Source organism: Salmo salar, chromosome ssa15, assembly GCF_905237065.1.
Source record: "Salmo salar chromosome ssa15, Ssal_v3.1, whole genome shotgun sequence".
NCBI lineage: Eukaryota > Metazoa > Chordata > Actinopteri > Salmoniformes > Salmonidae > Salmo > Salmo salar.
Window position 1 is genome coordinate 40,788,710 of NC_059456.1, and position 288,358 is coordinate 41,077,067.

At 42.6% G+C, this 288,358-nt stretch overlaps 8 protein-coding genes and 1 long non-coding RNA gene across 37 annotated transcripts in view; 4 read left to right on the forward strand and 5 right to left on the reverse strand.

The window, feature by feature from the left end:
• Positions 1 to 593: 593 nt before the first annotated feature.
• LOC106571431 (protein stum homolog) lies at positions 594 to 38,196 on the forward strand. Its single transcript, XM_014144521.2, has 4 exons — positions 594 to 894; positions 34,309 to 34,488; positions 35,741 to 35,749; positions 36,253 to 38,196. The coding sequence occupies exons 1-4, from the start codon at positions 726 to 728 to the stop codon at positions 36,285 to 36,287; spliced, it is 393 nt and encodes a 130-aa protein (XP_013999996.1). The 5' UTR covers positions 594 to 725; the 3' UTR covers positions 36,288 to 38,196.
• A 3,651-nt stretch (positions 38,197 to 41,847) lies between these two features.
• Positions 41,848 to 100,646, reverse strand: LOC106571433 (inositol-trisphosphate 3-kinase B). 2 transcript variants are annotated; one of them, XM_014144523.2, is made up of 8 exons: positions 100,322 to 100,644; positions 97,091 to 98,302; positions 57,174 to 57,273; positions 56,570 to 56,783; positions 55,167 to 55,371; positions 52,848 to 52,949; positions 48,505 to 48,576; positions 41,848 to 45,635 (listed from the first exon to the last, which is right to left on the reverse strand). In XM_014144523.2, exons 2-8 carry the CDS (start codon positions 98,153 to 98,155, stop codon positions 45,414 to 45,416), a joined length of 1,980 nt encoding a protein of 659 aa, XP_013999998.1. In that variant the 5' UTR covers positions 98,156 to 98,302; positions 100,322 to 100,644; the 3' UTR covers positions 41,848 to 45,413. The 2 variants fall into 2 exon arrangements, with proteins under 2 accessions (XP_013999998.1, XP_045551678.1); XM_045695722.1 differs by lacking the exon at positions 52,848 to 52,949 and having other exon boundaries at positions 100,322 to 100,646.
• A 2,859-nt stretch (positions 100,647 to 103,505) lies between these two features.
• On the forward strand, positions 103,506 to 136,428 carry LOC106571434 (atypical kinase COQ8A, mitochondrial). 6 transcript variants are annotated; one of them, XM_045695724.1, is made up of 16 exons: positions 103,545 to 103,674; positions 115,495 to 115,605; positions 116,688 to 116,845; positions 117,327 to 117,722; positions 117,817 to 117,883; positions 123,447 to 123,521; positions 128,295 to 128,420; positions 130,478 to 130,563; positions 130,844 to 130,984; positions 131,689 to 131,770; positions 132,780 to 132,873; positions 133,942 to 134,083; positions 134,309 to 134,416; positions 134,616 to 134,681; positions 134,773 to 134,859; positions 135,038 to 136,428. In XM_045695724.1, the coding sequence occupies exons 3-16, from the start codon at positions 116,705 to 116,707 to the stop codon at positions 135,329 to 135,331; spliced, it is 1,905 nt and encodes a 634-aa protein (XP_045551680.1). In that variant the 5' UTR covers positions 103,545 to 103,674; positions 115,495 to 115,605; positions 116,688 to 116,704; the 3' UTR covers positions 135,332 to 136,428. The 6 variants fall into 6 exon arrangements, with proteins under 6 accessions (XP_014000002.2, XP_014000005.2, XP_045551681.1 ...); XM_014144527.2 differs by lacking the exon at positions 115,495 to 115,605 and having other exon boundaries at positions 103,506 to 103,674; XM_014144530.2 differs by lacking the exon at positions 115,495 to 115,605 and having other exon boundaries at positions 103,506 to 103,674; positions 123,447 to 123,509.
• A 1,557-nt stretch (positions 136,429 to 137,985) lies between these two features.
• Positions 137,986 to 142,993, reverse strand: si:ch211-245h14.1 (uncharacterized). Of its 5 annotated transcripts, none has more exons than XM_014144532.2 (11): positions 142,516 to 142,990; positions 142,157 to 142,221; positions 141,790 to 141,859; positions 141,625 to 141,691; positions 141,395 to 141,522; positions 141,178 to 141,247; positions 140,868 to 141,077; positions 139,394 to 139,474; positions 139,193 to 139,285; positions 138,900 to 139,091; positions 137,986 to 138,763 (listed from the first exon to the last, which is right to left on the reverse strand). In XM_014144532.2, exons 3-11 carry the CDS (start codon positions 141,796 to 141,798, stop codon positions 138,519 to 138,521), a joined length of 1,095 nt encoding a protein of 364 aa, XP_014000007.1. In that variant the 5' UTR covers positions 141,799 to 141,859; positions 142,157 to 142,221; positions 142,516 to 142,990; the 3' UTR covers positions 137,986 to 138,518. The 5 variants fall into 5 exon arrangements, with proteins under 5 accessions (XP_014000007.1, XP_014000006.1, XP_045551682.1 ...); XM_014144531.2 differs by having other exon boundaries at positions 142,157 to 142,342; XM_045695726.1 differs by having other exon boundaries at positions 139,427 to 139,474; positions 142,157 to 142,342; positions 142,516 to 142,986.
• A 23,498-nt stretch (positions 142,994 to 166,491) lies between these two features.
• On the reverse strand, positions 166,492 to 183,461 carry LOC106571437 (uncharacterized). Of its 14 annotated transcripts, none has more exons than XM_045695732.1 (14): positions 183,219 to 183,440; positions 182,678 to 183,095; positions 177,679 to 177,712; positions 177,377 to 177,583; positions 177,164 to 177,211; positions 176,934 to 176,949; positions 170,391 to 170,585; positions 170,051 to 170,247; positions 169,884 to 169,946; positions 168,731 to 168,746; positions 168,279 to 168,473; positions 167,896 to 168,098; positions 167,714 to 167,795; positions 166,492 to 166,980 (listed from the first exon to the last, which is right to left on the reverse strand). In XM_045695732.1, the coding sequence occupies exons 3-14, from the start codon at positions 177,688 to 177,690 to the stop codon at positions 166,886 to 166,888; spliced, it is 1,329 nt and encodes a 442-aa protein (XP_045551688.1). In that variant the 5' UTR covers positions 177,691 to 177,712; positions 182,678 to 183,095; positions 183,219 to 183,440; the 3' UTR covers positions 166,492 to 166,885. The 14 variants fall into 14 exon arrangements, with proteins under 14 accessions (XP_045551688.1, XP_045551689.1, XP_045551685.1 ...); XM_045695733.1 differs by having other exon boundaries at positions 177,679 to 177,738; XM_045695729.1 differs by having other exon boundaries at positions 177,679 to 177,744.
• A 35,306-nt stretch (positions 183,462 to 218,767) lies between these two features.
• Positions 218,768 to 222,886, reverse strand: LOC123727274 (uncharacterized). Of its 2 annotated transcripts, none has more exons than XM_045695743.1 (9): positions 222,572 to 222,886; positions 221,542 to 221,907; positions 221,188 to 221,393; positions 220,893 to 220,937; positions 220,706 to 220,721; positions 220,105 to 220,305; positions 219,799 to 220,001; positions 219,408 to 219,453; positions 218,768 to 219,167 (listed from the first exon to the last, which is right to left on the reverse strand). In XM_045695743.1, exons 2-9 carry the CDS (start codon positions 221,720 to 221,722, stop codon positions 219,067 to 219,069), a joined length of 999 nt encoding a protein of 332 aa, XP_045551699.1. In that variant the 5' UTR covers positions 221,723 to 221,907; positions 222,572 to 222,886; the 3' UTR covers positions 218,768 to 219,066. The 2 variants fall into 2 exon arrangements, with proteins under 2 accessions (XP_045551699.1, XP_045551698.1); XM_045695742.1 differs by having other exon boundaries at positions 221,542 to 221,738; positions 222,572 to 222,884.
• A 13,242-nt stretch (positions 222,887 to 236,128) lies between these two features.
• On the forward strand, positions 236,129 to 246,471 carry LOC106571438 (zinc finger protein 512). 5 transcript variants are annotated; one of them, XM_014144540.2, is made up of 15 exons: positions 236,129 to 236,224; positions 236,957 to 237,095; positions 237,356 to 237,411; positions 237,675 to 237,748; positions 237,970 to 238,295; positions 238,395 to 239,051; positions 239,280 to 239,404; positions 239,503 to 239,589; positions 239,668 to 239,766; positions 241,495 to 241,662; positions 242,293 to 242,487; positions 242,601 to 242,702; positions 244,364 to 244,426; positions 244,612 to 244,710; positions 244,873 to 246,471. In XM_014144540.2, the coding sequence occupies exons 2-15, from the start codon at positions 236,984 to 236,986 to the stop codon at positions 245,305 to 245,307; spliced, it is 2,598 nt and encodes an 865-aa protein (XP_014000015.2). In that variant the 5' UTR covers positions 236,129 to 236,224; positions 236,957 to 236,983; the 3' UTR covers positions 245,308 to 246,471. The 5 variants fall into 5 exon arrangements, with proteins under 5 accessions (XP_014000015.2, XP_014000017.2, XP_014000013.2 ...); XM_014144542.2 differs by having other exon boundaries at positions 236,205 to 236,254; XM_014144538.2 differs by lacking the exon at positions 236,129 to 236,224 and adding an exon at positions 236,231 to 236,783.
• A 16,315-nt stretch (positions 246,472 to 262,786) lies between these two features.
• LOC106571526 (uncharacterized) lies at positions 262,787 to 263,801 on the forward strand. Its single transcript, XR_006759180.1, has 3 exons — positions 262,787 to 262,880; positions 263,061 to 263,164; positions 263,331 to 263,801. It is a non-coding gene; the product is annotated as an uncharacterized lncRNA (long non-coding RNA).
• Positions 263,802 to 282,158: 18,357 nt separating this feature from the next.
• The window catches only part of LOC106571440 (zinc transporter 2), a 15,170-nt gene continuing 8,970 nt past the window's right edge, over positions 282,159 to 288,358 (reverse strand). The window contains exons 3-8 of the mRNA XM_014144545.2: positions 287,799 to 287,945; positions 287,457 to 287,610; positions 286,991 to 287,234; positions 286,232 to 286,337; positions 285,888 to 286,022; positions 282,159 to 285,692 (exon numbers count right to left, since the gene is read on the reverse strand). Of these exons, the coding sequence (XP_014000020.2) occupies positions 285,547 to 285,692; positions 285,888 to 286,022; positions 286,232 to 286,337; positions 286,991 to 287,234; positions 287,457 to 287,610; positions 287,799 to 287,945 (932 nt within the window). The 3' untranslated portion in view covers positions 282,159 to 285,546. The remainder of the gene's footprint in view (positions 285,693 to 285,887; positions 286,023 to 286,231; positions 286,338 to 286,990; positions 287,235 to 287,456; positions 287,611 to 287,798; positions 287,946 to 288,358) is intronic.

Consider the following 288,358-nt stretch of genomic DNA (forward strand, 5'->3'; position numbering starts at 1 on the left):
CCAGCCCCCATCCACGCAGGAGGCATTTTGCCTTTTGGTAGGCCGTCATTGTAAATGAGAATTTGTTCTTAACTGACTTGCCTAGTTAAATAAAGGTTAAATAAAAAGAAAGAAATAATAAATAGTTAAACTGCAAGGGAGCAGATTCTCAGTGCTTGTTAGTGATGGGCATTCCCAGTCTTTTTAGTGAGCCGGATCTTTTGGCTCCGTTTACCTTATAAACGCCTCTTTGTTCAGTAGGCCAGTGCTTTAAAAAATTATGAAAAATATAAACATTCTAATGTAAAGGCTAAAAGGTTGCATACCATTATGCCAGATTGTGAAATGTGAGTTAAAATAAAAAATGTACATGACGAAATGAAATCGCGTGCATAAACACTACCTTTTGCTCCGCAGTGAGGATTTACCATCTTCAGATAATGTTTTTAAATAATATATACATGTAATGTCTCGCGCTCAAAAGGCAGCAGTAGCAGTATGCAAATTAGTGAGTCAAATGAACGGCTCTTTCACAGATGCGATTCGTTTCCCAACAAAAAGAGCCGTTTAAAAAGAGCCTTTCGTTTGCGAACTACCCATCACAAGTGCTTGCGCGCCGCTTACGTGCAGACAGTCCACTTCATGCAGTTGGTCATTTTTGGAGAGGTGTGTTGCGGAGGGGAGTCTTTGACAGATAGAGAATAAACTGTAATAAATATTTTACACTTTGCCTGTTTACGCTCAACATGGACCAAAAAGACACCGAAATGAATGAAAAGGGAGTTACTTCTTCGACCAGTGGAGTTGTGGTCCAAGTAAGAGAGAAGAAAGGACCTTTGCGTGCAGCTATTCCATACATGCCATTCCCAGTAGCTGTATTATGCCTATTTCTCAACACTTTTGTACCTGGTTTAGGTGAGTTTACTCTTTGATGTTGCTACTTTTTAATCACATCATGTGTTGTAGTAAAACTGTCGAAAACGTACAGTGGGCACATATGGCACTGTTTAGAATGTGATACTTGCAATATTTTTGCAAACGTTTTGTTGTCATCAGAACTTCGTTTTTATTATCACTGTATTTTACCGTTACGCACGCCTGGGGTGTATTCATCACGGAAACCGTTTACCGTTTAAGAACCAAATAGATGCAAACAGAGCAAACGGAACGAAACGGGACTTACCAGAATTTGTCCAATAGAAACGCTCGTTTGCGTTTTCCGTTTGGAGTTAACGATTTCTGTTACAAAACGTTTTGTAAGCAACAGAATCGGCGTAATGATTACCGTACACCCCTGATGCATGTGGCGTCGTTGTAATGTTTGCGCAAGGAGAAGAAAACGAGACAGTAAAACTGATAGAAGTGTCTCTTTTGGTAAAGTGTACCACCTCGGGAGTTTGGACAGCATGCTGCGAACCAGTCCCCTGGTGAGATGTCCCCTTCTTTGCCAGTGATGCAAGAGAGGTTATAGCTTTAAACAAAGCAAAATACACATTAGTAATACAAACCCCCAAAAAGCAGGCTTATGGCAACAGTTGTGGCAAACCTTTGGCCAATTTGTCACAAATTTGCTGCATGCTCATATTTTCACATTTAAATGAGTTTTGTGGCAAACTGTTGTAACTTGTGAACTACTGGCAAACAATTCTGGGAAACTTGTGGAGAACATTTTGCAAATTTGCTGCAAACTCTGTATGAATATGCAAATTAGATTCGGTTTTGGTTACTGTGTGTTAACAACATTGAAATTATTTATCTACATTAAGCAAATCACATAACTTACTTCTCAGAGAAAAAAACGAAAACATTAAATGTGGTAAATATACAAAACATTTATCCAATACAACTTTTAATCATCAGCATGGTAATGAAAAAAAGAGCAGACTGGATATTTCTCAAATAAATTGTTTATTTAATGTTTTTATGTAGCTACAACATTTACACGAGAGAAATGTTAAAACTATGGGGATGTTCACCTTAGGATGTTTAAAGGGGCAACTACATAATTATTTACATGAGCCAAGTGATAACTGAGCAATAGATTTCAACCAATGGAAGTTTAAAAGATAATTAACACAATGTTATGAATTAAAGATAAAACGAAATCAAACCCAGTTCAGAACTATTGCCTTTTTAGTGAACTTTGGAGATGGCAGTCCTGTGGAAGTCCTTTGTCCAAAGCTTGTTGAATGCATGCACTGAAACAATCAGAAAACATAAAACAAACAAAATCAGTATACTGAAAGCAATTACTTCATTTTGCTTACACATTTTTGATTTTCCTACCATCCTACCCCTCCCTTTCCTACACACAATCAAGGTACAGTGTTGAATTTTAAATGTATTTGTTTTGCCTGCATTTCAGAAAATACATCACATCAGAGAATTGTCCACAATGTACAATAATATATAAAAAATGTAAATAGCACATTGAAACAAAGCCATATTGTCTAAGTATGTGTTATTTCATAAGATAACAATCAATCCTATCATATGAAATCTTAAAATTGATTTATATTATTTAATGAACCAAACAGTCCAAACATCAGACTAAAGCCTCAGCTGAACTTGATGTGCACACTCAGATTACAATCTGATAAAAACAAAGCATGTGTGCGTGTTACACTGTCCTAAGTGGTATCCACACAGATCTGTCTATCAGACTGTGCCAGAGCAAATCCATAGATATTCACCTTCACTGACTATCTTCAGCTACAGTATCTTAGGTGACAGCACACACATACATATAATGTTCAATATTTGGGTAGAGTCAAAACATTTTTACACAGATAACAAGTGTAAAATATTACTTTTGAAGGTCACTCTACTAAGGACTTGGACTAATGACTGTCATTACTTATAAAGCACTTTTCACAATTTCCAAAATGTAACATTTCTATTTAAAATAAATATTTGTGATAGAATGAAAGCGTAGAGGAATGTGCTTCAGCCCAGCTTGAACAAAAAATGTCATTATATATGTTTATCATACAAATGTTTAAATATATTAAAACAAAGGGGATACCTAGTCAGTTGCACAACTGAATGCATTCTGCATTTAACCCAACCCCTCAATCAGGGAGACACTCATGGCTCATCCATTCATCGATCTATTAAATCACAGGAACACAAACACATCAGCCGGAAGGCTGCGCTTCCTCCTGTCACTTCTCACACTACGTACAAGAGCAGATACTTATCCACTATTGTTCAGTGGAAAAAAAAGACATGCTCACAATCAGTGGTTTAATTTCTTACCGGTACGGGACAAACTCTTTTTTTTATACTACAAAAATGACAGGGTAGTCTACTCTGCTGACACTGAAAGATCAATGAAAACGAAGTTGTTTGATCCATATAATCGGCCTACGAAAAGTGGAGACACAAATAGAAAATGACGACCAACTAACCTGGAGGAGGAAATTATTGTACAAAAACAAACAAAAGTGGCACTGACCCAATGATAAAGACAGTGAATATGCACATTCACCAGGGATATGGCCGATTTTCTCCGCTGGTGCCAATAAGATAGGCTACTCTTCACTCAATTAAGTTAAGAATTTTGATAGCGCAAAGACAGATTGAAGTCTTTTCATTGTCATCTCTTCACAGCAATACCCATTTGCTTTCCAATCAGATTTTCTGTGATTGTATTTTTAAATACTGCGATATGCCTGGCTGGGTCTCTATGCTTTTCACTGACAGTCACAATTCAACAATCATCTTGTTGGTATTTGCAGTGCGCGCTGCCCAAATTGTGGGCCCATCTCAGTGGGTGGATTTAGGTATGGGCGACATGGGCAGCCGCCCAGGGCGGCATCTTGCCGGGGGCGGCATGGGGCGCCCACACAATTTTTTTTGGAATGGTGACATTTGCGTGATCGGTTTTCTATCGCTCATTTGAACGTCACGTCAATGATATCATGTCACCGTGTGGTACTGTGGGTCAATTAACCTTGGGGGGCGGGGGAAGGTTGACCTCAGGTCTCCCCACTGGAAGCCCAAGGTAGGGGATGCAGGGGAACCTATCAAATAGCGCACATCTAGCTTTGTACAGTACTAATACAATTAGTAAAATCAGTCATACTACGAAATGCTACCAAATAAACCACATTTCATTCATAATACTGTGAATATATAGTTTCACAGACATATTGTTGTATTTTTTTCTGGTTTGTGAGAAATGGTAAAGAATAATATAAAACCAGTCTGCACACCACCAAGGTGAATTGGTTTAGTTTTGACTCTTGGTTGACAGTGTTGGGGGGGATGGGTAATGTATTGATGCTCGAGTGCCAAATCAACAAATGGATAAGAAAAGGTCTACACCATCAGGTGCCCAGTTTAGGAAAAAGAGGAAAGAGGAGAAACGCTCAAAAGATAAAGGTATGCAGCTATGTCATCTCTTTATGAGTATAATATTATGCATGTAATGAAATAGACTAACAAACATAAGTGTTATACTAGCCTATGTTGCTTGCTATGCTATTACACATAGGGCGACAATATTCCATTTTCTGTCCAACTAGCTTACATAACATTGGATGTAATTTCACACAGTTTCATCATGATAATGTGTGTAACCTGCAGCAAAACAATTACAACCTAACTAGCACACCATTGATTTGGTTAACTTTCATTGAGGTGACATCATAAAGGTTTTCTTTGATTGTACTGACTAGGTCCTGAGCTCAGTAAGGGGAATTTCCAATGCTGTAGGCTAACTTAAAAGACATCTATATTATGCTAATATTTTGTGATATATTGCATCTTTTGGGGTGTCTTATGCCTAGAATTAGCCAAGGAGGTTGTATGGTTCATTTGGTTCCTATTCTGAAAGTTTGATAAATTGTGCATAATGACATGTATATTTAATTGTGCAACAAATATATTTAGGGTGTCAGACTCATATACTGTATTTCAATGGAAATTCAGGGGCACTTCTGAAATATTTTGGAGCACCCTCTGGCACTGGCCAGGATGAGAAGCCATCTACCTCCTCAGCCACACAGGCCTCTTCAGAAATGATCTCAGAGCCTCAGGATGAGGAACCATCCACCTCCTCAGCCACACAGGCGTCTTCAGAAATGATCTCAGAGCCTCAGGATGAGGAACCATCTACCTCCTCAGCTACACAGGCCTCTTCAGAAATGATCTCAGAGCCTCAGGATGAGGAACCATCCACCTCCTCAGCCACACAGGCGTCTTCAGAAATGATCTCAGAGCCTCAGGATGAGGAACCATCTACCTCCTCAGCTACACAGGCCTCTTCAGAAATGATCTCAGAGCCTCAGGATGAGGAACCATCCACCTCCTCAGCCACACAGGCGTCTTCAGAAATGATCTCAGAGCCTCAGGATGAGGAACCATCCACCTCCTCAGCCACACAGGCCTCTTCAGAAATGATCTCAGAGCCTCAGGATGAGGAACCATCTACCTCCTCAGCCACACAGGCGTCTTCAGAAATGTTGTCTGCTCCTGAGGATGAAGACCCATTCACTTCCACTTCTCCCCAGCAGGATTCTTCAGGTGTGTTTGTGCGCACGTGTGTGTGTGTGTGGGGGGGGGGGGGGTACACGCACGTGTGCATCCCTGCATAACAAACAAAAGAAATAATTTCCCTTTTGCTAAGTTTTACATTTCCATATTGTAGGTAACAATGATGATTTTATTATAACTGGGTGTGTATGTGGGATGTTGCACCACGATGAATGCTGTGTTTACGTGTGTAGTTTACGTGTGTAAACTAATACCCATGTGCTCTCCATTAGAAATGCCTGTAGCAGCATCCCCACCAAATCCTGCTGTTGAGGATGAACCACTGTCTACAGACCCTGCTGACTGGTCTTCAGTTTTGACTGACAGAATTCAGACACAACTAGTTTGCAGAGGACCAAGTGAGGTACCACCTAACTGTGTTCTCCCAAGGAATGAGAGTGATGGAAGAAGTTGCCATCACCAGTATTTCAGGAAGACGTTGGTGAGTGGTGAAAAAAATCCCTAGAAGTTGGTTGGTGTATTCTGAAAGAAACAACAGCCTCTTCTGCTGCAAACTCTTTAAGAATAACATTTATTTAGCAAACTCAGGACTGACAGACTGGAAACATTCAAGTTCTTTGCTGACTTCACATGACAGCAGTCCAGAAAACCAAAACTGCATGAAAACATGTAAAGAACTGGCAATGAGGATCAAAAAAGGGGAAACAATTAATAAGCATGAGATGGCACTTATGGAGGCTGAGAGGATAATATGGACAGAGGTGTTGACATGTCTGATTGCTATTGTGCAGTGTCTGGCAATTAGAAATCTGGCGCTAAGGAGACATTCAGAAACACTGTACTCTCTGTCAAATGGAAATTTCCTCAAAGAGGTTGAACTGATGGCACAATTTGATCCAGTCATGAAAGAGCACCTTAACCGTGTCCAAAAACGGACCTCGAGTCACAGCACCAGCGACCTTGGCCACCAAATACAGAATGAACTCATTGATTTGTTGAGCAGCAAGGTAATTTCAATAATTGTGAGTGACATCAAGCTGGCAAAATTATTCTCTATCATTCTAGATTGCACCTCAGATGTCAGCCACACTGAACAGTGTGATTAGAATTGTCACCGAAGGAGGAGCCCCACATAAAGGAACATTTTATGGGGGTTTTGGAGGCAGAGGAGTCCACGGGCCAACATTTGGCATCACTGATTCTCAAAAGATGGAGCTAAAAATTTGTTTTGGGGACTGCAGATGACAGTCTTATGATAATGAGTCCAACATGAGGCAAAAACAAAAAAGGTATCCAAGCCAGACTCCTGGAAATGAATCCAAGAGCTCTATTTGTGCCATGTTGGGCTCACACATTGAACCTGGTTGTGGCTGATGCTGCCAAAAGTTGTCAATGCCACAGGTTACACAAACTGTACACCTTGTTCTCAGCCTCCACACAGCAATGGGCCATCCTGATAAAACATGTGGACATCACTTTGAAGATGTGGACTGAGACAAGGTGGCAGAGTAAAGTCAAGAGTGTCGAGCCACCGAGGTATCAGACAGCAGCGGTGAGAGAGGCACTGATTGAGGTGAGGGATCAAACCAAAGACCCTGTGATAAAGATTGAGGCCCAGTCCTTGTCAGAGGAGGTTTATATCATACCGCTTCAGCATCTGTACAGTGGTGTGGTATTACATCTTGAGCCAGATCCAACATGTGAGCAAGCTGATGCAGTCTCCCAGTATGCATGTAGATGTTGCAGTCAGTCTTCTCAGAAAGACAAGAGAGAGGTCTCAGCAACTACAGGGCAACAGGTTTTATGACTGCACAAACATCAGCCAAGGATATTTGCGAGGGTATGAATGTAGAGGCCGTTCTACAACAAAAAAGGCTGAGGTCCACAAAGCGGCACTTTTCATACGGATCATTTGATGAGCCTTCGAGTGATGCCCTGAAGAAGCTGGAGGTGACATTTTTCAATGTCGTTGTTGATGCTGCAACCCCAGCCCTTCAGGAAAGATTTTCCACATTGGAAAGTGTGGGAGAGAAGTTTGGAGTGCTGTCAACTTTCCAACGTCTCTTAAATGAGGAGCTGACAGAACAATGTGAGGCCCTTAGTATGACACTGCACTATAAAGAACACTTGAATCGTAGAGAGCTTGCACAGGAACTGAAGAACTTGCCTGACTTGCCATTAGTGGTGTAACGGACAGTAGTTGATCCGTGATCCGTACGGATCACCCTCCACGGTTCGACACACATGTGAACCGCGGATCATTTGCAAAGTTTAATTATCATGTTGTGCAATACAGTTTTACTGCCGCTGTTACTTTTTAAAGTAATAATTCCCTAAATCTCGCTGCAGAGTAGCAGTGAAAAGATAAAGACAAGACAGATGCGTGCTGTGTTTTACTCTGAAGCCAGAAGGTTGACTTGATTATTTTTTTAAATCAGTTGTGTGTACTGTTCACGTGAACGGGGCATGTTGAATCCGAACGAATCAATCCTGCTCGGGTTGCAAAGAAGAAAAAAGAGCAGTGACAGACATGGCTAGTGGAGGATCTGAAGAACTGGAAAAGCCTCCCGCTTCATTTAAGTCTCATCTATGGGAGCATTTTGGCTTCCCTGTCAAATATGATGACAGAAGGGTGGTGGACAACACCATTACGGTGTGTAGGCATTGTGCCACAAGAAAGCCATATGATCATGGAAATACATGGAGCATGGCCACACATTTAAAGCGTCATCACCCTGGTGTGTCAATGACGGGAGCCAACTCAGCCAAGAGACAACTTCTCACCGTGGCATTTAAGCCCTTTGCTGCAGAATCAGACTGGGCTAAAGCCATCACCAAATCTATTGGGATGTTTATCGCTGTAGACATGAGGCCATACTTTGTTGTGGAAAACAAAGGGTTTAAAAATATGGTGTAAGTGCTTAAGCCACGCTACGAAATCCCCTCACTCACCCACTTCAGTATGAAGATCGTGCCAGATCTTTATGAAGGAAAAGGTCAAAATTATCGACCAATTATCCAAGACATCCTATGTTGCCCTCACCACAGACGGGTGGACCTCCAGGGCAACGGAAAGCTACATGACTGTGACTGCTCACTACACCACAGAGGAGTGGGAGATGTGAAGTCCGGTGCTATAGACACTCCCCCTCTATGAGAGTCACACAGGCACAAATCTGGTGCAGGTACTGCTAGGAGCAGTAGCAGAGTGGAAGCTAGAGAGGCCCAATAGCAATATCCCAATCGCCACAGATAATGCCAAGAACCAAGTAAATGCAGTGGACTGGGGATACAGATAGCTTGCTTTGCACATGTGATCCATTTAGCATCCCAAAGGGGAATCTCAGTGAACCAGATGGACCGCCTCCTTGGGAGAATCAGGAAGGTGGTTTCCTTTTTCCACCGAAGCACAACAGCCGCTCATGTGCTTAAGATCAAGCAAGAAATGCTACAGCTACCGACCCACAAGCTCATACACCATGTCACAACAAGATGGAACTCCACTTATGACATATAGGAGCGCTATCTTGAGCAGTAGGCAGCTGTATACTCTGCACTGACAGACAAGACCCTGAAAAAATATAAAGACATCGTCACCTTGTCTGATGACGTGAAAGTGGCAGAGGAGGTCCTCCAGGTGCTCAAACCCATCAACAGTTACAACCCTATTGAGCACTGAAACTGCACTGTCTGTGTCCATGATCCTACCTCTGAAAACAAGGATTCAACAATCCAAGGCCCCAAGTGAGGAAGACTGCACCATCACTAGAGATGTCAAGGCTGCCATTAGGGAGGACATGAACCCCAGATACCCCCCTAATGTACAGGACTACCTTCACAGATCTACTGCACTGGATACAAGGTTCAAGTCCCTGTCTGTTCAAGTCCCTGTCTCACCTAGACCCTGCCCTACGCCGGAGGACATACAGATCTCACCACTGAGACTGTGGCCACTGAAGAGGTAAAAAAAAAAAAGACTGAATTACTTAAATAATACATATACTGAAGTCTAATCTTAGTCTATGAAATTGCTATTAGAATCATCCATTTATGAAAATAAATAATTAGTTAGATTAATAGATCAAGCCACAGAGCTGACAGGAGCAGACTCGGAGGCATCTCCTCCACAAAATAATTTGGCCATGAAGGAGCTTTTAGGGGAGACCTTTGCAAGCAAGGACACAGATAAGATGTTTGCCAACACCATCAAACAGGAGGTGACATCCTACAAGGCAGCAAGCGGCATTCCAGTGGATGGTGATCCACCGGCATGGTGGAAAAGCAATGAGTGTAAAGACCCTCACATTGCCATGATGGCAAGACGCTACCTGGCTGTGCCTGGCACTTCAGTTCCTAGCGAGAGGGTGTTCTCCACGACAGGGAACATAGTGATTGCAGAGGTCTACCCTCTCCCCAGATATCCTCATCTTTTTGAAAAATAATTTGAAGTTAAGCTAAGGTCTGCCATGCTTTCTTTTGATGATGTGGACACAGGCAATTTCTTCATTCACTATTGTTCAAAAGAAATATCAAGGCACAAGACGAGACCCAAATGCAGATGGTTGGAGTTTAAGATGTTTAATAAATCCAAAAGGAATAGGCAAGAGAATGGTCGTGGACAGGCAAAAGGTCATAACCAGATCAGAGTCCAGGAGGTACAGAGGGGCAGGCAGGCTCGAGGTCAGGGCAGGCGGGTACAGAGTCCAGAAACAGGCAAGGGTAAAAACCAGGAGGACTAGAAAAAGGAGAAAAGGAAAAGCAGGGAAAAACTGCTGGTAGACTTGGACATACAAGACAAACTGGCACAGAGAGACAGGAAACACAGGGATAAATACACTGGGGAAAACAAGCGACACCTGGAGGGGGTGGAGACAATAACGAGGACAGGTGAAATAAATCAGGGTGTGACAGGAAGAAGGTATCATTCCTCATATTGCACTTCAATTTCACAATTGAGTATTGAATATTTTATTTGAAGGTTTTGTTTAAACATTGAAAAGTTCCTTGTTTTAAGTGTTATTTAAGTAATAAATGGAAAGCAAAGTTATATTTGTCTCCCTTTTTTTCTGATCCGGAAAAATTATCCGATCCGTAACTCAAAATTGTGATCCGATCCGAACCATGAGTGTTCTGATCCGTTGCACCACTACTTGCCATCGAAGACCATGACCCTGTTCGAGCTGCTGATATTTATACACGAAAGGGAGCTCTTAGAAATGTATCCAAATTTGTGGACTGCTCTCAGAATTTGTCTTACTCTTCCAGTGACCGTAGCTGTAACGCCCTGGCCATAGAGAGGGGTTTTTGTTCTCTATTTTGGTTAGGCCAGGGTGTTACATGGGTGGGCGTTCTGTGTTTATTTTTCTATGTTGGTTTGTTTCTTTGGTTGGCCGTGTGTGGCTCCCAATCAGGAACAGCTGTAGTTTGTTGTTGCTGATTGGGAGTCATAAATAGGCAGCCTGTTTTTCCTTTGGGGTTTGTGTGTGATTGTTTTCTGTTTAGAGTTTTTCCTGACAGGACTGTTTTGCTGTCGTCTTTGGTTTATTTTTGTAAAGTGTTCTCTTGTTTCATTCAATTTCTAAGATAAACACACATCCTCTGCTGCACCTTGGTCTCATTACGACGACGGTCATTACAGAATCACCCACCAAAAAACGGACCAAGCAGCGGAGGAAGGAGAAGCACCAGGAGAGGAGCTATCGGGAGTCGTGGAAATGGGAGGAGTTGCTGGACGGTAAAGGACCATGGGCTCAAGCTGGGGAGTATCGCCGCCCGCAGTGGGAGATCGAGGCAGCGATAGCTGAGAGGCGCTGGTATGAGGCAAGGGAGCGCAACAGGCACGGGGAGTGTGGCAGAGTCAGGTTGGAGACCTGAGCCAACTCCCCATGCTTACAGGAGGCAGCGCAGTACTGGTCAGGCACCGTGTTATGCGGTAAAGCGCACGGTGTCCCCAGTACGCGTTGATAGCCCGGAGCGCTACATGCCAGCCCGCCGCAAGTGCTATGCGAGAGTGGGCATCGAGCCAGGTCGGAGTGTTCCAGCTCAGCGCATCTGGTCTCCGGTGCGCTGTCTCGGTCCAGGCTATCCTGCACCGGCGCTGCGCACTGTGTCTCCGGGGTGCTGGGAGGGCTCAGTTCAGCCTATGCCTGCGCTCCGCCCGGGCATTCAGCCTGGAATTTGGGTGGCAAGCCTATGCACCAGAACTCCTCCTCGGACCAGGCCTCCAGTGGGTCTCTCCAGCCTGGTCTATCCTGTGCCTCCTCCCAGGACCAGGCCTCCAGTGGGTCGCTCCAGCCTGGTTTATCCTGTGCCTCCTCCAAGGACCAGTCCTCCAGTGAGTCTCTCCAGCCTGGTCTATCCTGTGCCTCCTCCCAGGACCAGGTCTCCTGCGGGTCTCCCCAGCCTGGTGAGTCCTGTGCCTGCGCCCAGAGCCAGGCCTCCTGCATGTCTCCCCAGCCTGGTGAATCCTGGGCCAGAGTCGCCCGCCAGTCCGGAGCCGCAGCCAGAGTCGCCCGCCAGTCCGGAGCCGCAGCCAGAGTCGCGCGCCAGTCCGGAGCCGCAGCCAGAGTCGCCCGCCAGTCCGGAGCCGCAGCCAGAGTCGCCCGCCAGTCCGGAGCCGCAGCCAGAGTCGCCCGCCAGCCGGGCACAGCCAGAAACGCCCGCCAGCCGGGCGCAGCCAGAAACGCCCGCCAGCCGGGCGCAGCCAGGGTTGCCCACCAGTCCTCCGGCGCAGCTAGGGGTGCCACCTAAGTGGGCTAAGCCAAGGGTGGAGCGGGGTCCATGTCCCGCACCAGAGCCGCCGCTGTAGGAGGGCCCACCCAGACCCTCCCCTTCAGAGTCAGGTTTTGCGGCCGGAGTCCGCAACTTTGGGGGGGGGGGGTACTGTAACGCCCTGGCCATAGAGAGTGGTTTTTGTTCTCTATTTTGGTTAGGCCAGGGTGTTACATGGGTGGGCGTTCTATGTTGGTTTGTTTCTTTGGTTGGCCGTGTGTGGCTCCCAATCAGGAACAGCTGTAGTTTGTTGTTGCTGATTGGGAGTCATACATAGGCAGCCTGTTTTTCCTTTGGGGTTTGTGGGTGATTGTTTTCTGTTTAGAGTTTTTCCTGACAGGACTGTTTTGCTGTCGTCTTTGGTTTATTTTTGTAAAGTGTTCTCTTGTTTCATTAAATTTCTAAGATGAACACACATCCTCCGCTGCACCTTGGTCTCATTACGACGACGGTCGTTACAGTAGCTGAAGCAGAGAGGAGCTTTTCAAAGCTCATCAAATTCTACCTGAGGTCCACCATGTCACAGGAATGCCTTAGTGGCCTTGCTGTCATTAGTATTAACCATGCAATTGCTGGGCAGATTTCTAATGATGATGTAATTGATGACTTTGCATCAAGGAAGGCAAGAAAGGTCAGGGTTTAGATGGCAGTTGTGCAATTTAGTTTGTGTGTTTCTTGTTTGAAGTGCAATAGTGTAATACACAGGTTCTCTTCTTTATAAGTGTGTTATTCTATTTGTGTGATATAGGATTCGTGCAATTTTGTTTTATTTGTGTTTTTTGTTAGCAATTGGGAAATAGTGTATTAATTTTTATTCTGGCGGGGGGGCGGTTGTAGCTTGTATGGCACAGGGAGCCATACTTTCACCCCTGCTCTCAACAGTCTAACTGCGGGGGATCCTAGTAGCCTTTAGTTTTTTGGGCATGTTGTATTCATTGTGATAGGCTCACGTTTTACCGGTACAGTATACCCCCACTATTTATTTTACTGGACACCGTACCGTGCCGGACCATACTTTCACCCCTGCTCTCAACAGTCTAACTGCGGGTGATTCTGTTCCTGATATACTGTGGTCTGTATAAAAGTTGATATCAAACACATAATAGGACTAGAAACACACATCCAGTGCCCCAAGCAATGTACCTTGCTCCAATGCCTGTCCACTAATGACTGTAAACACCTGTGAGCAGAGACAATTGTCCCCAAGAGCTAACACAAATGGGTAGGGTCTGGTCACCTCCGCCTGGTGCAGTTAATCAACCATGTTGGTCCCATCCTGTTAGATAGAAATCATTAGATTTTAGAATATGAGGACTTGTGCAAAGCTTGGAGACACACTGACAATGCCATCTCACACTATTTACACTTCAACATCAATATAAACACCCAATCCCTGTTTGATGCCTACATCTTCCATTCATTTGGGGCTTAGGCTCATAGGTTCAATTACAGAACAATGTCTTGGAGTGTGCATTTAACCAATTTTGGAATGCTGTTCCTTTCATTCAAGGTTTACAAATGCTATCATCTAATTTCACCATCTATCTCCCAATGCCTACTATTTAAACTTACAGGCCGCAAGTCAATGAAGGACGTTCTGATCTCTTCGAAGCTGGGTCGGAATGTCTTTCTGCCAGACTTACAGACTGGTGATGGAAGGAGCACTTGCAGAAGTCTTAAAGCGATGTCACCTTGTGTATCTGGAGAGAAGAATGTTTAGTGAATAACTTGATTGTTTCAGGCTAAAAATGAATGAGTATCTGAGACTCCACCAGCAGGGTCATTTCTAACTATACCTGCACTTCAAAGAGAAGGTCTTGGGCCTGGTTCTCTCAGCTGGCAAAGCAATGTTTTTTGTCCTTGAAGACAGCGATCCAGTTCTCAGTGAGTTTCCCCGAGGCATTGAAGCAATTAGTTTTTCATTGCAGTTCATCATTAGTCTGGCTAACACCTAACTTTCAAAGTCCTCCTGAATTCAGTCTGGAATGGCTCTTTGATGTTTTCGGCTCAATGCGACAATAATGAAGGGGGCTGTGCTTTTACTGGTTGGCTCTCCTCTGTGTCTTTCTCAATCAAACCCGAACGCCGCCCCCTTGTATTACAATGGTAGGATATTCAAATCCAAACAATGGGAGAACTCAACCCAAGGAAAAAAAAACATTTGAGAAAACCAATCAGACCCTGTCGCACAATTTATGAGTGCCTTAACAAACAGCCTCCTCTCCCTGCGCTGAGACCCGTGGGTCACCTCAGCCAGGCTAGTAAATCACAGCAAACAGAATCAAATTCAAGTCTGTTTTTGTAAACAATTAAACCCACCATGCCTGGAGTATCCAACAGACGCGAATACTCTCAAACTATTTCGACTGTCTTGGCCCCATTCTGTCTGGTCCTCTGAGCCCACTGGATCGCAGTCTACTTCATGTAATCTGCAATTTTGTTTGTAAGCTAAAGGTTGTTCTTCAACCACACAGTCATCTGGGTTGTCCTCTCACATTTGACTCTGTTGTGAGTACAAAGTATTCAATCAATTAAAAATTCCTTTAACAGTCAGTTTTCAAAATAAACAACAATGCTTTTAACATGTACCTGGCAAGACCCGGCTAAAGCTTTGTGTCGCTTGGTGTGTCCACAGTCCTATCTATTCACGTGTGTCCCGAGGACCTTCCCTCTTGCATAAAAAAAGGTGGCATTTACAGAATATTCACTGCGTGTAAGTCTTTCATATTCTTCCACTCTAGCCATTACCATGAACCCGTCCTCCCCAATTAAGGTCCAACCAACCTCCTGTGGTTTCCTGGTCTATCTCCACCGCTGCAAAAGAGAAAGGGGGTACCTAGTCAGTTGCACAACTGAATGCATTTAACCGAAATGTGTCTTCCGCATTTAACCCCTCTGAATAAGAGATGGGGGTTGGGGGGCTGCCTTAATCGACATCCATGTCTTCGGCACCCGGGGAGCAGTTGTTGTTGTTGGGGGTTAACTGCCTTGCTCAAGGGGCAGAACAGCAGATTCTTCCACCTTACTGGCGCAGGGTTTTGAACCAGCAACCTTTCGGTTACTGGCCCAACGCTCTTAAATGCTAGGCTATAGGACATAGTTTCACCCACATTTCTAAATGACATACTTTGAGGAGTGAAGGGTTGATAAGACAGGTCAAATGTTTGAACAAAGGCAAGGGAGTGAATTACTTAGCAAAATGAACAGGGGCGGCAGTAACTTTGAGGTTAGAAAGACAGGCTGATTACCGGCAGGTTATCGGTTCGAACCCCTAGCTGCATACGGGAAAATCTGCAGGGAGTGAATCGGCTGCCAAAGAATTACCAGCTACAGTATCTCTGTATACTACCTACTGCTGTTGTGCCCTTGAGCAAGGCACTTTAAGTGCCCATGTGCTGCTCCCAGCCTGTGATGTGTGTTGTGTCAGGTTGGTCACTGTAACAGAATATTTGTGCAAATTACCAATAAAGCAAGTATGATAAAATGAAGGCCAGACTATCCCCCTATTTCAGTTTTACTTACCCTCAAACCTTGGAATCAAAGAAGCTATGTTACACACATTCATCATATTCTTTACAAAGCTGTCCATTGGCCTTGACCTCTGCATTTAAGTACAGAAATAAAGCTGCCACTGTCAGTAGCTACATTAACGCTAGCTAACTCTAACAATCAATCCCCATGCAAGCATGAGATAAGCCTGCCAAATAGCTTGGCTAAATTAACGCAGATGGGGAATAACTTAAATCTAGCTATGGTAACTTAGCTAGCCAGCTAACTTAGCCAACGTTAGCTAACGAGTGAAACAGTGAACGGCAGTCCAGAAGAAGTGTCAGATTTAGCTCGCTATGGTAGTAGCTAAGGTAGTTAGTTAGCTATGCTACCATTACAGACACAGGCATAATTAGCTAGCTATCCACATGTAGACAAGAATCGTACATTTAGCTATGTATTTTCCGTGACAACATTCCAATAAGCTAGTGTCATGAGCATTGTGCCATGGCTAATGAGCTAGCTACTAGACGTTACCACAGCCAGCGATATTAGCACAGAAAATGGCTAACTAGCTCAAGCTAACATTAGCTAGCTACCTAATTATGACAGGACAACCTATTTAACCTGAATGACTATAAACGTTTGTTACTTACCGTTCACAGTTTTCAGTCTGCCAGACACATTTCTCTGTCCTCAGTTTGATTGAAGGCCTCAATCTGTATTTTTGCCTTGTAACTGATTGCTTCTAGAATGAGAGAAGGAACAACATGATCAAGATGAGCTAGCTGCTATTAGTTTAAAGAAATTAAAGATCTAATTGTGACAAAGAATTAATGTATGGGCTACATTTGAGAATACATGCATTTGCTTACCTTCTCAATCTTGAAGACAATACACAAATTTATCACAAACAAGTGTTATGAGTGATTACACCACAAACATATTTCCAGGGTGTTGATGCATCCTCCTCACAGCCTCTTCCAACACCACAGGTAGGGAAAGGGTACTGCAGAAGGGCTGCCTTAGCTGCTCTGCTAGCTAACATGCTACTGAACCGTGACAGTAGTATATTGACATGTGTATTGGTATAAAGACAGCAATGTATTCACCTAAGAGAATAAGAATAAAGGGAAATCATTAATTAGCCAGCTACCCATCACATTAATTGTGCAAAAATATGATAGCTAGCTAGTAAGTGTACTCACAGCATGGACATGCACTCAGAGCATGGGCGGACCAGCTGGCAAGTGTCTTCACTGACATGTTCAACCTCTCCCTGACAGAGTCTGTAATACCTACATGTTTCAAGCAGACCACCATAGTCCCTGTGTCCAAGAACACCAAGGTAACCTGCCTAAATGACTACTGCCCCGTAGCACTCATGTCTGTAGCCATGACCCCGGAAATCCTAGACCCACTCTAATACCGCCCCAACAGATCCACAGATGACGCAATCTCAATTGCACTCCACACTGCCATTTCCCAGAATTCTGTTCATTGACTACAGCTCAGCTTTCAACAACATAGTGCCCCCAAAGCTCATCACTAAGCTAAGGACCCAGGGACTGTACACCACCCTCTGCAACTGGATCCAGGACCCCCAGGTGGTAAGAGTAGGCAACAACACATCTGCTACGCTGATCCTCAACACAGGGGCCCCAGAGAGGTGTGTGCTTAGTCCCCTCCTCTACTCCCTGTTCACCCACAACTGTGTGGCCAAGCACGACTCCAACACCATCATTAAGTTTGCCGACGACACAACGGTGCTGATCACCGACAACGATGAGACAGTCTATAGGGTGGAGGTCAAAGACCTGGCAGTGTGGTGCCAGGACAGCAACCTCTCCCTCAGCATAAGCAAGACAAAGGAGCTGATCGTGGACAAAAGAGCTTCAAGTTCCTTGGTGTCCACATCACCAACAAACTATCATGGTCCAAACACACCAGAACAGTCGTGAAGAGGGCACAACACCTATTCCCCCTCAGGAGACCGAAAAGATTTGGCATGGGTCCCCAGATCCTCAAAAAGTTATACAGCTGCACCATCAAGAGCATAATGACTGGTTGCATCACCGCCTGGTATGGCAACTACTCGGCATCTGACTGTAAGGCGCTACAGAGGGTGGTGCGTACGGCCCAGTACATCACCGGGGCCAAGCTTCCTCCCATCCTGGACCTCTATACCAGGTGGTGTCAGAGGAAGGACCTAGAAATGTTCAAAGACTCCAGCCACCATAGTCATAGACGGTTCTCTCTGCTACCGCACGGCAAGCGGTACCGGAGCACCAAGTCTAGGTCCAAAAGGCTTCCTTAACAGGTTCTACCCACAAGCCATAAGACTGCTGAATAATTAATCAAATAGCTGCCCGGATTGCATTGACCCCCTTTATTTATTTTTTACGCTGCTGCTACTCGCTGTTTATTATCTATGCATAGTCACTTTACCCCTACCTACATGTACATACTACCTCAATTACCTCGACTAACCTGTACCCCCGCACATTGACTCGGTATCAGTACCCCCTGTATATAGCCCTGTTATTGTTATTTTATTGTGTTACTTTTCTTACTTACATTTATTTAGTAAATATTTCCTTAACTTTTATTTTCTTAAAACTGCACTGTTGGTTAAGGGCTTGTAAGTAAGCGTTTCACGTTAAGGTTTTCACCTGTTGTATTCGGCGCATGTGACAAATAACATTTGATATGATCTTTTGTGGCACGTCAGATTGAAACCGGAATTAACAAAATGTTTTTCACCCTATCCCAAAAAACATGATATTGCTAACTAGGCATCATTTAGCTAATAAAATGTTAAAGTTGATTTAGAAGCTTAATTAATAAGTTACACACCCACTGGACAGCTTTGTTAGGTAGCAAGCTAGATAGCTTGGTTTCCGTTTTCCAACAGATTTCTAATCCCCTTGATTGGTCATCAGTAGTGATGGGTCGTTCGCGTACGAGTCGGCTCTAAGAGTCGGCTCTTGTAGATGAACGTTGGGAGCTGGCTTGCATATCAGAAGAGCCGAATCTATTTATAAATATATATAAAAAATAAGATATGAATGATCAAAAGATTTAAATGAATAGAATTAACTAATTCAAAGAACGAAAAAATAATAATGGCCTAAATGCTCAAGCGCACACACATTCGTTCTGACTGTCTGCTCAGACTAACAGCCTCACCTGTTGTTCCTGCTAGTGATAGTGTTGGAGCCAGCATTTCCACATGTGGAGATGTATCCACGCAGTCAAGTAGGCCTACTCCGTGACCCACAGCAACGCAGTCTTCTATGGACCAGTTTATGCCAAAGTCTATGTCTGTAGCAAAAGAAGGCCAAATTGATATTCCATTGGCTAAAATGATTGCCACCGATTTCCAGCTATTTCCAATCGTGGAGGACATAGGTTTTAGAAGGTTATAAATAGTCTAAATCCAATGTACACAATTCCAAGCAGGAAAACCCTTTCAAAATCACTTATTCAACAACTGTACAAGAGCACACAGGCTTCAGAGTGGGAAAGAGTCCAAAAAGCTACTGCAGTTTGCCTTACCACTGACTGCTGGACATCAAGGGTAACCACTTCTTACATGTCAGTTACATGTTACTTCATTGAAGATTTTTTGATGTCTAGCTGTCTTCTGGACTGCTTTGAATTCAGTGACAGAGAACTTGGCAGAGGAACTGTTGAGAGTGGCCAGAGAATGGCAAGTAGATGGAAAAGTGGTCTGTTGTGTTAGCGACAGTGCAGCTAACATAACCAAAGCCATGAAAATGTTTAAATGGACCCATCATCCATGTCTTGCCCTCACAATCAACCTGATTGTAAGAGATGCTTTGAAGGTGATGAAGCCCACTGTGGACAAAGTGAAAGCAGCTGTGGAATATATCCACAGGAGCACACTAGGTGCTGAAAAACTAAAGTCTACACAACGCCAGATGGGGATGACTGAGCTGAGGCCTAAACAAGACTGCACTACAAGATGGAATTCAACATTTTTCTTGAGTCAAAGGATGCCATCATCTCTACCCTGACCATTGTCAATGCACCTGTTGATGCCCAAGAGGAATTGGAGGTGGTGGAGGAGGTGTGCAGAGTCTTGGAATCCTTTGAGCAGGTCACTGTGGAGATCAGTGGAGAGAGCAGTAAGCAGTTATTACTACATCATTATTTAATCCAGTATTATATATGTATATGAGCAGTAGATGAGAATGTAGTATCAGTAGACAAAACATGAACCTGAACTAATAAGTTACTGTTCTCTCTTTTCAGCTATGTAACAGCCTCAAAAATGATACTCCTGTATAAGGGTCTGCAGCGAATCACAGCCAGCTGCCAGAGAGAAGCAAATGTGCCAGAGTTGATGGACACCCTATGTTCATCAATGGACAGAAAGTTCCACAGAATGGAATATAATCATGTACTATCAGAAACCGCTGCACTTGACACCAGGTTTAAGAAGTTAGCCTTCAGTGATGCCAGAGCAATTGATGAGGCTCTTCAAAGAATAACCTCAGCAGCATGGAGGGACAGCTCCAGCAGTCAGCTGGCTCAGGCACCAGGGCAACAGGAAGAAGAGGGATCAGATGGAGCAGAAGCACCAGCAGTAGTGCCACAAACGTCTGCTGTTTGACGAGAGAGCAACTGGGGAAGCAGCACGAAGGAATCCCTCAGCAGATGCCATAATGCAGGTCCGATCCTATTTGGTGGAGCCCATCCTCCAAAGATCTGCAGATCCTCTGAGCTTGTGGAAGAACAAGGCCTCTGTCTACCCACGTCTTACTAAAGTAATGACAGGGAAACTCTGCATAGTGTCCACATCTGTTCTCTCTGAGAGGGTCTTCTCGAAAACGGGACAAATAATTACTGAGAGAAGAGTGAGGCAGCTTTGAGTGAGGCACCTCACGCGAAAGTGAGGCAGCTCGCATTTCTGAATGAAAATCTCTCATAAAAGCAAAATATGGTCAGCATTGCTGTGTGCTGCTGGTTATAACATGGCAATAAGAGAGAGAAAAGAGGGACCAGTTTAATGTTTTAAGTGGGATGCTGCAGTTTTGCACATTGTTATTTATTTTTCTTTGATATGGTGCAATATTCTATTATGCTGTTCAGATTGTATTAGTTTTGAATGGTTAGATTTATATGCACTTTGTTTATATACATTAAAAAGTTATACTTTAAATGCAAATGTTTAATAGCATTCTTTTTCATAATAAACCAATGCATTTTTAAATACATTGTGGTTAAGGTAGAGTATGATTTAATTTAATAATTTAATTAGAATTGTTTAAACACCAATCATAGTCAAACTATCGCAAGCTGTTTGACTTGAAAAATAAAAAATAAAATTTAAGAGCCATTTGGGAGCCAAAAGATGCCCATCACTAGTCATCAGTGGTTACTGGTGTTTGAACTTGTTGCCACAGGTTTGCCACAAGTTCAAATGGAATCGAGAGAATTGTCTTTCAGAAAATAAAACTCTAGCGAACTTTTTGCCACTAGTGGCAATAAATATTATTGTTGACAAAGGTTTGGCAAAAATTCACCACGACTGGCAAACATTTGCAAACTTCTCGCAACATTCTGTGGCACACTATTTAGCTTGCATAAAATTTGCCACAACAAATTCCTTTTTGTAAGGGTAATCATTAGAACAATATTTTTAAGACATTATTATAAAAAAATGTGTGAGATGTATGTTGATGAAAATGATACAGAATGTACTTTAGAAAGACATTTCATCAGCAAACTATTAGGCCTACTCCCCTCTCTTCACCTCAATTAGGATGGATTCATTAAGAGTCTCAGTCAGATGCTTCCTCCCTAGAGTCTCAGTAATTGCACCACTGCTGTTTACTATATTCAGTGCCTTGCAAAAGTATTCAACCCTCTTGGCGTTTTTCCTATTTTGTTGCATTGCAACCTGTAATTTAAATAGATTTTTGTTTGGATTTCATGTAATAGACCTACACAAAATAGTCCAAATTGGTGAAGTGAAATGAAAAAAAGACTTGTTCCAAAAAAGAAATAAAAAATAAAAAAACGGAAAAGTGGTGCGTGCATATGTATTCACCCCCTTTGCTATGCAACCAATTACCTTCAAACGTCACATAATTAGTTAAATAAAGTCCACCTGTGTGCAATGTAAGTGTCACATGATCTCAGTATATATACACCTGTACTGAAAGGCCCCAGAGTCTGCAACACCACTAAGCAAGGGAAACCACCAAGCAAGCAGCATCATGAAGACCAAGGAGCTCACTAAACAGGTCAGGGATAAAGTTGTGGAGAAGTACAGATCAGGGTTAGGTTATAAAACATCCCACGGAGCACCATTAAATCTGTTATAAAAAAAATGGAAAGAGAATGGCACCACAACAAACCTGCCAAGAGGGGGCCGCCCACCAAAACTCACAGACCAGGCAAGGAGGGCATTAATCAGAGAGGCAACAAAGAGACCAAAGATAACCCTGAAGGAGTTGCAAAGCTCCACAGCGGAGATTGGAGTATCTGTCCATAGGACAACTTTAAGCCATACACTCCACAGAGCTTGTAACGGGTGTCGTAATGATCAGACCAAAACGCAGCGGGAACGTGTATACTCATCTTCTTTTTAATGAAAAGAAGGAAAAACAAACAAATCACGTATACAAACCACTAACAGTCCTATCAGGTGCTCAGACACTAAACAGGAGACAACTACCCACCAATACCATAGAAAAAACACCCCTCTTAAATAAGACCTTCAATTAGAAGCAACGAGGAGCAGCTGCTTCCAATTGAAGGTCAACCCCATAAACTAAACATAGACATAGAACGACTAGAACTAACATAGAAAATAAACTAACAAGAACATAGCCCAAAAACCCCGGAACACTCTAAACAAATACCCCTCTTACATAATAACATAACCCAACAAACCCTGAACCACATAAAACAAACACCCCCTGCCACGTCCTGACCAAACTACAATAACAAATAACCCCTTTACTGGTCAGAACGTGACAGAGCTGGGCTTTACGGAAGAGCTTAAATAAAAAAATAAGCAAACACGTTTGGTGTTCGCCAAAAGGCATGTGGGAGACTCCCCAAAAATTTGGAAGGAAAATTCTTGAGGGAAACCTGTTTCAGTCTCCCAGAGATTTGAGACTGGGACAGAGGTTCACCTTCCAGCAGGACAATGACCCTAAGCATACTGCTAAAGAAACACTCGAGTGGTTTAAGGGGAAACATTTAAATGTCTTGTAATGGGCTAGTCAAAGCCCAGAACTCAATCCAATTGAGAATCTGTGGTATGACTTAAATATTGCTGTACACCAGCAGAATCCATCCAACTTGAAGGAGCTGGAGCAGTTTTGCCTTGAAGAATGGGCAAAAATCCCAGTGGCTAGATGTGCCAAGCTTATAGAGACATACCTCAAGAGACTTGCAGCTGTAATTGCTGCAAAAGGTGGCTCTACAAAGTAATGACTTGGGGGGTGAATAGTTATGCACGCTCAAGTATTCAGTCTTTTTGTCTTATTTCTTGTTTGTTTCACAATATGTTTTATGGTGGTACTCATGTTGTGTAAATCAAATGATACAACCCCCCCAAAAATGATTTTTTATTCCAGGTTGTAAGGCAACAAAATATGAAAAATGCTAAGGGGGTGAATACTTTCGCAAGGCACTGTATTTAGCAATTTGGGTTATAATCCTTCCCTTATTCCCAATCCTCCTTAATCTTCAACTCTTCTTCATCTCCTAATTGTCAAGAGGGGGTGCTGGGCTGGCAATAGGTCCATCTGTATTTGTACCAATGCCACTGTACCGTATCTGGAGCGTGGAGTTAGAGGAGCTGGAGTAAGAGTAATGGGATCTGTATAGTAATGATTTCCAGTTTCTCAGTAGAATGGCACACTGCATGCACCACGTAGCATCAACATAACATTGATCTCCACACTATCCTCCACTGAACCTAATGAGGGCTGTGGAGCCCAGGCCCACTGATCCCTTTCATATCAGGCACATCTGAAAGGAGAGGACACAGGAGCGGCTCGGGACCCTGTTAAAAGAACTACTGCGCTGTTCTCTGCCGGGGCCATTCACTGACTGAGTCACTGTTATTATTTGATCATTTTTCTATTCAGTATCTGTTTCCCCAGAGCCAGACGGAGACTGCACCCAGTCTGTCTTAGTCTAATTACAGATACATGTATCCATGGTTATTGATCACAGTTATTGACCATCAAGAAAGTGACACTCCATGAGCTCTCTGGCCCGGGTACTAGTTATGACATGTCCGTCCTTAGACTGTCTGTGTGGTGATTCAATGGCACTGAGTGTGTAACATTAGAAATGTGTCTCCCATGTGACATATCTGTGGCATCCCAGTAATGTCGTTGTGTGCCTGGCTGGCCCAGATGTCACGGGGTGGTCGGTTCTACCAGTGAAAAAGAGCTGTCCTCCCCTCAGTCAGGACTGGCTGTAATGAGCATTGAGACTGAGACTGCCACCTGCCAACACGCATTCCGAGTTCCCACGTCACCCAGCAGCAGCTGAGGACTCTGTGACTAGCGTGTCACTTCAGGTTTGGTCCAATCATCAGTCTGAGTCTTGTTGTTGTGGTTGGACCCATGCCCTGGCTGGCATTGCTGTCTCATTGTCACGACTTCCGCCGAAGTCGGTCCCTCTCCTTGTTCCGGCAGCGTTCGGCGGTCAACGTCACCGACTTTCTAGCCACTGCCGATCCACTTTTCATTTTCCATTTGTTCTGTCTTACACACCTGACTTCACTCAACCAATTACTTGTTTATTATTTAACCCTCTGTTCCCCATGTTGTGTTTGTGAGTGATTGTTCATTGTACATCGGTCCATTTTTTTGTGGGCTCGCTATGTTGCCTTGTATTTTTGAGTAAAGTACGTTGATTACTCATATCTGCTGTCCTGCGCCTGACTCTCTACACCAGCGACACACAGGACCCTTACAGACCTGGTGTTGTTCTACTCATATCTGCTGTCCTGCGCCTGACTCTCTACACCAGCGACACACAGGACCATTTACACTTATCAGCCAGTTTATACTAGACAGGCTACAGCATCTTCACACCACCTTAACACCGCAAGGCCATCACGTCAACTGGGATGTCTCCAAGTCCCACGACTGAAAGAAAATAAATACATGTAGCCACGTTCACAGGAGCTGGGCATAACTTAGTGGATATTTGTATTATTATGAGGGGGTGATCTTTGCGAGGCCCAGATTTAGACTGGTCTCTGTTGGCCTGCTGAGATGTCACACATCTCTTTCCCTCTTGAGTCAGTGAGCCATATCTAACACACCCTGTCCTTATGTTTTCTGTAATTGCTAGTGGCATGTGCTGTGTGCCAAATTAAGTTAAACAAAATCGTGTTAATTGGCACTGGATTTGATACGGCTGTAATTGAAATAAATATATTTGCTGAACTGACTAAATAAATTAAAATCTGCTGGCATGTTTGTTAGTACGTCACCAGCAGCTTTCTATAGAGAGATAACCAAGCAGAATATTAATATTTATTTTTAATTAGGCTGCCTTGTGAGGAAGATCAGATAGTGTGAGGACAGAGGGATGGGGATTCATTGACTGAGGGAAATGGCATTAGTTTTCATCCCCTGTGATCCTTATCTGTTTGGCGAGGCTGGTCCAATTGGAATTCAGTTTCTCTATCAGCTTTCGCCTTTCATACTTCAATCGAGATCAAAGACTGTTCGTAGAAATACCCTTCAAAGATATGCCAATGGAAAATGTTAAAATTAGACTTTGGTATCTGCTATTTTAACTGTTCTGCACAGACCTATCCTCATTGTAGGCTGCATAAAGGTATCTAAAAGTAAATACAGTATATTCGATTAAACAATTAGATCAACTGTTTATTTGATTGGTCTTGATGGAGAATTAAAGAAAGACTCCTCTTTTAGTTCATTTTCCTCTACCTTTGTGTCTTCCCATCATTTACATCATGTCAAGCTGTTGTGGAGAGAGAGACAGAAAGAGACAGTTTAATACATCATATAATGACATTCTGACCATAGCAAACCATTACATTGGGATTCGCATAATTAAAAAGGCAGCAACAAAAACAACTTAGGAACCCAATTGGAAAGCCCAGAGAGACTCTTAAAAGTAAAACCACAGAAGCCCCTAACCTGTTACATAGCAGTTTTTAGTGCTTATGTTTATCACAAGGCCTTCTGAATGGTTACATGGCCCCTATTGTATCACTCCCATTGCTCTCCCTCCCCATGGCATAGCTGCAGTTTCCATGACAGCAGCTAGAGCCTACCAGAACAAAAGGCTTTTTCTACTGGTCTGCTCCATGGACGGTTGTGCCTGTCTTTCTGGAGTAGGATGCATAACGGGGAGATTACGGGCTGTTTTAGGGAAAGCTAATTGCATACACATGAAATGACCACTCACATTTTTAAACCCTAGATGAAGTGATTGAAAATGAATAATGACATAGTACTGGGCTTTAGTGAACTTGTAGTACAAGCCATAACTGACATGCTTAGATTGAGCCCCTACATGCACAAGCATCAAATGCATGTTTAACCTTCTCCTCCGCCTGTGATGAATAAGATGCTGCACTAAGACTTAACGTAACCTTGACACCTCTAGAACATGAGTCATGACATGAGTGAACACAGTAGGCATATGCAGTATCTTAAAGTACAATAGTGGTTCATACAACACATGGAAAAGTGAACTAGAGAGAGAGAGAGAGAGCGAGAGAGAGAGAGAGAGCAGCAAGAGAGAGAGCAGCGAGAGCAGAGAGAGCAGAGAGCGAGAGCGAGAGAGAGAGTGAGAGAGAGAGAGAGTGAGTGAGAGTGCGAGCGAGCATGAGAGAGAGAGAGAGAGAGAGAGAGAGAGAGAGAGAGAGAGAAAGAAATGAGAGAAAGAGATGCCATAGAGATGGAGATGCTTGGTCCTTGGTCTGGCACCACACCTGGCTTACATATCCTCATCCCAACAGAATCACAGAGGGTAGATTTATGTTTCAACCTTTAGATGAGTAAGATAATGTCAGGCACTCTCCTTCCCTCTCTCCATCCATCCTGTTTTAATACTGTACAGCAACCAGGTGGCCATTAGAAATGTAAATACACTGGGCCATAAAACATTTGCCGTCCGTGGTGAGTGGTTAAAGTGAGGTGTCAGAGTATGTACGGTACCAGCTGCATGCTGAATGATTAATGACAAGCCCTCTCTAAGAAATACACATGAGCCTTCCTTCCTAGAAGCAACTTAATCAGCTCTATCCGGACACATTCACATTTCCATTACTGAAAACAGAGGAAAATGAGGTCTGGGTACACATCACAAAATTATTCATAAGAGTACAGATCCCTCATATGATGCACGAGCTTCGGCTGCATGCGGACATGTTGATGTGCTCCCCCAGTCTCTAATTGTGTTGACTGAACTCCCATAATGGCTTTGTGTCTTGGGTTAGAAAATAGATAAAATTGTGGGTTTATTCAGATGCAGACAAGCAGACACTAGGTTACACTATTTGTGATCTTGGTTGAGAGTTGACAAATTGATCTTTGACAATGGGAGTGCATTAAATTCAAAGCTCCATGAGGAGCTCTGTTAGTCCATTTAATCAGACTACAGGCTTTGGACCAATGCTCATGTTGTCCTTCTCTGCTCCACCTCTCTAGAAATAAGACTGTTGGTTGTCCTGTGGGAGACTTAGCATTGGTATCATTGGCTGTCCCCCCATCAGGAGAATCTTGTTCCAGTCTCTCCCTTAGAATTGACTTGTAAGCTAACATTGTCATGCCCTTGATGAAGTGGGGTCTAATACCAGTGGGAGAATGGTGTCTGTTGCAAAGTTTTTCAGACTTTCCTTTAGGGGTCGAAATGTACTACAACCCACCGCAATTACAACAGATCAATAGAGTGGATATGAGATACTGTCTTTTATAACACAGTCAATCAATGTAGTATATTTCAGTTCATACTGGATGTCTATCTGTTCTAGATTCTGCCTATTCAAAGTAATACAATTAGACAGGTCACAAATTGTAGCACCTGCAGCCTGTTAGTGTCTGGTGGCGATGTCTCAGGCCCAGAGTGCCTTCTACACTTGTCCTGGCGCTTGTGGCCCTGCTTATTGTCATAAATTGAGGTCACTTATGCTTATAGAATTGTCCATTTCGGGTCTGTGCGCCAGGAAGACTTTGAAAATTGCACCATCAGAGCAGACTACACATCTGCCATGTAACCTCAAGGCTAATCCCATGTCTTCCAGGCACACACACACACACACACACACACACACACACACACACACACACACACACACACACACACACACACTCACACTCACACACGCACTGTTATCAAGCTGTCACAGACAGTTTCTTAGCATCTGGGGACCAAAAACACACAGCAAGGCACAGAGTACTAAGGCTTTGATGCAAGCCCAAATGTCCAGTATTTTTATACTCTGTCGGAGTTAGGAGGAGCCATAAAGATATAACCATAACAAAATGATGTTTATGTCCCTCCCCAGCTAGCTAGAGCATGGATGTTGTGGTATGCTGCCTCAATGAGAGAGAGAGAGAGAGAGAGCAGACCTGGGAGGAGGTTGAGCCCAGGCAGGCAGGGAGGCCCAGTAAGAGTGGGTGCAGGTTCCTGGGTGGATGATTGATGGGGTGTGTCTGCTAGTAATGTTGACAAATACCCTCACCTGCCTGGCTTATGTAGGTCTAAAGTGAGTGGAGGTGGAGAAGGGATGGGAAGGGTGTGGTTGTTGTGAGGCAGGGGAGTATGCTTAGCAGAGGTCATTTTCTATTTCCATCCTGGCATATCCAATGGTCTCTCTCTCTCTATGGGTTAGCACAAGCCTGTGAATGCTTAAGGGTCCAGTTTACTCATGCATTTGTTGCCCAAGCCTTCGAATGTTTACTTTACAAAGACAGTGTATCTAAATTTTGCGGGAAACTGACCTTTTTTAATCATTCTGAAACTACATCATGTACAATGTTCAATCATAAATGTGAAAAACTAAGCTTTGAGTAGCACAGGCAAAAGTACCATTCAAATCATGAAGAACAAGCTTTTTAGGTTATCGAACACATTAGCACCTAGACTGAAGTGTGGAACAACATACGAGGCCCATTGGTGCTCAGTACTGTTGACATTGAGTTTGAGTTGTTAAATAGGGCAACTGCAAATAGTAAAACCCCTCTTACTGTAGATCAAAGCAACTCAACTTTCCTTCAAAAAAAAATTGTTCTCTCTCTTTCTCTCTCTCTCTCTCTCTTTCTCTCTGGAAAGTAGAAGCATTCCCAATACTGGAGGGGAGACAAAACACACACACAAACAAACACAAACAGGCAGGGAGAGAGGCAAGAAAGCCTTTGTATAAAAGTTCTGCTTCCTCACTCTGAGCTTACATGAGTTCCCCTTTAATTCTGTCCCCAGTGGTCCCTTCCAAGGCCACTCGCAGTGAAAGTTCTCTCTCTCAACAAACAAAACAAGAACTAAAGGGGATAATTAACCTTCCACATTTTCAGTTGGCACTAAGTGCGAACGCTTCAGAAAATTACAGTCATCAGTGGGGTAATGCATGACGACGATAACACTCACCATACTCCTTGCTCTCACTCCACACACAGACTCTGGTTATGGGTGGGCGGGAGGAGGGAGGGAGGGAGGGATGGAGGGGTTGATGGGGGTTGAAATGTTGCTAATGAGGATTGGCCTGGGTGTGAAGGCGTTAGTAAGTCAGGGAGACAGTTGACTGTGGACAATGCTCTCAGTCTGTTAACAGCTTAGTGTCACAGATATAGAGGGGAAGAGAGAGAGGATAAGAGAAGAGAGAGACAGAAACAGAGAGAGAGAGAGACATCATTAGTGATGAAAATTCCACGAAGAGATTTAACTTTCGTTTGCATTTCTTGTCATTTTAGGATTCTTGAAAGATGGGACGATCTCATATTTTTTTCCCAAAATATTTGGATTAATAACATTTTAAATATATATTTTGATAGACGAAAGTACTGTATCAGCTATCACACCAATGTGAAGGAACAACCTAATTATTGCATTTGTATATAAAATGTAACTAACTGGATTTAGGCGTTAGCCATCAGTGACAGAGTTGACAAGCCACTGACGGAGTTGACAACAGATAATCAAAATAGACATATTTTTGCCTCTAAAAACAAAAGTTTAATGCAAGCATTTGTAAAATATAGAAAATGGTTCATTTGAAAATCCCCCCAAAAAACAACCGTTCTATCAGGTCTTTCAGCACTCTGATGGAGTTGACGATAGGCAAAAATCTAACGGAATTGTATTTTTCATCTTCATTCAAGTGGTATACAAAGTAGCAATTTCGTTTTTCCTCAGTTGCTTTATGACTTTAAAACCTAATTAAAATAAACATATTTGAACCAAAATTCACATGCTATCTTAATCTATCAAGGAGCTGGAGTTGACAGTTTATGCTTGTGACCTTGGTGATTTCAACTTTGTTTGTTTAAATATATCAAAAGTAGAGAACTTTACAGACCATGAGTGGTCTTGTTATACTACATGTAATGAGGACATGAATAAGGGGTCCTTATGGTATACAGTGCATTCGGAAAGTATTCAGACAATTGACTTTTTCCACATTTTGTTACATTACAGCCTTATTCTAAAATTGATTAAATAAAAATAAAATCCTCATCAGTCTACACACAACATAACATAATGACAAAGGGAAAACAGTTTTTTAGACATTTTTGCAAATGTATTAAATATAAAAGACTGAAATACCTTATTTACATAAGTATTCAGACCCTTTACTATGAGACTCGAAATTGAGCTCAGGTGCATCCTGTTTCCATTGATCATCCTTGATGTTTCTACAACTTGATTGGAGTCCACCTGTGCTAAATTCAATTGATTGGACACACCTGTCTATATAAGGTCCCACAGTTGACAGTGCATGTCAGAGCAAAAACCAAGCCATGAGGTCGAAGGAATTGTCTGAAGAGCTCCGAGACAGGATTGTGTCGAGGCACAGATATGGGGAAGTTTAGCAAAACATTTCTGCAGCATTGGAGGTCCCCAAGAGCACAGTAGCCTCCATCATTCTTAATTGCAAAAAGTTTGGAATCACCAAGACTCTTCATAGAGTTGGACACTTGGCCAAATGGAGCAATCGGGGCAGAAGGGCCTTTGGCAGGGAGGTGACCAAGAAGCCGATGGTCACTCTGACAGAGCTCCAGAGTTCCTCTGTGTCGATGGGAGAACATTCCAGAAGGACAACTATCTCTGCAGCACTCCTCCAATCAGGCCTTTATGATAGATTGGCCAAACAGAAGTCACTCCTCAGTAAAAGGCACATAACAGCCCGCTTGGGGTTTGCCAAAAGGCATCTGAAAGACTCTCAGACCATGAGAAACAAGATTCTCTGGTCTGATTAAACCAAGTTTGAACTGTTTTGGCCTGAATGCCAAGCGTCATGTCTGCAGGAAACCTGGCACCATCTCTACGGTGAAGCATGGTGGTGGCAGCATCATGCTGTGGGGATGTTTCTCAGCGGCAGGGACTGGGAGACCAGTGAGGATGAAGGGAAATAGGAACGATGCAAAGTACAGAGAGATCCTTTATGAAAACCTGCTCCAGTGCACTCAGGACCTCAGACTGAGGCGAAGGTTCACCTTCCAACAGGACAACGACCCTAAGCACATAGCCAAGACAATACAGGAGTGGCTTCAGGACAAGTCTCTGAATGTCCTTGAGTGGCCCAGCCAGAGCCCGGACTTGAACTCGACACAACATCTCTGGAGAGACCTGAAAATAGCTGTGTATGGACGCTCCCCATCCAATCTGACAGAGCTTGAGAGGATCTGCAGAGAAGAATCGGAGAAACTCCCCAAATACAGGTGTGCCAAGGTTGTAGCATCATACCCAAGAAGACTCGAGGCTGTAAATGCTGCCAAAGGTGCTTCAACGAAGAACTGAGTAAAGGGTCTGAATACTTATGTTAATGTGATATTTAAATTTTCTAATTTTGATGCATTTGCCAAAATGTCTAAAAACCTGTTTTTGTTTGCTTTGTCATTATGGGGTATTGTGTGTAGATTGATGAGGAAAACAACCCATTTCATCCAGTTTAGAGTAAGGCTGTAATGTAACAAAATGTGGAAAAAGTAAAGGGGTCTGTATACTTCACGAAGGCACTGTAGCTGACCCTGCTCATTCCTGATTCATTTAGGATTTTAGACAAATCTGACGGAGTTGACCAAATCTCTGAACATCTTCTTTAGGAATCACAGTTTTGAGAGAAATATTATTTAAATTCAGAGAGCACTATTGTAAGAAACTACATAAGGCCCCTTTTCAGTTAATATTAATTATTGCCTGTTTAGGAGAGTTCGACGTTGGGATCCTTTGCTCTGGACAAGGGCTTTTCAGAGCATAGAGCCGACATGGAAATGAATAATATTGAAAATATTTCAAAAATTCCAAAATCAAATTTCCCCTTATAAAATTCCCGTAAATGTAAGCCCAAATAATGCAACAAAATCAATTATTTTTCAATATATATATTTTGTTCCTGCCGGACAAGAATTGTCCCAGTTTGCAAGAATCCCTGCATTAATAATATATTGTGCTAATGACAGCTCTAATAATGTATGTTGTTATAAATTACATAGCAGAAAGCTCTTATATCTGTGACCAGATGCTGTACTAATGGTTTTAGGCTTGTTGCAGTGTGTACCAATAGACATAACATTTGTGGGTGGTACTTGATAGCTGCAGTTGGAGGGTTTGAACAAAAAATCCCCCCCCCCCCAAATCAAATTTCCCTAACATTCCTGCGTGTGCTCTGGTTGTATTTAGAATTACTGGGAGGAGACTGTTTTTTGTCATCTCTCCTGAATTGATATTTTTTACTCTCCAGAACCATGGCATAATTTTGATTTTAATCACACTCGTCTGACTATCTCTAGATCAGTTTGTAATTGATTAATTTACAGCAGGATATAGCCTTGATGTGAAAAGGACATAGCAATTAAGCAGCATGTTAAGTCGGTCCGAAATCAACTGACCTCCCATGTTCAATCTCACATACATAACCCTCTAAATGATTTGGATGGGATCCTTATATCAATCAATTAAAGAGCATATTACAAAGATTAAGATTATGGTCTTCCTAACATTTTGTGTAGAATTGATTCTCTATGACCCCACCCATGTAAACCTACCATTCTGATCAAATGATTAAATGGGCTCACCATCTGAACAAGCCAAACTTAGCACAGGACCAGTGAACACAAGGACTGCTAGTTCCCTGCTGCTGCCAATAGATTTGTGGGCTCTTTCCCTGTAAATGATGTTTATCTGTGTTTGGAAGAAAGGCTATTCTTAGCCTGATTGGCCCGTTGTAAAGGAAAGGGAGGCAGATCTCTGGCAGTAAGTATTCTATGTGTCTCGTTGGATTCTCGAGTATGATTAATGGTATGTCTCATTGATAAAACAGATTAAAATGAAACATAGTGGAAAAGGGGAAGGCTATTTATCCGTCCACTTCCTTTAGTTCCTATTTAGGGGAAGTAACCCTGATTTATTAGACAATTGAGAATAGTTCATATTGTGGATGCATAGATATTTTCCTCTTAATTGTGGTTCTCCTCCTGGCAAATGACCCAGCAATGACAGAGAATAGATGTCCCTTGCATCCATCCATTTTGTTTTGGGATTATCTGTTTGAATTCACAAAAAAAGGTAATGACTGTGACTACTGCAGAATCAAGCTAGTTAAGCGGGCATTATCTTTGGAATTCCTTTTCCTCTCCTTCCTAAAGGCTAATTTAGGGACGGTGTTGTAAATTAGCATTAGCTATACACACACACACACACACACACACACACACACACACACACACACACACACACACACACACACACACACACACACACACACACACTGTGATCCATATTCAAATCAACCATAAAATATGTTGATGCTCATAAAACGTTATCCTAGTCACATGAGACAGCTCCAACCCTCTGACCTAGAAATGTAAATAATATGTCATTTAGCTTCAGTTCCAGGGCTGTGTGTGTGTGTGTGTGTGTGTGTGTGTGTGTGTGTGTGTGTGTGTGTGTGTGTGTGTGTGTGTGTGTGTGTGTGTGTGTGTGTGTGTGTGTGTGTGTGTGTGTCTCTGTGTGTCTCTGTGTGTCGGGGGGGGGGGGGGGTCATGACCTGTAGGAGTGGGTGATAGAAAGGGTTTGGTTCAGATCCCCAAAGGCACATGGAGTTGCAGCAGTCTCAGTCATATATACTTCAAGCTTAGTATTCAACCTTAGCCTAATTGACTGAACAATGTTTTGGGCCATAAGTCAGTTTACATAGTCTTACTCTGCTGCGTATGAATTCACACTGAATTTTAAACTGCCTTTGAACTGCCCTCTCTCTTTTATCTCCCAAAATCCTGTCTTTGTGAATATTCTTTGTCCCAAGTCCTAATATGTGTATGTTGTATGTTTGCGTGCGTGCATTCGTGCCTCTGCGTGCTTTCTCCGCAGGTACGTTCGTGTCTGCCTTCACGGTGCTGTGCGGAGCGCGGACGGACCTGCCTGACCGCCACATGTGCTGTGTGTTCTGGCTGAACATTGCAGCAGCCTTCATCCAAATCCTCACAGCCATCGTCATGGTGGGCTGGATCATGAGTATATTCTGGGGCATGGACATGGTCATCCTGGCAAGTATGTGTCACTCTGTATTATGCATTTTGACGTGATTGAGGTAACTTCAGAAAGTCTATGTGTATTAAGCTTATTATTGTGTATCAAAGGTCTACATGGGACATTTTCAAGGAGACCATCATAAGACAGGTCAGAAAAGGTCCAGAAAGGTCATATGGGGGCCCCACACATGAACTGAACACACATGTACAGAACACAGTTCCAGCTGATGTCAGCAGGGAGGCGTTATAAGGTGCCTAGATGCAGGCGGAACAGATACAAACATTCCTTTGTCTAATTTACAAACTTGCCTGACATGAACTAATGCATTTCTGTGTGGGTGGGGAGGGTGTGTATGATGATGATGTTGTTTGTATGTTGCGTCAATTGATTTGATGTATTTATGTGGAAGCAGCAGCACTCTTGTTGTCCAAGTCAACGTAGATAATATCATATCAAAGCTCCTGGTCCTGTTCATAGAGGGTTGTGTATGATATCCTCCCTATACACTTTGCAGCCACAACCCCAACGGATAGACAGGTTTTTACGCTGTTTGATGGGTTCTGTAATTATCTCTCTCTCTCTCTCTTCAACGCTCACTGCAGATTGAATTGCGTTGCTAAAGGCACTTTTCTGAATGTGAATTTCAAAATATCTCCATCTCTTTAAGAGGAAATGACCAGAATAGATATATTGGCTCACATTGTGCATAAGATACTTGGCATATAGATCGCGTTCTTTCCGCTTGTACTATCTTGTGTCTGCTTTATGTTATCACTTGAGGCAGTTTCATTAAAATTAACCATGCTCCATAGCTACAGAGTTCTCCCCATTGGTTCCACTGATGCTTCTCAGATTGGCTTGGATTTCATTATTAGAGTTCTCTCTCTCCATGCCACATAAGGGGATGGATTCCTTTGAATCGTGACAATTGCTATTGTTTGCAGAGAGCAGGCCTTTGTCAGGATAGCAATGTGGTATTAATTGCTGTGAGCGTGAGAGGAAAAAGCTGCTCCCAGAACACTGTTGAGCATCTTCATGTTGTTATTATTAATCCTGTTATTGAATTTAACCACTGAGCTCTGGATCCTGTCTTCTAACTCTTTTCATATCGAAGAGGGTTGTTTTCAACAGTGTTTGTTACTACAGTAATCTTTCTCTGGACATTTTCTAGAACATGCTGTTCCACTGTGTAACATGCAGCTTCTCATGGTCTAAATATTAATTGTTCTCATGTTTCTTTTCTCTGTTACTCCTCCAAAATGGATGAAAGTTTCTGATGGTAGGTACTGTAGTACTACACAGCTGGCTCATCTCACTCGCTGCCACCATTGCTTTTTCCTATTCCATCAACTCTCCATCTCCGTCTATGTGCCTGTGCCTCCACCACCTCCTCTCTGGCTGTATCTCACACTGTTTGGGTTTGATGTCCTCCGTCGTGCTCGTTATAACGGTCCCCTGAATGTCCTCAGCCCTGTCCCAGTCCGAGCATGCTTTGCAGCTTGCATCGTCACAGATCAGCGAAGACACTATGCTTCTGAGCTGTTCGGGATCTGCAACTGAGATCAGGACTCTGTCTCAGCAGTGCATGTCTGGGAAGAGTTTTCTAAAGGATTTTCCAATAGTATATATTAAAATGTAATTCTCTTAGATCTTAAAGTTTCACTTGGAAACATTATGCCATACTCAGTTTACTCAGGTTATTCAGGGGTCACTTATTCCCCAGGCCGTTGCACTCAGTTTATTCAGGTGATGTGTAACCTCACTGCGCCCTCTCTCCTCCAGGCTATAGGGATCAGAGGGATCCCCAGCAGGTTTAAGGCTGGCCCAGCCCAGCTCAACGTGAAGCCTTGATGTACAGTTGTCTCCTAACACAACATCCCCGTTGGGGGAGAGCCAAGGCAGGATGATATTCACAGGCTTAACCCCACCCTACCTACTGTACCGTATCGCTTACTACTACTACTGCAGCTGCTGCTGCTGCAGCTCCACTTCACAGCTCAGTGGTAGAATGAGGAGCAAGTCAACATTGATGGAGAGGTGTTTTCTACATGTGCCCAAAGTGTCCTGTGAAGAAAATAACAGAATGAATTATGAATATGTGCCAACTGTATGTACAGTACTATACCGTGTGCTAAGGACTAGCCATCCTGTCTGGGGCACTAATTCAGTGTTCAGAGGTTTTTATGAAAAAAATGACGTGCAGTTTTTTCCTCTGTGTATTTTATCAGCTGTTCAACCACACTGTTATTATGACTAGTAGACTTCAATAGACTGAAGATGGTATCAGTGCCTGTCAAGCCCGCCAGGATTGTATAGTATGTGATGTTATTAAAGGTCCAATGCAGCCGTTTTTATCTCAATATCAATAATTTCTTGGTAACAATTAAACACCTTACTGTAATAGTTTTCCATTAAAATGGTCAAGAAGAAACAAAAATGGCTTCTTAGCAAAGGGCAATTCCTCAAGCAAGAATTTTACTAGGACTGTCTGTGAGTGGTTTGAGTAGGGAGGGAAAAACTGAAAATTAGCTGTTATTAACTATTTTAACGCATGGTGATGTCACCATGGAAGGCCAAAACTCCATTCCACCAATACAGGCTGAAATTTCAGGCAGCCATTTCAAGCTCTTACACTAAAAGGGCATTATCATAATTCTTACAAATTCACTGTATTATTCCAACCTCATAGTGTGGAAATATATATAAAACACAGACAAATGTAATTTTTGACTGCACTGGGCCTTTAAAACTTATGGCATATGGAGATGCACTTGTTTTCTATACAGTAATATTCTGCATGGATACCTTTGTATCGTTCTTCAGATATGTCTATCATATATAAAGACTACTCACATCACACACACACACATTTATAGCCTTCTGTGACTTTTGTACTACTATTTATTGGTTGTTGTTTTTGTTGTTCAGTGTCAGTGAATCATTCTGGGCCAGTTGCCATAGATACTGTCCATTAATTAAGTGTCTATGTGTACACATGGGACTAAAATTAATGTAATTGGTTATTTCTGCCTCATGGAAATGGCAGGAGAAGAGTGAGACACAACTATGGCGACCAGTTGTGCTGTATGATCCATTTAAGCAGTGGTATTTTTAAGCTAGAAATAACAGAAAAGTGTAAAAACATAGATTGTAGCATACGCTTTGATTGTGTTTTGAAGACATCTATTTTTTAAACAAGTTTATTACAGTCAATTCCCTTAAATAGCCTACAGACCCAGGCGAGAACTGACAGGAGCTTGAAAAAAGAGGAATGTAGCGAACTCAGTCTGCCAGATGTTATATTTTGTTCAGATAGATACTTTAAGTTATGCAGTTTAATCTTGTACTTTGTCAAGATTCAAGAATGGAAGCATTTGTCAGTGGCTTGTGTTTGAAGAAGAGTGTGTGATGAGTTTATTTAAGTATTACGGATAACAAAAGTATAAAGAAAAAGATTTAGCTCCATGCATTGATATGTCACATTTTGTGATCCCTGCACTTGAATGCAGTGGATTATGAAGAATATAAAATCCTCATTGGAGACTGCAATTACTTTCACAAAAGGAGATATTCAATGTATTTGTGAAATGTATAGACCACTTCTAACTGTTCAATTATTTTACAGAATAAATAACATGATTGCAACAAAAAGCTGTAAAATCACATTGGTGTACAGAACATCAAATATAAGTGACACCCTCAATAAACAAAGTACGTAATGGAAAACTCTGTTTTTGTACTGAATATGTGGAAGTTTTAACAGGCTCTCTCTTGTCTTGATCGGCCAGAGCTGTTACTAGACCATTCCCATTGAACCAGACTGTTAACAGCAGATAGTTAACCAGATTTTTCCCCCCTCATAAGCAGACCTATTGTTGAGAGGTTTCTGATACTTCTCCACTTGCTACGACAACAGCACTTGAACATAGGTGCCATTGGGGGACACAGAGGCTTTGAGGGACGGGAGGATAGCGAGGGAGGGGTCAGCCATTGTGCAGAGCTGAGTGGGAGAGGTGATAGAGAGACAAAGCTGCCTGCACGCTCTAGTGGTCAGTACAGGGCCCAAAAGTATTAGAAAACCTCGGTATGGCTTGTTGTGGGTAGGCAGACATGGCTTCACAATTGTCCTAAGATCAATTGTCTAAGGTTTATGATGGAATGTTGTATAAGACTGTATTTACATAGAGCAATTTGTCTTTTGCTTCTCACATTTTATTGTTGAAAATGCAACCAGACCGTAAAACAATGTGTCATTGATGTAGCGTGCAGGATAATGGTTATCCTTGGATATCCTCTTTTTCTCTGCCTCAAAGCAGCAGACAGACAAACATCATCTCTATTGAATCAACAGTAAAAAGGATATTGTTACAGTATTTGTATTTAATATGTCTTGGAAGGATTCCTTCTCTCTGATAGTGGGCTATTGGATCCCTTTTCTCCATATAAGGAATTCTCTCTCCTGGGTGAACAGACATTTCATGTTGGATCTTTTCAGACAGCGACAGACAGTACACAGCATTCTATTAGTGATTAGGACAGTAAGGTGACGGTTAGATGGTAGAGATTTGATCCAGAGCCTTCGGTGGGAGAAGAGCATTAGCCTATTGTTTCAACCATGACATTACAGGCCAGTAGGGGGCGCTCTGAACTTTATAAAACGACTAAGAGACTGCTCATCTCAGCAATGGTGCCACTGAAAACCTGACTATGCTGATCTCTAGTAGACTCTTCATGGTTAGAACTCAAGGTGTCTCACGTTACTGGTTGACACAGATGTCTAACGTCATTCATTTTCACACATCACCTATCTGATGGAGTCCTACCTCTCAGCGGGCTGTTCATTTTCTGTCTCAGAGAATGTGAGTGAAGGTAAGGTAATGGGAGACAGTGCTTCCTCGATCCTTTGGAGATGATGAGGACACAGCTCTGCTTCTAGTCTGAGGGTTATCAGAGGTATGACATACATTTCCTCTGTTTCCTCTGTGTTTCTGTAAAGTGGGACTCCAGCATTCCACTCTCTCTGTTTCCTATGATGCTGTTGGCTGAGGAATGTACAAGAAGCGTTCTCACCATCACCAGCTGCCTGTTTCTCAGTGACATCACTGAATAAACAACACATGCGTATGTAAAGTAAAGGTAATCCTTTGTGATGTATGCTGTACATAATTGTTTGGTCTATCGTCAGAAGCCGGGAAGCGCAAAATGTTCTGACTGTGGCATGCATCTTGGGCAATTTCTACCATGGATGTGATGTCCCTCACACTAATGCAGTCAGCTAGGACTGTTGAATGGCATTAATGACATTTGTTAAAATGTAACCTAAACCTCTACAAATTGACCTCATGGATTGCTCTGTTGTTTGATAGGGCGATTAATTGATTTCACTTTACAGTAGGGGACCAGTGATTCATACAGACCAGCGATAGACCTATCCCAGGGGCTAATTGGGCATGTCGCCATGGTGATCCATAAACATCTTGGGCAATTCCCATAACCTGATTGACAGAACTGTACTTCCCAGCAAAATGTATGTGCAGACTAACTTCAAGACTTTAAAAAGGTACAGAGTTTGAAATTCTCTGAACATATTACACCCAGTTCAGTTGATGATAGCTGACCACAGGAGGTTGGTGGTACCTTAATTGGGGAGAACAAGCTCGTGTCAATGAGTGGAGCGGAATGAGTGGAATGGTATCAGAAACATTAAACACATTGTTTCCATGTGTTTGATGCTATTCCATTTGCTCCGTTCTGGCAATTATTATGAGCCATTCTCCCCTCAGCAGCCTCCTGTGCAGCTGACATGTCATCTTTACCCCATGACTGAGATTCGCTTTATCACTTTCTGTCATCTGTCGTCATCTCTGGTGATCAGCCCTGAGCCTTTTTATATCGACACTTCACGAGATGACAGGCAGAAAGGCTTACCCTGTTACAAATGCCAGCCGTTGGCTAAAGTATATTGTGACGAATATAGATGGGAAGATGGGATGGGGAAGAGGGAGGAGAGAAGAAGAGAGGATGTATGAGTGGGTTTCCTGCATGGCCCCTCTCCATGCCTCCCTCTCCCCAGGCCAGCAGCATTGTTCAGGCTCCCTGCCAGCAGCCTGACTCAGGCCAAGCATTACTAAATAAGGCAGTCCTCTCCTCCTACTTTGGGGAAAAAACACCCGAGCAACTCAATAAGATCATCATCATTCTCCCACGGCCACACCACCTCCTCTCACACTTCTGCATTAGTTCTGTTTTTAGTGTTCATGTAGTGCTTATTTTGACCTGTAACTCTGACGCAGGCAGAGAATTATACTGTTTGTGGAAATGTAATGCTTCTCATGCCCCCTGACCTTCCATCTAACAAAGAACATCTGCTTGTCATGATGTAGTTTGGCCACTAGAGAACGGCAATTCCATCACACAAACAAAAGAGCCTGATCTGAAATTATGAGCGAATCACACAATCTAAACACTGACAGATTTGGTGCTATTTCGGTGCTGTAACCATTTCAGCGGAAATCAACCGTTTGTTATACAGTAATTGACCACATCATAGAATTAGATTAATCTCTATTTATACATTCAGTGCTTGGGATTGTTGACGTTATATTATATTTTTCTTTTAGCTAGTGGCCAAGCGGTACATACACACTAACAACACTTAATCTGCTACAATGCCATGTTGAAAATGACCCTTGTAATGAGCTGATGACTAAGAGGAGACATAAATAGACAAACATGATTAATAAACAAACCCCATACAGCACCAGCAAATTATGTATTTGTCTTTACATGTCAAGTGGCACATTCATATATGGCTAATTATGACCTTCCTCATCTAGGGTTGGGGTTCTTCTAAATGTGTTGATGCTTGATTGTTGTCGTGTTTCCAGGTGCTGGTGGCTCCTTGCCTATCAGTTGTCACGTGAACAGTTGGTGTGAGTGTTTACTCTCTGATCATAATCATGTTCTGGTAAAAACAACACTTCCTAGAACAGGTATATTCTTAGACAATACCCCATGTAGCGAAGAGGCCTAGGGTTGGGATGATGTACTTCTCCTCTCTACGGGGAGCTCTGAAAGCATTCTGCCATGTACCTCCTTAGACTTACCTGATCTGATTCCAAGTCGTATGTAGGCTACATCTCCCTGTGCTTGTGAGATCTGGTTGGTCTAATGTCTATACATGCTCTGAAAATAGGTCAAGCAGAACAGGGAGATGAGGGAGACAGGGAGAGATTAGTCTCATATGACATGATGTAAAAATTATGAGCAGAATGTGTGAAATGTGCTTGACAAGAAGTCCATGTGGAATAGACCTGTGTCGTTACCGTAGCAGAGAGCACGTTGTACATTAAAATAAAAGGCACACACACGGTAGCGTTTAAGCCATTGTTCAAATTTACTACAGTAAAAATTGTACAGTCAAGCATATTTTTGCTTGCAGTATTGACATGATGGCATGATTTACATAAGCAGATTCATGGGGTGACAGCACAATGACCTGACGACCGAGGGGTGGGGTTTGTTCCACAACTCCCTGTAAATTCCATTTCATTCAATAAACATTCCAGGTCAGTCTTTGAATTCGGAGATAATTCAATATTATCACCAACAATTCCCACATTCCAATTCGAATTCAATTTCCTCAGGCTTTCAGATCATGTCACTGTTCAGACAGCCTAGCTATACTGGAAATATAGAAATATAAGTTGAAATTATTTCAAACAAATCCTGCAGTCAATGTTTGATACTATGTGCATTAATTCAATTTACTAGGAAATGTACCAATATTGAATTCCAATGCCAATTCAATTTAAATTCAAACAGTCCAAACAATATCATTTCAATTCAATTACAATTCCATAACTTGAAGATAGTTGAATTAAATGTAACTCTCCACTTCATGAGCGAATTAAAGAATTCCGAATTAAATTTGAATGAACCCCAACGCTGCAGAGGATCTCAGGCGCAATGTCCCCACAGTGTCACAGCACAAGACTTGGAGAGGAAGGACTCAATCATGTCAACCTGGACCAGGGATGACAGATGAGGTTGCTATGGCAATCTCCATGTCAACCACTCTGTGGCCAGCGTAGCCCAAAACCAGGTCTACAGATCATAGGTGTCACAAGGCACAAAAGTACGCCTGGAAGAGTGCACAGAACACAGACTTCTTGTTCATCTCTCAAACATACAGTATTATTTACACATTGTAAGAAGCAGTGAGTCAGGCCTATGTTACAGTGACCTACTAAATGATTATATCATGACTGACTTTCAACAAAAATGAAAACACATGCATTAGTGTTCTTGTGCAAATGTCACAAAGAAATAAATATGGTCATGGGTATATCATTCTAAGAGACTTCACAAAAAACGACAAGCACGACGACAGAGGAGGGATTTGAAAGAATCTACTGAAGAAATATTGAAGTAAGAGAATAAAGGCAACATATTAAAATCAATGTCACAATGTGTTTCTGTAAAATGCACCCATGTCATTTGTTTTATGCTGCTCAATGTAATACAATTCATTAACAGCAGAGGACACTCTACTCTTTATTTCTGTCCTTTCTGGTCCAGTGCAACGGGCCTATAGTCTCACTCTCCTGCATATGTACCACAATCCTGTACATCACATTAGATTTAGATTCAGAGAGTGTATTAGTCACATGCACAGGGTTGCAGATGTAAATGCAGGGTACAGTGAACATCCTTAAGCTCCAAGCTCCAACAGTGCAGGCCATTAATATCAAGTCATACTTTAACATACCAAACTGTATTTATTTCGAAAGGTTTCAGGTTGATAACCCTGATGCAAAGGTAAAGTAGTTCAACGGCACTCAAAGACAGGACAAGTAAAGCACAACGTTTTACACCTTGGCTATTGGTCAAAACTATTGGTCCAGTTTGTCCTGCTAGAATCAACTGCCTCAAGCTCCACCCATTAAAGGCCTTGGAGAAGTGAGCGGTTTCTTTAGGATATGATGTTTGCAGTCCTAACACACCACACCCCTCTCAGTTCCTTAGATAAAGGTGAGAGAGCAGTCATTTCAAAACAAGGCCAACCTCACCTCACTCTCATAACTAGGACTATTGTATGTAATATGGCTATTAGAGGTGAATGACTATTAAACCCTGAAGTAAACATTTAAAAAAGGGTATTAACGCCCATAAAAAAACCTCCCATACCATGCAAGTTACTCTTTCTATGGTCAATGTCATGCGCGTGTGATCCGACTGTGATCAAAAACATGACTCAATGCTAATTGAATCCAAACAGACAATGATGACAATGTTGACCTGTTAAATGCCTATCTCTCTGTCTGTAGACTTAATAAATAGACAGTAGACAGACAACACCCCATTCGTTTTGTTTGCCACCTCAGGATATTTGGGTATCAGGCAGGAATGGTATATATATGACTGTCAAATTGCCATGCAAACAGCAATCACCATCTGTCTTGTGCACAATAACAGGATCCTAGGAAAACAGGATAGGGTGGGTTCCTTCTAAGAACAGTGGTTATTATGGGTGGACAGTGGTAGACGATATACATTAATGACGGAGTCACAGGTGACGTCATCTCTGACTAATGGAATCATTAAAATAAGAGAATAAAACCTGGGCTCTGTTTCCCAAAAGCATGTTAAGACTAAGTTCATCTTAGAACCATAGGGTCCTAGCATGCTAGCAGATACCCATAGACTTTTGAGTCATTGCGCTAACGCTAGCTAGCATTGACTCGCAAAACTACCTCTAACTTCCTTCATACTGGACACAAAAATAGTATCCCCTAGTTGATCTGACTCTGGGGAAGTAGATAAAGGGCCTCACTGCCAAGATCCTGAAGTATCCCTTTAAGATGCTTTTGGGAAACCGGGCCCTGGACTTTTTATGTCTGCTGAAAGGCTGAGGCACTTGGCATATTTAGAATGCAAACTCATTCTCACTTGGTTAAGGGTCATTTCCTGTTAGTCGCCCACTCCCACTGCTTCATGTACATTGACCTTTGAACTGACAGTCACTCCTCAATGGTTTGGATTACAGGAATGTCAACATTAGCCTTAATAAAATAGGTTATAATTACATATCGGAGTGCATTAACTTATGCCACCTTCTCTACTTTCCCTCCAAAGGCACTGGAATGAATATAGGCACATCACATACTCTCAAGTACACTATTACATAATGAGGTACAAATGAATAATAAACATTGGAGAATTCAGCAAGGGAATATTACAAATAGTATTACAAATATTACAACTGAATGCATTCTACTGAAATGTGTCTTCTGCATTTAACCCAACCCCTCTGAATCAGAGATGTGCAGAGGGCTGCCTTAATCGACATCCACGGTGCCCGGGGAACAGTGGGTTAACTGCCTTGCTGAGAACAACACATTTTTACATGCTCAGCGCGGGGATTCGATCCAGCAACCGCCCAACGCTCCTACCCGCCAGGCTACCTGACCCTGGACATTTTTCTGTAAATCTTAAATTGTATATAAATGTATAAACACAGGAAGTGCCACAATTCTGAATCCAACTATTTCAAATGTTTGGCTTTTACCACAAGGCCATGCACCATAGAAGTTGTAACTGCAGTGATACACACTGTTAGCTAACACTAAAATATATTTTTTAACTGTTATAAAACAAAACAAACTCAAATCTCAAGAAGGGTTGTCATGGGCTAGTTGCAGAGAAAGAACCTAACCTAACCCATGGGCTCATCAGAACAGAAACACACTATACAGCAGTATGTACAGAACCTACAAGTTTACACAAAACACTTGTGTGGTTACAGTTTGATATCTGGGGCCAGGGGAGAAGGGGAATAAGGGAGGGAGGGGTAGCTTTTTGGGGACATCAGAGGCGTCATTGTAGTGCGAGGTGGTGGTCCTGTTGGGGTTAAGATTGAGTTGAGGGGGGACAGTCCCTTTTTAGAGTGAGTCTGGCTTTGGGGTCACCACCATGTGGGTGAGAATGTCTATGAGGTGGTCCAGGCCATAGAGGTAGCCATCCTCACGGTTGCCCTCCTCCCAGGTGGCCCTGTGACTCAGGACCTGTCCTTTAGGCAGAGGGGTGGTCTTCCCAAAGTCTATCATCCACACCTTGGCCTGCTCACGCTTGTCATGGATGAACAGCAGTGAGCTGCCAATCACCTGGGGAAGGAGAGAGGGATCCATCTTAGTCCTCAAAACACAGACCAAAACAAAAAAATCTGTTTACAATAGGCTAGGACAGAAAGTTTCAAATAGAGTTGGAATGTGTATATATGGTAGCCATTTTAATAATAATAGTAACTTATTACGTTTATACAGTGCCTTGCAAAAGTATTTACCCTCCTTGGCGTTTTTCCTATTTTGTTGCATTACAACCTGTAATTTAAATTGATTTTTATTTGGATTTCATGTCATGGACATACACAAAATAGTCCAAATTGGTGAAGTGAAATGAAAAAAATAACTTGTTAAAAAAATAAAAAAAAAAAAAACGGAAAAGTGGTGTGTGCATATGTATTCACCCCCTTTGCTATGAAGCCCCTAAATAAGATCTGGTACAACCAATTACCTTCAGAAGTCACATAATTAAATTAAATAAAGTCCACCTGTGTGCAATCTAAGTGTCACATGATCTGTTACATGATCTCAGTATATATACACTTGTTCTGAAAGGCCCCAGAGTCTGCAACACCACTAAGCAAGGGGTACCACCAAGCAAGTGGGACCATGAAGACCAAGGAGTTCTCCAAACAGGTCAGGGATAAAGTTGTGGAGAAGTACAGATCAGGGTGGGTTATAAAAAAATATCAGAAACTTTGAACATCCCACGGATCACCTTTAAATCCATTATTAAAAAATTGAAAGAATATGGCACCACAACAAACCTGCCAAGAGAGGGCCGCCCACCAAAACTCACGGACCAGGCAAGAAGGGCATTAATCAGAGAGGCAACAAAGAGACCAAAGATAACCCTGAAGGAGCTGCAAAACTCCACAGCGGAGATTGGAGTATCTGTCCATAGGACCACTTTAAGCCATACACCACAGAACTGGGCATTACAGAAGAGTGGCCAGAAAAAAAGCCATTGCTTAAAGAAAAAAATAAGCAAACACGTTTGGTGTTCATCAAAAGGCATGTGGGAGACTCCCAAAACATATGGAAGAAGGTACTCTGGTCAGATGAGACTAAAATGTAGCTTTTTAGCCATCAAGGAAAAAGCTATGTCTGGCACAAACCCAATACCTCTCATCCCCCCGAGAACAACATCCCCACAGGGAAGCATGGTGGTGGCGGCATCATGCTGTGGGGATGTTTTTCATCGGCAGGTACTGGGAAACTGGTTAGAATTGAAGGAATGATAGATGGCGCTAAATACAGGGAAATTCTTGAGGGAAACCTGTTTCAGTCTTCCAGAGATTTGAGACTGGCACCGAGGTTCACCTTCCAGCAGGACAATGACCCTAAGCATACTGCTAAAGCAACACTCGAGTAGTTTAAGGGGAAACATTTAAATGTCTTGGAATGGCCTAGTCAAAGCCCAGTCCTTAATCCAATTGAGAATCTGTGGTATGACTTAAAGATTGCTGTACACCAGCAGAACCCATCCAACTTGAAGGAGCTGGAGCAGTTTTGCCTTGAAGAATGGGCAAAAATCCCAGTGACTAGATGTGCCAAGCTTATAGGGACATATCCCAAGAGACTTGCAGCTGTAATTGCTGCAAAAGGTGGCTCTACAAAGTATTGACTTTGGGGGGGGTGAATAGTTATGCACACTCAAGTTTTCAATTTTTTTGTCTTATTTCTTGTTTGTTTCACAATAAAAAATATTTAGCATCTTGAAAGTGGTAGGCATGTTGCATAAATGAAACAAGACAAACCCCTCAAAAATCTATTTTAATTCCAAGTTGTAAGGCAACAAAAATTGAAAAATGCCAAGGGGGTGAATACTTTCGCAAGGCACTGTAATAGCGCTTTTCATTGAATCTCAAAGCGCTTAATTCTTTTTTTTAACCTTTATTTAAATAGGCAAACAAGTTAAGAACAAATTCTTATTTACAATGACAGCCTACCCCGGCCAAACCTGGACCAATTGTGCGCCACCCTATGGGACTTCCAATCACAGCCAGATGTGATACAGCCTGGATTTGAACCAGTGACTGTAGTGATGCCTCTTGTACTGAGATGCAGTGCCTTAGACTGCTGCGCCACTCGGGAGCCCAAAAATAAATGTAAGAATAAAGTCGGAGAAGCCTAATGAAGCATATCCTGTTAAATATGGTCTATAATCGCCATATATAATCACGTTAAGTATGTTATCTGCACCGAGTAAGTAACTGCCCATTAAATCAACATTCTTCAAGCACCCCTCTTATTACTGTAAAGGTCAATCATGATTCAGCTGTATTTCACTACTGTATGTACATAGTTAATTTACTGTTACACTTTATCTTCTGACTTAGAAGATCAGATACATGTTTGATCAAATAGTTCTATGCTTTCTGTAGTTAGGTGACGGGGAAAATACTATTGTATGTTACAGGTGTGTCTCACTACAGTATGTCTGGAGAGATGGTTGATGTAAATGGGATTCCAAATAATCGTATTAATCAGCTATTCCTGAGTTTACGTAAAATGTCACTATAAAGACCCACTGACGTCAAATACAGTAGGCATATATGAGGGATGAACAGACACACCCTGTACCTAATGTACACACCCTGTATTTGACTCCACCTAAGCAGCAGGACATAGGTTATTCCAGAGAGTTTTGTTCTAGGGCCTGTGTCTCAACCTTTCCTCTGAAACGCCACAGCACCTTCAGGAGCCTGACTACGCTTCCTGTTTAGAATAACAATGTCCTGTAATTGGTTGGTGTTTGTGTGGATGCCATTGTTCATGGGTTTCCACTGCACAGATTGTAGCCTCCTGTATCAGTTGAGTGGTATATGGGCGGATCTCAAATGCTTCCATTTCGGTAAATGTTACAACTCAAAAATACCAGCGGAGGACAAAAAATAGATTTGTTTACCTCGTGGGTCTTGAAGAAGGTTGATATTTCCAGAGTGTCCCTAATGTCCTTCAGTCGGTGCAGATAACAGTTCTGAAAACAGACAGATGAGAGCACAAAATGTATTATTAAAACTACCCAGGGTGACGTGGGAAAATCTGAGTTGAAAAGCTTTCAGTATTTCTCAAATTTTAAGGACACAGAAAAAAACGAACTAAACTATTATTATACTGGACACCGGATATATACTGATAAACTCAACATGTAAAGTGTTGGTCCCATGTTTCATGAGCTGAAATAAAACGATCCCAGAAATGTTCCATACGCACAAAAAGCTTATTTCTCTCAAATGTTGTGCACAAATTAGTTTACATCCCTGTTAGTGAGCATTTCTCCTTTGCCAAGATAATCCATCCACCTGACAGGTGTGGCATATCATGAAGCTGATTAAACAGCATGATCATTACACAGGTGCACATTGTGCTGGGGACATTAAAATGTGCAATTTTGTCACACAACAATACCACATATGTTTTGAGGGGAGCATGCAATTGGAATGCTGACTGCAGCAATATCCACCAGAACTGTTGCCAGAGAATTTAATGTGCATTTCTCTACCAACGTAATTTTAGAGAATTTGGCAGTATGTCCAACCGGCCTCACAACCGCTGACCACGCGTAACCACGCCACCCCAGGACCTCCACATCTGGCTTCTGAGACCATCTGGATCATCTACGACCAGCCACCCAGATGGCTGATGAAATTGTGGGTTTGCACAACCAAGGAATTTCTGCATAAACAGTCAAAAACCGTCTCAGGGAAGCTCATCTGCGTGCTCGTCGTCCTCACCAGGGTCTTGACATGACTGCAGTTCGGCGTTGTAACCAACTTCAGTGGGCAAATGCTCACCTTCAATGACCACTGGCATGCTGGAGAAGAGTGCCCTTCACAGATGAATCCCAGTTCAATAGTACCAGGCAGATGGCAGACAGCATGTATGGCAGAGTGCCCCATGGTGAACACAGATGAATCCCAGTTCAACTATACCGGGCAGATGGCAGACAGCATGTATGGCAGAGTGCCCCATGGTGAACAGAGTGCCCCATGGTGAACACAGATGAATCCTAGTTCAACTGTACCGGGCAGATGGCAGACAGCATGTATGGCAGAGTGCCCCATGGTGAACAGAGTGCCCCATGGTGGCAGTGGGGTTACGGTATGGGCAGGCAAAAGCTACAGACAATGAACATAATTGCATTTTATTGATGGCAATTTGAATGCACAGCGAGACCATGACGAGATCCTTAGGCCCATTGTCGTGCTATTCATCCTTCACCATCACCTCATGTTTCAGCATGATAATGCGCGGCCCCATGTCACAAGGATCTGTACACAATTCCTCAAAGCTGAAAATGTCCCAGTTCTTCCATGACCTGCATACTCAGCAGACATGTCACCCAGTGAGCATGTTTCGGATGCTCTCGATCGATGTGTACGACAGCGTGTCCCAGTTCCCGCCAATATCCAGCAACTTCACACAGCCATTGAAGAGGAGTGGGACAACATTCCACAGGCCATAATCAACAGCCTAATCAATCCCTATGCGAAGGAGATGTGCTGCACTGCATAAGGCAAATGGTGGTCACACCAGATACTGACTGGTTTTCTGATCCATGCCCTTAACTTTTTTTGAAGGTTTCTGTGACCAACAGATGCATATCTGTATTCCCAGTCATGTGAAATCCATAGATTAGGGCCTCATGAATTTATTTCAATTGGCTGATTTCCTTTTATGAACTGTAACTCAGTAAAATCTTTGAAATTGTTGCATGTTGCGTTTATATTTTTGTTCAGTGTACTTACTTTTTTCCCGATAGAAAAAACAGCATTCTCCATGCACTGTAATTTATAAATGGATAAGAGCTAGGTAAATGAGTAATCCATTTGGATAAGGGGATTGTAAATACAAATAACAATTGTTCCCTATGTTTCGATTTATGTACATTTTAGCAGACGCTCTTATCCAGAGCGACTTACAAGAGAAATTAGGGTTAAGTACTGTACCTCCCTCAAGGGCACATCAGCATATTTTTCAGACAGACTGCACGGGATTCAAACCAGCAACTTTCCGGTTACAGGTCCAACACACTTAACCGCTAGGCTACCTGCTGACCTTATCATTTCTGGAGACGAATGTGAAACCAGCCATATGGAATCAAACTGAAAATCATATCATCATGACATGTATTGCGGCCCCTTTTCCACAGTGAAATTGTAACAGTCATCGTATGAAGTGGACCAAGGCGCAGCGGGTTGAGTGCTCATTTTAACATTTATTTGAACACAGAAAAAACAAAGCAAGAAAACGAACGCACAGTAATGCACCTACACACAGCTATGCAAAAACAACTTCCCACAAACCACAGGTGAAAAAAGGGCTACCTAAGTATGACTCCCAATCAGCAACAACGATGTACAGCTGTTCCTGATTGAGAGCCATACCAGGCCAACAAAGAAATACACAACCTAGAAAATCATAGAAATACAAAACCAGAACAATACCCAAAAACCCCGGAACACATAAAACAAACACCCCTCTTACATAAGAACATATCCCAACAAACCCCGAACCACATAAAACAAACACCCCCTGCCACGTCCTGACCAAACTACAATAACAAATAACCCCTTTACTGGTCAGGACGTGACAGAAATAGGCTATAAATAGCTGTGCCATTGTTCCGAATTTGTATTGTGTGCCTTCATAATTTGCGTGGATGAAATTTGGACACCCAAGCCATAGGCTTCTTTAGGGCTGAACCTGCCGAGCTGATGTATGCGCTTTAGAATGTTTTAATTATAGCCTATGCCCAGGCTTTCCTCTCTTCTTTTTTACAATTTCCATCATGTTAAATATTAGCCACTATCGGAGGCCACTATCAGTAATACCAACATACATTTACAACTGTCACTTCAGTGTAAGTTTCCTTCAATTTGTACAGTAGTTTACATTTTGCTTCAATCCATTCCACAAATCTATTCCATTCCATGTGTTACACCTTCCATTATTTCATGGGTTGAACTTGAATCTGAGAACAGGATGAATCAAACCACTGTATTTTTTATTCATCAATATATGTTGTGCTTAAAGGCTCTCCAAACCATTTTCCTAACCCTAAAATGTGCCTAAATAATCTACAAGAGCACAGTCTTTTTTTATTTACCAGTTGGTGCTGAAACGGAGACGAAGATGCATAGATGGCATTCTTTCTTTGATCCCAATTTTCTGAACTTGTTCTCTCAATGTATTCTAGTCTGTGGACAAAAGTCCAATTAAAGGTAAACAGTATTTAAAGGGATGGCTTAAGATAAATGTACTGAAATCCCTGTTGAATGAAACTCCACGAGAAAATCTATTGGCCAGCAAGTGGGAGGGTTTTCAGCAGTTGAATGACATTTATTCAGCGCGTGCAAGTGAACCACACCTGCAAAGCACATTACGAACCTGCATAAGGTAAGTCTGAATACCAACTACTGAGAACTGCGTAGGAAAGCCGTGCGTAAGAAAGGCGTAATTACCTATGTTGGAATCGGCCCCCATAGCCTAGTTGATTTGATTATGTTTAAAAGTTGAAATGGTGCTGGATGCAGTGCTCACGTGTTGTAGCTCTCTGTGGTTCTAAATCAGTAGCTGTTTAGTAAACTGTTGGAAACATTAACTTGATTGACCATGTTGTAGGTCAATAGTAATATGTAATAGTAGTTTTTTCCTGGCTTGGCTTCCACAGTGATTTTACCCACGCACCGCTACTGGATTCCTAGGACCTTTTCTGAGACGCTTTGTGGATACAGGCCCTGTATTCATTACAGAACATTACCCATAAACAGACCATTCTATGAATTATGATAGTGCAAAACCCTATGGGACAACAGCTCAGCTCAGCTCAGTAGCGAGAGATGAAGACCACACATGAGTGACAGTTAAGTACACAACAGTAGGGCCAAGGCCCACCACACAGTGACAGATACAGTGTGTTTGGCTTGGCTTGCCCGCCTTGGCTTGGGCCTAGTGGTGCTAGATAAACACATGACAAACCAATGTGGAATGGAATGGAGGACATCTTGTTTGAGTGTTTAATTTCCCTGCTCTGTTTCCAGGACCCCGGGAGACCTAAATCACACACAGCCGTCCCGGCTATGACCTCACTTCCTGGGCCATTAGAGAGGTGGAAGTCCTTGGGAGTTCCCTCCAGGGGCCATTTGACCATGGGGCAGGGAGAGGTCTGCCGCAGCAATAGTGGGCTCCGGCTCACACACAAACACACCCCGAAAGAATCACAGAGACACATGCACAAACACTCACCAGGATGTTCTGGTTTCCTTTGACAAAGTCGTTGAATGCCTCTGTCACTTGCTCCATGCTCCTGGTCTTTTTAAAGTCTCTGTTTACCGTCCCGTCTTCCTTCTGCACAGACGAAGGAAAGAAAGGCAGGATGGGGCCTCCAACAATTACATGACGTCTGAGGTCCCCCGTATACATGTGACACACACTGCTAGCTTGATACAAATGGCCTCTGTCATTCAAGGGGAGGTTAAAGAACTTCAGGAGTCAGACCCATACCGTGGCATCAGCAAGCTTCAGTTAGGCTGGCGGCTAGCGAAAGTCAGCTAGGCAAACCGAACGAGTGTGCTCGCATACTCCCTTAAAAGAATAAGAGGCAATAGTTTGTTCATTTTGAGAAGCCGTAGCCAGTATACGCTTCCTCAAAATAGTCAGAATTCATCTAAGATAACTAAAGAAATCGCTCATTCATTTTGACGTTTTTGCCGAGGAGATCTTATTTTATATCTACTGTAACTGAGATGTTTGGTGCAGTATTTCTAACTGAAAAAATGTGCATGAAAACGAGTCCTCTCTCGTTAAATGACAACAAAGACTTTATTGAAGAATCCCTACTGTTGACCAATCACCAACGAAGGGGCGTCGACTTCGGCTTGACTCCAGAAAATTAATTGTGAAAAAAACCTCACCGAAGTCTAAAACGTCACAAAATGTCATCATAATATACTGTATGCACAAAGTCATCCAAACAGTTTCGGCTGGGTAGCATGCCTTTATGCCTACTACTCAGTACTATACTATACTATTATGCATAGCCATTTCTTTAAGCAGCAAAACCCTGCTGAAAGAGGTGACTAAAACAGGAAAATGGCCCAACGTTTTGCATCATCTAAGACAGGAGGACGTGTCTCCACACACTTAATGTGCTCATATTCTAACTCTACCACAGCACTGTGCTCTACTGTCTCCGTAGAAATGCAGGCAGACAATAATATGGGCATTGAGCTGGGGCCCAACAGACACAACAGCAGCTGTGTGCTCTCTAAAAACTCACAGAACCTTTTGATTCTACACAGTCTCCGAGGGCAACCCCTGGTGTCATGACAACAGAGAGAGCCATCAAAGCTCTGCGGGCCGTGGCCATCTATGGACATGGCTGGAGTCAGGAAAGAGAGACAGAGGAGTGAAAACTCCGGACAGCCCTGTTGCTGCCACTGCTCCCTATGCTGCCAGTCCATTCTGAACTTTTCATCCTGCACATCTGTCTTAAGCCCTCGAGAGTCAAATCTCAGGGCCTCATTAGAGGAGACAGATTCTGGAAGATGGTGTTACGGCCCAAACATAGCCAGGACGTCTCCCTCTTGGCTTTAGGAGGAATTAGACCCATGTAATCTAATTGCCTAGGAAGAATATGTTGCAGATATGCTCTTTTTGTTGTTGCACCCAGCTTTCTCCGAATAGGATTATTAGTGTGCTTAGCTTTACTAAGGCAGAATCACATGATCAGGCTGTCTGTCAGTCAGTCTGTCTGTCTGTGTGCTGCTGCAGTGAATCTATTAGTTTCAGCTTGAAGGAGACTGATGGTGTGTAGGAGCAAATGGGATGTGTCAGCAACTGAAGTTACTGTCAATAGAGGTGTCACAAGCAGGCCCTATGTGTGACAAAAACACGCAACACACTCTATACACACTGACACAAAATAGAGGGTATTCTTTCCTGTTGGCCCTGGCAACCCTCAGTATGAAGAATGCTATTAAGGGGCGACTGCAGGGTATGTCTGTACACAAACCAAGCAGGACCATGGAATTACACTCTCGGTTTCACATTATTACTGTTTTAATTTTTATAATATCAACTAGTAACTATTGAGTGTACAGACTGACAGATGGAGTATTTGGTCACCTTTCCTATAGTGTTTACTTCTTCCAATAATGGACTGTTAAATTAGTTTTACAGAGTATGACTTTATGTCACAATGCATCACTCCACTGCAGGGATAGGCAACTAGATTCAGCCAAGGGACCATTTTTGTTAGAGTGGATGGTCGGGGGGCCGGAACATAATTATAATAATTTGTACTCTGCTAAATTTACCACAACTAAGCCCAAATGTTTGTTTTTGTATTTGAAACTTTGATTACATTGAGACATGCTCATATACGTCTCGTTTTTATTCATGGCAATACCTGGGAACAGATTTCCTTCATTAAACCGATTTTTTTGCTGAATTCCTGGTGATTTTATAGTCATTTTTTACCCCCCCCCCAAAAAAAAAACACACTCCTGTTGCCGACCCCTGCTCTACCGTATATCCCAGTGCATGATCTGTCCCGTGGCTTACCTTGATGCCCTCGATGCGGAAGCCCAGGGTAGCGGTGGAGCTGATGGTCTCTCTCCACTGCATGTAGCGAGGCTTGGTGACCGCCTGCTGCTCCTGCTCCTCGGGGGTGGGCGCCAGGGGTTCCACCTCCACCATCTTCTGGTACATGTCCTTCCTCAGACTGGAATTCTTACGGGCCTTGGTCAGCTCCTCCTCCAGGTACGTCCTTTGGTGGATAGAGAAGCTACATCTGTTTGGTACTGACTTTGTTGAATGAGATTTTATGTTGTAACCAGTCCAGCAACCAAATTCATTTCCTTTTATGAGCCAATATAAAGGATAATTTGACTCTACTTCTTAGAATACAATCATTGTACAATATATTGTGCAAACATTGTGCAATACAATAATGATCATTCAGATCTTGTTTGACTAAGTCGTTGAGTGATCATGCCCCAGGGGACAACATGTGAATGAAGAAGAGAAACTGTTTTCTTTCACATAATAATTATACTGTAGAATTATTATTGCAGTGAAGACGGGAGGAGGGGTTCCCTTCTCTTCAGTTCATCCCTGAATAAGGGATTGTCTTAACCTTTCCTAGATTCAAATGCATTCTTCCTGCAGTAGCCAGCTACCTCAAGAACAGGCCAGGCTTCAGTCTGTTAGCACTGCACAAAATTGTTGTGTTTGGAGGGGCTGGTTTATCATTTCCTAACATCCCGGCCATTCCAGAGAAGGCTCACACAACCAAAGTTGTGCTAGTGAGGAAAGGAGATGAGAGGAGAGGGATATAGCAGGGAGAGTGATGAAGGCCACAGGGCAACAAAGCTATTCATCACAGCAGTAGAGTATAGGATACTGTAGCAAAACAGGCCTGACCTGTTACCACCCAGTTCAAAGTGCCTCAGAAGAGTCTCCAATATTTCACTGGTCAGTAATAACTTTGCAAAGTGGCTCGGTATACCCATATCTGGTATACATCTGATGTAAACTTAACAAGGGAGATTTTGACAACTGTACACGTACAGTATGTGGAGTTTGGCAGCCCAATAATGAACCCAAAGGAATGGAAGTTGTTTCCCAATACTTTCCCCACAGGCTGATTTAAGTCATGGTGTGTCTGAGAAGGGCCAGCTGGCTACAGTACATTTCTTCTCTCTAGGGGAGTGTGATGGTCACTCTTAGACCTTACGCCTAATGGATGTCTGCCTGATTGAATATTGGACCTTATCCTAACCTGTCAAAATGGAACATAGAGATCTGAGAGCTACAATGATGTCCAACACTGATCTAAGGTCTATTTTCATTCACCCCAAAAGGTTTAGATTAGGATATCCAGAGGGTAAACTGAGATATGTGCCTATGTGTAACTTCAACACAGAGATGCACCTGCCTATAAAGGTTCGTCAACCCACACTCACCTGACACCCATCTTGCAGTCCATGACGCAGGGCAGGTCGAACTCAGAGAGCAGATCATCCATCTGGTTGTACTTCTCCCCATCCTTCTCCACGTCTCCGTGGTAGGCCGGTACGTAGGGACGCAGCACGTCTTTCATCAGCCAATCCAAGCAGCGCTGCTCACAGTCACAGTGCTTCTTCAGGATACGCCCGTTAGCCCCTGCCTTGAAACTGCCTGAGTGGAACCAAAACATGCAATAAAAACATTAGAGGATGTTCAGTGTTCACAGTAGGCCTGCTTTACTTTGTTTTGTCCTGTTGCTAAAGAAAAGGTCGTATCTGATTCTGAATGGACCATTCCATTTCAGATAGCCTAGCTACAGTATATACAAATAGGATGAAGCTCTTAGTTATGCCCTAGTACTTAGCCTTTGAATATATGATTTGCAAGTACATCCCAACACTTAGCCCGAGACAAGATTTGAATTCCAAACACACTGGCCATTGGCCACTGTATCGTATCCAATCCAGCCAGGAGAAGGAGAGCGGAACACAGAACACACATTCCTTCCATTGCCTTATCCCAGAATCCCCACATTCCAGAGGCAGCGTTGTCAAGGCCTACCTGCATGACCCGCCAGCTGGATCCAAGGGTACTTCTTCTTGAAAGACATGACGAATGGAGACCAGTGGACAATGTTCTTGATCTTCTTCCATGACTTGTGCTGTATGGATGACAAACAGAGGACGCTTCAAGTAAACCTACTGTGCGTTGTGTTCCTCGCACAATCCTCGTCTGTTTTCATTACAAGCACTGTAGTATTACAAGAGAGGAAAAACACAGAACAACGCTCTATTGTGTGTGGACGGCATTGTTACTTTATTACATTTAGAATACAGCCCACCACACATTAACATTTGACTCCTTTTGTTGTCATTCATTGATGTAGTTGAGTGTATTATTTAGCAGTTTATGGTCCAAATAGGGATTTCTCTCACAGAAGGCAGTCACAGAGTCAGTCACACATCTTAACCAATATTAGCATACACCACAGAATTATTACAGACCACAGCAAACAACAACACAAAGTAGAAACAGCAACAAAAAGTAGAAACAGCAACAACAAAAACATAATTTGCATACATAAGACATCCAGTGTCTGCAATTGTTTACACTAGAGTACAAATGCTTTCCCATTTGAAATAAATTAAACTATTTGTGGCTGTAGGAAAAAGTGATAATACCAGTTATTTCAGTATAACTCAGAAAATGGTATAATATACTTCCTCCAACCCAGCTCATAATAACAGTCTGAAGTCTGAAGTGAGTATTCAGCTCATTGATTGGGGATAAGAGCTTATTTAGTTGCTCTTGCTGCTCTAACACAAAACAACCCAATTTGGATTCTTTGGTAACCCAGTGCTGGGTAAATATTGGACAGGACACACGCTGGGTTATTTTGACCCAGCCAGTTGGGTGGCGTGAATAACCCAACATGTTGGGTTGTTGGGATTACCCAAACATGGGTTAATTTAATCATCAATTGGGTAATTTTATTTTCATGCTGCTGGGTTGATCTAGCAGCTGGGTCTTTTTTAATGTAATCCTCAGGTTATTTTCAGGAGGAGTGGCTTATTGGAGGTGTGGATTTCAGATAGATCTTATTGGCCACCTGTGAGAGTCATGTTAACTTTACAGTTGAAATGTTTGTTTTTTGGTGCATTTTACACATTCTTCTAGAATATACAAATTATTTATTACATATAATAATAAGGTGGTATCTATCCCAACAATGGGATTTCCATTGGCTTTTAGGGAACTGTAAGCTACAAAAATGTAAATGTTTAACCTTAACATGTGTGCAGATAAACAGCAATGACATTGACTCTCACGGGTGGCTAAAAATAACTATATGAAAGCCACGACCCTACTAAACTACGGCTCCAGTCTCCTGATCTGACTCGTTGGGTCATATCTCAATAACCCAGCACCAATAACCCAGCATCAACCACCCAAACCTACTCTTGTTAAAGAAAACAACCCAACTAAGTGACCAATGCCTGCAACCCAGCAGTCGGGTCATCCAGACAACCCAGTATTGTTTAGAGTGTTCACATAATGAGCACCTATTCATGCAGAAACATCTCCAGATGGTCAGATTCACACACCAGTCCAGTGCTGCCGATGGTTAGCTAACTGTTCTTGGTAATCTAGTACCCATCGATTTGGGCCTTAGCCTAGCACCTTTCAACAGAGAGCCTATCACCTCAGAGAAAAGGTGTTAGGTGTCTGCTGCCTTCAAATCATTAGGATGGTATCAATCTAACTAAGGGCATACGGTCAGAGCCATGGGCTAATGAGCCCCAGTTAAAACAGTTAACTTCCTTTAGAAGTCTGAAAATATTTGGCATGGGCATTCAAATCCTCAAAAAGTTCTACAGCTGCAGCATTGAGAGCATCTTGACTGGCTGCATCACCACTTGGTATGGCAACTGCTTGGCATCCGACCGCAAGGTGCTACAGAGGGTAGTGCGTACGGCCCAGTACATCACTGGGGCTGAGCTCCTTGCCATCCAGGACCTCCGTACCAGGCTGTGTTAGAGGAAGGCCCTAAGTCATAGACTGTTCTCTCAGCTACCGCACGGCAAGCGGAAAGTCTGGAACCAACAGGAATCTGAACAGCTTCTACCCCCAAGCAATAAGACTGCTAAACAGTTTAAATAGTTAACCAAATAGCTACCCGGACTATCTGCATTGACCCTTTTCACACTAACTTTTTTGACTCATCACATAAGCTGCTGCAACTGTTTACTATCAGTCACTTTATTCTACCTCAATTACCTCTTACCCCTGCACATCAACTCGGTACTGGTACCCCATGTATATAGCCAAGTTATTGTTACTAATTATCTATTTATTATTATGTGTTTTACTTTTTATTATTTCTCTATTTTCTTTCTCTCTGTAATGTTGGGAAGGACCCGTAAGTAAGCATTTCACTGTTAGTCTACACCTGTTGTTTACGAAGCACGTGACAAATAACATTTGATTTGATTTTGATTTATGTCAAGTAATGCAAGGGGAAGAAATGGCACAGCAGCCATTTTGGGAGGGGGTGTGGATGACCACACACCATAGCAGTCATCTGTCATGAATGAAAATGACATATATGGATGTTGCCAAAAAAAATATTGGTAAAAGTTGAATTAATATGGAAATGACTAAAAGTAACTCCACTACATGTAACTGTTATTCTTAAACAGATACAAATCATTAAAATCCAGACAGAAAATATTTACACAAGAAGCAACCTATTATCACACAGTCAAACTCTCATTTCATTTAGTAAGTTCACCATTCTGCCGTTCTCACTGTTAAACATCGCAGTGTTCAATACAACAGCTCTTCATAGAAAACTACAGGTGAAGAACAAATGACATAATGTGTGTTTTTTGGTTCCAGCCTAGTCGCTGTGCTCTGCTGATGGTTACACTGTGTTATTCCCTCTCACTGGACGTCCGGGAGAGAGCTCTCTTTAATTTTCTGTCTTGGCATGGCCAGTGCATTCTTCACTCCACTAGCTGCTCTCCACCATGGATGGATGTGGGGTTTCCCTTGGCCACCAACTAACCACAGCACTCTGGTCTCTCTCCCCACAAGCACCAGAGCCAGCAGGGTAATATCGTTGTTCCAAGCCTGGGAGTTCAGGGCCTCCCTCACACACACAAACACACAATAGCAAGGACAAACGCACAAACAAGAGCCGTTCTGGTAAACAGAAGTCAGTCACAAGAAACCCCTTCTCTCTCAGTGAGATGTTTAAGAGCAGTTCTTAAGAGTCAGTACCATTAAAATGTACTTAATCAGAAGTCAGATGCAGTATATGCTTGGCAATATATTTTCTCTCAGCTGAATTTGAAAAAACAATGACAAAGCAACTTCCCATACATGGAAGGATTTATATCTAGATGTGATTATAAGGTATAGGGCTATCTATGGTCAGTGGACTTCTGTTTTCAGTAACACGGTAGATTAAGTTACATTCAGACGCTCATAAAAGGCACTGGAGTTCCTCTCAGTGCTGGCTTGGTTTTTCATCACGAGACTGTGCTGCTGCTCCAGCGGTGGGGGGAGTCACTCAACTTGTTCTTCACACTACAGTGGGTGTGAGAGTGTATCAGACACACATGTAAGTGCGTGAAAACACACAGTGCTCTTTCTCTATCTCCATCTCTCTCTCTCACACACACACACACACACACCTTTCAGGTGGTGGAAACTGACTGATCTTGGGGTCAGCGGCAGAGAGGAGGCGCTCAGGGGACAAGCAGGGCCCAGCCATCAGATACAGGCCTGAGTGTGAGCTTTCCCCTTAGACCTGTTTATGTGTTTTTTAGATAGACCACGATCATAACAGCAACACAGCCACACCCTCACAGGACAAACACTAGAAATACAGCACACACAAACGCAGGCCTACAACAATACATACATCAATGACACAATTAGATGACCACATGCTTTAATGCTTTCCTGATGTTGCTTGGTCTAAAAAAGTACCGTAATTTCCGGACTATTGAGCGCACCTGAATATAAGCCACACCCACTGAATTACATTTTTTATTTTTATTTTGAACATAAATAAGTCGCACATGTCTATAAGCCGCAGGTGCCTACCGGTACATTGAAACAAATGAACTTTACACAGGCTTTAACGAAACACGGTTTGTAACAAAAATAAATAGGCTTTAACGAAACACGGCTTGTAAAAAATAATAATAATTAGCAGTAAGCTTTAGTTGTCTTTTTGCACTGAGTCAATTCCTAACGCTGCTGTTTCCAACGTCTTATCATCGACTCATTAAGACCAAGCTCCCGTGCAGCAGCTCTATTTCCTTTTCCAACAGCCAGATCAATCGCCTTCAACTTGAAAGCTGCATCATATGCATTTCTCCGTGTCTTTGCCATGATGAGGGTGACAAAATGACTACCGTAATCAGAATGATGGGAAGTTTGAGAGCACTCGATTTAATCTAAACAGTAAACAAAAAAGTTGTTTGACCTTAACCCGTTTGGCAATTTCACTGGTCTGATGAAAGCTTCATGCCGCCAAAAAAACTGAGCACGTCAGAGAATGTTTTTTTTTTTAGAAAAAAAATTGAAAGCGGGAAAAATCCATATATTAGCCACGTCATTGTTTAAGCCGCGAGGTTCAAAGCGTGGGGAAAAAGTTGCGGCTTATAGTCCGGAAATTACGGTAAGCAGTTCAAGTATAATGATGCAGTAATAACATCACACGCATTCCCACAGAGGACACACACCAGATATACTCATAAATGCAGTAGTGTCGTTACACGAAATGAGTGCCTTTTGCGTCCCTTTGATATTTTAAGTATAAATTGGGCACTAATATTGCATTTTAAAAGGCTGTTATATTCAATGAAGTGTCCTTTAATATAGACCATATGGAAAATTCAATAAATCAGAATTTGTACATGAATAAAGACTTGCTAAAGTGCCGAAATGCAGCATTTTGCAGTGGTGAAAAGTACTTAAGTAAAAATACTTTCAAGTACTACTTATGCTACTAGCTAGTAGTCAGCTAGCCACTGCTAGCGGTCATCAGCTAACCTTTAGCCAGGACAACTCCTGCCAGTCTGTACAGCGTGTTTCAACCCAGAACTTATCAGACTCCTTTTTCTCCATATCATCAGATTCCTACCGCAAGCTCTGAACCTCTTCACCTGCATCATCGCAGCTAGCTAGCTGCTATCCGATTGGCTTCTCCTGGCTAACGTCCCTGTCTCGAAGCAAGAACCAATTAGCCTGGAGCTAGCCTATGCTAGGCCCATCTCCCAGCTAGCTGAAGAGGCCCATCAGCCACTCCTTGGGCTACAATACCTATTTTGCCAATTGGCCTGGACCCTTTTACTACACGGACCCCTGCTGATCCATCACAACTGGTCTGCCAACGTAACCGCACGAGGGGGCTACAACAACAGACTTCTTCCGTCACGACGTCCCTCTAAGGCCCTTCTGCTAGCCTGCTATCCCCGGCCCGCTAGCTGTCTGAATTGCGGTGTCTCCAGCTACTCATTGGACCCTATGATCACTCGGCTACGCATGCCTCTCCCTAATGTCAATATGCCTTGTCCATTGCTGTTTTGGTTAGTGATTATTGTCTTATTTCACTGTAGAGCCTCCAGCCCTGCTCAATATGCCTTACCTAACCCTTTAGTTCCACCTCCCACACATGCGGTGACATCACCTGGTTTAATTGATGTCTCTGGAGACAATGCCTCTCTCATCATCACTCAATGCCTAGGTTTACCTCAACTGAATTCACATCCTACCATACCTTTGTCTGTACATTATGCATTGAATCTATTCTACCGCGCCCAGAAACCGGCTCCTTTTACTCTCTGTCCCGAACAAACTAGACGACCAGTTCTTATAGCCTTAGCCGTACCCTTATCCTACTCCTCTGCTCCTCTGGTGATGTAGAGGTTAATCCAGGCCCTGCAGTGCCTAGCTCCACTCCCATTCCCCAGGCCCTCTCATTTATTGACTTCTGTAACTGTAAAAGCCTTGGTTTCATGCATGTTAACATTAGAAGCCTCCTCCATAAGTTTGTTTTATTCACTGCTTTAACACACTCTGCCAACCCGGATGTCCTAGCTGTGTCTGAATCCTGGCTTAGGAAGGCCACCAAAACCCCTGACAAGATAGAACTGCCAAAGGGGGCGGAGTTGCAATCTACTGCAGAGATAGCCCGCAGAGTTCTGTCTTACTATCCAGGTCTGTGCCCAAACAATTTGAGCTTCTACTTTTAAAAATCCACCTTTCCAGAAACAAGTCTCTCACCGTTGCCACTTGCTACAGACCACCTTCTGTCCCCAGCTGTGCCCTGGACACCATATGTGAATTGATTGCCCCCATCTATCTTCAGAGCTTGTGCTGTTAGGTGACCTAAACTGGGACATGCTTAACACCCCGGCCATCCTACAATCTAAGTTTGATGCCCTCAATCTCACACAAATTATCAATGAACCTACCAGGTACAACCCCAAATCCGTAAACACATGCACCCTCATAGATATCATCCTAGGTTAAGCGAGCAGGCCTTTATAATTGACCTGGCCCAGGTATCCTGGAAGGAAATTGACCTCATTCCGGCAGTAGAAGATGCCTGGTTATTCTTTAACCTCTTGACAGTTGCCTAGGATAGGGGGCGCTACAGCGATTTTTGAAAAACATTAGTGCCCATTTTAAACGGCCTCTTACTCAAACTCAGAAGCTAGGATATGCATATAATTAATACTTGTGGATAGAAAACACCCTAAAGTTTCTAAAACTGTTTGAATGGTGTCTGTGAGTATAACAGAACTCATATGGCAGTCAAAACCCCGAGACTGATCGTAACAGGATGTGGAATTCTGAATTGCGGACTCATCTTCATCACTTTGCCTATAAATCACACCGTGAGCAATGGTTCATTGAGCACTTCCTATTGCTTCCACTAGATGTCCCCAGTCTTTACAAAGTGGTTTGAGTCTCCTACTGTGAAAACTGACAGAATAAGAGGCTGTGGAAAGTGGTCACATGAGGAGGGCCATCACCATTATGACGCCGGCGCCCCTGGCTACCCTCCCCTTTCGAAACGTTTAGAAAGACAATGCAATCGTCCCCCTTGAATCTTATTGGAGCTCTGGTTGAAAAAGGCCCTAAAGATTTATGTTATACAACGTTTGACATGTTTGAACGAACCTAAATAAATAAAAAAATGCATTTTATTGAAAGAGGAGTCCCGCGGCCGACGGAGCTTTTGGAGCAGCCTTCAGAACGCGCTAACAAGAACAAGCTATTGGGACGTAAAGGATGAACTTTTTCGAACGAAAATACATTTGTTGTGGACCTGTGATTCCTGGAAGTGCTTTCTGATGAAGATAATCAAAGGTAAGGGATTATTGACAATAGTATACAAGAGTAGATTTGATATGCGATTGTTCCAAGATGGCGCTGACCTGTAACTGTAGCCTATTTTTCTGAGTATCGCATCCCCTTTTATCGCAAAGTGTGATTACCCAGTAAAGTTATTTTTAAATCTGGCATTACAGGTGCTTTCAAGAGATATTCATCTATAAATCTTAGAATGACAATATTGCATTTAAAAAAAATCGAATAGTAATTTAGTAAATTGAGAGACGGTGCGATCACGGCCACCTGCGCGCCTCCATGGCCCAGTCTTTCCGGTTCCTGCCTCTCGTGCTTTCTCGGAAGTGAGTACCTCCGGGCTGGCACGTCCAGTACCAGCCCCACGCACAAGGCTTCTAGTGCGTCAGTTCAGCCCCACCAGTCGCCAGAGCTGCCCGTCAGTCAAGAGTCGCCAGAGCTGCCCGTCGGTCAAGAGTCGCCAGAGCTGCCCGTCGGTCAAGAGTCGCCAGAGCTGCCCGTCGGTCAAGAGTCGCCAGAGCTGCCCGTCGGTCAAGAGTCGCCAGAGCTGCCCGTCGGTCAAGAGTCGCCAGAGCTGCCCGTCGGTCAGGAGTCGCCAGAGCCGCCCGTCGGTCAGGAGTCGCCAGAGCCGCCCGTCGGTCAGGAGTCGCCAGAGCCGCCCGCCGGTCAGGAGTCGCCAGAGCCGCCCGCCGGTCAGGAGCCGCCAGAGCCGCCCGCCGGTCAGGAGCCGCCCGCCGGTCAGGAGCCGCCAGAGCCGCCCGCCGGTCAGGAGCCGCCAGAGCCACCCGCCGGTCAGGAGCCGCCAGGGCGCCAGACTGCCCGGAGATGCCAGAGTGGCCCGACTGCCCTCCGGGTCTGCCAGAGTGGCCTGACTGCCCTCCGGGTCTGCCAGAGTGGCCCGACTGCCCTCCGGCTCTGCCAGAGTGGCCCGACTGCCCTCCGGCTCTGCCAGAGTGGCCCGACTGCCCTCCGGCTCTGCCAGAGTGGCCCGACTGCCCTCCGGGTCTGCCAGAGTGGCCCGACTGCCCTCCGGGTCTGCCAGAGTGGCCCGACTGCCCTCCGGGTCTGCCAGAGTGGCCCGACTGTCCTCCGGCCCAGCCCGAGTGGCCCGTCTGCCCAGAGCTGCCGGGGTGGTCCGTCTGCCCGGAACTGCCAGAACCAGAGCCACCTCCAGATATAGGTGGGTTGGGGAGGGGGGGTGTAGCACAGTGCCGTCGTTGACGGAAGCCACCCTCCCTTCCCTCCCTTTAGTTTAGGGGGATTTTTTGTTGTTGTTTGGGGTTTTTGTTTTTCTTGAGGTGCTTCCGGGGTTAGCACCTTTAGGGGGGGTACTGTCACGTCCTGGCCAGTATAAGGGTTAATTGTCATTGTAGTTTGGTCAGGACGTGGCAGAGGGTATTTGGTTTATGTGGTTCGGGGTGGTGTGTTTGTTGTAGGGGATTTGATTTATGTATTCCGGGGTTTTTGTGCACTGTTCCTTGTTTATGTATTTCTATGTTGATCTAGCTGGTTGTATGTCTATGTTTGGTTAATTGGGGTTGGGACTCTCAATTGAAGGCAGGTGTTGTCTATTTACCTTTGATTGAGAGTCCCATATAGTAGGGTGTGTTTGTGTTTGTCTTTTGTGGGAGATTGTTTGTGAGCACTGCTTGTTGAGCCTGCCACACTGTTGTTAGTTGTGAGTATCATTTATTGTTTTGTTTTTTCTGTGGATGCTTTACTCTTTTTGTGAATTAAAAGAATGAGTATCCATATACCCGCTGCATTTTGGTCTTCCCTGCAACACCACGACATAATACGTGACAAATATGAACTTTATCGAACAAAAGAATGCATGTATTGTGTAACATGATGTCCTAGGAGTGTCATCTGATGAAGATTGTCAAAGGTTAGTGCTGCATTTAGCTGTTTTTTGGTTATTTGTGATGCATGTGGTTGGTCGGAAAATGGCTATGTGGCTACTTTTACGATATACTCCTCTAACATAATCTAATGTTTTGCTTTTGCTGTAAAGCCTTTTTGAAATCGGACAATGTGGTTCGATTCAGGAGAGGTGTATCTATAAAACGATATAACATAGTCCTATATTTGAAAAAATACAAATATTACATTTTGTTATGCTAATGGCAATAGGATTTTTCGCTGGATGTCCGAGCCCGACCAGGGGTTAAAAGTGCTTTCCTCACAATCTTAAATAAGCATGCCCCTTTCAAAAATTGTAGAACCAGGAACAGATACAGCCCGTGGTTCACTCCAGACCTGACTGCCCTTGACCTGCACAAAAACATCCTGTGGCGTACGGCATTAGCATCAAATAGCCCACGCGATATGCAACTTTTCAGGGAAGTTAGGAACCAATATACACAGGCAGTTAGGAAAGCTTTTTCAAACAGAAATTTGCATCCTGCAGCACAAACTCCAAAATGTTCTGGGACACTGTAAAGTCCATGGAGAATAAGAGCACCTCCTCCCAGCTGCCCACTGCACTGAGGCTAGGAAACACTGTCACCACCGATAAATCCACAATAATTGAGAATTTCAATAAGCATTTTTCTATGGCTGGCCATGCTTTCCACCTGTCCACCCCTACCCTGGTCAACAGCCCTGCACTCCCCACAGCAACTTGCAGAAGCCTCACCCATTTCTCCTTCACCGAAATCCAGATAGCTGATGTTCTGAAAGAGCTGCAAAATCTGGACCCCTACAAATCAGCAGGGCTAGACAATCTGGACCCTCTCTTTCTAAAATTATCTGCCAAAATTGTTGCAACCCCTATTACTAGGCTGTTTAAACTTTCTTTCGTATCGTCTGAGATCCCCAAAGATTGGAAACCTGCCGCGGTCATCCCCCTCTTCAAAGGGGCAGACACTAGACCCAAACTGCTACAGACCTATATCTATCCTACCCTGCCTTTCTAAGGTCTTCGAAAGCCAAGTTAACAAACAGATCACCGACCATTTCGAATTCCACCGTACCTTTTCCGCTATGCAATCTGGTTTCCGAGCTGGTCATGGGTGCACCTCAGCCACGCTCAAGGTCCTAAACAATATCATAACCGCCATCGATAAGAGACAATACTGTGCAGCTGTATTCATCGACCTGGCCAAGGCTTTCGACATTCTTATCGGCAGATTCAATAGCCTTGGTTTCTCAAATGACTGCCTCACCTGGTTCAACAACTACTTCTCAGACAGAGTTCAGTGTATCAAATTGGAGGGCCTGTTGTCCGGACCTCTGGCAATCTCTATGGGGGTGTCACAGGGTTCAATTCTCGGGCCGACTCTTTTCTCTGTATATATCAATGATGTCGCTCTTGCTGCTGGTGATTCTCTGATACACCTCTACGCAGACGACACCATTCTGTATACTTCTGGCCCTTCTTTGGACACTGTGTTAACTAACCTCCAGACGAGCTTCAATGCCATACAACTCTCCTTCCGTGGCCTCCAACTGCTCTTAAATGCAAGTAAAACTAAATTCATGCTCTTCAACCGATCGCTGCACACACCTGCCCGCCCGACTAGCATCACTACTCTGGATGGTTCTGACTTAGAATATGTGGACAACTACAAATACCTAGGTGTCTGGTTAGACTGTAAACTCTCCTTCCAGACTCACATTAAGCATCTCCAATCGAAAATTAAATCTAGAATCGGCTTCCTATTTCACAACAAAGCATCCTTCACTCATGCTGCCAAACATGCCCTCGTAAAACTGACTATCCTACCGATCCTTGACTTCGGCGATGTCGTTTACAAAATAGCCACAAACACTCTACTCAGCAAATTGGATGCAGTCTATCACAGTGCCATCCGTTTTGTCACCAAAGGCCCATATACTACCCACCACTGCGACCTGTATGCTTTCTTTGGCTGGCCCTCGCATCATATTTGTCGCCAAACCCACTGGCTCCAGGTCATCTAAGTCTTTGCTAGGTAAAGCCCCGCCTTATCTCAGCTCACTAGTCACCATAGCAGCACCCACTCGTAGCATGCGCTCCAGCAGGTATATTTCACTGGTCATCCCCAAAGCCAATTCCTCATTTGGCCGCCTTTCCTTCCAGTTCTCTGCTGCCAATGACTGGAACGAATTGCAAAAATTAAGCTGAAGCTGGAGACCCATATCTCCCTCACTAACTTTAAGCACCAGCTGTCAGAGCAGCTCACAGATCACTGCACCTGTACATAGCCCATCCAACTACCTCATCCCCATACTGTTATTTCTTTTTTGCTCCTTTGCACCCCAGTATCTCTACTTGCACATTCATCTTCTGCACATCTATCACTCCAGTGTTTAATTGCTAAATTGTAATTATTTCGCCACTATGGCCTATTTATTGCCTTACCTCCCTTATCTTACCTCATTTGCACACACTGTATATAGACATTTTCACTATTGTGTTATTGACTGTATGTTTGTTTATTCCATGTGTAACTCTGTGTTGTTGTTTGTGTCGCACTGCTTTGCTTTATCTTTGCCAGGTCGCAGTTGTAAATGAGAACTTGTTCTCAACTAGCCTACCTGGTTAAATAAAGGTGAAATAAAAAAATAATTTACTTTACTATTTTTATTTTTGACAACTTGTACTTTTACTTCACTACATTCTTAAAGAAAATAATGTACTTTTTACTCTATACATTTTCCCTGACACCCAAAAGTACTTGTTACATGCTTAGCAGGACTGGAAAATGGTCCAATACATGCACTTATCAAGAGAACATCCCTGGTCATCTCTACTGCCTCTGATCTGGTGGACTCACTAACACAAATGCTTTGTTTGTAAATGATGTCTGAGTGTTGGAGTGTGCCCCTGTCTATTCGTAAATTTAAAAAACAAGAAAATGGTGCTGTCAGGTTTGCTTAATATAAAGAATTTGAAATGGTATATACTTTTACTTTAGATACTTTACTTTTAATACTGAAGTATATTTAAAACCAAATACTTTTAGACTTTTACTCAAGTAGTATTTTACTGGGTGACTTTCACTTTTACTTGAGTCATTTTTTATTAACGTATCTTTACTTTTACTCAAGTATGACAATTGGGTACATTTTCTACCACTGTCATTTTGACATGTCCCTCAGTGTACCCTCTGTGACTTCTAGGAAGATTTTAACCCACTTAACCCCAAAATGTTTTCCCCATCATTGTAAAGCCCTAGTCGTTATTTTGTTGCTTTGACAAAGTCATTTCTGAAGATTATTATTTATTTCATGTGATTAGTGATTCATCTACGTCTTCCCCTCATTTTAAGGACACCCTATGACGTGAAACTATTCCTTTTTTTTATTCAAAAGAGACATTCAACATGTAATAGTGAAATCATAGTGTAAAAGCAGGTGAGCTGGTTCTACTTGTTTTGGCTATTTTCTGGTGTTTTGTGGTGGAAGATTGAGCAGATCGAGTATAATACGTCAACCCTGTTACCCACTGTCGTGACGTTGTATTAGTTAATGTGACGACTGTTGCTCATCGAATGATTAACGGTTTATAATTGCGTGATTAAATGAATTAAGCAATGAATCAAGCAATTATTAACTCATCAACCTGGGGCACCATGGGAACAGTATTTTGATTGAGTTTCTATTTCCCAAATTAACTCAAAGGATATCAGAATATCGATTTTACAACAGTCGCTAAATTAATCAATTTCCTCTACAGTCTCATTCTGAACGTCGCATAATCCGGGGAATCTGCACGGACCCGGGCTTCACCAATGAGTTTACCACACCAATCTTAGTTGATTATTTATTTACTAGCAAGCTAAAATGATGATAAAAATACACATACACAAAACACAGTCTAGCTATTGATTAGGACTTAGTATAACGGGCCAACACACTATGGCGCGTGTTACCCAAAATGGGGATTTAAAAGAGAGAGAAACCAAGAAAGTACACGAGAGAAATATACATTTGGGTTCATTTGTCAGCCATGCTTATTTAAACCTAGCCTTGCCCCGAACTGCCGCTCTTATGGGTCAGAATATAATGATGTAATTACGTGTTGGAGGTCTCAGGTGGGAAGCTCCGCGTGTGTCGTTTAGGCTTCTCAATGACGCACTTCTCCGGCGCAACTCTCTGGTTGTCCTCACGATGTCAGTGTCCTTCTTGGTTAAGTGGTCTGATCCCTCGCCCTTGATGTGAAAGGGGTCTTCTGAGGACAGACAGCTCTGTAGCTCAGAGCTCACAGCTTCGGACTCGAACGGTGTATATACCACGATTCAATGGAGAGTGGAGGCTGGGTGGTTCGGCTTGAATTCACCCGCTTAGACACAGCTACTCGTCCGTAGCTCGTGTAGAAAAAGATTTCTTGGTCTTCAACCTTGTGTTTCGTTTTGGGGTTCGTTGACTTTGTTAGACCTTCGCTGCAGCTTGGGGTCAATTAGTCTCCTATGTTAATTCTTCACTCTCCTGTCTTATACCCTAGGGTCAGAAGTGGGCGTAACCGCCTTTAGGGCAATTCTCTGGGCGGACCAAGTTAAGGGGCAAGGCCTAGATTTGACTAAAATCCTATTTTAGACACTACCTTCACATCTCATCTTTACCAAAACATTCTCTTTGATTTGGATATTTTCCACACAACGTACAATGTATAAACATCAGGCATATACTGGGAAAACTCTTAAAGGTACAATGTTTTCATAATAACGTCATCTCTTAACCTTTAATAACAATTCAAAAGTTACATACATTTTCATATTCCACCTCTCGTCATGACCACCATTGTGGCTGACGGAAACCATTGTTCCAAAGTCCCTTTATTGCATGTTTAATGTTCTGAGGCCAGTTCTCCATACTGAGAGGACAAAGGAATTTCTCAGTGGCCTAAGGTTTATTATGGGCGTGAGGTGTCATAAAACCCCCCACATCTTCAGACCCCTAGATCTCTCCTCCTCTGTTGGGGGTTTGGGAGATAATCTGTAGGGTGGTGGTCTCCTGTACCCTGACCTGATCAGGACAGTCATGACACCACAGATAGACAGGCTAGAATGTTTTAACAATTTAAATAGCTTTTGTGAAGCTTGCATTCAATTGCCACTCCCTGTTGCACACAACAAGCTTCCATTCCCCCTGTCACAAGGAGATTTATGGCTGATTTAAGATGAAATCGTCAACCCTGTTACTGTCAACCCTGTTACTTTATTTGGCACTTACTATCCACTTACTATAGGCATTTTGTTTTATTTAACCTTGAGATGGGAAAAAATGTTTTTTTATGAAGTTGAACAACCTAACTTTTTATGACATCATAAAAAAAATGGTGAAATCAACAACAAAAAAATTACCAACTTACACATCTCAAAAGACACCGAATTGGTGGAACGACCCAGTACATGTACATCTGAGCAGAGGAGGCTGATGGGAGGCACTATAGGAGATTTGGCGCATTGTAATGGCTGGAATGGAATAAATGGAACGCTATCAAACACATCAAATATATGGAAACCACATGTTTGACTTCGTTCCACTAATTCCATTCCAGCCATTACAATGAGCCCGTCCTCCTATAGCTCCTCCCACCAGCCTCCTCTGCATCTGACGTATAATAGCACTTTTTGGTGCTACTCCATCCATAGTGAGAAAGTAGCTAAGTAGTGAGCACAATATAATGGCTCCACCTAGTTCTGTTCAAAATAAATATCTTAGAAATCCTCAAACCTCATCCATCACTAGTGTTGGAACATTGTAAATACATTCTCCCTTTGAGTTAACGGTTTAAAAGAGAAGGTATCTCTGTGTTCTGTGATATTTCTGTGCGTTCAAATGAAAGCAGAGTGAGTGGCTCATCTGAGTCTCTCACAGCTCAGCTCAGGCACTGGGGTTCTGGTCTGTATCAAAGTTTCTGATGAGAAACAAAACCGGCCAGCCGTGGTGGTTTGGGTTGTGGTTGGGGGTGCTTAAAAACACATTAGTAACACAGACTGACAGGTACTGGGCCACTGCACCGAGCCGACATGGAGGGGTGCAGGAGAAGACGACCGACAGTACCCCTCACAGACAGGAGAGACAGATCAAAACAGCTCAGGGTTAGAAGGAAGCAAAGAGGAGCCATGGAGACGCGCTGGAGACTGGGGAAACAGACGATGCAGGAAGAGTCTGTGAGACAGGAACTGACTGGAGACTGGGGAAACAGACGATGCAGGAAGAGTCTGTGAGACAGGAACTGACTGGAGACTGGGGAAACAGACGATGCAGGAAGAGTCTGTGAGACAGGAACTGACTGGAGACTGGGGAAACAGACGATGCAGGAAGAGTCTGTGAGACAGGAACTGACTGGAGACTGGGGAAACAGACGATGCAGGAAGAGTCTGTGAGACAGGAACTGACTGGAGACTGGGGAAACAGACGATGCAGGAAGAGTCTGTGAGACAGGAACTGACTGGAGACTGGGGAAACAGACGATGCAGGAAGAGTCTGTGAGACAGGAACTGACTGGAGACTGGGGAAACAGACAATGCAGGAAGAGTCTGTGAGACAGGAACTGACTGGAGACTGGGGAAACAGACGATGCAGGAAGAGTCTGTGAGACAGGAACTGACTGGAGCGACTCTGGTATGGAGGGATGGAAAAGGGAGGAGGGTGGAGGGAGGATGTCAGGTCAAGATGACTGCATGTGTGGTCAAAAGTATTCATGGAAGTTTGTGACAGAGAAATGTTCTGCATTTATTAACTCAATATTATCCATGCTGAATAAGATACATACAGTATATAAGCACTGCAGTCATAACCTATTTCCTCATATCTAAAAGCACTTTACATATGTCACTGAATTCCTTTCATGACCTCAGACCACCCATCAGAACATACAAAACATGATACATTTTTATCAGGATAGAGATAAGACCCATACAGAACACAGAATTAGTTTTGGTTTAATAAACGAGAGTAGCACCTCTATACTGCTATAAAATAAAGCAACAGGCAAGTTTTTCCGTATATTCATTGTGGGACATCGCTGCTAAATTGTTGCCACCGCTACAAAAAAATATGTTGTAATTTTTCTTCAATATATATTTCTGCCCCCTGTTATCCTTGCCACCACTGCTGAAAAAAATCATAGGGAAACATTGAATAGGCACTTCAGTATAAACTAATCTCTAAAGCCAGCGAGTTGCTGTTACAGTACCTGCAGCTCTCTGAGGAAGAAGAGGATAGACGCTGAGACAACATCCAGCACAGGGACAACCAGGCTCCACATGTGAAAGACAAAAGACGACATGGTGATAGATGAATGGATGGATGCTGCACTCTGTCTCTCCACTTTCCTCTCTTAAGGATCAGACAAGCTGCTGGCTATAATCTGAGGCTTCACAGGGATAGGACAATAGGGCTTATGGCTCATTTGTTTCACAAAGCCACCTTGGAAAAACAAAGGGCCATGCAAATGAGTTGGTATGACTTTGAGAGCCAGGATTTGAGAGGCAGGCGACCCAGCGTACATAGACATGGCCTTGCCTGCCTGTAGTCAGGTCTGAATCTATGCGCCTTCCGCGCCCATGCAAATCACCTGTTCCTTAAACACACAAATCACAAACTGTGGGCAATGCATAGACAGCAGACTGCTCAGGTAGTGACATGTAAGACACACATCAGGACTAGGGTTGAATGGCGGGAACACGGTTACCAAGATTTACCAGGATTTAACGCCCAAAACCACTCCCTTTTCCCGGGATAAATAACTGCAAGAAACCAGTAAATTCGAATAAATTATTTATTTGAACAGCATGGCGTGAAATGGAACCGTTAAATGAACTATTAAATCATCAACGCTCAGGTTGTGAACAGACAGCCCATCTCAGTACGAAGCGTATGTAGATTTCATCATGGTAACGTTTATTCTTGTGACAGGTAGGATTGCATTTTTTAAAGCCTATCACTCGAATATCATTGCTTTAAATCAGTGCATGTGCAAGCAGTCTCTAGCAGTCTTTCTCTCTCTCCATCAACTCCATTCAAGTTGCATTCAAAATAGGTCATCCTGTTCTAGATTGATATATAGCCCTATATATAGATGTCCTAGCCTACCTCTTTCAGGTAACACATTCAATGCAGCATTAGCCTAATATTTTTCTTATTAATGATGGGTTATGCATAATACGTTTCTAATTTATATCCTCTGTCTCTTGCACAATACGCACACACTATGCTTCACTGGCCTCTCTCCTTAAAAAACGCTCCTTAGCTCTTGAAGCCTCATGCAGGAAAAGCTAGAGTAGAATAGCTTACTGCACATAATTTTTTTTGCATTTCTTATACCAATAGACTATTCGAAGAGGGACACAAGCTTTTTTTGATGAATGTTAAATACAGCAGCCAAAGGAACTCAGGGGTAGTTTGATAGAAGAGTGAATGCGCAATGGCGGTAGTCTATAGCAGTTATTTATTAACCCCCATAACCATTCAATCTTTGTGAAGAGAAGTGAAAGCCTTCTGCATCTAATTCTAGTCCTATATTATTCAAGGATGTCATTAGAATGATGAAGTTAAGGACAACAAAATGTATTTAAGTGTTGAAAGCGAGGAAGGAATGAAGCAACAACAGAGAAAGAGGTAGGCTAATAACATCAGGGGAAATGTTATGAAAAGTGTACATGCATCGGCCTACTAACTATACAAATAGGCCCTATTATATATCAAAAAATCAAATTAGCTAGCCTATACATGCAACTTTGTAGGCCGCATGTGCTGCACCATAATCGCATGTTCTCTTCTGCTTTATCATGGTTTGAACAATGTTTGTAATTCCACACCATATAATACAGTATAATACAATACAGTAATACAGTTTACACTCAAAAAGATTAACCTCTGGAGCTAGTATAGTTTATTTAGCCAAGAGAGTATATAGCTAGCTACATCTATGGGCTTTTCTGTTTTTCTGTCGTGCGTAATGTGCAGTAGCCTATATCATATAGGTATTGGATAACGGCACAATCATTTGGACGTTTTTGGGCTACGGCTCTTAAAATGTATTTAGTGTAGGGCTCATAAAATGTTTTTAATGTATGGTTCATCAGGCTCAGGAAGCATCAGGCTTGAATTTTCAATCAAAGCTCTAATCAAATCCAGCCTTAGGCCTATTTAAATGCTTTATAATGTTTTTGAATGAGACTTCCGGTTTTGGCAGGAAACACTGGGTTACCCAGGAGAAAAGTGATTTATTCTCGGGATGGAACATTTGTAAAATACCGGGAAAATATTAAACCCTAATCAGGACACAGTGGGACGAACAGACGGACTGACACTCAACAGCACACAGTTAACATACTAAATCCCAGCTCTGTCTGAGAAGGAATGACTGAGGGCGGGGGTGGACTAATATGGAGTTTCAGTGTATTTAGGCTATACTTGGTAAACACTTGGTAGCACAAGTGTAGTGTTATCACTGTTTATTTTCATATCCAGATTATAACGGCCATCACGGTTGACAATTCCATTGTGTCCTCCTCCCAGAGTGCTAAGAGCCTTGGCGTGACCCTGGATAACACCCTGTCGTTCTCCGCTAACATCAAGGCGGTGACCCGATCCTGTAGGTTCATGCTCTACAACATTCGCAGAGTACGACCCTGCCTCACACAGGAAGCGGCGCAGGTCCTAATCCAGGCACTTGTCATCTCCCGTCTGGATTACTGCAACTCGCTGTTGGCGGGGCTCCCTGCCTGTGCCATCAAACCCCTACAACTCATCCAGAACGCCGCAGCCCGTCTGGTGTTCAACCTTCCCAAGTTCTCTCACGTCACCCCGCTCCTCCGCACACTCCACTGGCTTCCAGTTGAAGCTTGCATCTGCTACAAGACCATGGTGCTTGCCTACGGAGCTGTGAGGGGAACGGCACCTCCGTACCTTCAGGCTCTGATCAGTCCCTACACCCAAACAAGGGCACTGCGTTCATCCACCTCTGGCCTGCTCGCCTCCCTACCTCTGCGGAAGCACAGTTCCCGCTCAGCCCAGTCAAAACTGTTCGCTGCTCTAGCACCCCAATGGTGGAACAAGCTCCCTCACGACGCCAGGACAGCGGAGTCAATCACCACCTTCCACCTTCCGGAGACACCTGAAACCCCACCTCTTTAAGGAATGGGATAGGATTAAGTAATCCTTCTAACCCCACCCTGTGTAAAGTAGAGTTACAGCCTTATTCTAAAATGGATTAAATAGTATTTTTCCCTCATCAATCTACACACAAAGCCCCATATTGACAAAGCAAAAACAGGTTTTTAGAAATGTTTGTAAATTAAAAAAAATCAAAAACTTCAATATCACATTTACATAAGTATTCATTCACACCCTTTACTCAGTACTTTGTTGAAGCACCTTTGGCAGCGAATAAAGCCTCAAGTCTTCTTGGGTATGACGCTACAAGCTTGGCACACCTGTATTTGGGAAGTTTCTCCCATTCTTCTCTGCAGATCCTCTCAAGCTCTGTCAGGTTGGATGGGGAGCATCGTGCACAGCTATTTTCAGGTCTCTCCAGAGATGTTTGATCGGGTTCAAGTCCGGGCTCTGGCTGGGCCACTCAAGGACATTCATCCCTATCATCCCCTGGTAGGGATGGTGCCAGGTTTCCTCCAGACGTGACGCTTGGCATTCAGGTCAAAGAGTTCAATCTTGGTTTCATCAGACAAGAGAATCTTGTTTCTCATGGTCTGAGAGTCCTTTACGTGTCTTTTGGCTCCAAGTGGGCTGTCATGTGCATTTTACTGAGGCATAGCTTCCGTCTGGCCACTCTACCATAAAGGCCTGATTGGTGGAGTGCTGCAGAGATGGTTGTCCTTCTGGAAGGTTCTCCCATCTCCACAGAGGAACTCTGGAGCTCTGTCAGAGTGACCATCGGGTTCTTGTTCACCTCCCAGACCAAGGCCCTTCTCCCACAATTGCTCAATTTGGAAGAGTCTTGGTGGTTCTAAACTTCTTCCATTTAAGAATGATGGAGGCCACTGTGTTCTTAGGGAACTTCAATGTTGCAGACATATTTTGGTACACTTCCCCAGATCTGTGCCTCGACACAATCCTGTCTCAGAGCTCTATGGACAATTCCTTCAACCTCAAGACTTGGTTTTTGCTCTGACATGCACTGTCAACTGTGGGACCTTATATAGACTGGTGTGTGCCTTTCCAAATCATGTCCGATCAATTGAATTTCCCACAGGTGGACTCCAATCAAGTTGTAGAAACTTCTCAAGGATGATCAATGGAAACATGTACCTGAGCTCAATTTCGAGTCTCATAGCAAAGGGTCTGTATACTTATGTAAATAAGATATTTCTGTTATTTGTAATACATTTTCAAAAATGTCTAAAAACCTGTTTTCACTTTGTCATTATGAGGTATTGTGTGGAGATTGATGAGGATTTTTTTTTATTTAATCCATTTTAGAATAAGGCTGTAACGTAACAAATGTGAAAAAAGTCAAGGGGTCTGAATACTTTCCGAATGCACTGTAGGTTATTTACATAAGATAATTTCCTGAGGATTCTCTGGGGTTGTGTTCAGAGAGGATCTGAGGTCACTCCAGTGGTGTGACGTATTTGGGGTGATTTGTCCCAGTGAGACTTCCTTTTCCTTTATTCCTGGGATGATGGATTCCCCCAGCACTGCTGCTCCTCTCTGGACTCAATAATTCTCTCCACTTCCATCAAAGTTAGGAAGCACATAATATACCTGTCATTATTCCTACTCAGCAGCCATTCCAAGCACAGGAGATATGTGTTTTGAAGGAAAAACTGACAGTACTATCCATTCAAGTGAAATCTAGTCATTGTTGACTTTCTAGTAACATAATCCTTGCTGTTACCTATGCAGTTGTGTAGTATTTGCAGTGCATAATGAACCATTGTGTCCACACATAGACATTAAAGGCCACTCTGTCATTGGCAGAGCTGAAAATGGTCAGGTATTTGCATCCAGACTCAGAGACAGATTTGCATGACTATACTATTGAGGAGTTGTTTCTGCTGTATCAATCAGTTTCAATTAGGTTATTGATGCCATTTTACATATGCAAGTTAGTCTACTAAATTCTACAGAGGTTGAATAGATTTGTTAAGTTAAAGACATAAGGTCATACCATGCCAAACACCAGGTATTGAGATGAGTTGAGACTACGTCATTGGGTATCTATGACAATTGTGGCCATTGGTCATAATCAAACTAAGTTAGTTCAATATTGAGGTTATGGGCAAATGAGCCTTAAACTCATTTGTAACTCTCTTAAGCATTTATTCTCCAGATTTTCTCAACCTGCTTTGTGCTCCTAAAAATCTGAAATGTTACACACATCATTGACATCCAGATCTTGGCTCCAGGTGATGTGTTTTGAATGATTTGATGAGCCCAAGTTTGTCTGTACCTGTTTGTGGCAATTATGATGACAGCAGCATATACAGCACATACAGTGCCTTCAGAAAGTATTCACACTCGTTGACTTTTTCCACATGTTGTTGTGTTAAAATGGAGGAGCCCTTTCCTGCAGTCAAATGGGTGGAATGTTATAAACTTAATTTTTTTAAATTGTATATATAGTACCATTCAAAAGTTTGGACACACCTACTCATTCAAGGGTTTTTCTTTTTTGCCTAGAGTGTGCAAAGCTGTCATCAAGGCAAAGGGTGGCTATTTTGAAGAAACTCAAATATAAAATATATTTTTATTTGTTTAACACTTTTTTGGTTAGTACATGATTCCATATGTCTTATTTCGTTGTGTTGATGTCTTCACCATTATTCTACAACGTATAACTTTTTTCTTTAATAAAGAAAAACCCTGGAATGAGTAGGTGTGTCCAAACTTTTGACTGGTACTGTATGTGTAAAGCCTCTGAGAATATGATCTAAATTCATCCAAGCTTTAGTCTTCCCTCAGCAGCATCACAACAGTAACCATTCAGAGGGCAATCAGGACAGACAGACAGACAGACAGACAGACAGACAGACAGACAGACAGACAGACAGACAGACAGACAGACAGACAGACAGACAGACAGACAGACAGACAGACAGGCAGACAGGCAGAGACCTAGTCCTGGAGGACAAGGGGTCCTCAATTACATTCAGCAGTGGGCCAATTCTTCTTTGAGCGGATGGTCGGAGGGCCGGCACATAGTTAAAAATATTTTGTACACTGCAAATTGACCGCAACAATCTCAATCAGATATAGTATTTCACAAAAACAAAATAATTTCAAACCTTGATTACATTAGTAGACGATCATATATGCCACTATATTTATGCGTAGCAATACTTGATCAGGTGTGTCCAAACTTTTGACTGGTACTGTATATATAATTTCACAATTAATTATCTTTTTTCTTTTTTTAACAGCAGAATATCTGTTGTTTCTATGTCAAACGATTTTGTTATATTTCAGTCTTCTATGATGTATATAAAGTGTAATATTGGGAAGCAAACTCAAAATTGAATACATTTCAACTCTATATCTGACATGGTCAGGTGTCTTCTTTTCTTTATCCCATAACCATGTCTGTGAAGTTTATACTTTGGTTTCAAAGTACATTTGTTTAAGACAACCAAGAAACACTCTGAGTGACCATTATTTAGCCCAACTGCAGTAAAAAGTTACATTTAGATTTTTTTTTGTCACTGGCCTACTCACAATACCCCATAATGTCAAAGTTAAATAATGTTTTTTCAAATTAAAAAATTGAATACATTACAGAGTATTTTGTGTAGATCGTTTACAAAAAATTACAATTTAATCAATTTTAACTGCACTTTGTGAGACAATAAAATAAGAAAAAATTAAAGGCAATATATCTATACATTTAAACGCAAGCCACACTTCATTTCACAGACAGGACAAAGAGTAGAGCCGACTTCACATTCAGATAATACAGTTGAAGTCGGAAGTTTACATACACTTAGGTTGGAGTCATTAAAACTTGTTTTTCAACCACTCCAAAAATGTCTTGTTAACAAACTATAGTTTTGGCATGTCGGTTAGGACATCTACTTTGTGCATGACACAAGTAATCTTTCCAACAATTGTTTACAGACAGATTATTTCACTTATAACTCACTGTATCACAATTACAGTGGGTCAGAAGGTTACATACACTAAGTTGACTGTGCCTGAAGACAGCTTGGAAAATTCCAGAAAACAATGTCATGGCTTTAGAAGCTTCTGATAGGCTAATTGACATCATATGAGTCAATTGGAGGTGTACATGTGGATGTATTCAAGGCCTACCTTCAAACTCTTTGCCTTTATACTTGACATCATGGGAAAATCTAAAGAAATCAGCCAAAACCTCAGAAAAAACATTGTAGATTTCCACAAGTCTGGTTCATCCTTGGGAGCAATTTCCAAACGCCTGAAGATACCACGTTCATCTGTACAAACAATAGTACGCAAGTATAAACACCATGGGACCACGCAGCCGTCATACCGCTGAGGAAGGAGACTCGTTCTGTCTTCTAGAGATTAACATACTTTGGTGCGAAAAGTGCAAATCAATCCCAGAACAACAGCAAAGGACCTTGTGAAGATGCTGGAGGAAACAGGTATAAAAGTATCTATATCCACAGTAAAACAAGTCCTATATCGACATAACCTGAAAGGCCGCTCAGCAAGGAAGAAGCCACTGCTCCAAAACCGCCATAAAAAAGGCCAGACTACGGTTTGCAACTGCACATGGGGACAAAGATCGTACTTTTCTGAGAAATGTCCTCTGGTCTGATGAAACAAAAATATAACTGTTTGGCCATAATGACCATCGTTATGTTTGGAAGAAAAAGGGGGAGGCTTGCAAGCCGAAGAACACCATCCTAACCGTGAAGTACGGGGGTGGCAGCATCATGTTGTGGGGGTGCTTTGCTGCAGGATGGACTGGTGCACTTCACAAAATAGATGCCATCATGAGGGAGGAAAATTATCTGGATATAGTGAAGCAACATCTCAAGACATCAGTCAGGAAGTTAAAGCCTGGTCGCAAATGGGTCTTCCAAATGAACAATTACCCCAAGCATACTTCCAAAGCTATGGCAAAAGGACAACAAAGTCAAGGTATTAGAGTGGCCATCATAAAGCCCTGACCTCAACCCTATCGAAAATGTGTGGGCAGAATTGAAAAAGCGTGTGTGAGCAAGTAGGCCTACAAACCTGACTCAGTTACACCAGCTCTGTCAGGAGGAATGGGCCAAAATTCACCCAACTTATTGTGGGAAGCTTGTGGAAGGCTACCCAAAATGTTTGACCCACGTTAAACAATTTAAAGGCAATGCTACCAAATACTAATTGAGTGTATGTAAACGTCTGACCCACAGGGAATGTGATGAAAGAAATAAAAGCTGAAATAAATCATTCTCTCTACTATTATTCTGACGTGTCACATTCTTAGAATAAAGTGGTGATCCTAACTGACCTAAAACAGGGAAGTTTTACTAGGGTTAAATGTCAGGAATTGTGAAAAACTGAGTTTAAATGTATTTGGCTAAGGTGTATGTAAACTTCTGACTTCAACTGTAGGTATGAAGACATATCAGCTTCTGTTGAGTGTTCAGTACAGCACAGCTAGCACCACGTGAAACCACAATACTTTCCTACTACCGTCTCCCCCGTGCTGCAGCAATCACTCACCTAGTGTCAGGCATGAATAGAGGTAAGCAAGCTGCCATTGTATCCTAGCAAAGCAGGCAGGGAGGCAGGCAGGCAGCATTCATTTTGTTCGAGCGATAATAGATGGGATTTTTCTGTTCATTTCGTTCAGTGACTGTTGACAAAGACGTTGAGGTTCAAAACACCTCCATGTGCAGTGTGTTTTCCTAACTCAAATCCTCAGAGCAGAGCGAGAACTGGTGATTTGTAGTCAAGCTCATGGCATTTGGATATTACCACCTTAATTGGGATATGAAGTGCTCCTCAGTGCATCAGTCACAGTCATCTAATGGTCTGGCACAGTGATGAAAATCACATGGCCAGTGCTGGAGGTAAATAGTTTAGATAGACCATACCAAAACAAGCAACACAGCAGGGCAGAGGCTGGGGGCACACGCTCAGTGTAACCTCTGAACAAGTTTTCCACAGTCTTCTTCCATCCTAAAAGGCCCACAGATCCTCCCTTTTCCCCCTAATCCTGTGTGACTGTTCTATCCTACTGTAAATAAGTCTCAGCCATGGTGGCTTGAGATTTGTTACACCCTTCTTCCTCAACATAGTCTACTCCAGTGAATACATGTCCCCTCACATGTTTAAGTAATACACTCTATTATACTCCCTGATATTCATTTGTAGTTGAATGAACCAACATTTTGGCATCCAGTGTATACAGGGGCCCTGACAGAATGGGTGTGAATGTTCAGCCACTCTTTTCAGGACAGCCATGGACCAGAAGACCTCTCTTTCTCTTTCCCCTCACCATCTATCCATCCATCCCTCTTTCTCCATTCCAGCCATTCTACATGCACACTATTAATAGCACCGCCACGTTTGTTAGTTGGGGACTGGAAGAGGCAGCTCCGTATCGTGGGGAGAGCGCGCAACCTCATTGCGTCGTGCTATTGTTCTGCTAAAGAGACCCAGGCAGCGTTCTATATTGAGCTGGAGGAAAGGGATGCCGCTGTTCTACAGTGACTCCTCCACCTCATTGGTGTTGTTAAAGTTTCCACTGAGCACGGCGCCGAGCACAGAGAGGAAGTGGTTTTTAACCCCTCTAAAGGAACCTCTAAGAGAGATAGGAAAGTGGTAGGGGCTCGTTAGTGGCGACAGTATTTTCCACATCTGCGACAGAAAATGTATCAATTAACAAAAAAAGAGAGATCTTAGGAAGATAAGAATACACATTCCACTGGCCAACAAAATCTGTCTTTCTGACTGTCTGACCTTTATCTGAGCAAAGATGAGGTCCATTTAGGTATTTACATTTTACTTTTATTCTTTTTTTTTTATATAGCAGACGATCTTATCCAGAGTTACTTACAGTAACCACATATCACAGGCATAGAAAGTTCATTAGTGTCAGAGCAAATGTTTTCAGGTTTTTCGAGGTGAGGAGGATTATTAAATATACTTTTTGAAGAGGTAGGGTTTCAGATGTTTTTGGAAGATGGGCAGAGTGAAAGGATCCGGAAGTTTAGTTTTCCTAAAATTTCGCTCAGTTGCCCGCAGCCCTGTTCTGCAATGAGTCTCTCAGCCACGGAGCAGGAGGGGAGGACCAAGAGGAAAGGGGACAGTGCGAGTCATCGGATGCGGAAAGGGAGGAGAGTAGGGTCGAAGAGGCAGAATCTGTGCTGTGCACCTTCCCATTATCAGCAGAAATGTGTATATAATGATGTGATTCTCATGTCTCCGCTGCAACAATGGGAGTCGTTGTTCCAAAGGCAGGAAGGCAGGCGACAAGCTTGGGTTCAAAATAAGCGCATTGAAACGCATTGGGATTATTTTGGACAGAAGTTGGCGAGAGTGAAAACTCTCACTTCGCCCCTTTCTCCTAAGCCCCTCCCCCTACCACTCACAACAACAAAGATGAGAGATCACCTTTTCCTCTCTGACAAATGGTTTAAACTCACTATTTGCATTTGAGGTTTGGTTCAACAGAATCGATCATATGGACACCGAAACACATGGAGACATTATTTTACTGTAATAGAGGAGAAGTTAACCTTTTGAACCATACCCTGTTTATGTTTCAACTCCTCTGTTGAGCAGAGCAGACACTACTAAAACAGATGTACCAATGAACATTAATTCTGGAAAATGAATGCTCAGTTTTTAGCGCGCATTACGGTACCACGTATCACTAGCAGCATTTTAGTAAAATAAAGATTGTTATAGTAGCTGTTTAGTCTGTGTTTTATAAATGTGCAATAAGCATAAAACAATTATATAAAGAATTGGAAACTCGTTCTCCTTACTGAGAAATAAGGTAGGCAACTTGATTTCAACATGTGAACAAAGTGGACAGGCTGGCATGCTGTTCAAACAGTTGGAGATGGACAGAAGGTTGTGTTCCTAACAATTCAACTGTTTTGCCTTGTTAACTGAATACAGAGCTTGTGAAATTATACCTAGATCCAAGTTGGCTAAACTTGAAATATAAATATTATCTTGCTACTCACTAGAACGTGGGCTTGTGCTTGAGAGATTGTTCATGAGACCAGTGTTAATTTTCTATAATGCCTGCTACATTATTAGTGAATGTGCCTTATGCATTGTTCTGGTTACATTTGTGACAATTTTTTTTTTTTTTTATAGACAAACCTGAAAGCCAGATCAGTGATTATTGCAACAACAAAAAAACAGGTACAACAATTTTGATAAAATAATTGTCACAGGGGTCGTTGAGTGGAGACCAAGACGCAACGAGTATAGGGCTCATTCTGTTTCTTTAATGAATACACTTTAATGACAAAATAACAACACAACCAACAACAGTGCCGTCAGGTACTCTAGACTAAACGGAAACAACCACCCACAAAACCCCATGAAAAACAGGCTGCCTAAGTATGGCTTCCAATCAGAGACAACGATAGACAGCTGCCTCTGATTGGAAACCATACCTGGCCACAACATAGAAAATGACAACAGAGAATGAAACTCTAGACAACCCACATAGAAAACAGAAAACCCAAAACACAGACAAAACACCCCCCTGTCACGCCCTGACCAATCTACTAGGGAAAAATGACCTCATACCAGGGTCAGGACGTGACAATAATGTAATTATTAGTGGGTCATATATTTAGCCTAGGTATAATTTCACAAGCCCTGAATTCGTTATATTATTGCTGACTGTTTAAATGCAGTGTTCTTGACTTTTAATTGTACAACAAAGCTTAATTAGAAAAAAACCTTTTAAAAAAATCGAGATATATATCGTGAATCGCCCATAACTTTGAAAACATTGAGATATGAGTTTTAGGCCATATTGCCCAGCCCTAACCTGTAGTATACTGTGGTAGTAAGACGAGAGGTTGTTTAGAGATATAAAAGCCAAGGAGGGGCTGTGAATCAAATTCTATGAATCCACTTCAAGGAAGAGAGCATCAAAGCAACATCTCTCTGCTTATTTACTGGAGTTCAACTCGGCATGTCACTGTAGGTCATTGTGTGGCAGGCAGCAGCAGCTAGTCACTCTTCAAACACTCCAAATGTATTATATTACTGTACAGTCATATTACTGTATGGTATATCTCTCACCACTCTTCTACTAGATGAGGAATGCATTTACTTAAAGCTGATAACTACTTTCATCTCTAATCCTCAGGTTAAAGGTTCTGTAGAATGTAATAACTATGTGTAAAGCCTCTAAGAATATGATCTAAACTCATCCGGGCTTTAGTCTTCCCTCAGCAGCATCACAACAGTAACCATTCAGAGGAAAATCAGACAGACAGACAGACAGACAGACAGACAGACAGACAGACAGACAGACAGACAGACAGACAGACAGACAGACAGACAGACAGACAGACAGACAGACAGACAGACAGACAGACACAGACAGACCTAGTCCTGGAGGACAAGGGGTCCTCAATTACATTCAGCAGTGGGCCGATTCTTCTTTGAGCAGATGGTCAGAGGGCCGGAACATAGTTAAAAATAATTTGCACACTGCAAATTGACCGCAACAATCCCAATCAGATATAGTATTTTACAAAAACGGAATTATTTCAAACCTTGATTACATTAGTAGACGATCACATACGCCACTATATTTATGTGTGGCAATACTTTGGAACAGATATCCTCAATTAAAAAACATTGAGCTCATTTCCTGGTGTTTTTACAGTCTTTTATATCCAAGAAAACTTGGGGGGACAAATAAAATCACCCGAGGGCCAGGCCGCCTTTTGGGGAACTCTGAAATATAGCATGCGAGTTACTGGCAATAGGCCATAAACAACAAGGAAATGCTTTAACAGGCCTCTGCTAAAATCATGCCATGTCATTACAGTCTTTATTATGCTGATACCCTGAGAGAGGCAGACATGTGGAAACTTGTAAATAACAACCCTAGACTGAAAGCATGCACACAATAAACTAGACTCGAGGACTCCATGTCCCACTTCTGTTCCACTCTACACAGGGTAAATTACTTGCTTTCTATGTAATGAGAATTGTTCGATGCACACCATTTGTGTTTCTTCAATAATAGTGTGAGTTAGACTCACAGTAAGCAAGGGCCAGGGGTAGGATTCATCTAGGTAGACTATACCTGTAGTATACTGTGGTAGTAAGAGGAGAGGTTGTTTACCGATATAAAAGTCAAGTAGGGGCTGTGAATCAACGGCTATGAATCCACTTCAAGGATGAGCGCATCAAAGGAGCATCTCTCTACTTATTTGCTGGAGTTCAACTCGGCATGTCACTGTAGATCATTGTGGCAGGCAGCAACAACTATACAGAGGTTACCTTACCCTTAGGGTATCTAACAGGTTTATCAATTCTAAACACAAGGTTTTTGAGTGAGTGGCAATTGCTTACAAGCCCTAGGCCCTTGTTCTCACAATCCGTTCATAACACAACTTGCAAATAAATCAACCTGGACTCAGAGGTAGACCTAACATAGATTTATGTTTATTGTCTCCCCCCATTTACTATGATATTTATTTTTTATTTATTTCACCTTTATTTAACCTTTATTTAACCAGGTAGGCAAGTTGAGAACAAGTTCTCATTGACATTTGCGACCTGGCCAAGATAAAGCAAAGCAGTTCGACACATACAACACAGAGTTACACATGGAGTAAAACAAACATACAGTCAATAATACAGTAGAAAAATAAGTCTATATAAAATGTGAGCAACTGAGGTGAGATAAGGGAGGAAAAGGCAAAAAAAGGCCATGGTGGCAAAGTAAATACAATATAGCAAGTAAAACACTGGAATGGTAGATTTGTAGTGGAAGAAAGTGCAAAGTAGAAATAGAAATAATGGGGTGCAAAGGATCAAAATAAATAAATAAATACAGTAGGGGAAGAGGTAGTTGTTTGGCCTAAATTATAGATGGGCTATGTTCAGGTGCAGTGATATGTGAGCTGCTCTGACAGCTGGTGCTTAAAGCTAGTGAGGGAGATAAGTGTTTCCAGTTTCAGAGATTTTTGTAGTTCGTTCCAGTCATTGGCAGCAGAGAACTGGAAGGAGAGACGGCCAAAGGAGGAATTGGCTTTGGGGGTGACCAGAGAGATATACCTGCTGGAGCGCGTGCTACAGGTGGGTGCTGCTATGGTGACCAGTGAGCTGAGATAAGGGGGGACTTTACCTAGCAGGGTCTTGTAGATGACCTGGAGCCAGTGGGTTTGGTGACGAGTATGAAGCAAGGGCCAGCCAACGAGAGCGTACAGGTCGCAGTGGTGGGTAGTATATGGGCTTTGGTGACAAAACAGATGGCACACTGTGATAGACTGCATCCAGTTTATTGAGTAGGGTATTGGAGGCTATTTTGTAAATGACATCGCCGAAGTCGAGGATCGGTAGGATGGTCAGTTTTACGAGGGTATGTTTGGCAGCATGAGTGAAGGATGCTTTGTTGTGAAATAGGAAGCCAATTCTAGATTTAACTTTGGATTGGAGATGTTTGATGTGAGTCTGGAAGGAGAGTTTACAGTCTAACCAGACACCTGGGTATTTGTAGTTGTCCACATATTCTAAGTCAGAACTGTCCAGAGTGTGATTCTGGACAGGCGGGCAGGTGCAGGCAGCGATCGGTTGAAGAGCATGCATTTAGTTTTACTTGTATTTAAGAGCAGTTGGAGGCCATGGAAGGAGAGTTGTATGGCATTGAAGCTCGTCTGGAGGGTTGTTAACTTCATCGGGGTAGGGGTCAGTATTTTGACGTCCGGATGAAAAGCGTGCCCGTAGTAAACTGCCTGCTTCTCAGGCCCAGAAGGTAGGATATGCATATTATTAGTATATTTGGATAGAAAACACTCTGAAGTTTCTAAAACTGTTTGAATGATGTCTGTGAGTATAACGGAACTCATATGGCAGGCAAAAACCTGAGAAAAAATCCAACCAGGAAGTGTGGAAATCTGAGGTTTGTAGTTTTTCAAGTGATTCCCTATCCAGTATACAGTGTCAATGGGGTCATTTTGCACTTCCTAAGGCTTCCACTAGATGTCAACAGTCTTTAGAACGTTGTTTCATGCTTCTACTGTGACTGGGGAGAGAATAAGAGCCATTGGAATCAGATGACTGAGAAAATGACATGAGTTCAATCGCGCGCTCACATGAGAGTTAGCTGTGTTCCTTTTCTTTTTTGATGACAAAGGAATCGTTCGGTTGGAATATTATGGAAGATTTATGATAAAAACATCCTAAAGATTGATTCTATACATCGTTTGACATGTCTCTACAAACTGTAGTATAACTTTTGACTTTTCGTCTGGACTTAGTAAGCGCGTGCCTTGCATTTGGAATAGTGAACCTAACGCGTGAACAAAATGGAGGTATTTGGACAAAGATGAACTTTATCGAACAAAACAAACATTTATTCTGGAACTGGGATTCCTGGGAGTGCATTCCGTGAAGATCAAAGGTAAGTGAATATTTATAATGTAATTTGTCATTTCTGTTGACTCCAAAATGGCTTGTTTTGATATCTGAGCGCTGTACTCAGATTATTGCAAAATTTGCTTTTGCCGTAAATGTTTTTGAAATCTGACACAGCGGTTGCATTAAGGAGAAGTGTCTCTATAATTCCTTGAATAACAGATGAATATTGTATCAATGTTTATGATGAGTATTTCTGTAAATTGATGTGCTCATTCACCGGAAGTTTTGGGAGGCAAAACATTTCTGAACATTACACGCCAATGTAAAATGGGGTTTTTGGATATAAATATGAACTTTATCGAGCAAAACACACATGTATTGTGTAACATGAAGTCCTATGAGTGCCATCTGATGAAGATCATCAAAGGTTGCCTGCACCCATTACGGATGCAGGCAATGAGGCAGTGATCGCTGAGATCTTGGTTGAAAACACCAGAGGTGTATTTAGAGGGAAAGTTGGTTAGGATGATATCTATGAGGGTGCCCGTGTTTACGGCTTTGGGGTGGTACCTGGTAGGTTCATTGATAATTTGTGTGAGGTTGAGGGCATCAAGCTTAGACTGTAGGATGGCTGGGGTGTTTCATATGGTATGTATTAATTTGTGGATGTCCATCATTTCCTATGATATATTACGAATTGCAATTCGTATAGTATGTTATGAATTTTGAATACATATGATACACTATATATACAAAAGTATGTGGATACCTCTTCAAACTAGCGGATTCGGCTATTTCAGCCGCAATCTCCATAGACAAACATTGGCCTTACTGAAGAGCTCAGTGACTTTCAACGTGGCACTGTCATAGGGTGCCACATTCCCAACAAGTCAGTTCGTCAAATTTCTGCCCTGCTAGAGCTGCCCCGGTCAACTGTAAGTGCTGTTATTGTGAAGTGGAAACATCTAGGAGCAACAACGGCTCAGCCACAAACTGGTAGGCTACACTTGCTCACAGAATGGGACCGCCGAGTGCTGTAGCGCGTAGCACGTAAAAACAGACTGTCCTCGGTTGCAACACTCACTACCGAGTTCCAAACTGCCTCTAGAAGCAACGTCAGCACAAGAACTGTTCGTTGGGAGCTTCATGAAATGGGTTTCCATAGCCGAGCAGTCGCACACTAGCCTAAATTCACTGATGTGCAATGCAAAGCTTCGGCTGGATTGGTGTAAAGCTCGCTGCCATTGGACTCTGGAGCAGTGGAAACGCGTTCTCTGGAGCGATGAATCACGCTTCACCATCTGGCAGTCCGATGGATGAATCTGGGTTTGGCTGATACCAGGAAAACGCTACCTGCCCCAATGCATAGTGCCAACTCTAAAGTTTGGTGGAGGAGGAATAATGGTCATGGGCTGTTTTTCATGGTTCGGGCTAGGCCCCTTAGTTCCAGTGAAGGGAAATCTTAACGCTACAGCATACAATGACATTCTAGACGATTCTGTGCTTCCAATGTTGTGGCAACAGTTTGGGGAAGGCCCTTTCCATGACAACGCCCCTGTGCATAAAGCGAGGTCCATACAGAAATGGTTTGTCAAGATCGGTGTGGAAGAACCTGACTGGCCTGCACAGAGCCCTGACCTCAACTCCATCGAATACCTTTGGGATGAATTGGAACGCCGACTGAGCCAGGCCTCATCGCCCAACACCAGTGCCCAACCTCACTAATGTTCTTGTGGCTGAATGGAAGTCCCCGCAACAATGTTTCAACATCTAGAGTGGAGGCTGTTATAGCAGCAAAGAAGGGACCAACTCCATATTAATGCCCATGATCTTGGAATGAGATGTTCGATGAGCAGGTGTCCACATACTTTTGGTCATGTAGTGTATGTTACAAATTCCAATTTGTTGTGGCTAACGTTAGCTAGGTGACTGATGCTTAGCTAGGCTAGGGGTTAAGGTTATGAGTTAAGTTAAAGGGTTAAGGTTAGAGTTAGGGGAAGGGTTAGCTAACATGCTAGGTAGTTGCAAAGTAGCTAATTACGCCGACTGTGAGCCAGGCCTCATCGCCCAACACCAGTGCCTGACCTCACTAATGTTAAAATGCAAAAATGCTAAAGTTGTCCGTGATGAGATTTAAACATGCAACCTTTTTGTTTTTGCCTTAAGTAAGCTTATGTCTCAAGTAACCATACCAAATGTAACATATCAAAGTCATTTGAGTGTCCTGGATTTATGTTTACCATGTTACGTCTAGTCTATGAGACCAGGCTGAATAAATAGAGAACTGGTAAGGCATCTCCACTTCTAAAAGTTGAGTACAACTGCCAACAAGCCTCTTGAGAAATGCAAATGCCTTTCCTACGTCGACAGAATAAGTTAGTAAACACAAACAGATTAGGTGTTTACTGGTACTTTCCCTACCGTGGCTACACAACCAGCAAGGCTAAGCTCTATGCTGTACATTAGGGTCTGCCTCATACACACTAAAAGACACTTCCTGCCTCATGCATAAGAAAGCAGGTCCCTCCCTCCCTCCAGCAGTGCTGCTCTCTCTCAATTCAATTCAATTCAATTCAAGGGGCTTTATTAGCATGGGAAACATATGTTAGCATTGCCAAAGCAAGTGAAATGGGTAAACAAAAGTGGAATAAACAATAAAAAGTAAATATTACATTCACTCTCTCTTACTCTCTCTTGCTTGCTCTCTCTCTCTCTCTGTTTGAAGCAGGCTTGACGTCACATGGTCTCCCAGGCAACAGGCTACCACAGGAGTGTTACTTTTTCCATTGCTTCTGAGCCCTCAAGATCCTTCCCCTAAATTAACTTGAGTTTAGAAAGTTTACTTTTGGATTGAAACCATGACCAAATAGTGTGTGTGTGAAAAGTGCGTGTGTTTGAGAAGTGTGTGCATGTGTATTTTGTTAACATCACTGCTGAGTGTGAATAGTGAAAACTGCGATAGAAAAAGGGAGTGATGGGTAACATTTCATGTGTACCTCTCACTGAGCTTAAAGTAATGCCTATCTGTCAAAAATATATATTTAGTCTATAATAAGAGACTGACTATTCCTCCTGCATTGACCCAACTACGATAAAAGGAATAATGGCGATACAAAATCATTCAAATTAATTTAGACAAATAGTCCTGAGTAAACAACAATAACACAAAACATGTCAATCTCTCTCATTAGAACACATGAGATAAGTTAATTATAAAGTGTTTGTTCAAAGGATATGAGGTCATCTAAACCCTGAGTGTCACTATCCTGCTAATAACCCAGGCACCACAACACATCACCTCCTGCTAGCCTTAGCACCACAACACCATGTCCAGCCTTTTGGTTGTGATAAGCGCCCTTCATCCTTCCTGTTGGAGACAGGAGGCTGTCATCAGTCACTGCAGCCTCATTGACTACGCAGCCCTTTACACTGGTGTGACCAGGAAAAACCCAAGCATCAACAACAACAGCAACAAACTGTTAACACAACAGATAAAGCTACGTGGGGTTTCCAATGTGAGTCTTCCTTGTGAGTCTGGCCATTTGGATTCTGCCTGGACTTGAACTGAACTTCAATTCATGAAAATCTGTCAGGTACAAAAAGAACTGGCCACAGTCCAGGAGAAAAATATAATTTAAATATGTATGTATCCTGGCATGTGAGTAATAGTATTTTTGGCGTCATAATAGAATATTAGCACAACAGTCAGTCCAACTAATGACTAACGTTATTGCACCACTGTAGAACTATTTTACAACGCTAGAGAAACGCCTGCCTGAAACACAGTGCTGACAACAGCTCCTCTGGGCACTTGTTATTGGGTCTGTTACAACAGGCAACCACAAGCCTTCTGCATCTTCACTGCAGAGAACCTTGCTAGACTTCTACTCTGAGTCGCTCGCTGTAGCAGGCAGGGCTCTTTCCTCCTCTGGCCGGCACAGGAAAAGGAGACACCCCCGTGACATGATTTCACGGTGACATGGTTTCAGTACCCCGACCGAGCGGGTGTCACTATGCCCAGGCCTCGGCCAAGAGAACCTACCTAATAAGACTGCATACAGGCCTAGTGAGCCTGGTAGCAAATCAGTTTTTTCTCCAGCAAAACTCCTCTGTTGTATTCGTTGTCATGCCAAAAACTACTACAGCTCAATAGCACGTGACAAAGGACTTGGCTAAAGCATTAGTTCTGCATCCAGGTTATAAAAAGCAACCTGAATACTTGATGCTATAAACAATAGAGCTATAAAGACCGTTTAGTAATAATATATGCCATTTAGCAGACTCTTTTATCCAAAGCGACTTACATTCACATGTGCATACATTTTACATATGGGTGGTCCCGGGTATTGAACCCACTATCCTTGTGTTACAAGCACCATGCTCTACCAACTGAGCTACAGAGGACCACAATGTAAGTAAGTTATAATAAGCCAATATATAATGAACCTTTCAATCATACGCTTCCTTCACTTTTGTTGTTGGGATTGGGAAACCTCATTGGTACAGAGGCAAGTAGACAGCTCCTGTCTGAATAGGCATGTTATAATGTCGTAGGTTTGGTGTAGTACGTACTTCAGCAGTTGCCATCATTTTAGTCTAATGTATACTTCTCCGGACCCACGCTGACTACATAACGGCACTCGAGCCATAGGCCTGAGCTGTAGGGAAACTCCCACAGGAGTGACACAACCTGTCCAAATGCACCTCTGTGATTGGGACAGGAAGGGGATAGATGCTAGAACATGTTGAAGTGTTTTGAAGAGCTGAGGTTTTCGGTGTGTGAGTGTAAACAAGGATACCTGCCCAGGGACATTCCATTCTGAGATAATCAACCCTATCAAAAGTAAACCAAACCTTAAGGAATGATCTAGTCTTCTGAGGAACATGCTGTCCTTCCCTAATTGGTCTCTCTCTCTCTCTCTCTCCACACACACACACACACACACACACACACACACACACACACACACACACACACACACACACACACACACACACACACACACACACACACACGAGAGAATACCAGTGCATGACAGATGACATCTCACTAGTCTTCTGTTTCTTTTTCTAATAGCAAAGCATATTAGATCCTGCCAAGAAAGCCCTAAAAGGTGTGTGTTATCAGGATGTTGTAACATGGTAGCATCTTTTAATATGATTACAAACATATTCCTGCTGGATTCCTCTTCCAGGGAACTGTCGGTGAACTTTGATCAAATCAAATCAAAATGTATTTGCCACATGCGCCGAATACAAGTGTAGACTTTACCGTGAAATGCTTACTTACAAGACCTTAACCAACAGTGCAGTTCAAGAAGAAGAAAATATTTACCAAGTAGGCTAAAATAAAAAGTAACAATAAAAAGTAACACAATAAGAATAACGAGGCTATATACAGGGGGCACCGGTACCAAGTCAGTGTGCAGGGGTACAGGCTAGTTGAGGTAATCTGTAAATGTAGGTGGGGGCGAAGTGACTATGCATAGGTAACAAACAAACAGCGAGTAGCAGCAGTGTACAAGAGGGGGAGTGTCAATGTAAATTGTCCGGTGGTGATTTTTATGAATTGTTCAGCAGTCTAATGGCTTGGGGGTAGAAGCTGTTGAGTTGGGAAGAGAAGTGGCGAAGACATTCCAGGGAATTAACAAGGTTCAACTACAACAGTACTGTCCCAAACTAACAATTACGTAAAACGTTTGAATTTGTCCGAATAAAGAAGATACTATATATACAGTGATGAACTTGATGAGCAAGAAGAGAGAATACAGGTAACGTCTTCTATTTCAGATCAACAAAATAATGTATCTGGAAAAACTATAGTAGCCCTAGTCCTAGAGGAGGTTCTTGATCTTTTTACACAGTTATCCTGTTATTTACACAGTTACACCCAGTTAACTTGATCTAATTGTAAAGTAGCATGAATACATTGTAAGGTAGCATGAACACATTGGAAAGTAGAATGAATACATTGTAAAGTAGAATGAATACATTGTAAAGTAGAATTAAATCTAATAAACCCCTTTATAAAACCAAATATACCCTTTCAAGCTGAGTTAATTTCTCCTGTCTACACTCCAGACACCTTATCCACCTATTTGAGCTCACTGCAAGAGATCAGTTACAGATCAGTTACAGATCAGTGTATCATAAAGTGCAAGAAAATATCTCTCATTAATAAGCAGAGGTCTCCTAGGTGATGGTTCTGCCATCACGTAGCTTGCTACATGCATCTTCCCTTTTTCTGAGACTTACACTTTCCTCAGACATAGGCCAGAAATGATAGAGAGAGGGCTGACTCGCTGTCATGGATACATCAAAGCAAGACATTCCTCTCCAAAGCAAATCCGTTACAGTGTAAACAGCCTTCACAAAACCAGCGCAGTTCCATCCACTTAACTTCAAGGCTATCTTGGCCATCTTGGCCTTGCCGCTCTGCTATCGCCAGGCCAGATGGGCACAATGAAGTGTTTTGATTCAGGTGTTTATACCAGATAAGACATCACATGGATCTCCCCGCTCCTCCGCTCTCTCCACTGGCTTCCAGTTGAAGCTCGCATCCGCTACAAGACCATGGTGCTTGCCTACGGAGCTGTGAGGGGAACGGCACCTCCGTACCTTCAGGCTCTGATCAGTCCCTACACCCAAACAAGGGCACTGCGTTCATCCACCTCTGGCCTGCTCGCCTCCCTACCTCTGAGGAGGCACAGTTCCCGCTCAGCCCAGTCAAAACTGTTCGCTGCTCTGGCACCCCAATGGTGGAACAAGCTCCCTCACGACGCCAGGACAGCGGAGTCAATCACCACCTTCCGGAGACACCTGAAACCCCACCTCTTTAAGGAATACCTAGGATAGGATAAAGTAATCCTTCTAACCCCCCCCCTTAAAAGATATAGATGTACTATTGTAAAGTGGTGTTTCCACTGGATATCATAAGGTGAATGCACCAATTTGTAAGTAGCTCTGGATAAGAGCGTCTGCTAAATGACTTAAATGTAAAAATGTAAATGTCCTGGCCACAGGGGGTTGGTGGCACCTTAATGGGGGAGGACAGGCTTGTGGTAATGACTTGGGCGCAATGAGTGGAATGGCATCAAATACATCAATCTAGAGGCGAAAGAAACGCACACCTACTTAGGCAAGGTGCTGGCTAGCGGAGTAGAACACTTGAAAAATTAAAGGAGAGCCACACACTCTAGGAGCTCAGATGCAATAATTTAATAACCTAATATCCAACGTTTAGACAGACACGCTGTCTTCATCAGGGTATGGTTTCCATGTGGTTGATGCCATTTCATTCACTCCGTTCCAGACATTATTATGAGCCGTCCTCCCCTCAGCAGCCTCCTGTGCACCTGGCGCATATCCCATATGTCATGTAGGACCCATTATCCTGCTACTTTAGTCTGCCACTGAAAGCCTGTGTCTGTGTGCTCCAGCTGCATGACGGTAACCAGTGATGCATCTCAGCAGTAGAGTCAGAGTCAGACGTAACAGGCCAAGGAGGTTTCTATAAGATGGCAAATGATCACAGACGATTTCTGAGGTATATTACAATTAATGTCTCAGTTCCTCCATAACACTTATGGGAAGCAAATCGCGGTGCATTGTTTTGAATCATTGCCGATCGAGCAGGTGGAAATCATGGCCAAGCAAACTCTTCCAGTAATGTATACACAGCCCCCTCATTTATAAACAGTGCTTTAAGCCTTCTCTTTGAAGGCCGTCCAACAGCGCTCAGAGTCAAAGTGTCTGAGGCTGACGACGGGACACAGAAGTACCTTTGTTTGTGAGAATGTCAACCGTTCCTCAGGGAGGATGCCGACCGGTTTGTTGCAAGAGCGCCGTATGACAAAGAGCTTGGTGAAGAGAGGCCCTCTAACGAACTTAAAAGTTCATTTAGAGATGGGAGAGTCGGTCCTAAATGCACGCTCTTAAATGTGGCAAAACAGAATTGTCCAATTATTCCAAAGCTTTCTTAAACATTTTCAGTCCCTATTCCATTGAACAATAAACCAAACGTAAGCCAAAACCCATTCAATGTGAAAGAGAGGATGAATTGATGACAAAGTAAACAAAGTAAAGTGACAAAGTAAATAATAAATAACTTTGTTCCTTAATAAAAGTGTGTTACTCACAGCTCTCTGCTGGGTGTTGAGGAAGGCAAGTGACAGTCCCTCGGCTCTATCCGGGTCGCTGGAGATGTCATCCTCTGATTCCTCCCAGGAGGAGGAGAAGCCTGTGGAAGAAGCTGAGGAGGAGGACAGCTTTCTCAAGCCTCGGGATGACCTGGGACTCTGCTGGGGCTCACTGCCCGGATCACAGCCTTCTCCCTGGGCCTCCATCTCGTGGTCGGTGACTATGACGGCTGGGATGGTGGTCCCCACTTCTGGGCAGCTCCCCTCCCTGCCGGCCCAGGCCGAGGGTGCTTGTGGCTGGGTTTCCGTTGGCTCTGCTCCTGCCTTTGTCAGGCAGGTCTGGGCCCACTCCGCAGGGTGCTCGCTGTTGCTGCCTGCCAAGAAGCTGCCAACCCCCAGTGAACTCGGGGAGTAAATGCCTGCTGAACTGTCAGCTTGGGCCCGAGTTCCTGCTGATTTGTTCACAAGCAGACTGCCCTGTTCCGTATTTGGGTCAGCTGTGTTATTTTCCACTCTGCCGTTCCCTGTTACTCCCTCCTCCAAGCAGAAACACCCTTTCCCATTCTGGAGCTCCTTGGAAATGCTTGGAGGGCAGTCTCTCTGTGGGGGGTTAGGGGGAGGCACCTCGGCGGGCTGGCTGGGCTTGGAGGCTGGGACTGTTCTGCACGGGGCCCTCAAGATGTGGGCCTCAAACAGACCCACCTTTTTGTTGACCTCCACATTCAGGAGCTCCTGGTGGATCTGCAGGAGCTGCACCGTGCGCTTCACCTCCCAGTTGGGGGCCTCATCATCTCCGTTGTTGCTGAGCCGGCGGACACATTTGCCCACGATCTCCCCCAAGGTTTCAGGGTGGCGGCAGGGGGAGCGTGCCCTGGGGCTGCTGGGGCCTGGAGACGGGGGGGAGACGAAGGAGCCCCCAGGGGAGCCAGGAATCAGGCTACCAGGGCTGTAGTAGGTGGAGCGGTTTGGCACATGCAGCACAGGCCTCCCAGTCCGAGGGCTGCTCGCACTCGTCAGATTGTTGCCATTCATCATAATCAGACTGCTAAGGGCATAAGCAGCCATAGTATCAGGCTGGCACTGTCAGTATGGGCTCCCATCTAGCCCTAGTCCTGGTTGCTGCTCTGGTGTCTACACCCCACCATAGCATTTGGTGGGGTATGTGAGAGAAGAGGTGGAATTCCCTGCTGAATCTTCTATGGTGGACAGTTGCTGGAGAAGAAAAACAAAACACAGAGAGTAAAAGCTTCAATAAAGGCTGTGATTTTATGACTTGCATTTGAATAAGAATAAAATTTATTTCCCCCACTGTGGCGTGTGGACTTTACCTTTGTTCTATAAATATTATCCAGCAAATCCCTCACAAACGTAGCATTCCTTCCCAAAGCAAGGCGGATAACTTGCCTATTTACAAGATACAAATCAATGTTCCAAGAAATAATCATGTGTTTGCTTTTTCTCTAGCTTTCTCTCTTTGCTACTTAAAATCTACTGTAGATAATGAGACACAAGAATAGATTTACTTGTTGCCATTAGTATTAAAGAGAGAAAGCAACAAACCATATCAGTATTCACTGTAGTTCTTACTAGTGTTAACTACATTTGTTATGTGTTTGGACCCAAGGAAGAGTAATGGGGATCCCTAATGAATAGAAATACCCTGGATCAGAAGCCAGAATAGCATCAACCCTGGTGAATGTACGTCACACAAACAAAACATTGACTTAACATTTCAAAATGAGTCCCTATTAACTTTACCACACAGAGTTGGGTTTGGGATTTTCCCATGAATGATGTAGGTTCTAAATTAGTTTTAGTTGCTTTGAAAATGACACACATCTCCATACAGTAGATTTTTACACTGACATACCTTGTAGAAAATACTACTGTTCACCTCAAACTGAAATGTCGGTTAACGTGGCATAATGCTTCAATAACAGCAGCAGCGTGGCTCCCCACACAATCCTCCCCAGAGTCCCCACCATCAGCCCACAGCATGGTGAGGGTCTGGAGGCAGAGAAGGGGGGGCTGAGCCAGGCAGGAGATGTCAGCCAACATTAAAGTGGACCAAGTAAGAAGAGAAACAGGCATTCACTGGGACACCATTGTGCCTCTGGCCAGGTGCCTGGGCGGGTCAGTTTCTGTCTACCTAGCACCTCTTTTCCCCAGTCAGACCCACACTGCTCAGAGGCTGGAAATACTGGAAGTGACACTTCCACTATTTATGGAGGGAGTAGCACCTGTGATGGTTCCCATGAACCCTCCATCCTAGTCAGCACTGACTAACTGAACTCCCTGGCTCTCTTTCTATGACCTGGCATTTCCATGGAAATTAGGAAAACAGAGTAAAGAAGGAAAAAAACATGAGGATTTGCCAATGATAAGATAAATCGGGTCCATACAATAAATTGACTGTGGTGACTGTATTTCATTGGGATATTATCAAACTAATATTCAGTGATTTACAAGTTAGGTTTGTTGTGATTATATATTTTTCAACTTTGACAATAATTGGTTCACATGGCATAAAGCAAACGCTCTCCAGTACAATAACACGTGGTAATCTAACGTTACTCTAGCTGCCATGTGGGTTTTACTGCAAGCTCAATTTGACAATGTTGTTATATTGCTTACTGGGATTCACTCATTACCATTATGACATACTTTAGCGAATCGACATAAATATTTTAGCTACTCTTAATCTAATAGCAAAAAGAAACCAATAGCAAAAGTGCAGTAGTTTATAAGCCTTATGCCAATTAGTAACTATCATTAGTAATATTTTCTCTGACCTTGTTTGAAATAATAACACTAATAAACAGATGTATTATTATTGTTATTCGGATTATTATTGTTATTATCATCATCATCATCATCATCATCATTATCCCCAGCATCGTCATAATCACCATCATCATCATTATCTGGGCTATATCTTTACAGTTGAAACATTGTTATAAGCAAGTAACAACTTGCTGCTGTTACTCGGTTGTGCGCAATCAATATTGTTGGCTTATTTCCTTGTTGCCAATAGCTACGTATTTCTTATTCGCAATACTATTTTTGTGAACGGTGTAGGTGTAAATAAAGGCTAAAAAGCTTTAATATAAAGAGCGTTTAATCTAAATAGATTTTACCCACGCAGCTAAATTTTATTTATGCTGACACCTTGCTTGGAAAATTTGAATGACACTAAACAGACTCATTGGAGATGGTAAGAGCAAGTCTTACCTTGTACTAAGACACCTCGTCCTAATAGGAGTCCTATCGAACCCGTGGCTGTCCAACTCTCAAAGCCGTTCAGAATGTCTACAGCACTGAGTGCAATTCAGCGCGATTCAGAACATTAAACATCTCTTAAATTAAGCGGATTTCACAGAGCACACAATCTTCTTATTCCCTCACAAGCAAAAGGAAGGCCAGTTCAAGTATAAATAAACTTTTTCTCCCACAGTGTGTCCAAAATACTTGCTCTTATGACCCCTTGACTTCTTCAACCCTTCGCTTTGGCGTAGTACTTGGCCGTTGTTTGCTTAGTGTACTTCAAAAAGCAGGAAGGAAGTAGACGCTTACATTAATTTCTACGCAACAAGCAGCTTTTCTCTCAATTCTCCAATTGCCTAGAGAAGAAAAAAGCTCGATACGCACACAGCCTTGAGTTTTGACTTCAACGACGACTCTGTTGTCTGGGCTAGTGTATCTGTTTGGGTCATCACATAATAAAACTTAATTGGAGTGACATTTATTCGATAAACCCAGGACAATGATGATTAACTCTTCTTGTTGGTGATATTATAGGCTAATATCACAAAAATATTTAATATCATGTAGGACCAAACAATTCTGCATGTTTTCTATTTTCTTCTGCATTGTTTATATAGCCACAAACCATGCAACAGGTGACATTTTACCTGTCAATATAACGAAATGTTCAAACATTATGGATCATTTATCACTGTTTAATCAAACAGTGTTTTAATTGCTTTATTTGGCTTACCGATTTTACAGCAACTGTTACATTTAATAAATATTATATAGGCTTACCTACAGTAAATATACCTACAGTTGGCTAAATATTAGCATTTTACAACATGATAATATAATGTCCTGCCTGTGCTCTTACATTTACATTTACATTTACATTTACATTTAAGTCATTTAGCAGACGCTCTTATTCAGAGCGACTTACACCATATATTTAGCATATTGCTTGTATTTGCTTATGCTTCTGCTTTATGCTTGTGGCTCTAGGGGTAAGTGGTCAAGGTGGTCATTCCCCCAATGGCTCTTCAACCAGCTTATCAAATCAGACCATACATTCATTATTCTAGTTTGTCTTGTAGGCAAGTTGTTTAAAAAAATGTCTCAATTGTACTTAGAAAAATGTATCATTCATAATAATGTATTTTACTCATATGATACCAATGACCATTTGAACCTTTTTGAAAGCAACTGTAGTAGCCTACCACACAATGTACATTGTGCACAATGTGTGTGAACAGATCTTTGTAAAATGCACAGAGTACTAACTTATCTATTTCATAAATTCAATCAGCCATTTGCTGTTAAGCTGTCATTACTCACCCACGGAAATTCTACCCCATGACTTCGTAGATTAGCAGCCAAACAAATGACAATTAAGTAGAATGAAAGAAGTGTGTCAGCTGGCAGAATAAACTGGAGGGAAGATACAGTACAACACTAGTGGCCTTTCTGATTTGAATGGGCCGGCTGCCTGATAGGCGGTATGAACATCTATATTTCATCCCTTAAGATTTCAGACCAGGTTAAGTCATTGTGGCTGTGAAATGAACACGATTGCCTCCTGTTTGACAATATTAGTGTCTGTTTATGCACAATGTCCAGCTTGCAGCCCCACACAACTCTGACACTTTTATGAAGTTACTAAGGAGAGAACATTTACACACGCTTTAGACACATAGTCACAGATCTACTGTGGTGTATACTTCATCAGAACAACATAAAAATAGACATTTCTGATGCCAAGAAAGTAAGATTGTATTAAACCACAGCACATAAACACTGGGAAAAAGGTGTGGAACGATGAATTTTGATGTAAATGTTTGCATATGCACGTGTGTGATGTGAATGTTTACAGACGCACGTGTGTGTGTGTGTGTGTGTGTACACCTTACAAGTGGTCATAAACATGAAATTAACTTTCTAATGTGTGCACCTGTCATACACAGACATCACATCATGTGACCTTTCTATGCCCCATAAGGAGGGTATCATGAGGTGAACTTTGAGACAATAGCCCTGTGTGTCAATAAAGACCACATGGAAAGCTATGGCTGCAGGGCACTACCCAGATCTGTTGTTGACTGAGGTAGAGAAAAACAATCTATATCTGTCCCTGACCTACGCAGATGTTGGTGGTAATCATTTGTCAAATGTCAGATAAAGTGCACTGTGCATGGTCTCTCTTTTAAGTATTAACAATACATGTCATGGAGGGTGACTTTATCCTGTGATTGATCGAATAAAGAAAAGAAGTGCCAGAGTGGAGAGGGCTTGTAATTCAATTTTTCAACTGCCTGAATGATAGCCATATTGACGATAAGACATTCTATAGATCAACAACAGAATATGGTTCATGAAGCTGTTATGGCTACTGCATAAATACAGATTCAGATTATGAACTATATAAATAGACTAGATACAAATATGAACTGAATGAAAACGTGTAGTCCAATTCCCGAAATTCGTCAACACTTATTGTTCTCGCAACAATATTTTACAAAGGTGATGTAATTTGCCCGTCACGTACGCCATCTCTTGACTGATATTGGTACAGCAAATGTGTAAACGTTATTAGAAGATGAAAACTTTCGAAAAACCACCAGCAGGAGGCGGTAAATATTCACAATAAAAACCTGTCTTTTAAAAATTCCAAATCAAATGCATTTATAAAGCCATTTTTACATCAGCAGATGTCAAAAAGTGTTTATACAGAAACCCAGCCTAAACCCCCAAAAAGCAAGCAATGCAGATGTAGAAGCACGGTGGCTGGCTAGGATAAACTCCCTAGAGAGGCAGGAGCTTAGGAAGAAACCTACAGAGGAACCAGGCTATGAGGGTATAATTTAATTTGATGGTCTTCTAGACAACTACATTCCTGTAAGAAATCAATTGATCCTCTGTGACTTGTATCTCTCTAATAGACACGTTTAGTTTGTGAACTATGACTTTTTTGATCCACGACAGAGGTCTATCTATTCTCATGTGTAACTGTACATTGTTAAAAGTAGCTTCTTTATTTTTCTCTGACCAGAGCAAAGACGTTCTGACTTTTCATTGGCTTTAAACTCGGAGAGTACACCCTTTTCTTGGAAGATTGGCTAATGAGGGGTCAGGATTCAGCCACCACCTCTCCAAAACCTGCTTCCCTTAGCGCACGACCAATAGGAAGTGTTTAGGGGCGGGGTAAAAACCCTCTCACCATCACGGTTTAGCGTAGGTAAACAGCGTTTACCTCATGGTGGAAGACAAGACGCACTGTTTAGGCCTTTAGGGGACGAGGTAGCATTGAAAAGACAACCAGACATTCGCAATTACTGGGGGTAAGTGTATTATTTTCCATATTACAAGTAGCATAATGGAATAAATACGTATTACTTTGACAATTTGGACATTGCAGCATTGGCGAAAAAAACATCTAATCTGCCTTGAAACTTGACCTAATTCTCAACTCCACGATATGTAGCTATTGTAACTAGCTACGTCACATCTGAGTTGAGAATAGCTGGCTAATGTTATCAGAATAGCTTTATAGTTTATCCTAATGTCGGTGAACACAAACAACCTAATGTTAGCTAGTTTACTTACGTCGTGTCGAAATATTTTTAAGTCTTTGACGAAATCCAAACATTTTTACTGGCCACTTCACCTGCTTAATCGATGTTGTTGTTTTCTTGTTTGTCTGGACTCAGTCATGATGCACAGTGGAAGTAATACAACATGTAACTAACTGGCATCAAACGTTTATGTGCGCCAGAAAGCAAGCGTACAGTAAGGTCGAATCTTCTGGCTAATGCATTCTCTGCTAGCTGGTGTGACATTTGGCCAACAGTAGGTCATTTGTGCACATTTTCCTGCATGCATTTCAATCAGTTTGTAGACGTGAATGACATCTGTGTTTTGAAACAGTCAATTTCCAGAATAGGCAGAGTAATCACACCTTGACTACTGTTCAGTCGTGTGGTCAGGTGCCACAAAAAAAGGACTTGGGAAAATTACAATTGGCTCAGAACAGGGCAGCACGACTGGAGAGATTGACTTCATCACTACTTTCGGCTCAGACACCCATATATGCCCCACATGACATGCCACAAGAGGTCTCTTCACAGTCCCCAAGTCCAGAATAGACTATGGGAGGCACACAGTACTACATAGAGCCATGACTACACAGAACTCTATTCCACATCAAGTAACTGATGCAAGCAGTAAAATTAGATTTAAAAAACAGATAAGACCTTATGGAACAGCAGGGAATGTGAAGCAACACAAACATTGGCACAGGCACACACACGATAACATGCACACTATGCGTACACATGGCTTTAGTACTGTAGATATGTGGTAGTGGTGGAGTAGGGGCCTGAGGGCACACAGCGTGTTGTGAAATCTGTGAATGTAATTTATTTTAAATTGTATACACTGTCCTAATTTTGATGGACCCCAGGAAGAGTAGCTGCTCCTTTGGCTAATGGGGATCCATAATATATACAAATCATGAGCATTAAGAAGGATCATCTAAGCTATATTGGTAGTTTTGCCTGAAGGACAAAGCTCTGTCAATGGTCACAAAGGCCAGGGCTAGAAGAGGAGCTCAGCTGGCCCATAAACAACATTCTGTACCAGTGTCAGTCGTGCCACATGCAGACTACAGGCCTGGTTATTTTCAAAGTGGAGGACTACCTACCAGTATGTGTCTGCAAATAGGCTACATTAAATGTGTATGCATTATTAAAATACTGTAGCAAGGCAGATACTGTTTGTCCTTTACTGTCAGTGAAATGAAATGGATACTATGCATTGCACACTGTATAGTGTGAGGACATTGAATTGTACAGTACAAGCTTTGAATGTCATACTATAAAGCAGATAGTTTGCTTGATTGGGTTGTTAACCAACTGCATTGCCTTCTTTTCATGGTTTGTAACTTAAAATTCTGGATGTAGCGCTTAACTTGTCTCGTATTCTTATCAATGGTTGCTTTTATCAATGTGATCAATAGAGAAAGCAGTGATACTTAATGCAATCATACTGTAGTTGCAGATGAAATGTCATGTTGATTTTGGTGCAGAGGCCACCTCAAGGAGAGGGAGAAGAGCGAGCTATCTTGTTATGTTGAACGTCAAGTGGCAGCTATGGTATGTGCTATAGGTCAAGGTCCAATCCAAGGTGTCATTAGATAAGATTGATGGCATGTAGGCCTCCCGAGTGACGCAGCGGTCTACGGCACTGCATCTCAGTGCTGGAGGCGTCACTACACACCCTGGTTTGATTCCAGGCTGTATCACAGCCAGCCGGGATTGGGAGTCCCATAGGGCGGCGCACAATTGGCCCAGCATCGTTAGGGTTTGGCCGGGGTAGGCCGTCATTGTAGATAAGAATTTATTCTTAACTGACTCTCAGACTCAGGCCATGAGAGAACTGGGACATTTTCAGCTTCCAAGAATTGTGTACAGATCCTTGCGACATGGGGCTGTACATTATTATGCTGAAACATGAGGTGATGGCGGCAGATGAATGGCATGACAATGGGCCTCGGGATCTCATCACGGTATATCTGTGCATTCAAATTGGGCAACCAATGTTGTGAACAGAGTGCCCCATGGTGGAAGTGGAGTTATGGGATGGGCAACCATAAGCAACGGACAACAAACACATTTTATCGATGGCAATTTGAATGCATAGAGCTCACTGTATTTGGCTGCTCTTCATAATCATAACCACTTTTTCACCCTGGCTTCCGCTATCTGATATGTCCTGTTGTTTACACTCAAGTAGCCTATGTCATGAGGAAAGGCCATTGTTGCCGTGCAGAGCTAGGCACGTGGGCTCTTAGACTGGCAGGAACAATAGGAAAATTGTGGTGATATATTGGATAGTAGTGTAGGTGAATGTAAACAGCACAAATGTGGAAGATAACAATTTCCACTGCTAAAAATATTATCTTCAGTTATACAAGCTGTTCCTCTTTATCAAATGGGAACTTGCACAATTCAGCCTTCTATTTCATAATCAACTGTAGCTTGGCAATATCCTTATGTTTTGCAACAGATTGACACAAACACATTCCTTCTCTGAATACCAACGTGCATGTGGATCAGGCTCTGACCTACAGACTGCTTTCAATTAATTGTCTTACAAAAACATTAATTGACCTCAAAGGAATAAGCCACTCAACAATCCTTTGGTATTTAAAAAAATTTGTCCGCTGGTTAATACAGTCCCAAAATGTTTTGCATGTCAGCAGTCAAGTTTCAAGCTATATGCTGCGTTTAAAAAAAAAAAAAAAAAAAAACTGGGAACTCGGAAATCTCCGACTTCAGTGCATTCAAGACAACTGGGAACTCGGGGAATAAAAAGGTGCTCCGACTGGGAAAAAATTGTTTTGAACGGACAACCAACTTTTCCTCCTTTGACTTGAGCAACAATACATCCTATTGGTCCATATGCAGTTGTGTTGAGGCTTGGCATCACCCATACAGCTGTAAGAAATAGGCCTACTGAATAACTATGCTAAATCATAAAGCAGTGGAATGCTATGGCACTCCCACATGCCTAGCCTAAACCGGTTCATTGTGAGTTGAACTGCCAAGGTACAGATAGGTGTTTCCTCCTACTCCCTTCGAATCACCCTCAGCGGGTTGGGAACAACCGGATGCATCTGGTTTTCAAGGGAAATCGACGCGACTAAAGCTTCTGGACGTTAACAAGGCGACACTCCACAGCATTTCACTTGCATTTGTGAATAATAATAGTAAAGTAGTATCACATTTATAGTAAAATAAATGCTGCAGTAGCAGTTTAAGTATTTCCGCCATTTTGTTTCATAGCTGGTAAGTTAATTGCACAAAGTCAAAACTATGAATCCTATATAGCCTATTCCACTTCGTGCTGTAACACTGCCTGGCTGGGGCTGTGCGCAAGTGAAGAGCTGCGCACAGACATAAAAGTTGATTTTCATTTACTTGAACTGTTTCTTGGCTATTTACATTGTTTTGTTCAAGTTAGGTTGTTTGTCTATGTTTGAGTTTCAACTGCTAGGGAAGAGAAGACAACGCTTCTACTAGTCAGACTCAATCTCACAGGCACAAACATGTCGTGTCGCGCTACCACGGTAACCTCCAGCCCTTAAATATCTGTGAAATTTTGGTTAATAGACATTACTTGTTACTAGTAATACATGTATTGTTTTAGAAACATTACAAAGCACGCTCATCTGTTTTTTTGTGTTATGTTGGTGCAATTTTAGCAGGGGAAAATATATATATTTTTAATCTACCTGCCACAGTGGCTGGTGGACCAAAAAGTTAATGTTATGCCCTGCTCCCTTTGTACTCTACCACAGCAGCTCACACTAGTTTTACACCTCACTATCCCTGAGTCAGATTATTTACTGCAAACCTACTTGTAGTTACACTGCATACAACCTCTGCTTTTTATTTCTAGCTGGTGTCACATAATACGTCTTGAGATTTGGATGAAAGTGCTGGAGCTGCTCTCTGCCAAACTCCAAGAGTAGGTCTTAAATCAGACTTGAAAGAGCCTGTCACTTCACTGGCATGGGTGCATCTCATTGGAACTCATAAGGAACTCATGGCTCAGTCATGGTTCCTATTACTGTATCTGATCTCAAAAGGTAGCCTCACTGTGGAGAACCAGAGATACAGAACACAGTTAATGTAACCCAGACGAGACTTGTACTTATTGAGTTAGGAGAAGGGTGTGCCAATCACATGCATACTAAACAAGCCTCACATGCACTGCAGTCGTCTCAAATCAGCCCCACATCCCCTAAGCACGTGTGGTCGCGCACACACACACACACACACACATTACATGCCTGTGTATTGCAATTCCCCACCTTCCTCCATTTTGTTGTTTTATTTGTCATGTACAGACGTGAGAGTCGGGGTCAGGTCTGAGCAGCAAAAGGTAGGATTATTTTAGTGCCAGCCAGAAAGTCATTTTGGGAGATTTTATCTGAAGCAGAGTAGCCTGTGTATATGTGCTAGAGGTCGACCGAATTAATCGGCATGGCCGGTTAATTAGGGCCGATTTTCAAGTTTTCATAACAATCGGTAATTGTCATTTATGGACGCCCATTACATTGCATTCCACGAGGAAACTGCATGGCAGGCTGACTACCTGTTACGCGAGTGTAGCAAGGAGCCAAGGTAAGTTGCTAGCTAGCATTAAACTTCTAAAAAACAATCTTCACATAATCACTAGTTAACTACACATAGTTGATTATATTACTAGGTTAGCTAGCTTGTCCAGATTTGACCATATTAATGACCAAATGCTCATATTTCTGTGCTTATTATAATTAAGTCTATGATTTGATAGAGCAGTCTGGCTGAGCAGTGGTAGGCAGCAGCAGGCTCGTAAGCATTCGTTCAAACAGCACTTTACTCCATTTACCAGCAGCTCTCAGCAATGCTTGAAGTACAGCGCTGTTTATGACTTCAGGCCTATCAACTCCTGAGATTAGGCTGGCAATACTGAAGTGCCTATTAGAACATCCAATAGTCAAAGGTATATGAAATACAAATGGTATAGAGAGAAATAGTCGATAATTCCTATAATAACTACAACCTAAAACTTCTTAACTGGGAATATTGAACCACCAGCTTTCATATGTTCTGAGCAAGGAACTTAAACGTTAGCTTTTTTACATGGCACATATTGCACTTTTACTTCTCCAACACTGTTTTTGCATTATTTAAACTAAATTGAGCATGTTTCATTATTTATTTGAGACTAAATAGATGTTATTTATGTATATTAAGTTGAAATAAGTTCATTCAGTATTGTTGTAATTGTCATTATTACAAATATATACACACAAAGTTAAAGTCGGAGGTTTACGTACACCTTAGCCAAGTACATTTTAAACTACGTTTTTTACAATTCCTGACATTTAATCCTAGTAAAAGTTCCCTGTCTTAGGTCAGTTAGGCTTACCACTTTATTTTAAGAATGTGAAATGTCAGAATAATAGTGTAGAGAATGATTTTTCAGCTTTTATTTCTTTCATCACATTCCCAGTGTGTCAGACGTTTACATACACTCAATTAGTATTTGGTAGCATTGCCTTTAAATTGTTTAACTTGGGTCAAATGTTTTGGGTAGCCTTCCACAAGCTTCCCACAATAAATTGGGTGAATTTTGGCCCATTCCTTCTGACAGAGCTGGTGTAACTGAGTCAGGTTTGAAGGCCTCCTTGCTTGCACACTTTCAGTTCTGCCCACATTTTCGATAGGATTGAGGTCAGGGCTTTGTGATGGCCACTCCAATACCCCGACTTTGTTGTCCTTAAGCCATTTTGCCACAACTTTGGAAGTATGCTTGGGGTCATTGTCCATTTGGAAGACCCATTTGCGACCAGGCTTTAACTTCCTGACTGATGTCTTGAGATGTTGCTTCAATATATCCACATCATTTGCCTTTCTCATGATGCCATCTATTTTGTGAAGTGCACCAGTCCCTCCTGCAACGAAGCACCCCCACAACATGATGCCGCCACCCCCGTGCTTCACGGTTGGGATAGTGTTCTTCGGTTTGCAAGCCTCCCTCTTTTTCGTCCAAACATAATGATGATCGTTATGGCCAAACAGTTCTATTTTTGTTTAATCAGACCAGAGGACATTTCTCAAAAAAATACAATCTTTGTCCCCATGTGCAGTTGCAAACTGTAGTCTGGCTTTTTTTTTATGGCGGTTTTGGAGCAGTGGTTTCTTCCTTGCTGAGCGGCCTTTCAGGTTATGTCGATATAGGACTTGTTTTACTGTGGATATAGATACTTTTGTACCTGTTTCCTTCAGCATCTTCACAATTTCCTATACTGTTCTTTGATTGATTTGCACTTTTCGCACCAAAGTATGTTCATCTCTAGGAGACAGAACGCGTCTCCTTCCTGAGTGGTATGACGGCAGCTTGGTCCCATGGTGTTTATACTTGTGTACTATTGTTTGTACAGATGAACGCGGTACTTTCAGGTGTTTGGAAATTGCTCCCATGGATGAACCAGACTTGTGGAGGTCTACAGTTTTTTTCCCTGAGGTCTTGGCTGGTTTCTTTTGATTTTACCATGATGTCAAGCAACAAGGCACTGAGTTTGAAGATAGGCCTTGAAATACATCCACAGGTACACCTCCAATTGACTCATGCTAATTTACATCATTTATCAGAAGCTTCTAAAACCATGACATAATTTTGGGGAATTTTCCAAGCTGTTTAAAGGCACAGTCAACTTGGTGTATGTAAACTTCTGACCCACTGGAATTGTGATTAATTGAAATAATCTGTCTTTAAACAGTTGTTGAAAAAATTACTTGTGTCATGCACAAAGTAGATGTCCTAACTGACTTGCCAAAACTATAGTTTGTTAACAAGACATTTGAGGAGTGGTTGAAAAACGAGTTTTAATGACTCCAACCTAAGTGTATGTAAACTTTCGACTTCAACTGTATATATAAAAAATGCCCGATTTAAAAAAAAAAAAAAAAAAAAAAAAAAAAATTATAATAATAATACAAAAAATTGTTTTATTAGAAAAATATAATAATAAAATACAGATTTGTATCGGCTTTTTTTGGTGTTCCAATAATCGGTATCGGCGTTGAAAAAAATCATAATCGGTCGGCCTCCGATGTGTGGTGTGGGTGGTTTGTGAGTGCAGGGGAGGTCTGGCTGGCTAGTGTGCAGTAGATACTCTGTTGCCAAATTAATGAGGCCAAGTTATGGTGGTGACCTTGTTTCAGATTTCAAATCTTGGAGTGATGGTGTCCTTGAAATGAAATTGTATACTGTGCCTTCAGAGTGTATTCACACCACTTTACCGTTTCTTCATTTTTTTGTTGTCTTACCACCCGAATTTAACATTTTCTTAAATTGAGATTTTTTTGGTCACTGGCCTACACACAATACCCCATAATGTCATAGTTAAATAATGTTTTTTTATATACATTTTTTTTATATACAAATGAAAGAAAAATAAAGCTGTATTTATACTCCTTTTATGGCAAGCATAAATAAGTTCAGGAGTAAACATTTGTTTAACAAGTCACATAAGTTGTATGGACTCACTCTGTGTGCAATAAGTGTTTAACATGATTTTTGAGTGACTACCTCATCTCTGTACCCCACACATACAATTATCGGTAAGGTCCCTCAGCCGAGCAGTGAATTTCAAACACAGATTAAACCACAAAGACCAGGGAGGTTATTAATTACACTTTGGATGGTGTATCAATACACCCAGTCACTACAAAGATACAGTTGTCCTTCCTAACTCCGTTGCTGGAGAAGAAGGAAAACGCTCATGACAGAGTGAAAAGAACGAAGCCTGTACAAAAAAATATTCCGAAACATGCATTCTTTTTGCAACAAGGCACTAAAGTAATACTGCAAAAATGTAGCAAGGCAATTCACTTTTTGTCCTGAATACAAAGTGTTATGTTTGGGGCAAATCCATTACAACACAATACTGAGTACCACTCTCTATATTTTCAAGCATTGTGGTGGTTGCACCATGTTATGGGTATGCTTGTCATCATTAAGGACTGAGGAGTTTCACGTAAAAAAAAATAAAAAATAAAAAGTTGAATTTTGCACAGGCAAAATACTAGAGGAAAACCTGGTTGTCTGCTTTCCACCAGACACTGGGAGATGAAGTCAATAACCTACAACACAAGGCCAAATCTACACTGAAGTTGCTTACCAGGAAGATGGTGAATGTTCCTGAGTGGCTGAGATACTGTTTTGACTTAAATCTATAGCAAGACCTGAAAATGGTTGTCTAGATTTTTAGTGATAGGGGGCAGTATTCGTAAATTCGGATGAATGACGTGCCCAAAGTAAACTGCCTGTTACTCAGGCCCAGAATCTAGGATATGCATATACTTGGTAGCATTGGATAGAAAACACTCTGAAGTTTCTAAAACTGTTAAAATAATGTCTGAGTATAACAGAACTGATATGGCAGGCGAAAACCCGAGGAAAATCCATCCAGGATTTTTTTGATGTGCGTGGTTTTCCATTGAATGCCTATTGACTATAATGGGTTAGGGCCCAGATTGCAGTTCCTATGGCTTCCACTAGATGTCAAGTCTTTAGACATGGTTTCAGGCTTGTTTTCTAAAAAACGACAAAGAAAAAGACCTTTTGGTCAGGGGACTAGGGAATCATGCCGTACTGGTTTGCGTACGTGACTGTGTGTGCGCCTTTCGTTCTTTTTCCTTTCTATTGAATACGCTATTGTCCGGTTGAAATATTATCGATTATTTAGATAATTGACACCCTGAGGATTACTTACAAACATCGTTTGACATGTTTCGACGAACTTTACCGGTACTATTAGGCTGTATTTGTCTGCATGTTTTGACCGCCTTTGAGCCAGTAGATTACTGAACAAAACGCGCCAACAAAACAGAGTATTTGGGATATAAAGAAGGACTTTATTGAACAAAAGGACCATTTGTTATGTAGCTGGGACCTTTGTGATTGCAACCAGATGAAGATCTTCAAAGGTAAGTGATTTATTTTATTGTTATTTCTGACTTTCGTGACTCCTGCTTGGTTGGAAAATGTTTATGCTTTTGTGTGCGGGGTGCTGTCCTCAGATAATCACATGTGATGCTTTCGCCATAAAGCCTTTTTGAAATCTGACAAAGCGGCTGGATTAACAAGAAGTTCATCTTTTAACCAATGTATAATACTTGTATTTTCATGAATGTTTATTATTACTATTTCTGTAATTTGAATTTGGCGCTCTGCAATTTCACCGGATGTTGTCGAGGTGGGTCGCTAGCGGCACGCCTTGGCAAAAGAGGCTAGCTATGATCAACGACCAATTTGACAGTGGCTGAAGTTTTTGAAAAGAATAATGGGCAAATGTTGCACAATCCAGGTGTGGCAAGCTCTTAGACACCTAGAAAGACTCAACTGTACTCGCTGCCAAAGGTGCTTCTATAAAGTATTGACGTGTGTACTTATGTAAATGAGATTTCTGTATTTCATTTTCAATAAATTTGCTAAAACAACAACCAGACAGTCCTAGCAAAATTATTTATTGAGAAATTGCTCTTTGCTAATGTAACAGATGTTATCGTACCTCTCTTGCATTGTATTTTTAAAGAACGGACTGTCCAGCCAGTGAGCCCAGTTGATTGGTAGTTTACTCTGACGATAGACACAAGGAACCACATTAAATGTGCAGGACAACAGTATGTTGATGGCTGTAGACTCGTGAGTCGTCGCTTGCATGTCAATATCAGACGGGGTATTTTGAAGTCAAACATAACAATGACAAAAATAGTACTAAATACAATAAGTGTAATAAGTACCTGACGATAGACACAAGGAAGCATATTAGATGTGCAGGACTCCCGAGTGGCACAGTGGTCTAAGGCACTGCATTGCCGTGCTTAAGGGTCACTATAGCCCCGGGTTGGATCCCAGGCTGTGTCACAGCCGGCCGTGACTGGGAGACCCATGAGGCGCCACCCAATTGGCCCAGAGTCGTCCTGGTTATGGGAGGGTTTGGCTAGCCTTGTCCCATCGTGCTCTAGCGACTCCTTGTGCAAGCTGACTTTGTCGTCAGTTGGATGGTGTTCCCTCCGACACATTGGTGCAGCTGGCTTCCGGGTTAAGCAAGTAGTGTGTCAAGAAGCAGTGAGGCTTGTCAGGGTCGTGTTTTGGAGGAAACATGCTATCGACCTTTGCCTCTCCCGAGTTCATAGGGGAGTTGCAGCGTTGACACGACTGTAACTACCATTTGGATATCATGAAATTGGAGAGAAAAAAGTACAAAGAAAAAAAGATGTGCAGGATGATAGTATGTTGATGGCTGTAGAGCTAGGATTTGTCTGTTAGCATGGAAATTACACGCATTAGCTCCCTGCTAATTCAGTTAAGTGTTGGTCCCATGTTTCATGAGCTGAAATAAAAAAAATCCTGTGTAGATAGTGAACTCGTACACATTTTAAATATGAAAGTAGTGAACAGTGTTTCAGAGCGTGACCTACCGCTTGCATGTCAATATCAGACTGGGGAGAGTTTACATTTGCGATCTCCGCCAATCAGAAAGCGTGACCAATTGCATAATATCATAATGATACAGTGCATTCAGAAAGTATCCAGACCCCTTCACTTTTTCCACATTTTGTTACAGCCTTATTCTAAAATTGATTTAATTGTTTTGTTTTCCTCAGCAGTCTACACACTACCTCCATAATGACAAAGCAAAAACAGTTTTTTAGAAATGTTTGCAAATGTATAACAAATTAACTGATATCACATTTTACATAATTATTCAAACCCTTTACACAGCTTGGCACACCTGTATTAGGGGAGTTTCCCCATTCTTCCCTGCAGATCCCCTCAAGCTCTGTCAGGTTGGATGGGGAGCGTTGCTGCACAGGTCTCTCCAGAAATGTTCGATCAGGTTCAAGTCCGGGCTCTGGCTAGGCCACTCAAGGACATTCAGAGACTTGTCCCGAAGCCACTCCTACGTTGTCTTGTCTGTGTGTTTAGGGTCGTTGTCCTATTGGAAGGTGATGAGCAGTGACTGGTTTCCTCCAGACATGCTTGGCATTCAGGCCAAAGAGTTCAAGCTTGTTTTAATCAGACCAGAGAATCTTGTTTCTCATGGTATGAGAGTCCTTTAGGTGCCTTTTTGGTCGTGCTTTTTACTGAGGAGTGGCTTCCGTCTGGCCACTCTACCATAAAGGCCTGATTGGTGGAGTGCTGCAGAGGTGGTTGTCCTTCTGGAAGGTTCTCCCATCTCCACAGAGGAACTCTGGAGCTCTTGTCAGTGTGACCATTGGGTTCTTGCTCACGTCCCTGACCAAGGCCCTTCTCTCGATGGCTCAGTTTGGTCGGTCTGCCAGCTCTAGAAAGAGTCTTGGTGGTTCCAAACTTCTTCCATTTAAGAATGATGGAGGCCACTGTGTTGTTGTACCTTCAATACTGCAAAGAAATGTTGGTACCCTTCCCCAGATCTGTGCCTCAACACAATCCTGTCTCTGAGCGCTACGGACAATTCTTTAGACCTCATGGCTTGGTTTGCACTGTCAACTGTGGGACCTTATATAGACAGGTGTGTGTCTTTCCAAATCATGTCTAATCAATTGAATTTACCACAGGTGGACTCCAATCAAGTTGTAGAAACATCTCAAGGATGATCAATGGAAACAGGATGCACCTGAGCTCTTTCGAGCTTCATTGCAAAGGGTCTGAATAGTTATGTAAACAAGGTATTTGCAAAAATGTTTATCACCCTGTTTTTGCTTTGTCATTATGGGGTATTGTAGATTGGGGATAGTTAATTATTTTTTAATCCATTTTAAAATAAGGCTGTAATGTAACAAAATGTGGAAAAAGTGAAAGGGGCTGAATACTTTCCGAATGCACTGTATGTAACTTCAACCAACCAATAGGGATACATAAACATTGAATACTTATTTCTGCAACCAACCATGTTACACTAAGAAGCACTTTTTTTTTCTCATTTTAATTGATTTTCAATCACAGAAAGTTAAGGTACTTCATTGTTACCCAGAAATGATATTGAGATGGATTGCTGCATCTGACCTTTAAGGCCAACCCAGTTATGTAATTTACAGCAATGAAAAGGGCAGATATTACACTTTTCAGTGGCCTTTCTCTATTTCACTCACTGCTGGAAGAAACTTGTGGGTATGACTCTACAATATAGCTCAAAAGAATTAATAATAAGGTCCGGCACTGAGAGCCAGGCAAGGGCACTTTCCATGCGAAGCCTTCCTGTTTCCTTCCAGATAATCTTACTGTAAAGCTGAAACATGCTCATGTTTGTTATGTAACACCTGTTATTCCCGGTGTAGCGTTGGAAGTCGTTACCTAAAGGTTTGTCCCCTTGAGTGAAAACATGTTTACCTTTGCGAGGTTGTCTTGGCTGTGATGAGCGTTGATAACAGCTGTGTTTTGCTGCCTGCCCGACCATGCACTCTCTAGTTGTTGACTGACAGCAGTGCTGACCTGATAGCTGGCTATTAGCATGTGAGACTTAAACCTCAGCCAATGGCCTGTAGTGGTGTGACTTTCACGTCCTCCGATAGGCCATTGGTGACCGTACACGATTTTTATTCCACCAGTATGATTAATCTCCTTTCCCTTTGTCACACGGTTATATTCACTGTTGAATTGACATTTACTGTTATGAAGGTTTGTCTTAGATTATACACAGACTTTCAGCACGACTACTTTCAGTACATCTAGCCTCACTGTTGAATGTATGTACATACTGTCGACTTTATGTAACCCCCTTTTATGTAATCTTTCCACGTCTCTGTTCTAGGTGTGAGGGAGACCATCATGGCAGGCGACATGATGTTGGTGATGCGTGGCTTGACCAAGCTGAGCCAGGCCATCATGGAGACTCAGGCCAACACTCTGCGTAATGGAGGAGCCCAGGCCATGGCCCAGAGCATGGGAGTAGCCATGCAGAAGATGCAGGTGGGCACAGCAGGAGATGAATGGGGGTAGTGGACAACCGTGATTGTTACAAAGATTCTGTATTTTTCATTGTCAGGCAACACCACCTCCAGTAGCCAGATCTAAAATGGATGATAGAGCTTCAGTGTCAAATAGCTTCCTATCCTTCCTTTGTGCCTAATCTAATTCAGAGTAAGCGCAACAAAAGGTTGATTCATAGAGTTTTGGAATATTATCATGGCTGAGTTATTTGATCGGAATAGTACAATGGAGAACTAAGCCCCCACAAAGCAAAGCATGCTGGGATGTAAATACAGTTTGACTTGAGATCAGATTTATACATTTATTGATTAAAATTTTTAACAGATGACCTGAAAATATCTCGGCCTGAGTTTTTCCTGGTCAGGAAACATGGTCAAGAAAAACTCTGGCCCTATCCATACCAGTGAAACCACACCACAGCTCCTCATTGACCTCTTTCACTTCTGTGTATCTGTTTAAGGAGTTTGGTGGGCAGCAGCAGCAGAGTGCGTCTGATGACTTCCCAGCAGATATGGACAGCAAGTATGACTTCTCTGGAGCAGAAGGAAGCAACATGGACAGTGGGGAACACGTGGGGTCAGGGTTCCGGGATGAGGGGGGCTTCTCATCGGAGGGGACAGAGAGCGCAGACGGAGCGACCAGCGGGACATACAATGGCCAGGTCTCAGTAAAATCCAAGCTCTTTGAGGGCTACAAGGACCCCAGCAGCCAGTTCTCAGGACAGATCCGTTCCTACCGATCCTATAGCTCCTACCGCTCCTATCACCAGGACAGCTCGGGGGTTGGGGGCCTCACGGCCGAGGACATGGAGAAGGCTAGGGAGGCCAAGAGGAACGAGAAACCACACAAACAAATGGTACATCTACACCTCATCTCACTATTACCTGTGACTCCGAGATGTGCTGAGTGTGTATCTTGTCAACCACTGTGTTGTTCTGTCTCTGTTTTAGCTCAGTGAAAGGGCACGAGAGAGAAAGGTACCCGTGACACGGTTAGGGAGACTGGCCAATTTTGGAGGTAAGGCTAAGCATTATTTTGGTTTCTACTGTGCTCTTACAAATGTCAAGTGTATTATGTTGTTATTTTTAGGAGGGGAAGGTACTGAACATTTTATTGGATCAGTAACATGTTGCTGTTGACTACATTGCTGTGAGTGTTAAGAACTTGATCCTCGTAACTTGGGAATATTGATTTGGTGACATCAGCATAATGACAGAAATAGTGCTTTATTTCATCTTTTGTTTCTTGCTTGAGCTCACCTTTTATCCCCTTTTCATTTCATCCAATCACATTAAAGGAAAAGTATTATACAACTGATCAACACATGCCAAACCTTCTCTCCTACCCAAAAACGTTTAATGACCATCATTGCTGTAACCAGTGTCAATATTTATAATTAGAGCATGTATTTTTGAACCCTCTTACGTCATTAAGGGGGGATGGTCGATGATAAGGCAGAGGGACGGGGAGATTTGAATGCGGCGACCCAAGTGGGTGGGTAGTTTGTATTGTTTCTTTCCAGAATTCTAGGGTGGCTGGACAGAGCTAGGTGATGTGAAGGTTAGTTGTCTAGAGTGTTGTGACTACGGTGTGAACAGATGTTGGTGTCAATCAATCCCATTCTGTGCATTTTGTCGAGTTCTAGATGCTCTGTGCATGATCCTGTAATGTTAGTTGTGTTAGTTGTGGTTTAGGGTTGTTAGTGAGTTCTCCTCTGAGACCTGTCCTCTTCCCTTGACAGCCAAAGGGACAGATTGAGGCCTGGAGGTTAATCTGAACTTTGACCAGTAATAGGCCTGCAAAGCAGACTGCAGATTAGCTACTAGGGAGTTCTTAACTAGTCTGCTAGTGCCAGTCAGCTTCTGCCTCTTCAGAGAGATACCTTTACTGCTATCTACATGACCTGTACTGCACTAGCTTAAAGCACCTGTTTTTTCTCCGTGTGAATGAGATTTATTTTCATGGTTTTAGCAGTGTTTTATGTCATCAAAGGCAGTTTTATTTGGCTACCTGTAGATACAGAAGATGGATGGATGTATTGATATGGTGTTGAGAAGATCAAATTGTATTGGTCACATACACATTTAGCAGATGGTATTGCGGATATAGTGCAGTTATTGTGTTCCTAGCTCCAACAGTGCAGTAATATCTAACAGTACACAATAATACACACAAATTCAAAAGTAAAAGAATGGGATTAAGAGATATAGAAATATTAAGACAAGCAATGTCGGAGTCCGGAGTATAAATATATACTCTGTGTGTGTACAGTATTCCATCTACTACAGCTGTAGATGGGACGCAACGAGCTGTCTGTCATGTAAGCACTATGATATCTGAGCGTCCCACCACATCACCTTGGCTTGACTGAACAGGAGGAGGACAGAACACTACAGCTGTAGGCAGCAGAGGCTGAATGAGTCGGAGCTCATGTTATGATAAAGGGAGGTAGTGAGCAGCATTTCTAGCTGATATCCTGGCCTAGGTACAGCTGATCTCTGGGATCTGTACTGACAGCCGGCCCTGGCCTGCCCCGGCCTGGGTCATCCATCTCTCTGCCAGCATGCTGCACATTTTGTGGCTGTTTGGGAGGTTATCAGATCCACGCAGCGAGCCGATACTCAAGTGAGAGGAAAGCCACTTAGGTGCACCTGTTTACTCTGGGTCCATACATGGCCCTGACACCTTCTTTATACATTACAGGGCCAGCTCCGGCATTCTCTCTCTGTCAGGGCACCACACTACCACAAGCATCATGGGAGATTGGGCGGCGGGGCGGGTCTCGGAGAGGGATCTGCTGACGGATCACTCCATCATTCAGCTGGAAATCAGGGTTGCCGGGTTTGGGGGCATTTGAGTGATGTGGGTCTCAATAGATGGACACCTGTCAGTCCAGCACTCTGGAGCCTTATTGGTCTGCTCTCCCTCCCCATCATGGCTCAGGGGGATACCTGGTAGGCTGGCAACCCAGCCCAGGGCCCGCTCCTCCAGGGGAAAAGTGCTATACTGTCCCCCGAGGACTGACCATCAACTGGTCACACGTTGAGATAGAGTTGCTGACAGGCGATCCAGTTCCTGATGTCTGTTAGTCGGTGGGTTGGATTATGGATACATAAATGAACACCATGCAGGTTTCCTGTTCTCTCCTGGTTGTTATTGTGGGTTGGATTATGGATACATAAATTAACACCATGCTCTCTGAGTTTCAGTTCCCTTTGACAGGTAGTCATGATGCTTCAGGAAACACCACACATGGATGCTTCCATGGAGAGATTGTAGTCTTACCACGGAAGTTAGCAGGATGTTCAGAAGTTGTCTGACCAGTTGTCTTTTTATGAACCCCCAGCCCCCGCTGTTATTGTCAAGTCCTAAGCAAGCCATCTATTTTTCACCATAAACAAAACTCTCTATTTCTGTAAGGTGATCGGGGTGAGCCTGCAGCTTTGTGGTATGACAGTGTTAGGAGCTGACGGCGTAACTCAGTGTCACCCCTTTGAACTTCTGCAGGATTCTTTGACTTGACTGACAGAAGGACTTAGTCAGCTACTGCTCAGGAAGTTGAGCTATGATTGGATGCAGTTTACCAAGAACGGAGCAATCCTGAGGGAGTCTATGGGTGTAAACAAGATATCCTAATATCATGGTGAAGCTTTCTAAATGTGTTGCTTCGATTTATTCAGAGGACAATGTAACGTTAGTGAAGAAATCAGTTGCTGAACATATTTCAGAGTATATATATGCACATGCACACTATCAATGTGTCCTGCCAACAACCCTTAGGGATCTCTCCAGTGTAGGAAGTGCTACTCAATCATTGACAAGATTACACACACTGGTGTTTGGGAGCACAGGTACGGTGTCTTTTTAATCATTGGCATGATATGACCTAGAATTCAGCCTTGATGAAGGGGACAAGACTGGACTTGTTTTGGATATCTATCAAAGGTCATTGGTTCAAATGGTGCACGCTCGTCGACCACATTTAACTTAACAGCGTTTCAGGGGAGTCCCCAGCTGGTTTGTGCACAGTGATTTCTTATGGATAGTATTACGTCATGGTGGAGTTATATAACATACTAGTGTACTGTAGGAAGGCTGTACTGCCTGGCCTGTGCCCAAGCCTGTTTTTGTTTCTGTGCCATGTGGGTTGTGGTATAAAATGTTCTGAACTCAGCACTATTGATTAACATTTATATGCCATGGAATGAGCCAGTGAGCTGTGATCTTCATTCTGTGCTGTAGATATGGATGCCCCCCATATTCTCAGTACAGTGACACATAATTTTTCTGTGCCCACATTCCTACTTGCTTATTGACTAGAAAGTAGAGGACTATGCCAGAATGAATCGCAAAGGGATTTCATGTTTGTACATGGACTCGGTACTGGTACCCAATGTTTATAGCCAAGTTATCGTTTCTCATTGTGTATTTATTATTACGTGTTTTACTTTTCTATTATTTCTCTATTTTCTTTCTCTCTGCATTGTTAAGGGGCCCGTAAGTAAGCATCTCACTGTTAGTTAGCTGTTGTGATTTGATTTTTAGATGTGCTATCCAAAAAGGAAAAGGGGGGATTATTTAATAGACGACTGTTATAAACAAAAAGGTAAAATAATCACTGACACCAAAAATACCTTCTACATGTTTATTTATACTAAACTTCTGTTCATTTCTTAAGATAACATCTGTATGTAACAAAGTCTGAACTGAACTCCATCACTGTCTTAAATAGATGAGTGGCATAAGTGAATGTCCCATGAGCTACCAGGAACTGATTTGACCTGACTGATGTATCATGGGGAAGCAAAAGGCTGTGGGAAGCAATTTATAGGTGTACCTGGGATGTTCTGTACAATATGGAAAATAAGAAAATGTACATATCAAAGGCTGGTTTGCCTTAAGGAGGGCACAATCATCTGAATGTTGCAGACAGAAATAACATATAGTAGGGTGTCTACCCACTCTGCCCAGAGTGGCCGAAAATGCGCTTTGGTGATGAAATGTTACTTCCTTATGTTATAAAATAAATTTTACCAAGACATGATTGTAAATGTTCTGAATCGTTCAGTGGGGTCTTTCTCTAACATATCATTAACATGATATCCTAAAAGTAAGATTTTGTAACCTAATTAACCGAATACATCCCATAATAAGCACCGAGCTCTGTTGACATAGCAGAGCCGGTTTCTCATAACAATTTGAGGATTTTACATTTTGTGGTCGTCGCCTTCAAAGTTGTTTCCGCGGGTCGCAAGATTGGCACGAAACGAGCTGAATTACATGTAAAAGAAAGCTTGGTATACGCTCAGTGTTCCGTTGACATTTCACAGATACTCTTGGTTTTTGTGAGAAATCTTCGAAAAAGAATCGGAATTAATGTCATGTCTCAAAATCGATATCCGTCTTTCCTCTATTGTTTTATGTCCTTTGGATTCGAGAAGATGACTAGTTCAAAAAAAATTCCCCCTCATCAATCTACACACTAGACCCCATAATGACAAAGCAAAAACAGATTTTTAGAAATTTTTGCAAATGTATTAAAAATGGAATATCACATTTACATAAGTATTTATTTAGACACTTTTACTCAGTACTTTGTTGAAGCACCTTTGGCAGAGATTACAGCCTTGCGTCTTCTTGAGTATGACTCTACAAACTTGGCACACCTGTATTTGGGGAGTTTCGCCCATTTCCTTTTCTGCATATCCTCTCAAGCTCTGTCAGGTTGGATGGGGAGCGTCGCTGCACAGCTATTTTCAGGTCTCTCCAAAGATGTTAGATCGGGTTCAAGTCCGGTCTCTGGCTGGGCCACTAAAGGACATTCAGAGACTTGTCCCGAAGCCACTCCTGCGTTGTCTTGGCTGTGTGCTTAGGGTCGTTGTCCTATTGGAAGGTGAACCAGTCTGAGTTCCTGAGCACTCTGGAGCAGGTTTTCATCAAGGATCTCTCTGTACTTTTCTCTACGGACAATTCTTTCGACCTCATGGCTTGGTTTTTGCTCTGACATGCACTGTCAACTGTGGGACCTTATATAGACAGGTATGTGCCTTTCCAAATCATGTCCAATCAATAGAATTTACCACAGGTGGACTCCCAAGTTGTAGAAACATCTCAAGGATGATAAATGGAAACAGGATGCACTTCAGCTCAATTTCGAGTCTCATAGCAAAGGGTTTGAATACTTATGTAAATAAGGTATTTCTGTTTTTTATTTTTAAATGTGCAAAAATGTCTGTAAACCTTTTTTTGCTTCTTCGTTATGGGGTAATGTGTGTAGATTGCCAAATTTCTTTATTCCATTTTAGAATTAAAAGGGAAGGGGTCTGAATACTTTCCGAATGCACAATTAACATTATTTTACCCATCTGTCAAAAGAAGCATTTTTGATTGGACACCCTACATATATAAAGCTGATATGATTCCTTACGCTACATGACAGAGAACCATGTCTGTTCTACACAAACTATTTCTATCTGAACGTCCCGTACGTTGTACCCTACTGAATGACCCAGATCTTAACACCATGTTATGTCAGGATGGGTTGTTGTGTGATTGTTAACACTGTGGGTTGTGTCTACAGGTCTTGCTGTAGGGCTGGGCTTTGGAGCGCTGGCTGAGGTAGCAAAGAAGAGTATGAGGCCAAGTGAGGAAAACGGTAACTGTTTAACATAAACTGATTTCGATGGTAACTGGAAACAGGCTTATGTTTCACATTACGTGTACAAGCATGCACACTCACGTACTAGACACTTACCCAGCAGTAACATGCAGGCAATGTCCCCTTTGACATGTCTGACATGATTTAATTCTTCTAAGAATTACATTGTAACCTATTTCATTTGCATGCATTGGACGAGGGCATGATATGATGATGTCACCTATGCAGAGAGGCATAATTCCTATCATAATTCATTGTAGTTTAACACACTAGGCTATAGTTCTTAGACTCTACTGTAGCTGGGCTCAGTTGATGAGTGTGGTCTTAGCTCTTACAAAAAATAAGTGGAGGTGGTTTAGCAGTCTAATGTAGTGCAGGGGAGATGGACATTATAGAGCCATTCACAGAGCTAATTAGTTACATGCACACAATAATGCGATTTTATTGTGGATAATCAGATTAATATAATGCTTTGCAAGAAGAATGATTTCCCTAATAATCCTGTTTTACATGGACACATCTGAAATCCGGCTACCTGATGGTACTAAGATAAAGGCAGAAAATCACCAATCAAAATAAACTTTTCTACCACAGCGACCATTTTATTTTTTGGAAGCATGTTTGGTTCTGAGTTCAATGTGTATGTGAAAACGACTTCTAAAACGCATACATTCTGTTGTTCTGAACTCCACCCACGCTAGAGGGAGGCTCGCTGGTGCTGGCACATTCGCAGATCAAATCCACCGCTGAAACGCCGACTAGGGTGTTTACACGTCCTAATCATTTGAAAGATTGCTCAGAAAGCCAGGTGTTTTAATCGGCGTATGCTTACTTCGACTTTGACCTTCCGCCGATGTAAAGATAAGCAGAGTAAGGTGTTTATATGACTATTGCATAGTCTGCCTACCGCTATACTCTGTTTAATATTGAATTATTACTGTGCATGTAAACATACTCATTGAGTGCATTTACATGCATACTAATAATTTGATATTAAACTTATTATGGCAGTAGGCAGACTATGCAATAAGCAGAGTAAGGTGTTTATATGACTCTTAAAATCGGCGGAAGGTCAAAATCGAAGTAAGCGTACGCCGATTACAACCCCTTGTTTTCTTTTGAATTATTAGGACATGTAAACCACTTAATTGGCGTTCCAGTGGTGTATTGATCTGCGCCAGCACCGGTAGCGTCTACCTCCCTCTTTTGCCCGAGTGAAGTGAGTTTGGAAAAACTAAAAGTACGCATCAATAGTTTTCCTCCATGCAAACTTTATATGTCCAAACTCCAAATCAAATAGGCCGTGCCAAAGAAAATCACATGATTGGACATTTTCTGCATTTATCAAGTCTTGTCAGGTAGCCTGATTTCAGATGTGTCCATGTAAAGAGGATTATTAGGGAAATCCTTCTTCTTGCAAAGCATGTAAACGTTTTAAACATACTATTATATTAGTCTGATTATCAACAATAGTCATATTATTGTGTGCATGTAACTGTGCTCATTGTCTCCTTTAATACCCAGGAAGAGAGACAGTACATGGAATCTAGGGCTTTGAATTGAGATCAACCTTTAATCCAAGGAGTTATCAGAAATGATCAAACTTGATAAGTCATAGATGGTATTCAAGCACACATTCATTCTAAAATGAGCACCATTTCTGCACAATACAGAGTGAGTATGTAGTGGTAGAGTATAGTTTGTCATCAGAGCGCATAAGAAAAAAACTACTTTGGGGACTATCAAATCAAATTTATTTATATAGCCCTTCTTACAGCAGCTGATATCTCAAAGTGCTGTACAGAAACCCAGCCTAAAACCCCAAACAGCAAGCAATGCAGGTGTAGAAGCATGGTGGCTAGGAAAAACTCCCTAGAAAGGCCAAAACCTAGGAAGAAACCTAGAGCGGAACCAGGCTATGAGGGGTGGCCAGTCCTTTTCTGGCTGTGCCGGGTAGAGATTATAACAGCACATGGCCAAGATGTTCAAATGTTCATAAATGACCAGCATGGTCAAATAATAATAATCATAGTAGTTGTCGAGGGTGCAACAAGTCAGTAACACAAGAGTAAGTGTCAGTTGGCTTTTTCATAGCCGATCTTTGAGAGTAACTCTACCGCTCCTGCTGTCTCTAGAGAGTTGAAAACAGCAGGTCTGGGACAGGTAGCACGTCCGGTGAACAGGTCAGGGTTCCATAGCTGCAGGCAGAACAGTTGGAACTGGAGCAGCAGCACGGCCAGGTGAACTGGGGACAGCAAGGAGTCATCAAGCCAGGTAGTCCTGAGGCATGGTCCTAGGGCTCAGGCCCTCCGAGAGAGAGAGAAAGAAAGAGAGAATTAGAGAGAGCATATTTAAATTCACACAGGACACCGGAAAAGACAAGAGAAATACCCCAGATGTGACAGACTGACCCTAGCCCCCTGACACACAAACTACTGCAGCATAAATACTGGAGGCTGAGACAGGATAGGTCAGGAGACACTGTGGCCCCATCCGATGAAACCCTCGGACAGGGCCAAACAGGTAGGATATAACCCCACCCACTTTGCCAAAGCACAGCCCCCACACCACTGGAGGGATATCTCCAACCACCAACATACCATCCCGGGACAAGGCCGAGTATAGCCCACAAAGCTCTCCGCCACGGCAAAACCCAAGGGGGGGCGCCAACCCAGACAGGAAGACCACGTCAGTGACTCAACCCACTCAAGTGACGCACCCCTCCCAGGGACGGCATGGAAGAACACCAGTAAGCCAGTGACTCAGCCCCTGTAATAGGGGTAGAGGCAGAGAATCCCAGTGGAAAGAGGGGAAACCGGCCAGGCAGAGACAGCAAGGGCAGTTTGTTGCTCCAGCCTTTCCGTTCACCTTCACACCCCTGGGCCAGACTACACTTAATCATAGGACCTACTGAAGAGATGTGTCTTCAGTAAAGACTTAAAGTAAAGGTTGAGACTGAGTCTGCGTCTCTCACATGGGTAGGCAGACTATTCCATAAAAATGGAGCTCTATAGGAGAAAGCCCTGCCTCCAGCTGTTTGCTTAGAAATTCTAGGAACAATTAGGAGGCCCGCGTCTTGTGACCGTAGCGTACGTGTAGGTATGTACGGCAGGACCAAATCGGAAAGATAGGTAGGAGCAAGCCCATGTAATGCTTTGTAGGTTAGCAGTAAAACCTTGAAATCAGCCCTTGCCTTAACAGGAAGCCAGTGTAGGGAGGCTAGCACTGGAGTAATATGATAAAATGTCTTGGTTCTAGTCAGGATTCTAGCAGCCGTATTTAGCACTAACTGAAGTTTATTTAGTGCTTTATCCGGGTAGCCGGAAAGTAGAGCATTGCAGTAGTCCAACCTAGAAGTAACAAAAGCATGGATTAATTTTTCTGCGTCATTTTTGGACAAAGTTTCTGATTTTTGCAATGTTACGTAGATGGAAAAAAGCTGTCCTTGAAACAGTCTTGATATGTTCTTCAAAAGAGAGATCAGGGTCCAAAGTAACTGTAGTCTACTCTTTATCCAGTGCACTGCTCTCTAAAGTTCTGGTAATGAAGAGCGCTCTGGGGTAAACAGAGCAGCAGCAGACAGAGTAGCAGCAGCAGACAGAGTAGCAGCAGCAGACAGAGTAGCAGCAGCAGCAGCAGCAGCAGCAGCAGCAGCAGACAGAGTAGCAGCAGCAGCAGCAGACAGAGTAGCAGCAGCAGCAGCAGACAGAGTAGCAGCAGCAGCAGCAGACAGAGTAGCAGTAGCAGCAGCAGACAGAGTAGTAGTAGCAGCAGCAGCAGCAGACAGAGTAGCAGCAGCAGCAGCAGCAGCAGACAGAGTAGCAGCAGCAGCAGACAGAGTAGCAGCAGCAGCAGCAGCAGCAGACAGAGTAGCAGCAGCAGCAGACAGAGTAGCAGCAGCAGCAGACAGAGTAGCAGCAGCAGCAGACAGAGTAGCAGCAGCAGCAGCAGACAGAGTAGCAGCAGCAGCAGCAGCAGACAGAGTAGCAGCAGCAGCAGCAGACAGAGTAGCAGCAGCAGCAGTGTGCCTGAGGTTACAGTCCTTTTTTTAAATCTCCTTCTGCTCATAAAGCCTTAATACGCACTGCTCCTGCTGTTGATGTCACAGTGTGGCCCACTGACACACATTCTCCCCCTCACTCCACCTGGGCTGCCTGGCAGGCGCCCTCAAGCAGGGAGAGAGAGGCACATCTGGGGGCTTCAAACCAGACAGACTGGTTCCGCTACACAAAACACTACCTAGGACGGGAGATTTTTTTTATCCTGCTTTTAATTAAGTCAGTTGGTTTATGAAAATGCCCAGTTTTCTATAATTAATATGTTACATCGTACAAGCTGATACAATAACAGAATATGGACTAAACAAACTGTACAGTACTGGCAGGAAAGACATCCACAATTCACGTCTCTGCAGTCTTCTAGTAAACACGTTTAAGTTGTCTCTCTGATAGATGGGAATGGGGTGTGAGGAAGAGCGCTGGTGTTCTCTACCATGTCTTGAGAGAGTATCAATAGCATGGACGTGACACTTCTCTCACCGCATTAGGCCTTCTCCTCAGTCAGGAATCACCACTGGTTTGAGTAAATAGTGTTGCCGTTAGATGCTATTTATGAAAGCATTATCTCCCTTAAGCCAGACCTGCACTATCTATCCACAAAACCCATGAGATTCAACATTAGTTTGCCTCTCACCAGGATAATCACTACAACTACATTTTCCACGCCAACCTCGGAGTTTAGCATAGAGCTGACTGTTATTTCTCCCCTCAGCTGACAAGAAGGCCGTTCTGGACTCCAGTCCGTTCCTATCAGAGGCTAACGCAGAGCGGATCGTCAGGACGCTGTGCAAGGTCCGCGGAGCTGCACTCAAACTGGGCCAGATGCTCAGCATTCAAGGTGACTACTGGCAAACCTTGATCCTGTGTGTTTTATTTGTGTCTGGGCCATTCCCTCTGTTTACTGCCTTCTTCAACTGTGTCTACTGTGCTGCAGCGTGGCAGGCTTCATGACCCTTAACCCTAGTGTCACGGCACTCATGAGTCATCTTCATAACCTCTACTGGGCCTCCCTCCAGCCTCTGTAGATCAGAGTTATTTCTGGCCTCTCCCACCTCACTGGCATCTATCTATTCATACATCTCCCAGTTCACCACACCTCCGGTCAGATCACAACAACACACAACACTTATTTTAGCCTGGCTGGACCCTGCTGTGTTGCCCTTGACATTGACTTTTTACTGGCCTCCTAGCTTGCCAACTTGTCTGCTTGTCTATCTGGGCTGGGTTGTTTGTTTTTGGGAATCTGAGTGGGGTTCTGATTTTAAAAATAGATTGCCCCCTGCACACAGCCTTGCCCGCCCTTCTGAGTGTTGGCACGCAAAGCGTGCTCTCATAGTGCTGCTTGGCGCTGAGTCAGATTAGTGCTCGAAGTTTGTCAAGCAGGTACAGCTTTAGAGGGAAGCTTACCCCTCGAGCCCCTAATTTGAGTAGTCGCTATCCAGCCAAGCCTGCCTATAGGTCTGCATGGTCACCATGGAGATGGCGTCACAAATCCTGAGCATTGTAATGTGTAGGATATAGGGGAGAAAGGGTTTCTAACTGCTCCAGCTAGCTGGTAAACAGTGTCACAGACCCAGCATAAGATTAATGCAACTCAATGCACAGGGCAATGGGGGCGGCAGGTAGCCTAGTGGTTAGAGTGTTGGGTCAGTAACCGAAAGGTTGCTGGATCAAATCCCCAAGCTGAGGAGGTAAAAATCTGTCGTTCTGCCCCTGAACAAGGCAGTTAACCCACTGTTCCTAGGGCGTCATTGTAAATAAGAATTTGTTCTTAACTGACTTGTCTCGTTAAATAAAGGTTAAATCATGTATTTATTTTAAATGGCATTCTCCCGCCATTCCCATGTCAGTTGTGTGACACGTACCAAATTTACTATTGATGGACAGCAACAGCCAAGGCATTGCCAGGGCTAAAAATAAGCCACCAACTATGTCAGAACTGTGACCTTTGAGTTTGAAGTGACCGGCCTCTGATATTTCCGCTGATATTTCCCTATGTAAACTGATAGTGTCTAGGCTAATGTCCTTTGTTCTAAAACGTGTTGAATGATTTTAGATAAAAACTGGTTTTCAAACTGGCTTGGTATTCTAGGAAGGTTGTTGCATAGCAATGGCTGTCTAATCATAACAGAAAAACGTGTCTGTTCAGCAGTCCTCATCCAAGTTAGGATAAACGTACATGACGATAATCAGTAATTTACAGTAAGACAAAGGTAAAATCACCATTACTTCAGTTGATCCCTCCATTTATTAAGTGCAGCCGACGCTTAAACGAGAGAAGTAATTCTCAGGTCAGAAAACAGGCCGACAGATGTGATTCAGAGAATAGGTGAGTGTTCTGCTGACCACTGTGTTTTGGGTTTTATTTAATCTGTGTTTGATGCCATTCTCCTCTGCTGCCTTTTTCCACTTGTTGTCGGAATGGTGACCCGGTTATAGATCTTTCCCACAATGCTCTGCAGCCCAGCTCCCACCACGTTGTTGCTATAATACATCTGAGGGACCGTTTTAAGGCACTGCCAGCTAAAGCTATGTGAAGATTGTTGCTGTGCCAAATGTGTTTGCCTCCCAGAGACGTTTAGTGAACACTGGCGAGGACTTGTGATAATCTCCGTGATTGAACTGTTTACTGTGATAAGGCCCAGAGGCGCCAAGGGTTTAAAGATGATTTATAGACCTGTGATTGTTCATTTATTACTCAACTTGTTGGAGTTGAACTGAACAGGATACTGCGATTAAGACCTGTGATTTCCTTTCCTGTGTTGGTGCAAAGTGTAATGAACAGGTTGACAGACAGGAACAACATGGCTTGTCTCATGTTTTGTTCTGACTGTTGTATGTCAGTCTATGATCAGTCATTCACTTTCATCTCTCTCCTCTGTCCTTCTCCTTCAGATGATGCCTTCATCAACCCCCAGCTGGCCAAGATCTTTGAGCGTGTGAGACAGAGTGCAGACTTCATGCCCATCAAACAGATGACGGTAAGGTTTCACCTTTAATAACCTGCTCTTAAGTCCCCTCCTCACTAGTCCTTTAGCCTCTTGCTAGAAAGAGGTACTAGAAAACAAATTAGTATCACGCAGCTCTCTGAATCATTAGTCAGTAAGACAAGAAGGTGAAAAACAGATTACGATCAGATCTGTTGAACCCCAGTCTTTTAATGAGGGCCCATAACTGAAGACTAACGCCCATCTCCGTGACAGACAAACCAATGGCAGCTCCCTCAACAGTGTATATGTGGTTGTGTTCCTGTCCCTGCAGAAGTCCATCAACAACGACCTGGGCCCTAACTGGAGGGACAAGCTGGAGTCGTTTGAGGAACGTCCGTTTGCTGCAGCCTCCATCGGACAGGTCCATCTGGCTAAGATGAAGAATGGCAAGGAGGTGGCCATGAAGATCCAGGTGAGATAGAGAAACCTGCTGCTGCTTATTCTGGAGTTACAGATAGAAATGTAAGGAATAGAGCTGAGCGGACATGATTCCCTACTCTATATGACAGACTATCTTTTAGAAACAATACAGAACGTTCAGATAGAAATGTAACGTTGCACCCTCCTAAAAAGTCCCCTAGTAATAGTACAAGTTCACATTAACGCACACAGTATAGGCTTTTTACAACCTCATTAAAGGTATCTTGCATCGTCACGTTGTAGAAGTCCACAGTGTAGAGATGACCGATGTTGAATGTCAGCAGTGACCACCAGCATTGGCTCTGCAATCTGATTGCTTTTCTGCTGTTCTCATGGCTGCATTGAAGGCAGTGCTCGTCTTTTCAAGAAGAAATCAAACAAGTCTATTTTTTTTTCAACTTTTTAAGCACTTGGGAATCTTACGTGTCAACTCAGTATTGTTTATCTAAATTGTATTAGAGTAAGCTCTTCCCACATGTTCACCAGTCAAAAGACCTACAGCATGGAAAGCATGTTTGTTATAAACTGTATAGGTTTATCTCAAATTGTATATAGACAAGAGCTAAGTGCTCCATTAGCATGTCCCATATACAATATAACGGCAGTTTTGTTTTCACGTCAGGGCAGGTTTATGTCAAACTGGTAAACATGGTTGTTTCATCATGCTGTTTCTCCTGCTCTGTTTGTCCCATGCAGTACCCCGGAGTGGCTAAGAGCATCGACAGTGACGTCAACAACCTGATGACCCTCCTCACCATGAGCAACGCGCTGCCTGAAGGTGACGACCCCTGGAGGGATTGAATTTGTTATTTATGGGCTCATACTATACACAACTGACATAGCATGACATAGTCCAATCACATGTATGACATGGCTCACATTACGTACAATAGTGGGGATTTTCCAGCCCCCCTCCCTATAAGCAAACACTATTATCCTGTTCCGATCCTGCTCTCACACGCATGCAGTGTCACAGACAGCAGAGAAGAGACCATCATTGATCCTCGGTAGGGTGACTCGTTCACATCAGTCAGGGCTTCCACTGAGCCAGGAACGATTGGAGCACACATCCTCTACGTGAAAGAGAAATTATAATCAACCCCTCTCTCTCTCTCTCTCTCTCTCTCTCTCTCTCTCTCTCTCTCTCTCTCTCTCTCTCTCTCTCTCTCTCTCTCTCTCTCTCTCTCTCTCTCTCTTCTGCTCACCCTCTCCCTCCCTCTCTCTCTCTCTCTCTTCTGCTCACCCTCTCCCTCCCTATCTCTCTCTCTCTTCTGCTCACCCTCTCCCTCCCTATCTCTCTCTCTCTTCTGCTCACCCTCTCCCTCCCTATCTCTCTCTCTCTTCTGCTCACCCTCTCCCTCCCTATCTCTCTCTCTCTTCTGCTCACCCTCTCCCTCCCTATCTCTCTCTCTCTTCTGCTCACCCTCTCCCTCCCTATCTCTCTCTCTCTTCTGCTCACCCTCTCCCTCCCTATCTCTCTCTCTCTTCTGCTCACCCTCTCCCTCCATCTCTCTCTCTCTTCTGCTCACCCTCTCCCTCCCCATCTCTCTCTCTCTCTTCTGCTCACCCTCTCCCTCCCTATCTCTCTCTCTCTTCTGCTCACCCTCTCCCTCCCCATCTCTCTCTCTCTTCTGCTCACCCTCTCCCTCCCCATCTCTCTCTCTCTCTTCTGCTCACCCTCTCCCTCCCCATCTCTCTCTCTCTTCTGCTCACCCTCTCCCTCCCCATCTCCCTCTCTCTTCTGCTCACCCTCCCTATCTCTCTCCCTCTGTTTAAATCTTGTGCAGGTCTCTTCCCTGAGCATTTGATTGAGGTGATGAGCAGAGAGCTGGCGCTGGAATGTGATTACATAAGAGAGGCCAAATGTGCCAAGAAATTCAAGTGAGTAATGAAAACAACAAGCTTCTTCTTAAAGACCACCTCCCTGTAACTACTTTCATCATCTAACCTAAGTCATTGCTCTGCTCGTGAAATGAAAAGTAAAGGGGGTAAAATTGCTATATTTTGGATGAAGTTGGCCTGTATGGGCTAAGAATAGCCGCTCTAGCCCTCTGGGGAGCATTAGGTTTTGATATGAAGGTGCACCATTTGGCTTGCAGCCAGCTTTTAAATATAGACATACTGGAAATAATACAAGGAGACAACAAGCACCCCCTCCGCATGCCCTCTCCTCATGTCCCCTGTCCCCGTTCCATGATCTGTTGACGGGCAGGCAGGGTGAGGGTTTATGTCCAGAGCGGCGGCTCCTGTTACACACGCAGTACACACCAGCTGTGGATGACATATGCTTTTCACCTTGACTGTAGACAGTGACACCTCTCCCGTCTATGCATAGTCATACAGTACATGGTTCACCCTCCCCATTAAGCAGTGATTTCTACAGCCCAAGCACATGGAGTTAGTGGAGACATCGGAGGGTTATTTGAGGGATTGTGGCGACGCAATGAGCTGCTGTTGTTGAGGACACTCACTGATTTTATTTATTTGTATTTAACCTTTATTTAACTAGGCAAGTCATTTAAGAACAAATTCTTATTTACAATGACGTCCTACCCCGGGCCAAACCCTAACGACACTGGGCCAATTGTGCGCCACACTATGGGACTCCCAATCACGGCCGGATGTGATACAGCCTGGAATCTAACCAGGGACTGTAGTGTGACGCCTCTTGGACAGAGATGCAGTGCCTTAGACCGCTGCGCCACTCGGGAGCCCTACACTACACTGATGAATCTGTGTAGTTTGAAAAGAGGATCATGTGGTGATATTTTAAACTCACATAGGACTATAATGCTATTTGCAAACTAAAGATCCCGTGAATCTTTGTCACAATTCATGTACATATACTCCCATTTAGTCCTAATTGCTGACTTATCCAGCAGTAGTTTTCAGAGCTGTATGTTGTTGTTCCTGTGTCTGATGAGTGTTGCATGTATGTGACTGGTACAGAGAGCTGCTGAAAGACCATCCGTTCTTCTACGTACCAGACGTAATAGATGAGCTGAGCAGCAACGCCGTCCTCACCACAGAGCTGGTACCAGGCTTCCCTCTGGACCAGGCTGAACAACTCTCCCAGGAACTCAAGAACGAGGTCAGCACATGCTGCAACTTTATTCAATAACCAAAAAATTGCACCATTCTGGTGATTACTACTTACCTACTGTATATTGTGGAATGTGTGTGTTCTCTTGCCAAGCTTGTGTTAGACAAACGCCACCACAACAACCTTTCTCCGTCAACTCATACACCAGTGTAATACTGCCCCTTGGTGGCCACACTGCAGAATGAAAATGAGATCTCTCTCTCTCTCTGTCAGATCTGTGAGAATATCCTGAAGCTGTGTTTGAGGGAGCTGTTTGAGTTCAGATACATGCAGACGGACCCCAACTGGTCCAACTTCTTCTACGACCCGCAGACACACAGGGTGAGTCTGCCTTTTAACTCTAGTTATCGATTTCATCATTAGAGTCCGCTGATTTTGATGACCCTCCTCAAGGTCCTCTCTGTTTAAATGTAAATACGGTGTCTTCTGTAGAGTCAAGCCTATACAGTAACCCCCATCCAGTTGCACGATTTTGCTGAATGCTTAGAATAACTAAACATTGCCACTGTTTCATCCGTAGGTTGCGTTGTTGGATTTCGGCGCAACGAGAGGATTTAGTGAAGACTTCACTGACATCTACATTGAGGTGAGCTATTGGGCTATATCCCCCAACAAAACATAACCGACCATAATGATTTCTTTCTACGTGTGTGACATATTTTTCTTGTTTTAACCAGCTCATCAAGTCTGCAGCAGAGGGAGACAGAGAGGGGGTTCTGAAGAGATCAAGAGACATGAAGTTCCTCACAGGTTATGAGTCAAAGGTGAGTGACTTCATTCTTAACACATGCATCAATAATTGTGTATACCATTTTTTATTTAGTCACAATGAATTCAGAAGGCTCTTCATTGCTCTATGGCATAAACTTAGTAGTGAACACTTAACTTAATTTCAAAACACACACTCTGGTTATTACTGAGTATGTTCTGCCCGTCCCTCAGTCCATGGAGAACGCCCATGTGGATGCGGTGATGATCCTGGGTGAGGCCTTCGCCTCCACGGAGCCCTTTAACTCCGGGGCCCAGAGCACCACGGAGCGCATCCACAACCTGATCCCCGTGATGCTGAAGCAGCGCCTCACCCCGCCCCCTGAGGAGACCTACTCCCTCCACCGCAAGATGGGCGGCTCCTTCCTCATCTGCTCCCGCCTTGACGCCAAGCTCAGCTGCAAGAACATGTTCCAGGAAGCTTATAACAACTACTGGAGGGACCGCCCCAACCGACCAAGCCAGTGATGGACACTGCAGAGGGCCAATCGCAGGGCTACGGCACCAGGGTTAGAGAGGGTGTGGACGTTGAACCAGCCTAGCCAGACTTGCTCTGCTGTAAATTGAATGTAAATGAATGGCACTTTTCCTCGTCCCTCCCCCGAACCTGTCTTTTTTTGTTGTGTTATTCGGAGTATATTAACCATGGCTGTCCAGTTAACATATTCACAAGACGTATGAGATGGTTGTATAGGTTGAGTTAACTGGAATGAATGCTATGACGAGTGTCTCGAGCAAGAATTGTAAAGCGATTGTGAAATCAAGACATTTGGTTATGATGCTATCTAATGGGCATAAAACACAAGGTAATGTATTGCAGAACAGTGACCTACTTACTGTTGATCACCTACATTTTCCAGAATGTGGAAGTAGTGCTAGTGTCATGAGGACAAAGCAAATGTGATGCGTGAATGGGAGTTTAAGTCACACTTATGCATAGTGCACACATTACCAGGGTACAGACCAATTCCTGTTGAGGGAGAAGATTTTGAGGACAATCTCCTATTTAGCCTGTCCCTATAAGAAACGCATGACATTTTGGGCCACCTGAAATATCATAGTAGATTTATCAATGAGATGGCACTGTCAAGACATCAGTTGTTTCTGGTGGTTGATGGATGGATCATTCGAGATGGGTTTACTTCCAGTGCCTGAAGAAATAATAACGTGTTCTCATTGACTAATCTACTTTACTCTGGACCTGTAGCACAAAAATTGAGTGTTTTAGCACCCGTGTTGTTCCTGTGGGCCTGTGACATGTTGAGTAGGTTTTCCTTTATCATCAGGGGGATGACAACAGCAGGGTTTGCATCAGTTTAGAAAACACTAACTTCTGTTTTGTCATTTACTTTGTGGTGGAAAGACAGTTGAGGCAAAATGAAAGTGATCCTAAATCACTTAGTGTGAATAAATGCAAATGTGCCTATAATTTTTCTAGGATGTATAGAAAAACAACGCTATGTCTCTTTATATTGATATCAGAAGTTTGAAAAACATGGTTTTTACATTTTCTAATCAATGGCATTCTTAATACAAGGGTTGTGATTAAATATGAAAATATGAAATATTTGATTCAACACTTGTCCCAATCAATGTTGCGTTGCATGTGTACGCTTTAATGAAAATCAGAACTATGAGAAACTTACATTTTTTAAATACATTTGTACTTTAAGTCCATCTACAGAGACGGAAATTCCTCACAAAACACAGATGCATTGGGAAAGTATTCAGACCCCTTGACTTTTTACATGTTACGTTACAGCCTTATTCTAAAATTGATTAAATAAAACATTTCTCAATCTGCACACTATAACCCATGATGACAAAGCGAAAACAGGTTTAGAATTTTTTGCAAATGTATTAAAAATAAAAACATACCTTATTTACATAAATATTCAGACCCTTCGCTATGAGACTTGAAATTGAGCTCAGGTGCATCCTGTTTCCATTGATCATCCTTGATGTTTTCTACAACTTGATTGGAGTCCACCTGTGGTAAATGTAAGTGATTGGACATGATTTGGAAAGGCACACACCTGTCTATATAAAAGGTCCAACAGTTAACAGTGCATGTCAGAGCAAAAACCAAGCCATGAGGTCGAAAGAATTCTCTCTAGAGCTCCAAGGCAGGATTGTGTCGAGGCACAGATCTGGGGAAGGATACCAAAAAATATCTGCAGCACTGAAGGTCCCCAAGAACACAGTGGCCTCCATCATTCTTAAATGGAAGAAGTTTGGAACCACCAAGACTCTTCCGAGAGCTGGCTGCCCGGCCAAACTGAGCAATGAGGGGAGAAGGGCCTTGGTCAGGGAGGTGACCATCTCTGCAGTACTCCACCAATCAGGCCTTTATGGTAGAGTGGCCAGACGGAAGCCACTCCTCAGTAAAAGTCAGCCCACATGACAACCTACTTGAGGTTTGCTAAAAGACTCTGAAGGACTCTAGAAACCAAGAGTGAACTCTTTGGCCTGATTGCTAAGCTTCACATCTGGAGGAAACCTGGCACCATCACTACGGTGAAGCATGGTGGTGGCAGCATCATGCTATGGGGATGTTTTTCAGTGGCAGGGACTAGGAGACTAGTCAGGATTGAGGGAAAGATGATTGTAGCAAAGTACAGAGAGATCCTTGATGAAAACCTGCTCTAGAGCACTCAGGACCTGACTGGGGCAAAGGTTTAACTTCCAACAGGACAACAACCCTAAGCACACAGCCAAGACAACAAAGGAGTGGCTTTGGGACAAGTCTCAATGTCCTTGAGTGGCCCAGCCAGAGCCCGGACTTGAATCCGATCAAGCATCTCTGGAAAGACCTGAAAAGAGTGAGGCTCTGCAGAGAAGAATGGGAGAAACTCCCCAAATACAGGTGTGCCAAGCTTGTAGCTTCATACCCAAGAAGACTCGCCTGTAATTGCTGCCAAAGGTGCTTCAACAAAGCACTGAGTGAAGGGTCTGAATACCTATGTTAATGTGATATCTGTTTATTTAATACATTTGCAAAAATTTCTAAACTGTTTTTGATTTGTCATTATGGGATATTGTGTGTAGATTATGTAGGTGGACTTTTTTTAATCCATTTTAGAATAAAGTTGTAACAACAAAATGTGGAAAATGTCAAGGGGTCTGAATACTTTCCGAATGCACTGTATGTTGATATCACAAGAGTTTGGGGAAAAAACAGATCATTCTTACTAAGTTATTCAATATTTGACAACACTTTTTACTTGTTCTGAATTATTTTCCTAGATTAGTACATCTGTAAGCAAAACATTACCACTAATGATACTGTAGGTACAACTTTTCAATCTCTTATGATTGAGTAGTGACATAGACAAGCATTTGTTAAAAGTACACCCAACAACAAAATAAGTGCTTCTAATACCAAAAGAAGGAAAACGCTTAAATTCACAAATATGAGGCATCCCACATGATTGTTAGTGTTAAGAGGGCATGCTTGGAGGGCAGCCACGGCAAAGATTCACTCACACCAGCTGTTCTACAGTGTGACCTCTAATTTAGTCCTGCTTGAGTATCATTCATTTGGTTGACTCCAAAAATTGTGATATGCTTTATTCTAAACTAGAATGAATTACCAACACCTTGAATGGTAGAATAGGGTTTTTAAAATCATGTTTGCGCGTTAAGACTTCAGATATTACTTGAAGTAACCCCTGGTGGCAACAAAATGTTTGTATGTAGTGCTGCTGTATTTCTGCAAGGCCTTGTGTATGAGAGTCACTGCTTTATCATTTGTTTCACAACGCAGAAGTCCCATAGAGTCATGGAAGAGAACATTAACTTCCTCCACTACATTTTTGTAGTGAGATGCAGATCTCTGGCTTGCGACAAAGCAGCGATCAAAGGTATGGTGCATCACCACTAGAATGACATCTTTGTTACCTGTTGAGAGAAAATTAAAGCTTTAAATGTACTTCCACTTAAAAAATATTTTTCATTAGAGTCAATCATTCTACAATATGGACCAATACATCCTGTTGAGTTACTTTCATGCTGTAATCTGAAAGGGCTTTCCTACTTGTAATTTGGTTCAAGGCGGCATCAATATCTGTTCCCACACGAGATGTAATAGGACAGAAGGCTATTATGACTTGGCAGTCCTCTGCACTGGTCTCCTCTTGCTTAAGTCCTACTGCCAGATCATCCACTTGTTTCATGAGTGCAAGGTGAGTGTTCAGGGTTTTTCCACAAACTCGTGAATGGACTTTAACTGTTCAAGACCAAAAAATGACTTTACACTTCATAAAACCCCAAGATAAGATAATACAACTTTTTTTTATTATGAAGTGGTAAGATATTCATTTGCCTCACCTGGTTGTTTCTCAATTTGAGTTTCATTTCCTCTCCCCAAACGATTCTTTTTAAAAATGGTCTGTGAAATACAATCTACTAATGACCTCGTCTCTGAAAGTATAAATTTAAAATCACACACTTTCTCACACTATGTGTCCAATTCCAAATATCATTAAAGGATTTGATGACATTGAACATTTTTTAGGTTTTGATATTGACCTGTGTAGGATGTTACAGAAAGCTGGTTCCTACCTCCTGCTGCTCCTCCTGTTATTCCTCTTTGTAACTGGGTGTCAGCACCTAAAGATGAAAATCACAGTCTACCTGTAAATTCTAATCAAACTCTTTTGCAAAGTATTTTAATACCAGGTACGCAGCCAACAGCCAAAAGAGATGATCGTGGAGACAGGAAAAGGAGGACCGAGCACGCCCCCATTTTCATCGACGGGGCTGTAGTGGAGCAGGTTGAGTGAGAGCTTCAAGTTCCTTGGTGTCCACATCACCAACAAACTATCATGGTCCAAACACACCAAGACAGTCGTGAAGAGGGCACAACAATGCCTATTCCCCCTCAGGAGACTGAAAAGATTTGGCATGGGTCCTCAGATCCTCAAAAAGTTCTACAACTATGGCAACTGCTCGACCTCTGACCGCAAGGCGCAACAGAGGGTAGTGCGTACGGCCCAGTGCATCACTGGGGCCAAGCTTCCTGCCACCCAGGACCTCTATACCAGGCAGTGTCAGAGGAGGGCCCTAAAAATTGGCAAAGACTCCAGCCACCCTAGCCATAGACTGTGCTCTCTGGTACTGCACGGCAAGCGGTACCGGAGCACCAAGTCTAGGTTCAAAATGCTTCTTAACAGCTTCTACCCCAAAGCCATAAGACTGCTTAACAGCTAATCAAATGGCTACCCGGACTATTTACATTGACCCCCACCTTTTTTTTTACGCTGCTGCTACTCACTGTTTATCATCTATGCATAGTCACTTTACCCCCACCTACATATTACCTCGACTAAACTGTACACACACACACGCTGATGACCACATAAAATACTATGAATTAAATTCCAACATAAAATACTATGAATTAAATTCCAACAGTATTGCAGCACATTCTTGTGAGTCTGTGCAAGTCATTGTGGTTAGCTTTGGAACAGACACCCTGGTTCGAATCCAGGCTGTACTACAACCGGATGTGATTGGGAGTCCGTCATTGTAAATAAGAATGTGTTTTTAACTTACTTGCCTAGTTAAATAAAAAAAAATGTTAAAAAAGTTTTGACAACTGTAAAAGGGTTTAATAACATCTATAGAATTCTTACACGTGCCGCGTTATTCTTACACGTGCCGCGTTATTCTTACACGTGCCCTGTTAAAGGTTTTGAGTTAACTGGTGGTACTGAGGTGCCATTAACAGATGTTTTCTGGACTAAAAAAAGATTGAAGGATGAGGGCTGATAACTGGGGTTCTTTCAGGCTAAGAGAAGACTGTGTTTGAGCGCCATTAAAGTCCCACTAGTTGAAGCGAACCTAGGCCTTGAATGTTTAACTTCTCAACAAAACTATACTATTCATGAAATCTACTACAGTGTTTATGATTTGTATGCCATCATCTACCGTCTTTTGATTAATGAAGAATGAGGGATGAGACCCACTGTGCTGCAGCTAACACAGCAGTTATGTCATTTACCTGCAACATTTGATGGCTGGTTTCCTGCTGTAGCAGAGTCAACTGATGGAGATGCAGCACTGCTCTGAGCCTCCATGGACTCTTCTCCAATGTAGCTCTGGAGCAAACCAACATGTGCCTGAATGAAGTCCAGCGCTTTGGCCAGCTGCTTCTCCAAATCTCTAAGAATAGGTAAGTAGCCATGTAACACTCCCCCAGGAACAAGTGCATCTGTAAGGAGAAAGTGACTAGTGCATACAATTACAACCAAAGATACACCAAAACTGTATTGGGTGAGTGCTATGCTGAATTGTTTTGAAAAGGGACTTACTCTCCATGACATCAACTGGAAGGAATTCCTTCAGCTCGTTAAGAACTAAAGCAATAGGTTTAGCTGTGTCCTAAGAATCAGAAATATTACAGAAAACAGGGGAATTAGTATATCCAATGGAATTACACATTGAATAAAACATCGTCGTTCTATTAACTAGTGAATGATTCCAGAATAGTGGTACAGTAGCTTTAGAAGCTACTGGGGCTATACCAACCTGTTTAGATTTGTTTATAAGTTCACTGATCTTCTTTCTAAGTTTAAAATGCTGAACGCCTGGCAGAAGTTCGTTCAGATCTGCTCTTGTTAACTCTTGAATTTCAATGTCATCTGTAATTTCAGCACCTAAAAACGAACATGATGTAATTAGGAACACAGTTGACAACGACTGACAACACAATGCATAAAGCTCAGTCAGATGTTCCATGATGTCCCATGTTAACTTACATGCCAGGGCATGTGCTGCAACTGGTGAGAGGCCCCTGATTTCCTCTTCCAAACTCATTGTCCTTGCCTAGGAGGAAGACATTGATATGCTATTTATTAGTCCAAAGCATTGTTCACAGGTTTAGACTGCTGCTTAATGTTACTGTATAATGTTATTTTAGTTACCTGACTCATACTTGTACTTTCACACTGATGCTGCTGTAGGGAAATAGGATTTGATCCCAGCTGCTCTGACCTGTCATTATGGTAACAACGCATTAAGGAGGGTATGTTTACTAGTCTGGGCACAACGTTACAACGCTTTCAGAAAAAAACATGCATTGTGATGTAGCCTACAATATACAATTTATCGGCAACGTTTTACATGTTGCAAAAATGTTGAGTAAGCTAAGCCTGGACATTGAATTTACGATTCCAATAATAGGGACAGGGTATAGTATACGTCAAACATTCAGCCTGCCACACAGTCACTATAGAAGCTCTTGTCATAAGGCCACGAATTGAGGCATGAAAATTATGAATATCAACTCACCTGCTGCTGTTTAATATCGAATTTTATCACGCTGCCAAGATCAGACCGGCCATACGAAACAGTCACTGGGTTTAGATTTGGTTTTAATGCAATGACAGTGGGTTGGATGAGTTGGACGTCAAAAACGGCAAATTATCGGTGTCCTTTACCAGAAATTGTACTGACATGATTTCTTGTAAAGTGAAACTGAAGCCAAAGACAGATTCGAAAGGTTTAGCGCTGTTCGGGATCCTTGGGACGTCCACATTCTAAACCCTAACCCCTACCATAACCCTTACCCTAAAATTGATCTATAAAAAGAAGTATCATAACCATTAAAATGTGAACTTTAATGGTGTAACGTCACAGTTGGGACTTACCAAGCATCCCGAATAGTATGGACAATACAGAAACTGCTTCTCCAGTACTTCACACTTGTAGGCACTGCGTGCGTTTGAGTGGTAAACCGAAAGTAGCCGACTGTAGACGGAAGTCGACGAATAAAGTCGATGAAGGTACATATCACAGATTATCCATTATATTGACCAGATACTCCATTTGGCCACTCTAATAATGAAAATAAATGTATTTAAAATGGAGTGCAGTCGGGAAGAGGCAAGACAGGTGGACCATCCTAGCCAATGAGAGGGCAGATACGAACGCGATAACAGGCACAACGCCTATATAAAGTGTTTTTTTCTCAAAGTTCCCGGGATGTCACGTGTCCTACTTATATCAGTACACTTAACAACCGAAGCATTAAGGAACTTCTATTCAATCAAAAGCCGCACGTAGCAAATAAGCCATTACATTTTTTGTTAACCAAATTTGACACCCTCTCATTGACCGCCATACAAAAACTCCTCGCTTGGTGAGCGAAAAAAAAATGAAAGAACGCCACCTGCTGGAGAAGACAGATTTTGGGCCCATTTATCCCTTTTCAACACAGTATTTGTGTGCACCGACAGCAAGTCGGGCAAGTTCTGCTGTTTCTAGGAAATGCGCCTCCAGCTAGATTTTTTTTAACATTGGCTACTTAACCAGACGGCCTGACGTCACCACTACTCACCAAATCTTTCCCCCAGTGGACCCATGTTCTGAACATGGCTGACCACTTATCAACACCTGCCCCAAACTTTGGGCAACAGGTAATTCATATGTTGAACCTAAGTAGTTACATGGTTTGTCATTAAATATTAGTATTAGATAGACACGCTTCTAATATCCATAGATTATTGACCCCTGACAGACAATTTCAAATTATTATTATTTATTTTTTTGTTAGCTTAGTTGGCTGGCTTTTGTGTCAGACTAGGTAGCCAAATGGAATGAATCACAAGACTGCAGGCATGTAATATTACAGCTAGCCACTGCCACCCGTACTGAAATATTTGTGAGTTTGAGTGAGTGAGAGTGAGAGTGAGCGAGAGAGAGAGAGAGAGAGAGAGAGAGAGAGAGAGAGAAACCCAGTGACAACCCTAAATGGCTATTCCCATAACAATACCTGAAGCCTAGACCCAATCTTGCCTGATACCAGCTGGTTCGGTGACATCGTTTCAAATTACAATTTGTATATGTCCTCACAGGCGATGGGGAGACACATTATGGGCAAGCTCCTGTACAGATTGCAGCGGGCCATGCAACGCCTTCCCCTGGATCTTGATTACTTACAGTTCGTGTGCACCATTGAGATGATATTTATCAGCTCACTAGCAAATCAAGTAGACTTGCCTCAAGAGGTGTTCAGGGTCTCTCCAATCTGTATAGTCTAGTCAATATTGAAATGGAAGAAGGAAATGCCCCATGTTGATGAGTTGGATGGCGAAATGGGACGTCTTAAACTGACTGTTTCGGAACAGCACCTTCGACAGCTGATTGAAATGGATCTGCCTCTACCTTGCATCGCCAAACTGCTTGTCATCTCAACACAAACTGACCAACACAGAATGCAGGAATACAGTATCGTGGTGAGCGGAACATACAGCCAAATGATAGACGAGGAGCTGGACAATCTGGTGGCCACAATCAAGACAAGTTCACCACAATTAGGATGGTGAGAGAACGTCTGAAAGCACTGGGTCATCGAGTCCAGTGGACCCGAGTGTGGGACTCAGTGCTTCTTGTAGATGCTGCAGGAATACATGAAAGAATGGCAGGACTTGGATGTGTTGTCAGAAGAACATACTCTGTTCAGGGTCCTCTTTCCCTCATACATGTGGACACCAACCACAAGATGATCAGGTAAGCTTAAACTCCCTTCAGTTCGGGGGGGGGGGCTCATAGCCCATACAATGCTGCCTCTGTTATATTTTACTGCAAGATGGCTGATTTGGCAAGTATACAAAACTGTCCAAAACGGTCTTTCAACAGATTTGGCTTTGTAATATTTGGTGGCATAATAATCAATAGGTTACCTATTGATCTCCCATGGTATTTGAAGTTTGTAATATTTGTCTGACTCAATGTGGATAATCCAATGCTTTATATAAACAATTAGTTTGAATTGTACAACAGCACAGCTGTTTTTGTATATGTGTTATTTTTTTTATTACACAGTCAGTTTCATAATGATATCCTATAGATCATGTACCTCGGTGCAGCAAACAATAACAAAGCATCAACTGCCCTTGGTTTCTTCCTGGAGTCTGTAGCGAAGCATGGCTTTCCATTAAGGTAACAGCATCATTCCCTCAGTAGTGTTGTGTGGAATCAGGCATTTGTTTGTAAATTGACACCGTTGGTTGCTTTGTATATGGCCTCGAATCAGACCATATGCCTGGTCTGCCTGAGGCCTTGTCTATCAAGACAAATATATTTATGTTGACCAAGTTTCATACACCACAGAGGAGAGTGATTGAATTCTGATGAACAGTTGTCTTGATTATAATGCTAGTGTCTGTATATCATCATCTAGGTGAGAGCAGACCAAGGTGTGGAGAATGTGGACATCGCAACATGCATGTTTCATGTCCTTGGTTGTGGCAGGGGAAGCTTTATCTCTGGTAAAAGTGTTCACAATCAACAGTCATTTCTACCACTATTTGTGTGTAATGAATACATAGATTACGACCACATATTATTGAAATTTGATCTGTACTATACTTTTTAGAGTGTAGTTAGGCAGGTGGCCTACACCTAAATTATAATCCCTGCACTGAGTAGAGATGATAAACTGTGCTGTTTCATGCATAACTGGTATTTAAATGCTTTGCAAAGGAGTGCCTTATAGACCACGTTTCCATTCAGTTTTTTGGCAAGTAAAGTCATTCCGTATAAAAAAAGATATGCAATGGCAGTTGTATTGGAAACAGGAAGTTTCGGTACAATCTGATAAATGCCGACAGATAATTTGTTCGTTGGACATGGTGTGATCTTTTTGCCGGTAAAACTAATTGTGTAAGAATTGTTGGTAGAAACGCCTTTAAGCGCAAATAATGATACACTAACCTTCATTACAAAGTAAACTTAGTCACACGATGAAACAGTATATTGTGTGGTCCTCCCACTATGCCTCGGGAAACCATTGTTGGATTCGACATTTTGAGCATTGAGATATTAAATAAATGATAGGAAATGAGCATAGAATCAAAGGAGAAAGAGACTGCGCCTCTGTAGAAAGACAGATAGCTGTGGAATGTGATGAAATGGGTAGGGGGAAGGGAGTAGAGCAACGGTTGAGATAGGGGAGACAGATGGACATCTGTGCACTAGGGGAAGGAACGGTTGAGGTCAGGAGGTGAGGTCAGTTCCCCTTAAGGGAGTAATCAGGGTTTAGTATATGGTTACCTTCTTCCTGTTGAGCATAAGATTTAAGGATTGGAGAGAAGGGGGAGTGTCTTAAGTGGGATATAAATATCTGGATGGGACAAATGTTGGGTTGTCTGAATACAGCTGTGCAGAACCTTTAGGAAGAATTAAACTTGGGTATAGCATCTCTAATGTCCATGAGTTATTTACTCTGAAAAATAAGAACCTAACACCATGCAGTTCATTAGGCTACAGATGAAATAAATGATGAACTTCACAGGGTGGTGAAAGTGCACAGTGATCTTGATGCTCCTTTCCAATAGATATTTAGGGTCTTACTCTGGTGACATGATGATCGATACTTGGCTGCCAATTGACAAATATTGTTGTTCTTATCCATAATCTCATCATGTAGACTAGCCTACCCACACAGCCTACAGTGTGTAAAGCTGTTGTATCAGCAAGCTGTTGTCTAGAGCACACGTACCAAGACCAGAGTGGGTGCATTTGCTATTTAACGCAAAAATTTGTGACAACTATCCGTAGAGTTGAAAATGTGATGGATTTCGTGTACACTACGTCATCACACACTGATTTTGGATCTTCAACAAGTCTGTTTGGTGGAAACACCACTGTTAGGGCGACTAAATTACCACCTCATCAACGGGGGGATTGTGCGATAAATCTCCTGGTAGACGCAGCACTTCCCAGGAGTCACGTGTATCCTCTGTCACAGGAGGAGACGGTGGCTATGGAAACAAATGCCTCCGAATCCCTGGGGCAGGGATACATTCGGCCCTCCACTTCACCTGCCTCCTCGAGTTTCTTTTTGTGAAGAAGAAGGATGGAGGTCTGCGCCCGTGTATTGACTATCGGGGTATCAATCAGATCACAGTGAGGTACAGCTACCCGCTGCCTCTCATTGCCAGTGCGATCGAGTCAATGCACGGGGAACGCTTCTTCACAAAATTGGATCTCAGGAGCGCTTACAACCTGGTGCGTATCCGGGAGGGGGACGAGTGGAAGACGGCATTTAGTACCACTTCAGGGCACTATGAGTACCTCGTCATGCCGTACGGGTTGATGAATGCTCCATCAGTCTTCCAGGCCTTTGTTGATGAGATTTTCCGGGACCTGCACGGGCAGGGTGTAGTAGTGTAGTGGTGTATATCGATGACATTCTGATATACTCCGCTACATGCGGCGAGCATGTGTCCCTGGTGCGCAGGGTGCTTAGTCGACTGTTGGAGCATGACCTGTACGTCAAGGCTGAGAAATGTCTGTTCTTCCAACAGTCCGTATCCTTCCTAGGGTACCGCATTTCCACTTCAGGGGTGGAGATGGAGAGTGACCGCATTTCAGCCGTGCGTAATTGGCTGACTCCCACCACAGTAAAGGTAGTGCAGCGGTTTCTAGGGTTTGCCAACTACTACCGGAGGTTTATCCGGGGTTTTGGTCAGGTAGTGGCTCCCATTACCTCACTGCTGAAGGGGGGACTGGTGGTCGGCTGAAGCGGACGGGGCTTTTGGTCACCTGAAGGCTCTGTTTACCTCGGCTCCCGTGCTGGCTCATCCGGATCCCTCTTTGGCGTTCATAGTGGAGGTGGACGCGTCCGAGGCTGGGATAGGAGCCGTACTCTCGAAGCGCTCGGGCACGCCACCAAAGCTCCGCCCCTGTGCTTTCTTTTCGAAGAAGCTCAGCCCTGCGGAGCGAAACTATGATGTGGGGGACCGGGAGCTGTTGGCTGTTGTCAAGGCTCTGAAGGTGTGGAGACATTGGCTTGAGGGGGCTAAACAACCTTTCCTCATCTGGACTGACCACCGCAATCTGGAGTACATCCGGCGGCGAGGAGACTGAACCCTCGCCAGGCAAGGTGGGCCATGTTCTTTACCCGTTTTGTTTTCACTCTGTCCTACAGACCAGGTTCCCAGAATGCTAAGGCAGACACACTGTCCCGGATGTATGACACAGAGGAGCGGTCCATGGATCACACTCCCATACTTCCTGCCTCTTTCCTGGTGGCACCAGTGGTGTGGGAGCTGGACGCGGACATCGAGTGGGCGTTACGCACAGAGCCCACTCCCCCGCAGTGTCCAGCTGGGCGCCTGTACGTTCCGTCTGCTGTCCGCGACCGTCTGATCTATTGGGCCCACACGTCACCCTCCTCTGGTCATCCTGGCATCGGACGGACAGTGCATTGCCTTAGTGGGAAGTACTGGTGGTCCACCTTGGCCAAGGACGTGAGGGTTTATGTTTCCTCCTGCTCGGTGTGCGCCCAGTGCAAGGCTCCCAGGCACCTGCCCAGAGGGAAGTTACAACCCTACCTGTTCCACAACGGCCGTGGTCGCACCTGTCGGTGGACTTCCTGACGGATCTTCCTCCCTCACAGGGAAACACCACGATTCTGGTCGTTGTGGATCGGTTTTCTAAGTCCTGCCACCTCCTCCCTTTGCCCGGTCTCCCTATGGCCCTACAGACTGCGGAGGCTCTGTTCACACGTCTTCCGGCACTACGGGGTGCCTGAGGACATAGTCTCTGATCGGGGTCCCCAGTTCACGTCCAGAGTCTGGAGAGTGTTCATGGAATGTCTGGGGGTCTCGGTCAGCCTCACCTCAGGTTTTCACCCCGAGAGTAACGGGCAGGTGGAGAGATTAAAGCAGGATGTGGGTAGGTTTCTGCGGTCATATTTCCAGGACCGGCCGGGGGAGTGGGCGGCGTTCATCTCCAGGGCAGAGATGGCCCAAAACTCACTCCGCCACTCCTCCACTAACCTCTCTCCCTTCCAGTGCGTACTGTGGTATCAGTCGGTTCTGGCACCTTGATATCAGAGCCAGATCGAAGCTCCTGCGGTTGACGAATGGTTTAAGCGCTCGGAGGAGACCTGGGACGTCACCCATGTGCACCTGCAATGGGCCGTGAGGCGGCAGAAGGCGAGCGTCGACCGCCACCGCAGTGAGGCCCCGGTGTTCGCACCGGGGGACCGGGTCTGGCTCTTGACCCAAAACCTGCCCCTCTGCCTGCCCTGCCAGAAGCTGGATCCGCGGTTTGTGGGGCCATCCAAAGTTCTGAGGAGACTGAACGAGGTATGCTACAGGTTACAGCTTCCCCCAGATTACCGTATTAATCCCTCGTTCCATGTGTCTCTCCGGTGGTGGCTGGTCCACTCCAGGAGTCTGAGGTGTGGGAGGTTCCTCCGCCCCCTCTGGACATTGAGGGGGCCCCGGCGTATGCTGTTCGAGCCATCCTGGACTCGAGGCGTCGGGTGAGGGGCCTTCAGTACCTTGTGGAATGGGTGGGGTACAGTCCGGAGGAGAGATGCTGGGTGCCGGTGGAGGACGTTTTGGACCCTTCGTTGCTGCGGGATTTCCACCGTCTCCACCCGGCTCGCCCTGCGCCTCGTCCTCCGGGTCGTCCCCGAGGTCGGTGTCGGCGCGCTGCTGGAGCCGCGCATCAAGGGGCGGGGGGGTACTGTCACGATTTCCGCCGAAGTCGGTCCCTCTCCTTGTTCGGGCGGCGTTCGGCGGTCGACGTCACCGGCCTTCTAGCCATCGCCGATAGACTTTTCATTTTCCATTTGTTTTGTCTTTGTCTTACACACCTGGTTTCAATCCCCCAATTACTTGCTCATTATTTAACCCTCTGTTCCCCCATGTTTGTTTGTTTGTTTGTTTGTTTGTTTGTTTGTTTGTTTGAGTAATTGTTTGTATGTATTACGGTCCATTATTGTGGGCTTGCTTTATTGTATTGTATTTGCCTATTTTGAGTAAATTACGTTTATTTACTCATATCTGCTGTCCTGCGCCTGACTCCTCTACACAAGCTACACACAGACCTCATTACAAAAACAGTTCAATTCAACAGGAGACGGTGAAGAGAAAGGCAAAGTACCTTAGAATACTTTGACTAATTATTTCTCCTTATGCTCAGTAAGGTTACAATAATAGTAATAACGTGTGTAGGACAGAGGACTGGGTATGATGTTGAATGTTTCATTATGTTGCTTCAAATGTTCTCTCATATGCTTTCAGGTTTGAACAGTTATGGCGGGACTTGTGGATGGCCATGTCAAACATCTTTGACAGGTTAAGGGAGCCCTCATCTTCCAAACTGTGTAGGACATTGTAAAGCAGCCTTCACTTATTCTGTGTGCACTATGTATTCCTCCCATACCTCCAAGCAGACCTAGACACCTTAACCAATGGATGGGATAAACATTCTCTGCACACCGAGCAAAATCTGACCCCCTACCAGCTATGGGAAATGGGACAAGCAGAGAATCCTGTCACCTTCCCTGGCAATGTGGAAGTAAAGATTTAAAGGAGCCACTATGAAAATGTAATTAAGTCTTATCTAAACATTTTTTTGGGTTGTTTGTAAATGAACATGATCTTCCATGTTCAGGATTTAAACAACTTGGTTGGGGACGATGCCTGCCTGTGGGAGGAGCATGGCCAGGGAATTTTGGTCCCACCAGTGGAGTGCCCACTGACAGAGCAGGATATGACACTGCTCTGATGGAGCCATGACCCAAACTCACCATCAAGACTATGGACAAGATATTTACGCATCTGTTTTGAACTATGTGCTGCTACTTATGGCTGAATGATCCTTATACCTCTGCTGATACTGTCTCAAGGAATAGTAACAGTCTAGTCCAGTAATTCTAAAAGGCTGCAATATTATGTAATGTGGTCGCAGCAAAATTATACCAATTGGTTGATTTTGATTGGTCATTAATGTTGTGGAAAATGTTATCCAAAGATTAAGGCGGCGACTATTTCATTGTATAATAGATCAATCTTTAATCAAGCAGCTGCAGGGGAAATCTGATTTCACAGGGAAGTACTCGAGGAGTAAATGGTTACATGTCCGTGATATAGTGGAAGGTGATCAGTCAATCATATTGTTACACAGCAGTTATTTTATACAAGCAACAGTTCCAGAACACAATGGCCTTGTTTTAGTGTGCAGACATACCAGGAGTCTATGAAAGGCATAACATCAGTCTAACACAGAACAGGCTACAGAGCAGCTCACTCTGAATTCGACCACCACTCAATGGACAACAGAATCAATGTTTATCTAAATTACTAAATGGAGATGTTTGAATACAAAAGAGTTGCAGTCATTAAATGTTAAAACTTTTCATTTTCCTTCTCATTTCTTTTTACTATATGGGGAAAAGTGATCCTTTTGACAGAAAATAAGCCTTCAAATAGAAACAATCGACACTGAATGGTATGTGATGCATGTAACGTCAACTCAGCAAAAAAAGAAACGTCCTCTCACTGTCAACTGTGTTTATTTTCAGCAAACTTGTGTAAATATTTGTATGAACATAACAATATTCAACAACTGAGACATAAACTGAAAAAGTTCCACAGACATGTAACTAACAGAAATGGAATAATGTGTCCCTGAACAAAGGGGGAGTCAAAATCAAAAGTAACAGTCAGTATCTGGTGTGGCCACCAGCTGCATTAAGTACTGCAGTGCATCTCCTCATGGACTGCACCAGATTTGCCAGTTCTTGCTGTGAGATGTTACCCCACTCTTCCACCAAGGCGCCTGCAAGTTCCCGGACATTTCTGGGGGGAATGGACATGCCCTCAACCTCCAATCCAACAGGACGCAGACGTGCTCAATGGGATTGAGATTCGGGCTCTTCGCTGGCCATTGTCATGCTGGAGGGTCGTGTCTGGATGAGCCTGCAGGAAGGGTACCACATGAGGGAGGAGGATGTCTTTCCTGTAACGCACAGTGTTGAGATTGCCTGCAATAACAACGAGCTCAGTCTGATGATGCTGTGACACACCGCCCCAGACCATGACGGACCCCCCACCTCCAAATCGATCCCGCTCCAGAGTACAGGCCTCGGTCTAACGCTCATTCCTTCGACGATAAACGCAATCTGACCATCACCCCTGGTTTTTGCCAGTCCTGTCTGGTCCAGCGACGGTGGGTTTGTGCCCATAGGTGACGTTGTTGCCGGTGATGTCTGGTGAGGACCTGCCTTATAACAGACCTACAAGCCCTCAGTCCAGCCTCTCTCAGCCTATTGCGGACAGTCTGAGCACTGATGGAGGGATTGTGCGTTCCTGGTGTAACTCGGGCAGTTGCTGTTGCCATACTGTACCTGTCCCGCAGGTGTGATGTTTGGTTGTACCAATCCTGTGCAGGTGTTGTTACACGTGGTCTGCCACTGCGACCAGATGTCCGTCCTGTTTCCCTGTAGCGCTGTCTTAGGCGTCTCACAGTACGGACATTGCAATTTATTGCCCTGACCACATCTGCAGTCCTATAATGCCTCCTTGTAGCATGCCTAAGGCACGTTGACGCAGATGAGCAGGGACCCTGGGCATCTTTCTTTTGTTGTTTTTCAAAGTCAGTACAAAGGCCTCTTTAGTGTCCTAAGTTTTCATAACTGTGACCTTAATTGCCTACCGTCTGTAAGCTGTTAGTGTCTTAACCGTTCCACAGGTCCATATTCATTAATTGTTATCTTTGAAAGACAGGGTCCTGAAAAAGGGACGTTTCCTTTTTCGCTGAGTTTAGAAACAAAAGTGATGCAATTTAGCACGTCGAGTAATGAGTATGTTCTGTGTTCACATGTAAAAGTGATTACTTTTGATAATGCTTTATCTGCCTTTCCAATGAAAACTAGTTTGAAAATTCTTAACATTTTATGGAAAAGATGTGTTTCTGGACGATGCACCATGCTGCCTTGTTGAAAACATGACCGACACATCATGGGCCATAGACCGGTGGTGACCTGCAGCTCAGCATAACCGAATCCGAAATGCGAGTGAGTGCGAGAGTTATGATAATGAGAAAAGTAATATGTCATTTACAGATTATTGGCTGAACTTATCAATCATCAAAATGGGGTAGACCCTATAATGGGTTGGGTATAGACAGCAAAATGACACATTCCTGGATTCTGGGACCATTGATATGCACCTGGCCATCTCCAGGTTACTGGAGGAATGCAGCGGTCTCTGGGTCTGTCCCTGCACCTCTGTCTGCTGATGATGCCCCTGACCATGCAATTGATGCACCTGAGCTTGTTGATGCGGTGGCACTGGACTCTGACCCTGATTAATAGTCTGGGTCAGCACAGAGATGAGGCTGTGTGCAGCTGAAACCACCTCTGAATACTCTCTGCTGAACACAAAGTGAACATCAGCTGGATATAGAGACAAGGGAAAAGCATTAACTGACTTGACCAATTTTGAATGTCTCTAGCTTAAATAGCCAGCTAGTCCAGAACATTTTGCTAAGGGTAATTCAGATACAATCAGATATGTATGACGAGCTTGAACGTATGCTTTCAGTATACCAAGTAGCTGTCCATAAAGGGCGAAATGTGATTTCAATCTCATGATGTAAGAGTGTTACCTAGCTAGCTAACTGGAGACATTCGTGATAGGACTAAAATCACATTGGCCTATTTCGACGTGACTTGGTTTAATAAAAACATACGGACAACCCTACGGCTGGCAGTGGCTAGCTACAGGCTGGCAGTGACTAGCTACAGGCATGTAGTGTCTAGCGATTCAGTCCATTTGGCTAGCTTGTCAGACAATTTAAGCCAGCCGACTAAACTATAGTTTAGTAACGTACTTCAAAATTGTCACGGGTCAATATACACTGAATAAATATATAAGCGCAACATGTAGTAAAAGATCCCCAAAAGTTTTCATACGCACAAAAAGCGTATTTATCAAAAACATTTGTGCACAAATTTGTTTACATTCCTGTTAGAGAGCATTTGTCATTTGCCAAGATAATCCATCCGCCTGACAATTGTGGCATATCAAGAAGCTGATTAAACATCATGATCATTACACAGGTGCACCTTGTACTGGGGACAATAAAAGGCAACTAAAATGTGCAGTTTTGTCACACAACACAATGCCACAGATGTCTCAAATTTTGAGGGTGCATGCAATTGGCATGTTGACTGCAGGAATGTCCACCAGAGCTGTTGCCAGAGAGTTGAATGTAAATTTTTCTACCATAAGCCGCCTCCAGCATTGTTTTTAGAGAATTTGGCAGTACGTCCAACCAGCCTCACAACCGCAGACCACGTTGTATGGTGATGTGTTGGCAAGTGGTTTGCTGATGTCAATGTTGTGAACAGAGTGTCCAATGGTGGTCGTGGGGTTATAGTATGGGCAGGCATATCTTACGGACAACGAGCACAATTGCATTTTATCGATGGCAATTTGAATGCACAAAAATACTGTGACGAGATCCTGAGGCAATTTTTTTTTAAAGGTAACTGTGACCAACAGATGCATATACAGTGCATGCATAGAAGTATTCAGACCCTTTGACTTTTTCCACATTTTGTTACATTACAGCTTTATTCTAAAATGGATTTGATAGTTTTTTTCCCCTCATTAAACTACACACAATACACCATAATGACAAAGCAAAAACGGGTTATTAGAAATTGTTGCTAATTTATTAAATCTGAAGTATCCCATTTATATAGGTATTCAGACCTTTTACTCAGTACTTTGTTAAAGCACCTTTGGCAGCGATTACAACCTCAATTTTTGGGGGGTATTACGCTACAAGCTTGGCATACCTGTATTTGGGGAGTTTCTCCCATTCTTCTCTGCAGATCCTCTCAAGCTCTGTCAGGTTGGATAGGGAACGTTGCTGCACAGCTATTTTCAGGTCTCTCCAGAGATGTTCGATCAGTTTCAAGTCCCGGCTCTGGCTGGGCCACTCAAGGACATTCAGAGACTTGTCCAGAAGCCACTCCTGCATTGTCTTGGCTGTGTGCTTAGGGTCATTGTCCTGTTGGAAGGTGAACCTTCACCCAAGTCTAAAGTCTTTGAGTGCTCTGGATCAAGGATCTCTCTATACTTTGCTCCGTTCATCTCTGCCTCAAACCTGACTAGTCTCCCAGTCCCTGCCGCAGAAAAACATTCCCACAGCATGATGCTGCTACCACCATGCATCACCGTAGGGATGGTGCCAGGTTTCCTCCAGACGCGACACTTGGCATTCAGGCCAAAAAGTTCAATCTTGGTTTCATCAGACCAGAGAATCTTGTTTCTCATGGTTTGATAGTCTTAAGGTGCCTCTTGGCAAACTCCAAGTGGGCTGTTGTGCATTTTACTGAGGAGTGGCTTCCGTCTTGCCGATCTAACATAAAGGCCTGATCGGTGGAGTGCTGCAGAGATGGTTGTCCTTCTGGACGGTTCTCCCTTCTCAACAGAGGAACTCTAGAGCACTGTCAGAGTAACCTTTGGGTCTTGTTCACCTCCCTGACCAAGGCCCTTTTCCCCTGATTGCTCAGTTTGGCCAACTCTAGGAAGAGTCTTGGTGGTTCCAAACTTCTTCCATTTAAGAATGATGGAGGCCACTGTGTTCCTGGGGACTTTCAATGCTGCAGAAATGTTTTGGCACCCTTCCCCAGACCTGTGCCTCAACACAATCCTGTCTCGGAGCTCTACGGACAATTCCTTTGACCTCATGACTTTTTTTTTTCAAAATCATGTCAAATCAATTGAATTTACCACACGTGGACTCCAATCAAGTTGTTGAAACAGCTCAAGGATGATCAATGAAAACAGGATGCACCTGAGCTCATTTTCAAGTCTCATAGCAAAGGGTCTGAATACTTATGTAAATAAGGTATTTCTGTTTGTAATTTTTAACAAATTAGCAAACATTTCTAAAAACCTGTGTTCATTTTGTCATTATGGGGTATCGTGTATAGATTGTTGATTTTATTTTTTATTTAATCCATTTTAGAATAAGGCTGTAACATAAGAAAATGTGGATAAAGTCAAGGGGTCTGAATACTTTCCGAAGGCACTGTATGTATTTCCTGTATGTATGTATGTATGTATGTATGTATGTATTTCACTCAATCTAAAGCATAGACTTTGAATATGACAGTCAGATTTTAGTTTGGAGAAATTACTTAACGGACTATTGGTGAAATGCATGTTGTCAATGTAGGATGAATGAAATGAATGATTGATGATTAAAATTTTTATTTTGGGTAGTAATGCAAGCGACTGTTACTGAAATACTAGCTTTTTATTTTTTGAGAGGTGATTCAGTAATGATCATCTATTTTATTTTGGGTGTATAATGCGAGCGACCATTATCAATGCTAGTTGTTTTGGTTTTGGAGAGGTGGTTATAATACTCATCTCTTCTATTTTATTTTGAGTTGTAATGCGAAGAGACCATTACTATAATACTAGTCAGTTTCTTTAGGAGAGGTGGTTCAGAGATAATAATCACCTACCGTAAATTCCGGACTATAAGCCGCAACTTTTTTCCCACGCTTTGAACCTCGCGGCTTAAACAAAGACGCAGCTAATATATGGATTTTTCCAACTTTCAATTTTTTTTCTCCAAAAAAACACATTCTGTGACGTGCACAGTTTTTTGGCGGCATGAAGCTTTCATTAGACCAATGAAATTGCCGAACGGGTTAAGGTCAAACAACTTTTTTGTTTACTGTTTAGATTAAATCGAGCGCTCTCAAACTTCCCATCATTCTGATTACGGTAGTCATTTTGTCACCCTCATCATGGCAAAGACACGGAGAAATGCATATGATGCAGCTTTCAAGTTGAAGGCGATTGATCTGGCTGTTGGAAAAGGAAATAGAGCTGCTGCACGGGAGCTTGGTCTTAATGAGTCGATGATAAGACGTTGGAAACAGCAGCGTGAGGAATTGACTCAGTGCAAAAAGACAACTAAAGCTTACTGCTAATTTTTTATTTTTTGTTACAAGCCGTGTTTCGTTAAAGCCTATTTTTGTTACAAGCCGTGTTTCATTAAAGCCTATTTATTTTTGTTACAAGCCATGTTTCGTTAAAGCCTGTGTAAAGTTCATTTGTTTCAATGTACCAGTAGGCACCTGCGGCTTATAGACATGTGCAGCTTATTTATGTTCAAAATATATATATTTTTTTTAATTCAGTGGGTGCGGCTTATATTCAGGTGTGCTTAATAGTCCGGAAATTACGGTAATTTTATACTAGTTATTTTGGTTTTGAAGAGGTGGTTCAGCGTTAGTCATGTATTTTATTTTGGGTTGTAATGCTAGCGACCATTACATAAATACTAGTTATTTCTTATTTTGTAGTGTTTATTTTGAAGAGGTACCCAGAGAATGAGTTGAGTTTATGTATAGTGGTAATTCTGTGTGAGATTTACCAAGTGATTGAGTTGAGTTGTTTATGTATATAGTGTGTTGTATGTTTCATTGTTTGGTTGTCTTTGGATTATGGCAGGGTTTATTGGGTAATGGCCCAATAGTGGAATAAAAAAGTTAGGAGTAGGACAGAAATTATTTGAATAGAAGGTTGTAAGTCGCTCTGGAAAAGAGCGTCTGCTAAATGACGTAAATGTAAATGTAAAAATGAACGTATTTGTTCATAAAATGTTACTTTGTATCACCACCAGGGGGTACTGGTTTATAACATTTACTATTACTCTACACCCTTTAGGATTAGGATTTTTGGATTTTTTGGAAAAAACATTTTTTCACCTTTATTTAACCAGGTAGGCTAGTTGAGAACAAGTTCTCATTTGCAACTGCGACCTGGCCAAGATAAAGCAAAGCAGTTCGACACATACAACAACACAGAGTTACACATGGAATAAACAAACATACAATCAATAATACAGCATGTGCAATATATACATCAATATATACAGCATGTGCAAATGAGGTAGGATAAGGGAGGTAAGGCAATAAATAGGCCATGGTGGCGAAGTAATTACAATATAGCAATTAAACACTGGAATGGTAAAATGTGCAGGTAGAGATACTGGGGTGCAAAAGAGCAAGATAAATAAATAAATACAGTATGGGGATGAGGTAGATTGGATGGGCTATTTACAGATGGGCTATGTACAGGTGCAGTGATCTGTGAGCTGCTCTGACAGCTGGTGCTTTAAGCCAGTGAGGGAGGTAAGAGTCTCCAGCTTTAGTGATTTTTGTAGTCTGCCATGCGGGTTTCTCTGTGAGGCCCGTGTGTGACATATATTTGAGTTTAGTAGAACCAATTACTATAGCCTGGATTAAGTGAGAAAAGAATTAGGATTACAGTATCACCCACTGTTATTTAACACACACTGAAAGAAGATAGAGGAGAATTTATATAGGCATATTCCTACATATTACACCCACTTTAGAATAACCCTATACAAATTGGAAAACACATTCCACGCAGACTATCTAAATAAAAAAAAGTTGGAGCACCATGGAACAGTCAAATCAGAATGAGGAGATAGGAGCAATGAAGCCTGTCACGCCTGTTGAATATATGCAAAAGAAGTTTCCTGCTTTGGAATTTACATTCACTTTTAAGAAATGGCATGTCTGGACAGAGATGGCAGGAGAAAATAGATATCCAATGGCTGGTTCCTTCAACAAGACTAGGTTGGATTTAGTCAAGGAGATAATTCAGACAAGAAAAATGGACAAAAAGAAGATGATGAAGAAGAAGTACCCGTGTATCAGAAACTGTGATAGGAATGATGATGCGGGAAGGACAGATCTTCATGAACAAGGCTACCGTGACCAAACTAAAGCTGGAAAAGAAAATAGAATGCGGAATGAAAGAACTGAGTCAATACAAAGGAAGAACAGGAGTACTCCCAATTTTGAGACTCAACCCAGAGGACCCCTGGGTGACTATACACAGATCTACCCTCTCATGCCACTGACAGAAGAAAATGGAGAAGTAACCACAAAGGAGGTGGATGGCACAACAGCAGCAACAAGTGACATGAGAACAGTTGAATTGAATGGAAGAAAAATAAATCAAAGCACAGGAAAAAAACATGTAGTATTAGCTGCAGTAGATGTGGAAGGTGATATTGAGGTTATACGGCCCCTACCAGACCATTTATCAGCGCAACAGACAAATTTATTAGCTCTGACCCCATTTATTAGCTCTGACCCCATTTATTAGCTCTGACCCCAGCTTGTGAATTAGGGGAAGGGAAGGCCCTTACTTTCTACTCAGATTCAGCATATGATAGTAGGATTTGAAGAGCAAGAGAGTTTACTAGTACCACTGGCACACCTATTGAAAACAGACCTTATGTTGAACAGTTGATTGACGCTATGTGAAAACCTAACACATTGGCTATTGTGAAGGTTGAGGCATACACGGGTTGATGTGGTATTGATAGAATTGGTAACAGCATAGCTGATGAGGCGGCCAAATTGGCTGTTTCCCACGCACATGCATTTTATTTTGTTGTTGTTGTTTGTGTCATTTGAAACTACTGCTCTTGAGGAACAGCAGCAGGCTGATATTCTCATTCGCCAAGTGTGGAAGGAGAGAGGGTGTGCTCTCTGTCCTAGGTCTGGCTTATGGCTATATCTTTTGTATGGCATGCCCTGTTTACCATCAACCATGTTCTTTAATATTTGCCGATTGGCTCATGGAGTGAGCCGTTCATCAAAGGGGATATGAGAGGAGAATGGAGGAGGAGGAGAATGTTAGAAAATTTGACCCAAAATTTGAATCAGCACGTAAAACAGTTCATTTTTCGTTGCGCGGCATGTTTGTTATATAATATAGACAAGGGAACTCCATTGCAACCAGGGAAGTTCCCCACTTCAAAAGGATATTTTGTCTACCTAGCTATGGATTTCATAGACATGGTAGAGCAAAAAGAAAGAACGAGATACTGCCTGGTGATAATTGACAGGTTCACCAGGTGGGTGGAACCATCCCACCACCAACTGCGTTGCGCGAACAGTTGCAAAATTGCTAGTTAGGGAGTTTATGCTCAGGTTCGGAGTGCCTGAGGTTTGTCTGCAGACAATGGGACCCATCTCATAGGAGATGTGGTTACCCAAATGGCCAAATTGATAGGTGTTGACCAGAAGTTTGTGTCCATCTATCAACCGCGGAGTAACGAGAGTTACTGAGGGCTAATCTGGACCCTGAAAAGCTCCCTTGTCAAACTATGCCATTCCACAGGAATGACATGGGTAGAGGGATTACCTCTTGTCCTCATGAAAATGTGCAGCAGCCTTAACAAAGGTATTGGGTGTACACCTTATGAAATGTTAACAAGACGACCAATGAACACCCCAGGGGTGAGACCTATGACTGACCGACAGATAGACATAACTGAGATATAGTGCGACCATCTTGAGTACATGAAGGAACTAACTTCTGTTGTAAGTTTTCTCCACTCTGACACTAGGAAAGCAGCAGAACCGATCCCAGGTGAAGACCCTGACGAGCTACCCATAAACGTTGGAGAATGGGTGAAACTCAGGGTCCACAAGCGAAAATGGAACCAACCACGATGGATGGGTCTGTTCCAGGTAACCATGGTAACACCAACAGCCCTGCGGGTAGAGGAGAGGTCCGGCTAGCATCATCTCTCCCACTGCAAGCATCTCCCAGAGTGGAAGCCATGGATGAGCAACTGGAGGAAGGGAGAGCAGGGCCACGAGAACATCTGAAGGAGGAAGAAGGTCCAAGCAAAATAGGAGCAGAAGGCCGAGACCAAAGGTCAGAAAAACCAACAGAGGGTTCAGCCACAGAACCTTAAGAGTCATCAGATGTCGAGGAAACCATCATACACACACACTATGGTTGTGAAACAAGAAAATCGCAACCATGGAAAAACACATGCAGTGTATTTATTGCTCTCCAAATCCTACTCGTTCCCTTTGTGGACAGGTATGTGGAGAATAATAAATGGGTGAAAACAGTGACATACATAGGATTACAGGGTAGGGGGAACACATCTGGCACATGGGTAATGATTTTCCAGATACCCACCTCCACAGCCTTTCTGTGGGAAAGCCAGGTAGTACCAATTTGAAAGAATGATTTTGGATGTTAATTACTCCATTTCATGCAAAGGAACAATACCAGAGTTGGACAAAGAAACAGCAATTATACTATTCTGATGTTGGTCACTAGGGGGAGGGAAGCAACATGGGAAGGTGGAGTATCCAATAAGACAATAGGTAATAGTTCAGATGCAGCTAAAGAATATAAGGAGGGTGGGCCCATTGAGACTATATGGCCAAGGTAGGAGAAGGTTCCTAGTGTACAACCAGGCAACAATTCCCAGCTGATTAAATGCATAGGACCTCCATAAGTACAATGGGGAGAGTATCTGACTGGGAGTGTAAAGCCCCTAAATGATAAAGGAGATGTTGTGTTGACAGGATTAAAACCCACAATAACTCCCCCTGTTTGTTTCTGCAACCCAGGGTATGTGGATGTAGGAAACACAACTAAATTGCCTGTCTTACACAGGCCTAAAAACAGATACCAGTAGTTTTGATGTACTGGACGGGCAACAATTGATAACTAGGGTAAATATGTCAAACATAGGCAAAGGCATGGGGACACCTCTGGATCATCTCTGGATCTGTGGGGGTAAAGGCTACATTTTCCTCCCCATGGGATGGAAAGGGTGTTATTATCTGGGGAAAACTGAACTGACAGTAACAACATTACTTGCTTCTGAGCTGCTGAACAGTTCTTTGCAAATTAGTTTCAGATCGAGTGGCAGAGCTAAAAGAGCAGTGGCTCAAATAATGAAGCTTATGGGCATGTGCTGTCTCAGATAGAGATGGCAGCCCAATGTAATCTTTCCAGGTGCAAGAGTAGTAGTAAAGGGTAAGGGGATTAACAATTTGACATACTCCATGCAGGCCCTTACTAATTTGATAGTACAGGGTTTTACTCAGTTGTCACTAAATGTGCGAATTTGAAGGCAGTAGCGACCAGAGACGAAATGGCACATATTGGCTAAAGACAGAGGGGCCTACAGGTCCCTTGGAATAAACAATGAGAAGTTCTATGTCATGTTGCTTCCTGACTCCTCTGACAACATGACAGCTATTATTAATGACCTGGCTAAATTAGGAGGTACTCTGTGAAAAGCTGACAGCACCATCTTTGACCAAATTGGACACTGGTTTAATGGTGTATTTGGAAACGTGATGGGTAAGGTAATAATGATCCTGTCTGTCATGATTGTTCCACTCCTGGTAGGACTACTGTGTTTTGCTGTTGCTTTATGTATAATAAAGTGCTTGGCTAGAAAGACTGTTGAACATTTGGGGATTATGGGACACGTGTATGTTGGGGTGGTCACAAGAAGGGAGCAAACTTACCTAATGTGGTGGAGGGAAGATATGGGAGATACTAGAATTTGTCGTGTATATATGGGTCAACTGAGAGAAGAGTATAGTGATAGGAGAAACTATGATGAAGGGGATTTTAGTGTGTTAGACTTACAGGTGACAGGTGTAAACATTTCCAGGATAGAAGAAGTCATGGGAGCACCTTTTGGATGGATATGGGTATGCAGTGACAAGTGGTATTTCACTTTACCTTCTGGATGGGAGGGTGGGGGTGTTGTTGTTATTTGGGGAGAACAGAAATGTACCTGTTAAGAATTCCGGTCACCGATCTTTTCAGTGAGACCGGTAAAACCAACTCTGGGGTACTGCAGCGTGCCAAACGACTCATCCCAGAAAATCAGGAAGCCTATGGTCATGTCCTACACCTGGGTGAGATTTTGGTATATCAATCATACCCTCCGGAGGTGTGGCTGTCCTAGGAAAGTGGATAAACAATTTAACCTATTCTTTACAGGCCCATATGAATTTAATGATCCGAGGATTTAGCCAACTCTCATTAGATGTCCAAAATCTGAAAGCTGTCGTCGGCAACCATGAGTTGGCTTTAGATTATCTTTTGGAGAAGGAAGGAGAACACTGTAACATACTAGGTATTATTGATCCTGATAATTGTGTTATGCTCCTCCCTGACTCCTCTAAGAATGACTGCAATAACTGATAAGATTGCTGATCTTAGTAAAACTCTCTCAAAATCTGAAAAATCTGTTTTTGACAAAATTGGTGACTGGTTTAATGCTAGATTTGGAAATGTGATGGGAAAAGTTATGTTGACCCTGTTTTCATTGTTTATTCTTATACTTGTGGGAGGTTTGGTGATTTTGGTTACTGTTTATATTTGTAAGAAAATGACTGTAACTGCTAAAGAACATGCTGGAATGATGGTGTTGGTGGAAGCTCATACAAATCATGCTGAAAATGATACTGGTACATTTCTGGTTTCTCTTAATCTCATTGTTTATTCAACTCGTGTGGTTTCTCCCAGGACTCAAGAGGAAATTGGAGTATAGACAGACTCACCCCACCCCCACCAGCATTCCAGGAACCTCAGAAGTTGTTTCTCCCTTTACCAGGCCATCCCTGGGATCAAATGGATCCAGGGGATTTGCCTAATCTATTTGACTTCAGAGGAGAATATTATGATTGAAGCTGTGAGACTAATTAGTCTCAAAGGGATATAAGATACTGTCATAATGCTAATTTTACCAATGATTGACAAGGAAACAGGAACGAACCCTAACGGGCTGAAGGGAGGGGTTCGCTGTCATAGGAATTTTCTATCCCCATGATAATAATTAACAATCAATAAGCCTTGACTAATTCCCAAGGTTTGTAAGACAATGGGTTAATAATTAGGCAAGGACTCAGCTTTCTGCAAAACGTTCGTGCGGTTTATTCAGAGAACGTTCTGCCCAACATTAACAAAGAAGTTAATTTTATCCTCTCTCTCCGCTTACGCACACACCTCTGCACCAAAAGTAGATAACCTACGCACACACATACACACAAACAGTAGGTGAACAGTATCTCTCCCTTGACTTCCCACCACTGTTAATTACTATCCAGCGCTGCCTGTGCTTTCCCCCGAGATTAGGAGAACCTTGAAGGCTACTCCCATATTTGCCTCCAAAGCCTCTCAAAGTTGCTAGGTCAGGTAGAACAAATGTCTACAGTCCTCTTAGGTCCATTAATACGCACACACATTTCTCTCCCTTTCCAGCCTCTACTAGGCCTTTATGGGACTTACGTTCAGTACTTTAACTATTCATTATACATGCTACATAACTACTAATTAATAATGGATTATTGATTAATTTACCTTTATTAGATAATTCTCTTATCATTCGCCCAGGGAGCCATACAAGCTAGAACCACTATTGGGCGCAGGTGTTGGTAACTGGTCAGCCACTAAACCCCCTAAACTGCTCATTAGGCGCTGCACTGCGGCTGCTAAAGCCTCTCCAACCTAATGAGTGTTTGTGTGTGTATATGTGTGTGTATATATGGGGGGATTTGGATAAAAGCTGAAGACACATTTCCATCTTGCAGTGACTAATAAAGTATATCATCTAATCAATGGGGTAATGAAAGAGTTGGGACGTCCCAAGGATTACATGTAGAATTTTCCACCCCAGATTACATTATGATTAAATGAAATTCAACACAATGAACAATAGTTATTGACCTCAAATAAGGCTTGAAGAAAGAAGGGTTGCCTATGCTCCTTTTTTGTACAGTATGAAGAAAAAATACATGCAGCTGACACATTCATTTTTATTAAAAGGTACAATCTGAGATATTCAATGCTGTTGAATAGTAATTTTAATAAGCCCCTTGTCACACCCTGATCTGTTTCACCTGTCTTTGTGATTGTCTCCACCCCCTCCATCTTCCCCATTATCCCGTGTATTTATACCTGTCTTCTCGGTTTGTCTGTTGCCAGTTCGTTTTGTTCATTAAGACCTACCAGCGGTTTTCCCCTTGCTCATGTCCTGTTTATAGCGCCCGTTTCCTAGTTTTCCCGGTTTTGACCTTTCTGCCTGCTCTGAGCCTGCCTGCCGTCCTGTACCTTTGCCCCACTACTCTGGATTACCGACCTCTGCCTGCCCTGACCCTGAGCCTGTCTGCCATCCTGTACCTTTGCCTGCCCGTGTTCGATTTAATACACTTTTGTTACTTCAACATTGTCTGTACCTGGGTCCTTCAAACCTGATATATCTGTTGATTCTTGAATAATATCTTATATGCCACGTGGGCTTAGTAGGTTACAGCTGTTGATGTGAGAGTAGTTCTATTTCTCTTTATTCCACACCCAAGTGCCAGGGCTGCCATTGGGCCAAAACACTTCAGGATAATGTGGTAATGCAACAACAACAAAAATACAATTTCAGCTATATTGAAATGCCACATGATTATGATCAACCCTGTGTCTGCAAAATCACAGTATGTAACATAATAAAGTATATATATTTATATACACACAACCGGTCAAAAGTTTAAGAACACCTACTCATTCAAGGGTTTTTCTTTATTTGTACTATTTTCTACATTGTAGAATAATAGTGAATACATCAAAACTGTGAAATAACACATATGGAATCATGTAGTAACCAAAAAAGGTTTAAACAAATCAAAATATATTTTATATTTGAGATTCTTCAAATAGCAACCCTTTGCTTTGATGACAGCTTTGCACACTCTTGGCATTCTCTCAACCAACTTCATGAGGTAGTCACCTGGAATGCATTTTAGTTAACAGGTGTGCCTTCTTAAAAGTTCATTTGTGGAACTTCTTTCCTCAATGTGTTTGAGCCAATCAGTTGTGTTGTGACTAGGTGGGGGGTATACAGAAGATAGCCCTATTTGGTAAAATACCTAGTCCATATTATGGCAAGAACAGCTCAAATAAGCAAAGAGAAATGACAGTCCATCATTACTTTAAGACATGTAGGTCAGTCAAGAACTTTGAAAGTTTCTTGAAGTGCAGTCACAAAAACCATCAAGCACTATGATGAAACTGGCTCTCATGAGGACCGCCACAGGAAAGGAAGACCCAGAGTTACCTCTGCTGCAGAGGATATGTTCATTAGAGTTACCAGCCTCAGAAATTGCAGCCCAAATAAATGCTTCACAGTAACAGACACATCTATCTCAACATCAACTGTTCAGAGGAAACTGTGTGAATCAGGCCTTCATGGTTTAATTGCTGCAATGAAACCACTACTAAAGGACACCAATAAGAAAAAGAGACTTGCTTGGGACAAGAAACATGAGCAATGGACATTAGACCGGTGGAAATGTATCCTTTGGTCTGGAGTCCAAATTGGAGATTTTTGGTTCCAACCGCCGTGTCTTTGTGAGACGCGGTGTGGGTGAATGGATGATCTCTGCATGTGTATTTCCCACCGTAAAGCATGGAGGAGGTGGTGTTATGGTGTGGGGGTGCTTTGCTGGTGACACTGTATGTGATTTATTTAGAATTCAAGGCACACTTAACCAGCATTGCTACCACAGAATTCTGCAGCGATACGCCATCCCCTCTGGTTTGGGCTCAGTGGGACTATCATTTGTTTTTCAACAGGACAATGACCCAACATACCTCCAAGCTGTGTAAGGAAGGAGAGTGATGGAGTGCTGCATCAGATGGCCTGGCCTCCACAATCCCCCGACCTCAACCCAATTGAGATGGTTTGGGATAAGTTGGACCCCAGAGTGAAGGAAAAGCAGCCAACAAGTGCTCAACATATGTGGGAACTCCTTCAAGACTGTTGTAAAAGCATTCCAGGTGAAGCTGGTTGAGAGAATGCCAAGTGTGCAAAGCTGTCATCAAGGCAAAGGGTGGCAACTTTGAATTATCTAAAAAAATGTAATATATTTTGATTTGTTTAACACTTTTTTGGTTACTACATGATTCCATATGTGTTATTTCATAGTTTTGATGTCTTCACTATTATTCTACAATGTAGAAAATAGTAAAAATATTGAAAAACCCTTGAATGTAGGTGTTCTAAAACTGTTGGCAGGTAGTGTATATTTATTTATACTCCCATCAAAAGTTGTCTCAAGCACTATATTATATTATCTTTATACTTATCCACATTAATGGAGTTAATTATTAAGCAATTTTGACAAAACACACTTTAGTTGTTCTAGACTCACTTAGGCTATAAGTGCATATTCTAACGCTTATAGTTGGTTATATTTCTAGGGTTAAATTGTCAAATGTTTTGACTATGAATAGACATTTTTCAAAATCAGACTTCAATCCACTTATTCACTCATTATTACAACTTAAAGGCTGGGGAGCAATGTGCTTCATCTTAATGTTGCACTTCATGATCGCAAACAGGCACTTCAACTGTTGCAGTGGTTGATGGAAGACTCAGCCACTCTGGCAAACCCACCATTTGCCAACCTAAAGAAAGAAAACCACATCAGATGTTACTGACAGTATCTTGTCCTGAGATAAATCTAATATCCTGCAGCTTTATGAGAGTCAGGCCCTTGTTGTGTCATCCTAAATCCTAAACATCCATTGGATATGTTTTTCATTAAAGGGATACTTTGGAATTTTGGCAAAGAGCCCCTTTATCTACTTCCCCAGAGTCAGATGAACTCGTGGATACAATTTTTATGTCTCTGCGTGCAGTTTGAAGAAGTTGTTAACTAGCACTAGTGCAATTGCTAACTAGCGTTAGCGTAATGACTGGAAGGCTATGGGTATCTACTAGCATGCTAGCAGATACCCATAGACTTAGTTATTGTGCTAATGCTAGTCAGCATTGGCTCGTGAAACGACATCTAACTTCCTTCATACTGGACACAGAGACATAAAAATCATATCCACACGTTCATCTGACTCTGAGGGGAGTAGATAAATGGCCTCATTGCCAAAATCCCGAAGTATCCCTTTAATCTTCCTGTTATTCATAAAGGCAATGTCATCATCATTGTCTTCTTTACAATGTAAACACCCAGGCACAATTAACAGTTAGTACAACTAGGAGTTAGTGTGGTATCAGTTTGCAGAATTCAATTTTGATTACTGATGCTAACATAACATTTGAAATTGTACTTTCATCTTATCTTGATGTGATATTGATTTGACCTGTGTTCATGTAAAGAATAATATCAATGAATATACTTACATGAAGTTAGAACTGACTTAAACAATTGGTAAACAGCTGAGAACTGCCAAATGATACGAGGGTCAAAGGAAGAAACTGCAATCTGTGAAAAAATAACAAGATATAAAAACTGGTTCTCCTTGTATAAAATGTGTTCTATAGAGTCACATTGTATTTAAAATAGTGTACAAATGATAGAATACCTCAGGATGTATATTAAGCTTCTTCAGAATCTCTTTGACTGCTGCTTCATTGCGATGACACTCCAATAGTCCCTGGCTCTCATGGAAGAGACAGTCCACTGTGAGTATTACATCACCTCTGGTCACTAGTCTGCTGCTGTCAGGTACAGTGTAGTCTGGGATGAAGGTGTGATGCAGTACTACCAGAATGACAGGTTTACCAACTGTCAAAAAGGAATCAAAATACATGTCAATTCAACCATGGATATGAGTAGCCTAGCAACGTATGCTGAATGTAATAACATGTATAAGTTACTGTTGCCATTGTCAATTACTTTTATTTCGATCCATCTAAACATGGAGAAAGTAGCTGTCAGAGGAATTTGGTCAGATTACTGAATTACCTGGAATCTGCTGCAGTGCTGCTTCAATATCAGTCCCAGCACGAGAGACGATGGGACAGAAAACCATGATGAAATCACTCTCCTCTGGTGATTTCACCTCAGTTACGGTACTGGTTGTGGTTAGTTGCAGTGTTATGCCCTCATGAGACCCCAGAGTATTCCCAGCTACAATAACTAGTAGAGCTATCCTTGGCTCTACAAAAAAAAAAAAAAAATGTAGGTCAAAAAATGCCTGTGATGCAACAATGGTACATTCACAAGCGTCAAATTTGTTTGCAAAGTATGTCATGAAATATATAGGGGACATTTCGTAAATATGCCATTGAAGGTGCAGTTATATCCGCTTTGCAGCCGCACTTTTCTTAACCTGTGTTGCAGTGCAGGGAAACGTAATAAGCTGCCCAACTGTGGGTATAATATCAATGTTCGATTTATAACAGGTACTTTCTTACCTTTTCGAGAATCCTGCTGCAACAGAGAGAGAAGTTCAGAAATGACCCCAAAAAGTAAACTTTCTTAATTTTGTATAAAAGTTAACCGTTTTTTTTTTGTTGTGCTGTGACTCATTCTGATCAACCAATCAATGTCTATCAGTTGCTGGGGTTGCTACAGAGAGGAGTTCAAATGGGGGTGCAGTGTAGCCATGTAATAAGTAACCCTGCTGATTGCTTCATTGCTTATTGCTTGTTTTTAGCTCCCAGAGCTAATGCCCAGGCTTTATCTACCGTAAATTCCGGACTATAAGCCGCAACTTTTTTCCCAGGCTTTGAACCTCACGGCTTAAACAATGACGTGGCTAATATATGGATTTTTCCCACTTTACATTTTTTTTCTCTCCAAAAAAACACATTCTGTGACGTGCTCAGTTTTTTGGTGGCGTGAAGCTTTCATTTAGACCAATGAAATTGCCGAACGGGTTAAGGTCAAACAACTTTTTTGTTTACTGTTTAGATTAAATCGAGCGCTCTCAAACTTCCCATCATTCTGATTACGGTAGTCATTTTGTCACCCTCATCATGGCAAAGACACGGAGAAATTAATATGATGCAGCTTTCAAGTTGAAGGCGATTGATCTGGCTGTTGGAAAAGGAAATAGAGCTGCTGCACGGGAGCTTGGTCTTAATGAGTCGATGATAAGACGTTGGAAACAGCAGCGTGAGGAATTGACTCAGTGCAAAAAGACAACTAAAGCTTACTGCTAATTTTTAATTTTTTGTTACAAGCCGTGTTTCGTTAAAGCCTATTTATTTTTGTTACAAGTCATGTTTCATTAAAGCCTATTTATTTTTGTTACAAGCCGTGTTTCGTTAAAGCCTGTGTAAAGTTCATTTGTTTCGATGTACCGGTAGGCACCTGCGGCTTATAGACATGTGCAGCTTATTTATGTTCAAAATAATATATTTTTTTTAATTCAGTGGGTGCGGCTTATATTCAGGTGCGCTTAATAGTCCGGAAATTACGGTAAGTGGTCTCCAGATTCAATACATTTAATCATCCCTAGGAAAGTGTCTGGACACCAGCATAATACAGTGCATATTTTTGTACAGTTGTACAATCACATCAGCCGTTGAGCAAAGTAGCAAAATCTGAAATTAGAAAAAATACCTCCAGGTTTTTCTGCTCAAGGGCTTCACTGGCTTCACTGTGTTCAATAATCTCCCAGTCATTCTGCAAGTTAAAATACACAGTATAGGTAAGCATGCAGGAGGTGCTACTTGGTGTTAGTATTCCCAACTGAAGCTTGCATTACCCCACCGGATAAACTACATTACCATTGGCGGTATTATGTTCACAATCTCTGTGACTGCTGCTTCATTGTGATGACACTCCAATAGTCCCTGGCTCTCATGGAAGAGACAGTCCACTGTGAGTATTACATCACTTCTGGTCACTAGTCTGCTGCTGTCAGGTACAGTGTAGTCTGGGTTGAAGGTGTGATGCAGTACTACCAGAATGACAGGTTTACCATCTGTCAAGAGAGAGAGGGACAAATAAGAGCATTTGGAATTAGATTAAACTTTCTGAAACGTTTCTTTATGGATATTGTTGATCTGTAAATAGTCTCTGATGACAGACTGTTACAGTACACTTGGTTCTGGGTGCCAAGATTACCAGGAATCTGCTGCAGTGCTGCTTCAATATCAGTCCCAGCACGAGAGACGATGGGACAGAAAGCCATGATGACATCACTCTCCGCTGATGACATCACCTTAGTTAAACCATTTTTAGTGAGCTGGCGATTTATTTCCTCATGAGACCCCAGAGTATTCCCAGTCAGAATGGTGAAGAACTTCTTCATCTTCGACTCTATAGAATAATAAACATATGGTTTAAGTATGTGGTTAAGCAACTGTGACACCTCAGTTACAACATAAGCATATTCAGTCTTACAGCCTGCCATCATGATGGATCTCAATTGCATGTTCCCTAAATGGCAGTGTTGTAGGCTAACTTCAATTGTATTGAAGCCTCTGCTACAATAAAGACATCTAACTAGCCTGCGGGAATCACTTGTGCCCTTACAGGCAATGTCCGCGAAATTGATGGGCACCGACAAAATTACAGAGCCCATTCATTTTCAATGGAAGGAAAGTGGATCTCGCTAAAATGAGCAGGGCCAAATAAGTTCAGCAAACAGAGGGATGGAAAAAGTTGGAGATAGTGGAACTTTTAGCCAAGTCTTGGTGATATCGCGGTGTGATTGACCAATTGGGGACCATAACTGTTCTACTGGTGCACGAACATTCAGCACCATGCCAGCGCCACAGCAGCACAAACTACAGTAGATATCGGGGCAAACATTCTATGGGCGCGCAAACATTCATCACCACAGACAGCGCCATGATCAGCGCAAACTATATACCGCGCACAGTTATTCAGGAACATGGACAGCGCAACGACCAGCGCAAACTGATAGCTTGTAGGCTTATTGTTTTCAGACACAACTTTTGTGCATCACTACAAGAATGACAGGTTTAGGAAACAAAATACATGTCAACTCTTAACCATGGATATGAGTAGCCTAGCAACGTATGCTAAATGTAATAACATGCATAAGTTACTGCTGCCATTGTCAATTAATTTTATTTCTACCCATCTAAACATGGAGAAAGTAGCTGTCAGAGGAATTTGGTCAGATTACTGAATTGCCAGGAATCTGCTGCAGTGCTGCTTCAATATCAGTCCCAGCACGAGAGTCGATGGGACAGAAAGCCATGATGACACTCTCCTCTGGTGATGTCACCTCAGTTAAGCTACTGGTTACAGTGAGCTGCTGTGTTATGCCCTCATGAGATCCTAAAAGGCGGTGTGGTAGGCTAACTTAAATTGTACTAGAAGCCTCAGCTACAATGAAGACATCTAACTAGCCTGCAGGAATCCCTTGTTTAGTCCTTACAGGCAGTGTCCGCTAAAATGTATGGGCACCGACAAAATGACGGAAGGAAAGAAGATCTCGCCAAAATGAGAACGGCAAGGTAAATTCAGAGAACAGAGCGATTCAAAAAATTGGAGATAGCGGATCTTCGCAGTGCGATTGACCAATTGGGGACAATAACTGTTCTACTGGTGCACAAACTTTCAGCACCATGGACAGCACAACAGCAGCGTGAACTGTATATCAGCACACACGTTCTACACTCCTAAAAATAAAGTTGCAAGTTGTAACCAAATAAAGGTTCTTGAGAGTGATGCCATAGGGCAAACTCATTCCACAGAGTGCGAGTGTCTGCGAGTTCTCCCCTCCCTTGTACTTGACTGAGGAATTAAAGTCACTGATTAGTAAGGAACTCCTCTCATCTGGTTGTTTAGGTCTTAATTGAAAGGAGAAATCAAAAACCAGCAGACTCTATGCCCTCCATGGAATGACTGACACCCCTATGGGTCTCTGAAAACCATAAATTGGATGGTTCTTCAAATAATCATAGAAAAATCCAAAACCAGAAATGTTTTGGCTCTCCAGGACCTGAATTGAATAGCTCTGCAGTAGGGTTTTAAGCCTTATTTGCATATTTCCCAGCCTTTCGAGTACATTTTTTAATTAGCAGTACCACCCATGACTTTGTTTGCTAGTGACAGAGACATGGTTGTTGCATTCAATAATTTTCCAACCTGTGGCCTTCACCATATGAGATCCTAAGTGAACATGTCATTAAAATGTTATTCATTATGACAATGCATATTTTGTAAGGCCTTCTTTTGAGGGCCTAGTTTGACCCTAATACACTGTTCTGAAGCTCAGTTTACAGGCCACATCATGCCTGCAAGTCACATTATGCTGGCTTGCAAAATGATGTGTAATTCCTATTGGAATCCAGACAGAGGGGATATCAAACATTTTGAATGACTGCCATAAAGCGGCATCAGTAGTTGAAACGGTAACAAAGCATCCCCCCTGTTTTGGTAAGAAGCTGAGGGATGGGGCTGGAGAAATGTAACCTCTCTCAAATTCAAATACAAAGCTATGCATGCAAGGACTGACCATACATGATAATAAAATGTATAGTTTTAAACATGTTTTGAGGCTATATAGTGTTTGTTTATGTTTACTTTGCTTACAAACCCACAAAACAAGCTTATATTTTGGGTTCTGATGGGGTACGACAGTTCAACTAAACTCATGTGGCATTTATAAGTTATATTCTTCAAGATTCACTGGGTACATGTCATTCATTTATAAGTCCAACAATGGGCAAAGCAGCTGCTGATTGCCCCTTTAAAACATCTAAACTGGAACAACCATTTCAGTAACGGGTGCAAAACGTCCAAGTAACAGATTGGAATAGCAAAGAAAAATGTATGTTATTTATATTTGAGTAGCATAGGATAATTAATCAATCAATATACAGTACCAGTCAAAAGTTTCGACACACCAACTCATTCAAGGGGTTTTATTTTTACTATTTTCTACATTGCAGAATAATAGTGAAGACATCAGAACTATGAAATAACACAAAAGTGGTAAACATAAGTGGTAAACAAATCAAAATATATTTTATATTTGAGATTCTTCAAATAGCAACCCTTTGCTTTGATGACAGCTTTGCACACTCTTGGCATTCTCTCAACCAAAAGTATTTTCAAGTGTTTCACTCCGCTAGCCAGCACCTCGCCTAAATAGGTGTGCGTTTCTTTTTCCTCTAGATTCTTCAAAGTAGCCACCCTTTGCCTTGATGACAGCTTTGCACACTCTTGGCATTCTCTCAACCAGCTTCATGAAGAATGCTTTTCCAACAGTCTTGAAGGAGTTCCCACATATGCTGAGCACTTGTTGGCTGCTTTTCCTTCACTCTGCGGTCCAACTCATCCCAGACCATCTCAATTGGGTTGAAGTCGGGTGATTGTGGAGGCCAGGTCATCTAATGCAGCACTCCATCACTGCTTTTTTGGTCAAGTAGCCCTTACACAGCCTGAAGGTGTGTTTTAGGTCATTGTCCTGTTGAAAAACAAATGATAGCCCCACTAAGCGCAAACCAGAGGGGATGGTGTATGGCTGCAGAATGCAGTGGAGTCATGTTGGTTAAGTGTGACTTGAATTCTAAATAAATAACTGACAGTGTCACCAACAAAGCACTCTCACACCTTCTCCTCCATGCTTCACGGTGGGAACCACACATACGGAGATCATCTGTTCACCTACTCTGCATCTCACAAAGACACGGCGGTTAGAATCAAAAATCTCAAATTTGGACTAATCAGACCAAAGGACAGATTTCCACCAGTTTAATGTCCATTTCTCCTGTTTCTTGGCCCAAGCAAGTCGCTTCTTATTGGTGTCGTTTAGTAGTGGTTTCTTTGCAGCAATTTGACCATGAAGGCCTGATTTACGCAGTCTCCTCTGAACAGTGTGTCTGATACATGAACTCTGTGAAGCATTTATTTGGGCTGCAATTTCTGAGGTGCAGTTAATGCTAATCCTCTGCAGCAGATGTAACTCTGGGTCTTCCTTTCCTGTGGCGGACCTCATGAGAGCCAGTTTCATAGCGCTTGATGGTTTTTGGGACTGCACTTGAAGAAACTTTCAAAGTTCTTGACATTTTCCACATTGATTAACCTTCATGTCTTAGAGTAATGATGGTCTGTTGTTTCTCTTTGCTTATTTGAGCTGTTCTTGCCATAATATGGATTTGGTATTTTACCAAATAGGGCTATCTTCTGTATACCATCCCTACCTTGTCACAACACAACTGTTTGGCTCAAATGCATTAAGAAGGAAAGGAATTCCACAAATTAATTTAACAAGGCACACCTGTTAATTAAAATGCATTCCAGGTGACTACCTTTTAAAACAAAATTATTTTATTTCACCTTTTTTTAAGCATATCCCCGTTTAGGTCACCTAACAGTACGAACTCTGAAGATAAATGGGGGGCAATCAATTCACATATGGTGTCCAGGGCACAGCTGGGGGCTGAGGGGGGTCTATAACAAGCGGCAACTGTGAGAGACTTATTTCTGGAAAGGTGGATTTTTAAAAATTGAAGTTCAAACTGTTTGGGCACAGACCTGGATGGTATGACAGAACTCGGCAGGCTAACTCCGCCCCCGTTGGCAGTTCTATCTTGACGGAAAATGTTGTAGTTGGGGATGGAAATTTCAGAATTTTTGGTGGCCTTCCTAAGCCAGGATTCAGACACGGCTAGGACATCAGGGTTGGCGGAGTGTGCTAAAGCAGTGCATAAAACAAACTTAGGGAGGAGGCTTCTGATGTTAACATGCATGAAACCAAGGCTTTTACGGTTACAGAAGTCAACAAACGAGAGTGCTTGGGGAATAGGTGTCGTACTGGGGGCTACAGGGCCTAGGTTAACCTCTACATCACCAGAGGAATGGAGGAGGAGTAGGATAAGGGTACGGCTAAAGGCTATAAGAACTGGTTGTCTAGTGCGCTGGGAACAGAGAATAAAAGGAGCAGATTTCTGGGCGTGGTAGATTAGATTCAGGGCATGATGTACAAACAAGGGTATGGTTGGATGTGTGTACAGTGGAGGTAAACCTAGGCGTTGAGTGACGATGAGAGCAATTGCATCTCTGGAGGCACCAGTTAAGCCAGGTGAGGTCTCCGCATGTGTGGGGGGGTGGGACAATAGAGCTATCTAAGGCATGTTGAGCGGGACTGGGGGCTTTACAGTGAAATAAAACAATAAGTACTAACCGAGACAGCAGTAGACAGGGCATGTTGACATTAGAGAGAGGCATAAAGCAATCACGGGTGTTGATCGGGAGAGCTAAGACAACAACAGGTAAATGGCGATAAATGGGCAGAGAGGGTCAGTTAGGTACGCACAGGACCTGATTTCAAGGCTGGGGCCGACAGATAAACAAAAAGAGGAACCGCGTTAGTGAATAGTCCAGCAGGCATCAGCTGTGTAGCCGAGTGATCACATGGTCCAATGAGCAGCAATAGGTGAGTCAGGGAGCCATTTGGTAGTCGCTACTACGCTAGGCGAGAGGGAGACAACGGCGTTCAGAAAGCTAGCGGGCCGGGATAGCGGATGGGTCTTCGGCGACATCGCAGCGGAAAAGCCTGTTGAAACCACATCGGACGATTACATTGGCAGACCAGTCGTGATGGATCGGCGGGGCTCCGTGTCGACAATAAAGGGTCCAGGCCAATTGGCAAAAGAGGTATAGTAGCCCAAGAAGTTAGCTGGTATATGGGCCTAGCTCAAGGCTAACTGGTGCTTGCTTCGGGACAGAGGCGTTAGCTAACAGTAGCCACTTGATCGCAGCTAGCTAGCTGCGATGATCCGGTGTAATGGTCCAGAGCTTGCGGCAGGAATCCGGTGATGTGGTTGAAAGAATAAACCTGGTTGAAAGAATGCCAAGAGTATGCAAAACTGTCATCAAGGCAAAGCGTGGCTACTTTGATGGTTACTACATGATTCAATATGTGTTATTTCATAGTTTTGATGTCTTCGCTATTATTCTACAATGTAGAAAATAGTTTAAAAAAAATAAGAAAAACCCTGGAATGAGAAGATGTGTCCAAACTTTTGACTGGTACTGTACATGCAAAAACATAGATATTAAAACAAACTATTCTAAAAATCTACCTGCAATAGAGCATGCTGGGAAATATGATAATAATGGGCATGGTTTTGGTTCAATGCTGGTTATTAACACCAACAGTGGGGTTATTTTACACCACAGAATTTTAATTTAACTCTTTACAGTGAATTTAATTATTGCATGGACACTAGAAATGTTACACTGACAAATCAACACTGGCCAATTTGCTGTGTGCTATGAAAAGGACATATCTACAGGCTTTCTATACATTTCAAGAACCTTTTAGAATTCTGAAGAACTGTCGATGCAAGGTTATTCTTGGGCAAGAGTTCTCCAAGAAACCTTAAGAGCTGAGGAAGTACCTTTTAAGAACCTTAATTATTTCAGTGTATGGGCGCGCAAAAGTTCTGCACCATGGACAGCACCACGAACTGATAGGTAGCAGGCCTATTGTTTTCAGACACAGCCTTTTTTGCCAAGTTGCCCATAGTGCCTATTTCCCTGAAATGTTGAAATGATGAATAAATAGAAGATGATTGCAATACTGATCTCAGGACTCTTTGATATCCTGCTACAGGCGGTTACCACAAGTTAATTGGGACCCAAATACTGCAAAATGTATGCTTGATTTCACAGTAGGCATACCTTTTGGAGGTTCCTGCTGCAACAGAGAGAAAAGTTCAGAAATCACACAAGATTGTACTATAAACAATTGATAAGATTAAAAGGCTTTATTGCATGATGACGTCACCCTTATTAACGCCACATATTTAACATTTAACTAATGTCAATGATCTAATTTAATTGTACAGTTGGTAATATCAGCTGATAAGAACCAAAGTTAGAAATGAGAGTATATACTCCGCATACAGTACCTGGATGGTATTCTGCTCATAGGTCTCTATGTCGTCTGCATTCCCCACCTTGAATAAACACACTCTAACACTCACCACTAGAACTCAAAGCACACGATTCAAAATCTAATGATACACCAAATGTGATTTTTATTTCTATTAGCTAATTATGGAAAATTGTCTCGTAATCAAACTTCAACAAAAAACCTATTAGAGAACGATAACAGCAGCAACCTTAATGACAACCTTGCTTGGAAGCTCAGATGATTTCTCGCTGTCTTTGGGAAGTTTGTTTACATCTTGAATTGATTCTTGAATGTTAGGGTCTTTGTTAACGTCTGTAGGAAGTGTGTTTGGCTCTCCTCCTGTGGCTGAGTAGTTGCCCATTGCATCTGACAAGAGGTCCTCTTGAGGCCTACTTAAAGGTGCTAAGATTTCCACCTGCAAATATCCCTAATGTCAATAACATATCAATAGAAGAAAATGAATAAAAAACTAGGAAAGAAAGGTCAATTGAACATTTGCAGCATCTTTACCTCATTGTTCATGACTGACTGTATTTCACTGACCCTGCAGAGCGACACAGACAGGATCACCTGTTACTGAAATACAGACAAGAGGGTAGCTGTATCCCAATATAGCGACCAAATCACAATGGGCAGGTGGGTGTGTCGAAAGGAAAGTAGTGAGCGTGTCGAAAGAAGTGGGTGTGTCAAAAGGAATGGGTGTCTCGAAAGTAGTGGGCGTGTGGAAAGGAGTGGGTGTGTCGAAAGCGCTCTGCTATAGGTTAGACGGTTTTGATTGAACTGTGAGGTTTTTTTCTTCTATTTCTTATTATGCGACTACCTTACATTGAGATATAGTTTGGACTTCTGTTTTCAAGCCAGATGATGAGTCTGAGTAATATTTAAAAGCTACTTATTAAAAGTATTGACAATGGGGTGTACTGTTGCTTCATGTGTTGTATGTGTGTGATTACTGTGACGTTCACCCTGATATTGGCTACTAGGAAGCTACTTACCATGCCATTGCCGGACAGTAGTGCTCAGTCAAGCGGGAGCGTTGTTGCCGTTCATGCCCTCCCCATTGAGTATTAGACCATATGTACAGTTGAAGTCGGAAGTTTACATACACCTTAGCCAAATACATTTAAACTCAGTTTTTCGCAATTCCTGACATTTAATCCTAGTAAATTCCCTGTCTTAGGTCAGTTAGGATCAGCACTTTATTTTAAGAATGTGAAAAGTCAGAATAATAGTAGAGAATGATTTATTTCAGCATTTATTTCTTTCATCACATTCCCAGTGGGTCAGAAGTTTACATACACTCAATTAGTATTTGGTAGCATTGCCTTTAAATTGTTTAACTTCGGTCAAACGTTTCGGGTAGCCTTCCACAAGCTTCCCACAATAAGTTGGGTGAATTTTGGCCCATTCCTTCTGACAGAGCTGGTGTAACTGAGTCAGGTTTGTAGGCCTCCTTGCTCGCACGCGCCTTTTTAGTTCTGCCCACAAATGTTCTATAGGATTGAGGTCAGGGCTTTGTGATGGCCACTCCAATACCTTGACTTTGTTGTCCTTAAGCCATTTTGCCACAACTTTGGAAGTATGCTTGGGGTCATTGTCCATTTGGAAGACCCATTTGCGACCAGGCTTTAACTTCCTGACTGATGTCTTGAGATGTTGCTTCAATATATCCACATAATTTTCCTTTCTCATGATGTCATCTATTTTGTGAAGTGCACCAGTCCCTCCTGCCTTTTTAGGCACCCCCACAACATGATGCTGCTACCCCCGTGCTTCATGGTTGGGATGGTGTTCTTCGGCTTGCAAGCCTCCCCTTTTTCCTCCAAACATAACAATGGTTATTATGGCCAAAAAGTTATATTTTTGTTTCATCCAACCAGAGGACATTTCTCTAAAAAATATGATCTTTGTCTCCATGTGAAGTTGCAAACCGTAGTCTGGCTTTTTTATGGCGGTTTTGGAGCAGTGGCTTCTTCCTTGCTGAGCGGCCTTTCAGGTTATGTCGATATAGGGCTCGTTTTACTGTGGATATAGATACTTTTGTACCTGTTTCCTCCAGCATCATCACAAGGTCCTTTGCTGTTTTTCTGGGATTGATTTGCACTTTTCGCACCAAAGTATGATCATCTCTAGGAGACAGAACGCGTCTCCTTCCTGAGCGGTATGACGGCTGCGTGGTCCCATGGTGTTTATACTTGCATACTATTGTTTGTACAGATGACCAATATACCTTCAGGCGTTAACAAGAAATTTGTGGAGTGGTTGAAAAACAAGTTTTAATGACTCCAACATAAGTGTATGTAAACTTCCGACTTCAACTGTATGTATGCATCAAGGGGACATTTACTGAACAAAAATATAAAGTGGAAAGTGTCAGTCCCATGTTTTATGAGCTAAAATAAAAGATCCCAGAAATTTTCCATACGCACAAAAAGCTCATTTCTCTCCAATTTCAAATCCCTGTTAGTGAGCATTTATCCTATGCAAAGATATTCTATCCACCTGACAGGTGTGCATATCAAGAAGCTAATTAAACAGAATCATCATTACACAGGTGCACCTCGTGCTTGGCACAATAAATGGCCACTCTAAAATTTTGTCACACAACACAATGCCACAAAATGTCTCAAGTTTTGAGGGAGCATGCTCACTGCAGGATTGTCCACCGACCGGTTGCCAGATAATTGTATGTTAATTTCTTTATCATAAGCTGCCTCCAACGTCATTTTAGAGAATTTGGCAGTACGTCCAACTGACCTCACAACCGCAGACCACGTGTAACCACGATAGCCCAGGACCTCCACATCTGGTTTCTACACCTGCGGGATCATCTGATCAGCCACCCGGACAGCTGATGAAACAGGAGTATTTCTGGTCTGTAATAAAGCCCTTTTGTGGGAAAAAAAACTAATTCTGATTGGCTGGGCCTGGCTCCCCTGTGGGTGGGCCCGGCTCCCAAGAGGGTGGGCCTATGCCCTCCCACGCCCACCCATGACTGGGCCCCTGCCCAGTCATGTGAAATCCATAGATTAGGGCCAAATAAATTCATTTCAATTGACTGATTTCCTTGTATGAACTGTAACTCAGTAAAATCCTTAAATTGTTGCATGAAGCATTTATATTTTTGTTCAGTATAGATCGTTATCAAAATGTGTTATTTCTTGTGTATACCAGGCTGCTATTCTACGTTAATGAATGACGTGCCCAAATTAAACTGTGTGCTACTCGGGCCCAGAAGGTAGGATATGCATAGTATTAGTAGATTTGGATAGAAAACACTCTGACGTTTCTAAAACTGTTTGAATGATGTCTGTGAGTATAACAGAAGTCATATGGCAGGCAAAAACCTGAAAAGAAATCCAACCAGGAAGTGGTTTGTAGTTTTTCAACTGATTGCCTTTCCAAACTACAGTGTCTGTGGGGTCATTTTGCACTTCCTAAGGCTTCCACTAGATGTCAACCGTCTTTAGAACCTTGTTTCATGCTTCTACTGTTACTGGGAAGAGAATAAGAGCTGTCTCAAGCCTGGGACCAACGAGTTGTTTACCGTGCCGTTCCTTCTTTTTCCTCTGTAATGAATACACTATGGAATAGTATCAAAGATTTATGTTAAAAAGACCCTAAGGTTTGATTGTAAACATCGTTTGACATGTTTCTACGAACGGTAATGGAACTATTTGACTTTTCGTCTCTGGTTTTGCGCTCACGCATTATGCCTTTGGATTAGTGATCTGAACGCGCAAACAAAACGGAGGTATTTGGACATAAATATGGAGTTTATCGAACAAAACAAACATTTCTTGTGGAAATGGGAGTCCTGGGAGTGCATTCCGACGAAGATCAGCAAAGGTAAGTGAAGATTTATAATACTATTTCTGAGTTTAGTTGACTCCAGACCTTGGCGGGTAACTGTATAGCTTGCTTTGATGGCTGAGCTCTGTACTCAGAATATTGAACAATGTGCTTTTGCCGTAAAGCTATTTTGAAATCTGACACAGCGGTTGCATTAAGGAGAAGTGTATCTATAATACTGTCAATAACTGTTGTAAATTTTAGCAACGTTTATGATGAGTATTTTTGTAAATTGATGTGCTCATTCACCGGAAGTTTTGGAAGGCAAAACATTTCCGAACATCACGCGCCAATGTAAAATGGGGTTTATGGATATAAATATGAACTTTATCGAACAAAACATACATGTATTGTGTAACATTGAGTCCTGGGAGTGTCATCTGATGAAGATCATCAAAGGTTAGTGATTCATTTTAGCTGTATTTCTGTTTTTTGTGACACCTCTCCTTGCTTGGAAAATGGCTATGTGGTTTTTCTTGTTTAGGCGCTGTCCTAACATAATCTAATGTTATGCTTTCGCCGTAAAGCCTTTTTGAAATCGGACAATGTGGTTGGATTAACGAGAAGATTATCTTTAAAATGGGATATAATAGTTGTATGTTTGAGAAATTTGAATTATGAGATTTTTGTTGTTTTGAATTTGCCTCCCTGCTATTTCACTGGCTGTTGGCAGTGTGTCCCGCGGGTGGACGCTAGCGTCCCACATGTTCCAGAGAGGTTAAATAAAATCCCGTGGAGAAAACATGGCCAAGTTAGCTACCGCCGGCGACACTACCATGATACCCAGTATGAAGCACCTTAAATCGGCAGGCACGTTGATACAACACTGCTGCAGTGGTTACCGATTTACTCGTCGTCTAGCCCAATCAGCCACGCAAAACGATTTTGAGAAGCAACAAATCTGCCCAACTAGCTGACTCGATTTCCATACACCCACTCCTTTCGACACACCCACTCGCCCATACTCCGATTGCGATATTGGGCTGCAGCTACCCATACATGGAAATACAGTACATAGCCTAATTACATTGTGGCTGGGGCAAGAAAAATATGCCCAATTTAATAATCTCAATTTGTTTACCTGCACAATACTCTCATGATGTCAATCAACAGAGAAAATAAACAAACTAGTCACAACGTTAGGTTTGGATGAGAGGGTCGTCAAATACCAGATCAAAAGTCGTATTATCTTATCAAGATTTATGTAAACACTTCTGTACTGCTTCTACTTTCACTCTTGAAACATCCTCCTGATTTCTGGTAATCAGAAAGTGAAAGTGTAAGTATGCACAGCCTGTTGGTTGGGGATAACGTTCAACGCATATTCAGCCAACACTCTTTTGCTCTGACCAAAATAATTTATCTATTCGTTTTTATTGGTTACTTTCACAACAGTTCATTCTTGTCACAACAATACAGAATGTTCTGATAAAGTAAAGGTCAAATTGCATTACACAATGCAAATATTGATTGGTTTAACAATAATAATCTGCAGGAATTTGTGAGTTCATTGACTGACTGTATTTCACTGACCCTGCAAACCAAAACAGACAGACAGCTTCAACTGTTACTGAAATACATAGCCAATTACATCGATTGCGGCTGAGGCAAGAAAAATATTTTCAATTCAAGAATATGAATTAGTTTAGCTACTTACCGCACAATATTGTCACGATGTCAACCAAGACAGAAAATAAACAAACTAGTCACAAACATCCGGTTTGGATGAGAGGGTCGTCAAATACCAGATCAAAAGTTGTATTATCTTAACCTGATCTGTCTGTCTGTACTGCTCTTCCAGTAATCAGAAAGTGAAAGTGTAAGTATGCACAGCCTGTTAGTCGGGGGTCATTTTCAAAGCATAATCAGCCAACACTCTTTTGCTCTGACAAAAATAAATGTATCTATTTGTTTTTATTGGTTACTGTCACAACAGTTCTTTCTTGTCACAACAATACACAATTAACTGATAAAGTAAAGGTCAAATTGCATTACACAATGCAAATATTGATTGGTTTAACAATAATAATCTGCATGAATTTGTCTGTTCATTGACTGACTGTATTTCACTGACCCTGCAAACCAAAACAGACAGACAGCTTTAACTGTTACTGAAATACATAGTTAATTACATCGATTGTGGCTGAGGCAAGAAAAATATGTGCAATTTAAGAATATCAATTAGTTTAGCTACTTACCGCACAATATTGTCACGACGTCAACCAAGACAGAAAATAAACAAAGTAGTCACAAACATCAGGTTTGGATGAGAGGGTCGTCAAATACCAGATCAAAAGTCGTATTATCTAAACTTGATCTGTCTGTCTGTACTGCTCTTACTTTCACTCTTGAAATGCAGATAGAACAATGAGACAGATTTTTAACCGGATGTATAAATGTGCTTGGCGTTGCCACTCACAAATATGGTAGTGAGAGGAAGCCCACTGGCCGGCAGCGGCAGGATGAAACAAGATGGATTTTGGCCAACATTCTGTTATGAACAGAGTGGACTAAGTTTAGTTGACTTTACCCGTTGCAAACGTTTTTAAAAATCGCGTTGTTTAGAAGGATTGCAAAAGCAAATTGAGTTATTGCACACGCGTTCTTCACAGAATAGGCATTTTCCCTAATGGAAATACCCAGATACATGCTAGAACGAGCCAATAGGATCTTGATAGCTTGTGCTTGGCTCTGTCCACCATGTGTGTGTTTGTAAATTCAATCTGGAGTGCCAGAGTGCGCTCTGGGCTTTCGTAAATTCAGAGCGTTGTCAGATTGTCGTTTGTAAATTCAGAGTGTTTACTGCACACACTCTCACTGAACGATCTGACCGAGGAGTAGGGTTGATCCGAGCGTTCTGACCTCACAACAGCAGTCAAGCACCCAAGCTAACTGGCTAAAACGGGTGCTGAGCGTTAGTCGATTCATCAGTTATTCTGCGCTCTGGCACGCTCAGACAATAGCGCTCTGAAATCGGAGTACATAGACAGAGCGAATTTACAAATAATTTTTCCCCATTGGAAACGACAGGCTGGGGTCTAGCTTGGTTTAGTTAAAAAAAATATTTGGTGCAAGTGTCAGTAGCATCCTTGGCGCCCCCTGACAACGGTGTGTCAAGGAAATTTCTGCTTGCGACAACAAATCATATAGCCGTTTGTAACCAACAAGTAACTGTCACGTCCTGACCATGGTAAGCAGTTATTTTCTATGTTAGAGTAGGTCAGGGCGTGACAGGGGGGGTTATTCTATGTGTTCTATTTCTATGTTCTTAGGTTCTAGTTTTGTATTTCTATGTTGGTTTGTTTGGGATGATCTCCAATTAGAGGCAGCTGGTCTTCGTTGTCTCTAATTGGAGATCATACTTAAGTAGGGGTTTTTCTTCCTGGGTTTTGTGGGTGATTATTGTTGAGTTGTGTATGTGTTTTTTCATTCAGTATAATTAAGTATTGCATAGTTTCACAGTATAAATAAATATGTGGAACGACACACGCTGCACTTTGGTCCTCTCCTTTTGACGATCGTGACAGTAACCAATAATTGCACTCACCAACCAATCTGAGACGCCTGTGCAACCAAGACGTAACCAATAATTGACCAATGAGAAAAGAGGCCGGAACTAGAAGAGGAGCGTCTCTTCTCTCTGTCTCTACCGTGAACATTTAATTAAACTGTAACGTTTTAAAACTTTAGCGGCTTATGTTATCTTTTTCTGAAATCAGAAGTTTTGTTGTCTGCTGTTTTCGATTGGAATATCTAGTAGTAGCAGGTAAGATCAGTGCATTGGGCTACATCACATTAGTAGAGTTGACTAACAACTTACATAGGTAGCTACAGTACTTACAGTAACAGTAGCTAGCTGTGTGTTTTGACTGGTTTTCAAAATAGTTTGTCACATCATCATCGAAGTAGTCTGTCAGCTAGATTTGGGTGATATGGCCAAAATATCATATCAGGTTATAAAAAATATATATTTTATGTTTTTGAATAATAAAAGTTGTACATTTGCTTTGTGAGTAGTGTGTGAACTTAGGGTGGCCAACACATACATTCTAAGTGATTTCAATGGGTCTTTCTCTATTCTGATTGTTTTATACTGTTCAATTCAACTTCAACCAAAAATATTTTATACATTTCTGCATTCCCTGCACTCATTTGAGATCATTTCTACAGTGCCACGAAGGGCAGCATGATATGGGCAAACCATTCAGGCCTTATTTGTAACCAAATGTTGCAATTGAGATTTAGAGCAAAACACTTGGGTGAACTGTTGGAATCATGGAAATATAATGATTATTCTAATTCTATAGTTAGAATATAATAGTGGTCACTCTGAATACAGTGTTTGACATGCCAACGAATGAAAATGCCAGGGAGGAGTTATTGTGACAGGGTTGGAACCAAAGGGATGGTCAGTGTTTTCTAGGGGACTGTCACGCCCTGACCGTAGAGAGCCTGTTTATTTCTCTATTTGGTTAAGTCAGGGTGTGATTTGGGTGGGCATTCTAGATTATGTATATCTATGTTTTGTATTCTATGTTGGCCTGATATGGTTCCCAATCAGAGGCAGCTGTTTTTCGTTGTCTCTGATTGGGGATCATATTTAGGCAGCCTTTTCCCACTGGGTTTTTGTGGGATCTTGTTTTTGTATAGCTACTGTGAAGCCTGCAGAACTTTACGTTCGTTTTGTATTTTTTCTTTATTTTGTTAGGTGTTCATCTATTAAAAGGAAAGATGTACACTTACCACGCTGCACCTTGGTCTCATTCTTACGACGAACGTGACAGGGACCCTATAATCTTTGGCTACATTTAATGTTGTCTCTTAGCTACTTCATGTAGCTAACATATTCATGCATTGCGTAGTCCTCTTTGATTTAGAAGATACTGTTGCACAAACAACATGCTGATTTAGGTCGCACCATCCCTGGTATTATCTGGGTGTACAGCTAGCTATGTTTGCTCAGACTCAGTACATTTATTAGCTAGCTAACTAGCATTAGTGGCTAACACAATTTAGGCCCAACATGCTAAGAAAAGACAAACTAGCCTTATGCACATGTAAGAAACACAAACTTATAGTGTGAAAAAATCTCTTTCTCTCTTGCTTCTCCTTCGTTATGGAATACATTAATATGTTCAAAACTGTTCAACTATTTTCTTTCTCTCTCTTTGAGTCAACTGCTCATCACATTTTATACACTGCAGTGCTAGCTAGCGGTAGCTAATGCTTTCAGTACTAAATGAATTCTCGGATTCTTTGATTGGGTGGACAGCATGTCAGTTCCTGCTGCAAGAGCTTGGATAGGCTGGAGGACGTCCTCCGAAAGTTGTCATAATTACTGTGTAAGTCAATGGAAGCGGGTGAGAACCATGAGCCTACTAATCTTTGTATTGACGTCAATGTACTGTCATGAATTACCAGTCCTGAGATGGAGATTGGGGGTGCCGGCTAGGCAAAGGTCTGAAGACCCCCTCCCCTCTCTTGGGGCTGTTGGCCAGTTTTATGATGGTTGTAAATTAGAGGTCGACCGATTAATTGGAATGGCCGATTAATTACGGACGATTTCAAGTTTTCATAACAATCGGTAATCGGCATTTTTGGACACCGATCATGGCCAATTACATTGCACTCCACGAGGAGACTGCGTGGCAGGCTGACTACCTGTTATGCGAGTGCAGCAAGGAGCCAAAGTAAGGTGCTAGCTAGCATTAAACGTATCTTAGAAAAACAATCAATCTTAACATAATCACTAGTTAACTACTGTACACATGGTTGATGATATTACTAGTTTATCTAGCTTGTCCTGTATTGCATATAATCAATGCGGTGCCTGTTAATTTATCATTGAATCATGGCCTACTTCGCCAAACGGGTGATTTAACAAGCGCATTCACGAAAAAGCACTGTCGTTGCACCAATGTGTACCTAACCATAAACATCAACGCCTTTCTTAAAATCAATACACAAGTATATATTTTTAAACCTGCATATTTAGTTAATATTGCCTGCTAACATGAATTTCTTTAAACTAGGGAAATTGTGTCACTTCTCTTGCGTTCTGTGCAACAGAGTCAGGGTATATGCAGCAGTTTGGGCCGCCTGGCTCGTTGCGAACTGTGTGAAGACTATTTCTTCCTAACAACGACAGCCAACTTCGCCAAACGGGGGATGATTTAACAAAAGCGCTTTTGAAAAAAATGCACAATCGTTTCACAAATGTACCTAACCATAAACATCAATGCCTTTCTTAAAATCAATACACAGAAGTATATATTTTTTTAATCTGCATATTTAGTTAAAAGAAATTCAGGTTAGCAGGCAATATTAAACTAGGGAAATTGTGTCACTTCTCTTGCGTTCATTGCATGTGGAGTCAGGGTATATGCAGCAGTTTGGACTGCCTGGCTTGTTGCGAACAAATCTGCCAGAATTTTACGTAATTATGACATAACATTGAAGGTTGTACAATCTAACAGCAATATTTAGACTTATGATGCCAACTGTTAGATAAAATACGGAACGGTTCAGTATTTCACTGAAAGAATAAACGTTTTGTTTTCGAAATGATAGTTCCCGGATTTGACCATATTAATGACCTAAGGCTCGTATTTCTGTGTGTTATTATATTATAATTAAGTCTATGATTTGATAGAGCAGTCTGACTGAGCGGTGGTAGGCAGCAGCATGCTCGTAAGCATTCATTCAAACAGCACTTTACTGCATTTGCCAGCAGCTCTTTGCAATGCTTCAAGCATTGTGCTGTTTATGACTTCAAGCCTATCAACTCCTCAGATTAGGCTGGCAATACTAAAGTACCTATTAGAACATCCAATAGTCAAACGTATATGAAATACAAACGGTATAAAGAGAAATAGTCCTACAATAACTACAACCTAAAACCTATTACCTGGTAATATTGAAGACTCATGTTAAAAGGAACCACCGGCTTTCATATGTTCTCATGTTCTGAGCAAGGAACTTAAACGTTAGCTTTATTACATGGCACATTTTGCGCTTTTACTTTCTTCTCCAACACTTTGTTTTTGCATTATTTAAACCAAATTGAACATGTTTCATTATTTATTTGAGACTAAATGGATTTTATTGATGTATTATATTAAGTGAAAATAAGTGTTCATTATTCATTCAGTATTGTTGTAATTGCCATTATTACAAATATATATAAAAATCGACCGATTAATCGGTATAGGCTTTTTTGGCCCTCCAATAATCGGTATCAGTATCGGCATTGAAAAATCATAATCGGTTGACCTCTATCGTAAATACCTTCCCTTGCCAAGCCGTATGGAGGGAGAGACCTTAGTAGAACAAAGGATCTTCTCCCGCCAAAACTCCTACCTCCCCAAAATTGGAGAATTAAACAATATTTATATTTTTGAGAGTGTGGAAATGTTCAGTGGAGACTAAAAGAACCCTTATGTCGAACACTTATGTTTTTATGTTGTGACTTCATGAAAGACGGTAGAACCACATAACTGTATCTCTGTTTGTCTACACTTCTCAATTATGAGGTTTGCATCTGAATGTTGTATAAAATTAATGATTAAGTATCAGAATACTATTGAAAAAATAGAAATGTGACTTTAGTCTTCTAAATGAGAAAATGTTTATCCAGTCAGTAACCACGCCCACATGAGCACAGACATTATGCCAAACGTATTGGAATGCCCTTTTTTCCCCAAGTGTTTAAAAGGACACGCTGAAGAATTAACATATTAGACCAGTTACGTGCAGCGCCAGCTGAATACATTACAAATGGTTAAGAAATCTACCACTCTATAGACCAAGCAGAATAAGGCGTGAGCCAGATGTTGCAAAAAGGATTAAAACTACAACTCTACCAAAGGACAAGACCAGAGAACGTGAGGACGCTGGTCCCCATGTTGAAATGGTTACCACTCTATAGACCAAGCAGACTGAGGTGTAAGCCGAATGTTGCAAAATGGTTATAAACTCTGAAACTATCGATCACTACAGAAGAAGCAAATCCTAGGCGTCGCATTATCAGTTGAAAACGTAAGTAGCCTAGGACGAGAACACCGACAACCTCTGAAGTATTCTATCGAGATCAACTCTTAGAACTACTGTACAGGGTATGTTGAAGTATCCATTCTTACCACCACCACGATCAGGAGCTCTACCTAAGGACATGGTGATCTCTGGTGGCCGAACCAGAGTCGTACACCCAACATCTCTGTGACCAAAGGATTTGGACGATCAAGGGCAGCTCAATTGTAAATACATAAATTGCATTCTCTTTTTCCGAATGAGCGGTTATTAGAGTGCTTAAGATTTTGTATTTTCCTGAACGTAGCTTCCCAATGTCCAATAGAGTAACGCCTTTGTCTCCCTTCCTCCCCCCTCCTCTCTCTGAATTCGCCACTATGTTATAACCAAACTGTCCTGTTTTGTTAGTCTTCTAGAGACTATTTACTCTATAATGTTAGTGTGTATTTGTGTATTCTGTAATTGTTTAATAAGTTAGTAAATAAATAATTCGGCCAATTTGTGTATCGCTGATTCATCAATAAAAAAGGGTTTGTGCAGACTACAAGAAAATACGACGTTCAGAATGACTAATGAGGTAATAATACATTAATAAGTGATTGTAATCGATAAGATATGAAAATATCTGAAGAGTTAAATTCGGGAAATATTAACTCTTTAAACAACATTTTCCCATGGTGCCCCAACTTCCTAGTTAATTAATGTTAACATAGTTAGTTTAATCAAGCAATAATTACACATAGAGAATTGATTTGATAATGAATAAATATGCACTTGCTTGTCTTTGTGTTCTAATGTGCTGAGCAAGTTGAGATGTTAGGTAAAGGTTAGAGACTTATTTTAAAGTTCGAATATATCGAATCTGCTCACTGTGATTACATTTTACATCTTATACTCATAATTACAAACTTTACCCCTTATTTCCATAGAAGACATGGAGTAGCCACTCTTTAAAAAAGATGCCAGATGACACCAGCTTCTACAGATGCACCATTGAGAGCACCCTGTCTAGCTGCAACACCGACTGTGAAGGCAGCTGCACTGTCCCTTCACTGGAAGATGACCAAGGACTTCAGCCACGGCCTGTTATATCCTCTTCCGTCTGGCAGACGGTAACACAGCATCCACCACCAGGCCATAAGACTGTTGAAGAGCCTAGCTATCCACCTGCACAACCTGCTGTTCACCTGCATCTTTAGAGACTAATTCCACTGACTCTCTCACAGTATTGCTTCCGTCCCTCTCCTTGCCCCAACCTGGGCTCGAGCCAGGAACCCATTGAACACATCGACAACTTGTCACCCACAAAGCATCGTTACCTATCGCTCACTCACTCCCATCACTGCTGTTATTATTTATTACTATTTATTTTATTTGCTCACTTTCTACTTGTTGACATAGCACATTTCATAGTACATTTTGAGTTTATTTTATTTTTACAGGGACAGTGCACATTAATCAACGTTTCAGTAAAAGTGCCGGTTTTAGCCAGCCGGCTAATTTTCAACCGCAGTCCCTGGGCAGGTTATTTAAAAACAATTACAATATAGACAATCATTGAACAGTGAACATACGCAGAGTAACATCGGACAAGCAAGACATAGCATACAGACAGAGCAACATAGGACAAGCAAGATGTAGCATACAGACAGAGCAACATAGAACAAAAAGCAACAAGACAAAATCCATAAAAACAACAGTGTTTCCACACCTCACAAGCTACAGACAACAGACAACATGGAAAGTGGCAATACACAGCTAGTGATTATGTTCACAAATCTGATTGACCTTTAGCCATGTCTTCATGCATTTTGTGAAAGTGTGATATGTGGTGCAGTTATGTGTGTCTGATGGCAGTATATTCCAGACATGGGATGCTCTCACAGAGAAAGCGGATTTACTAAAGGTGCTTTTCCTTAAGGGAACTATACAGTCACCTCTCATGGCAGACCTTGTGGATCTGCTGCCCTATGTTTGGGTTTTCTGTTTAACAAAAATACTGAGTGGAGGGGGAGCTAGGCCATTTAGGATCTTGAATACAAGACATGCGTCGGTGTATTGCACAAGATTTTCCCAACTCAGGAGCTCATGCTTTCTGAGGATGTAACAGTGATGATGGCTATTGGGCTTCCTATCGAGCACTTTGAGAGCCTGTTTGTAGACAGACTGAATAGGTTTTAATGTTGTATAGCAAGCTTGGGCCCAACTAGTCAAGCAGTATGTTAAGTGGGGGAGTATCATCGATTTGAAGTACAGTCTTGCTACCTCTGTGGTCAAACAATTTCGTATAAATCGGAAATTAGCTAGGTTGAATTTGGTTATTTGAATTACCTTTTTCACATGCTTTTTAAAAGAGAGGTTGGAATCAAGTATGATGCCAAGGTACTTCAAATCAGATACCACCTGGAGCTTCTCCCCTGACACATAGACATCTGGCTCAGTAGCATCTGTTGCCCTCTTTGTGAAGAACATGCAAACAGTTTTTTTCACATTGAGATGCAAACACGAGTCACTGAGCCACTTTGTAACCTGGACCATTACAGTAGTGAGTTCTTGTGCAGCTTGTTGTTTGCTCTTTGCATGCACATATATCCCTGTATCATCTGCATACATTTGAACTTCAGACCCAGTGCAGACAGAAGGCAGATCATTAATGTACAGACCGTTACTGCTAGTTTTACTCCTACTTTTATACCTATATTTGTTTACCACTTGCCTTACTGCTGTTTAATTTTTTATATTTTTATATTTCACTGCACTGTTGAGAGGTAGCTCAATAATGGACTGAAGGAGCCTAACATTTCTCCTTTTAGTCCAAGGACCTTACATGTTCTGTTTAAAAGGTGAATTGGCTCTGTAAGCCTAAACAGACAGTTACTCCATCTAAACGTGAATTGATTCTCAATTGTTGTACAGTTCTAGACACATCAAAAATAATTTCAAAAATGCAAAATAGACACTGTTTTAATCGGATTTAACACAGTTGCAGCCAACAGTATTTTTCAGTGACAACATGTTTGTGGTGTCTGTCTTCCTTTTACACACAGGTATTAGGAGACGGAGGCAGCTAATTAGCACTGTCACACCTGCTCCCACTCTCCCTCTCTCTGGCGCTCGAGGGCCCCAGACTACCTATCTTTACGCACACCTGTCCCCTTTGTTACGCACACCAGCGCCACATTGGACCCACCTGAACTCTATTATTATTATTTGATTGCCTTCCCTTTATCTGCCTGTTCCTCACGTTATTCCCTGTGTGAGCATTGATTTCGTTACTTTGTCCTGTCCAGACGCTGGTCCTGTCCTGTTTTATTTCCATAGTTGATTAAAACCTGTTGGGGATAGGGGGCAGTATTTGCACGGCCGGATAAAAAACGTACCCGATTTAATCTGGTTACTACTCCTGCCCAGTAACTAGAATATGCATATAATTGTTTGATTTGGATAGAAAACACCCTAAAGTTTCTAAAACTGTTTGAATGGTGTCTGTGAGTATAACAGAACTCATATGGCAGTCAAAACCCTGAGACAAATCCTGACAGGAAACTGAAATCTGATGTGTGGATATCACTTCAAACATTTGCCATTGAAACACACAGGGGCTTATGAATCATTTAGCACTTCCTAAGGCTTCCACTAGATGTCCCCAGTCTTTACAAAGTGGTTTGAGTCTCCTACTATGAAAACTGACTGAAAGAGAGGCTGTGGAAAGTGGTCACAGGTGGAGGGCCATTTACCATTATGATGCGGCCGCCCATGGCTACCCTCCCCTTTCGAAACATTTTGAAAGACAATGCAAACGTCCCCATGGAATATTACTGAAGCTCTGGTTGAAAAAGGCCCTAAAGATTTATGTTATACAACGTTTGACATGTTTGAACAAACTTAAATATTTTTTTTTGTACATTCGTGACGACAAGTCCTACTCAGCACGGTACATTTTCAGTAGCCTCCGGAGCGCGCTAACAATTGGGACATAAATGATTAACTTTTTCGAACAAAACTACATTTGTTATGGACCTGGGATTCCTGGAAGTGCTTTCTGATAAAGATAGTCAAAGGTAAGGTTTTATTTACAATAGTATTTTTGATGGTTGATCGTTCCAAGATGGCTCCAACATGTATAGCCTAGCCTATTTTGCTGGGTATACCACGTCGTTTATTGCAAAGTGTGATTTCCCAGTAAAGTTATTTTTAAATCTGGCAAAGCAGTGGCATTCAAGACATGTTAATCTATAAGTCTTTGAATGACAATATTACATTTTAACAATGTTTTCGAATAGTAATTTTGTAAATTGTAGTGCTGATTCATCGGAAGCATTTGAGGGAAAATATTTTCTGAATGTCACGCGCCGATGTAAAATGCTGTTTTTATATATAAATATGAACTTTATCGAACAAAAAATGCATGTATTGTGTAACATGATGTCCTAAGATTGTCAACTGATGAAGATTGTCAAAGGTTAGTGCTGCATTTAGCTGTGTTTTGGGTATTTGTGATGCATGCTAGTTGCTTTGAAAATGGTTGTGTGATTATTTCTGGCTGGGTTCTCTCCTAACATAATCTAATGTTTTGCTTTTGCTGTAAAGCCTTTTTGAAATCGGACAACGTGGTTCGATTCAGGAGAGGTGTATCTATAAAACGGTGTAAAATAGTCATATGTTTGAGAAATTGAAGTTATAGCATTTATGAGGTTTTGCATTTCACGCGACGCGATTCCACTGGCTGTTGATTAGGGTGGGACGCAAGCGTCCCACTGGCCCAGACAGGTTAAATGTTCTCAATGTACCTGCTTCCTGTTTCCAGCGTCGTGCCTTACAAGCACAGGTAGTCGACTCTGTCTTCCGTCTGTTTTCCGTAAACACACGCTGTAACATGGAGATATGGCGGTGTGGTAACACTAACCCTATAAAGGTGTGTATCAATTTAACCTTTTGTTTTTTGAAAATAATTTCTCGCTGATATGAAAGATAAGGTCCTTAAATCAGAAACTTTCTGTCCAAAAATGACGCAGAAAAATTTATCCATGCTTTTGTTACTTCTAGGCTGGACTACTGCAATGCTCTACTTTCCGGCTACCCGGATAAAGCACTAAATAAACTTCAGTTAGTGCTAAATACGGCTGCTAGAATCCTGACTAGAACCCAAAAATGTGATCATATTACTCCAGTGCTAGCCTCCCTACACTGGCTTCCTGTTAAGGCAAGGGCTGATTTCAAGGTTTTACTGCTAACCTACAAAGCATTACATGGGCTTGCTCCTACCTATCTTTCCGATTTGGTCCTGCCGTACATACCTACACGTACGCTACGGTCACAAGACGCAGGCCTCCTAATTGTCCCTAGAATTTCTAAGCAAACGGCTGGAGGTAGGGCTTTCTCCTATAGAGCTCCATTTTTATGGAATGGTCTGCCTACCAATGTGAGAGACGCAGACTCAGTCTCAACCTTTAAGTCTCTACTGAAGACTTATCTCTTCAGTAGGTCCTATGATTAAGTATAGTCTGGCCCAGGAGTGTGAAGGTGAACGGAAAGGCTGGAGCAACGAACCGCCCTTGCTGTCTCTGCCTTGCCGGTTCCCCTCTTTCCACTGGGATTCTCTGCCTCTAACCCTTTTACAGGGGCTGAGTCACTGGCTTACTGGTGTTCTTCCATGCCGTCCATGGGAGGGGTGCGTCACTTGAGTGGGTTGAGTCACTGACGTGGTCTTCCTGTCTGGGTTGGCGCCCCCCTTGGGTTGTGCCATGGCGGAGATCGTTGTGGGCTATACTCGGCCTTGTCTTAGGACGGTAAGTTGGTGGTTGGAGACATCCCTCTAGTGGTGTGGGGGCTGTGCTTTGGCAAAGTGGGTGGGGTTATATCCTGCCTGTTTGGCCCTGTCCGGGGGTATCATCGGATGGGGCCACAGTGTCTTCTGATCCCTCCTGTCTCAGCCTCCAGTATTTATGCTGCAGTAGTTTATGTGTCAGGGGGCTAGGGTCAGTCTGTTACATCTGGAGTATTTCTCTTGTCTTATCCAGTGTCCTGTGTGAATTTAAATATGCTCTCTCTAATTCTCTCTTTCTCTCTTTCTGTCTTTCTCTCGGAGGACCTGAACCCTAGGACCATGCCTCAGGACTACCTGGTATGATGACTCCTTGCTGTCCCCAGTCCACCTGGCCGTGCTGCTGCTCCAGTTTCAACTGTTCTGCCTGCGGCTATGGAACCCTGACCTGTTCACCGGACGTGCTTGTTGCACCCTCGACAACTACTATGATTATTATTATTTGACCATGCTGGTCATTTATGAACATTTTAACATCTTGACCATGTTCTGTTATAATATCCACCCTGCACAGCCAGAAGAGGACTGGCCACCTCTCATAGCCTGGTTCCTCTCTAGGTTTCTTCCTAGGTTTTTGGCCTTTCTAGGGAGTTTTTCCTAGGGAGTTTTTCCTAGCCACCGTGCTTCTTTCACATGCATTGCTTGCTGTTTGGGGTTTTAGGCTGGGTTTCTGTACAGCACTTTGAGATATCAGCTGATGTACGAAGGGCTATATAAATAAATTTGATTTGATTTAAGCTTGCAAAAATGTACCGCAAGCAATGCGTGTTAATGTTCAAACCATGCGTCGGGCCTCTTAACAAAACTCCCTCCTTCAGAAGACGCCTTCGTCCAATGACGTGTAATGTAATGGAACTGAGAGTCATGATCAAGGGCTATGTTGAGGTAGCTTGCAAGTAAGCATTTCATTACACAGTGTACACACCCTGTGTCCTGTGTATATGACAAATATATATATATTTAAAGATTTTAGAGCGGACACTTAAGTATCTGGGCCCGGTTTCCCAAAAGCATCTTAAGGCTACTATGTTCATCGGATGAATTTAGCCTTAAAAAAAGGCTCCTGGTCAATATAATGGATAATCTGTGGCAAACTCCAAACATATCGCAGTGTGTGTCGGGATAGCTCTTCGCTCGGAAGCCTGCAGCCTTGCTCTAACTGCCTGTAGCTCAGGCATTGAACTAAGGATATGCATATTCTTGATACCATTTGAAAGGAAACACTTTGAAGTTTGTGGAAATGAATGTAGGAGAATATAACACATTAGATCTGGTGAAAGAAAATACCAGAATACTTTTGTACCATCATCTTTGGTGACCATTTAGATGGTGTCCACAAGAGGGCAACAGTGTATGTGCAAAGTTTCAGACTGATAACTTCAAGAATGAGCAAGCTGCATGACATTTAGTATGAAGTCACCCAGGTGTCCTTCACGATTTGCCCAAATCTACCCAAGTGGCCGAATTGGTAAATTGATATATTTTCAAGAACATAACTATAGCAAACATACAAAAATGTATGGAATGTCATACATTACGGATCATTAGCTTCCCTACATAAAGTGTACAAACAGGAGACGCGACAAGAATGCTGATCCAATGTCTCCAAACACAGAAGTGAAATATTTCAGATAAGGGCCAAGTTAGCAGCCAACACTGATCTAATGTCATAAGTGAACACACTACAAACAACACACAAAGTAAAAAATGTAAATGTATGCGCTATTTACAATTACAGAATTTAGAACACCCACTACACAAGATTCTGCTGCTGATCCCAAGTCCCAAGTCTCTTTGTGCTGTAAAGCACTTACCATCCTCTACTTGTAGGCTTTTTAGAGTGTCTGAGGAATAAATACGAACGTAATTTGACTGGTTGAAACAACGTTTAGCGTTCAATTTTCACAGATTTCTTTCTTTGGTGCCCAAAGTAAACTGCCTGTTACTCAGGCCCAGAAGCTAGGATATTCATATAATTGGTAGTATTGGATAGAAAACACAGAAGTTTCTAAAACTGTTAAAATAATGTCTGTGAGTATAACTGAACTGATATGGCTGGTGAAAACCCGAGGAGAATCCATCCAGAATCATTTTTTTTGAGGTCACCACCCATTCAAATGCCTGTCTATGGGAAAATCAAAGGAAAACCCATATTGCAGTTCCTATGGCTTCCACTAGATGTCAACAGTCTTTAGAAAGGGTGTTAGACTTGTTGTTTGAAAAATGAGCTAGAATTTGTAGATTTCGAGTCTTGTGGCGCTCGTGGATGAGGGCGCGCACTTCGTTATTTATCTCCGGTATTGAACACACTATTCTCCGTCTTACATTTGATCATTTATTTACATATTAGGTTACCTGAGGATTGATTAGAAACGTTGTTTGACTTGTTTGGAGGATATTTATTGGTATCTTTTGGGATTCCTTTGTATGCATTTTGAACAAGGTGGATTACTGAAATCAAGCGCGCCAATTAAACAGACTTTTTTGGGATATAAAGAAGGACTTTATCGAACAAAATAACCATTTGTTATGTAGCTGAGACCCTTGGGATTGCAAACAGAGCAAGATCTTCAAAGGTAAGTGATTTATTTTATCGCTATTTCTGACTTTTGTGACGCCTCTGCTGGTTTGGAAAATGTTTTTAATGCTTTTGTACGCCGGTCGCTGTCCTCAGATAATCGCATGGTATGCTTTCGCCGTAAAGCCTTTTTGAAATCTGACAAAGCGGCTGGATTAACAAGAAGTTAAGCTTTTAAATAATGTATGTACACTTGTATTTTCATGAATGTTTAATTTTACGATTTTTGTATTTTGAATTTCGCGCTCTGCAATTTCACCGGATGTTGTGAAGGTGGGCCGCTAGCGGCACGTCTAGCCCAAAGAGGTTTAAAGGTAGACTCAGTAATATGACGTAGATGTAGACCGTTAACAGCATAGTGGGTCAATATCTGCAACAACTAAGAGCTTTGAAGTGCGAGGCTCAACTTCTGTTTTGGTCCTGTGGCTACCACGCTCTAACAGGGTGAAGCGAACCAGTGCACATGCGCATCTTCTTTCATCTTAATATCTGCAGTGCTGCTCGTGGCAACTTCATTTCGGTGAGTCTGCCTTCAAGCATCCTAAATAATGCCATAGATTTACAGCAATAAAAAAGGCAACTTGAAGGGAAAAAATGTCAAATCAAATTGTATTTGTCACATGCGCCGAATACAACAAGTGTAGACCTTACAGTGAAATGCCTACTTACAAGCCCTGAATCAACAAGGCTTTAAGAAGTTTTAAGAAAAATAAGTGTTAAATTAAACATTTAAGTAACAAATAATTAAACAGCAGCAGTAAAATAACAATAGCGAGGTTAAATACAGAGGGCACCGGTACAGAGTCAATGTGCGGGGGCACCGGTTAGTTGAGGTATTATGTACATGTAGGTACAGTAGAGTTAACTATCCATAGATAATAAAGAGAGTAGCTGCAGCATAAAAGAGGGGTCTCGGTAGCCCTTTGGTTAGCTGTTTAGGAGTCTTAAGGCTTGGGAGTAGAAGCAGTTAAGAAGCCTTTTGGACCTAGACTTGGCGCTCCGGTACTGCTTGCCGTGCGGTAGCAAAGAGAACAGTCTATGACTAGGGTGGCTGGAGTCTTTGACAATTTTAGGGCCTTCCTCTGACACTACCTGGTATAGAGGTCCTGGATGGCAGGAAGCTTGGCCCCAGTGATGTACTGGGCCGTACGCACTACCCTCTATAGTCCCTCGCGGTCGGAGGCCGAGCGGTTGCCATACCAGTCAGGATGCTCTCGATGGTGCAGCTGTAGAACCTTTTGAGGATCTGAGGACCCATGCCGAGTCTTTTCAGTCTCCTGAGGGGGAATAGGTTTTGTCGTGCCCTCTTCACGACTGTCTTAATGTGTTTGGACCATGATAGTTTGTTAGTGATGTGGACACCAAGGAACTTGAAGCTCTCAACCTGCTCCATTACAGCCACGTTGATGGGAATGGGGGCGTGCTTGGTACTCCTTTTCCTGTAGTCCACATTCATGCCAATCTGTTATTCTAACTTTCTCCTTCCACTACATAATTTAACCTGATCAGTTTTCCTCATGTTTTCGGTCTGATGGTTTAGATTGCTGCTGCCTGCTACTATGATAAATCACATGGCGAGGACGTTTGCTATCAAGCTATCTATGTGCATAATATCTAACAAGCGGGGCAAGAGTAGGGAAAAATATTAAATGCTGATGTGCATTCTGACTAAGTGACAGCAAACATGGCAGCCCGCGGCAAATTGAGGACACGTACGCACCCCTCCGCGTGCTGCTCCTAATCTGCAGCTTTTTTGCAGTGAGACTGTGCAGGGAAGTATTTTGCCAACATCTACCAATCCAAGATGGCATAGCAGTGCAGACGTGTTTTGTTCGTCCTCTCGTGTACTTTTGTATTTTTCATCTTTTTTTGTATATATTTCAATTTAATTTATCTATTTTCCATTTTAATTCAATTATACCTTCCGGTAACCTGCCTCACCCAATGTGATACGGAACCAATATTATTTTTAGACCTTATAGCAAGAACCACCTAGCCATCAGAAGCTAACCAGTTAATTAGCTACAAGCTATTTAGTCATTGTTAGCCACTGCTAGTGGCCTTTACCTTCTGCACAGATACCAGCCCTTTTTCTTAGCCTGGATAATACTCACCAGCCTATCAGTATTGGACTGTCTCTCCACTACAACGCCGGATTCCTGCCATAATCCCTGGACCATTACTCCCGATCTTCACAGCTAGCACCCACCGAGTTACCTAGTACCGAAGCTATCCCTGAGGCCAACCTCCCAGCCTACTCAGTTCTTCACCCGGACTCCACCCAAACACGGCTAGAATCCACTACTCCTCCGGATCCTTACCGTAAGCTCTGGACCTTGGCACCGGATCACCGCTGCTACCGAGTGGCTAGAGTGGCTAATTCCCCTGCCCCGAATCTAGCACCAGTTAGCCGTGAGCCAGGTGCATCTCCCGGCTAGCAAACTAAATTACTACAACTACAATACCTCTTTCGGCATCTGGCTTGGATCCTTTGTCGACACGGCGCCCCACAGCTTCTGATGTCAACATCAGAAGCCTCCTCTCTAAGTTTGTTTTACTCGCTGCTTTAGCACACTCCGCCAACCCTGATGTCCTTGCCGTGTCTGAATCTTAAAAAGGCCACCAAAAATTCTGAGATTTCCATACCCAACTATAACATTTTCCATCAAGATAGAACTTCCAAAGGGGTTGGAGTTGCAATCTACTGCAGAGATAGCCTGCAAAGTTCTGTCATACTTTCCAGGTCTATACCCAAACAGTTCGAACTTCTAATTTTAAAAATTCATCTCTCCAGAAATAAGTCTCTCACTGTTGCCGCCTGCTATCGACCCCCCTCCGCTCCCAGCTGTGCCCTGGACACCATTTGTGAATTGATCACCCCCCATCTAGCCTCAGAGTTCGTTCTGTTAGGTGACCTAAACTGGGATATGCTTAACACTCCGGCAGTCCTACAATCTAAGCTAGATGCCCTCAATCTCACACAAATTATCAAGGAACCCACCAGGTACAACCCTAAATCTGTAAACATGGGCACCCTCATAGACGTTATCCTGACCAACTTGCCCTCTAAATACACCTCTGCAGTTTTCAATCAGGATCTCAGCGATCACTGACTCATTGCCTGTATCCGCTATGGGTCTGCAGTCAAACGACCACCCCTCATCACTGTCAAACGCTCCCTAAAACACTTCTGCGAGCAGGCCTTTCTAATCGACCTGGCCCGGGTATCCTGGAAGGATATTGACCTCATCCCGTCAGTCGAGGATGGCTGGTCATTCTTTAAAAGTAATTTCCTCACCATCTTAGATAAGCATGCCCCGCTCAAAAAATGCAGAACTAAGAACAGATATAGCCCTTGGTTCACTCCAGACCTGACTGCCCTTGACCAGCACAAAAACATCCTGTGGCGGACTGCAATAGCATCGAATAGTCCCCGCAATATGCAACTGTTCAGGGAAGTCAGGAACCAATACACGCAGTCAGTCAGGAAAGCAAAGGCTAGCTTTTTCAAGCAGAAATTTGCATCCTGTAGCTCTAACTCCAAAAAGTTTTGGGACATTGTAAAGTCCACAGAGAACAAGAGCACCTCCTCCCAGCTGCCCACTGCACTGAGGCTAGGTAACACGGTCACCACCGATAAATCCATGATAATTGAGAATTTCAATAAGCATTTTTCTACGGCTGGCCATGCTTTCAACCTGGCTACCCCTACCCAGGTCAACAGCCCTGTGCTCCCCACAGCAACTCGCGCAAACCTCCCCCACTTCTTCTTCACCCAAATCCAGATAGCTGATGTTCTGAAAGAGCTGCAAAATCTGGACCCCTACAAATCAGCCGGGCTAGACAATCTGGACCCTCTCTTTCTAAAATTATCTGCCGAAATTGTTGCAACCCCTATTACTAGCCTATTCAACCTCTCTTTCGTATCGTCTGAGATTACCATAGATTGTTAAACTGCCGCGGTCATCCCCCTCTTGAAAGGGGGAGACACTCTAGACCCAAACTGCTACAGACCTATATCTATTCTACCTACATCTATTCGAAAGCCAAGTTAACAGATTACCGACAATTTCGAATCCCACCGTACCTTCTCCGCTATGCAATCTGGTTTCAGAGCTGGTCATGGGTGCACCTGAGCCACGCTCAAGGTACTAAACGATTTCATAACCGCCATCGATAAGAGACATTACTGTGCAGCCGTATTCATCGACCTGGCTAAGGCTTTCGACTCTGTCAATCACCACATTCTTATCGGCAGACTCAATAGCCTTGGTTTCTCAAATGACTGCCTCACCTGGTTCACCAACTACTTCTCTGATAGAGTTCAATGTCAAATCGGAGGGCCTGTTGTCCGGACCTCTGGCAGTCTCTATAGGGGTGCCACAGGGTTCAATTCTTGGGCCAACTCTCTTCTCTGTATACATCAATGATGTTGCTCTTGCTGCTGGTGATCATTTGATCCACCTCTACACAGACCACAACATTCTGTATACCTCTGGCCCTTCTTTGGACACTGTGTTAACTAACCTCCTGATGCACTTCAATGCCATACAACTCTCCTTCCGTGGCCTCCAACTGCTCTTAAATGCAAGTAAAACTAAATGCATGCTCTTCAACCGATCGCTGCCAGCACCTGCCCGTCCGTCCAGCATCACTACTCTGGACGGATCTGACTTAGAATATGTGGACAACTACAAATACCTAGGTGTCTGGTTAGACTGTAAACTCTCCTTCCAGACTCACATTAAACATCTCCAATCCAAAAAGAAATCTAGATTCGGCTTCCTATTTCGCGACAAAGCATCCTTCACTCATGCTGCCAAACATATCCTCGTAAAACTGACCATCCTACCGATCCTCGACTTCGGCGATGTCATTTACAAAATCGCCTCCAACACTCTACTCAACAAATTGGATGCAGTCTATCACAGTGCCATCTGTTTTGTCACCAAAGCCCCATATACTACCCACCACTGCGACCTGTACGCTCTCGTTGGCTGGCCCTCGCTTCATACTCATCGCCAAACCCACTGGCTCCAGGTCATCTACAAGTTTCTGCTAGGTAAAGCCCTGCCTTATCTCAGCTCACTGGTCACCATAGCAACACCCACCCGTAGCACGCGCTCCAGCAGGTATATCTCACTGGTCACCCCCAAAGCCAATTCTTCCTTCGGCCGCCTCGCCTTCCAGTTCTCTGCTGCCAATGACTGGAACGAACTGAAAAAAAACACTAGAGCTAGAGACTCTTACGTCTCTCACTAGCTTTAAGCACCAGCTGTCAGAGCAGCTCACAGATCACTGCACCTGTACATAGCTCATCTGTAAATAGCCCATCCAATCTACCTCATCCCCATACTGTATTTATTTATTTATCTTGCTCATTTGCACCCCAGTATCTCTACTTGCACATTCATCTTCTGCACATTCTACCATTCCAGTGTTTAATTGCTATATTGTAATTACTTCGCCACCATGGCCTTTTTATTGCCTTTACCACTCTTATCCTTCCTCATTTGCACATGCTGTATATAGATTTTTCTACAGTATTACTGATTGTATGTTTGTTTATTCCATGTGTAACTCTGTGTTGTATGTGTCGAACTGCTTTTCTTTATTTTGGCCAGGTCGCAGTTGCAAATGAGAACTTGTTCTCAACTAGCCTACCTGGTTAAATGAAGGTGAAATAAATAAAATAAAATAAATGTATTGTGTGTGTGTAGGCATGTGTTTGTGTCTATGTTTGGGTTGCCTCATAGTCCACTCTATTCCATAAGGTGTTTGTTTATCTGTTTTTCTAATCAAATTTTACTGCTTGCCTCAGTTACCTGATGTGGAATAGAGTTCCATGTAGTCTTAGCTCTGTGTAGTACTGTGCGCCTCCCATAGTCTGTTCTGGACTTGGGGACTTTGAAGATACGTCTTGTGGGGTATGCATGGGTGTCCGAGCTGTGCGCCACCAGTTCAAACCTCTCATAAATACAAATAGTGATGAAGTCAATCTCTCCTCCACTTTCAGCCAGGAGAGATTGACATGCATATTATTAATATTAGCTCTCTGTGTACATCTAAGGGCCAGCCGTGCTGCCCTGTTCTGAGCCAATTGCAACTTTCCTAAGTCCTTTTTTGTGGCACCTGACCACACAACTGAACAATAGTCCGGGTGTGACAAAACTGGGGCCTGTAGGACCTGCCTTGTTGATAGTGCTGTTAAGAAGGTAGAGCATACCGGGATTATGTTGGAGAGGCTTCCATTAAAAACATCCTCTGTGTCCTGTTAGACAGGAAACTCTTTATCCACTATATGGCAGGAGGTGTAAAGCCATAACACTTACGTTGAAGTCTAACAAAACAGTCCCCACAATCTTTTTACCATCAATTTCTGATTACAATTTTCAGCCAATCATCAGTCATTTGTGTAAGTGCTGTGCTTGTTGAATGTCCTTCTCTATGAGCATGCTGAACATTTGTCAATTTGTTTACTGTGAAATAATATCTGGTCAAACACAATTTTTCCAAAAGTTTACTAAGTCTTGGTGACAGACTGATTGGTCGGCTATTTGAGCCAGTAAAGGGGGCTTTATTATTCTTAGGTAGCGGAATTACTTTTGCTTCCCTCCAGGCCTGAGGGCACACACTTTCTAGTAGGCTTAAATTGAAAATATGGCAAATAGGAATGTCACATCCTGACCAGCAGAGGGAGGTATTGTATCAGTTGTGGTCAGGATGTGGCAGGTTGTGTGTATGTTAAGGGTTTGTGTTGGGGATGGGACTCCCAATTGAAGGCAGGTGTGTTGAGTTGCCTTTGATTGGGAGTTCTATATAGAAGGGTGTGTTTTTCTTTGGGATTGTGGGTAGTTGTTTGTGTGCACTGCGTTAGTTTTAGCCTGCCACACTGTTTTAGCCTGCCACACCGTTGTGAGTATTGTTTTTTTGGTTTTCCAGTCGATACTTTACTTGTTTTTATCAATAAACATGAGTATCCACATTCCCGCTGCGCCTTGGTTCTCCTTTCCCAATGACGGTTGTGACAGAACTACCCACCAAACCAAGACCAAGCAACGGAGAAGAGGACAGAGGGAAGTCAAGCAGGGCTATTGGAAGCAGCGCGCTCGGGAGGAGATGGATCCCTGGTCGCTGGAAGTATGGGAGGACATCCTGGACGGCAAGGGAGTCTGCACTTGGGAGGAGATCCTGGCCGGAAGGGGTCGCCTCCCATGGGAACAAGTAGAACCCGAGAGGCACCCCCAATAATATTTTTTGGGGGGGCACACGGGTAGTTTGGCCAGGCCAAGGAAGAGCCGTAAGCCAGCTACCCGTGATTACAGGGAGGTGCGTAGGAGGTGGAGGGCGCCATGTTACGCTGAGGTACGCACCATCTCGCCGATACGGACGCACAGGCCAGTCCGCCCTGTACCAGCGCCCCGCATGTGCCAGGGTGAGGTGAGCCGGAAGGGGTGATCGAGCCGGAAGGGGTGATGCCAAACCTGCGCCCAAGACCGCCAGTGCGCCTCTACGGTCCGGTGTTCCCTGCTACACGCACTAGCATGGAGGTGCGTGTCTCCAGGCTGGCACGCCCGGTACCAGCCCCACGCATCAGGCGTCTAGTGCGTCAGCCCAGCCTCGCCAGTCAAGAGTCACCAGAGCCGCCCGCCAGTCTAGAGTCGCCAGAGCCGCCCGCCAGTCTAGAGTCGCCAGAGCCGCCCGCCAGTCTAGAGTCGCCAGAGCCGCCCGCCAGTCTAGAGTCGCCAGAGCCGCCCGCCAGTCTAGAGTCGCCAGAGCCGCCCGCCAGTCAAGAGTCGCCAGAGCCGCCCGCCAGTCAAGAGTCGCCAGAGCCGCCCGCCAGTCAAGAGTCGCCAGAGCCGCCCGCCAGTCAAGAGTCGCCAGAGCCGCCCGCCAGTCAAGAGTCGCCAGAGCCGCCCGCCAGTCAAGAGTCGCCAGAGCCGCCCGCCAGTCAAGAGTCGCCAGAGCCGCCCGCCAGTCAAGAGTCGCCAGAGCCGCCCGCCAGTCAAGAGTCGCCAGAGCCGCCCGCCAGTCAAGAGTCGCCAGAGCCGCCCGACTACCCGGAGCCGCCAGGGCGGCCCGACTGCCCGGGTCTGCCAGAGCGGCCCGACTGCCCGGGTCTGCCAGAGGTGCCCGCTTTCCCGGATCTGCCAGGGTGCCCTGCCTGTCCTCCGGCCCAGCCCGAGTGGCCCGCCTGTCCTCCGGCCCAGCCCGAGTGGCCCGCCTGTCCTCCGGCCCAGCCCGAGTGGCCCGCCTGTCCTCCGGCCCAGCCCGAGTGGCCCGCCTGTCCTCCGGCCCAGCCCGAGTGGTCCGTCTGCCCGGCGCAGCTATCGGCGCCACCGAAGTGGGCGACGCCAAAAGTGGAGCGAGGTCCACGTCCTGCACCTGAGCCACCTCCAGGATAGGTGGGTTGGGGAGGGAGGGTGTAGCACAGTGCCGTCGGTGACGGCAGCCACCCTCCCTTCCCTCCCTTATTGTTTAGGGGTTATTGTTTATTGGTTTTGTTGGGGATTTTTTCAGTGTTTTCTTTTTTTTAGGTGCATTCCGGGGTCTGCGCCTTGAGGGGGGGGTACTGTCACATCCTGACCAGCAGAGGGAGGTATTGTATCAGTTGTGGTCAGGATGTGGCAGGTTGTGTGTATGTTAAGGGTTTGTGTTGGGGATGGGACTCCCAATTGAAGGCAGGTGTGTTGAGTTGCCTTTGATTGGGAGTCCTATATAGAAGTGTGTGTTTTTCTTTGGGATTGTGGGTACTTGTTTGTGTGCACTGCGTTAGTTTTAGCCTGCCACACTGTTGCCATTGTGAGTATTGTTTTTTTGGTTTTCCAGTGGATACTTTACTTGTTTTTATCAATAAACATGAGTATCCACATTCCCGCTGCGCCTTGGTCCTCCTTTCCCAACGACGGTTGTGACAAGGAATAGCAAAATCGTCCGCTATTATCCTCAGTAATTTTCCATCCAAGTTGTCAGACCCCGGTGTCTTGTCATTGTTGATAAACAACAAAACATTTCACCTCTTCCACACTCACTTTATGGAATTCAAAATTACAATGCTTGTCTTTCATAATTTGGTCAGATATACTTGGATGTGTAGTGTCAGCGTTTGATGCTGGCATGTCATGCCTAAATTTGCCAATAAAATAATCATTAAAGTAGTCGGGAAAAAATCAGTTGGTTTTGTGATGAATGAGCCATCTGATTCAATACATTTTTTCCCAAAATGTAATTTAAGGTGCTCAAAAGCTTTTTACTAGCGTTGTTTATTTAGTTTATCTTTGTTTTATAGCGTAGTTTCTTCTTTTTATTCAGTTTAGTCACATGGTTTCTCAATTTGCAATATGTTTGCAAATCGGTCGTGCAGCCAGACTTATTTGCCATTCCTTTTTGCCCCATCCCTCTCAACCATACAATTTTTCAATTCCTCATCAACCACAGGGATTTAACTATTTTTACAGTCATGTTCTTAATGGATGCATGCTTATTAGTAACTGGAATAAGCGATTTCATAAATGTGTCAAGTGCGGTGTCTGTTTGCTCATCATTACAAACCACGGACCAACAAATATTCTTTTTGACCTTCTTTGGAAAAGCTGCAGCAACCGCCCTTGCTTCCTTTCTGTTTCTTTATTGTTTTCTAAATATTTGTGATTGCTTTGTTATTGTGATGACACATCAGTAGTCCTCCCTTGCACTCATGGAACAGAAGGTTTACAGTCTTCATTACATAATCTCTGGTCACTAGTCTGCTACTATCAGCTACAGTAGAGTCTGGGTTGAAGGTGTGATGCAGCACTACACTGAACTCTGAACAAGTGACAGGTTCAGTTCCATGAATTGCTATAGACAAGTGTCATCTTAGTAATATTTACGTAGTAGTTACGTAGCTAGTAGGGTAAGCAATAACAAAACAAAAACAACTGCTATAATAAACTTATTTAATGGATATTGATTACCTGGAATCTGAGTCATCAGGCAAGCACTGCAGCAAACTGAACTCTTGACTACTTCTTCACTACATATAGTACTTCAGTCTGAGACTGAAGTATCATTGAAGTTGTTTCTGGTGACGTCAAAACGAGGGGTGTTGTACAAAACAAAGTAATCAGTGATTGGATAATCTCTAACCAATCAGAGTATCAAAGCCAATGACTAATTTTCAAAATGGCTCTGGCCCAACCCATTGGTTTCTAGGACCAACCAGAACGGTTAGAATGTGTTTGTATTCTAGAAATCGTCAGGGAGGTACTCAGATCCAGAATCTAACGTCCGTAGGCGTGGCGTAGCATTTGGGCGGAGCAAGGAGTTTGGGTAGCCAGGCAACTGCAGTGCTGCTTCAGTATCAATCCCAGCACAGTCCTCCCTGGCTCTCATGGAACAGACAGTCAGTCCACTCTGAGTATTATATCAGTTCTGGTCACTAGTCTGCTGCTGTCAAGTACAGTGCACTCCAGAATTGACTGTGAATTAACTTTAAATAATAATTGGTGTGAATGCTCACTGCCTGAGTGGATAGAAAACATTTACTGCAAGAACAACTCTAGCTTCAGTAGCCAGCTGGCAGTAACTGTGGTTACAGGCTTGATTTTGTGTTTTGAATTTGATCATTTGTGCATTGGCATAAGTGGGGAGAAATGACACAAAGCAAGTGGCAAGTCCTCTATGCTGCTTTATTATTTTTGAAGGATATCACATCAGAAAATGTATATCTGGTGGGAAACATGTTTACAATTGGCCCCATTTCCACAGCTGTGAGGTTATCATTGATTCACTGTTGGAACAGACATGCAGCCAAAAAGCTACGCATATTTCTCTGAATTCATTTTCTTAAAAATAGTCCCAATGGCCAAGATTACAACTATACTACAACAGACACAGAAAATCCTCCACTGGAAAAAAGAAGAAAAAATATATTAGACAGGATATAGCATAATATGTTAGAAATGTCAAATGAAAAAGATATTGGCATACCACACTGTTCATCTGGTCTTTGGTCTTTAAAAAAACAAACAAGAAGTACAAAAAGGTACGTTACCACAGTACATCATCAACTCATTAGTTTTTTTTCTTAATTTAGCTTGCCCGGCATAATAGAACCAATAAAATACTCCCAAAAGTGCAAACCCCACCCACTCAGATTTGCCAACAACAGAGTTAAGATATTGATAAATTGATAATTCACCTTAGGATGCATGTCAAGCGTCTTCCTAATGTCTTTAACTGCTTCTTCATTAAGAGGACAGTTCAGTAGTCCTCCTTTACTCTCATGGAACAGACAGTCCACTGTGAGTATTACATCACTTCTGGTCACTAGTCTGCTGCTTTCAGGTACAGTGCACTCTGGGTTAAAAAAGGAATGCAGGACTACCAGAATGACATCTTTACCATCTGTCAAAAGAATGAGGGACAAACAAAGCGTTTATTCATGTCATTAGCCACTTGATACATGTTCTATCTAGATCAACTCTGATATGGAGATAGAAGAGATAGAATTGACAGTAGTATAGTTTGAGGATACTTTGGGGGTTGGCTACCTGGAATCTGCTGCAGTGCTGCCTCAATATCAGTACCAGCACGAGAGATGATGGGACAGAAAGCCATGATGACATCACACTGCTCTGGTGACATCACTTCAGTGAAGCCTCCTCCAAGTTGTCTCATAAACTGGATATGAGAATCCAAAGTCTTGCCAGTGGTGACGGTGTAGTACTTCATCAACATTGGCACCTCTGTTTTGTAATGGACAAAAAAGAGAAATGTAAAGTACAGACCCTAAAACTAAAAGTAGCAATGTTTTGGTTTAGATTAATGCCCAGACAGCCTAACCTAAGATTTGGCCTTAAACATTATTTAAATAAGTGGTAAGCCTTTGTTCTGTTAAAATAATTACCTCTGCGATCCATTGTAGATCTGTAAGGGAATAAACAGGGAAGAAATAATTGTTAATCATGTAACAGACAACAAAATACATATCTTACTGTATAATATAACCAGTGTAAATATTTCAAGTCATCTTTCATTCTGACTATGACATATCCCTCTGATAAGCTATGCAGTCCCTCGCCCACCTCCCCTCTTGCCTTTATTTGACCATGTGATCTACAGAAAACAAGAAAGTGAAAGTCAATTGCTGACATCTATTTTACACCCATATAATTGGCATCGTAAACCCCATTATATTTTCTTGTCTGCACCAGTAGCCTATACACACCACATCAATTTGACTTATTCATAAAACATAGTGGTGTTAAATAAGATACCTCAATGAAGGATGAACAATGAGCAATGCATGAGTTTTCAGACAGGTGATCTCCTAAGAACAACTCATCTGCAACATAATGGCTGTATTTACACAGGTAGACCAATTCTGAAGTTCTGACAAATTATCGACAAAAGAGCTGATCTGATTGTTCAAAATACCAATTTGTGGAAATACGAGTACAACATTTTTTAAATGTTTTTTTTTTTAAATGCATGAAATGAAATGTATGCACTCAATACTGTAAGTCGCTCTGGATAAGAGCGTCTGCTAAATGACTAAAATGTTTATCAGTGATGGGGCACCTATGTAAAAACAGCCAATGATGCCATGACTCATTCTGTGTGCTTATCAATTTGGAAATGATTGTCTGTCTTCGTTGTCATCCGTCTGGATATCAATTGAACAAACGATACAGATCTGCCTTTAACTGTATCATGTGTCAGGGTTGTTGAGAGGAGAAGCAGAATAAAGTGCAGCGTGTGTCATTACACATTTTATTTATACTGTGAAACTATGCAATACATAAATAAACTGAATGACAAAAAACCAACAAACCGTGACGCAGAGGTGAAACATACACTTCTCAAAATGAATCTCCCACAAACCCAGGTGGGAAAAAAAACCCTACTTAAGTATGATCTCCAATTAGAGACAATGAGGAACAGCTGCCTCTAATTGGAGATCATCTAACACAAAGCCCAACATAGAAATACAAAAACTAGAACAACCCAACATAGAAATACAAAACTAGAACATAACAACATAGAAAAAACTAAACTAGAAAACCCCCCTGTCACGCCCTGACCTACTCTACCATAGAAAATAACAGCTTACCATGGTCTGGACGTGACAGTCAGTTAGTGTTAAATGTAAAGAGGAAAATTTACTTACTGAACCATAATGGTGTGTGAATTTCTTTGGATGATGACTATTGAAAGACAATCTGACTACCTTCTTTGATGCCCAGAGGAAAGTGAAAAAGTCCACAGCTTGAGGGAGAGATGGTTTTTATCAGAAACAGTTTCACTTTCATATTCAAGATACTATAGTAGGCTTTTAAAACTGCAGCATCACCTGTTTTTTCAACTGGCATTTGGTTAAAGATTGGTATGCCCTAGTTAACAATTAGCATGTGAAACAACCTAAAAAGCCTCTACGACATTCATTATAAAAAGAAAAGAAAAAGTATAACTTGTCACCATTGCTATGAGTATCATTCATACAGAAATCACATCCAGTATTGTTAGACACTGGAACAGCTTTAAGGCTTCGGGGCCATGTGGGGGAATGCATATAAGGTAGAAGTAGCTGATCTGGGATCTGCTTTGCATCTGTTCAACACAAAACCTGTTCCTACTGGTTGGCCGCAAGAAACTGCCGCTTTTACAGTTGTGGTGAATGAGATGAGAATCTCATTTGTTGTCTCCATAAAGAGGGCGTTTCAGGAATTAAGTAATCTCAAAGAAGGTATGCAATATGGAGACTTGATACTTAAGTGTTTGTCTTTGCCAGAAGATACTGACTACAGCTACGCTTGTTTACACTGCCTGCACTGAGGTCGGAACGCAAATATGGTTATATCAAGACACCGTGAAGCCGGCGGCAGATATTGGTCAGAAAACGTACGTCAATGCAGGGATGGGATATGCCACTGTACTCCAAATAACTTCCCTTTTCGTCCTCATGATAGCTACCAGAAGCCACAGAAGCCATTATGGAATGGCACGTAGCGTTGAACAACAAAGGAGCTGATTGGCTGACACTGCCATTCTAAATGGCTGTGGTGGCTACTGCTAGGGCAGTTTTCTGTAAAACTAGCAGTATTTCAATCTTCTCAATATATCAGTGTAGAAAAGGTAACATTTTGAGTACAGTGGCATATACTCGGATTGTGCCGAGTAGTTGGACAAAATGAGTATCACTACGGATATAGGCAATTTTCGGTATAATTTTCTCTACTGGCTGTCTGTAAAAAGAAGGGCGGGCTGTACGTTGATCCTGCTGCTCTGATTGGATAGAGTGAAGCTGTATTCTCCAGCCACTTGCTTCATAATTCCACCCTATCAGTTTTCCTTTCATGTTTTTGGTCTGATCATTTAGATTCAGTGGTGGTCGGTGTCCTGTTTAAGATTATTTTTTAATGAGCATGGCAGCATATTGGATGACTGTAATTCATATTCTATTTACCCAGCTCAATGTAACATCGATAGGTTTAGGCAACAACATTATACTAGAATTTTCACTGTACCCATCATGAGGTTGATACAACCTAACCTATGAATAAAATAACGTAGGTGCACCCCTGATCACACGCAAACACAGTTCACTTTCATAACAGCCACATAAAAACAGAATGATCACTTTGCTCATTGTATATATAATTCCTACTCGCAAATATCTACTCACTCTCCTCCTCTCATCTTTACCATTTAATTGTGGACTTCAGTGCACAAAACATCAGCTGTCTGTGACCAGGCGAAAAACCTTTCCATGCCAAACCTTCATATCATGACCGCTAACCACAACACATACCCTAAATCGCTGTCACGTCATAGTCAACGAGAACTACTAGAACCAAAGCAAATAGTAAACCCGCAACAATCATGCAGGACAGTGTAGTGTACAGTCAAAAAGCAATTTTGCAGTTACACCAGCGGGTCTTGGTGGCAATAAATGAATAAAACCAAAAGCTTACCTTGACTTGAAGAGTTCCAATGTTGGATAGCCATAGCCAGATAGCTAACATAGCATCACTCTTTGTTTGAGCCGGGTGTTTGAGTAGGCTAAACTAGCTAGCTGCATTCACAAGATAAGTTAAATTTAAATAAAAAAATATATAACTCTCTTTTTCTCTCTTGCTTCTCCTTCATTTTAGTTGAAATTAACTTGTTCAAAACTGTTCAACTACTATCTTTCTCTCTCTTTGAGTCAACTACTCACCACATGCTATGCACTGCAGTGCTAAATAGCTATAGTTTATGCCTTCAATACTAGATTCATTCTCTGATCCTTTGATTGGGTGGACATGACAGTTTATGCTGCAAGAGCTCTAATAGGGTGGAGGATGTCCGTTGGAACTTGTTATAATTAATGTGTAAGTCTATGGAAGGGGGTGAGAACCAAGAGCCTCCTAGGTTTTGTATTGAAGTCAATGTACCCAGAGGAGGACAGAAGCTAGCTGTTGTGCTATGGTGCTGCCCTACAGAGTGCTGCTGAGGCTACTGTAGACCTTCATTGCAAAACAGTTTGTTTTAATAAATAATTTGGTGATGTGAATATATTTAGTATAGTTTTATTCACTGAGGAGGATGGTCCTCCCCTTCCTCCTCTGAGGAGCCTCCACTATTTATATGGCTGCTGCCTGCTACTATGATAAATCACATGGTGAGGATGTTTGCTATCAAGCTATCAATGTGCATAATATCTAACAAGCGGGGCAAGGGTAGGGAAAAGAGTCAGAATGCTCACCAGCATTTCATATAAGTGACAGCAAACATGGCAACCCGCTGCAAATCGAGGACACGCACAAGCACCCCTCCGCGCGCTGCCCCTAATCTGCAGCTTTTTTGCAGTGAGAATGTACAGGGAGGAATTTTACAAACATCTACTTAGGAATATTAAAACAGTTTTTAGTTTTTTTTATCACGACTGTCATCCGATCCAATACGATATGACTATCAACTGTCAATTTACGGATACGATTATGAATATGAGTATGGCCATGTTGGCACACCCCTAGCACATACCATCCCTACGTTTTCCTACACATGTCTCATGCCGACTCCACTGTGTCTTAATGTAACCATGATTGCGTTCTGACCTCAGTGCAGCTCAGTGTAAACAAGCTTATCGGCAGGGTTGGTATCTTCTGGCAATATTTCGTAAGTATCCTATTGAAAATATTAGCATAGCCATTTGATGGTCTCTCTATTCAAATAACTGAATGCAAACACTGGTTATGCGGATCATTGTCAGTGGGAAATGACAGAGGGAGACTCAAACAGGGAGAAATGGAAGCTAACCTTGCAAAGGGAAGTGTACAGTACAGGTAGACATTTCACAATGTAAATGTATCAAACAATTAATTAAATCAGTAGGTGGCTACATTGTAGCCAAGTTGTTTGAGCGCATGTAGTGCTTCTACACCAGCATTGCTTGCTGTTTGGGGTTTTAGGCTGGGTTTCTGTACAGCACTTTGAGATATCAGCTGATGTAAGAAGGGCTTTATAAATACATTTGATTTGATTTTGATTTAGTGCACGGTTAGAAAGGTTACATTATATCAGCATCCAGAGTGTAGATTTTCTGCAACGTCACGGCAAAGCAAGTATTCCCCTTCTTCGAGTGACTATTCGTGGACAATGATGGTGGCTGTGGCTCTAGAAACACTGCTACTGCTACACTGCTGGAGTAGCTACAATACTACACTGCTGTACTGAATAAAACAGAACCAAGGAGTTCATATGACCTTAGTATTCACACGCGGGATAATCCTGTGTTCATAACGGTTGGTATACCATGTCATTTTTATTCTATGTGGACATCAAAATACAGTGTCCTACTACCAGAATAGATGTTGATCTCCAGACTAAATCATTTTGAAGCACTTTTGACAATTATGTGATAGTGATGATGTCTATTGCATGGACTATTTGTCTTAGAATAATTCAAGCCTGGTGTTGTTATGTTAGAGACAGTACTGATCGGTGAGGTCTTCTGTAATCATGAATCATCATCATCATCAACTTCATCACCACACACAAGGAAACAAGTCACCGTCATATATGCCAAGGAAGAGGAAGGCTTCACAGCCAAAACAAAAAAGTGGTGTTCCACTTCCAGATAGCTAACTGTCACTAAACTGTTACTATTACTAGATGTTTTACAAATTGTCATGTAACCCTCTCACCAGGCTCGAATTTGACTTTCACGATATTAACTTACGTAGAATATCTCAACAGCATGGGATGTTAGGTGAGAAGGACATCTCCAATAAGAATCCCTATTGTAAACTATCTAGGGTGATGACAAATAGGGTATTAACTTCAGGTGGAATGTTTATAGACTTTTGTTATTGTATAAGGATATACTTTACCATGCATTAAATGAAATTGAAACAGGAAATGACTCCACCAAGGCAACATACATAAGGTTCAAGATGGGTATTATTTCATTTTCAATGCACCACACCAAATAAATTAAAATAATAAACCCCAATGAGTCGTGCACAACCCATGTCCATATTATTTCAATCTTGCTTAATAACCCGTTGGCGCACGTTGGAGCTCCAAAAAAATGACGACACATAAAGTCCTGAAGAACCCCACCGTTGTGGTTACTCACTACTCGTAGATATTCCCTCAGTGAAGTATGGCAGTTCCTTGCAGGTTTCCTCTCAAGATCCCCAGCAAGCACAGCTATCAATGCAGGCAGTACTCTTTAGCAGTAACCGATATCCAATGGGAACATGAACTCATTAATCTTTCCCAAGCAACTCTCTCTCGGTTTCACACGACGCTAGGCTAACCTCAAGGCTGTCCAAAACCTCCACGATGAGACGGTAGCTTCAGTCTTTACTAAGTCTTTCTTAACAAAATTATAACAACTCTCTTATTAAATAAAATCGGTATTTCCCTTCAAAACTCGTTTTTTATCGTCTTCTGTTATAATTTTTCTTCCCCAACGGTCATAATGTAACATCCATCCTTTTCTCAATTTCTCTCTCCCTCTCTTTTTTTCCAGGCCTCCCATTAACCAGGTTAATTCTCCCATTGGCCACAGCGACCCTATTGGTCAAAACTTAAATTCAATCACCTTTTAAATCTAATACCAATTAATTATAACAAATAAACTCAATACTTGGTTCTAACAAGAATAAACTCAATACTTGGTTCTAACAAGGGTATTACAGTCAGTTTACTGAGCAAACTAAATCTGTCTCTGGCCAAATGTCTTGAATCATAATTATTATTGCATGTGGAGTCTCCATGTATGTATTCCATGCATATTGGCCCATGCATGATGTTCCTAATCGCAGTTTTCATAATAAAACCTTCTAAGGTCCTGTAGGACACTGGATCTCTGCTTTACAGTTCTGTACTTGAATAGTATAGAATGATGACCCCATGCCCAGGCGACCCAAAAGATGAACAGAACATATGGCAGAAAAAGGTCAAATCAAATCAAATCAAATTTATTTTTATATAGCCCTTCGTACATCAGCTGATATTCTCAAAGTGCTGTACAGAAACCCAGCCTAAAACCCCAAACAGCAAGCAAAGCATGTGAAAGAAGCACGGTGGCTAGGAAAAACTCCCTAGGAAAAACTCCCTAGAAAGGCCAAAAACCTAGGAAGAAACCTAGAGAGGAACCAGGCTATGAGGGGTGGCCAGTCCTCTTCTGGCTGTGCAGGGTGGATATTATAACAGAACATAGTCAAGATGTTAAAATGTTAAAATGTTCATAAATGACCAGCATGGTCAAATAATAATAATCATAGTAGTTGTCGAGGGTGCATCAAGCACGTCCGGTGAACAGGTCAGGGTTCCATAGCCGCAGGCAGAACAGTTGAAACTGGAGCAGCAGCACGGCCAGGTGGACTGGGGACAGCAAGGAGTCATCATACCAGGTAGTCCTGAGGCATGGTCCTAAGGCTCAGGTCCTCCGAGAGAAAGACAGAAAGAGAGAAAGAGAGAATTAGAGAGAGCATATTTAAATACACACAGGACACCGGATAAGACAAGAGAAATACTCCAGATGTAACAGACTGACCCTAGCCCCCCGACACATAAACTACTGCAGCATAAATACTGGAGGCTGAGACAGGAGGGATCAGAAGACACTGTGGCCCCATCCGATGATACCCCCGGACAGGGCCAAACAGTCAATGGGCCTTCTGTGAGTTTCCTTTATTTTAATTGCCCATTTCTGTAAAAAAATAAAAATAATTGCCCATCCCTGTCATGAAATCGACTCCAAACACTCTACTCCTCTCAGATCTACAAGTCCAAAGTGGATAGGTGATAGGAGTCAATTTGGGATTGGGTAACAGTCTCTGCTTGACAACACTTACATTGACACTTGGTTTACTCTGTTCTTTTTAACTCTTGTTTTGTGTGCCCATTGCCTGATTTATGAAGGTCAACAACCATTTGTCTCTTTCCATTTTTGAGTTCAATGCCGTTCCCCATGATGGATGACAAATGGATTTTACACGCCTGTTATGTCATTTTTATACCCCAGTGGCAGAGGAAGCCATGGGAACACCTTCCTAATATTGAGTTGTACCCCCTTTTGCCCTCAGAACAGCCTCAATTCGTCGGGGCATGGACACTACAAGGAGTCGAAAGCGTTCCACAGGGATGCTGGCCCATGTTAACTCCAACGCTTTTCACAGTTGGATGGCTGGATGTCCTTTGGGTGGTGGACCATTCTTGATACACACAGGAAACTGTTGAGTGTGAAAAACCCAGAAGCGTTGCAGTTCATGACACACTCAAACAGGTACGCCTGCACCTACTACCATACCCCGTTCAAAGGGACTTAAATATTTTTTCTTGCCCATTCACCCCTGAATGGCACTCATACATAATCCATGTTTCAATTGTCCCAAGGTTTAAAAATCATTCTTTACCCTGTATCCTCCACTTCATCTACACTGATTGAAGTAGATTTAACAGGTGACATCAATAAGGGATCATAGCTTTCACCTGGATTCACCTGGTCAGTCTGTCATGGAAAGAGCAGGTGTTCCGAATGTTTTGTACACTCAGTGTATAAGAATCTTTAGGTGTGCCATATATTTCGACATTTATCTTTTTGAAAACAATATATATATTATTTGTCAAAAAAAATCTCTTTCTCTAAACAATTGTATTAGTATAAAATAAAATTATTTTCAACATTTTTTGGAGCATACAATATAGCTCAGTATATGTTATTTATTTGATACAATCTTTTTTCTCATCTTTATCAAGGGTGCCAATAATTTTGGAGGTGACTATAGTAGTATAAATAACAAAATTATTTAAAGACATTATGTACTAGTGAAAATTACTTGTGTTGTCCATTCTGGTTCTGTAGGAAAAATAAACAAATAGAAATAAAGTATTAGTTACATAACAACCTGTGACTGTTTCTGTGTGACTGTTTCCAATGAGAATCTTTCACCTTCACTATTAGGCCTACTATCATCAACAGAAAGCAATATTAGTGTAGCCTCTTATCTAATAGGAGTCCATTTATTCCTAATTCTACGCCAAACTCCAACATCACTCTTTTACTCCTTTTGAATGCATGGAACAATTCAATGAATGAGGGATGCATTCTTGGATGTTTAAAGGATGTGGTAGAGGTGGTAGCCATAAATTATAGTACCTCTATGGTGGTAGCCAGATGACGTTTTTTTCATTACAGAGTGATCTCAGAAAACGAGAAAAGGGTAGCTGCAGCAACAATATGGAAACTGGAATATGGGCAAGTGGGTGTGTCAAAATGTAAGCAGCAGGCATGTGGAAAGTAGTGGGTATGTTGAAAGGAATTTGTGTGTCGAAAGCGCTCTGCTGTAGATGTTAGATGGTTTTGATTAAGCTGTGTTTTTTTCCTTCTGTTTCTTACCACACCAGTTGTTGAATCTTGTTGTGTTCATACAAATATTTACACATGTTAAGTTTGCTGAAGATAAACGCAGTTGACAGTGAGAGGATGTTTCTTTTTTCGCTGAGTTAATATATATATATATATATATATATATATATATACACTTTTGGATTCTCATTTTTCAGGGGGTGCGGCAGCACACCCAACACCCCTACTTCCTGTGGCTATGCATAGCTGTAGTTTTAGTTTATGGTTGACGCAGCTTGTTGGCCATTAGCCAGTCAGCATTTTTCACTGAGTGCAAACTGGTATTTATGACTTCACAACTGGTAAATACCACCTTCCCAATTGGTTAACAACGCAGCATCACTCCTATCCCAACACAGGTTCATGTTCTTAATGTCCACGTGTAATGATGACTATTTGTGCTTCATCAATGACACACTCATAAAGCAACTGAAATTCAATGACTTTAATATTTAAAAGAAGGGCAGTCAAAGCAGAATAAAGTGACAACACAGAATATACAATCAGAGTAGGCCTACAATATTACGTGAGCATAGTGCCATCTTAAACTAATATACTATCCTGATAAATAGAGGTAGGTAGAGTAGGTGCTTTATTAGGCTTTATTTATTATTTTTAATGTATAATTAAGTCAGTTTATCTGTGTTGTCTGTGTAATTTCTACAGTTTATTCCTCTATTGCTGTTTAGACCTACTTGCTCTATTTCCATTAGGTTATTTCGATAAACCTTATTGTTTCCAGAAAGAAACAACCAAAAATACCACCAAACACAAAAGAACAAGAACAATAACAAGCCCAACAACACATGCAAACGGTGATCTCTGGCAACCTGTAAGATAGTAGTAAACATAAAAAGTTGTATGTTAGTTAGCGACAGTAAAGTACAATTATCACAATACAGTCAATGTTTCTGAAATGCAAACAATATAACCTCTATAAAAACATGTCATAATTACCAACAACTACGTATATAGATTATATAGTTATTCGTTTTGAATATAACGTGTATATAAGCAACTGTAAATATTGTAATGTTGTAGAATTTAGTTTTAATTAATGATGGACTTACAACGCCTGACTGCCCTGATGCAACCAAGGATACAGGAACACACCATCTGGAAATTAAAACAATCGGAAAACGACACATTGGCCTCAGAACCTTCAGAATAGTATGGATGTTGTACTGTATATTTACTAAACTACTAGCAACAAGTAGACCTCTGAATAGGACTATGACCAACAATACAAAAGCTGAAGAAATCATGAAAAAAACAATAGGCCCTGCTTTAAAAAAAATCCCAATACGAAATTTGGTTGAGAGGATATAATGCAGTATATTGCTGGTGTATTTTGTCATTTGCATTGGTTATCCATACCATGAGCAGACCCATACAGCCAGTTAGCTCTCATAGTACATAACTAACAAAGTGAAATTAAAAATGGAGTTGATGAGTTATTACCTCAGGATGTATATCAAGCTTCTTCAGAATCTCTTTGACTGCTGCTTCATTGCGATGACACTCCAATAGTCCCTGGCTCTCATGGAAGAGACAGTCCACTGTGAGTATTACATCACCTCTGGTCACTAGTCTGCTGCTGTCAGGTACAGTGTATTCTGGGTTGAAGGTGTGATGCAGTACTACCAGAATGACAGGTTTACCAGCTGTCAAAAGGAAAACAAAATACACTTCACCTCATTACCATTTTATTTTGTTTGTCTTTTCCAATTAATTTTGGATGGATTGACCCTGCCCTGACTAAATTACCAGGAATCTGCTGCAGTGCTGCTTCAATATCAGTCCCAGCATGAGAGACGATGGGACAGAAAGCCATGATGACAACACTCTCCTCTTGTGACATCACTTCAGTACAGCCTCCTCTGATGACGAGATGTCTTGTCAAATCCACATGAGCATCCAAGGTATTGCCAACCACAAATATGAAGAATCTCACCATCCCTGACCTCCCTATAGAGACATAGACAATATGAAGAAAATGTATACATAATTCACACTATCTAGATATAATGCTTTATATTTTTAATTGTATTACATCAAAAGTAGTTCAAGGGGAAGAATACACTAGTAGTCCACTGTGCTTATTTGGTAATAAGGCAATCCAGTTATCAAGATGAGCTATGTCTTTGAAACGAGACAGAATGCACTTCCTTCATAATAGTTTTCCAAATGAGAAAGTGGTGGATGTGGTGCTGCAACTGAAGTCAAACACTGCCTCCATCTGTTTGCAGTCTGTTTTTCTTACAGGCATCAACATTGATCCCCCAATAGCAGTTTTCTTAAATGACAAGGGAATGTAGATATTGTACATATACATCATATTAATGTATGATTTATAGATATTACTTACTTCCAAGAAACTGGTGCTGCAGCAGAGAGAAAGTTTGCAAATTATATATAAAATGTATCTGTATAAACTTTGAATTAAAGCTATATGTATCAGACTAAAAGATGACATCATATAGTGGTACACAATTGTTGGGTATTTTGTCAGCTGTTGAGTAAAGCGGCAACTCCTAAAATGAAAATATACGTACTGGCCTGTTTCTGAGATCAGGGCTGTCCATGACAACATCTATCACCTATGAATACAATATTTAAATGTATTGAATAAAGAAGTTCAGTGTACTTTGATTAAAAATAACAAATACTCACATTTAAATGATAATACATTATTTACACTCTTGGACCCTGTCTAATAAAATGCTTCAGTTAAAATGTCTGCTTTTGCATGCACTGTTTTTGCTAACCAGCTGAGTCTGGTTTGTGTGTCCAATTCATGAATGATCATGAATGAATGACGGATATACACATAGAACATGGGTGAACTACCTTTGGCTTCATGTTCAGCCGGTTCAGAATGTTACCAACTGCTGCTTTGTTGCGAGGACAGTTCAGTAGTCCTCCTTTACTCTCATGGAACAGACAGTCCACTGTGAGTATTACATCACTTCTGGTCACTAGTCTGCTGCTGTCAGGTACAGTGCACTCTGGGTTAAAAAAGGGATGCAGGACTACCAGAATGACATCTTTACCATCTGTCAAAAGAATGAAGGACAAACAAAGCATTTATTCATGTCATTAGCCACTTGATACATGTCCTATCTAGATCAACTCTGATATGGAGATATAATAGATAGAAGAGACAGTAGTATAGTTTTGGAGGATACTTTGGGGGTTGGCTACCTGGAATCTGCTGCAGTGCTGCCTCAATATCAGTACCAGCACGAGAGACGATGGGACAGAAAGCCATGATGACATCACTCTGCTCTGGTGACATCACTTCAGTGAAGCCTCCTCCAAGCTGTCTCATAAACTGGATATGAGAATCCAAAGTATTGCCAGTGGTGATGGTGTAGTACCTCATCAACCTTGGCACCTCTGTTTTATAATTGATGAAAAAGAGAAAAGTAAAGTACAGACCCTAAAACTAAAAGTAGCAATGTTTTGGTTTAGATCACTGCCCAGACAGCTTATTAGCCTAACCTAAGATCTGGCCTGAAACGTTATTTAAATAAGTGGTAGGTCAGTGTCCTGTTAAAATAATTACCTCTGCGTTCCATTGTAGATATGTAAGTGGAGTGAACAGGGAAAAAATATGAATCAGGTAACAGACAATAAAATACATATCTTACTGTATAATATAACAACCAGTATGCAGACAATGTAAATATTTCAAGTCATCTTTCACTTTCATTCTGACAGACCTCTGAGATAAGCTATGCAGTCTCCCACCCACCTCCCTTCTTGCCTTTATTTGACCATGTGATCTACAGTAAACATAAAGTGATAGTGAATTGCTCACATCTATTTTACACCCATATAATTAGCATCATAAACGTCATTATATTTTCCAATATGCACCAATAGCCTGTACACATCACATAAATTTTACTTATTCATAAATCAAGTGGTGTTACGGTAAATCATGCATTGCTCATTGTTCATCCTTGAGTTTTCAGACAGGTGCACTCCTAAGAACAGCTCATCTGAGACAGAATGACTTCATTTACACAGGCAGACCAATTCTGAAGTTTTGACAAATTATTTAAAAAAGAGCTGATCTTATTGTTCATAGGACCAATTAGTGAAAAAAAGATCAGCCTTCGTTGTTTAAGTCCAGATATCAATTGAACAAACGATACACAGATCAGATCTGCCTTTAACTGTATCATGTCTAAGTTAGTGCTAAATGTAGGCAGGAAAATTGACTTACCGAACCATAATGGTGTGTGAATTTCTTTGGATGATGACTATTGAAAGACAATCTGACCACCTTCTTTGATGCCCAGAGGAAATTGAAAAAGTACACAGCTTGAGGGAGAGATGGTTTTAATCAGAAACAGTTTCACTTTCATATTCAAGATACTATAGTAGGCTTTTAAAACTGCAGCATCACCTGTTTTTTCATCTGGCATTTGGTTAAAGATTGGTATGCCCTAGTTAACCATTAGCCTGTGAAACAACCTAAAAAGCATCTACAACGTTCGTTGTAAAAAGAAAAGAAAAAGGGATATAACTTGTCACCAATGCTATGAATATTATTCATACAGAAATAGCATCCAGGTTTTGTTAGACTTCAGTGCGGCTTTTGACATTATTGGTCATTTCAAATCAAATCAAATGTATTTATATAGCCCTTCGTACATCAGCTGATACCTCAAAGTGCTGTACAGAAACCCAGCCTAAAACCCCAAACAGCAAGCAATGCATGTGAAAGAAGCACGGTGGCTAGGAAAAACTCCATAGGAAAAACTCCCTAGAAAGGCCAAAAACCTAGGAAGAAACCTAGAGAGGAACCAGGCTATGAGGGGTGGCCAGTCCTCTTCTGGCTGTGCCGGGTGGATATTATAAGAGAACATGGTCAAGATGTTAAAATGTTCATAAATGACCAGCATGGTCAAATAATAATAATCATAGTAGTTGTCGAGGGTGCAACAAGCACGTCCGGTGAACAGGTCAGGGTTCCATAGCCGCAGGCAGAACAGTTGAAACTGGAGCAGCAGCACGGCCAGGTGGACTGGGGACAGCAAGGAGTCATCATGCCAGGTAGTCCTGAGGCATGGTCCTAGGGCTCAGGTCCTCCGAGAGAAAGAAAGAAAGAGAGAGAGAAAGAGAGAGAGAATTAGAGAGAGCATATTTAAATTCACACAGGACACCGGATAAGACAAGAGAAATACTCCAGATGTAACAGACTGACCCTAGCCCCCCGACACATAAACTACTGCAGCATAAATACTGGAGGCTGAGACAGGAGGGGTCAGGAGACACTGTGGCCCCATCCGATGAAACCCCCGGACAGGGCCAAACAGGCAGGATATAACCCCACCCACTTTGCCAAAGCACAGCCCCCACACCACTAGAGGGATGTCTCCAACCACCAACTTATCGTCCTAAGACAAGGCCGAGTATAGCCCACAAAGATCTCCGCCACGGCACAACCCAAGGGGGGGCGCCAACCCAGACAGGAAGACCACGTCAGTGACTCAGCCCACTCAAGTGACGCACCCCTCCCATGGACGGCATGGAAGAACACCAGTACGCCAGTGACTCAGCCCCTGTAATAGGGTTAGAGGCAGAGAATCCCAGTGGAGAGAGGGGAACCGGCAAGTCAGAGACAGCAAGGGCGATTCGTTGCTCCAGCCTTTCCGTTCACCTTCACACTCCTGGGCCAGACTATACTTAATCATAGGACCTACTGAAGAGATAAGTCTTCAGTAAAGACTTAAAGGTTGAGACTGAGTCTGCGTCTCTCACATGGGTAGGCAGACCATTCCATAAAAATTGAGCTCTATAGGAGAAAGCCCTACCTCCAGCCGTTTGCTTAGAAATTCTAGGGACAATTAGGAGGCCTGCGTCTTGTGACCGTAGCGTACGTGTAGGTATGTACGGCAGGACCAAATCGGAAAGATAGGTAGGAGCAAGCCCATGTAATGCTTTGTAGGTTAGCAGTAAAACCTTGAAATCAGCCCTTGCCTTAACAGGAAGCCAGTGTAGGGACGCTAGCACTGGAGTAATATGATCAAATTTTTTGGTTCTAGTCAGGATTCTAGCAGCCGTATTTAGCACTAACTGAAGTTTATTTAGTGCTTTATCCGGGTAGCCGGAAAGTAGAGCATTGCAGTAGTCCAGCCTAGAAGTAACAAAAGCATGGATTAATTTTTCAGCGTCATTTTTGGACAGAAAGTTTCTGATTTTTGCAATTTTACGTAGATGGGAAAAAAGCTGTCCTTGAAACAGTATTGATATGTTCTTCAAAAGAGAGATCAGGGTCCAGAGTAACGCCGAGGTCCTTCACAGTTTTATTTGAGACGACTGTACAACCATCCAGATTAATTGTCAGATTCAACAGAAGATCTCTTTGTTTCTTGGGACCTAGAACAAGCATCTCTGTTTTGTCCGAGTTTAAAAGTAGAAAGTTTGCAGCCATCCACTTCTTTATGTCTGAAACACAGGCTTCTAGCGAGGGCAATTTTGGGGCTTCACCATGTTTCATTGAAATGTACAGCTGTGTGTCGTCCGCATAGCAGTGAAATTTAACATTATGTTTTCGAATGACATCCCCAAGAGGTAAAATATATAGTGAAAACAATAGTGGTCCTAAAACGGAACCTTGAGGAACACCGAAATTTACAATTGATTTGTCAGAGGACAAACCATTCACAGAGACAAACTGATATCTTTCCGACAGATAAGATCTAAACCAGGCCAGAACTTGTCCATGTAGACCAATTTGGGTTTCCAATCTCTCCAAAAGAATGTGGTGATCGATGGTATCAAAAGCGGCACTAAGATCTAGGAGCACGAGGACAGATGCAGAGCCTCGGTCTGACGTCATTAAAAGGTCATTTACCACCTTCACAAGTGCAGTCTCAGTGCTATGATGGGGTCTAAAACCAGACTGAAGCGTTTCGTATACATTGTTTGTCTTCAGGAAGGCAGTGAGTTGCTGTGCAACAGCTTTTTCTAAAATTTTTGAGAGGAATGGAAGATTCGATATAGGCCGATAGTTTTTTATAATTTCTGGGTCAAGATTCGGCTTTTTCAAGAGAGGCTTTATTACTGCCACTTTTAGTGAGCTTGGTACACATCCGGTGGATAGAGAGCCGTTTATTATGTTCAACATAGGAGGGCCAAGCACAGGAAGCAGCTCTTTCAGTAGTTTTGTTGGAATAGGATCCAGTATGCAGCTTGAGGGTTTGGAGGCCATGATTATTTTCATCATTGTGTCAAGAGATATAGTACTAAAACACTTTAGTATCTCCCTTGATCCTAGGTCCTGGCAGAGTTGTGTAGACTCAGGACAATGGAGCTTTGGAGGAATACCCAGATTTAAAGAGGAGTCCGTAATTTGCTTTCTAATGATCATGATCTTTTCCTCAAAGAAGTTCATACATTTATTACTGCTGAAGTGAAAGCCATCCTCCATTTGCGAAGGCTGCTTTTTAGTTAGCTTTGCGACAGTATCAAAAAGAAATTTCGGATTGTTCTTATTTTCCTCAATTAAAGTTGGAAAAATAGGATGATCGAGCAGCAGTGAGGGCTCTTCGATACTGCACGGTACTGTCTTTCCAAGCTAGTCGGAAGACTTCCAGTTTGGTGTGGCGCCATTTCCGTTCCAATTTTCTGGAAGCTTGCTTCAGAGCTCGTGTATTTTCTGTATACCAGGGAGCTAGTTTCTTATGACAGATGCTTTTAATTTTTAGGGGTGCAACTGCATCTAGGGTATTGCGCAAGGTTAAATTGAGTTCCTCGGTTAGGTGGTTAACTGATTTTTGTCCTCTGACGTCCTTGGATAGGCAGAGGGAGTCTGGAAGGGCATCAAGGAATCTTTGGGTTGTCTGAGAATGTATAGCACGACTTTTAATGCTCCTTGGTTGGGGTCTGAGCAGATTATTTGTTGCGATTGCAAACGCAATAAAATGGTGGTCCGATAATCCAGGATTTTGAGGAAAAACATTAAGATCCACAACATTTATTCCATGGGACAAAACTAGGTCCAGAGTATGACTGTGGCAGTGAGTAGGTCCAGAGACATGTTGGACAAAACCCACTGAGTCGATGATGGCTCCGAAAGCCTTTTGGAGTGGGTCTGTGGACTTTTCCATGTGAATGTTAAAGTCACCAAAAATTGGAATATTATCTGCTATGACTACAAGATCCGATAGGAATTCAGGGAACTCAGTGAGGAACACTGCATATGGCCCAGGAGGCCTGTAAACAGTAGCTATAAAAAGTGAGTGAGTAGGCTGCATAGATTTCATGACTAGAAGCTCAAAAGACGAAAACGTCATTGTTTTTTTTTTGTAAATTGAAATTTGCCATCGTAAATGTTAGCAACACCTCCGCCTTTGCCGGATGCACGGGGGGTATGGTCTCTAGTGTAACCAGGGGGTGAGGCCTCATTTAACACAGTAAATTCATCAGGCTTAAGCCATGTTTCAGTCAGGCCAATCACATCAAGATTATGATCAGTGATTAGTTCATTGACTATAACTGCCTTTGAAGTGAGGGATCTAACATTAAGTAACCCAATTTTGAGATGTGAGGTATCACAATCTCTTTCAATAATGGCAGGAATGGAGGAGGTCTTTATACTAGTGAGATTGCTAAAGCGAACACCGACATTTTTATTTTTGCCCAACCTAGATCGAGGCACAGACACGGTCTCAATGGGGAAAGCTGAGCTGACTACGCTGACTGGGCTAGTGCCAGACTCCACTAACCTGGCAGGCTGGCTAACAGCCTGCTGCCTGGCCTGCACCCTATTTCATTGTGGAGCTAGAGGAGTTAGAGCCCTGTCTATGTTCGTAGATAAGATGAGAGCACCCCTCCAGCTAGGATGGAGTCCGTCACTCCTCAACAGGCCAGGCTTGGTCCTGTTTGTGGGTGAGTCCCAGAAAGAGGGCCAATTATCTACAAATTCTATCTTTTGGGAGGGGCAGAAAACAGTTTTCAACCAGCGATTGAGTTGTGAGACTCTGCTGTAGAGCTCATCACTCCCCCTAACTGGGAGGGGCCAGAGACAATTAATCGATGCCGACACATCTTTCTAGCTGATTTACATGCTGAAGCTATGTTGCGCTTGGTGACCTCTGACTGTTTCATCCTAACATCGTTGGTGCCGACGTGGATAACAATATCTCTATACTCTCTACACTCGCCAGTTTTAGCTTTAGCCAGCACCGTCTTTAGATTAGCCTTAACGTCGGTAGCCCTGCCCCCTGGTAAACAGTGTATGATCGCTGGATGATTAGTTTTAAGTCTAATACTGCGGGTAATGGAGTCGCCAATGACTAGGGTTTTCAATTTGTCAGAGCTAATGGTGGGAGCCGTCGGCGTCTCAGACCCCACAACGGGAGGAGTAGAGACCAGAGAAGTCTCGGCCTCCGACTCCGACTCGCTTAATGGGGAGAACCGGTTGAAAGTTTCTGTCGGCTGAATAAGCGACACCGGTTGAGCATTCCTACAGCGTTTCCCTCCAGAAGCCATGAGAAAGTTGTCCGGCTGCGGGGACCGTGCGAGGGGGTTTATACTAACGTTACTATCTGTACTTACTGGTGGCACAGACGCTGTTTCATCCTTTCCTACACTGAAATTACTATTGCCTAACGATTGCGTCTGAAGCTGGGCTTGTAGCACAGCTATCCTTGCCGTAAGGCGATCGTTCTCCTGTATATTATAAGTACAACGACTGCAATTAGAAGGCATCATGTTAGTGTTACTTAGCTTCGGCTGTTTGAAGTCCTGACGAACCATGTCCAGATAAAACCTCCGGGGTGAAAAAGTTGAATGAAAAAAAGTTGAGTGAGGGAAAAAGTAAAAATATACGGTAATGAAAAAGTAAAAACCGTCAGGTAGCAAAGTAAGATCGGCAACAAAACGCACAGCAGCGTAAACAAGTCTGCAAGTTGTGACCGGAAACAGGAAACAAGATCTGATTCCAGAAGTGATGGTGTTCTTGGGGTCATAGGCAGCATTCCTCCTCCTCCAAACACGGCGAGTTGAGTTGAAGAGTTGAAGAGCTCCATTTTGGTCTCATCTGACCACAACACTTTACCCAGTTGTCCTCTGAATCATTCAGATGTTCATTGGCAAACTTCAGACGGGCATGTATATGTGCTTTCTTGAGCAGGGGGACCTTGCGGGCGCTGCAGGATTTCAGTCCTTCACGGCGTAGTGGGACACCAATTGCTTTCTTGGTGACTATGGTCCCAGCTGCCTTGAGATCATTGACAAGATCCTCCCGTGTAGTTCTGGGCTGATTCCTCACCGTTCTCATGATCATTGCAACTCCACGAGGTGAGATCTTGCATGGAGCCCCAGGCCGAGGGAGATTGACAGTTATTTTGTGTTTCTTCCATTTGCGAATAATCGCACCAACTGTTGTCACCTTCTCACCAAGCTGCTTGGCGATGGTCTTGTAGCCCATTCCAGCCTTGTATAGGTCTACAATCTTGTCCCTGACATCCTTGGAGAGCTCTTTGGTCTTGGCCATGGTGGAGAGTTTGGAATCTGATTGATTGATTGCTTCTGTGGACAGGTGTCTTATATACAGGTAGCAAACTGAGATTAGGAGCACTCCCTTTAAAAGTGTGCTCCTAATCTCAGCTCGTTACCTGTATAAAAGACACCTGGGAGCCAGAAATCTTTCTGATTTAGAGGGGGTCAAATACTTATTTCCCTCATTAAAATGCAAATCAATTTATAACATTTTGACATGCATTTTTCTGGATTTTTTTGTTGTTATTCTGTCTCTCACTGTTCAAATATACCTACCATTAAAATTAAAGACTGATCATTTCTTTGTCAGTGGGCAAACGTACAAAATCAGCAGGGGATCAAATACTGGATAGCTGTAGTTTTAGTTTATGGTTGACGCAGATTGTTGGCCATTGGCCTAACTGCGTTTCTCAACAAGTGCATCCAACCGGTATTTATGACTTCACAACTGGTAAATACCACCTTCCCACTTGGTTAACAACGCAGCATCACTCCTACCCCAACACAGGTTCATGTTCTTATTAAAGTGTAATGATGGCTATTTGTGCTTCATCAATGACTCACACTCATTCAGCAACTGAAATTCAATGACTTTAATATTTAAAACAAGGGCAGTCAAAGCAGAATCATCCTCATTGTTTTCTTGCTAGAAACAATAGAAAATATACAATCAGATTAGGCCTAGAATATTACATGAGCATCATGCCATCTTAAACTAATACCAGATATAGAACAATGAGACAGATATTTCACCAGATGTATAAATGTGAAGCATCGACTTAGCATTTACACTCACTACCAAATATAAACTCAGGTGAGCTTGAGATGTTTCAACAATTTTATTGGAGTTCACCTGTAGTAAATTGAATTGATTGGACATGATTTGGAAAGGCACACACCTGTCTCTATAAGGTCCCACAGTTGACAGCCCATGTCAGAGCAAAAAACAAGCCATGAGGTTGAAGAAATTGTCCGTAGAGCTCAGAGACAGGATTGTGTCAAGGCACAGATCTGGGGAAGGGTACGAAAAAATGTCTGCAGCATTGAAGGTCCCCAAGAACACAGTGGCCTCCATCAATCTTAAATGGAAGAAGTTTGGAACCACCAAGGCTATTCCTAGAGCTGGCCGCCTGGCCATACTGAGTAATTGTGGGAGATGAGCCTTGGTCAGGGAGGTGACTAAGAACCTGATGATCTCCAGAGTTCCTCTGTGGAGATGGGAGAACCTTCCAGAAGGACAACCACCAATCAGGTCTTTATGGTAGAGGGGCCAGACGGAAGCCACTCTTCAATAAAAGGCATTTGACAGCATGCTTGGAGTTTGCCAAAAGGCACCTGAAGACTCTCAGACCATGAGAAACAGATTCTCTGGTCTGATGAAACCAAGATTGAACTCTTTGGCCTGAACGCTAAGAGTCATGTCTGGAGGAAACCTGGCACCATCTTGATGTGGGGATGTTTTTCAGCGGCAGGGACTGGGAGACTAGTCAGGATCGAGGGAAAGATGAACAGCGCAAAGTACAGAGAGATCCTTGATGAAAACTTTCTCCAGAGCACTCAGGACCTCAGACTGGGGCGAAGGTTCACCTTCCAACAGGACAATGACCCTAAGCACACAGCTAAGACAACACAGGAGTTGCTTCGGGACAAGTCCTTGAATGTCCTTGAGTGGCCGAGCCAAAGTCCGGACTTGAACCCTGATGGAACATCTCTGGAGGGACCTGAAAACAGCTGTGCCGCAACGCTCCCCAACCAACCTGACAGAGCTTGAGAGGATCTGCAGAGAAAAATGGGAGAAACTCCCCAAATACAGGTGTGCCAAACTTGTAGCGTCATACCCAAAAAGACTCTCGGCTGTAATCGCTGCCATAGGTGCTTCAACAAAGTACTGAGCCCACTTGAATACTTATGTAAATGGGATATTTACGTTTTTTTTATATAAGCTGTTTTTGCTTTGTCATTATGGGGTATTGTGTGTAGATTGATTAGGGGGGAAATCACACTGCTCAAAAAAATAAAGGGAACACTTAAACAACACAATGTAACTCCAAGTCAATCACACTTCTGTGAAATCAAACTGTCCACTTAGGAAGCAACACTGATTGACAATAAATTTCACATGCTGTTGTGCAAATGGAATAGACAACAGGTGGAAATTATAGGCAATTAGCAAGACACCCCCAATAAAGGAGTGGTTCTACAGGTGGGGACCACAGACCACTTCTCAGTTCCTATGCTTCCTGGCTGATGTTTTGGTCACTTTTGAATGCTGGCGGTGCTTTCACTCTAGTGGTAGCATGAGATGGAGTCTACAACCCACACAAGTGGCTCAGGTAGTGCAGCTCATCCAGGATGGCACATCAATGCGAGCTGTGGCAAGAAAGTTTGCTGTGTCTGTCAGCGTAGTGTCCAGAGCATGGAGGCGCTACCAGGAGACAGGCCAGTACATCAGGAGACGTGGAGGGCAACAACCCAGCAGCAGGACCGCTACCTCCACCTTTGTGCAAGGAGGAGCAGGAGAAGCACTGCCAGAGCCCTGCAAAATGACCTCCAGCAGGCCACAAATGTGCATGTGTCTGCTCAAACGGTCAGAAACAGACTCCATGAGGGTGGTATGAGGGCCCGACGTCCACAGGTGGGGGTTGTGCTTACAGCCCAACACCGTGCAGGACGTTTGGCATTTGCCAGAGAACACCAAGATTGGCAAATTCGCCACTGGCGCCCTGTGCTCTTCACAGATGAAAGCAGGTTCGCACTGAGCACGTGACAGACGTGACAGAGTCTGGAGACGCCGTGGAGAACATTCTGCTGTCTGCAACATCCTCCAGCATGACCGGTTTGGCGGTGGGTCAGTCATGGTGTGGGGTGGCATTTCTTTGGGGGGCCGCACAGCCCTCCATGTGCTCGCCAGAGGTAGCCTGACTGCCATTAGGTACCGAGATGAGATCCTCAGACCCCTTGTGAGACCGTATGCTGGTGCGGTTGGCCCTGGGTTCCTCCTAATGCAAGACAATGCTAGACCTCATGTGGCTGGAGTGTGTCAGCAGCTCCTGCAAGGCGAAGGAATTGATGCTATGGACTGGCCCGCCCGTTCCCCAGACCTGAATCCAATTGAGCACATCTGGGAGATCATGTCTCGCTCCATCCACCAACGCCACGTTGCACCACAGACTGTCCAGGAGTTGGCGGATGCTTTAGTCCAGGTCTGGGAGGAGATCCCTCAGGAGACCATCCACCACCTCATCAGGAGCATGCCCAGGCGTTGTAGGGAGGTCATACAGGCACGTGGAGGCCACACACACTACTGAGCCTAATTTTGACTTGTTTTAAGGACATTACATCAAAGTTGGATCAGCCTGTAGTGTGGTTTTCCACTTTAATTTTGAGTGTGACTCCAAATCCAGACCTCCATGGGTTGATAAATTGGATTTCCATTGATTATTTTTGTATGATTTTGTTGTCAGCACATTCAACTATGTAAATAAAAAAGTATTTAATAAGATTATTTATTTCATTCAGATCTAGGATGTGTTGTTTAAGTGTTTGAGCAGTATATTTAATCCAATTTAGAATAAGGCTGTAACATAACAAAATCTGGAAAAAGTCAAGGGTCTGAAAACTGTCCGAATGCACCGTATATAAGCATATAAATATTGTAATGTTGTAGAATTTAGTTTTAATTAATGATGGACTTACAACGCCTGTCTGCCCTGATGCAACCAAGGATACAGGAACACACCATCTGGAAATTAAAACAATCGGAAAACGACACATTGGCCTCAGAACCTTCAGAATAGTATGGATGTTGTACTGTATATTTACTACTAGCAACAAGTAGACCTCTGAATGGGACTTTGACCAACAATACAAAAGCTGAAGAAATCATGAAAATAAAGATAGGCCCTGCTTAAAAAGAAATCCCAATATGAAAGTTGCTTGAGAGGGTATAATGCAGTATATTGCTGATGTATTTTGTCATTGTTGCGCTCGTTGATGGAAGGATCGGACCAAGGTGCAGCGTGGTAGGCATACATTTCAATTTATTAAATGAACACCGAAAACAAAACAAATACAAACAAAAATGTAACGTTCAGTAAGGCAATACAGCACAGTACCAAAAACAAGATCCCACAAACTAAGGTGGGAAAAAAAGGCTGCCTAAGTATGATCCCCAATCAGAGACAACGATGGACAGCTGCCTCTGATTGAGAACCATACCCGGCCAACAAAGAAATAGAAAACATAGATTTCCCACCCTAGTCACACTCTGACCTAACCAAATAGAGAATAAATGGGATCTCTAAGGTCAGGGCGTGACAGTCATTTGCAATGTTTTTCCATACCCTGAGCAGACCCATACAAACAGATCCAGATTCAGTCTGTAAAAGAAAGATTAAAACATTATCTTTAGCTCTCATAGTACATAATTAGCAGAGTGAAATTCAAAATGTTGGTGATGAATTAATACCTTAGGATGTATACTGAGCTTCTTTAAAATCTCTGTGACTGCTGCTTCATTGTGATGACACTCCAATAGTCCCTGACTCTCATGGAAGAGACAGTCCACTGTGAGTATTACATCACTTCTGGTCACTAGTCTGCTGCTGTCAGGTACAGTGTAGTCTGGGTTGAAGGTCTGATGCAGTACTACCAGAATGACAGGTTTATCAGCTGTCAAAAGGAAAATAAAATATACTTAACCTCATTACCATTTTATTTTGTTTGCCTATTTTCCCATTCATTTTGGATGGATTGATCCTGCCCTGACTAGATTACCAGGAATGTGCAGCAGTGCTGCGGATCTGCTACCCCGGGCCTAATATTTTAAGAGCTGATTTGGGTTGAGCCGGCCCGGGTTTATGGTTTGCTCAACATTGTAACCTATATATGTTTGAGACCAACGCGTGGCTGTGGCTGTGTGAAAAGCGAGCCAGTATCTCTCAAATAACTATAATGAGATTCACTTTCTATGATCTATCTCCCTCTCTGCTCTGATAGACATGAGCCTACAACTCTCATCTCTCCAGCGTTGCACTTTATCATTTATTTCCTTATAGAACAATAGCCGCGCGAAGGGTTCTGAAGGAACTGCAGCACCACTGATGAATTTAAATACATTTGACAAAGTTATAGAATTACTGCTGTCTAATCAGAAATGAATGAAATCATTCAGAATAGCCTACTACACCAGGAGAAGACCTATAATTTAGCCACGGAGGATCAATAGCTTTTTTTTTTAATAGTCTAGCTGTGGATTGTAGCCCAATAACAAGGAATAGCCTACAGTCGGAAACTCGCGGCAAATCTGTCAGTGAAAAAACAGCATGCAGACAAAACAGGCCTTTAGCAATATTTCAAATACAATTTAGGGAAAACACAGGTTGTAAAGCAAATCGTTCCTGCTGAAAAGATAAGACTTATCCATCTGCTGTAGGAGAACAAAATATTTGATCCACTTCAAAATATTGTTTTACAAAAGACGATAGGCTTTTGGAATGAATGCATTGGCCATCTCCAGTAAGTAAACTGTACATCATTGGCCATCTCCAGTAAGTAAACTGTACATCATTGGCCATCTCCAGTAAGTAAACTGTACATCATTGGCCATCTCCAGTAAGTAAACTGTACATCATTGGCCATCTCCAGTAAGTAAACTGTACATCATTGGCCATCTCCAGTAAGTAAACTGTACATCATTGGGTGAGTAAGGATTTTTAGGACTATTATTTAATCCTCATATTGTAGCCTGCATTTTGAGTCTCCACACACATAAACCTAGGCTATTGATGGATTCAAGACAAGGTCGTTTTTATTGGTCTCAGATTATCAGTTTGTCAGTGTCAAAGTAGCCTGCCATTTCGATAATTTGTGCGGTATTAAAAAATATTCGGCCAAAATCTCCAGTCATGTAAAATGAATTGCATGAAATGCATTTATAAAAGGCCACACAGAATTGCATGAAATGCATTTATAAAAGGCCACATTTTTCTCAGATGCAAGGCTACTAAATTGGTCTCTATATGTGCAACTTCTGTAAGTGCCTCTGCTCTACTGCTCTATATCACTACGGAAATGTGAAGACATGCATGCAATGCTTTATTATAAAGGTGTTTTTTGAATGCGTTCCGGTACCTCAGAACTCCCCAGGTCACCCCACTCTCGCGCTCACTGATGTTCTATCTACATCAACTCTGATATGGAGATAGAACAGATAGAAGAGACAATAGTATAGTTTTGGAGGATACTTTGGGGGTTGGCTACCTGGAATCTGCTGCAGTGCTGCCTCAATATCAGTACCAGCACGAGAGACGATGGGACAGAAAGCCACGATGACATCACTCTGCTCTGGTGACATCACTTCAGTGAAGCCTCCTCCAAGTTGTCTCATAAACTGGATATGAGAATCCATAGTATTGCCAGTGGTGATGGTGTAGTACCTCATCAACCTTGGCACCTCTGTTTTGTAATGGACAAAAAAAGAGAAAAGTCAAGTATAGACCCTAAAAATAAAAGTAGCAATGTTTTGGTTTAGATCACGGCCCAGACAGCTATTAGCCTAACCTAAAACATGGCCTTCAACATTACTTAAACATTATTTAAAACATGTGTCCTATTAAAATAATGACCTCTGAATTCCATTGGAGATCTGTTAGGGGAGTGAACAGAGAAAAAAAGATGTGTTAGTCATGTAACAGATAATAAAATACATATATTATCTTACTGTATCACACAACATCAGTGTTGCAACAGCGTAACTGTTTCAATTCTTTTTTTCACTTTCATTCTGACTATGACTGACCCCTCTGAGATAAGCTACACAGAGTCTCCCACCCATCTATCTAATATATGCAACAATCCCTAATATATACAAGACAATCCATTTTACACAATATAAAGCACAGTAGGCACCAGAAGTCTGTCTGCACCAGTCTCACCTATAAGGTCGTCAATAGTTACCACAGCCACAAAGTCATAAACCCCGCCTATTTCTATAATCTATCTTCTTTAAATGTGATTTTAAACCTAACCCTAACTTTAAACCTAACCTTGACCACACTGCTAACCTTATGCCTAACCCTAACCTTAAATTAAGACCAAAAAACACATTTTAGTTTTCATAATTTTTTTCCTACATCCAGCTGCTATGTCTGGATGAGCTAGAATACTACTAGGAGGCGGAGCCATCGTAAGGTAATATGAAGACATAACTGATCTGGAATCTGTTTTGCGTTCCGCTCAACAAAAAAGGTTCGTACTGGATGGCTGTAAGTAACCGCCCCCTTTACAGTCGTGGTGAATGAGATGGGAATCTCATTTGTTGTCTCCACTAAGAGGGCGTTTCGGGAATGAAGTAATCTCAAAGAGGGTATGCAATATGGAGAATTGATACTATAGGGTTTGTCGGAGCATTATTTTTAATTAGATATCCTATTGAAAATTTCAGCATAGCCATTTGATGGTCTTTCTATTCAAATAACCGAATCCAACGAGTGGTTAGGCGGATCGTTGTCGGGGGGAAATGACAGAGGGGGACTTAAACAGGAAGGAATGGTAGCTAACCTTGCTAAGGAGTGTGCGGTACGGATAGACGTTTCACAATGTAACGTTAAGTGTATCAAACAATTAAATCAGTAGGTGGCTACACTGTAGCCAAGTTGTTTGAGCGCGTGTAGTGCACGGTTAGAAAGTTTACATTATATCAGCATCCAGAGTGTAGATTTGCTGCAACGTCACTGCAAAGCAAGCGTTACCCTTTTTCGTGTGACTATTCGTGGAAAATGATGGTGGCTGTGGCTCTAGAAACACTGCTACTGCTACACTGCTCGAGTAAGGTACACTGCTGCACTGAACAAAACAGAACCAAGGATTTCATATTAGGCCTACCTTTGTATTCACACGCGGGCTAATCCTGTGTTCATATAAGGGTTGGTATGCCACGTGATTCTTCTTAATGTGGACATCAAATTACTAACAGAATAGATGTTCCCCAGACTAAATAATATTAAAGCCCTTTTATCAATTATGTGATAGTGATGATGTCTATTGATGGACTATGTCATAGAATAATTCAGGCCTGGTGTTGTGTTATATGTTGCAGTACTGATCGGTCAGGTCAACTGCAGTCATGGATCATCATCAACTTCATCATCACATACAAGGAAACAAGTCACCATCATATATGCCAAGGAAGAGGAAGGCTTCACAGCCAAAACAAAAAAGTGGTGTTCCACTACCAGGTAAATGTCACTAAACCGTCACTGTCACTAGATGATTGACAAATTGTCAGTTTACTGAGCAAACTTTAGAGTATTGATAAATTACATTATGTCCAGATTTGTCTCTGGCCAGTTGCAATTGCAGATGTCTTGAATCATCATTATTATTGTCTGTGGAGTCTCATTTATGTATTACATGCAGAATGTCTTGGAAACGCTCCTTCACTAGTGTTTTGTAAGGAACGAGATGAACTAATGAAAATGTGACCATAATCCAACAGTTATCCAGAAGATGTCAGATATGAGTGTGATGAGCATGATTGGTGTTCCACCTAAGGTAGGAATAAATACACAGTAACAGTCTTTTCTTTCAGTTCTACTTGGCCATTATGAGTGTTCCTACCAAAGCATGGGTGCACTATTCCAGTCCTCAACATGAAAACTAAAATAACAACCATCATGATGATCTAGAAGTGATTTAGCATTAAGCACTTCTACATCAACATATGATGGTCCTTAGTGCAGTGTTCACAATAAACCTTGTAAGGTCCTGTAGGACACTGGATCTTTGCTTTACAGTTCTGTACTTGAATATTATAGAATGATGACCCCCATGCCCAGGCGACCCAAAAGATGAACAGATCATACGGCAGAAAAAGGTCAATGGGCCCACTGTGAGTTTCCTTTATTTTAATTCCCCATTTCTGTATATTTTCCTTCCCATCACTGACTCCTTCCCATCCAATATTCTCAGATCTCCACAAGTTCAAAGTGTATAGGTGATAGAGGCATTTGATCTGGGAAATAGTCTGTGCTTGTGCAGAGTTTTCTCTGTGCATAAGCTGACCAGAGTAGTTGTTGCCATGTGAGTTTGGTGCTGTGTGTCACTGTCTAGGTATGAGGATCTGCAGAATGTCTCTCTGGGTTCTGGTGTGGAGGATTCAACCAGCGAGACGTCCTGCTGCTCCGTGGTGTCTTCCAGCCTGGCTGTAGCCAACGGTGAGCTTCCTCCTCCTCCACCACCCTCTGCCAGACTGCCTCACAGGCTGGTGGCTAAAGACTGCTGGCCCAACCAGGCCCCAGACACAGGCAGAGCCCAGGGCAGGGGTCAGGAACCACACCTGCCCTCCGATTTTGCGATTAAGAAAATACGTAGAGTGGAGGTGGACAACAACAGCACACCTTCTGTTACAAATTTCCCTCAAGAAGTGAGACAGTCAGGTAGTTATGTTGCAACCATCACTTTCTTGTTTTCTGACCCTTTCTCTTATAAACAGGTATTCAAGTTTTAGTTAATGTTGAATGTTTCCTTTGATGCAGTTCCAGTTCCTGTTGGAGGTGGGCATGTTCATAGCCATGTCCATAGCGGTCACTCAGTGGGAGGTGGGCATAGCAATGTCTACAGCGGTCACTTGGTAGGAGGTGGACATACCCATAGCCATTTTGACAGCAGTCACTTGGTAGGAGGTGGACATGTCCATAGCCATGTCGACAGCGGTCACTTGGTAGGAGGTGGACATGTCCATAGCCATTTTGACAGCGGTCACTTGGTAGGAGGTGGACATGCCCATAGCCATGTTGACAGCGGTCACTCGGTTGGAGGTCGGCATGTCCATAGCCATGTCGACAGCGGTCACTTGGTAGGAGGTGGACATGCCCATAGCCATGTTGACAGCAGTCACTCGGTTGGAGGTCGGCATGTCCATAGCCATGTGGACAGCGGTCACTTGGTTGGAGGTGGACATGTCCAGTGCAATCACTCTATTGGATGTGGACATCTCCAGAGCAGTTACCCTATTGGAGGTGAACTTGTCCAGAGCAGTTACTCTGTTGTAGGTGGACATGTTCATAGAAGTCACTCTATTGGAGGTGTAACTATCCAGAGCAGTCACAGTCACCCAGCAGAGCCTACCGAGGAAGAGAAATCTAAAGTCTTCACCTTCACAACCAAGAAGGAACCCCCAGTCTACCCCCCAGGTGAGAGAACAAAGGATTAGCAAACAAAATATCACCATAGATTCATTCCCTGGCAACACTTTACATTAGTTCATCCTATACCTGTGTAATAACACTGTAATTACTTTAGTAACCATGTTGTATTAACAATGTTACGTAATACTTGGGTAATTACATTGTAAAGGTAGGTATTGTTCCTTATTCGACTTGTACAATAATAAAAAACACTCCACTTCCTGTGTGGAACAGGAAGTCAAGAAGAGAGGTGGCAGCTGATGATCCTGGGCAAAGGGCGAGTCACGTGCCCCAAGTGTAAAAGTGTGAGCAGGAAGACTGTGGATGGACTAAAGAAACATATGGAGAGCTGCAGATTGGTGTGTGTCTGTGCTGTACTCACAATAATAGCCTCCCATGTTGCACTTGCACTTGGTTCAACTGAATCTCAAAAACAAAACTAATGTGTTCTTTGTAGAATCCCTTCACGTGTCAGCAATGTGGGAAACAACTGAAGTCTTCCACGGGAATGAAGTACCACATCATGGCAGACCACAATAACCTGGTAAGGCCATTCTCCCATCTGACGCTGGTTTTGGTGTGTTTCATGTTGACATTGGTGTTAACTATCTTGTTTTTCCAGCCCTCACCAGATGACATAAATGGCCTGGATGACCAGTCCATGAAGGAAAAATTGAGGAAGGTGCTGAAAAGGATGGGCAAATTAAAATGCTCGAAAGAGGTATGATTCCTTGATGGCGTCTGTATCTGAAATTCCAGTACAGATGTCACATTAAGCATTGTTGGTAGTCTCCCTAGGCATTCTGGTTGCCTCTCACATTAACAATGTTCTGACATACAGTACCAGTCAAAAGTTTGGATACACCTACTCATTCCAAGGTTCTTCTTTATTTTTACTATTTTCTACGTTGTAGAATAATAGTGAAGACATCAAAACTATGTAATAACACATATGGAATCATTTAGTAACCCAAAGTGTTAAACAAATATATTTTCTATTTTAGATTCTTCAAAGTAGCCACCCTTTGCCTCGATGACAGCTTTGCACTCTCTTGGCATTCTCTCGATCAGCTTCACCTGGAATGCTTTTCCAACAATCTTGAAGGAGTTCCCACATATACTGAGCACTTGTTGGCTACTTTTCCTTCACTCTGCGGTCCAACTCATCCCTAACCATCTCAATTGGGTTGAGGTCGTGTGATTGTGGAGGCCAGGTCATCAGATGCAGCACTCCATTACTCTCCTTATTGGTCAAATAGCCCTTACACAGCCTGGAGGTGTGTTTGGTCATTGTCCTGTTGAAAAACAAATGATAGTCAGTCCCACTAAGAGCTAACCAGATGGGATGGCATATGGCTGCAGAAGGCTGTGGTAGCCATGCTGCTTAAGTGTGCCTTGAATTCTAAATAAATCACAGATGGTGTTATCAGCAAAGCACCGTCACTCCTCCTCCTCCATGCTTCACGGTGGGAACCACACATGCGGCGATCATCCGTTCCCCTACTCTGCGTCTCACAAAGACACGCCGGTTGTAACCAAAAATCTAACATTTGTACTCGTCAGACCAAAGGACAGATTTCTGCCAGTCTAATGTCCATTGCTCGTGTTTCTTGGCCCAAGCAAGTCTTCTTCTTATTGGTGTCCTTTAGTGGTGGTTTCTACGCAGCAATTCGACCATGAAGGCCTGATTTACGCAGTATCCTCTGAACAGTTGATGTTGAGATGTGTCTGTTACTTGAACTCTGTGATGCATTTATTTGGACTGCAATTTCTGAGGCTGGTAACTCTACTGAACTTATCCTCTGCATCAGCGATAACTCTGGGTCTTCCTTTCCTGTGGCGGTCCTCGTGAGAGCCAGTTTCATCATAGCGCTTGATGGTTTTTGCGACTGCACTTTTCCACATTGTCTGACCTTTATTTCTTAAAGTAATGATGGACTGTCTTTTCTCTTTGCTTATTGCCATAATATGGACTTGGTCTTTTACCAAAATAGGGTTATCTTCTGTATACAACCCCTACCTTGCCACAACACAAATGATTGGCGCAAACGCATTAAGTTAACTTTTTAACACGGCACACCTGTTTTAATTTAAATGCATTCCAGGTGACTTCCTCATGAAGCTGGTTGAGAGAATGCCAAGTGTGTGCAAAGCTGTCATCAAAGCAAAGTGTGGCTACTTTGAAGAATCTAATATATAACATATATTTTGTTTTGTTGAACACTTTTTTTTGGTTGCCACATGATTCCATATGTGTTATTTCATAGTTTTGATGTCTTCACTTTTATTCTGCAATGTAGAAAATAGTGAAAATAAAGAAAAACCCTGGAATGAATAGGTGTGTCCAAACCTTTGACTGGTGCTGTAGGTCTATGATTTCATAGTCTACATCGTTGGTACATGGGAACTATAGATGTGTTTCACTCTAAAGGACTGTGTTACATTACAGGGCTGCACTGGTAGTTTCACCAGCATCATGGGTTACCTGTACCACATGAAGAAATGTGGGAAAAAGGAGTCTGAGCTGGAAAAGCTGCTTCTCAACTGCCAACACTGTGGCAAGGTCTACAAGTCCAAGGCAGGCCTGGAGTACCACCTCAAGTCGGAGCACGCACCAGTGAGTTCGCTATATTGCACTGCCTTTACAGTAGTGATCTTCAACTAGATTCAGGGGTGGGGGGGAGACAAAATTGCAAATCATTTGTAGACCGCAATAATCAGAAACAGATATAATATTTGAATAAAACAATCATTTTAAACCTTGCTTACATTTGTATATGATCACATCTCTCTATTTTGCGTAGGAATACTTTGGAACAGATTTCCAAAATTATAATCAATTGGAGCTGATTTCCTGGTGTTTTTACAGTGTTTTATGTCCAACAATCCAGAACTTGGTGGGGTCAAATAAAATCACCCGTGCGCCAAATTCGTCCTGGGAGCTACCAGTTGGGGAATCCTGTTTTACACTATACACTTGTCCACTAACTAATAAGACAGTCTTTCAAGGTTATAATTCACTGGGTGACATTCCATCGCACAACATGCCATTGTGCTCACAATCTGTAGCAGTTACATTCTGGCAACTTCAATGTCACAAATATTTCTCAGTATATCCACCCACTCAATTTCCCAGAGCACCCCATTCCTTGGTCTCTTTTTTTAAGCTAATTTCTCATCCTGCCTAAATTATTTGAGCTTCTCTTGAATGGGAGATGATAGACAGCTGTCTCCCTCTCCCCCACAGGTGCCTCAGAATGCAGAGGAGGAGGAGGTGAAGGCCCAGAGAGAGCCCAACCCTGAGAGGACACCCAGCGGCCGGGTCAAACGCATGTCAGCCCAGGTGGCCTTTTTCCACCTACAGGAGATTGCTAACGACGAGCTGGCCAAGGAGTGGCCCAAGAGGAAGGTCATCGGAGACCTTGTCCCAGACGATAAGAAGGTGAGGACACTTCAACACTAAGATGGTCCTAGATCTGTGCTCATGTACTGTATCTGTTCCTGTGGATACATTGACCTCCAGATTAACCATTCTTTTTCTGATGGGTTCCACAGCTGAGATATGCCCGCCCAGGGCTGCCTGCCTTCAGTCAGGAGGTCCTTCGGAAGTGGAAAAACGAAGTGAAGCTGCAAAAAAAAGTGCAGTGCCCAAACCTGGTACGACCCATCGTTTTTTAAATGATCTTTTATCCCATATTGCGTATAGTTGAGATGTTGCTCACTGTAATATACTTGTGCTGATTTTGTACGTTGGCCCACTTACAAAGAAATGATCAGTCTATAATTTTAATAGTAGGTTTATTTGAACAGTGAGAGACAGAATAACATCAAAAAAATCCAGAAAAACGCATTTCAAAAATGTTATAAAATTATTTGCATTTTAATGAGGGAAATAAGTATTTGACCCCTCTGCAAAACATGACTTAGTACTTGGTGGCAAAACCCTTGTTGGCAATCACAGAGGTCAGACGTTTCTTGTAGTTGGCCACCAGGTTTGTGCACATCTCAGGAGGGATTTTGTTCCACTCCTCTTTGCAGATCTTCTCCACGTCATTAAGGTTTCGAGGCTGACGTTTGGCAACTCGAACGTTCAGTTCCCTCCACAGATTTTCTATGGGATTAAGGTCTGGAGACTGGCTAGGCCACTCCAGGACCTTAATGTGCTTCTTCTTGAGCCACTCCTTTGTTGCCTTGGCCGTGTGTTTTGGGTCATTGTCATGCTGGAATACCCATCCACGACCCATTTTCAATGCCCTGGCTGAAGGAAGGAGGTTCTCACCCAAGATTTGACGGTACATGGCCCCGTCCATCGTCCCTTTGATGCGGTGAAGTTGTCCTGTCCCCTTAGCAGAAAAACACCCCAAAGCATAGTGTTTCCACCTCCATGTTTGACGGTGGAGATGGTGTTCTTGGGGTCATAGGCAGCATTCCTCCTCCTCCAAACACGGCGAGTTGAGTTGATGTCAAAGAGCTCCATTTTGGTCTCATCTGACCACAACACTTTCACCAGTTGTCCTTTGAGTCATTCAGATGTTCATTGGCAAACTTCAGACGGGCATGTATATGTGCTTTCTTGAGCAGGGGGACCTTGCGGGCGCTGCAGGATTTCAGTCCTTCACGGCGTAGTGTGTTACCAATTGTTTTCTTGGTGACTATGGTCCCAGCTGCCTTGAGATCATTAACAAGATCCTCCCGTGTAGTTCTGGGCTGATTCCTCACCGTTCTCATGATCATTGCAACTCCACGAGGTGAGATCTTGCATGGAGCCCCAGGCCGAGGGATATTGACAGTTCTTTTCACCAACTGTTGTCACCTTCTCACCAAGCTGCTTGGCGATGATCTTGTAGCCCATTCCAGCCTTGTGTAGGTCTACAATCTTGTCCCTGACATCCTTGGAGAGCTCTTTGGTCTTGGCCATGGTGGAGAGTTTGGAATCTGATTGATTGCTTCTGTGGACAGGTGTCTTTTTTACAGGTAGCAAGCTGCGTTCAGGAGCACTTCCTTTAAGAGTGTGCTCCTAATCTCAGCTCGTTACCTGTATAAAAGACACCTGGGAGCCAGAAATCTTTCTGATTTGAGAGGGGGTCAAATACTTATTTCCCTCATTAAAATGCAAATCAATTTATAACATTTCTGACATGCGTTTTTCTGGATATTTTTGTTGTTATTCTGTCTCTCACTGTTGAAATAAACCTACCATTAAAATTATAGACTGATACTTTCTTTGTCAGTGGGCAAACGTACAAAATCAGCAGGGGATCAAATACTTTTTTCCCCCACTGTATAATGTGACTAGTAAACTTTCTGGTTTCCCTCAGGGCTGCGGCTCGGTCTACACCAGTGTGTCTGGATTGAAGGCTCACCTTGGGCTCTGTGGAAGGGTATGGAATAGATTTACTCTCACTGTTCTGCTGTCTTTCACTTCCAAGTACTGCAACGTATCCAGAAGACAGGGAAAGTTATTCAGCTGAAACTGAGTCAAAAGCATAAAAATCTGATGTATGCACAGGAATTGAATCCATTATTAAGCATCTAATTCAACCGAATTTTTTCTCTCATTATGCAGGGGGACTTTGAAGCAGGGAAATACAAATGCCTGATCTGTAAGAAAGAGTTCAACTCAGAGAGTGGGGTGAAGTACCACATCAACTCTGTCCACTCCCAGGTAAGAAATGTATTTGTTTTAGACTTTTAACCTCCATGATGACCTACTGTATCATATTAATGTATACTGTTTTGCCATATGAATAAAGTACTGCAAAAATTCATGTTGTAGTGCTTTTTGGTGGCATACTATACTAATTTCCATTGTCCTGTGTTTTCTTAGGACTGGTTTGTGGTGACCTCAAAATCCAAGAACTTTGATAAGGTCCTGAAGACCAAGCCCAAGGTGCACAGCACTGTGAATGACCCCACTGACCAGCTCCAGCAGCAGACCCTCCATGTCTTCACCCCCATCCTGGAGCCCTGGCAGGACATGCAGATGGGACCCCCACCAGCGGTGCCCGAGTCGGCCCTGCAGGTCAACCCTGAGGCAGCAGAGGGGAAGAGGAGGGGGAAGGGGAGAGGGAAGGAGAAGGACTGCTATGACTTCACTGGCAGTGACCATTCCAGCAGTAGCAGCAGTGGCAGCTCCAGCAGCGGATCAGAGACAGAGGAGCCTGAGGGCCAGAGACACAACGTTGACCAATGGGCACTGCAGAGACCCAGTATCATCGAGACCCACCCTGAAGCCGCCAAGCGACCCAGAAGCAACCTATAGTTCGGTTTGATCACCTGACTTCAGATCAGGGGTCCGTTCAGGAGGGTGCAACGTTACAGAACGTTCAGATAGAAATGCATTCTGCATTGGTCCTGGGATGTGTAGTCTGTGTTTCAACTGTAACTATGAGATCATCTTAGCCAACTTTTAATGTGTCTTATCATTTTAATAAGATTTATAACTTTTTTGTTTTCTGACGTGTTTACTTAGACTTTATTTAGCCCCTATTATCGGTAGGCTTGTGTTCCTCGATAAAGATTGTGCCTAGTGTATGGATTTATTATTTCATACAACTCCTTATTATAACTTAACTGTTATCAGACCTCTTCTTTACAATGCATATTTAACCATAGCATGTGGTGTTAATGTAGTCTGCATTTTATATCATGGATTGTGATATGTTAACGCAGGATGAATTTGAAATACGGTGGTTGTCGGTTATAGTTGTCCGTGATGTGTTAACGCTGCATTGTTTGTGGATGTACAGTCCAGATGGAAATAGATGCATTTGTCATTTTATTTACTCCCTTTGTGCCCCTCTGCTGTATGATTGTATTTTGTTTTTTCTTCTCCTGTTAAGATTTGTCAGTGCGCTTCTGTTTAAGGTTTTGAATAGATTAATCTGTTTTACTTACGTTTGAATAATGAAGCTGCCCTTAATTTTTTTAATGATCCCTAACAAATTGATTGTTAACAATTGGGTTTCCCTATTTGATGGCTTAGAAAATTTTACACAGACAACCAATGTCTTTCAGATCAAAGATTCTGCTTGCGTCCGTGATTCCTGTAACAGAAACAGGCATAGTGCATGCACTTTTATATTGACTGAAATGAACTGCTCAGTCTAATCATAGGCATATTCCCATAACCCAACCTTGTGAAAGTTGACAAGCATGCCATAATTTGTTTTGTCTGGCATTAGACACTGCTTCTTGAGATGAGTTGTGTTCAGTGTTTAATGAACCAACTGTTGTTAGTCAAATGAAAGGGAACACACTTCAATTCACCATTTGTGTACATTTCTATTAATGGAAAAACTATTGTTTCAAGATTAGAAAACTGCGTTATACCTTTTTTTAGAAGTACTGTAATGTACTGCTATTTTTAACTACCAGCAGTGTTAGCTATATCAACAGGTGAAATAAAAATATTTACATAATTCTACTAATTTTCCATTCTCATTTTGCCATTGTCTTACACAGTAAACAAACCGTATTCTACAACAACTGCAGGTGTTAAATTAAAGATAAGTGATGCGCCGCCTGAACAAGCTCTGGTTCTATTCACTTCAGTACTTTTGTGGCAGAAATGAGTTTCACAGCCATGCAGAAAGGCAATATATTACTGAACAAAAATGTGAGGTGTTGGTTTCATGAGCTGACATAAAAGATCCCAGAAATGTTCCATGTGTACAAAAAGCTTATCTCTCTCAAATTCTGTGCACAATTTTGTTTACATCCCTGTTAGTGAGCATTTCTCCTTTGCCAAGATAATCCATCCACCAGGTGTGACATATCAAGAAGCTGGTTAAACTGCATGATCATTACACAGGTGCAGCTTGTGCTGGGGGCAATAAAAGGCCACTCTGAAATGTGCAGTTTTGTCACACAACACAATGCCACAAATGTCTCAAGTTTTGAGGCAGTGTGCAATTGGCATGCTGATTGCAGGAATGTCAAACAGAGCTGTTGCCAGATAATTTAATGTTAATTTCTCTACCACCAACATCATTTTAGAGAATTTCACAGTACATCCAACTGGTCTCACAACCGCAGACCACGTGTAACCACACCAGCCCAGGATCTTCACACCCGGCTTCTTCACCTGCGGGATCATTTGAGGGGTAATAAAGCCCTTTTATGGGGAAAACTAATTCTGATTGGCTGGGCCTGGCTCCCGCAGTGGGATTGCCTATATCCTCCCAGGCCCACCCATGGCTTCGCCCCTGCCCAGTCATGTGAAATCCATAGATAAGGGCCTAATCAAAGTTGCTGTCAGCAGCAAATGGGACTTGAAAGAAGGCGTAATCGGTAACTATAATTTGTAAATTATGTGACTGTGGCTCTGTATTCAATCCAATGTAATTTAACCATATTTGTCACGAGCGTGGGGAATCGAACCGGGAGTTAGCGGATAGGCGCGAGTCAACTGGGGAACGATAACACTGGACACTTCCTACAAAAACTTGCTGTAGCAAGGGTGTAAGTATCATTTTTTTGTTATACCATAAAAATACAGTTCGCCAGGTTTGTTAGCTATAAGTGTAAATGTTTCAGTTTCTACAACTGGTAACGTTATTCAACTTATCGATTGTGAATCAATCAATCAGGCGATGCAAATCAGTCAGTGCCCCTTGCTTCCACATGGAGGTACGCTAGCTAACTACATACATTTGCCCTCAGGTCACCTGCCAAAGATGGGTGATGTGAACTAGCCAAAAGCCACAGTTAGTAAGCAACCCAGCTAGCGATGAGGAATCGGCCCAGAAGCTTCCCTCTTCCGGGGGGCCGGAACTGATTGAATCCGGCCGGAATCGGGTGTTGGACCCGGCCCGGAATCAAAATGAATGACTGCCCAGAATCGGCCCCAGAATTATGCATACAAATTATACCCATCCACCAAAAAAATGTTATGTCAGAGGAAACACCGTACAACTGGCACGAGTATCGAACTAGCATATGTAGCAACATGTAGTGTCTTAGACTGCTGCACCACTCGGGAGGCTCCATCCACAAAGTTTGAATTGCTTATCAATGCACAAAGTATCAAAATACTAAAATACAACTTAAACAGGACTCTTAAAGAATTTCATTTAAATGTTAATTGTATTTTTTGATCACAGAAACAATGAGAAAATATGGAAAAATAAATAAATAATGTAGTTTTAATTATATAAAGCAGCCCATGTAATCATTTGCCAGAGAGTAGCCCCAATCAGCCCGAGATCCAAGTAATACTTTTGGGCCAGATAACTCACACCGGAATCGGCCGAGCTCAATCCCCGCCTCCTAGCCATAAGTAATACTGCCTAAGGCCACATGACATCGGCCAGGTCTGACTCTCAGCCGAGTGCCCCGACTCTCACCCGGAATCTGCCAAGAACCACTGTGCTAGTTGGGAAGCTTATTATCCAATCTGCATTGCACAGTCATGTTGTGAAATGTACAAATGATCTATCCACTGTCCCATGTTTCAATTGGTGAAGTCCGACACACACACACACACACACACACACACACACACACACACACACACACACACACACACACACACACACACACACACACTCTCTCTCAAGTATGCAGTAGGACTGTATGCCTGTGACAGAAAGTTGCACAGGCTGTTGAGCCTGCCTCTCACCAAAAAGAGTTGCTCAGTGACGTTGTCTAGGCTTTCTGTGATAAAGAAGAGGTGCTCCGTAAGGTTGTCTAGGCAGTTAATGGCAACCATTGCCCAGAAGTTGAGCAAACAGGGTAGCGACTCCGAGGCCATGGGGGTACCCAACCAAATCAAACATTGTCTACACATTTAAAACAATTAACATTTACGAGTTTTAAAAATGTCATGCTACATTGACCCATTGTTTATGCCTCTGTTCTGTTTCAGTGCATTGCAGTACCTTCACACCCAGACCAAGGAGGTTTACAACCAACCTAACAATGCTACTCAGAATGACTGGGAGTCTAGCACAGGCCCCAGCCCCAGCTCAACCCAGCCCCAGAAACAGACTAGAGGCAAGAGCAAGAACAGCAAAGCTCCTAATTTTAAAAGTGACAACACCGCAAAGGATAAGGACTTTGTTCCAGAAAATAAAGACTGAGGAGGAGGAAAGTGAGGATGAAGATACTCAAGAAGACAGACTTGGAGCTGAGGCACGCCAACGAAAGACCTTAGATTCAACGCATTTCCTGAGGTCTTGTGAGTACAGTTTTTTTAGCAGTAGGTTGTGATACATAGACTTGCAGAAAAACAGAGAGATATTGGGAGGGATTTTGCCATCTAGATCAAATCACATTTTATTGGTCACATAGACACGGTTAGCAGATGTTATTGCTGGTGTAGTGAAATGCTTGTGCTTCTAGTTCCGACAGTGCAGCAATATCTAACAAGTAATATCTAACAATTCCACAACAGATACCTAAGGATGGAGAACAATCCACAAAATATTTGGTGCTAACTACTAGCAGTTATAAAAAAAAAAATCAAACCTCCCCTGATTCAGAATATACAATTGTCATGGCATGCTTGGTTCAATGGCTATTGACGAGATATCTGAATATCCAGTATAAAACTAACTTTAAACACCAATGATTTCGGCCAATGATTTCAAGTCTGTATGTAGGTAGCAGCCTGTCTGTGCTATTGATGGTTGTTAACAGTCTAATGGCCTTGAGATAGATGTTTTTGCGTCTCTTGGTCCCAGCTTGGATGCACCTGTACTGACCTCGCCTTCTGGATGTTAGTGTGGTGAACAGGCAGTGGCTCGGGTGGTTGTTGCCCTTGATGATCTTTTTGGCCTTCCTGTGACATCGGGTGGTGTAGGTGTCCTGGAGGGCAGGTAGTTTACCCCCGGTGATGTGTTGTGCAGACCGCACCACCCTCTGGAGAGCCCTGCGGTTGTGGGCGGTGCAGTTGCCATACCAGGCGGTGATACAGCCCGACAGGATGCTCTCAATTGTGCATCTGTAAAGGTTTGACGGTTGTAGGTGACAAGCCACATTTCTTCAGCCTCCAGTTTGTCCGTGATGTGTACGCGGAGGAACTTAAAACTTTCCACCTTTTCCACTCCACTGCTATCCCGTCGATGTGGATAGGAGGGTGCTCCCTCTGCTGTTTCCTGGAGTCCACAATCATCTCCTTTGTTTTGTTGAAGTTGAGTGAGAGGTTATTTTCCTGACACCACACTCCAAGAGTCCTCAGCTCCTCCCTGTAGGCTGTCTCGTCATTGTTGGTAATCAAGCCTACTACTGTTGTGTCGTCTGCAAACTTGATGATTGAGTTGGAGGCGTGCATGGCCACGCAGTCATGGATGAACAGGGAGTACAGGAGAGGGCTGAGCACACACCCTTGTGGGGCCCCAGTGTTGAGGATCAGCAAAGTGGAGATGTTGTTTCCTACCTTCACCACCTGGGGGCGGCCCGTCAGGAAGTCCAGGACCCAATTGCACAGGGTGGGGTTGAAACCCAGGGCCTCAAGCTTAATGATGAGCTTAGAGGGTAGTATGGTGTTGAATGCTGAGCTATAGTCAATGAACAGCTTTCTTACATAGGTATTCCTCTTGTCCAGATGGGATGGGGCAGTGTGCAGTGTGATGGCAATTGCATCGTCTATGGACCTATTGGGGCGGTAAGTAAATTGAAGTGGGTCTAGGGTGTGTCGTGTCTTGGACTATCATTAATGTGGAGACTTATATTATCAAATCAATTCTCTGTGTAATTATTACATGATTAAACAAATCATGTAAACATTAATTAACTAGGAAGTCGGGGCACCTTGGGAAAATGTTGTTTAAAGAGTTACTATTTCCTTAATTGAACTCTATTCAGATAGTTTCATATCTTATCGATTACAGTCACTTATTCATGTATTATTACCTCATCCATCATATACTGAATGTCAAACTTTTGGATATCTGCACCAACCCTAGCATAAATTATGAATCAGTGATATACCAATTGGATCAATTATTTATTTATTAACTAACTAAATAATCACACAGAAATACATATACGCACACAGGATAGGTTATACATTGGTTACTTTCATGATACAATGAAAAGGCCCTAGTGGACTAAACCGATATGATGGCTTGTTACACCAAATGAAAAGGGAGGGGCAGGTAAGAAAGAGCGGGAGAAAAGACAAAGGACTCCACTATCGTACACAGAGCTAATAACTATGCTCATGGAAATGCTAATACTTTGCACATGAACAGCTGCTCATTCGAAAATAATTACAATTTACATATTTACGTGTGTCTGTCTTTGCTGTCTCTCTGTTGAAAACACTCGATCCGTCTGGGGAGTAATTCGACAGAAAGTCTTTGGTTTGTCCACCAGAGATCAAAGTCTTTCGTAGTTTCTGTCTGTTATAATGGATACGTCAGGTGTACCAATGGTCGTTCGAGAGGGAAATGTTCTCCAGAATGGATCTTACAGAGTACCATTCGGTTGTTCGATAGGGAAGTGTTCTCCTCTCGTCCTCAGGCGAGTTTACTAAACTATTTCACATATAAAGGATAGCCTAGTGATTAGAGTGTTGGACTAGTAACCGAAAGGTTGCAAGTTCGAATCCCCGAGCTGACAAGGTACAAATCTGTCGTTCTGCCCCTGAACAGGCAGTTAACCCACTGTTCCTAGGCCGTCATTGAAAATAAGAATTTGTTCTTAACTGACTTGCCTAGTTAAATAAAGGTAAAAAAACTAAAAAATACAGCTGCAGACTGTGAATGTGTAGTCTTCTTAACCAGCTCCATGCTCTCTGGTCTATAGAGTCGTAGCCATTTCAACGTGGGGACTACCGTCCCTGCGTTTTCTTGACTAAATGTACATTTTGTCATGAGTGCTATTTAAGCTATGCTCTTTAAGCACTCAGGGAAAAGGGACGTCCCCTCCTTTTTTCGAAATGTCTGTGTTCATGTGGGCGTGGCCACTGACTTGGTTAAACCTTCATATGAAAAACAATTATGTCATTTAGAAGGCTAACATCACATTACATATCATATCAGTTCCCAACATTTGGGTGTGGCCCTGATCACTGGGAAATATACACATTCAGAGATACAGTTATACTGTCCTTCATGGGATCCCAAAACACAACTGATCTGACAATTGTTCTTTAAACCACTCAAGCTGTTTGGACGAAGGGAAATGTTGTTTCATTCCCAAATCTGTTGATGTTGGAGTTTTTGGCGGGAGGACTTCCTTTGTTCTACAGAGGTTTCTTTCCCTCAATATTGCATGACAAGGAAGAGAAAGTTTCTTAAAGGTATTTACGACCTTCATAAAACGGCCAACTTCACCCCTCTTCCCCTCTGTGGTGGAGAGAGGGTTCTGTAGAGCAGACCAACTGTAATCTGATCCTGGTGGTGATATGATCTTTCACTAGTCTCAGAGCACTTCATGATGACAGAAGTGAGTGCTACGGGGCGATAATCATTTAGTTCAGTTACCTTCTTGGGTACAGGAACAATGGTGACCATCTTGAAGCATGTCGGGACAGCAGACTGGGATAGGGAGAGATTGAATATGTCCGTGAACACACCAGCCAGCTGGTCTGCGCATGCTCTGAGGAGGCGGCTAGGGATGCCGTGTGGACTGGCAGCCTTGCGAGGGTTACCCAAGTCTTACCCACATTGGCCATAGAGAAGGAGAGCCCACAGTCCTTGGTAGTGGGCCGCGTCGGTGGCACTGTATTATCCTCAAAGCGGGCAAAGAAGGTGTTTAGTTTGTCTGGAAGCAAGATGTCGGTGTCCATGACGTGGCTGGTTTTCCTTTTGTAGTACATGATTGACTGTTGACCCTGCCACATACGTCTTGTGTCTGAGCTGTTGAATTGCAACTCCACTTTGTCTCTATACTCACATTGTGCTTGTTTGATTGCCTTGCGGAGGGAATAAGTATACTGTTTGTATTCGGCCATATTCCCAGTCTCCTTTCCATGGTTAAATGCGATGGTTCGCGCTTTCAGTTTTGCGCGAATGCCACAATCTGTCCACGGTTTCTGGTTAGGGTAGGTTTTCATAGTCACAGTGGGTACAACATATCCTATACATTTCCTTATAAACTCACTCACCGAATCAGCGTATACGTCAATATTATTCTCTGAGGCTATCCGGAACATTTCCCAGTCAGCGTGATCAAAACCATCTTGAAGTGTGGATTCCGATTGGTCAGACCAGCATTGAATAGTCCTTAGCATGGGTACATCCTGTTTGAGGTTCTGCCTATAGGAAGGGAGGAGCAAAATGGAGTCATGGTCAGATTTGCCGAAAGAGGGTGGGGGGGCCTTGTATGCATCGCGGAAGTTAGAGTAACTGTGGTCCAGCGTATTTCCAGCACGAGTGCTGATAGAATTTAGGTAGCCTTGTTCTCAAATTTGCTTTGTTAAATTCTAGGTCAGGTGTACAAAAGGACTTGAGTTCCTGTATGTTGTTACAGTTACACCATGAGTCGTTAATCATGAAACATACACCCCCGCCCTTCTTCTTCCCGGAGAGATGTTTATTCCTGTCGGGGAGATGCACTGAGAATCCAGGTAGCTTTACTGACTCTGACAGTATATCCTGAGAGAGCCATGTTTCCGTGAAACAGAGTATGTTACAATCCCTGATGTCTCTCTGGAAAACAACCCTTGCCCTAATTTTGTCGACCTTGTTATCTAGGGACTGGACATTAGCGAGTAATATACTCTGAAGCGGTGGGTGGTGTGCACGCCTCCGAAGTCTGACCAGAAGACTGCTCTGTCTTCCTCTTGTCTGGCAGCGTTGTTTTGGGCCGGCCTCTGGGATCAGTTCAAATGCCCTGGATGGTGCGGACAAAGGATCCGATTCGGGAAAGTCGTATTCTTGGTCAAGGTGCTGGTAAGTTAACGTTGCTTTGATATCCAATAGTTTTTGCCAGCTGTATGTAATAACGCTTAAGATTTTCTGGGCTAATAATGTAAGAAATAATACATAGAAAAACTAAATACTGCAAAGTTTCCTAAGGACTAGAAGCGAGACAGCCCTCTCTGTTGGCGCCATCTTATCAATGTCCAGTCTCTGAGACAAATGACAAGCTAAATATGGACTTTTGGCTGACTTGTCTTATTTTTTTATCACTCATTCAAGTCAAACCTGATACCATGGTAAGGCTGCCAATGGACTGACCAACAACATGATGGGACCCATCTGGATGTGCACCAAAACCACCAAGAAGTTGTAAGTGGCTCACCTAAATATACACTGAGTGTACAAAACATTAGAAACATCTGCTCTTTCCATGACATAGACTGACCAGGTGAATCCTCCTGAAAGCTATGAGCCCTTATTGATGTCCGCTGTTAAATCCAACCAGTGTAGATGAAGGGGAGGACACAGTTTAAAGAAGGATTGTTAAGTATTTAGATAATTGAGACATGGATTGTGTATGTGTGCCATTCAGAGGGTGAATGGGCAAGACAAAAAATGTACGTGCCGTTGAAAGGGGTATGGTAGTAGGTGCCAGGCGCAACGGTTACTGTCAAGAACTGTAGTGCTGCTAGGTTTTTCATGCGCAACTGTTTCCCATGTGTATCATGTAAGTTAAACTTGGGTATTCCTTTATGGGCAGTGTGATGCCTAAGAAAAATCTTTACTTGCAGTCATTAGCGGCGTTAGAATCGATGTTCCTTTTTCCTTCTTTTTTTAAGAATACAACAGGATATGAGGACTACATGAAATATGTCTTGCATCTAATGGACTTTTAAAAAAGGACTGGTCTTGCGATATATTTAGGTTGTTTTCTCTTTGAATCCAATGAACTGAGCAGGCTGGGCTGACATGCTTATAGCCTTGCTATGACTTTCTAAATATGATCATGCATTTATAAGATTGTGCTGTTATTATTTCTATTAATATAATCTATTATTGTTACTATTTTTAAAAAATTGACAGTTTTCCATGTTATTTGGATTAGTTCTCGTAAGCATAATCATAGATAATTATGTTATCATGTGACTGCCCATATTTCCCTCTGGCCAATGCCAATTGGCGGCCAAGGGTTTGCCTTAGGATGCAAAGATGTGTGTCATGAGTCAGGGAGATGGTCTGATGGTCTTAGTGACAACAGACCTAGATATAGGGGGAGGTTTAGGACAATTGGAGGTGGACTATTAGGACAATTGGAGGGTTACAATGTTGCAGCCACAGAATGCTTAACAGTGCAAATTATTATGGCACCACTATATGGACACTTAATCATCATGGTGCTTTTTAATGCTAAGTTTACAAACATTGGTTGTGGTAAGTATAATTGAAACGTGGGTATCATTATGGTAAGTGGGGAAATACTAACTATAAACAGTTATAATTGTAATGGCTTAGCAGATCATAAAAAAAATATAAATTTTTACATGGCTAAAAGATGAAGAATATACTATCTATTGTTTACAGGAAACTCACTCTACAAATATAGATGCGGTTGGGTGGAAAAAGGACTGGGAGAAATACAGTTGAAGTCAGAAGTATACATACACCTTAGCCAAATACATTTATACTCAGTTTTTCACAATTCCTGACATTCAATCCTAGTAAAAATTCCCTGTCTTAGGTCAGTTAGGATCACCACTTTATTTAAAAAATGTGAAATGTCAGAATAATAGTATGTCAGAATTATTTAAGCTTTTATTTCTTTCATCACATTCCCAGTGGGTCAGAAGTTTACATACTGTAACGGTTGTCGTCGGAAAAGCGGACCAAGACGCAGCAGGGAAATGTGCACTCATCTTCTTTATTAATAGGACAAAGAAGGAAAAACCAAACTAAACACGCACACAAAAAGACACAACGACGAATAACAGTTTGGTAAGGCACAAGGCTATACACAGAACAATCTCCCACAAAAACACAAACAAAACACATACCTATATATAGGACTCTCAATCAAAGGCAACTACAAACACCTGCCTCCAATTGAGAGTCCAACACCCAATTACCTAACATAGAAATACTAAACTAGAGAGAGAACATAACCCAGAAATAATAAATCAAACACCCTTCTAAGCAAACCACCACCCCGAACCACATAAAACAAATACCCTCTGCCACGTCCTGACCAAACTACAATACAAATAACCCCTATTACTGGTCAGGACGTGACACATACACTCAATTAGTATTTGGTAGCATTGCCTTTAAATTGTTTAACTTGGGTCAAATGTTTCGGGTAGCCTTCCACAAGTTTCCCACAATAACTTGGGTGAATTTTGGCTCATTCCTCCTGACAGAGCTGGTGTAACTGAGTCAGGTTTGTAGGCCTCCTTGCTCGCACACGCTTTTTCAATTCTGCCCACAAATTCTCTATAGGATTGAGGTCAGGGCTTTGTGATGGCCACTCCAATACCTTGACTTTGTTCTCCTTAAGCCATTTTGCCACAACCTTGGAAGTATGCTTGGTGTCGTTGTCCATTTGGAAGACCGATTTGCGACCAAGCTTTATCTTCCCGAATGATGTCTTGAGATGTTACTTCAATGTATCCACATCATTTTTTTCCCTCATGATGCCATCTATTTTGTGAAGTGCACCAGTCCCTCCTGCAGCAAGGCACCCCCACAACATGATGCTGCTACCCCCGTGCTTCACGGTTTAGATGGTGTTCTTCGGCTTGCAAACATCCCCCTTTTTCCTCCAAACATAACGATAGTCATTATGGCCAAACAGTTCTATTTTTGTTTCATCAGACCAGAGGACATTTCTCCAAAAAGTACGATCTTTGTCCCCATGTGCAGTTGCAAACCGTAGTCTGGCTTTTTTATGGCTTCGCCCTTGCTGAGCGACCTTTCAGGTTATGTCGATATAGGGACTCATTTTACTGTGGATATAGATACTTTTGTACCTATTTCCTCCAGCATCTTCACAAGGTCCTTTGCTGTTGTTCTGGGATTGATTTGCAGTTTTCGCACCAAAGTACGTTCATCTCTAGGAGACAGAACGCATCTCCTTCCTGAGCGGTATGACAGCTGTGTGTTCCCATGGTGTTTAGATCACAAAGATCATGGCTACATTAGAAGTGGTGGATATATGGAGGTTGAAAAACCCTGACCTAGTGAGATATACATGGCTTAATTACTTCCTAGTATTGTTCTTGCTGGCATCAAAGTTTTAGGAGACTGAATGCGAATGAACCACCATCTAATTGGCCTCCATTTAACTCTTACAGAATTTCCATGTGGACAGGGATATTGTAAATGTAATCAAAGCCTATTGGATGACAATTTGTTCTTAACTAAGCCAAAGAATTCAGAATTGACTTATTTTTGCACAACATAGGTACAGCAGTTCCCCTTATTGTATGGGACACTTTTAAATGTACTTTTAGAGGCCATTCAATACAATACTCAACATTAAAACAAAAGCAGTTTAGGTCAAAAGAGATTAGACTAATAAATGAAATAAAGGAAGTAACAGCGCAGGTACATGGTAATGGAAACTTATTCAGGAACGAAGTGTAATGTATTACAAAAATAAAGCGAATTGGATGGAAAATGGTGAAAAATACAGAACATTTTACTTGAATCTTCAACATAGAAATTCTACCAAAAAGAATATACAGAAACTCGTAACAAATGATGGAGTTATCGATGATTCACCAAATAAAATGTTGAAAGAGGAAGCTAAATATTTTAAGCATATGTTTTCTTTTCAGTCTCCTCCATTTCCACTGAATGATGTTAACTGTAAGGATTTATTTCATAATAATAATAATAATAATAATAATAATGTAAAATTAACAAATGTACAGAAAGACCTGTATGAAGGCCAACTTACAGAAGAGGAACTTTTTGAGGCAATAAAATCTTTCCAGTCTGGAAAAACACCAGGGCTTGATGGTATACCAGTAGAGGTATATCAGACCTTTTTTGATGTACTCAAATATCCTTTATTAGCATGTTTTAATTACTCTTATTCAAATGGTAGACGTTCAGGTACACAACAAGAAGGTCTGATTTCATTACTACTAAAACAGGACCCAGGTGGTAAGTATAAAGATCCAGTCCAATTAAAAAACTGGAGGCCTCTAACACTTCAATGTTGTGATGTGAAAATCCTGGCGAAATGCATAGCACATGGAACATAAAAGGTTTTACCAGATATTGTTCATCCTGATCAGACAGGTTTTTTACATGGATGATATATTGGAGATAATATACGACAACTACTTGAAACAATTGAACATTATGAAATATCGACGATACCAGGCTTGGTCTTCATAGCAGATTTTGAAAAGGCGTTTGATAAAGTACGACTAGAATGTATATATAAATGCCTGGATTACTTTAATTTTGGTAAATCTCTTATACAATGAGTTAAAGTTATGTACAGCAACCCCAGATGTAAAATAGTAAATAATGGTTACTTCTCAGAAAGTACTGAGCTTTTAAGAGGAGTGAAACAAGGCTGTCCGTTGTCTCTATATCTGTTTATTATGGCCATTGAAATGCTAGCTATTAAAATTAGATCCAACAAGAACATCAAGTGGTTAGAAATCCAGGGGATAAAAACAAAAGTGTGAATGTATGCCGATGACTAGTCCGCAATCTGGATCCCTGCACAGTTTCATTGAATATCTTGATCACTTTTCTAGCCTCTCTGGATTAAAACCTAATTATGACAAGTGTACCATACTACGTATTGGATCGTTAAAAAATACAGTGTTTACACTACCTTGTAGTTTACTAATAAGATGGGTGGATGGTGAAGTAGACATCTTCGTATTCACATCTCAAAAAATATAAATTAGTATTCCACAATTAATTTCAATAGAAAATTTGCAAAAATACATACGATTATGCAACCATGGAGAGGTAAATACTTGTCTATTTATGGAAAAATCACATTGATTAACTCTTTGGTCCTATCACAGTTTACTTACTAATGGCACTGCCTACTCCAAATTACTCCTTTTTTAAATCATATGAGCAAAAAATATATTATTTTGTATGCTAAGCCAGACAAACTTAAACTTAAATATAATGGGGGCTAAAATAATTAAATATTAAAGCTTTAAATCTCTCACTAAAAGCTTCACTCATACATAAGTTATACTTAAACCCAAAATGGTTCTCCAGTAGATTATTAAGAAAGTCTCATCCTTTATTCAAAAATTGCCCTTTTGCCTTTATACAGATTACAACTTCTCATTACCGACTAATTGAAAATGAAATTTTGTTTAAAGTATCACCCTTTCTTCAACAAGCCATACAAAGCTGGTTACAATTTCAGTTTTATCCTCCAGAAAATATAGAAGAAATATTACAACAGATGTTATGGATAAACTAAAATATACTAATTTAATTTTAAAAATTCTCCATAGAAAATATGTTTAAAATTTGTATTATATTTATTACTGATATTATGAATAGAAACTGAGGAGTTGTCACATGCAGCAATTGAAAATATATGGGAATATCTCCTTAATCCAAATTTACAACCAACTGATTGCTTCACTACCACAAGTGGAAAAGGAAGAAGGTAGGGAACTTGCCATATATTAAAGATGAACATTTTCTGAAAGGAACTGGCATAAATGGAAAAATATACCAGTTTTGTTTGAGGACAAAAATGTTGACAGCTGCGCCATACAGGTTGCAAAATAAATGGGAAGAGATTTTCGATGTACCGATTCCATGGCATATGGTTTATGAACTGGTACAAAAAACGACACTTGTAGATTTTTCTGTGAAGAGAAAGAATCAATAGATCATTTATTTTGGTATTGCCCCTATGTAGCTTCTTTCTGGTCACAGGTTCAGGGTTGGTTAAGAAATCACAACATGCACTTAAAATGAACCTTACAAAATAGCAGTGTTGGGCGATTTGGAAAGCCATAGTCGGTCAATACATCATATAATAATATTGGTAGGAAAGGTTTTCATCTTTAGCTCACAATCTGTGGATACTATACGATTAGAAAGGTTCAAAAGGTATGTAAAACATCACAGCACAAAAAATATATGTCACATGGAAAACTAACAAGGGTGGTCTATGGTGATAGGTGGGATGGGCTGAGAGTGGCTGAGGGTTGGGATTAAAGAGCTTATGTTTAGTAATGTATTGTTATGTGACTGCTTTATATGAAAGTACCATGTATGCAAAATGTGTATGCAAAATGTATATGTAAAATGTAAACTGAGCAAAAAAAGGACCCTGTCTTTCAAAGATAATTCGTAAAAATCCACAGATCTTCATTGTAAAGGGTTTAAACACTGTTTCCCATGCTTGTTCAATGAACCATAAACAATTAATGAACATGCACCTGGGGAACAGTTAAGGTCACAGTTATGAAAACTTAGGACCCTAAAGAGGCCTTTCTACTGACTCTGAGAAACACCAAAAGAAAGATGCCCAGGGTCCCTGCTCATCTGCGTGAACGTGCCTTAGGCATGCTGCAAGGAGGCATGAGGACTGCAGATGTGGCCAGGGCAATAAATTGCAATGTCCGTACTGTGAGACACCTAAGACAGTGCTACAGGGAGACAGGACGGACAGCTGATCGTCCTCGCAGTGGCAGACCATGTGTAACAACACCAACACAGGATCGTTACATCCAAACATCACACCTGCAGGACAGTGTCACGCCCTGGCCATAGAGAGGGTTTTATTCTCTATTTTGGTTAGGCCAGGGTGTGACTAGGGTGGGCATTCTATGTTCTTTTTTCTATGTTTTGTATTTCTTTGTTTTGGCCGGGTATGGTTCTCAATCTGGGACAGCTGTATATCGTTGTCTCTGATTGGGGGCCATACTTAGGCAGCCTGTTTTCCTTTGGGTTTTGTGGGTGGTTAATTTCTGTTTAGTGTTGCTTACCTGACAGAACTGTTTGGCTGTCGTTTTGTTTCTTTGTTTATGTGTTCTCAGTACAATAAATACATGATGAGCACTCAACACGCTGCGCCTTGGTCTACTCCCTTCGACGGCCGTTACAGACAGGTACAGGATGGCAACAACAACTGCCGAGTTACACCAGGAAGGCACAATCCCTCCATCAGTGCTCAGACTGTCTGCAATAGGCTGAGAGAGGCTTGACTGAGGGCTTGTAGGCCTGTTATAAGGCAGGTCCTCACCAGACATCACCGGCAACAACGTCGTCTATGGGCACAAACCCACCGTCGCTGGACCAGACAGGACTGACAAAAAGTGCTCTTGGTCGGATTTGCATTTACTGTCGAAGGAATGAGCGTTACACCAAGGCCTGTACTCTGGAGCGGGATCGATTTGGAGGTGCAGGGTCCGTCATGGTCTGGGGTGGTGTGTCACAGCATCATCGGACTGAGCTTGATGTCATTGCAGGCAATCTCAACGCTGTGCGTTACAGGGAAGACATCCTCCTCCCTCATGTGGTATCCTTCCTGCAGGCTCATCCTGACATGACCCTCCAGCATGACAATGCCACCAGCCATACTGCTCGTTCTGTGCGTGATTTCCTGCAAGACAGGAATGTCAGTGTTCTGCCATGGCCAGCGAAGAGCCCGGATCTCAATCCCATTGAGCACGACCGGGACCTTTGGATCGGAGGATCTTTTTGGATCTTTTTTTTGCTGAGATTATATGTAAAATGTATGTATATGTAGCAGAAAAGCTGTAAAAAAAAAACGGAAAAGATATTTGTCCTCCTCCGAAGAGGGGTTACATTTTATTTTTTTTAAGAATCCCTGCTTTCGACACCTTGTAGAGTCCATGCCCTGACGAATTGAGGCTGCTCTGAGGGCAAAAGCGGGTGCAACTCAATATTAGGAAGGTGATCCTAATGTTTTGTACACTCAGTGTAGAAGTGGGTTTTATTGCTCACTGCCACTAGGGGGTGCTCAATGTATTTACATTATTCATATACTTTGGCAATCATTTATAATCTAGATGATTGATAGGGGTGCTGTGTCGAAGCCTCCGTGCTTCCATCTTGGCACTCTCTCACCATTGTAAAAAATATTTTGAAACTTATAGAAATGCATTTATTAATGCCACAATTATTCGATTAGAAATATCAACACATACTTTTAAAATATATTATGTGAGCTTAAAGTATCATTTTTAGAGATGGATAATGATACTTCCCCACTTCAGCAACAAAAAACTTAAATACATGTACTTAGGTCCTTGCAACATTGAATTGAAATACTGTATAATTCCATTCATTCCTATGGATGATTGCTCCTACTGAGGTGTGCCAATATGGCCAACCAATGGCTTCAAAGCCTCTCAATGGCCAATACGTAGCATCAGCAATCCAGGGTTTATATACATACTTTGTATTTGGTCCTGGCTCTTTCTGACTGTCATTTGCAGCCGTGATGAACACCGCATTGAATGGGTCTTTGCTAAGTGGATATCTTCAGAGAAGGCTTGGCATTGCTTGTCGGACAGGAAGAAATATCAATACACATTTGATTATTACATTATACTTGATCTTCTGGAAAAATAAATCTGAATCTAACTCATGAAATATCAAGTTACCCAAGAATACATCAAATGTTTGGTATGCGTTTCCCCTCCCAGTGTGGCTGAGAAGTACCTGTCGCAGGAGATGGTGTCTACAGCCTTCACCGTCTTCAGAGAGTCGACTCCTCTGCACAGACTGAAGAGGTAGGTCCTGTGTAGCTCAATTTGTAATAGTGAGGTGCTAGCAACACCAAGGTCTTGGTGTATCTAACTGATGTTTACTTTCCAGGTTTGAGTGCCTTCCCGCCCACCCTGAGCGCTGGGACATGCTGTTCTATATGGGAGTTCCGGTGTGGGCCACCCCTTTCAGCCAGTACGCTGCCATCTACTGCTACAGAAACCTGGACTACCAGTACAGGTTGAACATACCCTGATTTGGGACAACTCCAGTACAACCCCAGGTAGGAACCAGACAGGTAATAGGGGATCGGTGTAATATCATTATGTCTCTTTTTCGCTCCCAGTTCTCTTGAATTACTCTCTTTCTCCATCTGCCTCTACTATCTTCTTGGTCTTTCTCTCCCTTTTCTCTGGGCTATTTCCCCCCCATCTCTCTGCCTCCATCCCTATTCTCTCCCCAGTCCACTCCAATGTTGGCCTTGGTATTGCCCAGGATAAAGGCTTTGTGTGGAATGTGAAGTGGTGCCCAGGAGGAGCCTGGGAGCTGCTCACAACTAACAGGAAGGTAGGAACAGAAGCACACAGACGCAGGGACATGTTACCCACATCATTAGTACCTGTTTGGCACTGCATGATGGAGTCAGCTAAGCCTCGACATGACTGTGAAAGAAAACTACAAGACACTGAGCAAAAGAAGAAACAATTCACTCTCTCTCCTCCCTCTCCGTCAGACCCCTCACATGCCCAGACTGCGTCTCCTGGCTGCCTCCACTTCAGAAGGTCACATCACCATCTACAGCCTGCCTCAACCCAACACACTACTGGCCTGCAGGAAACACACCGCTCAAAGGTTAGCATGCTCATTTAAAACACGATAGAACCAAAGCAACTTACAATTAACACACATATTAGTCATTTGTGACAGAATATTGCCATGTAACAGATATATTAGCCATATCATTATGCCTGAATCAAACCTTAACTCTGGTGTTATAGTTGCAGTGTATGTGCTGCTCCAGAAGGGAGCAGTATTGTCATTCAACAGCCTGAGCTTGGTCCTACAAAAAAGCTGGACTCTTTTTAAAATCAGTTTTCATGCTGCTCATTGAAGTCGCAATTGTAAAAAAAATTCAAGGCAAACAAATCATATTTGCTTCGTCTTCGTGTTTCATGCAAGGGCACATCAAAATCATGGTGTTATTATTATTACATCATATAGACGGGTTCGAACATCACAAAAACGATGCACACGCTTCAATGGGGCAGAAGGCCATGTGTTGTTGTGATTCTGTATGGCCAGATAGTTACCAATAATGTCAAGAAACTGCCATATGGGGAATCGTAAGTGGTTCGTTTCACTTAGTTTTATCTTGTTCTTGATACCATGCTTTGTTTTGAGGTATTTTGACTGCTGTCATGTCGATGCTAAAATTTGCTAGCTAGCTAATCAATGACTGTAATGATGTATTTGAGAGGCAACAAATGCTCATTGTGCAACTTTATTTATGTTGTCAATTAACATTGAAGACAAAATATAGTTTACACGTCAATAATCTAAGCCAACCCATCTGTTTTGCCCCATAGTTGCGCATGCATCGGTTTTGTTGCTAAGCAACCAACCCATGTGTGCCTTAGGCTATTTACTACCGGAATATTTGTATGATCCATATCACATGATCTGTAACCAAGGGAATAGTCCCTGGGCTTTCCCCCCACTGCATTGTTCTGCTGGTGCATGGACTCTCCACACCACGAACAGTGTATCCTCACACATCTGTGTGTGTGTGTGTGTGTGTGTGTGTGAGCATGCTCATCCTCCTATGACTTTCTATTCATCTCTGCAGTAGAGAGACCAATGGAGGGAGGTGATACAAAGAGTGGATGGTAGGATAAAAAAGAGGGAGGAGAGAGAGAGAGAACAAGAGAAAGAAAAAGAGACGATTGCTCACCTGAAGTCATCCCTCACTGATTCTGCTCTCCAACCACATTCTGTCATCCCAAGCTCTGTAAGGGCTCCTATTTCCCCCATTTACTGGAGCGTTCAAATCTGTCTACAAGACAATACACTCCAGAGTGCCATCCACATGTACTCCATAGCAGTATCAAGCTCTGCATTAAGGTGTGTTTATCATGAGGCACGTATGTTTTATGAGACATCGATCTTCAGGCTGTGATCATTAATGCATTAAGCCCTAGGGTATCCATTCCCTCCATCCTAATGGATTCACAGGGTTTTAAAGGTGACAGGACTTGGCAGTTCCAACAGTTATAATAGATAGATTAGGGATGTAATATGACGCCACCGCTCTTTTCTACAGTCTAATACTCCCTTATGAGACTCATCAGCCTCGGGGCGGTGTAATAAAGACTTCGGTCATTGGGTTGATGACATGTTTATCTGGTCCATCCATCATTTACACTAGAAAATACTTGCTGCATCCCTCACAGTTTTGGCGACTTAAAGTCAGTTTGAATGCATATTCTAATTAGACTATTCAAACAACAAAAGAAAATGAACCATTTCAGCAGGAAACACTCAAACTACACACACACACACACACACACACACACAAAGGGCGGGCTCGCTCCAGGAGATAAGAGCAGCACTGCAGAGAGAGTCTGATTCATGAACTTGGAGGTTCTTTTGTCCAGACTCAGGACATCAGTCGTTATTATCGATCCGCCTCAAAGGTTTTAGGTCTGTAGGATCACAGCTTTAGGTGTTTGTCAGCCTTATATAGACAGCTTAGAAAGCTGCAGTCATCTTTTGACCATGGGTTTAGAATGCTCCCTTCAGTATATCAGGTTGGGGTAAACTTTTATGGTGTGCTTTTTGAGCAGTTTGTGGATGCAGCATAGCGGTTTTCTTTTTTCACAGCCTAAAATTCCTGACTGTTTCTTTCCTCTTTTAGTGCCATTTCTATCCAGTTAATAGTTTTCTGCCTCATTGTACACAGTTCCTTTCACAGTAGCCTCCCCCCTCACCCAGGCTCAGAGCTGGGGGATGAAAAGATTACAGTACATGCCATGGTCAGTGCCCTGGGAGGTTACATTGAGGTTTTGGACCGTTGAGAAGGAACATTGGGCTCTGTCTAGCCATCCTTCATGTCCTGCCAAGACCTCATCTGGGAGAGCCTAGCTGGGTCACTAAGCTGAACTATGACCCCCTCCCCTTTAGATTCACAGCGGTCAGGGCAGCCACACCTGAGTGACATTTAGGGCCCCTGGTGCTGCCTGTATGGAGGGCCAGGTGTGAGGCTAAGAGAGAAATCGGGAGAGGGAATGTGGAGAATTTACTCTACATGGAGCTAGAGAGAGAGGGGGGCGAAAGAGGGGCTTTTAAGACTGATAGGAAACCTACCACGGTGGCCTTGTTTCTGTGCAGAAGTGAGATGGTTAAGGGTTCAGATGCGTGTGCATGTGAGTGTGTGCTCTCCGTCTGCTAAACTGTTTTGGGCAGATGATTATAAATAGCTTTTGGTGTGCGTGAGAGTACCCGTAAATTTTTTTTAATTTTTTTTTAAACCTGGTGGGTGAAAACAAAGAACCTGTCTCCTTCTTCTTGCTCAATGGAGATAATTTAGTTTCCATTAGACAAGGATCTATTGAAATGACAAAGAAGATGCATCGCTACGCAGTTATTAGTGTTGGAAGGCATACATTTCAGTCTAGTACCTGACACCTTTCTCCCTCAGACCTGTCACTCACATTGGCCTAAATCAGCCTATGGGGATGGGAGGATGCTGGGATTGGGGAGGTGTGGGTGGAGGGGGTCGATGGTGGGGTTGCGGGGACAGTGAGGCACGATGCTTTATCGACCCCATCGACCTGTAGGGGGGTGGGTGCAGAGGTGGACTGCTCAATGTGGAGACCAATGGAGGACCTGAAATCCCCCAGAGATTAACACTACTCTGTCAGACACCCATCCAGGGCTGTATTCCTCCTGTTAGCTATGAAGTTCCATTAGCATTTCTCCAGTATTTTACATACAGTATCCATGTCCTTGTATCTATCTAACCCCATGCTGTTATTACAGATGGACAAGTAGGGCCATGTTTTCTCAGTGATTGAACAGCCCTGGGCCCTGACTTTGCACATCCATATCACAGAGCGGTCAGACACGGCCTGGGATTCTGACGGCTAGCCGATTCCATCTTAAACAACAGACTGGCTTTGGAGAGGGACTGTGATTCCTCAGCTCCATGTCTCTCTCTCCCTGTCTCAGTGCTATCTGACTGTACTGACTGCAGGGTGAATAAAAATTGAATTAGATGGTTTATGTTTGTGTGTGTGTGTGTGCGCGTGTGGCCCTGTGGGAACTGTCCAGCAAGTCTGTTCTGCAGCGGGTCCGTGCTGCAGACCGCTCCTTTGCCCTCTACCACTGCTTCATCGCCCACGACAACGCCACCTGCGCCCTCAGCTTCTGCCACGCATCCAGGTAAATGGCCAATCAGAACGAAGGACTCGAGGACCTGTCTCAAACCACTAGTTGAGGCTCAGAAAGTCAGCCTAGGATTACAACCAACTGCACTGCAGTTGTAGCAATAAGCCCATATGCGGTATGACTTACATTATCAGACTGAGACCCAGGGAGGTAGGCTACATTACTGCCTGTATCGGAGCAACCAACCAACCATTGTCATTCTGAACATGTAGCCTTGTTTTCATCTCGAACAATCCAATATGGCCGTGGACCGTAAAAAGCAGTGACCTTCCGACTGTGAGCGCCACGCTGCACCTAGCAGCTGTCTGAGTCTGCTGTAGGGCAGACACACACCTTCACGCACACATTTCATTCACACACAGCTCATGGTGATAGCTATGCAGTTGTAATAACCACATACTGTCTCTCAGCTAAAACACACTCCCATTTGCCTTATTGGAGGATGGAAGGGGAGCGGAGAGGTGAACAGATGGTGGTGAGGAATGAAGAGAGGACGATGTCATTTCACTCCGTTGCACTCAGTGACGTCATGACTCGTGTAAACCTGTCCACGTGTGAGGGTGGGGTAGGGAGTGGCACTCAGCTGTCACTCCGGCCCCACTACAGATGCTCGGTCGGGGCAGAGTCTAGACTAGAGGGTACGTACTTAAGGCCAGGCGCCGGACCATCCTGGTCAAATAGTCTCACGAAGGCACTAGTAGTGGAAGCACGCTAAAGACGGCCTCTCTGGAAGTTTCACCCCGATCATGGAGGAGATGAATGTCTCTGAGCTCTCTGTGACCGTAACCGTACAGTATGTTCACTATCACATCCCATGGACTATTGGGTTGGGACCAAACAATACCACTGAGTTTATTGGCTAGTGCTCAGTGCCTATTTTTCCCTCTCATAGCATCTTTAATTAAACACTTATTTACCCCTGTAGTAAAGTCTAAAAGAACTGTAGCCTCCCGGGCCATGCTTCTCCTGTGTAACAGAGCAGATAAATCGAATTAGCTAGAAGAGATAGAAGGCTCGGTGATCCCCATCTCATCTCACTCCTCAGTTTGCTGCATACTGAGCAACCACCAGCAGCTTAAAGCACCAGGGTTATGTGTGAGGATCATCTTTATTAGAAAGCTGTAAAGATATCAGGAGTCACAGGTTAGTATAACATTGATAGGCCATAACAGCAGGTTATTTTCCAGTCTATGGGCTGGTGTTATCGAGGCACTTGGTGCCCCGTTCTGGGTTGTTTAGCAAGGGGCAGGCATCCATCTTATCTGTCTGGCTGGGTTTTAATTAGGGCCGGGAAGATACCAGTTTCACGATACTCATTAGTATCGTGGCAGGGAAACAAAACACAAAGTGGATTTAACTTCTTGAGGGAAAACAGCCCTAATGTTGGAAATATACATCATTATGTTGTCATCCAGAGTCACATGTATTTATTTTCCACAATATTTGACAAACAGCAGGTTTTTAAAGGACCAAACAGTATGATCTGCTTCGTGTTTTCATTTTTGCCATGGAAAAAAATATTGCGCCAACGGTATCGTCCCGGCCCTAGTTTTAAAGAGGGACAATAAAGAGGTACTGTACAGGACACTGGGCAGGCAGACTGGAGCGGTCCACTCCCACCTTTTTATCCTCCTTCATTTCCCTCCATCTTCTCTCCACCTTTTCTACTCTCCAACAGCTCCCCTGTCCTCCCTCCTGTTCTATTACTTTTTCTTTCCTCTCCTCCCATGCCCTCTCCTTATCCCCTCATCTCTTCTCCCCTCTCCTCTGCCCATCCCTCTAGAGACCTCATGGTGATGGTGGGGGATGATAGAAGGGTGACGATGTGGGACCTGAGGACGACCTGGGAGCCCTGACAGTCCTTCAAGCTCTTCTTCTCTACTGAGGCGGCCTGGCCCCTGAACTGGCCTGGGGTCTCCATCTCTCAGAAGAGTACCTAGGCTACTGACCTGGGGTCTCCATCTCTGAGGAGAGTACCTAGGCTACTGACCTGGGGTCTCCATCTCTGAGGAGAGTACCTAGGCTACTGACCTGGGGTCTCCATCTCTGAGGAGAGTACCTAGGCTACTGACCTGGGGTCTCCATCTCTGAGGAGAGTACCTAGGCTACTGACCTGGGGTCTCCATCTCTGAGGAGAGTACCTAGGCTACTGACCTGGGGTCTCCATCTCTGAGGAGAGTACCTAGGCTACTGACCTGGGGTCTCCATCTCTGAGGAGAGTACCTAGGCTACTGACCTGGGGTCTCCATCTCTGAGGAGAGTACCTAGGCTACTGACCTGGGGTCTCCATCTCTGAGGAGAGTACCTAGGCTACTGGCCTGGGTTCTCCATCTCTGAGGAGAGTACCTAGGCTACTGGCCTGGGGTCTCCATCTCTGAGAAGAGTACCTAGGCTACTGGCCTGGGGTCTCCATCTCTGAGGAGAGTACCTAGGCTACTGGCCTGGGGTCTCCATCTCTGAGAAGAGTACCTAGGCTACTGGCCTGGGGTCTCCATCTCTGAGAAGAGTACCTAGGCTACTGACCTGGGGTCTCCATCTCTGAGGAAAGTACCCAGGCTACTGGAAAATTGGTGCGTGCATATGTATTCACCCCCTTTGCCATGAAGCCCCTAAATAAGATCTGGTGCAACAAATTACCTTCAGAAGTTACATAATTAGTTAGATTGCACACAGGTGCAATCTAAGTGTCACATGATCTGTCACATGATCTCAGTGTATATATACACCTGTTCTGAAAGGCCCCAGTGTCCCGTCCTGACCATAGAAAGCTTTTATTTTCTATGGTAGAGTAGGTCAGGGCATGACAGGGGGTTTTGCCTAGTTATTTTATGTCTATGTTGATTCTAGTTTCTTTTTTCTATGTTGGGGGTTTTGTCTAGTTTCTGTATTTCTATGTGGGGTTCTAGTTTCTGTATTTCTATGTTGTTTTTTGGGATGATCTCCAATTAGAGGTCATTGTTGTCTCTAATTGGGGATCATATTTAAGCTGTTGTTTTTCCCACTAGGTTTTGTGGGAGATTATTTTGAGTAAGTGTATGTTGCACCTCTCCGTCACGGTTTGTTGTTTTGTTTATTAAGTTTATTTGTATGTCTTGCATAGTTTCACAGTTTAAATAAAATGTGGAACGATACACACGCTGCGCCTTGGTCCCATTCTTCAGACAGCCGTGACACCCAGAGTCTGCAACACCATTAAGGTTGGGTTATAAAACAAATATGAAACTTTTAACATCCCACAGAGCACCATTAAATCCATTATAAGAAAATGGAAAGAATATGGCACCACAACAAACCTGCCAAGAGAGGGCCGTCCACGGAGGTTCACCTTCCAGCAGGACAATGACCCTGAGCATACTGCTAAAGAAAAACTTGAGTGGTTTAAGGGGAAACATTTAAATGTCTTGGAATGGCCTAGTCAAAGCCCAGACCTCAATCCAATTGAGAATCAGTGGTATGACTTAAAGATTGCTGTACACCAGCGGAACCCATCTGACTTGAAGGAGCTGGAGCAGTTTAGCCTTGAAAAATGGGCAAAAATCCCAGTGGCTAGATGTGCCATGCTTATAGAGACTTAACCCCAAGAGACTTGCAGCTGTAATTGCTGCAAAAGGTGGGCTCTACAAAGTTTGACTTTAGGGGGTGAATAGTTATGCACATTCAAGTTTTCAGTGGTTTTTGCCTTGTTTGTTTCACAATAAAAAATATTTTGCATCTTGAAAGTGGTAGGCATGTTGTGTAAATCAAATGATACAAACCCCCCCCCAAAGATTTATTTTAATTCCAGGTTGTAAGGCAACAAAATAGGGAAAATGCCAAAGGGTGAATACTTTCGCATGCCACTGTATGCCACATGAGTCCCTCTCTCCTCTTTCCCCTCTGAATCTAGTAATACCTTACCTCTCCATTGTCGTCTCCTATCCTCCCTCTCTTTCCCCTTCCTTGTGTCTTTTGCTTGTGTCATCAATACCTTGTTGTTTTCGATTCTGCTCTATTATATTATATAGTGCTTTGTTCTTGGTCTGTTTTGTCAGGGGACATGACTCATTTCTCGTGTCCCCCTCCAGGTTTGGCCAACATGGACTCCATTACTTTGACTCAGGGTACCTGGGCTTCAAGCCACTCTTTCTGGTGCCACGGAAAGGGACCATGTGGGGAACTGGGGCAGAAATATACAACCTATTCCACTGTAGTCTCTACCCTTATACACTTCTGTAGATTCCTTATACCTGTTCAATCCTTTCAGATCTACTGACAGTGTAGGGACTAGGGGTGCGTTCAGTTCACTTGAACGTTTGCAACGTTGCGGAAGAGTTTGTACTGAACGATATGTTTCCCCAAAACATTCTTGTGCGTGCTTGAAGAGACTTTGAGGTGCATTTGCCTCCCGTTTAGTGGGTGTTGCGAGGTGTAGCTTGAAGCAACGAGTGCGTATGTAAAGGGCAGTGGCCATGCCGATGGCGTTCTCCTACCCACAACCCAACCCGTCCCCAACTGGTCGTTCAGTACAGCACTGTTTTTGTTAAATTGAACGTACCAGAATGTAAAGACTTCCTGGACACAGCCTAGGTGTTGTGTACATATTGGGCTGCACACCATCTGTTGACCCAACCACCTTTCTTGTGTTGATTGGTCTACCTTGGTATTTCTGCAGAGCCTGTGACTGCAGAGATGGTGGGAGTTTGATCATGATCCTACTACCCAACAACCCTTGCTACCTCAAACAATTCATTACATTTTTACATTTTAGTAGACACTCTTATCCAGAGCAACTTACAGTAGTGAATGCATGCATTTCATACAATTATTTTTTTTCATATTTCTTTTTCAAACTGGTCCCCCATGGGAATCGAACCCACAACCCTGGCGTTGCAAATACCATGCTCTACCAACTGAGCTACACGGGACCACATTGAGCGCAGATTTGTGTACCTTTTCCGCCCTTGCCTCACACCACACACCAATATCTCCCAAAATACACTGACTTGCACAACAATGAATACAGTATGAATGCTAATCGAAATGGGTATATGTCAGGGGAGGCTCCTTAGAGGAAGGGGAGGACCATCCTCCTCAGTGAATTGCATAAAAATAAAAATTGTGAAACATTAAAGTGATCCTTTTTAGATTACTTGTGAATATATTTAGTATAGTTTAATCAGATAATTGATTAAAACACAGTGTTTTACAATGAAGGTCTGCAGTAGCCTCAACAGCACTCTGTAAGGTAGTGTCCGTCCTCCTCTGGGTACATTGACTTCAATACAAAACCTATGAGGCTCATGGTTCTCACCCCCTTCCATAGACTTACACAGTAATTATGACAACTTCCGGAGGACATCCTCCAAACTGTCAGAGCTCTTGCAGCATGAACTGACATGTCCACCCAATCAAAGGATCAGAGAATGAATCTAGTACTGAAAGCATAAGCTACAGCTAGTTAGCACTGCAGTGCATAAAATGTGGTGAGTATTTAACTCAGAGAAAGTGAGAGACAATAGTTGAATAGTTTTGAACAAACTTTTTTATTTTTTTACTTAGCTAGTGAATGCAGCTAGCTAGTTTAGCCTACTCAAACACCCGGCTCAAACAGAAAGGGATGCTATGTTAGCTAGGTGGCTATGGCTATCCAACACTGGAACTCTTACAAGTTAAGCTTTTGGTTTCATTCATATATTGCCATGGGAGCCCGCCGGTGTAACTGCTAAACTGCTTGCTTACAGATTACTCAAATGTGACACTCTACCTGTGCAGCTACTTTGTAATCTTTCATTCGTAGGCTAGGTTGTAGCAACCTCATGATGGGTATGGGGGGTACTCCACTCAATGACTTTTAAAGAGCAACATTTTGAGAGCACTGGGATGAGATCAGTGAGTAACTGACAGAGGTAGAGTAGCAGTGAGCGGACAGTATTTTTGCCATGCTTATTGTTACCTTTGACCCTCTCACTTTGTGATCGTCTCAGCTGTCTGTCCCTGCTACATTACAGCACAAACATATTTGGCTGCTTGTGTGTGTTAAACCGTTGAGTATTACAAATGTGTTAAAATGTTTTCGCTTTTTTGCAGATATGTGCACACAACTGCCTAAACTCTGCATTGTAGGGAATTGTATGTGTGTTTTTATGTGTGTCAGGACCAGCCTGCAGTCCCTGAGCAACCGATGCCACACACCAATACACGTGCCCAGTGTGTTTGTATACGCAGTGTGGCTTGCTAGGCCGACAGATTTATTAGATTAGTCTCAGACACACCTGAGTGAACTGGAGGGTCCAGGGAGCATCTGCAAACGCTCTCCCTGCTCACAATGGTGGCGTTGGTTTCCACGACAACTCAGCAGTGCACCCAGCAGTGGCCCCAAGTGACAGCAGACTCCCGGGTTAGGACTTTAAGTGTTGCACCCTTCATTCATTCATTTAAAAACCACCATCCATCCTTCCCCTTTTCCCTCTCCAGCCCTCCTCTCTCTAGGGCTCCTCCATCTGTTACCCTGCCTTCCGCTCCACCGACCCTGTCACTGCCCCGCACACACACACTCACACACACACCACTCATGAGTCTCCCAATGCAGCATAGCCAAGGGGCCATGGCCTTCTAAGCACAACCATTACCCACAACTCACCTGGCCAGTGCCCCCTTACCTCTGGTGTGTCACCTCACTGGGACGGTAAGGGATTAAGGTGAGGGCAGTGAGCTCTTTATTCCTGCTAACTTAAAGCTCCTCTCACTCAACCCCTGAGAGGAGAACAACCCTAGCCACAATCTGTCTCCCCTGCTGTCCAGTGTGGAAAACATGCTAGGGTAAGGTTCACTATTTCACAAAGTTCAGAGGTATAGGTCAGGGAAGATGAGGCGTATTCATGCTGAGAGAGAAGAAAATTCCTCTTACTTTTAGTTTATGATTCAGTAGTATATAATAGCTTTTTTATTTTGTGATGTTTTAGCTCGTAATCAGACTCGATTGAACTCTTTCTCTTCCAGAGGACGTATAAGAATGTCCAGAACCGAGCTCCTTTTGAAACACATGCAGGCTGCAGAGACCACATGGGGACTAAGCCTGGACCTGATGCCTTTGGCTTCACTAACCAAGGTGTGTTTAATACTGCCTAATATCACAAAACCGAACGACTCTTCCATAGTAATGCTCTTCATTGCTGGAGCAGCCAGGCTGAAAGCTGTGTGAATGTGATCTATGTGACTGAAGTTATCATCAGAAGACCCCACCCCCCCCCCCACCCCTCCCCCTGGTCTGCATTAGGCTCAGCTGGGATATAGCGAGGAGAGGAAGAGATACTCTCAGATGGCCAGGCAGCAATAAAGATAGACACAAATTAATGAGCTGTAAAATGAGGAAAATGTCACCGCGGGCCTCAGTGGAGAGGTGGGAGGGACGAGGGGACAATAGAGTGCTAAAGTCATGATGCGTGGTGTCTGAGTCGTGACAGAGTGATGGAGATGGGCGGGGCTCTCCCAAGTGACACAGGGGAGGGGAGCGGGTGGGGACACTAGTCATCAAGGCACAGTCATATCTTAAACTAGCTCGTTGTACCACTGAGCTTTTTGTCTTAGTTTAAATACAGTAATTGTCATGTGTGCTCCCTCTCCGGCCTCTAGGTCACCAGGCTGCTCGTTATGGCGCACACCTGTCACCATCGTTACGCTTGCATCAGCGCATAATGACACTCACCTGGACTCCATCACCTCCTTGATTACCTGCCCTATATATGTAACTCCCTTTGGTCCCCAGGCGTCATTTATTAAATGATTCACTACCTGAACTTGCTTGCCGACTCCCAGCGCACACGTTACAATAATGTAGGCCTAGTGCTATAACAGTGATAGCAACCCATAGATTGGTCATGGAGCCAGTCACTCTAGCTTAGTGTTAGATCTTGACCATGTAGGGAAGCAGAGACTGTGGATTAAGCAAATCTTCTGATTGTAATCGATCGACTGGGTAAAGAGTTGCACTGGAGCGCAACACTGTCAGTATGTATTAGCCCTAAACTCTGACAGTCATGCCTTCAGAGACCATGCCTTCAGAGACCATGCCTTCAGAGACCATGCCTTCAGAGACCATGCCTTCAGAGACCATGCCTTCAGAGAGCACAGCTGGCAATTTGGTCGCATTAACGGGATAGACTCAATCTCTACTGTCTCTCAAGCACTGCACTGTTCTTTATTGGTACTGTATAGAGCAGTTAGATTCAGCTGCGAGACCATTTTTTTTCTTGAGCGGATGGTTGGGGGCCAAAACAACATAATTACAAATAATTTGTAGACTGCAAATTGACTGCAAAAAGCCCAAACATATATCATATTTGACTAAAACATAATAATTTACAACCTTGCTTACATTTGTATACGATCACGTGTCTCTCTTATGTGTGGGAATACTTGGGTACAGATTTCTTAAATTAAAATCACTTGGAGCTGATTTTCTGGTGTTTTTACAGTATTTTATGTCCAACAATGATAATTAAACACATTTTTTTTGTTGGAAACTTAGAGGGCCAAATAAAACCACTGCCAGTTGGGGAAGCCTGGTATAGAGGTTGACAAGTTAACCTTAATCCCTCATCTCTGTGTACATGTTAGTAATTTTTTTGTGGGTGAGGGATATTTCTAATTGTGGATGTGTGACTGTTGAATTGAGGACATAATTTAACCTTGAAAGGACAAATATAATATGGTCATTTTTATCCAGTTGACTTAGTCGCCCATGCAGGAGTAAAACCTACAGGTCTGGTGTCGCAATCATACTACTGAGCCATCTCTTAATCAACATAAATCATCATCCCAGTGTGCGTTGACTGTTCTCACCCTGTTCTTCTCTGTAGATCAGTTTCAACCCCAACCTGTGTGCCCGGAGCTGGGTGTTGTCTGGGGGCCAGGCAGACCTGGTGAGAGACCACTGCCTCAGGGCCTTGAACAGTTCCCACATTAACAAGATGGTGCAGGAGACACAGGCCCAGTTCAGCACCATGTTCAGCCTGGAAGCCACTGACAGCCAGGGGGACGCCAGCACCGTCAGACACACCACAGAGAAGCTATAGATTCCTGGAGGTCTGCTCCTTGTAACTCCCCCTCAGTACTGAAATGTGCTCCACTCTCCACTTCCTAAAGACTAATATTAGGGCTGAATTCTAAGTTGGAATTTACACACGGAACATACATGTCAAAATAAGATTTGCATGGAAGTTTGAGTTTATAGGAGGGGATCTCAAGGTAGGATCCAGCCCCCAAGGAATGTGATTGTCTGCTTTGTTTGGACAGTAAGCCCTTTAAGTAAGACCACAATAATTTATAATAGTATATGCCATTTAAAAGATTATTTTATCCAAAGCGACTTAGTCATGCGTGCATGCATTTTACATATGGGTGGCCCCAGGAATTGAACCCACTACGCTGACATTACAAGCACCATGCTCTTCCAACTGAGCTACAAAGGACCACAATTGTTTTTTTTTAAACTTTTTTCGAGAAGGAAAAATAAATGCTATTTTACTAGAACTTGTAAATATGATTTTTTTTACATTTTTATATGAATACATTGTAAACTGAGGACTCACTTGAAGGTTCTTATAGAACCCATACACTGCGACATTGCAACGCTATAGCACTTTAGGGGTTTTCTGGTCATTCATTCTCCTTATCTTCTGCCTTTCTTTCCACCGTTCCTTTTCTATCTCACACTTTCAGGTGCACCGTTTCTGTATATCAGGTATACACCATGTTTTATATTTGTCTCTGATCCAATGAGTTTATACTTTGTCTGAGGGTTTGTCTGTCAATCAAATTTTGAGAAAAAAATATATTTTCTGTCCTTTCTAAATCTCTGAGCTCTTTTTCCTCGTATTCCCATTTTCCCTCTAGTGTAGTACCAGGGACCTAGGTCAAGGCCTCCGGGAGTTAGTGATTGTAATGAAAGTCTGTAGTTAAGCCTGTAGTTACCTCTGTAGTGAGTAACTGTAATGAATGCCTAATGTGTGTAATCATGGGCTATCTGCAGTGACCCTTCCCTGTCTGATTGAATGTAGCCACTATTTGACTTCTACCCCATTTGAGAGCTGTTGATGTTGGGAAAGGGTCCAGGGAGGAATGGATTTGGAGGTAATAAAGCAGCAGTAAAAGACTATCAGCAGCACTGCCTTATATCAACCTGGACTCAGGGGTAGACGATTTCTACATTGGCCTCTTGACCCGATTTCCACTAGATAACACAGCCACAAAGTCAAAACAGCTTTCCCATTTTGACAACAGATGCTGCTCCAGCGGGAGAAATCAATAGGCGAATATCATAGCTGAACACAACACTGGAGGGTGAGTAATACTGTGAAACACTATCATTCCACTATTAATACAGATATATTATGGACATTTTCAGAAATTGCAATGCATTTTTTTATATATTCATGTGTAGCACATTTAAGTAACCTTCTGTCTAATGAAACCATACCAAACATAACATATCCTACTAATTGAGCGTCTCAGGTTTAGCTTTACTATGTTACGTCTAGCATATGAGACCAGCCTGCATGTATATAATACTGCATATCAGTGGTGAAGCATGATCTTTTCTCAGCAGATTGAATCGAAACTCAATGTTCTACTTTATGTCCATTATTCAGCATGGAAGACAAAAACACTGACACTGATCAACCAAATGGACATTGGTGATCGGGTGAGAAATAGGGTTGGAGACATGTTTATTTCAACATGACAAAGAAATACTCTTATAAACAATGACAACACTGCCATGTTGCACTGAGTCTTGCTGTTTGAAAACCACATCAGTTTCGTAGATGCACTTTCCCGACTTCACTTCCGTCTGCAGTCGGTTGCTTCAGTCTTACCACTCAAACAAGCCCAATGTTATGCCTACTCTTAAAATGGCAGTTTCTATACTGTTGGATTACCTCATGGAGCAAACATTTATTTCATTTAGGGCTCTATTCAATCTGTAAACCTGAAGCGTTACAGATTCCGCGATAGAAATGTAAGGGTAATTTTCGATTTATCCGACGCAGCTTTTACCTTGAATGTAGTCTCCGCTAAAGCAGGAACATTGCCTTTAAATTTCAACCACACTGTGAAGCTGAACTTCTGCGATGCGGATTGAATAGAGTCCTTTGTAACAGAGCCTTTTTTTTATTCCAAAGTTCCACCTGAATCTAGTGATGGGAGTTGAGAAGACAATGATAACTTCCAAGTTGAGAATTAAGGAAGTATCACCCAAAACATTTTAGTTGAAAAATTGCTGCCGGTGCTTTACACTAGCTAAGGTGTAATAATAGTATGAAAGCATTCACATCAGTGGAGGCTCCTCAGAGGAGGAAGAGGAGGACCATCCTCATTGAATTTAATATAACCCTAAATAGTAAAACATTAAAGTTATCCTTTTTAGATAAAACTATTCTAAATATATTCACGTCACCAAATAATTGATTATCACATTGTTTTGCAATGAAGATCTACAGTAGCCACAGAAGCACTCTGTCAGGTAGCACCATGGTGTAGTTAGCTTCTGTCCTCCTCTGGGTACATTGACTTCAATACAAAAGAGGGTCATGGTTACTGGTTACAATACTAAGAGGCTCATGGTTCTCACTCCCTTCCATATATGTACACAGTAATTATAACAACTTCCATACGCCCTCCAACCTATCAGAGCTCTTTCACCATGAACTGACATGTTGTCCACCCAATCAAGGATCAGAGAATGAATCTAGTACTGAATGCATAGGCTACAGCTAGCTAGTACTGTAAGGCATAACATGTGGTGAGTTGTTGACTCAAAGAGAGAGAGAAAGACAATAGTTGAACAAATTAATTCCTTCTGAATTGAAGGAGAAGCACGAGGGAAAGAGCTAGCTATATTTGGTTGTATTATTATTTACTTTCACTTAGCTAACAAACACAGCTAGCTAGTTTAGTCTACTGAAACACCCAGCTCAAACAGAGAGGGATGCTATGTTAGCTAGCTGGCTATGGCTATCCAACACTGGAACCCTTCCAAGTCAAGGTAAGCTTTTGGTTTTATTAATTTATTGCCACTGGGGCCTGCTAAACTGCTTTCTGACTGTATACTGTACTGCATGATTGTAGCGGGTTTACTAATGTGTTAGTTATAGTAGTTCTGGTTGACTATGACGTGACAACGATGTGTAGCGGTTAGCGGTCATGATATACTGCTCAAAAAAATAAAGGGAACACTAAAATAACACATCTTAGATCTGAATGAATGAAATAATCTTATTAAATACTTTTTTCTTTACATAGTTGAATGTGCTGACAACAAAATCACACAAAAATAATCAATGGAAATCCAATTTATCAACCCATGGAGGTCTGGATTTGGAGCAACACTCAAAATTAAAGTGGACAACCACACTACAGGCTGATCCAACTTTGATGTAATGTCCTTAAAACAAGTCAAAATGAGGCTCAGTAGTGTGTGTGTGGCCTCCACGTGCCTGTATGACCTCCCTACAACGCCTGGGCATGCTCCTGATGAGGTGGCGGATGGTCTCCTGAGGGATCTCCTCCCAGACCTGGACTAAAGCATCCGCCAACTCCTGGACAGTCTGTGGTGCAACGTGGCGTTGGTGGATGGAGCGAGACATGATGTCCCAGATGTGCTCAATTGGATTCAGGTCTGGGGGATGGGCGGGCCAGTCCATAGCATCAATGCCTTCCTCTTGCAGGAACTGCTGACACACTCCAGCCACATGAGGTCTAGCATTGTCTTGCATTAGGAGGAACCCAGGGCCAACCGCACCAGCATATGGTCTCACAAGGGGTCTGAGGATCTCATCTCGGTACCTAATGGCAGTCAGGCTACCTCTGGCAAGCACATGGCGGGCTGTGCGGCCCCCCAAAGAAATGCCACCCCACACCATGACTGACCCACCGCCAAACCGGTCATGCTGGAGGATGTTGCAGACAGCAGAACGTTCTCCACGGCGTCTCCAGACTCTGTCACATCTGTCACGTGCTCAGTGTGAACCTGCTTTCATCTGTGAAGAGCACAGGGCGCCAGTGGCGAATTTGCCAATCTTGGTTTTCTCTGGCAAATGCCAAACGTCCTGCACGGTGTTGGGCTGTAAGCACAACCCCCACCTGTGGATGTCGGGCCCTCATACCACCCTCATGGAGTCTTTCTGACCATTTGAGCAGACACATGCACATTTGTGGCCTGCTGGAGGTCATTTTGCAGGGCTCTGGCAGTGCTTCTCCTGCTCCTCCTTGCGCAAAGGCGGAGGTAGCGGTCCTGCTGCTGGGTTGTTGCCCTCCTACGGCCTCCTCCACGTCTCCTGATGTACTGGCCTGTCTCCTGGTAGCACCTCCATGCTCTGGACACTACGCTGACAGACACAGAAAACCTTCTTGCCACAGCTCGCATTGATGTGCCATCCTGGATGAGCTGCACTACCTGAGCCACTTGTGTGGGTTGTAGACTCCGTCTCATGCTACCACTAGAGTGAAAGCACCGCCAGCATTCAAAAGTGACCAAAACATCAGCCAGGAAGCATAGGAACTGAGAAGTGGTCTGTGGTCCCCACCTGCAGAACCACTCCTTTATTGGGGGTGTCTTGCTAATTGCCTATAATTTCCACCTGTTGTCTATTCCATTTGCACAACAGCATGTGAAATGTATTGTCAATCAGTGTTGCTTCCTAAGTGGACAGTTTGATTTCACAGAAGTGTGATTGACTTGGAGTTACATTGCGTTGTTTAAGTGTTCCCTTTATTTTTTTGAGCAGTATGAAAGTTTGGCTTGGAAAGGTTTTTTCGCCTGGTCACGGACAGCTGATGTGTTGTGCACTGAAGTCCACAAACGAAGAGGTGAGAGGAGGAGAGTGCGTAGATAGTTGCGAGAAGGAATTTATATATACAATAAGTAAAGTGATCCTGCTGCTTTTATGTGGCTACTATGAAAGTCAACTGTTTGCGTGTGATCAGGGGTGTATTCATTCCACTGATATGGTTAAAAAACATTTCTTAAACTGAAGCAAACGGGCGTAAACATTGTCTAATAGATACTCTCATTTTCAACTGATGGACTAATGATTACACCCTAGAGGCTAGATGCAGGCCAGGGTGTTCAAGGCGGTATTGAATGTGTAACTGTCTGTCACCTTGATTAAATCAAATCAAATTGTATTTGTCACATGCGCCTTACAGTGAAATGCTTACTTGCAAGCCCTGAACCAACAATGAAACATAAGTGATAAGTAAAAAATGATTTTTTTCCTTTTTTTTGAAATAAAAGTAACAAATAATTAAACAATAGCGAGGCTATATTACAGGGGGTACCAGTACAGATTACTCAAAATTCCCTCGACCTGTGCACCTACTTTGTAAACTTTCATTCATAGGCTAGGTTGTAGCAACCTCATGATGGATATAGGGAAAATTTGAGTATCATGTAGTAACCTAAACCTATTGATGTTACATTGAGCTTTGTGAATGGAATATGAATGACAGTCATCCAATATACCATAATAGAACTAAGGCCATGTTCATACATTTTTTTTTTAATCAACCTCCCTCATCTTAAACGGCACCGACTGCCACTGAGTCACATATCACCATTACTACGGCCATGTTCCAGAGGATCAAAACCACAATGTATCATGAGTAAATTCGGACTTACTGATCTACAAATAATGAGTCGTTATTTATGATGCAAGGTGATTTGTAAATCAGTCAGTCGGCAGTCGCCTGCAGTCGCTTTGATGCTCTCGAACACGGCCAAAGTGAGGAAGTGATAGCCTACTCTGGGCTTGTTCGACACTGCAACCGACAGTGCAGGCGACTGACAATAACGACTTATTACTATTTGCAGATCAGTCAGTTAGTTACAATTTACCCATGATACATCACTGATTCGATGCTCTCGAACAAAGCCGTAGTAATGGTGATATGTGAATATTTCCTGCTGCTGCTCTGTACAGTAAACTACAGTAATCTCAGGATGTAATTAGTTGTCCTGATTGTGACTGGAGATTTATGACTCTGCATTATCTGGAATCACACTAATGAAGAATATTATTGTCCTGTAAAGTTTACAGCTCTGAAAATAAGTTTTACAAAAATCTCACCACACATAAAATATCAAACAGCGACCAGTCATTTTAATATAATATCACCAAACATTTACACACAGGACTTCAGACTGATTTTATACAATAAATCAAATATATTTACACAACATCGTACACAGGAAATACTGCTATTTGGCATATTTGCAATTTTCATACAATACAAGACAGCATTCTGAAACATTACACTTAGTTGGTGAACAAATAATGTTATATTTTTTGAATTTGAGTAGACTTGCCTGGGTGAAAGATGCTTTGGAACCACTTTCTGGTCCAAAAGTAATACACTGGCAGTTGGGTCCTGTTCTTTTGACTGCGTCTTTACAGTTGGATCTTTTTTTCCATATGGTTTACAAACGGAAATAAAAAATTTACATTTGATTTTATATTTTCCTTTTATCAAAAGTGATCAAAATAGATTTGTGGATAGTTCAGTGACATTTAGAAGTGTAATCCCTACCAAATAGTCATATGGGCAGTCGTATGAAGATATCCTTATTACACAATCGGAATAATAAACACTCATGCAAGTGTTCGGTGAAGAATGTATCCATTTGTTAATTTTCAGTGCAGGTTACAATATTGACACTTGACTGCAGGCATCAAAGTACAACAAGAACGGCGAGTGCCTTTTATATTTCACAGTGTCACAGGTTGACCTTTTTTGTACAATACACTTATCACTGTACATTTTCTGAAGAGATGCATCATTACTTATTTGCTGGTTTGTTTTTATGAAGCTGACAGGTGTGCGCGCATGCATGTGGCGGGAGTGTATAGGTATGGAGTAGAAAGCTGACTGACCCTCTCTGGAATGTAGGAAGGTTGTTGAGGCAGTGTGGAGGCACTGGAACTATAAACAAAAACCCTGTGCAAAGCTCCATGGCATGTAGGCCTATGACAGCGTGGGAGTGGGTGAGGAGTGGGTTTGGGTACGCTTTTTGAGAATGTGGATAGGTGAGAGTATAGAGACGGGATTTGTTCATTTGACCTCTCGCTTGTGTCATCCCAAAACAGTGCAAGAAAACGTCCAGGCGGGGCTATGATGTCAACGAAACTGCATAACTGGAGGGGTAATTTAACAACACGGTTTCAACACATTCCAATGTAGCCTAGCTCCAGTGAGTTTCAAATGAGGAATAAAGCACTGTGAGTATCAGCCAGTCTATTTGCTATATCTGCTTAGGGAATATCCTGGAGCGTAGATGAACACAGCCCACAATACTAAAACTAAAATCGACCAACTCCTTTTGTAAATTGGTCTGTCTTAAGGATTCCTCCTCTGAGTGAGCTTGTACGAAGCGCTCTCACACTGACATAATCAATTTTCTAATTTGAACCAGAACTCTTTTCCATTGTAAACAATATAAATGCTACCATTTGGCAGACACCCTCAACTGAAGCACAGATAAAGGCCTGGGTAAGACAGAAATCTCATTGGTTTCAGGTTCTTACGTCAATATCAATGTATTACTTCAAATAACTCAGAGACAAGCTATTACACTGTGCTGTTGCCCTAATGCACCATGTCAATGAGGGAATGCTAAAGCCACATGGCTAAGTCTAAAAATGCACGACATCAGCACTGACTGGTGAAGTAATGGCATACAGTATTAGAAATATGTGCTGATACATTCATAATATTTTCCTATTTAACATGTCTCCCTCCCTGAGATGCAGTTTCTTGGCATGAAATCCATTTTCTGGAATATCAATAGCTCCTGAATGGATGGTATTTATATTGAAATATTCGGCATGATATGGTGCACATACACACAGTATGTCCTGTAACCCTGATGATGGATCAGAAAAGGTTTTTTGGTCTCATGGTGTTGGTGCACAGTGTTTCCTAGCTTACATTGACAATTACAGTGCCTTCAAAAAGTATTCACACCCTTTGACTTTTTCCAGATTTTGTTGTGTTTATAGCCTGGATTTCAAATGGATTATATTAAGATTTTGTTACTGACCTACACAATACCCCATGTCAAAGTGGAATTATGTTTTTCAAATTTTTTACAAATACAAAATGCTTTGGCACAAGTACATTTGCCACATAAGTTGCATGGACTCACTATGTGCAATAAGTGTCTAACATGATTTTTTTAATGACTCCCTCATCTCTTTCCCACACATACAATTATCTGTAAGGCCCCTCAGTTAATCAGTGAATTTTAAACACAGATTCAACCAAAGACCGGGTAGGTTTTCCAATGCCAAAAAAGACAGACATCCCTTTTGAGCATGGTGAAGTCATTAATTACACTTTGGATGGTGTATCAATACACCCAGTCACTACAAAGATACAGGCGTCCTTCCTAACTCAGTTGCCGGAGAGGAAGGAAACCGCTCAGGAATTTCACCATGAGGCGAATGGTGACTTTAAAACAGTTCTAGATAGGAGAAAGTGAGGATGGATCAGCAACATTGTAGTAACTCCACAATACTAACCTAATTCACAGAGAGAAAAGGAAGCCTGTACAAAATATTCCCAAACATACCTTCTGTTCCCAACAAGGCACTAAAGTAATACTGCAAAAAAAATGTGGCAAAGCAATTACTAACTTTTTGTCCTGAATACAAAGTGTTATGTTTGGGGCAAATCCAATACATTACTGAGCACCACTCTACATATATATTTGCAAGCATAGTGGTGGCTATGGGTCTGCTTGTAATCGTTAGGGACTGGGGAGTTATCAGAATAAAACGGAATGGAGCTAAATCCTAGAGGAAAACCTGGTTCAGTCTGCTTTCCACCCGACACTGGGAGATAAATTCACCTTTCAACAGGACAATAACCTAAAACACAAGGCCAAATCTACACCGGAGTTGCTTACCAAGAAGACACTGAATGTTCCTGAGTGGCCAAGTTAGTTTTGACTTAAATCTACGACAAGCCTTAAATGGTTGGGTAGCAATGATAAACAACCATTTTGACAGAGCTTGGAATAAATGGGCAAATGTTGCACAATCCAGGTCTGCTGTAATCATTTGTAATACATTTGCAACAATTTCTAAAAACATGTTTTTACTTTGGTATTGTGTAAATGGGAGAGAAATATATATTTATTCCATTTTGAATTCAGGATGTGACAATGTGGAATAAGTCAAGGGGTATGAATACTTTCTGAAGGCACTGTATGCTTTTGTATGTATACAGTACCCACTTCCTTTCAAAATGACAGCTCTCCTGTCTCCATGGTAGTTGTGAGTCTGTTAGTCACAGGAGGTTGGTGGCACCTTAATTGGGGAGGACGGGCTCATGGTAATGGCTGGAGCGGAATGAGTGGACTGGTATCAAATACATCAAACATGGTTTCCATGCGTTTGATGCCATGCCATTTGCTCTGTTCCAGACATTATTATGAGCCGTCCTCCCCTCAGCAGCCTCCACTGCTGTTAGTCCATGGGATCCTGGCAGTGAGTGCAGTAGGCCATGTCATCAGAGTAGGGCTCCACCTGGATGGTGGTCCTGTAGAAACCAAACTTGGTTTGGAGGATCTCTGTAGCCTCCTTAAGGACACTCTGGGGATCGGCATTCTCCTCTGGGAAACAACAATGGCCATAACAGATGTCAACAATCGCGCTTTTTGGGCTGTAATGTCTAATGGTTTAGTTGCTTGTGTCAACTGGTTTCTGTTGGCCACTACTGGCAACGTGTGAATCAACATGGTAGATTGTGTGTGCACAATCTAAATGGAGTGATGTCATGTGTCAGACTAAGGGAGGCTGGGTCTCACCGATGGCTACATGGACGGAGACCAGGGTCTGTCCCGCGGTCAAGGCCCACAGGCGCAGGTTGTGCATAGCCTTCACCATCTTCAGAGACAGCAACACCTCTTTCACTGAGTTAAACTCTATTCCCTTAGGAGCCCCTGTAGAATGAGGACAGAGGGCTAGCCCATTAGTAGTCCATTCAAAAAAAGCTAATGGAACTCGAGGCAATGCTTTATTGTGCATTTTTCTAGAAATAAATGAATTTACAAACTGAGGGAAATGTCTGGATAAACAATTGTATTGTTTGAATTCACCTTGGCTCACTTCAGAGCAGGAGAAACAGAAAAGGCTGTTGAGTTGAGTTTACCTTCCATGAGTATCCTGAAAACATCCCTGAGTATGGTGATGGTGGTCCCAAGGACAAACACAGAGAAGAGGAAGGTACAAATGGGATCTGCTACTTTGTATTCAGGCTGCAACAGAAGGTCCACAGGAGAGAGAATGACGCAAGCAGAAGACAGTGATGGGGTGCTGCTCTACTGATATAACACATTAGGCCACTTAGATCACAGGGAGGGTTTCTAATGGAAGAGCAACATCTTGCAGGGTGATGAGACATTAACCCCTTCCTACTGAGTGAGCGACATCAATAGCACAACAGTTGTATATCTCCCAATGGTATATTGTTAGAGGTCAATTTATGACTTTTTGTCCAAGAACCTGACATTTTCAGTGAACATGAATATGTTGCACTGTAAATAAATACAGTATGGGCCTCCCAAGTGGTGCAGTGCTAGCTGTGCCACTAGAGACCCTGGTTCGAGTCCAGGCTCTGTCACAGCCGGCCGCGACAGGGAGACCCAGGTTAAGCGGGCGTTGTGTCAAGAAGCAGTGCGGCTTCACTGGGTTGTGTTTCGGAGGACGCACGGCTCTCGACCTTCGCCTATCCCGAGTCCGTACGGGAGTTGCAGCGATGGGACAAGACTGTAACCACCAATTGGATACCATGAAATTGGGTGTAAAACAGGTAAAAAAAAAATGATATACTGTAAAATAAATACAGTATAACATGAGCCATAATGTAAATGTGTCCTGTAAGGTGTAAACACTAGTATTTGTTACTGACCCTGTAGAAGATGACGATGGCAGCCACCAGGACCCCAACACTCTGTAGGAGATCTCCCAACACGTGAATGAAGGCTGCTCTCACACTGGTGTTGCCATGGCCATGACCCAGCAGGGCGTGGGAGTGGCCGTGACCCACATGGGAGAGGCTGGGACCCAAATGGCTCTGCCCGTTCTCGTCTATTTGCTGGTAGCCTGAGCTCTGGGCATGGAAGGTGGTGGAGTGGTGGAGGATGTACGCCATGCTACAGGAGGGAGGGAATAGAGGATGATACATGTCCATCGTCTAAAGTTCCTTTATCCTTCAGTTTATATGCGCTGATAAAAAATAAGAAAACATTAAAAAGACAACATAGCTGAACGGCTGACCCCCAGCTAAGGTATTTACTTCACTATGTGTATTTTGTTCCCCAATCAAGTGCAGATGATTATAGCTAAGCTATAAGCCGTGATAATGAACCACTCACATGATGTTTACTATGACGGCACAACCAGAGGTGATGAGCATCGCTTGACTGTTGATCTCAAAGTCGTTCTTGACTATCCTAACGATGGCCAGGTAAACCAGCACCCCAGTCACTATCCAGATGGACATCACTGACACCAGCGCTCCTAGGATCTCTGTGGGGGGTTGGAGACAGTGACAATCAGTACCATGCATCTGTTGACCAATGGAAAGGTTTTAGAGCATTGAGACCCTGGCTATTACTATTCAGCTATGACAACATTCACCATGTGTTCTGGTGGCTAAATGGTAAAAGGGAAAGTATCTTCAAAGATGTTTTAAGCTGGTACGTCATGGGCCTAACCTGAGCGGTGCCATCCAAAGGTCATGGTTTTGGTGGGTGGTCTAGAGGAGAGCCACAGGGAGAACAGGCTGACCATCATGCTGCCGAAGTCAGTCAGGAGGTGAGCTGCATCCGTCATAATAGCCAAACTGTGGGCCAGGTAGCCACCTGTAGATACAGACACAATGGAGATGTCTCAGAGACATAATATTCATGTTTACGTCAGGCTTTGACCCCTGGTATCATATAAACACACAAGATATGGGAAAATGTGTAGAATTGCAGGAAAATAGCATTAAAACGGCAAAACAAATCTCATCCCCATAAAACATGTAGAATTGGGCGAAAGTTGCTTTAATTTTTGTCCGTCAACAAGAGGGGTGTGAACAGTTTGGGGTCACATGGTTGCGAGGTGGGGGTTTATTACTACGCCAATAAATGACAATATCCAGCCGGACCTTTGCCACCTAGGAAATGTGTAACCGGACCTTCTTAAATAGTACTTGAGTACCCTTGTTTTAGATGCTATTGATGATGCTTTCATCACTTATTCCTCCTCTTCATTTTCCTTTGGGCTGACA

Bases quoted from the DNA above. Each gene is read 5' to 3' on its own strand.
- LOC106571431 (XM_014144521.2), top strand. From the start codon at position 726: ATGGACCAAAAAGACACCGAAATGAATGAAAAGGGAGTTACTTCTTCG. The intron at 895-34,308 runs GTGAGTTTACTC...CTTTCTCCGCAG, and splicing joins CACTTTTGTACCTGGTTTAG to GTACGTTCGTGTCTGCCTTC.
- LOC106571433 (XM_014144523.2), bottom strand. From the start codon at position 98,155: ATGGCTGCTTATGCCCTTAGCAGTCTGATTATGATGAATGGCAACAAT. The intron at 56,784-57,173 runs GTAGGCCTTGAC...GGTTCCACTCAG, and splicing joins CCAGCTGGCGGGTCATGCAG to GCAGTTTCAAGGCAGGGGCT. The intron at 55,372-56,569 runs GTGAGTGTGGGT...TATCCACCAAAG, and splicing joins GACTGCAAGATGGGTGTCAG to GACGTACCTGGAGGAGGAGC.
- LOC106571434 (XM_014144527.2), top strand. From the start codon at position 116,705: ATGGCAGGCGACATGATGTTGGTGATGCGTGGCTTGACCAAGCTGAGC. The intron at 128,421-130,477 runs GTGACTACTGGC...CTTCTCCTTCAG, and splicing joins CCAGATGCTCAGCATTCAAG to ATGATGCCTTCATCAACCCC. The intron at 134,084-134,308 runs GTCAGCACATGC...TCTCTCTGTCAG, and splicing joins CCCAGGAACTCAAGAACGAG to ATCTGTGAGAATATCCTGAA.
- si:ch211-245h14.1 (XM_014144533.2), bottom strand. The intron at 141,248-141,394 runs GTTGGTATAGCC...TCTGATTCTTAG, and splicing joins TTATAAACAAATCTAAACAG to GACACAGCTAAACCTATTGC. The intron at 139,092-139,192 runs GTGAGGCAAATG...GGTCTTGAACAG, and splicing joins TCAAATTGAGAAACAACCAG to TTAAAGTCCATTCACGAGTT.
- LOC106571437 (XM_045695730.1), bottom strand. The intron at 169,947-170,050 runs GTAATGTAGTTT...TTTAACTTGCAG, and splicing joins TGAACATAATACCGCCAATG to AATGACTGGGAGATTATTGA. The intron at 167,796-167,895 runs GTATTCTATCAT...ATTTTTTCACAG, and splicing joins AGCTTAATATACATCCTGAG to ATTGCAGTTTCTTCCTTTGA.
- LOC123727274 (XM_045695742.1), bottom strand. The intron at 220,938-221,187 runs GTAGTTCACCCA...TTGTATTCATAG, and splicing joins GGCTGAACATGAAGCCAAAG to GTGATAGATGTTGTCATGGA. The intron at 220,002-220,104 runs GTAATTTAGTCA...TCCTTTTGACAG, and splicing joins AGCACTGCAGCAGATTCCTG to CTGGTAAACCTGTCATTCTG.
- LOC106571438 (XM_014144540.2), top strand. From the start codon at position 236,984: ATGGATCATCATCAACTTCATCATCACATACAAGGAAACAAGTCACCA. The intron at 239,405-239,502 runs GTGTGTGTCTGT...TGTTCTTTGTAG, and splicing joins ATATGGAGAGCTGCAGATTG to AATCCCTTCACGTGTCAGCA. The intron at 239,590-239,667 runs GTAAGGCCATTC...TTGTTTTTCCAG, and splicing joins TGGCAGACCACAATAACCTG to CCCTCACCAGATGACATAAA.